Source organism: Sparus aurata, chromosome 24, assembly GCF_900880675.1.
Source record: "Sparus aurata chromosome 24, fSpaAur1.1, whole genome shotgun sequence".
NCBI lineage: Eukaryota > Metazoa > Chordata > Actinopteri > Spariformes > Sparidae > Sparus > Sparus aurata.
This window is the reverse complement of record NC_044210.1, coordinates 5,193,106-5,481,463: the sequence shown is the minus strand read 5'-3', so window position 1 is coordinate 5,481,463 and position 288,358 is coordinate 5,193,106. Positions and strand designations below refer to the sequence as shown.

Sequence of the window (288,358 nt, the reverse complement as noted above, 5' to 3'; positions counted from 1 at the left end):
TATTACTGCAGGATGAAACTTGACTGGTATGACCAGAAGAAAAAATCTAAATGTTATGATTCATCGAGAACAATAGCATTTCTACAGGCCAGCCCACTCCACCACCGCTGACAGATGAAGCTTATCAATTTCTCATTTGGCTGCAACCGACTTCTCAATCACCACATTACTGAATAACTGTCAATAACTGTATAACAAGTCCTGCTTGTAGCTAATTTCCACCGGCAGACCTCAGATAGCCTACCTCCTAAATAGATTTGTCCGACAGGAAAACAAACAAAAGCCTGGCAGACAAACAAGCTGAGCCACTTCCTTCCCACATGGTATCCCCTCCCCTCTTATTATCCCTGTCCTGTTTGACCCCAAACGGCTTGGCTCGCTTGCTCGCACACAGCCAGATTCCGTGGCCCAAAGCGGCTTCATTTTCGGATACAAAATTCGGAAAACAATGGCGAATTACAGCAAATGAAGATTGACGTGTTAAACCTGTGTTTGAAAATACTCCCCAGCACAGAATACTGCACTCTGAGTTATTACTACTGGTTAAGCACGACAGAGAGAGGGAGGGGAAAAAAAAAAATACAGGGCTCCGAAATAGGGCACCGAAGACAGATCAATGAAAAGGCAGCTGTCTTTTTCTATTATTAGCCGTAATCAAATATCAAGCGGCAGAGAGTTGCGCTTCCTTCCGCTTGAAAGCCATTCTGGTAAATTTGTCACACACCAAGTCCACATGATGATTGAGAATAAACAACTGCCTAATGGATGCATTGGCAAATGGTCAATCAGTGTTTTTTGTGGAGCAGGTTCAAGGCTGTGCATTGAGGAAGTACTTTTACTACATTCAAATTCACACTGGCTTGGGGTCAAACATTGTCTATTTTCTGTGATCTGTTAATCCGACTTATGCTTAATCTTATATGACGTTATTCCCCTATATTTCATACAATTGATTTACAGCTGCAACAATTAATCAATTAAATGAACTGAGGAATAAATTAGCTGTCAACTATTGAATCAGTCTGCAACTATTTTGGAAGCCATTTAAGCAGTTTGTGTAATAATTAACTTCTTAAACGTGGGTATGGGGTTTACTTACTGCTCTGTCACAGAGAAACTGAAATATTTTAAAGACCAAACAGCTAATCAATTAATCGAGGAAATAATCAACAGATAAATCGACCATGAAAGTAATCTTTCGTTGCAGCCCTAGGCTGATTATTTAAAACTGTTTTCCTAACAATAATAAAGGTGGTAAATTGCTTTGTCTTACTCAAGTGTATCATTGCTGTAATAAAGATAGTAAACACAATATATTCTAATACAACGTTCCATACAAATGGCAAGCCAAAGACCGCTTAACAATCGCTCATTTGAGTTTAATGTCTTCACTGCGCTTTCAATGGTGCAATTCTGCTCTGCCATGCCCCTTTTATAATGACCAATTACTGTACATGACCTAGCAGCTAGCTTGATCACAACTTATTAACCTTACCCAGGTGTAATAGCTCTTGCACAGCCAACCTGCAGTAGATTATAATGAGCCTCCACTTACGTCTCATTACAACTGCTTTATATTTTCTTGTACACAGTAATTAAACTTAACAATCCATTAATCAACGCGCCATTTATTGTGTTTCCACATTTGCATTTGGAAGTAACAAACATATAAAAGTGAGTTGGCTGTATGCTGGGATATGGCTCCAGCTTGTGACAATGATGAAAACGTCATTGCTTGATAGTAGCGACTGTCTGTCATTTCAGGGATCAATAATACATGAGTTATTAACAAATCTGTTCACTATTTAGGGTCACTGGCTACTTCGCCAACAACACACAGCATGTGCCAGAAAGCATTACACACAGGGACCACTAAGATGTTAATGCATGGCGATTACATCTTTGTTTTTTATGGAGCTGCTTTCACTTGTTTTCATTAGCTATCTGAGCAATTTTCATGAGCTAGCATAGCAATCCAGACACCAGCGCGTAACGTTTGTGTGAGTGGGGTAGCATCAGAATCATTCTAGCCACCTCTACTGTCCAAAGAGACACTATACTCACCATAACGCCGTAACAAGTGTGTAAAGAAGCGTCAGGACCAAATGGTGCTAGCAGCTAAGCTAACTACCTGCAGCTTACCTGATGACGAACCTGTCGCATCCAGCTGCACTTCAGCCGCCACCGCCGCTTCTCGAGAGCGCTATTTAGGTTGGAACGGGACCCAAATGTTCGGGAACAGGACGGCAAAAGGGCTCTTCGGCCGAGACTCCTCGCTGTTTCCTTGTGGCAGCAACTTTTCCGCTTTCGAAGTGTTTTTCAGTGAAAGGCAGAGGACAGCTATCAGCCGCTACACGCTAGCTCGCTAACTACTTTTAAGGCTAAGGTAGGAAGCAACAAGCGATTTTGACAGTTCGATGAAATGTTGAATGTGCCTCGGTGGTGGGGGGGTTGGTGCTAAGATATAAACATTAATAACGCACGTATTATCAACCTTTTCAGATAAATTAAGCTTCAACAAAACGACAAACAGTATGTCATTATAAGGCACGGGCATGTTTTGTTTGATATAAACACGGAAATGTACTTTTATTCGATAAACAACACAATTCCCACCCTACAGTGTGGATGGTACAGTCCAGAGGAACCAAGGGTAAAGGGAGGGGGGGTGCTTGTTACCTAGGAAACAACAGTGAATCTCCCTTGGGGGAAAGATGTGTGTGATTTATGAACCAGTGACCGATCTGTCTGTCAAAATGGACTGCCATCGACAACATGAAAACATTAAAGACACTTGACAAAGCCTATTGTATTATATTTTGATATACTGTATTAAGTTACTGCACTTTAATTAGACAATAATACATTAAATCCTACATCAATATTGAATGTTTATTTGTTTTACTTCATTAAACCTATTAATACAAGACTAATTGGCTAATATAATTAAATAATTAGATTCACACCTACCTGAATTAGCCATGTTCAAAGGCTATTTGTCTATTTCTTATAACCATCATGCTATAAATAAACAGATGGTGGTGTACTTATTATATGTTGTTATTTATTAAAAACCTGTCAAACCTGTCAAAAGAAGTCTGACAGCAAACATGCCGGCAAGCTAAACACAGACTGTAAATCAGCACAGCGTCACCACCTGATGCTCTGCAGAGGAGCATGCACATCCCGTGCATTTTGCAGCCTAATTGCATACAGCTGGCTGGATTTAGCAGTCTGTGACACACAGAGACCCGTTGTCAGCAAGAAGCGCATCGAGTCAACAAGGAGCAAGTCACAAATATCCCCGGAATGAGCAGAGAGGCACAAATTTAGCCCCACTGACTGCTGCCCACGCCATGTGCTGCCTATTGAGCGCATGAACAATGAACATAGCCATCACAGACTGCTCTGTCAGGGCCAAGGCCTGCTTCGGTGGAATGCTACCGGGAATGAAGGCATCACAGTTTGTCAGGACACAGGCCGCTGACAGTGTCACGGTTGAAGACGTTATCAGTCGACAACGGATTGATGTCAGCGGTAATATTTCACAAAGAAAACAACACTCGTGTGAAGCACAAGAAACGTGTGGGCTCCATTTACTTTCTATCACGGTGAAATTCAAAGACAGGATGAGTGTGGGGTCAGACGTGCTGACGTATGTTACTGCCTCGTGTCAGTCACGGCATAATTCGTCATGTGACATGTGGCGTGTGTCGCACTGGTGATAAGTTCTTATTCATGTTTACTAAACAGGCAGACCAGCAGACGAACACACCAGCAGAGCAATGGAGGTCCTCAAGAGAAACCAGGATCAGACTTCTTATTTTTCACTAAAATACTGAAGATATTTCGACCTGCTCATGCTCTTTCCAGCATTTTAATAGAAAAATGTCGGCGCATTGGTCATTTCCTTTATCTCTCCACATGGCGTGTTTTTTCATCGGAATGCAGCGAGTGGGAAAAGTGAAACAGAAACAATCCAAGGCTGCACCTCTGTGGGGGAAAAAAACTGTATTTTTAAAACGTAAGTGATTATGAAAAACTGCTTGCATAGGTCAAGCTCATCCCCCCCCCAAGGCCTAACGTATTGATCTCAATGCAGAGGAGGCATTTGTAAAAACGCTGCTGCTGGCATACTTTCTCTAAAAGTCCCTGAACGCCCACGCGCTGCAAGCGCACACTGGGCTCGCACTCATAAAAACACACACACACACACAATACAAGCCGCAAAAAAAACCCGAAAAAAAACCATCACTTTAACAAGACATTTTCTTTATTTGACTTGTTCGAAACAAAGTCCGATGCAGATACACTGAAGTGGGCGTAGGGTTGACACATCTGCATCATTTTCCCTCTGTGGTTTATACGAGACAGAGCAATTTAGCCCAAAACAGACTGTTCTGGGTACGAACGGCATGCTTATTGGGGACATCACTTCTAAAATGTTTGTCTGGGAACAGGTGGCATTATTTTGAAGGGGCAGACAAACTCCTTTTTCTCCTGCCAAGTCAACCTCACTGGATTCGTAAAAAGCTCTTAAAACGAGTGGATTTGCATAGGAAACAAATACAACTGTCTCGCCTGGATGGCAAAGTGTGAGAAAAATGCAACTTTAAGACTGAACACAAAGCTTATATCTGCTGTTAAGATGGAAAAAGAGAAGCGTACGCATGCATTTCAAACATTCACACACGAACCAGAGCAGATGTGTGTCTGTGTGTGTGTGTGTGTGTGTGTGTCGTGCTCATTAATGGGTTTCGACTCTACATTTGTTGCAGTAGCAGTCTGTAGAGTGGACCTCGGGATCAACTGAGGGGGCGTCAGGCAGAAAAACAACCGCAGTATCTACAGAGCGCCGCTGTTAGCTCCTCTCAAACACGGAATGAGGAGATCGCGGTGGGAAACAGTTTGCCCCCGCAGACAGAAGACGGTAAACAGACACACAGGCTGGCAAATACGTGAACACATAGACAGAAACACACCGGGGCCAAAGCTCCGAGGTCCTTCGGCATACACACACACACACACACACACCCGCACACACCTACACACAGTGGGCAAAAGCTCTCACGTCAAGGACAGTATTGATCTTGAAAATCTCTGTACACTAAATGAGAACACACCTGATTATGAAAGCTTTTAACCCAAATGCCTAATGCAGCGCAGGTTTAATGGAAAGAGCTTATGGCCGACACAAAAGCTCAGCAGAGAGAGAGTGTGAGAGTGTGTGTGTGTGTGTGTGCGCGTGTGTGTATGAGTGCACACTTCCATTGTGTTTTAGTCAATTTGATTGATTGTACGGCAACCACCTGGGCATTTTATTCCCACTATGACTTTGATGAGCATTTTACTAATCACAAGGCCTAAGTAATGATGGATTGAAGATGGTCCCGCTGTCATTAAACAACCTGATCCCCAAATGCGGGCGCACCACGCCGGGAGGGCTTATTCGAAAAAAAGGGCTGAGAGGATCCATTCTGAGGCAGACTCATTTGTCCACTGAGGAACGACTAGTTATGCATCGCCATAAATCATCTGCTGCGGCTATTTGTTCGTAGCGCATCATCCATTCCTCCAGGATCCATTTCAGCATAAAGGGAACATAGTGAACTATCCAGGCTGAATCATACGTGAGTCAATTCGAAGAGGACCTGAAACATTTGACTCGCTTCCTCTCCGTGCGTCAGTTTGTTTAATTATTCATTTGTTGATCACATTTAAGGATGTTCAGTCGATGTTTGCGTTTTACAGTCATGGACGACGAATTCAAGTCATTTACTGAAGTTAAAGTTGCAGCGACACAAGAAACACAACAACAAACACAATTTAAATACATTACAAAAGAAGTCCTGCGTCCAGATTTACTTAAAGGCCCAGTGTGTAAGACTTTGTGGCATCTTGCGGTGAGTTTGCTAACTGCAACCAACTGAACGCACCTCATTTCATCCTCCCCTACGATGGATGCTTTGAATGAAATAATGCAAAATGCCTCTCTCTCCCTCTGTAGATGTAAAAGGCTCCGTCTTAGTTGGAGAAAACACAATGAGTCCTACAAAAACATGATAGTAAATGCTAAATTCTATCATTTCTTTCATTTCAATAGGTCAACCTATATCACTCTTTTTCTAGACCTTGAGAGAAACACTACGTCAGAATTTTCAGCTTGTTAGATGTGGGTTTAGAGCTTTAGAGTGAACTTTGAGTTAAAGGACTAGTTGGACATTTTGGGAAATGCAGGCTGTTAGCTTTGTTTAGCATAATGACTGGGAGGCAAACAGCTAGCCTGGCTCTGTCCAGAGCTCACAAAATCCCCCGCCAAGCACATCTACAGTTCAAACATTAACATGGTTTATGTTGTTTGTGTAATCAATACAAAAGTGTAGAATCCACAACCTTTAGTCTTCTGAGAAGTTGGTGTGGTCGACCTCATGGCGAGGACAAGTTAGGGACGTAGCATAATGCATATCTATTGGCAGAGATGGAATATATATAATACTAATATGTATGTTTCCATTTGTGTATAATCACCTGGAACTAAGGATTCCTGTGTTTTTGTTGCCTTAGAACAGTGGCTTTCAAACTTTTTGAGCCCAAGATTCACCAAAGGGCAAGCCAAGGTCCCATGGCACACCCGTATTCATATAAAACGTGTTATAATTACCCATACATGTTTATTTTTAACTACGAACAGCAAATACAGTTTGGAGGGATTCATTGTATTTTTTTAGGGTATGGATTTTGCCTCTATATTGGGAAATTAAAGGTCGTATTTGTAAGAAAAGTTGATTAATGAGCCTGCTTTGGTTTTCCCAACTCATCAAAAACGTGGATTTCGTTTGTACGTCAGGTTGGCCGCCATCCGAGAGCATTTGTTTTTGGCGATGAGGCTCAAATTCTTACAAATGCCAAAAACCCATAGGAGATAGTGAGACGAGGGGTATTTAGTTTGTCCCAGTCTGCAAGCTCACTGGAGGCCACTAAATCCTACACGCTGGACCTTTAGTGACTATCACCTGCTTTCCACCACTGGTTTTCTGAACGGAGAAGGCCATGTTTAACACGGCAACCCTAACACGTAGATCCATAACATTTACCGATGATGGATGCGCCATTTTTGCGAGCTTATAACCCAAACACAGTGTGTAGATTTTTGGAAAGACGCACATTACTCATTGTCCTAGAAATATGTGTTCCCATCTCTAAAAACAGCCTTTTACCAAGGAAGAATCTAAGTTTCATAATTTGTATATAGTGCAGTATTAATCCTTTCTTTGGAGTTGTCACTGCTTTTTTTAAATCGATGCCCCCACAGTGGCTCACAGGAATAATGAGAGAAATTTAAGGCAATATTGAATTACATCATCTTTATTCAGCCCAGCAGAATTAGGGAGTTGCCTTAACGGGCTCGCGTTAAGATCTCGTCCTACAGCAGAGTGAATCCAATAACGAACGGTGGCATTTCAGGAGAGAAATTAGACCCACAGTAATTGTGAGAGATGAAATATCCTGGAAATGTCAGGAGAAATGGCATATTACCATGACAACAAAGCTATAGTCTTGTCAAGGTTGCAGTGCGTGGAGTTGAGAGGCAACCAAACGAGACCCTGACTGTTGTTCTCCATCAGGAGTGATTGCAATAAATCGCCCGATTTTCTACGAGCCATTATTCACCACTAAAATCGAATTTACTTGTTCCCTGAAATTGCGCGACAACAAAATCAATGTGGCGTCATCACCCCCCCACCCCCCCACCCCACCCTTCCCTACAGTCCGGAGTGCTTCCAAATACAGTAAGGGAATTTATATTATTCATGAGATCCAGGTTCACAGAAGGCCAGCAGCTCGGCCCAGACTCCTTAATGGCTGGACCGCCCTTCATCACAGCCGAACCCGCCCTGTGATCCCGACTTGGCAGTCACTTAGCCCAAAGGATTGAGACGCCTTTGAAATATTCAATAATGCATTAAGGATCAGAGAGAAGTCTGCTAATTATGTTCACACACACACACACACAGACACTTTCTCTCCCTTTTTCTCATACACACACAAACACTCATAAACACTCGTAAAGTTGGAGTATTTTGCACTCTGACGAGCTGTAACGATGTTGGGATTTTTTGTGAATGAAAAATGAGTGTTTGGATTTTTTTTTTTGCCTGTGATGACATGTTTTCTTTTTTTCTTTTTCTTCTGTTTCTGCCTTCCGGTGTCTATGTCAAGGATGTCCCATGTAGTTTTTTTTTGAAGCAGCAAAAAAAAAATGATTGTGTATATGCCGTTGTGTGTAAGAGACAATAATAACTCATAAATCTCAAGGCGACCCATCAGCCTGAAATATTGATGCCGCTGCTGCAAGGCTGCTGGCTGCCGCAGCAGGTTACAAGGACACTTCCAATGCCTCATACCAGAGGAGGCAACCCCGTCCATTAGCAAAGAGACGCTGCCCTCCTCACAAGTCCCGCCTCTGTCTAGGTCTGGCTGCGTTCTGTATTGCTGTCTGGCTCCGTGCTAGGAATGTTCCATTATGAATATATGAATATATATCATTTTTTAAGTGTGCCTAATGAAATACTTTTCATGAATGTAGTATTTAAATTTGAATAAATGGAAGCATTTTGCATTTATTTTAGGCTAATGGTGCGTTCAGGTGTTCTGCAACAAATTCGATCATTTGGCATAGGCTTTCTCACCCGTCACACACGCGTACAAACATGTGCAAACCCAGTATAACTCATATAGTATTAGTAATTTTGTTTTCATGAGTGTTCGCCTGGCATCACTGAGCTTTTTTCTGCCGGCCCTCTTCCAGCGTGTTTCAACAGCAGCCCCGGAGCAGATGAACTGAGGCGCCTGTAGAGAGGGCATTGTGCATTTTTCATGTTTTTAGCAGTTACAGTAGGAGCAGGTGAGGCGATGGGTATTCAGTCGGCAACTAGCTAAATGGCTAAAGGCTTCCTTCAACATACTCGCATCAATGTGTATTTGTTTCGTGTTATGGTTGTTTAAAGGGGCACTATGCAGTTTTGGAGAAGCCATTTTAATATTTACAACATAAACAAGGTAATAATACAAACTCGGAAATACTTATTTTCCCATAAGTGAATAAACAAGCTGTTCTCAGAGGAAAATAAGGTCCTCAGAACACTGTTTGAAGCTAGAAAGGTGGCAGGGTCCGCCACATATAAACAAAAAATGAAATTGTGTTGTTCTTTAAGGGCAGTTTGTTTGTTCAGACATGAAAACAAAGAGAGTTTGTTTGTCTCCAAAACTACAGAGTGCACCTTTAAGTAATCTTGTATGCCCCACCCCCTTTTTTTTTAATGTATTTTTTTTTATTTTATTTACTTTGTTACTATTACTTAACAGTTTTCACTTAAAGTTGCACTGAAACCAGAGGCCTCCTTTATAAAAACAGATTTAGGATTAATTCTAATCTTAAATATGACTACAGCAGAAAACCTCATTTAAGTAGTCATTTATAAAAACCTTTATTTAACCTGGATATGATCTTACAGCTAAGTGAAGTCTAGGCCTGACGTATGTGATTCTAAAGGGCGAAAATCCCAAAGGCAGGTGCCGTCAGTTGAAGCTGAATTGAGGTTTATAGATCCCAGGTGCTTAAATCACAAATGGGATTCTTAGAACTTAGGCTTTCAATGCAGAGCGTCTTTTATGAATCAAACGTGAGCACCTCGTCAGTGATGATCTGAAGACTAAGTTCAAGTAGAAATCCAAGAACATTTCTATAAATGAGGACCCTGAACTAACCCACCGAGAGCCGTCAAGTGGGTCAATTCACCGGCTCATAACTCCCCAAAAACACCTAAAAGACAACCATTAGAGGTATTAAAATTCCCTCCTGCAAAACACAGCTGAGATCATGAGTCTTATTTGACCGGATTTTCAAACAGGATCACGGAGTAAGGATTCCCAAAATTACCAGTCACCTTCAATTTTGTCAATTTTCGGTGAAGCCTGGCATGGACAGCAGCTTCTAATAGAATGATGGCATGACCAGTGATTATGTGAGCTGAGGAGAGCAGCACACACACACACACACACACACACACACACACACACACACACACACACACACACTCATATTTCCTGACATTCACATCTCTCTCGCTCTGCTTTCTGCACTCCATCCCGCTCCCCGGATCAAACGGGGCGCTCACACATCCACTCCGCTGCTGAAATGAATGGCGCGCACGTCATATTTTTCTCTGTAATTATCGATTTCTAAGTGGCCTTGCGAGCCTCATCAGTCAGAGCCTCCTTCAAGTACAGCAATTATTATATTACTGTAACCATGGTGATTTATTTGCTGTGTGATTTAGCAGTGGAAATGTATTTATGGATGAGAGTGGGCGGAGGATCAGTGAGCGTGCGCGCGCGTGTCTGCGTGAGTGTGTGTGTGAGTGTGTGTTTGTTGTTGTGAGCGGTGTGCGGAGTGGCTAAATCAATTAAACATGTCGCCAACACACTCGCACACGCCTGTGCGCCTTGACCTCTGAGCTGTAGGCAAGATTCTGGGTGTAACAAGAATGTGAAACTACAGTCATACACCTTCCTGTGCATTGCAGAACATCCAATGTTCTGTGAAATGATAAAATGATTACTATTTGGAAATATTTTTAAATTAAAGGTTCATTCCGTCTTTTCTTATGAAGCATCTCTGAGTTATTAAATCAAAAAGGGAGATATCAAAAACGCCCTGTTGTAAATATTCTGCTAACTTGTCTGCTTTTATAATGTTAAATGTTCTGTGTCAGTCACATAAAAGCTTTTACGCATTAGAGGCCCGAGCACCAATAATGGTTTGAGGGCTCTATCTAGTGGCCACAATGAGATACACCATGCAAGTCCAGTTTTTCAACCCCTGCAGGCATGATAACACACGATGCAGGATCTATTGGCAGAAGCAGAGTATAATATTCATATTTATGTTCATGGTGGGTCATTCACTGGCGTGTAAACCCCTGTAAGTAAAATCTGTTGTGTTTTGGTTGAGTCTTGTTGAGTAGATCCTTTTCCCAGGGAGTCAGCCATGTTGGCCGCCATGTTTCCACATGTTGTCAGCGGCCACTGTATGTTGGTCTTTGTCACCATGCGTGAAATTTTAACCTTGGTACAATAAGCTAGAAAGATACTGATGCTATTTTTAATAGCAAAAAATTTACACAGCAAAATGACTTTAGTAAATATTAAATATAACACGACATAAATATATTTGTGAAGGACTTCCACCAAGTGTGAGAAATGTCACTCACATGATAACAGCTGGTCCACCTTACAGTGCAATACGTGAGAAATGGCCCTCAAAAAGAAGCACTTACATATTGGGAAAAATTAATTAATTTTAAACTAACATCAGGTTGGCTGTAGCTGAGGAGGTAGAGCGGGTTGTCTCGTAATCGGAATGTCGCTGGTTCAAATCCCGGCTCCCCCCGGCTGCACGTCGAAATAACCCGCAAGATACTGAACCCCAAAATGCTTCTGATGAGCAGTTGGCACTTACTTATCTGCAACCATATTGGCGCATGCCAACATTTCCTAGACATGAATGAAAATTAATGTCACACATGTTCCACATTACAGAGATAGTGTGTCACACTCTTTTTATAGTTGAAAAATCTAACTTTTTCATTTCAGCAAATCAGAACAGAGACAGGATTTTGAAGGGTGTAATGCAGAGCTGAAGTGATTTGTCAACCAAACATTTTTGAAACAATATGTTCATTGATATTTTCCTGTTTTTTTTTTTTTTCCAACAGAAACAGGTACAATACAATCAATACAAATGGAATGAAAGATCAGCTCCTCCCTGTCCACGACAGAAAATTCATTTCCAACCATTAAGATGATTTGTTAAACTGGCAACAGACAGGTTTTCTGCTTCAGCGTGTCATCATGAAGTGAAGGCTGGTTGCACAATACAGTGTATACAGAATAATGAAACCATCCGCGTTTACATTTATTCCCTAGAAACCTTGCCATCACTACACAGTTTTGTCTGCCACTGGGCACACAGTCACCAGGAAGAAAGGAAGGTTGACCGGCAATCCATCTTATAAGACTCATATGAGAGATGTTAATTGTTAATCATCAATCGATTAATCACTAACAAGAATTTAACCGGTTAAAATGTGTTAACCCACATTCAGAGATTGAAAATACTCAACAAATTACAAAGTACTTGCTTATCAAATATATCAAAATTAAATACAAAACACTGTTAAGTTATTTTTCATGTGAAAAATACAAAATTGCATTTTATATTCACTGATATCATATATGATTACATTTGAGCTATTTAGTAGCCTCAGTGTGGGCTGGAGAATAGCGAGGGACTTACGCAATAAAAATGATATCATTGTTTTGCGTATTGAATTTCTCATTCAACTAAAAAAAATGTAGAGCATGTCACTGGTTGAAACAGTTTTCTAACGGATTTTCTGGTAGCTGACTATCACTTCAAGAAATTGCTTCAAATTTGCATCCCTGAAATTGAATAAACACGCTCTGTCCTCCGTTGTCTTCTGTTTTGACACAGCTGTGTCGTGCAGCCGTGCAGCAATAATACCACCTGGAAAACCAGCTAAAACACTGCTAAAATGTAAGAATAGTAATCATCCATAATGAAAATAATCTTTAGCTGCAGCTTATGGCCGGAGGGAAAAGCTGGTCCGCATGTGGCGTGGATCCAGCCCCAGATCCCTCTTTGCTGATCGCCCGAGTCACCGAGCACTTTTTCTTCAAAATGAACCTGCCTCTGCCATCTGGCCCCCCTCCAAGAACCAGGAAAAACCGCACCTGCTAAGTCGCAGGACCGTCTCATGCTCGGTTCAGAACAAATCGTACTTTTTTTCGGCAGCATCACACGGCTGAAAAAGCTGCTTCGTGACCTTTTAACCACTCGCACTAAGATACCTGACAAGTGTAAATGTCACCAAAAGGAACAATCAGACTCTAGGGTCTATTATACTGGAAGAACAGAACATTTTTTTCTTTCTTCCTTTTTAATGTCTAATGATAACCTTTAGATTCAACAAATTGCTCTCTAAAACGGGAAGACTGCTATCAACACGCACTTTTACTATATGCTGTATCATGATGACAGGCGAACAAATACACAGCAAAACTATAAGTATTAACAGTCTGGATACGGCAATCAGATCAACTTTCCTTTGCACATATAACCCTCCTAACCACCTCAATAACACTCTCTGGCTTTGCACAGGTACAGTAGTAATGATCAGGGTTCATTAAAGGGCTCCTCTAATGATGTACGATTGCACTTCTACGCGGTTGGGAGACTCAAAAGTCAAAACTGAAGCAGCGGAGTCAGAGATGTCTTCACTTCTTTGTCTCTAGCGCGGGCCAGACTCCAAAAACTATCACAAAACACTTGCTTCATTTCTCAAACTTTGCAAAAGCTCCCTCTAGAGCCGCAGTAGATATTATACAGCTGTCTATGGAGCTATGTAGCACTCCTCCTAGTGTCCCTTTAAGAGGCTGTCCCGCGTTCTGCATCGCGGCTTTCATTACTTTGTAAAAAAAAAAACCCACTCTCGCAAGAGCCTCCGCGTCTGCCGTCTTAATGAACCCTGGGCTTTTTCGTGGGGCCCCTGGGTGTCTGGAGCCCACGACTTTAAAATAAACCTCGTCATAAAAAAAAAAAAAAAAAAAAGGGAACACATAAAAAACAGAGCTAACACAAGCACAATGCCATATATTAAACAATATGAGCCCCCCCAAGCCCCAACCCATACACTACATCCTTCTGTCTGCCACACGAGGGCAGCATAACAAAGGGAATGGCTTCCAGCTCGAAACAGTCAAATTGCTCCATGGAGACATGGGGCGTAGCGTGCTCAGAGGTCAAAACGATGCCCGAAAAGTGTGTTTGACCTTTGCAAAGATAAAGAATAAGGCGATCCCTCCAAATGAAACAAACAGAAGCAGTCCAGCTCTGAGCATGTCACAGGCCAATGATGATTCTCCACGTGTGCTACCAGGTGGGAAAGGCGTTGTCACTTAAAGGAGGAGACGGGGAAAAAACAACCACTTCACATCCTTCAAAAGACCTTATCTGGGTTTGATTGAGCGCGCCTGATAAGACATGTGAGAAAAGTTCCCTTTTATAGTTTGTGGCCTCTGTCGGCTGCAGGTGGCAATGTTGCTCTGCCAAGGCGGCCCGGCACCGTACTGTACAGTCTCTCCCTTTTATGAGCTTTATTTGGTTTTTCTTTTGTTCCGTGGATGAATGGAGAGGAAAAAAAGAACTTGTAGAATAGAGACTTTATGGAGGCATCAACGGCGAACAGTGATTATTCTTGACAAACTGGGTTTGCCGCGCGCTGAACGGAATTCATGTTAGCGTGGCAGTCGGAGTTTTTTGCACGATGCACTGCGTAGATTTCTTTTTTTTCATCATATCTATCAAGTAAATCTAGGGCTCCGCACTACGCAAAAATAGTCCAAAGTCCTAAAAAAAAGATCAAGGTGCTTGAAGTCGGGCGACGTATAAAGCTAGGGTTACTCCGTTCCCGGCAGCTACAGGTGACAAAACAGAGGGGGGAGAAAAAAAAGGTGGGGGGGGCACATGGGTGTGATATAGGAAGGCAATGGCGTAGAGACTACTAATGGCAAATATATCTCGCAAACAGGTTTAAAGGCTGACAACGCGCAAAATCCTGTTTCCTTCCCCCCTAACCTGGAAATGTTTCTGCAGCGTTGCGGATTTATCAGCCGCTGAAAGATACGGCACCCGGCGCCGCAGATAAGCCGGAAAGAGGGATCATGTATGGATGGCGTGGCGTGGAGGGGGGGGGGGGGACGCTTACGTCTCACGCACGCGGAGACGGGTAGGAAACGACTCTCCGGGGGATTGAAAACCAGGAGGACGGATCGGAGAGGAAAGGGAAAAAAACAGGATTCCGTCTCTGTGTGAGGCAAAAAAAACTCAAAATAGAGGTGCTGACAGCTTCCTCCATCCAGACCCCGGTGGGAGCGCTTATCCAGTTTTGCGTTGTGAGATAAGAGGGGGGGGGGGGGGGTATTTATTTATTCAGGTTGATAGCTCCGGCGCACTTTGAATGATAAAGGAGTGTGTTTGCGCGCTTGTGTGTTCATCCACTCTCAGCGTGCCAATCAGGATTAAAGGTCGCGGTCTATAGGACGAATATGTGTGTATTAGAATCCCGCAAATGAGAGGTGCGAGTGTCTTCACTTCTGCCTCACCTCCTTTGTCTGGGGCCTTGTTCCTCCTTGTGTGCGCCTGATAGCTGTGATCAAACACCGCGCGGCGCGTTCACATTAAAGGACAAAGAAGAAGAAGAAGAAGAAGAAGAAAAAAAAGCCCACATCAAAACACGCGGGCCAGAATATTTTTCATCCATTGTCGACCGACAAAACCCACATCTAAAGCGGGGGAATAAACGGAAGGGAGGCCTTTTGTTGTGGTTATCCTCCTGGTGGTTTAAAGGAAGGTGTTGGGTTCACTATAGCGTGGATCCGATGTTATTTCAGTCAGAGAAGACATCTGTTCCGCAGTAAGTCATATCCGTGTTAACTTCCCTGGTGCAGATGCTTCCCAGCGTGGTGATTTATTTATCTGGTCCGGTGGGCGTCTGGGCCGGAGAGGTTCTGGACGGTGCTGTTGGCACAGCTGACGGGGGAGCCATGGGAACGCGGGCCTCCAAGACACACTTTATCTTCATATCGGGAGCTGTTGCACTTGGCTCATGTGGCACGTGGAAGAATGCTGTTTTGCTCTCGCATAACTTGTGAGAAAGGAAACTTTAAGAAAAGCGTTTCAGCGTATCAGTCCCTCCTGAGCTCCGGCTGTTTTGCAGCCCTCAGCACCGAGAGGTCGTCCAGAGGTACGACATTGTCATCGCAAGATCTGCACGTAGGCCGCGGTGTTGTTTTGAATCATATTCCGCGCACTAAGGCAAAAGTAACAAAGATCAGAACCCTTGCTTATTGGAACAAATCAGTGGCTTACAGACTTTCCTCTCTGCTTCTTTCTTTGACGAAGCGTGGCCCAGATTTGTTTTCCTTTCAAATGCGAACACCACCAAGAAGCACACTTTATTAAAACACGTAGTTTGACATCCTGTATACTCTGCATTACTTTGGATGGCTCATTTCATGCCTGAAATCAGAAAATCGCAACATTAAAGAGAACTTCTGCCAATTATACGCGTCAAGGTCACTCAGCTCGGACAAATCTGTCATCATGGTCACAGACATTGAAAAGTGAAGCCAATGCAGAAGTGCCTCAAACCCGCATTATTTCTGACGGACAGCAGCGGGCGACTCGGTTCCAAGATAAGTCAGATTGTATGGAAGCTTATGAGAAAATGACACCACTTAACACTTGATTTATTTCCTTACATGCAGTTCCCAAATGAGTTGATGGTCTCAAGTGCTTCTTTCAGGTCTTCTTCAATACAGCATGATGGTCATTTTGTACGTCATGGTTGCATTTAGAGTAAAATGAATGGCAAGGTGACGTATGCAACCACTGTGTGTCCTCAGGGTCTTAGTTAGATCTGATCAGGATATCTCCACCTCCACTCTTTTGTCCGAGTATGGTCATTTCTGGCTCCAGAAAACCAAGATGGCGACTGGGGTAATAGTAAAGTCAAGGCTTCAAAGTGGTAGTCTGTAATGTGTTATTCCCAGGGCTCTCGACTACATCTCATGGTGTCCATCAGAAGACAGAGTTTGACTAATTTTCATAAAAAAGATAGCAAGCGGACCTTTTCATTTCCAAGGGTGAACTTTCGTGGTTTTGATTTTGGTTGCATTATGGGAAATGTAGGCTAAATCTGTATATCTCGTCCTTGATTTTCAACATTCTTTTATCAAATACGCTCTTCTCAATGAAACAACTTTATGGAGGTTCGGTTTTAAAAATGACTGGATTGCGCCTTTAATGAGGATGTTTTTCCAATATGGATGTCACAATATTGCAGATTACTTGTTCAGTCATCAAAATGAAGTGTAAAAGCTCATTCCTGACCTTGGAAATAGATTTTCCTTTTAAACATCCTGGAGCAAACTCACTCAGCTGATGTAAACTGGGAGATGCAGTTGTGAAAGCCCAAGAAAAAGCTGATAAAAGGAAAAGTTACTCTTCAATCAAATTAACTGCTCACCATTTATATACATCAAATAAAATTAAACGCTATCTTCTAATAAAGGAATTGGGTCAAATCATCACAATATGTTTGATAAGTGAATAATGTGATTAAATGATAATACTGAATTATTGGACTACATTACCCACATTGACTTTTGCCACATACACCGATATAATAATTCCCAGCAAAAAATGTTTTCCAGTTTCTTCTGAGTCATCCGCCACTGTCTGCAGTGCTTTGCTTAAATCTCAACTTTTACACAATGAAGATTTAAAAAAAGGAGGCTGGGAACCAAACAAAGCTCCGTCTGTCTGCTCCATAGGTGGCCACGGGGGACCCTCAGAACTCGAATGAAAAACAAATCTCACAATAGCATCAAATGGAAAACAGTGGAGATCAGAGGCAGCGGGCCTCCTCCCATCAGGGGTGTTTAGGGATGCCGCGTATATAGTGGGGGTTAAGGTGTGACTCAGCAGGTCAAACCGCCCCGCTTTCCTCTCTCATCCTCTGGGAGGGGAACCCAGAGTCTGTTACAACAGGAAGAGACTGAAGGTCAAAGCACAGGCCTATTGTCTTCCTGCCCGTGTGACGGACGCCTGTCTATCTCAATTTGCTATCTCCGTCTAAAACGCACACTCATACACCTCAGCATGTGGGGCAAAAAAAAGACATCCGAGTGGACAGACACATTAGAAGATAGTGTTATATAGATAGAGGTTTGACTTAATGAACTCGTCTGGAGGAGAGATAGCGACAGCTGCGGCAAAGAGAGATTTATTCACATGCTGTTGTTTATTTGTGTGCATTTTCAACTAAAATTCTTTCATATTTCCCCTTTAACAACTTAACATTTAGTAACAAAAGTAAGTTCTGCTGAGGCTGTTGGAAACACCATTAGTTTTCAGGTATTTTGTCAAACCGCAGTATTGTGCAACCTAAAGGATAAGTCATTAGCTACACAGCCATTATTTGACGAGATGCAGTATTTCAGCTTGGGATGAAACTGTAGAATGATCCTGTCGTCCTGCCGGTACGGCTAAATAACCACAACATTATTTATTGCCAGACTGTTTAACCAACAGGATTGCTTGTAAATTCAGATATATTACCGTCAATGTTAAATAAGAGCTGTATATGTATAAACGTGCGCTTAAATGTGATTAAATAGTATGGAAACGCAGATGGCGGAGCGGCAGGAACTCATTTGACTGAAAGCCAGCAGGGGTTGGTGGCGCACCGTCGGACAGGCGGATAGATCTACAGCCCGACAGTCACTCCTCAGTCTATTATCTGACCCCAATAAAGCCCTCAGCAGCACAACTTCATAGCCATTTCCTCCCTGTGAAAGACACGCGTGGCCTCCGCGATAAGATAAACTGCAGAAAATAAAGAGCCAGGCCTCTTCTTTTTTTTTTTTAGCTCCCCCAAGCCAAAGAATTCAAACGTCTATTTCAGCAGATAAGGTCTCGCAGACAGACTGCCCCACCCCTGAAACCTCGGAGACACACACTCGTCCCTTTGTGCCCCGACAGAGCAGACCGGTGGATGCATGTAATCAGCATATTATTGATAGTCTTAATGAGAAAGGCTCTGAGTCACTGAAGCCATTAGCCAGGATGAAAGAGGCTTAATTGTTTTGTGTGCGCACGTGCGTGTGTTTTATGGCGCGCACATGCGCCCGGGCCAAGACCGGGCTAATTAAATCCATTTCCTTCGTTAGCAACTTTTTTCTCCCTTAATTAAGAGGGTTAATTATGGGCCTGGACAGGGGTCGCGTGCGTGGTTCGCGCGCACTGGCATTCTCGAGGGCAGACCCAGATGTAATATTGCAATCTGTATCAGAGGCGCATAATAACACAATGAGCATTCATGGCTGAAATTAAACAGCCTCTGATATTTATTTAATAATAGAGGGAGTGAATATTTGAAGTCGGATTGCACGTATCTCTAATAGATGATAGAGCTGTCTGCCGGATTTCAGAGGGCTCGGGGTAATAATAACACGGCGCCCCTGATAATGGTCACCTGCGTCCATCTTTGTTGAAACAAATCTACTCCACTGCTGAAAATAACCGCCGTCTTCACGCCTCGGAAGGAGGAATCCACAATGCTGTGGTTCCTTGTCAAAAGCCGAAACCAAACAAGTCTGGTGTTAACGCCGACTTCTGTCATCACCACCGGTGTGCGGTACGAGTGGACGTCTGCAGCATACCAATGGCGTGGAACAATATTCCCCAGCACGCTCCATCTGAAGCAATAATATCGTTATGGCTGGCAGACATGAGAGGACTCTCCCTGCCTGCCACTGGACACACACCATTACTTTTGATGGCCCGTGTGTGTGTCTGTGCATGAGTCTGCTCTGTGTCTGTGTGTGTGTGTGTGTGTGTGTGTGTGTGTGAGCGTGTGTGCCCTCAGGGTCACGCATCCTGTTGAGGAAAATGGCTGATTCAGGACTCTCTGCCAGTTTGCTTGTCAACTTGGGTCCGTGCCGCCATAACCGTTAGACATCTGTGGGCGGGAGAGCATCTCCGCTACGATGATGATGATGATGATGATGATGACAACGATCCTCTGCGGCCATATGAAGGCATTAACACCTTTTACACTCTGTTGACTCCTCTCGAAGCTGCAGGCAAGTTTTACATGCGCAAAAAAATAAAATAAAAAAAAAAGCATACTTTGCAGCACACATCCCAAAATCAGGATGAAATTGAGACGAGCATATCACAGCTCCGGAAACGAAAGATGGCGGTGTGCCACATTAGCGAAAATTAAATTGTGCAGGAAATGTTTTAGGCAGGGGTGTAACGAGGGTTTCTGGGGGGGAACCACAGGTGGCCGTGTTCACCTCCTATCCTACAGCACTGACAGGAAGTGGTGCTTCTGGTCTCCCTTGGTATCCTTTATGGGAAGAATAATGCCTCCCAACAGATAGAGGATTAGACGCCAGATGGACACGAAGTCCGAGAAGTTCATACGTCAGCGGACTAATTTGCCATACGTAGGTCTTCAGACTATGGTGGAAACGCAGACCGAACACAGGCTGAAAGAACCTTTCACTGTCATTCTTTAAAAAGCCGCTCCTGTGACCAAACATGTGGAGACTCAATATTTCTGTCATGGCGATAATTAAGGATTATGACCTCCAAGTGCATTTTAGCATCTTTCAGTTTATTGTTTTGGATTCTCACCAGCCTCACCAACCTCGGTTCCAGCCAAAGATTACCCAGTCTTACCCACCTGGTGAACATAGTGGAGGATTTATCATCGAAAAAGAGTCAAACAGAGCTAAAAAGAGAGCCAATATCGGAGCAGGACTCCAAACGAATGCTAATGTTGCTCTCTGTCGGCTGCTGTGTAAATAGGCATTTGCTTGCTAATCCATTCGCCATGTTTACTTCATGAGGTGACCATAGCTTGTTCTGCCACACCCAGGTGGCCAAAATAATCAATAGTAATAATCAAAGTCTTGCTTTCCCGTTCTGCGGGAGAAAAGTATTTGGACAGCTCCTTGTAGCGAATCAGTTCCCTTTCTTCTCTATTTGAAATTCACACAACGCTCCCCACATCCTGGATGATTCTCTTCAGGGCGAGGGTTATGCTTTGAGTCTATCACCGTGCCTCTGAGTGTGCACTGGTTGTCGCTGTCATGCTTCCTGCTGGTGCATCGTTAGGTATGGCTTTTTATTAGCCTCTGGTGTGTTGGGAGATGGGAGGGGGGGGGGGGGGGGGGGGTCAGCGTCGCACCGGCAGTAAACTAGCACAGCCGTCAGCCCCACACATGGGAACAAACACCCCATTAAACCATGGCCTTCACATATTACTGTAATAAAAGCCCCTGCTCTCGCCTTTATGGGCTTTTTAATTATGTCTATTCGTCTTCCCGGGCTTGTGAGCAACAGTTCATGATGAGCCCCATTTCGCGAATACCCCGCCAATGGCAGAAAAGCTGGAGGGGGTGAATTAAAAAAAAAGGGAAAAAAGACGAAAATTGCCCGAAGCTAAAATATGACTGTTGTTACTGGGATGGTACTTTATGTTTTACCTCGCAGCATGGAGCCAATGGCGCTGCTTTCCACTCCATTCTTTGAGGGGCTTTTCTTTGTTTTAGATGTGGATCGGTACAAAAGGGAAAAAATCTCACGCGGCTAAGGTGAATTACATGGCAGCTCAGTCGTAATGGCGGGAATTAAATCATTTCCCCGTGATCAGGGCAGTGGCTGGACCAGCTGCAGGCTCCCTAAAAAAAAAAAAAAAACGAACCATACAAATCATCCATGCATGAATTCAGCATAAAAGGCCAGCTCACTTTGGCTCATTTCATACTTTGTGCACTTGCCTCCCTTGTCTAGTACATGTATATTCACACTAATATGTAGACAAAAGGTCACTCGCTGGCCACCTCCTCATCTGCCCCCCATGTTTAAGATATTCCAGACACACCCAAGCACATTAAAAAAAAAAATGTCCTTCTGCATACTCTGTAAGCCGTTTTTAACTTGCATTATGCCTCAAACAGAGCCAAACCCTACCTGGTATTAGAGCAAGATGATTGATAGAGCAATATACAGTGCCTCTTTGTGCACACAGCATACATTTTATGGCCAGGTCATTTTCTGCAAGGCTGGACACTACAGCTTAACCCCTTTTAACCCAGCCAAGCCTAGAACACTTAGCCTATACAGAATGACACTGCACCTGAGCAATATACTCTACATGTGCAACCGAATGAAGCCATGTCCTGCAGAGAATTACTGATAGTTTCAAGTTCTAAGGTAGCTCCGAAGCTATGGGGGGCCGGAGCTTTAATTGATTACCGTTGCTTAGTATGCGCTTTGCTGTCATGACTAGCTGCAGTTAGAGGAGTGGAGCTAAGTGGTTCTAGTAGCTGACTGTACCGCAGTCAGGGACTGAACACAGCCTCCAAGACCGATGGAGGTTCGTTTGAAGATGGGGAACATAGTACAGAGGCGATTTACAGCATCTCTGGATGATATGGCAGGTGCGGACTGGAGCATGAAGCGGCAGAGGATAGATAGGTGACAAATGATGTGTGGGGCCACAATATTTTCACATTGTGTTGAATTTAGCATTTATTTTGACCAAACCAGAATTGATTGCGGGAAGACAAAACAAGACACTTTACTTTCAAACTCTTTGCAGTACAAAAAAAGTATTACAAGACAGGAAGGGCCGGTGCTAGCTAGATAGCATGCTAACATTAGATGTCTTTGATATAATGTCAACACTGTTGTTTCTTCATATTCTCTAGATGAGTTCTTTGAATGTTCTAAACTAAAATTCCGGCCATATCAAACACATAGCACCTTTAAGTAGAATTCTGTCATCAGATTGAGATAAAACAAACCGACACGGTCCTTAATTGCCTCTGCTTCGGAGGAAAAAAGGAACAATAAGGATTGACTATCAAGGTTTTATTGCCTTAAATCAAGTACTAACAGTGTATCCACTTGTCTTGCGTAGTCGGCTGCAAATGAAAGCTAGCACAACACAGCCACTGCTGCGCCCACTCCACAAAGCGGGGTCATCGACAACTAGGAGGCTGAAGAGAGCAAAAGACAACATTTGCGCCATTAGCTATAGAATTAAGCATTAGTGTTAGCAGAAAAAAAGTGAATTTGAAAGCTTTTTTCCCATTGGTGCTGATCCACGTGTGGAAACCACCAGCGCCGCCTCACCTGCCCAAGTCACTTCATGTGTCTGGAGCAGAGATGCTGGCTCCGGGAGAAGCTCAGGCGGCTCAGTCAGCTCCTCTTCCCCGACGTCCCCCTCCAGCAGGATCGGGCCCAGAGCAGCCGTCCCCTCCCACTGCAGATCTGGAAGAAGCACTGCAGGTTCAATATTACGAGGGGCAGAGGGAGGGAAAGAATTAAGCGCGTTTAGGCAGGTGATTCAACCATTTACGACACGACCGATTGGTTGGACAATTAAAAAGGGATCAGCTCAAAATAGGGAAAAAAAAAAAAAATCAATCCTGGTGCATAAACAGCATGTGTGCCAAATGAAGGCAAGTTAGCTTGACTAAATATGGCTGAAACCTTGGCTGGATTGTTATTCTGTGGCTGATTATGTTTAACTCCTTGTTGTTAGGAATCATTTGGGTTAATTCTCTATATGATTAGGTGCCGCTTGCTCCTTCAGAACCGCTCAGATGGTCTCGAACCAGTAACACGGACGTAAAAAAAAAATACCTTTTTTTGTGAAATCTTTGGTAATTTTTCAATCACATAAGATGTGTGAAATGTCTCCCCTCGTGTCAGTATTCAGTGTTGAAGATTCATCCCCAGGTGTGATGTAGTGTTGCTCGTGTAAACTGTACCAGCATCTGCCGCAAGCCCTCTTTTCTGTCTCCGCTCACTGCAGCTGGTCTCACAGCAGTTACACACCTTATTGTCTCCACCTGATGCCACCCATCTGTCCAGAGCCCAACAAACGCGTTCCGTTACAGAGGCTGAATACATCTTTTTAATGGCATCAGAGTCTGAAAAGAAACACTTGAAGACTTGCTTGTTACAGGATTCGGGGGTGGTATAATTTAAAAACACAGGAACAGGAAATCGGCAAATAAAGTAACTCAACAACTGTCACATTAACATCTGTTAAGGTTTGAGTGAATTATATTCGCGGGGACAAACCTGTTGGCTTCAGTCAGGAATGAGCACACTTTGTGTTGCGAGTTGACAGGAACGGAGACTCTCGTTGCCGTCAGGCGACATGTAATGTAGAGCTACGAGGAAGTTGAAAAGCGCATCAAGAGACACATTCAGTTTGAGTAGATCGAGTTCAGGTTGACCAAACATGTGCTTTTTGGATTCACTGAATTAATACAGCATCATGTAAAAAAAAAAAAAATAATCTGAATCTGAAATCTTGACGGTCGCTAGCATGTTTAGGTCCGTACCATCCGCAACCAGGGGACAAATGTATAACCCATGCGTACGCACGGATGTCGTACTTGCACCACTTTCTACGCAGGTTTCCAAATGTATAAAAATGCACATCTTCGCTTCACTTCCTTGCTAAAGTGCGAACCTAAGCTTCCAAAAATACTTCTTTTCGTCTGTCAATTTGTTCAACCCTGACTTGAAGTTCGCAGTTACGCTTTTTCGTCAACTGCTTCTGCGCATTTCCCATTTTGTGTGTACACAGATTTCTGCACCTGAATACATGCATTTTTGTACATCTGGCCCCAGGTGTTAGAGTGACAAGCGCCAAGACAAAAGGATCAACATGTTGTATTATGGTAAATAGATATACAATATATGGGAACTTTTTTTTCCTAGCCATTTTGGGAGTGAATTTAAGACATTTCAGCTTAAATTATTCAACCTGGCAACCTCTTACAATAGAACTATTCCACGATCTGCTTCTGAAAATACAGCCTCACGTTTTTTTTTATAATTCTCTTCAAGTGTGATGTATTCTTCTGTAACCATGATGTGCAAAAGGTTTTGCCAAAACCTCAATAAAGAGGGACTTTCCTGTTATTATAAAACGTTATTTTGCATTCGGGAGTGAATTTCCTATTTGGCAAAACGATCAAAGTTAATTTAATGTTAAGACTCATCCAGAAGATGATTGTGCGGAGGCAGTAAAGGTTTTCTGAGTGGATACCGGCTCACACTTACGGCGCCGCTCCACTCTGGCTTCTTCGACCCGTATTGTACTTCATCAGTCCTAATGCTACCTGAGAGGCCGTTCATTTCCTCAGTTGGAAAATATTTGAAGTAATCACGGATAACAACCTAAAAAAGGTAATACGGCCTGCAAACAACACTTACTAGAAGCACATCGAGTGCCAACTTAGCGCATGAGAGACTAACAGAGCGGCTGAAACAGTGTTAAAGTAACACCTCGGCTGGCGCGGGCCAGCTGGTCGCGTCAAGACACACCTCGACAGTGATGATCAGGGCGCTTTAATGGACAAAAACTGAGGAAAAATTGCCCGACGCGTAGAACGTCTGACTGCATGATACACCATCAGTAGTTCTGAACTGTATACACGCACATTTCCTGCTAACTGCACTTACTGAATTCCTGTGATCTTGGTGGAACCTGAAGGCTTTCAGCTGGAAATTCAGTTTATCCTCCTGGCTCCTCTGCATGAAGTAAGACTTGGCTCCCGTCAGCTTAGCGTCACTTAAACACCTTATATGGAAGAAAAAAGAAAACACACACACACACACACACACACACAGGCTTCATATTCATAAACACAGAAAAAAGGGCCGGAGTTTCCATCTCCTCACAGGACAATAAATGCTCCCATCACACACTGTGTGATACGCAGCACACTTAAATCTTCATTATTATGACTAGCCGAACCCTCCCTCTTCAGTGTTTACATGTGGTACTCTGGCGCCGTTGCAGCCAAGCGGCCTCTCTCACCCATGGTTGCGAATGAAGGGGTATCTGGGTCGGGAGTCGGGGTCGGGGGTCACGGTGGCCACGCAGCTGTCCACGTAGACCCTCAGCGGCACGTGGTGACCCTGGGCGACCGCCGCCTCGATGTGCATCACGTCGCTCAGGAAGTAAACACTAGACTGCCTCTGTTCCTGCCAGTCATCTAATCAAATACAGACCACAAAAAATAAAAAATAAATAATAAATAAGTGGAAGAGTAATGCCGGGGCCATCAATCGGATTAGATGAAACTGAAATGATGCCTGTGGGGGGGGGAGGAGGTCGGTGAATGGGATGTAGGTACTGTGACAATAAGAGGAAAAGTACTTTAAAAGCAATAAATGAATTACAGATGTGGCTTCGTCATTAATGTGGATAAGAAAGGGGGGGCCTGTGCCTGCAAAAACTAGTTTAAAACTTTCATAATTCCCTTCATAGCCTCCTACAGCCCCGTGCTTATTTTACATTAAGCAAATCACAGGAGAGATGGAACGGAAAAGTTCCGCCGGGGCCCGACTTTTCAGACGTGCAACAAGCTGGCGCGCTTCGCCATCTACGTCGCGTTAGCTCGGAATTAATTAGAAAACATAATCAGCCGCTTATTGATCGCTTTATTGTGCGAGTGACCCCGTCGGGTCAGCTGCAGCCTACGAGGCATGTAATTTCGGCTCATCACCATGCATCAAAAGTTTCCCTCCTGTTTATCAAGCCGCTGTTTAGCATGTTAAACAGCCACGGCGAAGTCTGCGAGGCCTTGAGTGATTGCAATTAAGGCCGTCGCTGGGGAAATTAGCCAAACCGTCTGGCGCAAATCAAAGTTTTTTAAAAACTGCACAACGTCGGCTCGAAGTTTGTGGCTTTTTTTTGTTGTTGTTGACGAGTCCCCACCTGTCATGAGACGCAGGGAGAAGTGCAGCTGCTGTTCCGCTAACATGTTGGAGGCGAATGGCTTCCAGGTAGGCCTCACGGCGTTGCTGCTCACATAATGCCTCCTGTGAGGACAATTAAAAAAAAAAAAAAAAAGGAGAAGAGAAAAGAAGGGAAGGACATGCTTTTCACTAGAGGGAGGCTCATCGAGGAAGAAGATGAGTACTTCGCTCACAAGGGGAAGGACAGGAGTGGAGAGGGGATACACAACACGGGAAGACAGGTTTATACGACAATAACACAGTTAGATTCAAGCCTTAAGACGTTTTAATACCAATCAGAATGCAATTTTGTATTCAGCTTCGTTTGGAAAGGAAACGTTGAACGTTAAATCAAATGAAATTTGCTTCATCACATGTACATTCCACGTTTACACAGAGTTTCACATGCGATAAGCTTTTATCACATGTGAACAACTGATCTTAAGTACGTCACTGAAGTATAATAATGAGGTACTTCTTGCTTTTCAAAAATACCTCAACTCTTACTCCTCTATAATTAATCCATAACTTTAGTTCCTAGTTACTCTGCAGATGACATGCGACATCAGACCCAAATTAGCACGTTTAAGTCAATTTAATCAATCAGATTAACAAGCACATAACGGATTCCAATAATCACTCAAATGCTGAATATCTTACCAATAATATAATAAGAAAAAGACATTCACAAATGGCTCAATAGATGAGTGCACATGCCATTTAATGCCCCAATAATACTTAAAATAGATGCAGGCGTTCATTAATTTATAAACATTCTTTTGTATTATTTATTTAATCTATGTAATGTATTTTTTCAAATTTGTTCTTTTTTTTTTGTTCTTTTTTTTTTACATTTTCTTTATTGTGCGTTTTTACAGAAATTGTGTATTTACAGAAAACAAAACAGAAATAAATACATTTTAAAATGACTAACTACATAAAATGAAAATTTAAATGGGAAAGTTTAAAAAAAAAGGGGGAATTAATAAATATAGATGAATATGTAAATACATAAATCCAGAAGCAATTTAAAACAAACAAAAATGTTGAATTTTATAAATCAATGAAGGTCTACTTGTATGTCCAGTTTGATTTTTTTTTTGGCCAATTTATTTATGGCACTACTAGTCCTCCATAGAATACAGTGTGAGCAGCTGTAGCAGAATTTTGCTATCTGGTTTTATCCATATAACTGAGCCTACTCCTGCTGCTAGCAGTGTTGACAGTGACTACATTTACGTGCACACTAAGGTTATGCATTTGGGGTTTTCGCAGCAGTTGCCTGTTAAAGGAGAGACACACCTACTTTTGAACATTATGGTCTTGGACAGCAACAGGTTTTTTGGGATGTGCGCAAATATCGCAATGCTGACCTTCCCAATAAAGTGGGGGGTGGGTGTCATCGGACCCTACGCGGCTGCATGCAAATGGGATTATTAGTGAAAACATTTATGAAGTGACGTTTCTTCCTTACGGCAGGCGAGACAAAAGTATTTAAGACCTGGTAAGGCCTTTTGTTGAGGAAACTACATTCAATGCTTTAAGACTTTCCAAGACCTGCAGACACCCCGAATTATCAGCCCCAACAGCGGGGCTAGAATTGGACTCGGCAGGCCAAAAGTGGAGCTTTACCTTCGATAGTGACATTCAATTACCACCTCAGCAGGGTTGGTCTTTAAAATGACTGTGTTGCCAATGGGTGTTGGAGAGTACTTCAGAGAAAAGGAGTAGATGAGGGATTCTTCAGTCATCTGGGAGAAGAAAAACACACACACACGCACAGCAGTTACTTCAAATACACAAAAAAAGGTAGACGGCTGGAGAGAAAGCAGTGAGCCACACACCGTCAGTGTGCTGCCGCAGCCCTGCAGCTCTGTCTGGAACTGCAGGATGTGGTCGGCGGCGTCTCGTGCAGCGCAGCCTCCTAGGGTCAGATCGCTTGGACGGATCAACTGACCGTTCCCTAAGAACAAAGGGGAAGAAAAAAAAAAAAAAAAAGAAGATGCAGCTTAAATAAGGCCCATTACCAGAGGCCATTTCTCCTCCTGGTCCAGTCAATAACACTCGCAAGCAAGTGCAGGTTCAGCCACAGGACAAATAAAAAAGGTTTCTTAATGCATCGCCGTAAAGTCAGCGTTTCAGTGCAGAATGCTCCTTTCTCCGAGTGAAGAAATAAGAGGAAACATAATATTGATCGCCCGGTCCATAAGTCTGTGCCATTTGCAGTAATCAGCGCTGAGTGTCCCATCTTCACCGTTCCATTCAGTTTCTCCAATTCGGGCGCCCTCTAACCTGACCCTCCCCTTTTTCAGACAGCAGAGAAGAAGCCATGGTAAGTGGACCTGTGCAACTTTGGACGAAAAAAAGCAAAACAAAAACACAAGAGAGCAATTCAAACCAGAAAGCGGCAGCCATTACCTAAGAAGTTCTGTCTGACCTCTACGGTGACCTCTCCTTCACCACAGCGCGCTGCCACGCTGACAGCTGGCACAGGCTGCCGCTGCTCAAACTTCACCAGCACCTAGACATCATTCACATTTCATTACAGCGAAGCAGAAAATAAAAAAAAAAAAGGCTGCACAAGTCCATTAAAGGTAGAATCAAACAAAAAAGTACCTTTGATTCCTGCTTGACAGGTGGGTTCAGAACCGGGCCTTTAACCAGAAACTTTAACAACTCTTGAGCTTGGACGGCTTCCCTCGGCTCCAGCTGCTCCGAGGTCAGCTCTCTGGCCTCCGCCCTCTGCTGGTTCTGAATCGTCAGCCTCATCTCCACGAGAGGCCGGAGCTGCTTCTGTTTGCCGACAGCTGGGTTCCTGAGTTGGAAGCTCCGGAGCCGGTAGCTGACGGGCGACGGGGCCGGATCGCCCTGGCGCGTCCGGTTTGACTGATGGTCCGTCGTCTGAGGCGATCTGGGCAGCTGTAAGCTTGTTGTCGCTCGCTCTTGTGGGATTTGGTTCAGACTCTCGTTCGTGCTGGAGTTAAAAGCGGCGGCGCGAAGATTCCCACCTGAGAGGAGAAACACAAACCCTAACAGAACAGCCTCACTGAGCCCCATTACAACTTATCGCCCAAAAAAACCCTGAATTTTGGCTGTTTTCAGAGAGCGCTGCTGCTTTTGTCTTTTGACCAGGTTGTGGGAACTGGGCTCAGGCCACGCCTCCTCCTAATGACTTGATTGGATTCCAGGTGCAGGATTCACCGTCCTTTCCCCTCTTTCTTCCCTCCAACTGCAGATTGGATATTTAGCTGCCTGGCTGTGCACTTCAAGCCCGTCTCGCCAACTTAAACGCTGAGACCTATTTCACCTTTAAGTCATAACTGAATGTAAATATACGCATGCACATTTCCTAGTGTGAAAAAACCACTGAAAGAGTTGAGAATTCCTTAAATGTTCGAAATGGCAAAAAACGCTGCCGTCTGCCAAATCTCCACTTGTCGTGATGTTAATGAACGCAGACTTTTATCAACAGAAACAAGCCTGACCCTAACAGCGAGCGGCTTTCACTGCCCTCATGAGGCAAATCAATCAACACGCTCAGGGAGCCGAAAACCCCGGGGTTTTCTTGAATGTCACGGCGACGCGGCCGGCAGTCTGCAGAGTTCAGCGGGGTCGCTCATAAAGCTGAGATTTATGATCATCCTTGGCGAAACTTCACAAACGTCACCGCCACGATATGTATATGTGTGTGTGTGTGTGTGTGTGTGACAGGAGGCTTGTCTTGAACCTGTGCCAGCAGAAGTGTCAATCACGCGCTGACATGTTGTAAATCTCTCTCAGGTGAGACGGTCATGAGTGGCTGCGCGGCGTGATTTAGGACGTGTTGAACTCACCCCCCCCCCCCCCCCCCCCCCACACACACACACACACACAAAACTCCACTTAAGTTGCTTTAAATTGAGAAAAAAGCAGGTTGAGTTCTGAATGTGCGCGCTCCGGCACTGTCGTTACCGTGTATGGAGCTTTCGGGTGCCAAAGCGAGGATTTATGGCCACCCTATCACATCAAGTTTAAATAATCTAGATATATGGAGCATAATTTAAGACACTCGAAAAAATTCTGTTAGATGGAACCACACTTTTTAAAGATCTGAATCTCCACTTGAACTTTAGGGCGCTGGTGTGTTTTCCTTTTTTTTCCTCTCAACATGTCCCTCCCCTTTTTTGACGATGTGCCTTGAGTGCGTTGTCAAATTCGAGCTGTGTCAGCAGATTTCGGACAGGCCGCACGCACTGCGCCACAGGAGGTTAACATAAGCGAATCAGCTGACTGATTGATGGACTCGGCATAGCTCTACTTATGGATTTCTTTCTGCGAAGTGAAATGCTTGGAGGCAAATTTAGCTTATTCGGTAGCTCGCTGGTTGTGTATGGGCGTAAATAACATCAGCGGTTCATACAGTTTGGCAAAATATTTCACAAAAGTGAAGTGAAGAAAAGTATTTTTTGCCACAAAGGAAAACTGTGTGGAAACGATACGATCGCCAATAGTTGTTATTAGGATATATTAAAGCCACGTTATGTAGAAATTCACGTTTTGTGCGATGTGCGGCTGCTGTAAATACAAATCATAGATTTTGGGAACAGCATGTCAGATTTAATCTAAAACATGCAAACTACAAGTTGAAGTAAATTTATTATATTTATTTTATTTATTTATTACTGGCCACATCCCACTTAAAATAAAGCTGAATTAACAGAATAAAAGAAAGCTGTCAGTATTGAAATAATGTATCGTTCCTGCACAACTTATAATGGTGCATGTATTCCCCTGAGGTTCAGTTTGATTAAATCATTTGTTACCCTTACGATCCACTGGACAAACACACTCTTAAACACACCCAAATCCGTCTTTCTCGTCATCAAACAGACCTACTTGCGTAACTTGTTCCGGTAAGTACATATAGATAAAATCCATAATAAGGTTTCATTTAAAGAAACTCCTGTTCTGAAGGCTAATTTGGTTTAAACCACTTCCTCTTGATACAGACATACTAATCCAGGCTGACCTGCAGGAATACATTACAGCTCTTCCTCTCTGTCAGGATCTCCCTGCAGACTCCCCAACAGAGCGGCTGCTATTGTCAGGAACTGGCTTTTATCTTCTGCTGATCAGCGGCAAAACAAAGAGAGGAGTTGTGTGTGGTTTTTGTGTGTGTGTGTGTGTGTGTTACTTCAGTGGGCTGGAGTGAAATCAGTCCACCCCTGCCAGTCAGGCCCCCTCTGCTGCCAATCTCTAACTTGGTTAGCTGCCTCTAATTTGGCCCCCGGAGGGCCCTAATGTGGCCCCCGTGGGGGCTTCTGAAAAGGGGCCTGGCAGCCTCTTCCGCCGCACACTCACTCACACACACACACACACACACACACACACACTGCTGCCACACCCGTCAGCTTCTGTTTCCAATAAGCCTGCTGCATTTTGAGACAAGGACAGGATGATGCAGGTAAATGGGCCCGTCCTATGTTTAGACAATAAAAACACACACCACCCATCCACCAGATGGAAAATCGTCAACCAGGATGGCTCACCGACGCCGCAGATGCTCGGTGACAGTAACAAACACGCACACGCGCATGCACGCTCGCGTCCCTCCCCACATTTTGCTGACAGCACAAAGTCACAGAAACAGCTCGATTTGGCCCGCGCCGCACTGCACCATACGGATAACGGTTATGGAGGCTCATTAAAAACATGTAGTGGGAGATGGATTAGTTATAGCCTGCTGTTGTGGTGGGCGAGCAGCGTTTCGAGATCAGCGGATTTCTATGCGTTTTGTCAGCGGATGGATTTGCGTGGGACAGGGAGATATTTTCTGAGGGAGATTTCGCCTTCCAACATGTGCTGGCATGTGCTTTTAGGCACTGGCATCAGTTTCAGTGCCACCGCTTAAAATATCTTGGTATGTTGGCAATTTTTAAAAGGGAGCAAACATGTGGATCTGTCACGGGGGGTGAAGTCAAAGATGGAACTGGGCCGTATTTAATATTGGGGACACATCCCCCCCAATGATCAGATGAAGCTCAAAATGTCCCAAATATGCTGTTAAAACAAGATAGATGAAAACTAAGTACACGTCTGGATTTTGTATAGTCAGTGTGTTTAATTACAGGTGTTGTATCTTTATTATCAATTTCTGGATTTCTAATGCTCATGTGTAGAATGTAGATCTAGAGGTAAAACTAATTGTTAAGAACATTTTATCACGGTCACATTGCTAATTTACATTAGCGCGATAATTGCAATTCCCATTATGTGCTAGCATCAAGCTAAAAGGCTACGGACTAGTTATTTCTACGCATTAAAAAAAAGTGTTTTTTTCACAGCACATACAAAACATATGCCTGCAAGAATGACCAATCAAATATTATTTTAAGAATGTGGGGTAAAATTAATTGTTTGTCAAGAGTATATATAATCACTGGGCGCCGTTTAGCTCAGTGGGTAGAGCGCGCGTCCCATGTGCCGAGGCTCTGCAGCGGACCCGGGTTCGTCTCCTGGCCTGGGTCCCTTTGCTGCGTGTCACTCCCCCTCTCTCTCTCCCTGTTTCCTGTCATATCTTCAGCTGTTCTGTCAATAAGCCATAAAAGGCCAAAAAAATATATATATAAAAAAAAAAGAGTATATATAATCGCAATTTCGATACTAATTTACATTTCCGCATTAATCGTAACTGCTATCGTGTATTAGCATCGAGCTAGCGGACGGATCCGCTAATGGCAAAGTGTGCGTGAAGAAATAAACGTTATAAAAGAAAAGAAAAAGTAAAAGTTTGTGTTATTTGATGTCCAACGACGTGAAGAAAAAAAGTTAGCCCCGATCAATTTTGAAAATGTTAAAAACTAGCCCTTGTCTCTCGCGTCATTCAAATCTGTAGATAAAAAAATATCAAACTAAATAAAAAATATGTATTTAAAAATGTGCTATGCTAGGACAGGCAACCACCCACCATCGCCTGAAATAATCAATGCGAAGTGTAAACATAACATGAAGTTAACTTTGCAAACAGTTCTAGTACTGTAGTGTCCTGTCCTGCATGTGTTTTGTCCAAAAGGTGTTGCCATACCCCTGCAGAAGCTGTTGCTCCACTGCTGTGGGTATAATGAATATCACACACTGTACCTTCTCTTTCAATTGGATTAAGAAAAGGAAAACAACAATGTAGTATGAGCATTATGTAAGGCATATCACCTTCTTCTGACCCACCACACAAGGTTTGGTTCCCCCCCCCCCCCCCCCAGTGCTGACTCCACGGTTACGGCCCTGAAATACGTGAGCAAAGAGTGTGAGAATAGAGAGTGAGACAGCCCAAAAGAGGGGAGAAGTCACGGTATGTGAGGGGGGGAGGGAAGGGGAAGGGGAAAGTGAAAACAAAGGAGGGAAAAGAAGAAAAATATGGTCGGGGTCAGTGAACCTGGGGGTGAGAGATAACAGGCAACAGCCCTGCTGGTGCACGGCCCGTCCCGGTGGGAGCGGCACGAAATAACAGCACGCTGGGTTCTGATTCACGGGCCATCAGCGGCCATTTCCAACACGTCTCCACACAAGGACAGGATCATGCACAGTGCACACAAGCATGCAGGCACCAGCCCATATACAAAGGAGCACACACACACACACACACACACACACACACACACACAGCTAATGGACTGTTATTAAAAACATGCATCACACCACGTCACCGGCCGACCACACACACAGCCGCACGCACATCTGCACACTGCCTCCACACACTCCAGTTAGGGATGACAATCTCCCAGCACTGCGATAACAGCTGATGTATCATTTAGCAAGGGCGCCGCAGTGACACGGCGAGGCCGCGGCGACACAAACACACTCCCGCTCCAGCAGGCGAGTTTTGACACCACTCTTTTGTCCCCACTCTCCACGTCGACCTCATTTTTATCACGACATCCGTGACATTTTCTCATGGAGGGATCGCCGTCTCCCTCAATAGCCCGGGAGCGGCCTTTGTCCCGGTGTAAAGGTCTTCAGCGCCGCTTGATTGACAGGTGTCATCGCCCCCTGTTGAGAATCAGGAGCTGACCTTTAACCTCTTGTCCCGCCCTACATTATGGGCCGCAAAGTTTTCCTCAGGGGAGCGACTTTTCATTTTTCATGTTATCTGATCCGCGGAAAGAGCTAATCTGATGATATTCAGTCTGTTAGCGCTGCGTGTTATTTGTCACTCGTTGCGTCCGATCTGATAAACCTCAGGTACTCCAAACTTCACACTTTTTGTCCAGATGCTCCACTTTGGAAGATGGCCCACTTTGAACTCCTCAAATCTATCATTCTCATCCAGTGTAATCCACACACAGCCACCTCCTGACAACTGAGCAGCTCCATTTACAAAGGAAGGCCGCTTAATGCTTCGGGAACAAGAAAGTTTGACCTTCGCTTGCTGGTACTCTGCTTGGACGTTCAGGCCTCACCGTGCAGAATGATGTGTGTGCAGAGTTTGATACAAGATGGATTTTTTTTTTTCTCCAAATTCTGACTATTTTCACAGACTTCGGACTTAAATCTCAGAAGCCTGACTTTTTTCTCAGAATTAAAGTCAGAGGGAAAAAAATCAGTCCGATGAATAAAGTCAGGTTTCCAAGATTTAAGTCAGACTTGACCTTTGAAATAAACAGCATCTGAATGAAGGGAAGTTTAATAAATCTAATTATGAGTCACACCAATAAAGTTTTTTTGGTTTTAAAAATGCACTGGCTTCTTTTTTCTTCACTCACTTTCAAGGTTTTAACCTAAAATCTCACAAATTACATTGAATTTCAAATAGAGGTCCGGAGCATCGGAAAAATAACACACATCAAAATGTCCTCTGAAACTTCCCGAAGCTCTGCTGCCGCCAGACGATCGCCGGTCTCTGCCAATAAATATGAAAGAGAGAGCTTTCAAAACCGATTTCTCAGCATTCCCCTTGAAATACCCATTCCATTATAATGCATTTCCAGAAAGGGGAACCTATGAAAATATAAATGTATAATGGGCACGCGCATCCCGCCTCCTCCGTCCCACTTGAAACCGTGCTGTCACTTCGAAATGCCTCCTACAGGAATAAAATACATGAATCATGCCTCTCGGTGACCTTTGGGGTTCCTCGCTGTTAGATGCGGCAGATGACAGGAAACAAATGACCTGAGCACATTAACATACCATATGGTGGACGCTCGCCACCAAAGTGCTTTGCAGTGCCATTTGAACGTGGGTGGCCCCCGTCGGGAGTCGGCACTAACAGTGTTGGTGCCATGCTCCACTCCCGACCTCGCTGACATTGTTTCATTCCAGTGTTTATGTCCTCACAGGGCTTTTTTTTCTTTCTTTCTTTCTTTTTTTTTTAAATATAGCAGCGGCTCCGGCTGCTGTTAAAGGGCATAAATGGTGTGTTTGCGCGAGCGGAGGTAAGCGCGTCTTCCTTACATGGCCACATAATACTGTATGCCGTCGCACGCCCGCACATCAGAGTCTCCCACTCCCTCCTCGCCGCTCGAATCTTTCTCAGTTATGCTGCAATCCAAGCCTTTTGTTTAATAAACAATTTGTCAGTGATGTATTGAACGCCAGCTCTAATTTGATTGTCTGTGAAATGTGTATGGAGGTGGCTGCCTGCTCTCCCCCCCTCCCTCCCTCCCTCTCTCCCCCTCTCTCTCCCTCTCTCTCTCTCTCTCCGTCTGCAGAAGCAACAGTGATATTCTACCCTTTCTCCCTCCCTCCCTCCCTCCCTCCCCCCCCGCAGGTGTGTGTGTTCGTGCGTGGCATGTGGCGTGCATGTGCGCCCGGGCATCTGTGTCTGTTTGCGCAGGGATGAGGATGGAAGGGAGCGATCCTTAAGGGTTTGCAATTACATCTAAACGGCATAATCGGACATGATGGATGGCTATTGCCTTTCCACAATGTCTAGACCTCAGCTCCACCAGCGCAACAAGGTTATAGGAGAGTGGGAAATGATGAAAGATTTAATAGTTTTGTTCTGCTTTGCGCCGTCCCCAAACTCTCTTTTTCCGTCCCCGTCCCCCCCCCCCTCCTGCGAAGTACCCCTCCGGTGACCTCGTCAAAACGTGGACATTTTCATCACGCGCGAATCGGCCGGTCCTCTGTTTAAAAATGGGCTGAATAACTTAATTCTGCCAGTTTATTGCAAACTGGGACGGATTTAAAGAGGGGATTAAACACCTTGCTTTTCTTTGTTTCGGGGTTTAATCGTCTTTCTTACCTCCAAACAGGAAATAAAGTCAGAATTAACTTTGCGCGGCAACATATAAAATATTAACAATACTCATTTGGCTGGCAAATGCCTGAGGAACACAACGCCGGGGCTGAAATGACCCACTGCACGTCTGAGTGTCCAAGTTCTTGGGGGTTTCCTTCCGTCAGCAGGTGGCACTGTGGGACCAAAAGTACGCCGCCTGCACACTGCTGGCAGCCGCTCTGAAGAACAAACCACAAGCACAACCTCACAAGTGCAGGGCGATGGGTGAACCGAGGTGTGCTGTTCTGGTTCTTGAAGTTTGGCTTCATCCCCGATCCCTGCTCACCGCTCGTCAGCGCAGAGCCAGAGGAGACGGCGTGACCCGGCTTTTACTCCCAACAACAGCAACAGCAACAGCAACAACGGCAGCATTGCAAAATGAAGATGCCAACAGGATCAATTGAGGATCTGAGGTAAGATGTTAAATGGACAGAATAATTGGGAGATTTCGCTCCGGCAATTTCTCGCGAAGGTTCTTGCAATTATCTTGGACAATTGCAGCCTCCGCCTCGCCAGGTGCTTTAGGTGGAACGAGAGCAGCGACGACGCGAGGCGATTATGCACGGATGCATTCATCCGTGAAAGTGTCGACCGCACTGTAGATCCACGGACAGAACTCGTCTGTGCTGTCGACAAGCTGAGTGGTAAACAAAAAAAGAGAGGGGGTAAGCTTTGTCAGCCGTACCTCGCAATTACCCAGATGGCACGCGTGGCACGACTGGTAAAATGCGAAAATGAAGACAAGAGGTTGTCAGACACGGGAAGGCGGGCGTCTGCCGCGCAGAGGCGACGATGAATGAGGTCAGTTAGGAGCTGTCGCCCCTCGCGTTGTCACCGATGGGGAAGAAGAAGGGAGGCAGGATTGTGCTGCGAAAACTCTTCTGCTCCCTGTCAAATGAATCTTTGATTGTGCTTGTTCATCTTGGCACTGTGACATCAGCGAGCTGGCAACGGCGCCCAGCCTTCCCACGAGAGCCTCATTACCCACAATCCCAGAGGTTGACTACGACGTTATCATCACCTGAAACGCCACCATTTCTCTCTCACTCTCCCTCCATCTCCCGCCCTCTCCTCCCCGTCTTTCCGCCTCGCTGATCAGGCAGGCGAAGCTGTCGCTCGGGAACATCACACAGATGTTCAGTAAGGGGGGAAAAAAAAAAAAAAGCAAACAGCTCAAAAATAGACATGATCCCCGGTAGAAACGCACATTTCATGTCCTGGGTGAGAGTGTTGTTGTTGTCACTGCCGATGTGTAAAACACTGAAGAGAAGAGAAGAGACGGAGGCTTGTCTCGCCGGAGTCAGACTCTCATTCGTTTCTGATCAACAGGCCCCAGCTGCGCCCACCCCACACGGCTTGAAATGAGCTCTAACTCATCCTCCGAACCCGCCATGCCTGCTTCCTCCGTTTGATCAGATCTATATTTTTCCAGACACGGCCATCATCCACTTGATTTAGCGGCCGCAGAGATGAGAAAAACGCATGCGGGAAAGCAGCACATCCTCGCCAAGACATCGACCACACGGGGGGGGACCGTGAAAGCCAACCTATCCCGACCCACACTGATGTCTGCCGATGAGTGACGGCCTCTAGGGGCTGCGGCGATTGTTACGGCAGCAAAGGAGGAAGTCAGGTGAGTCGTATGACGAGCAAAAGAGTCAGCTTTGAGAGGAGAGCGCTGTTCGTGTCCGGTGTAAAACCAAAAGTCAGGGGTCTAACCAAGTAGTTTTCCTGCCTAACACCGACAAACACCAAGGCGGAGCTCTGGTACGCCTGTTGCTGGCACGTGGTGTTTTGGGAACGCTTATAGATGCTGTTTTTGGAGTCACTGGCGTCAACCTATTCAGTCGTCCAGGTGAGAAGATGTGTTGTGAATAGTAAAAAGGCCACCTACTTGCCTCACCTGATTGTTGCTTCCTTTCTGCTGCCGCGGCAGCCCAAGCTCAACAAAGAGGAAGTTGTCCTCAGGCGAGTGTAGTGGCCATGTGCAGAAGCAACATTTCACACAGTTGTACATCTCTCCCCTGCTGGTTGACCAGCCTGATATTCCTTGTATTTAGCTTTCAGGTTCCTTAGGCATTAAAAAAAAAAAAAAAAAAACGAGCGGTTCCCCCTCTGCAGCCGGGCCATTAAAATGCAAACACCCACGCCAACGTGATCACTGAAAACGCGGCAGAAACAAACGACTCTGCGAAATAGCCGCCGGCAGAGAAATCATTCTTGCCCTAATGTCGGCAGCTCACAGTTCTGACAGTGAAAAACAGAGAGGAGAAGAAAAGCAGTTTCACCCCCCTCGACTCTCCCTGTGACATTCGGAGAGATATTTACCTTGTAAAGATCTTGACATTTCGCCGCGCGCTCTAATAACATCCTGAAATATGAATAAGAGTGCAGAGAGTGAGAGGAGCCCCGCAGAGCTTTTGTTAACAGGTATTGATTGATACAGAGGGGGGAGGAAAGGGAGGAGCGGGGGGCCACGGGGAGCCACTCTTTACTGATCATCTGTTAACCTTGTCAAAAGATCTCGCCTGCTACCTCAAACTGGCCGGGGGTGTCCTCGGTGGTCATCAGAGAGCGTGTGATTTTTTCCGAATCAAAGCAAAAGAAAAAAAAATCCAGCCTTAAGCATAATTCACGTTAGTCTGAGGATGTTGGACGGCTGAATCGATGCGGCGACTAGCAGCAGCGGTGGCGTTACTGCTGCGAGACGGGAACGGCAAACTGAAATCTTTGAAACGGAGGACAGATGGCTTCCTCATCCGCATAGGTCAACCACTTTAAAGGCCGTTTGATACTGTAAACAACAGGGGGCTCATTACTGCAACACCAAAATGGGATTTCTTATGCTTATATAAGACCTTTATATTGACACGATGAGCCGTTACGCAATCATCCCCCCACGTGCGGTCTTATCAGCAGTCGTTTTATGTTGCCGTCGATTTGGCATACACTTTGATTATGGGTTTTCACTGCACATCCGTCTTCAAAGCAAACCATGCGGCCTCGATGCGCAACGTCTCGAACCGAGCTGAGCTAAATTGAACTGGGCGAGTTTAATCCGAGAGCCAGACGACCGCTGTTTCTGATGGAATCAAGAGGGCAGGCCGGGGACAAAGGACACATCTTTGCCGCCCTGGAACAGAACAAGTACGGCACATTAGATCAGCCACAACTTGGAAATAGAGTTTTTTATATATTCTGTAAATTTCTGCAACGCAAGTTTGTACCTGTTTAGAAAGTTGGCCAGGTCTGTGGTCGTGGGCGTAAAAGTGTGAAAAACCAGTTTGTACATTCAGTTTCACGTCAACTTGGTATAAGAGGCCAGGAGGCAGAAAGTCACGGGGGGATATCTGTGTGCTCGCGGACATTTGACTTACCTTCTTCAGCATGAACTGAAGTTGTGTAACGGTGGCTAAAAAAATAGCACAATGCCAAATGCTGATATCCATTGTACAGAAAACTGAGAGTCTGTTCTAGCAGCTCTGTGAGGCTTTACGGCTGAGCTAAATGCTTACACCGACATGCTAACATGCTGTTTAGCTGGTAAAATGTTTACCGTTTTCACCATCTTAGTTTAGTGTGCTAACATTGTGCTAACATTGGCTAATTAGCACAAGTTAAAAAGATCACACAGGTTTTGTTTTTGCAAATCTTGTATAAGTTACTTTGAGGGAAACTTTGACCAGTTGGTGGCGCTGTATGAAAAGTCCTCCGCTCCCCCTTTTTTTTTTCTTTTTTGAGCCAGAAGTGTTCATATTTCAGTGTTTCCCACACATAGACTTTACTTGGGTGGGAAGCCCGGTATGTTAAAAGTGTATTTGCCGACGCATCTGACACGTTTTTTTTTTACCTTTTTCTTTTACCTGTCTGCAGGTCAGTTCACGGTTTGCTCACCTACGAACATCTGCATGCTCTGAGAGACCTGAATATCCAAACTCTAAGAACAGCAGGTTCAAACTTAAATACACAGGCGTAAAAAATACCAAGATGACAAGTATGGATCGTACTCGGATGCGTCTGGTGTCTCGGTTGATCTTTTAGCCCCTGCGTAGGTTTCCTCCGGGTGCTCCAGCTTCCTCACACGAGACATGCAGGTTCAATTGCCCGTGGGTGTGAATTTGAGCATGACTGGTTATTTGTCTCTCCATGTGTCAGCCCTCGCGAAACGAACTGGTGACCTTGTCCGCCGTGTGAGTTGTACTCTCGCCCAACGTAAGCGGGAATCATCTCCGGCACTCCCGCATCCTTCTAAAAAGAGAAGCGGTTATAGATAATGGACGGATGCGTGAAGGGTGGACGGATGCTTCAGTGGGGCAAGATTCCCGCTGAAGTTTGAGCGCTGGGGCTGTAACTAAGACACGACGCGGCCCAACTGTAAAAGCCGATCTTGATGATTGCAGCGATCAAGAGGAACCTCGGGGAATTCGAAATGAGCGCATACATTACTGCGTTTTATTCAAAACCTCCAGGAGCTGGAAGATGACTGCATACATTAATATATTTCATTTTAATGGCATGTAATTTGCCGCACACAGTAGCGCCGGCTAATTTCTCCCTTCCATGATACTAAAAAGCAGTTTAAGGTAATTACAAGAGATTGTTTTTAATGGAAGATAAATGGCGTACTGCAGGCTGCAGCTGAATCAATACTTTACTACAGTTTGAAACAGCGCTGCATCATTTGCCGAAATTACCACCATTGATTGGTCGCCATCAGTCATCTTAATTTAATTTCGAATGACTGTAAGGAAGGATGGAAAACTGACTGGGACACTTCTGTGTTTGACAGTATATTGCTTTTCATCCGCGGCATATTGGAGGCGAGCTGCCGAAAAACAAAAGGAGATTTCCTCCCTGCAGCAATGCTGAGTAAAAACCCGAGTGATGAGGGGGCTTCAATTGTGCTTGATTCGCTGTAATGTAATGACAATAACGTTTGTTTTTCCGGTTTTTCTCCGAAGTCTCGTCAGGTTTGATTTGCGATACCGGAGCCGAACGTGCCAAAAAACAGCCTTAATGAACAGATGAGTCCTCTCAGCCGAGCGACTTCTGCATCGCTCATTATCCGTCAAAAAAACTCTGCCGTATAGGGTGAGACCTGTGAGAGTGGAACTGGCCGAGTATAAGGTCAAACACTCGAGTCAAACGCTGCGCTAATGAGCCTGAATCATGCCATTGACCACCCACGCGCTGTTGACGCTCGAGCACTTATTGATTTTTTTTTTTCTGCCCGGACAAGATGTTCCTCTTCAGGCCACTCTGCGACCTTCCGTACTCATCTTTTTCTTGATCCGTCTCTTATCTTTTAATGTTTTCCACCAACCTCTCCTTCCTCTGTTTCCACACTTAACTTTCCCAGACACGACAAGTCTTTGATTTCTACAGTTGCGCTCCCTCTCTCTCTCTCTCTCTTGGCGTGACTGCCGGAGTTAGGGAGGATATCAGATAACAGTAAAAGCTGCTGATTCAGTCCATGGCACCAGCAGTGTGTTGAATCAAGGATCACCTGGAGGGCAGCCGCACTGCTGAGGTAATCAGGGAATACACTCACTGTTCCACCGGAGCCAATGTGACGCTCTGAACTCTGACGTCTAATTAAATGCATATTTGTGGGACTGTGTGTTCCTCACTGCTGCCCAGTCGAGGACACTGACACAACCATGAGTTCCAGGCATACACAGGCAGATAAAATGAGGGTTTTGTGTCTCAGATGTAGCATGGTATGGGGTTTGGTGGGAAGTTCTGAATTACCTTTGATAGTCTGACTCACCCCAACATGTAGCCTGTCATTGGGCGCCTCTTTCAGCCCTCTTCCCTCCGCTTTTAGCTAAAAGTCCTAGGTCGCCAGAACAACCGCTGAGATAGCAACCAGGACACTGCAAAGTTACCTTGTGGCATCTAGTGGTGCGGTTGCAGGTTGCAACCAACTGAATACCCCTCAACTCACCTTCCCCAGTTGTGGTCTTGCAAAACACGAAAATCCCCTCTCCTGACTCAGTGTTTGGTTTGTCCATTCAGGGCTAATGGTCAAACATGGCTGTGCAACATAGCTGACTGCATGGAAGACGACGTGCTCCCTCTAAAACAGGCTAATTCTAAGGTAGCAAAACCAAAGTGATTCATTTAATGATGAATTTAATTTCAGGGGACTAAAAAACACATTTTTCTGGCTAATGTGGCACTTAATTTTGGCCCCTAAATCACCCATAAACCTGAGCTATAGACCTTTAAAGTTGCTAAAGTTGTTAAAGTATTTTTATATCAACAATGGATCACATGATGGTAAATCTGCAGCTTCACAAAGCTCTACAGAGCTTTTTAGCTTCTTTTAGCTAATTGTTTTGGTTTTGGGGCCCACAACCCTGCCCTCATTAACTTTATTTTCAGACGAAACAGACAATTGTTTTCAGATGAGCCCACTATGTGCCAAATGTCCAAACGGTAGACAGGCAAAGTCAACGACTAGTATGATGCTGCTAATGTTTAGCATAGTAAAATGTTTTGCGGGAGTTTGGGATGACCAAACAACTATAAGAAGCATGAATATAATACTTTGTCAACATGTAGTTAGACTCCGAATATGTCATTTCATAGGTAAACACACATGAATCAACATCTCTGTAGGCCCAAATGCGCCAGTGTGTGTCAGCTAGCTGGCTGATAGTCCAAAAACTTGGCCGACTGGCTAGCTAGCTGACGTGTGCGTTGATGCAAATAAATGAGAATGTTGATTCCATTTCAGCCAAATGTGTTTATAGATGACTGTAAACCCTTAGATATGTGTGTCTTATTTTTGTATGTTGCTTGCATAATTTAATCGGAGGAGATAGAGAAGAGGTTGCAGGTCGTATCCTATACATTGTGATGCAACTTAAACTTGCTGGCATATAACTTTGTCAACTTGCAATGATTTTACCTGTCACCAGGTGTGTCTGTGTGTGTGTGTGTGTGTGTGTGTGTGCAAGTGTGTTCTAGGAGATGGCTGCCAGTATCAGGCCCGGGCAGAAAGGGGAGAGGGCAAGAGCGGATTGGATGAGCGATCATTGCTTCATCGGCTCCATTAAACACACCAATGGCCTGTAAATCAGCCTGTCACAGCGGCACTCATCCCACACACACACAAACACACACACACACACACACACACACACACACACACACACACACACACTCGACGTCTACGTGATGCAAGAAGGTGGTCACACACATCGCCCGAAGTCTACCCCCCCCCCCCCCACACACACACAAATCCTTCTTTATAGGGGATAATCCAATGACAGCCAATTTGCTGGAGGGATATACTTTTTTTTTTATTCCATTCTTTATTTATCCATCGCTTCTGCTTTTACAAGGCAATTTGTTAGGTGGCCAGCTGGAGGAGGGAAGTATTAACCTAGACTTCCATTACCATGCCTCCCCTTCCTCTCCTCCTACTCCCCCCCCCCCCCCCCCCACTCCTCCCCATCTCCTGCTTCGCCCCCTCTCCCGCTCATCCTTTTAAGATTAAGCCGCCCCCCCGAAAAAAAAAAAAAAAAAGGGGGTCCGGTGTAATCATGAAAGTGTCACATTTCAGCCGAGAGAGGAGGGAATGGTGGCTCCGGGGTCACTCTAAAAATTCTCCACTCTTCACTCTCACTTTTATTCTCCTTTTTTTTTTTCTTCCTCTTCCTCCCTCCACCTCTGCCGCCCACCCGCGCTCTCTCCACCTCTTCATCCCCCTTCTCCCCGACTCGTCCCTGCTCTCCCCCCCCCCCCCCCGCTCTTGGTAACCCTCTCCTCTCCCTTGATTTTTTTTCTTGCCCTCTCTCTTTCTCTCGCCGTCCTCTCCTCCGTTCCTCTCCAGTCTCGTTATGCCTCCACCTCCTCTCGCTCCCTCTCTCTCTCCCTGACAGTGGTTCAATAAGCAGTGCCTCCAGAGTGGTCTTGCTCAGTCAGTGGCCAATTACCCAGTCACACTGCCTGTCCTCTGGGACGGACGGGATTAGCAGGATCTGTCGTCTGACCAGACACACACACACACACACACACACACACACTCCCGGTCTTGGACACCTGTCACTTAGACATGGACAGACAACCTGTGGGTTCTTTTTTGTCTGTGATTTAAAAAAAAAAAAAAAAAAAAAAAAAAAGCCCGGGCTCAACCATCTTTTCCTCCAACAGGCAATTTGACAGGCCAGTGAAGAGAGGCACAGAGAGGCTGTGGAGAGGAGGGAAATATATGCTGTATCAAATGCACAAGCTCCACTGGTGCAGGTGGTCAGTGTGTGTGTGTGTGGTGCGGTAACCGGTTGAGCAACACACACACGCCGAGGGGATCAGACCCCCACCTGGTGCGGGTTTTCACTTCAGAGCGAGCCGGCTCAGGGCGGCTCAGATTTGCAACTTTGACGGCCGCAGCAGTGCAAAAAAGGTAAAAGCAGCGACGGGAACCTAACGTCACTCACTTCTGCTTCCCCCCAAGGCTTGGTTTGTTCTTTGTTGCAAACCAGTTCACTTCTGCAAGGCCCCTCTCTGTGTTTGAATGTCAGCTGCACGTGCCCATATTCAGCACGCTGCAGCAGCTGACCAACGCTGATTTCAAAATGTTGAAATTGTCTGTTCTTATTACTGCTACCTTCATGCTGCCCCTTTTTTTAAAAAAATTCTTCAGTAGTAATCGATAAAACAGGAGTAGGAATTGTATTTTTTTTTTTAAAGGGTCATTTCACCCAAATTGCAAAAAAAGCTATATTTAATTAGCCTTTTGGTTCAAAAGGATACGATTTTGTCGTTTACTTGAAATATCTGACCCTCAAATAGTGGCTGGCTGAAGAAAAAGAAAATTAACGTCATCAGATATCATTGTGTTGGTAATGTTAGCAATCATTAAGGCAAAACATCTGCATATTCTCAAATATGAAATAGAAATAGTCCATTAAAGAATTTTATTTTTAGCCCATTCAAGATTGCAACAGTTATCGACAAAATGTGAAGACTAAAGGGTTCTGATGTTCTGTATTGTGTTGCAGACATATCTATTGTTATATCTATCGTCTTATTTTATTCATCTGCTCACGCTCTTTCGGTGTGTTTTATGCATTCGATTTTCACGCGGGTGGTTGCCTGCGTGTTTGGGTGAGCTCGGCCAGAAAAGTTCCAGTCAATCACCGCTACCGTGGCGATAAAGTGTTGAGGCTTTTGGTGATAGCATGCTAACCAGCTAGCCTAGCAACACCCACACTCGCGCTGATGCTCCGAGCTCCTGCAAGCGCTCGCTGCACAAGGTGAAGGGAGCTCCCTAGTTGCTTGGACCGTGAATGTGGACAGTTCTAACATACTACTGGTTCCATATTGTAAAAATTGAGGATTCTGTTGTTTTTTTTTATATAATAAAGCAGTTTGAGGCGCAATCAAAAACGCTCAATCCATGGACGAATCCAAACAGCCCATAGTGCCTTCAAACAAGCTGTCAGGGTTCCGGGTTGGATAACGGCTGGACCTCATTGACGTCTCAACATCCCACAAATATGCCTGTCAATCTTCATTTTGCTTCTTGTCGTCTGAGAGCGCCACCGGAACGCCGAGAAACCAAGACGCTCCCAACAAGAGATCTGAAGAGATCTGAAGAGCTCTTCCAGCTCCGGCCGGTCTGCCAAAACTTTTCCACATGGCTCACACACACTTCAGAATTCATGTTCCACACGAGTTATGATGTCGACCTAATTAGAGTGAATCGGGCTAATTTGACAGTAATTACCGTATTTGACTCACGGGGTGTACTTAAGTCGAGAAAAAGTTGCACGCTGGACCGGTCCGTGCCAAACATTTTTTTGGGGATGAGCACTGACATCAGGCCAGCAGACCGCTTTGGTTGCCGGTGCTCGCAAGGACTGAAGTTCCTAAAACTATCTGAGTGGTTAGAGGTGATTGGCAGCTATCGGAGATGTGTGTCCCAATTTTATTTTAAAGCAAACCGCCCCTTTGAATAAAACACTTTCGCGTTTGGCACAATACTTGTAAAGCACAAGCCAAATTCTTCATCCCGGATAAAAAAAATCCCTGTCCTTTCTGAGTTAAAGCTTTAGCCAGGGCTCACGCATTATTCATGCGCCTAAACGTTCCCAAAAATAACACTTGTGTGATTATAACATTTATTTATTTTTTCCCAAGCAGAGATGGATTGCTTGCGTGGCTGCGGTTTGAAACCCCCTCGTCAGCCCCCGCAGATCCACCGGTGCGTCCGCCGTTCAGGCACGGGGTGTACTGCCAAGCTTTGTTCAAACCCACTGAACTTCATTTTGAATTCCAGTCAAGATCCCGAAGTTTCCAAAGACACCAAACATGTCAGGCTGAATTACAGCTGAACGTGCAGGCAGTGATACACATGACATGTTGCATTTTCCATTTTAGAGGCCATGTGCATGTAAGTCTCCCAGGGTTTTGATATTTCACTAATCTTTACGGGATATGCCGCACGGACTGAATGTGTTTATTCCAACTTTGTCGGGAAAACTGCAGACTGTTTTCAGTTCAGAGCAATTCCAGACCCTGGCAAGGGAGTTTGGCCCTGGAAACACGGCTGGTTCTTCCAGGGGTCATGATCAAATTTGTCCTCTTTGGGCCTGGTCAGCTCACCTAAGCATTTTCTGCTTGAGGGATGATTGAGGGAGCTCAGTATGATCTGGCTTACAGACGGCAGAGGGGCAAAAAGAAAGGGGAGGAAGAAGGAAAACGTTAAGTAGAATACCTGTTTTTTTTTGCCACGCTCATGGTCGGGTCCACCACTTTGGACCCAAGTGAAACGTCTCAACGGTTGGATGAACTGCCATCAAGTTTTGCGCAGACGTTCATGGTCACCAGAAGATAACGAATGACTTTCCTTTTCCTCAAGCTATTAGCAGGTCTGGTGTTTCATCGACTTTTCCTTTAGCAGTCAAAATGTTGTCCAAAGGCCTTCTTTAGTCTAAGGGCCTTTAAGCAGGCTAGTTCCTATGAGTGGGTGGCCTGATTCTACTCAGCGTGAGACCTACGATAAAAAAGATCACGCGTTAAAATCCATATTTTACCTGTTAGCAACCAGTGGGCAGCAACGTATTCGGCCGGGGAGCTAACAGCTAACGAAGCTAAACACACAGCAGGACTGAGAGTTAGAGTACTTTGAATACTGGTACAGTTAACAAGACAACTAGGCGATAATAAAGTAAAAATAAACCAAACATGTTGGTTTCGTGGCTGTTTGAATTCACTTCAGGACGGTCAAAATTGGTTTTTTTTGGGACAAATACACCATGTTAGCGTCACAGTCGGCTAATTTGTGCTTACTGCTTATAGGCAAATGTCAGCATGCTAACGTGCTGAAGATAAGGTAACCATTGTAGCATCGTCGCAGTGAGCACATTAGCATGCTGATGTTAGCATTTACCAGAAAGCGCTGCTGCTTTAATGAGGCTACGTCCTCACTGAGCTGCTAGCATATAGATCCCCAGTTTTGGGGTTTTAGAATGACTTTTCTGATACAGGATATAGAGACTTGGCACCACATGCATGTTAAAGCTGACAACAGTGAGGTCAAACGTCATGTTGTTGACTTTGAAACTGGACTCTGGCTCTCTCTGATGTAAAGACTCAAAGACTCAAAGCTCCGAGATTTGTCTCCCCTCCCAGAATGAAGCGACCCAAACGTCTGAGTCACTCGGTCGCCCACAAACCTTCCAGGATTTTTTCTTTTTTTTCCCCCCCTCACAGTTCCCTAACACGGTGGGAAATGAGGCTGGAAATGATCTGAGGAAGAGCTGGATTCCTTCCCTCTGTTTCAAAATCCCTCCGTGGACTCTTTTGAACTCGCCCCGCGTCCAAGGCCCGGCTTACCCGGCCACTTCAAAGATGCCCGGGAGACCGCCTGTTACATAGGAGGGGGGCCGCGGTGACCACTGACGCGCTCCCTACACGAGTGGAAACACAGAGGAATGTCCTCTAATCTCAGCCCTGCAGAGAGAGGCTTTCAAGTAAGGCCTGGCGTTTTCCCTCTCTGGAAAAAAAAAAACACTCGCAGGGTTTCCAGCAGGTAAGTGGCACCCCACCTTTCGTCGCCTCAAGGATCCTATGGAGAGGTCTTACAAATCCCAGAGGTTTACCCAAGTCCAGCGGAGACGTTTTGTGGTATTTTGTGTGTGTGTGTGCGTGTGGAGGGTGGAATTCACTTGCCACTCGCGCTTGTTTTCTTTAGATCTTCAGGAGGACTCGATGTATTTTTCCGTCGAGGCGTCATCGCGCTCCGCGAAAAACCAAATTACGTTTCCACTCTAGCCGTTGAGTCAGATGAGTTTAAAGGCAATCGCGCCCATCTCAGGCCCGCACAATGGCTGAAGGACATTAAGCAGACAGAGAGACGGGATCAATATTAGCTTCTTTTTCTTTCGACTATTACGAGACTTTAAGTGTACTTTTTCACTGAGGGGCCTCACTTTTAAAAAAACCGCTGTCACCGGCTGAAGGGAAAAAAAAGCACAACAGACATATCTGTCTGACAGCCTCTCATCCATAATCAGTTTATTGCTCACAAGGAAGAAGAAGAAAAAAAAAAAAAAAGAGTCAGAGCTCCTCGCGAGCGGCGAACGGGAGCCAAACAGCCCCCTCGAAAATTACTATCATTCCCTACCTCATCCTCCTGAAAAGCTCTTTTTGATATCGACTGAATCAAAGAGGCGTCACGGAGTAATTAAGTGAATTATGGTTCGGCGGAATTGTAGACTTGGTTGAGAAACTTCGCCGTATGGATTCCTCTCTAATTACAAAGGAGAAGCCGGACAGAAATAGCTCCTTCCTTTCATCCCCAGCCTCGGCGAAGTCTGGATGAAGCAGCTGTAAGCCCGGACTTAACCTCGCCATCGACCTGAGAGCCAGGAGAGAGAGAGAGAGAGAGCGCCCGGGAGTGTGTTTCCATGCTCGGGCCTGCTTTTTGCTCGATCCATATTTATACCGTTCCTGGGAAAGTGCAGCTCGGAATTAGCGAGGATGAGAAAAACGAAGGTACAATACATTATGTTATTGAATTCATGTGGATACATGGGCCTGGGATTAGAGGAAATTGATAGTCATGAGGTAACGTGTGGCCTTGGCTGGAGGAAAGGAGGGTGGGCTATATTTAGGCCCTCCACCCTTGGCAATTAAAAAAAAATAAAAATAAATCCTTTTGAGTTCTCACATTTTATTTATTTATTTATTTAGCTTTTTCTTTTGATTTCCGTGAAGGTCCAAATACTGTTTCACGCTGCTGCAAATGAAATTCACGCGCAAAGACACTGAATCCTTTAGTGTTTATCGACGTTCGCTCGCCTTGTTAAGGTCTTCAACTACTGGAGTCCTCAAATGAACAACATAAATTATGATTAAAAAAAACAAGGATGATGATGAAATATATATAAAAATGAAAAACTACAATTAATCAATAATACATATACATACATATACATATATACACACACATATTATTGTATTGCCAGACAGTCAAAACGACGATGATCAGAGAGGTTCCAGTGCCAAATTCGGAGGGAGCAATAAAAGCGAGGGACAAAAGTGAGTCCCCAGTGGGAATCATGCCCTTGTATAAGGTTGACTTCTAATAGCCGAGCTCGGCAATTAAATACCCGTTGCGTGACAGCTCCCTACCAGGTGAATCAAACCTCCTCAACCAAAAAATACAAACATTACATCATCATTCTAGTAGTTTTGGTGCCAGATTATGGTGCCAGTCCTACTGTAGTCCATGGGAGATGCACTTAAACCCAGCACAGTTGTGTAACCCATGATGAAGAAATGCCTCCACAAAATAAAAGAACACACCTCAGGGGAGAGGCTAATAGCTCATTTTTTTTCCCAAATGGGCGCGTTAGTTAATTAGCCGGTGGTCTCCAAATAGTATCCGGACATGATCATGGGCACACTTTACAGGGCTAAATGCAACTCAAAATCAACATGGTAAATGAAAAAAAAAATTGCAAGTGAAGCTTCCCCTCGACAATAAAACAAAACTTGTGTTCTTCATTGCTTCTGTCTGACTTTAATTGTGTTCTAGGAATATCATGTATTTGCCTTCAAACGTCCTCTGATTATTAATTGTGCTATAAAACAACCTTTGGCTGGTCACTACATCAAAAACTGTAGATTACGTTGCTAAGCTAACGGGCTCAGAGTCACTTCAGTTGGGATATCATCACAGTTGAGCCAATTTATTTACATGAATCTGTTACTAACTTGCATGGAAGTTATTATTATTATTTTGATTAGCATACAGATTACACTGAATGAACCTTGAAAATGCATGAAACATTAGCTAAATAACAACACACTAACATACCAGTGCCTCCGTCAGTCATTACTTGTGAAACTGACAATGGAGTGGTCTGCCATTCACGGCTACGCTAACTGCGCTAAGTCATTTAGATACATAGAATTAAAGGTGCATAATGTAGTTTTGGGGTAGAAATTTCATTGACTGATTTTTTGCTGCCATAACAAACTAAATAAACCAACCATATTAATTTTCACGACTGAATAAACGTGACCTTAAAGGACTTTGTTTATATGTGGCGGACCCTGCCACCTCTCGAGCCTCAAACAGTGTTCTGGGGACCTTATTTTCCTCTCGACAACAGCTTGTTCATTCAGCTCACGAGTATTTGTATTATTACCCCGTTAGTACTGTAAATATTAGAATTCTGAGTTTTTTTCTCCACAACTACACAGTGCCCCTTTAAATACACAACAACAGCAAACAAACTAATGTGCAAAAATCAGTCATCAGTGTGTTGTTTTTTCACTTTGTGGAGGTATTCTTCACCAGAGGTATAGGAATAGGATGTAGAAATGTTAGGCTTCAGTCTTCATGGCCTTGCATCTCCACTCTCAACTACAACTAAGCTGACACCACCTTCTTTTATAGGTCCCTTGAGAGGACCTAACCCCCAGTATCCTCATCGGTAGCCTCATCTCTGAAAAGAAGGTTCCCGATGAGATTATCTGCAAATCAAACAGTGTCTCAAGATATTAAACAAACCCGCTGATTGATTTATTCATTACAGATTCGCTCTCAACTGAATCAATATGTCCATTTTGGATTCGCTTCTCCATTAAAGGTTCACTACGTATATGAAATACTTCCCCCAGAACCTTGAAAATGCAGTATGTAACCCACACACCTCCCCCCAAAAAAAAAAAAAAAAAAAAAAAAAAGCAGGGGCGGCAATCAACTGGCTCTGTCACCATAGCAACGGTTCGCCCCAAAAAATCAAACGGTGGAGCAGCTAGCGACGTAGCCGCTGCTGGGTGGTGTCTGTCAAAAGCACACAATCATTACCTGCACCCTCGTCCCTTTGTATCGCGGGCAATCACAGTCTATTCACAGTTTGCAGAGAGCGGGGTGCCTTTTCTCTCCCAGAAAGTGATCGAGTCTGGACTGTGAAAGAAACGCAGCGTGACACCTCCCCCCCCCATGACAAGTTCAGACCACTTTCTCCTCCTTCCGCCTCCTCCCTGTCATTGATCGGGGCTCCTATTTTTTCTTTTTTTTTCACCACACCGAGCGCCTCGCCGCCGTGGAATCAGGTTTCCGGGCTGGTCAAGTGAATAACACCCTCTGTCTTCGCAATCACGCACCGCGGCGACTCGCCTCCTGTAATGACGGGACAGACACCCCCCATCACCGAAATCTCCGCTCATGGAGAAGGATTCAAATTAAGGGCAGTTAGGTTGAAAGAGAGCTTCATCGCTCCATACTGTGCTAGCTGAAGGGATATAAAAGTAATTTTCTGCACTCCCTAATCCTTCATCTTTTCCCAAAAGTACAAGGCAGTGCAAAAGTTCTAATAACGTGTTTTACAGGGTGATGGAGCTCAATTTTTACGACAGGCGTTTTTCTCCCCCCCCGTCATTATTGGCTTGTTGAACCGTTCTTCCCCGGGACACTTACACCCCATTTCTCAGTCGCCGGCACAGAGCGACCCTCGGCCGGCGTGATGGGAACATCCTGCGGACGCTCAAAGACGGTCGTTTTTTTTTCTCTCCGACCCGATTCTGCATGCAAATCCGGGTTGGATCAATCTGGGATCGTCTGATGAACTAATTATGCAGTAATTGTTCTGGTCTAGACCACTGATCCATTGTGTGAGAGTGGCTCTTTGTGTCTCTCCGGCGCTGATTGAGGATGATAATTGGGTTTTTTGATTGGCAGAGGGGCAATTTTGATCTCTCTTTTCTTCTTTGCCCCTGCAAATGTACATGCAGCAACACACACACACACACACACACCCTCCTCCTCCTCCCTTCCCACACACTCTTCCCGTCAAACCCACCCTCTATTCATCCACTATTGAATGCCAAAGATAACTCCATCTTGTGCGCCTAACTGTAAGCCGGTATTGAAACCTTCAAACAGGTTACCGCGGGTTAAGTGATGAGGCAGGACTGCCATGCATTTGCAATTGGCGCATTTGCATAACTTAATTGAGTGTGTTTGGTCGATGGATTGTCATTAGCTCTCCCAAATCGACGCCGGCACATGCGGGGGAGAGCCGTGATGGCGGCGCTGTCGCACACCCACGCCCATAACGGAGGAGCGGCGGACACGCATGCACGCGCCAGATGCGACGGCAGCAGCTCGGCGCGTCTCGGTTTCATCCTTCTTTCTCTCCCCCCCTCCCCGCTTACTTAACCTCACTGTGCTCTCCTCTACATGAGCCCGGTCATAACGGCCATTACCCAGAATCCCCACAATTTGAGTCAGGGGTCACGCAAAAGCAACAGAACTCAAACGCGTCCCTTTGAAGCCATGTCAGTCAAAACAAATGGGGAAGGTAATGATACCCCGTAATGAGGCGGTGTTATTACAGTAAAGCCCTCTCAACTTTTTGACCCTTTGACCTTTGACCTCGGAGGCCACAGCCAATTCTTGCTTGTAATAAAATCCAGGCAGTTTGCACAAGGGGTGTCCCCAGCCAGAGGCCTCTGTTGTGGACAAAACTGGCTGGGTTTAAAGGATCAAGTCACCCAAAATCACAAAAACACATGTTTAGTTTGTTTTTTATCTCTCTTGGTATGCTTTCCATTCTGATTGCAAATCTGACGCCACCCATGTGGAGTTTTCCACACAGACCTTCACCTGAAGAATAGGTCTATCGCCAGTGTCATCCACCACGACACGAGTGGTTGGAGCGCATGCCATATACGCAGCCGACCCTGGTTTCGATTCCGGCCGGAGGTCCTTTGCTGCATGTCACATCCCCCTCTCTCTCTCCCGTATTTCCTATCTGTCTACTGCTTAATAAAGGTGTCTATGCCAGAAAAAATCTTAAAAAAAAAAAAAAAAGACGTATTGATTGAGACGTAGCTTAACTCACGTAAGTTAAGTGATTAACCTGATTAGACTTAAATAAGTCAACAACGACTTTTGGTTTCACACTAGAGCCCTGCGCGGGACTGTTTTCTTCATCCCACTCCCGCCCGCTCCCACAATGTGTATGTCCACTCCCGCCCGCACCTGCAAAACTCTGAGAATTTATGCCCGCACAATGATAGAGATGCACTGAGTTTGTGTCTTCTCCTGTCCCGCAGGAGAAAACACGTCATTTTATAGGCTATTAATAAAGAGACTCATGGGGTTGTTTTGTTTCGTTTCCCTGGGCTGCGTGTCTTTCGACGCACTGGTCAGGAATAGCGCTCCTATTTCGTTGTTTTCATTTAGTTTTGAATGAAATAAAGGCTGTTTCATATTCTGTTCTCCTCCTCTGTATTTTATTTATTATTCTACCTTTATATAATCACGCAGTGATTGAGGTTAAGGTCTCTTTTCTAAGACAGACCTGAATAAGAAACAATAATGAGAACACAATCAGCAGATAGACAACGGTACACAATACATTTAAATATCACTTTGTTTTATCAAAACTTTGTACCGTCACACGGTACATGTACTCCTGTCGCTCCCGCAGTGTTTGTTTTAGCTGCCCGTTCAGCAAAGTTCAAACCAAACTAATTTCTTTTTGGAAATAATAAATCTATCTATCTATCTATCTATCTATCTATCTATCTATCTATCTATCTATCTTTCTATCCATCCATCCATCCATCCATCCATCCATCCATCTATCTATTTGGGTAAAGGTAATGTGTGTGTTTGACCCATCCATCCAACTCAACCTGGACGTCCTCCTTTTTCCTCATGATAATAAACATGGCCACTAGAGGTCACTGCTCAACAATAAACCTAAATATGGTTTCTACTAAGCTGCTTACAGACGACCTACAGCATATGACCATTTGTGGGTCTCAGAATTTCATTCCTGGTGCTCAAAGCATCGAAAGATTCAGATGAAACACCCGCAGAAGACATTTTTGATTAAAAACTACTGTTTATCAGTGGATGGATTTAAATTATAAAGGTGCCGGTACTCAAAGACACTTGCCTCACGTACAAGCATGTTTGTTTCTTGCTGTGAGCGTTCCAGTTGTCTTCGTGACAGCGGCGCCAACGGTAATACCACCCAGAATCGCTCAAACCAACAACAGCAACAAAACAAAAGAGTTTTTTCTTTTTTTGTTCAGCCAGTCCATAATGAAGACTTGTAAGCACATAGGAATGAGGCACCATATTTCCAGTGAGCCTCATTTCTGCGGGACGAAGCGAGGCTTATAGAGGACCAATCTAAACGCAGCTGGTGGCATTATTCTGCAGCCGTTACATCGTGCAATCAGCATTTACTTCATAATGATAAGTTAGAGCAAAAAAAAAAAAACCCCTGTGCATTGCCAGTTTAAGAAAAGTTTCCCCAAATGTGTTCGAGTGAAGTGCCGACGCGTCTTAACCGCAGCAGATTAGAAACAGATGAGGCGACCCTTCAAGAGCAGAAAGACAAAAAACTACAATATGTAATTCTGGTTATGCAGCAGTGCACCGTGGTAATGACAGATGAGATTGTTCTGGTGCCTCGCCTGTAAATAGAAAATGCGCTCTCGGACAAATGACAGGGGTTGTGTGAGCACAAGTAAAGTTCACCAAGCGGAGTCGGGCAGACGGGCCGCAGGGTGTCAAGTCAGATCGAGAAGGATGACATCGCCGGGACATTTACGAGCTGCACGCGGAGAAAAAGGTGCAATTTCAGAGCCATTAAGCTATCTATGTATGTAGCCTCACCGCGCTGCCCTCGCTCCTCTGCTCCCTCTTTCATTTCCCCTCTAAGCACTTAAAGTCTCAGTGGGCCCCCCTCCCTGCGTCACCTTTCCCAACCGCTGCCACTGCCTTGTTTGCTTTTGTTGCAAATGTAGCCCCGTAATTGTCCAAATCAATGTTTAGCAGTCTCCCTCGCTGTGATTAGGTGGGAAATGAGGTTACCCGGCAGTTGCCATGGCTTCGAGGCAGCGGGATTTTTCTGAAAAAGATCTCCCGCGAAGCCCGAGACTGACACGGTGTAATGAACTTAAATTAAAGCAACTTTTGTCTCAATGTAGATTTTAATTACCCGGCGACTGTCTCTGACGGAGGGAGCGGGGGGAGAGAGAGAGAGAGAGGGGGGGGGGGGGGACCGGGGGAGAGAACGAGCGAGGGGGGGTGAAAAGAACGGGCCGGAAAACAGGGTTTATGTGCCAGAGCGCTAATTTGATCCATTAAGGGAAGTGTGTGTGAGGGAGAGAGTGTGTGATGTGCTACCCGCCCGGTGAATATAAAGCCTCATTCTCACCCATCAAGGAGCGCGGTGCAAAGGGCGAGAGTCGTGTCTTGTTAAACTCCGGGCTTCAGCTGAGAAAGTTCTAATTAGTCTAATTAGGCGCGTGCAACAGTCAAATATGGAGTGACTCTCCCTTTGTGGCTTCCTCGCCGAGGGAAGTGCGAAAATATGTTTTCTTCCTCGGAAGGAGTGTGAAAATATGCGTTGATGCGATCGTCAAATCCACGTCCTGTCGCCTGATTGCCTCCCTCTTAACCTGCTCATCTGCTGATGATGTAATAACCCCGTCCTTGGCTCTCTGTGCAATGGAGCCGCTCCAAAAGTAAATAATTAACAGAAAACCTTACTCATCCGCTTGCATAATAACATACATTCAGGCCGCTTTTCTGCCACTCTGACAGCTTTCCTGGAGTGTCGGTTCAAAGAAAAAAAAAAACACGCGTTTCTCGAAATAGATGTGTGGCATTTAACAGCTCGCTGCGAAGATATCACTCACACACACACACACACACACACACACCAGCAGCAGCAGCAGCAGCAGGATCGCAGATGTTTTCTGATGACGTTCGAGGGGGGGTGACGACGAGCAGCTGAACCTGGACAACCTGTTCGTGCCGTAAGTGTGCACTTTGCATTTTTGGAAATCTAGCGTCCAACGTCCACACGCACAGTGTCGCAAACTCTGAGGCGCGTTCCTGGCTGAAGGGTAAGTTCAGCCAGAGAATGCAAATTCAGTCCTTATCTCGTCACACTCGTGGAAAGCAGGAGGACGTTTTCGTAGTCCACAAAACATTTCCTGCAGTTGCAGCATTTTCCCAAACAACTGAAGTAGATGGGGACTTGTTTCAAAACATGAAAAAAAAAAAAAAAACCCAGCTCCATTTAGCTCTTCAGAAGCAATCCGAGTGTTCAGAAGCGCCGAGATCCCAAAATGATTTTTAAAAGACATTAATACCAAGCCTCTTACATGGTCGAGCTCATGCAGCCACTTTCGACGTGGGGTGCACTTAAACGCGACAGTGAAGATTTCACCTTCATAAAAGGGTGAAATTAACATCCTTTCAAACCGCTCTGCGAAAGTCCAGACATGTTTTGAGGATCGTGAAACTGCACGCTACTTTCTGTGAGCGCCGAGATTAGCAGATAGCAACTGAATCTTCATGTTTTTTGGGTGTATTTAAGTCTGCGCTGAAGGACTTCACACGTCGGGGCGTTGACAATGCTGCAAAATTATGAAGACGACTTGACAATAGGCGACTTTGGATGAGCGACCTCAGCTGCTCCCTGCACAGACACACTGCTACATGCTGTATATTGGACTTAAAGATGGGGGACTGAAGCTGGGACATGGGAGCCGCTGGTGTTGCCTTGATTAGCCTTCACATATTACATGTAAAGATTAATTTATGTCATTTTGTGCACTTGTAGCCTCTTTCAGTCAAACACCTACCAGGTGACATCAGCTCAGGGCTTGAGGCCTCAGGGGGGACAATGGGACTGCACCCAGCTCTTATTTTGAAGGGCTTTCAATGTTTGCAACAGCTGAATAGGACTTCCTGGTCTCACAGCGTTCCAAAGAATCAAAAGAATGCGTTGCGAAAGACAAAGTGTGACCTACAATGCAACATTATGTCAGGTTCCTGTCTTTCTACGGACTTTTCCAAACATCTCACCTCCAAGTGCACTCCACGAAATAAAACCCTGATAAGCGCTTTCGCAATTGTCTCGCCTTTATCTGCCTTTCTGGATAAAAGGCGGAAATCCGACACGGCAGAGAAATCCAGCTGGATGTTTTCAGGTCGATGCAGAATAAGCTTGGAAGACTTTTAATGATGAACTCTGACATTTTCTAACGTAGGTTCTGTCAGGGCCAATGCATGTTATACAAATCAAGCGGAATAAATGCCACGTAAAACATATAAAAGATAAAATACGGCACCCACAGTACGGGAAGTTACGCGCAGGCCAGCGGGAAAACCCTCAGGCACAGTCAACTGGGGGTGAACGAGAGTGCCAGAGTTTTCCTTTCGAAGCCTTCACACTTGTGTTCTGTTAAAACATGGCGCGCAGCAGGTCGCTCCAGACAGCTGAACAGAGCTTGACCCGAGCGGTGATCCCCAGAGCTGAGTATTTCCTGGGTCACTTGTCCAGTATGAAAGGGGTTAGAGGGGATCGCTTCCAAGCTCGCTCCAGACGAAAAAAAACTCCACGGATGGCAAGGCCCGATCTGTGTGTGTGTCTGTCTGCATCATCTTTACAACCTGTAGCAGCGCTTTAACGGCAAACCGTGAGCAGGCGATCTTCCACGTTTTCACCGGGTTGGTTTCAAGTGTCTTTCCTCCTTCCGTTACAACCCTGCACACTTCTCCTCACGCCGCACCTGCGGTCTAGACAAGAAAATCTATAAGGAAGTGGACTGCCAGCAGCGCTCCACAAAAGAGCCCTCCCAAGTTGTAGTGCAATAAGCTCCCAAAAGTGCATCATAGCATCCCTGTTTGTCCATAGATCATGGCGCCCGACGATAGCTGTTTTTGCTCTGAATAACCGTGATTGTTCCAGACGACAATTCAGGCAGCTCGGGCAGCGCTTGTAATTCACAGACGAGCGCCTTTAGCTGTTCGATTTGAGCTTTTTTCCGGCGGCCCGCGCACAAAAGGAATGCAATTTTGCAGCATGAATATTATACCTAAGGTCTGAAATGAAATCCTCGCGCCGAATGAAAGTCATATTTTTTGTGATTGCGAACGCTATCTCCTGCTCTACTTGCGCAGCTACACACGCGCGCACGCACACACACAATCACGGCGAGAGAGCGACGGGCAGGTTTTTATGAGTAATCCTCGCTACTGATTCGGGGGGCCCTGTAATTGTAAGCAGCGCAGCAGGAAGTGAAGCAAGTCTCAGCTATTGACCAGCCTCAGTTTCACACTGAGCTAAAACACAGGGGTGGTGGCACTGCCGCTGAGAACATGTCAATTTTGCTCTTTAGAAAAGGGGCACTGCTTGAAGACTGAAAGCAAATCAACACGGCTATCGACCCAGACAAGCCAACCCTGTAAATTGCACTCAGGGAGACGAACAAAACAACAAAAACCATCTCGGGGCTTTTATTGACGGCCAACACTTTGGCTAGCACGCCTCACTTGCAGATGAGGACAAGATTGAAAAGGCTCCGAAAGAAAAAAAAGGCTCGATAGACCGCTCAAACTCATACAGTACGCACTCTGCGACTTAGCTCAGAGGCGACTGTAAACCTGAGCTCTTTCACTTCTGATCCGCAACGGCGACAAACTCCCGAAAAACTCTCGCCGCGGCACCTGCCGCTCAGCGCCACCGCGGCTGAAGGCGTGGTTAAAGAGCACACTGCTCCTTTAAATAGAGGAAGTGACATCACACAGTCAACAAGCGACAGCATTGTTGTGCAAACCGCGTCGTCAAACTCGTCTGCTCGTCGGCCCGTGTGCTGTGTCACAACACTCCGACGTCTTATCACTCCGTTCTTTCAACACGCTGCAGCGTGAAGACGTATCGAGCCTCCGGCATGTGCTCCATTGTTCTCCTCTGACATAAATGGGGACTGTAGGAGGGAGCCACCTTTAACAAACACGAGAGCTACTCTGTGCAACAGTCACACATTTGTGTAATGCACTGGCGCTGGCATGTCAGTGTGCGTACGTCCGGGGGCTGTGTTGCACAATATGTGCAAGTTCTTTGCAATAAAAGCACTTTGATACGTTTATGTGGCGAATTATTCAAAAGTCAAGGTTCACTTATGAGCTTTTTTGGGTCAACAAATACAAGTATTATGTAAAATAACATGTAAGTGTGCAATTTTTACAATATTTATTCTAATTCTAAGTTTGGGGCACATATCTTTACACATCTCCATTGCTGTTATCTTTGTTTATTTTTCTCTATTCTCTATTTTATTCTATTTCAGTTATTTCTCTATGCTGGCCATTTCTATTGCCAAAGTAGGAACTATATCGGAAATAAGGTATTTATGGTTAAAAGTCTAACGCCGGAACGCTGACTCAGGAATAACTACTAAATCAGTTTGTTTTCAGAAAAACAGAGAGGTAAGAACAATACCTTTCAACGTAATATAGCGTTAAAATATGTCATCCATATTTAAATGAGAATTTTCTTGTACATCTTTTTTTCTGTGACTGAAAATACATCTGTGCACTCCAGAGGAACTCTCTCCATAGGCCTATTTAACCTACTTTTTTTTTTTTTTTTTTTTTAAATAAGACTATTCAGTGGGAACATAATATAAAATAATAAAAAAGAAAACAAATTAAAAAAATAAAATAAAATATCAACAATCTGTTTTTGACATGGTACTCCATCTTAAATGGATTGTTCAGGGCGTCTGCTGGTCTAAATGTTGAGATGCATACCATATAACAGTTTGGGAACTGTCTTATTGCAATTTCTGTCATCTCTACTGTCAAATAAAGGCAAAATGCCCCCCAAAAATAACGTGCAGATGTGCATTCTTGTGTGTCCTACAAAGGAATAACCAATATCATCAAAAACACTTCTCCTTTTCCTCCGCCTGGAGAACATTTAGGTCACAGAACTGCTGCCAATTAAGTTTTCTGAGTAATGAAGTCCTCCAAACATGAAAAAATTCCAGCAGCAATCATTTACTGCCACTTGGAGCTGCTGAAGTGCAAAGTTTCCAAATGCAGCCACGGTAACGTGACTTGGAATAGTCCACTTTCTGAACCGACAGGTGAGTGTGGAAAGCCTGGAAAGAGGCTTAACCGTGGGCCGACTGCAGGCCAGTCCCTGCTACGTCCTATGAAAAGCAGGGTGCCATCCTTGGTTGGATAAAAACCTAAAGAACGGGAGGGATGTGGCTTTGTGGGTCCAACAGAAAAAACACCAACGCCACGCAGCATTATCTGTCATTTTCCCAGCTCACAGGGTTTAAGTAGTGTTGTATGGAAACACACACATGTTCCACTGCTGACTGCAGTGTGACCGCGGCCAAGTGCTGGCGACAACAAAAGTTGCAGCGCCTGATGACTCAGCAGCTGCCATGATCCCACTGGGAGAGGGCGGGGAGACGTACCCAGCATCATATACTCTCAGTGGCTCTGCAAACACAGTGTTAAACCAGGTATGAAATGATGTTCTCTCTTCGAAATCAGAGCCCAGGGATTATGGACGGAGGACGCAGTCACTGTAGAATTTGCTAATTAGGGATCGTCTCCGTTTGTTCCCCATGTCTTTATTTGCTTTCTGCCCTCAAACCTTACTCCCTCACCCCTCCTCACCCCCTCCCCGCCACATTCTCACCTTGTTTATCGGGGATGAGAGGAGTGAGCTGTCAGCCCTTCATTGTTCCGTTCCCTTCCATTTCGGATGAATTACAGTGGCAGTGGAAATAATTGCTTGTCCCAATTATGAATCCATCTGCCGCGGTGGCTCTCCGATTTGATGGCGGCGAGGGGGGGGGGGAGGGGAATTCCCGAGAGCAACACTACACTAAACAATGCGCGGGAATAAGGCGCGGGAGCATGTCAGCGGCCATTAATATCCATAAAGGCAATTTCACAACACACCTAATGACATAAAATGACAGACAATAACGGTTAGGTAATTAGTGTGTGGCGATGTGTGTGTGAGTAGAGGTGTGCTGGTGTGTGTGTGTGTGTGTGCAGGGGGGATTAGAGCGAGGGAAGGACTAAGGCTAATATTTGTCCCTGCAGATACATGTCTGTCATCTGAAGGGGTATTCCATTTTTTCACTCCTGGAATACACACACATGCACAAAAAAGGACCTATACACACACATTTATATATATATATATATATAGCGAGGTGTCAGAGTAAAGTGGCTGCCCCATAATCTGGTGCCCTGTGTGGTTTGGGGTACGCTGCCTTGCTCAAAGGCGACTCAGCAGTTCCCAGCAGATGGACCGGTGCCGATACAATAGTCCGATACAGTAGGATGTACTTGCATGAGAGACAAATTGCAGTGTTGGAAAGTAAGTACTTTTACTAAACCACTGGGAGTAAGAAACCTGTACTTAAGTATGTTCACACTCTTCCACAGCTCACAAGAAAATGATTGTAAGCTAGGCCACCTGACGGCATTTTCTGATTCCGGTGGTTTTGGCAAAACTTGTGTCCCTTTGCATAGAAAGAAAACTTTATGTAGTTAGGGGCCACTTGTCACACTTTCATTCCACAACCCCCACAGATTCACCTGGTGGCCCTTTGGAACAAGTGCTTTTACTTTGAAAGGTCTACTTAAAGTACCTTGTTCCTCTCACACTTCTGTACTTGTATCTACCTGAGCTAATTAACGAGGGATACTTTGAAAGTGTGGTAATGAAACTGATCTGAATATTTCTTCCACCATTGCAAAACTGTGATCTCACGGTCAACATATATATTAAATACTTTATACTTTTTTTTTTTTTAAATGAGTAATTTAAAAAGGGTTCAGACTTGCAGGAAACTGTCTTTCTTCACTCTTTGTCACTCTTGTTTTTTTTCGTTTTCCTAACACCCTTATGCTAAAAAAAAAAGGTCCAGCCTGTTATATGTACACGAAAACATAAACTGACTTGGGAAATAATGGATAAAGCTGTTGAACATCTGTCTGTATGAAAACATATACAGCTTTTACAGATGTTGAGGATCCCAGCACACACGCGCGCCGGTCGCCGGGCTCCCTGGTGCAGTGTCGGTGGCTGTGGGATTTCCTGGAGTGCCGTCCTCGCTGTGATTTCTTCCGGGTTCCTCTCTCGGTTTGTTTTGTTTGGGTGTATCAGGCAGGCAGCTCGGTATGACAGAAACTCACACTCTGCGGCTGTAGTCACTGCTTTTTTTTTTTTTTCTCCAGTTCACATGACGGGTTCGGCTTAAAATAAGATGTCCTGCGAGGCTCCATACGGCAGTTTAGCTCGGTGAAGTGACTCCACCGTGATTTCATCCTGACCTGAGACACCTGTTGCACCAGTTTCGACGGACAGGTGCCTCTTTACTCTCGAGCAGGGAGCAGCTCCGGGTCGACGGACGCCCGAAGCTTGGATTTATTTCTGAACTTCTGTCGAGAATATTCGGACTAGCAGCTGATAATGAAAGTCACTGTGACTTTCGGGGACACCGCAGTGGTGGTTCCCTGTAAAGCTGGCTGGACGGTCCGGGAACTGATCGAGCAAGCCACGCGGAGGCACCGCCGAATTGTGGAGCAGGTAAACACTCTCACAGCCGACTCCTATTTGATTTTCTCGTTACTTTCCAGCGCCATGGTCAACGTTACTGTGGCTTCAGATAAAGATTATTAATTCCTGTCATTCCTAACATTGGGCAGCAGCTAGTTAGCGCCCATAAATTGGCAGAGGTGAGGGTCACGTGACAGGTCTGTGGCTATGACGCTCATAATATCGGAGCTAGCTGCTAGCTTAAAATCGGAAAGCACGAGAAGTCATGGCTGTGCGTTGACATGAGGACTTATAATGTGGCTAAATTGAGTACAGTTTAGTTTTTGTAAACTTTGACATGTCGTACAAGAAGAAGACTCCTTGGTACAGAGTTTTACTTCTGTTTAAGTTTTTATTTAGAGGCCTGAAGAGGCAACTTCTCATCATAATGTATTCATGCATCCCCTGCTATGGTGGCTTAAACTGAATTGACTGTAAAAAAAACAAACAAAACATTATCTATCTATCTATCTATCTATCTATCTATCTATCTATCAGGGCTTTCAGTCGATTACAATATTTAATTGCGATTAATTGTAAAATAATCACACTTTTTTTTAAACCTGTTCTAAATGTAACTTAAAGGGATATTTCACAAGTTTTTTTATATACTCTTATCGACATTGGAGTGGACAAATATGCTTGCTTTCTGAAAATGTGTGGTTGTTGTTGTTATTATTATTGCAACAATCCAAAACCATGACAAACACCATCCGGAATATACTCCAGTATCAAATCAGATCAAATCAATTTTATTTGTAGAGCCCCACATTCAAAATCAAATTGCCTCAATGGGCTTTACAACCTGTACAGTGAACAAAATCCTCAGTCCTTAGAATCTTAGAATAACTTCAGATGCACTGCATGCTCAGACGACACGCTCAAAGCATAAAATGGCAAACTCAAGGCCAACAGGCAACAGCAGATGGGCATACTGACCTTAATGCAACATTCCTTGGTAATACTAGCACAACGTAGCATCCAATTTTACACTTGTAAAGGTTAACTGAACAATGTTGATCGGCCTGCAAGCTGTAGTAGGTGAACATGAGGGCGATTCTCTGCATCAGCTTGTGTACTCGGCAAGCAAGTGGTATTTGAGATCGGACGTACTCCGGTGGTAACTCAGTTAACATCTGCAGTAAACGCAGATAACTTTGTTCTTGTCCAGAGAACAGGGCTTTGAAGTAGGGATGGGCATTTCAAGCAAAACTACTATTCGATAATCACAGGGAACTAATCGATTATTTTTCGAATATGCGCCGCTGCAGCATAGACAGAAAGACCCTCACCTTCAACGAAACTGATGGGGAGCATATCTTTTGCAATCATCTTTGAAATGAGGGACGCTGTTTGCTCCGCGCGTCTGGCATCACATGTTCTTCGTCTAGTAGTGAGATAGCTGGCCATTGACTGTTGCTGTGACGACGACGGGCCTGCACTTTCTATCGGGTGCTTCGCTCTCATATGACTGTGCATGGTTGACGTAGACGTGTGATATGCAAAATTTGCCTCGCAGAGATTACACTGCACCTCTGTTTCATTTGTTTGTTTTTTTTAAATAGTTCCACACGGAAACTTTTTGATGGCTGCAGCACTCTCTCCATGGCTCCGGCTTGTTTCTTCTTCTACGGTGGCATCTAACGTCAGCCCATCACGCAGCGTATCAAATGCTATACTGCCCCCGTGCGGACGGCGCCAGCAAAACGAAGGAATATTTTTTTTCAGACATTATTTACTAATCGAATATTTATGATTTAACGACTATTCGAATAATCGAAAATCATTGCCCATCCCTACTCTGAAGCTGAGCTTTACATTCAGGGGACTCTTTTCTTTATCCATTTCTGCTCAAGGAAGTTTGTTTCTTAACTTTGACGGCCCTACTATCTCTCTATCATTTAGCTTAAGACCAGGTCTCTTCTGTGAATGACACCTGTCGCTCTATATCACCTGTATAAACAAGCGTTGAACAAAAAAATCACATGGGAAGAAATTATTTCAAAGACCGTGACCAAATCACCTCAAAAGCTGCCAGACATGCCAGACAGAAACTGATTCCACTCCGGTTGCACAATGCTGCCGTGCTCAACATGTCAACCTCGGACTGGAATGCAGCATCATTCCAGTCCGAGGCGGGAATTTCCCTTGTGAAATTTCCTTTTACTTCTGACCTCCAGGTGCACAATGCCAAAAGTTAATAAAAAAACTTTGCTGACCTCGACAAAATTATGTTTTTTCTGGCAAGAGTGCTCACAGTTGAGCCCTCGGCTGAATATCTGAACATAATGGAGGAGGGAAAAGTACACGTGAGGGAACAGATGCCGTACAGCACATTTATACTTGGAAATGTATCTTATATCCCATTCAGTGGCCTTATATAAATACTGTAGTCTACCCTACCCCTGTCAAATGGGTGCCGTTGTCTTGTGACGTCAGATATTGCTTCCCTCATAAACCCGAATGCAACACATCATCACACAGTATCCCCTGGCATGCACTGAGCATCCCAAGACAACTAAGCAAAAGGAACCACTGGTACAGAGCGTTGTTTTTCCCTGTGACTTGTGTTGTTTTGAATGCCTCACATACACCTCAAGATATGAGCCCCCGTCTCTCTGCTCCCTGATGTTGCAATCACTTGAACATAAATCATTCTGCCAAACTGACCTTTTATTAATCAGCAGCATTGTATGTGCATGCTGTCGTAGCGTGATAGGGTGCTGATGTGTGTCTCGTCTCTGCGAGGAGGTGAGTGGCGCTTGGCTGCAGCCCCGGCTGTCTACCTGTACAATACCCCCCTGTTAAAGCTCTGGTATCTCAGCGGGCAGGTGGAAGTTTACTGTTTGATGTCCTCAATGTGGCCGCAGCCGGGAACGTGCGCCGCGGACAGGAGGCTTTGTCCTGTGAGTGATTAGGGATTAGGATTGATGACAGGCCCCGGTTTTATCGGTTGGCTGGTCCCCCCCTCAGCCCGCCCACGCATCCTCCCCCCCTCGGCGAGGCGAGAGGCTGGCTCGCGGAGAAGCGAGAGGAGGCCCCTGGAAGCAGGGAAAGAAGGAACGATTGGGTGCCTGGATGTCTCGATGGATTGCTTCCACTCAGTGAGGGAGCACACACAAACACCTAGAGGGCCACACAGGCACACACAGTGAGGAACTCATCTTGCTCGGTGTCCCCTGAGCTGTCACGTCTCTGCTTCACCGACATCCACAGGCATGCCCACTCTGCCCAGCAGGTCCCTGTTGATTTTCACGAAACGCTGCCGTGCACAAGCTGAAGTAGGCTAAACCCCAGTGTGTGATTAGAATGCACCGGGCCCTTGATTGCTTTTCATAGGGCATGTTAATTAGGAGCCATTGCTAGACGCTGACTCGGCAGTCTATTGCCTTTTCCTAATAGAGGCAGACCATCATGAGGACAGTCCAGCTCCAGAGCTGCCAGAGAGGACCGGGTAGATCTGACCGGATGTGGCGGCTGCTCCTGCCAGCAGAATCCACTTAGCGCCTGCATTAACCGCACATTTCACCACCGTTCCAGCCTCACCACTGACAGCAGGGACAGTGTCAAAAACCTGGTTTTAATCACTGGGTGTGTGTGTTTGTGTGTATGTTCAGGGTGAAGAGGATTCAGCACAGCCTCACTGCAGTAATGGCATGTGGACCTTCTTAATTAGCAGTTTGTTTTAATGTGATCCGAGCTGTGACTCCGTACGTGTTCCTCTGCTTTCATCTCTACTGTTGTGAAAGCACTTGTGTTAACCGACAAAGCCTCCAACTAACTGCATGCAGGAGAAACATTGCTCACTATACATGGGGATTTGTTAAATGTGAGTGTGCGTGTGATCATGGGGGTGATAAAAAATGTTTCTCATGCAGTTTCCACACATTATTCAATCACTGCTTTTGTGGCATGTGATGAAGAAAGTGGGAGTTGTGTAAAGATTTGCACCTAAGGTGTTAGGATTTATATGTCGTTGAAGATAAAGTTGTTATAAGATATAAGATACAATCTTAACTTGCTTCCATCTGTCAACCATATACCCTGTGAACCTGATTTGGAAAATGATTGTCTATTTTAAAAATGGGTGTCCCTCTAGGACAACAGCTACTAACTTTTTCATCTAGAAAATGCCAAAGAATTGTCAGCCTGCTCATCATAATTCCCATCTGAATTTTTTTGTCCGACTAACACACTTAGATATATTTACAAAGATTGCGAGCAGCAAATTTTCACACTCCAGACACTGAAACCAACAATTGTTTTGCATTTTTGCTACATAAGTGACTCATTTTGATAAATGATTTATCACTTTGAGTAGTTTCAGCCAAAATTCCCCTTCTTTCAGCTGCTTAAATATGAATATTTTCTGTTTTCTTTCCTCCTCTGTGACAGTAAACTGAATATTTTTGGGTTTTGGAGCTAAAAAGTAATCTGAGGATGCTGTCTCATCGACATGTTTTACCATTTCTCACCAACTAATCAATTAATTGGGAAAAAGATCAACAATTTAGTCAACACTGAAATTAATTGTTAGCTGTACCCTACACAGATGTACAAAGATTTTAAGCAAGGTCTCATATTTGAGACACTGGAACCAAGAACTGTTTGAATGTTTTGCTTTATAAAAGCCTTAAATGATCAATTATCAAAGTTGTTTTGGATGAATTTTCACTCATCATTTCAGCCCTCTGTTTGTAATCTGTCAGGTAAAAAGTTGACAGCTCCTGTAGTGACGAGTCTCGACACTGACTCAACTGTTTTACTCTCACTAACTATATTAGTATACCGTCGCCTGAGGGACCAGCATGGAGACTGCGAGTGTTGTGCGTTCTCAAGGGAACCAGCCAGGTACTGTTGCTGTCTCCCTCCATCTCATGGTGTGCCTGTGTGTGCTCAGTTCAGATTACAGCCCGTATTTCAACACTGTGCTGACACCTGAAGAAGCCGCTCTCTTCTCATGTATGTCGGCGTGAGAGGAGTTGTCCACCGTGGATTGGTGTGTGTGTGTGTGTCAGAACTCAGCTATGCAGAAAGCATTTTTAAAGTTTAATGTAAGTGTTAAACCTGCTGTTTCTCTTTGTTAGGGTGTTGCTGACTGGCTGTCAGATGTGTTCAGGGAAATAGACTGCATTCATCAAACTAGTGTAATGCGTATTATGAATTTGAATTAGGTAACTCCATTGATCCCTGAAGGAAAATACACCTCCACTTCAAACAACAGTGCAGCTATGGAGCAGCATAGTGAGGCTGGAGGGTTGTTCACTGTTTAGCTGAGGGGCACTGTAGGACAGATGCACGCTGGCTTGTGACTTTGAAACTCAGGCATCTCAGACATCTTGACATTTAAAAGCAGATGTGCATCTTTATCAGTTCTCAGTTCACAAAATCCTTTTTTGAATTTAAATGCCACCCTGCCCGATTTCGGTGTTCGTGTCGCTGTGCAACTTGTTCGGCGAAAAAGAAAACAAAAATGTGATTTGTAATTCGCCTTAAAACACTCCCATCAAGCATTTACATGCAATATACAGTAAAAACAATAAATACATGGAAAATAAAGAGTAGTAGTTTTGTTATTTTTCTGTTGCACGTAATGATTGGGAATTAAGAAGATTTTATTGATGCTAATCTCCTTATTGGTCAGATTCTTTGTGGGGGATCCACAAGATTCCTGATAGATTTTCTGTGTGAAAAACAAAAAGTAGGCCTCACCGATTTTCACGATCAACGCAACGGTTTTACAATCTCTGAGTCAGAACACAGTGTAGACAAAAAGACTCGCTGTAGCCTGAGAGCTACCAACCCTCCATCTGTCATCATCTAAAACAAGGGTGCCCAAATGTTTTCCCTATTAGAGCAAACACTGAAACTTAAATTGAGGCGCTGGCCAAAATTAACCACCAAATTTATTGTTGAGGTGCAAAATAGTGCCAGGATCTCAAGTTCCCTTACTGATTGACTTCCTGCAGTGTCACTTTGCCTGCTGTGCTCAGATTATGAATAGTAATTATTAAATAAAGAGCATAAAACAGCATAGAGAGTGATTTCTATTGCAATTTTGGATTTTAGAAACATGATCTAGGTCTAAATTGACCCGGGCACCACTTTGGGCAGCCCTGATCCAAAAAATGTTGTAAAGTGAATAATCGTATTGTATCAGCTTTAGTTTTCATCTAAGTGTACTTTGTTAAAGAAAACATCTGCCAAGCCTGCCTGTGTGGCACTAATGTTATTATTACATAGGATATTAAGCCTTGGTAACCGACATGCTGCCCTGTTGGGAAGCAGTAACACTCTGAAGTTGGGGGTCGAATACGTGGATTTCCTAGAATTAATGCCCATGTTTCAACATATTGCTAGTGTGAAGCGAGTGTAATGTTTGGAATGGTAATTTTACAGACAATACAACTAGCACTGTTGTCATCTTTCAGCGTGATATTGAGCCACTCTTTGGACCGTTTCCTCGTCTCTGCCTTGACTCGTTCTTGTTACAAGTTTAGACGCAGAAGTTTGACATTGTTGTTTTTGAAATGCAACCGTCTTGCGTTGAGGCACAAATCAGAACCGGTTCCAAACTGAAACCAGTGGTAATTGGAGGAATCTTTACACCTGACAACAAACAGGCTTTTAGCTGAATACTGCATCGCTAATGGCAGGAGGTGAACAGTCGAACACCTTTGCTCTAGCACATTACCACTCATACACACGTCTCCTCTTTATTTCTATACTGTTTATGAATGCTGATTACTGTGGACTGAAAAAAAGTGTTCCCACTGGGCTCAATATTAACGATGCATTAAATATTTACTTATGTGTTTCCAATACCTTAACTCAGGATATCTGTTGATATTGTGTACCAGTAGTGCTCTCTTTTCAAATGTAACATCTGATTTTTTGTATGTGAAGCCATGGATTGTCTGACTGAATGAATGAATGTGACTGATGACTGAAGTCACGATCATGCCGATACTTAATGAGGCATATTGGATTGTTTCATCCTTAATTGATATATTTCTGTTGTGTTTAAGAGTCATTAAAGTGCCGATTACAAAATGTAGGCCAAGGTCAAGATGTCTCTATCTCTGGCTGTCGTCTTCCCTCAGAGCGAGTAAACTCTCCTCAGTTTTACTTTCTCTGTGCTCTCACTCGCACCGATGGATCCAAGACAGCTCCTCATCGACATGTTCATTAAAGCCTTTTTTTTTTTTGGTCACGGCTAAATCCACACCGTCCTCCTGCAGCTGTGTAATTACACATTCTTCTGAGGATCAAAGTGTGAAATGGCCCCGCCGCCACCACCGCCGCAGCCCCACCGAATTTAGCTCGGCTAATCGCCCCGACGCTTCACCGTTCTTGAGTGGTGTCATGTTTGCTCACCAAAGAAGGGGGGAGGGAGGGAGGGAGGAGAAGGAGAGATATCGGTTTGAATAGTGGTTTGGGGGGGGGGGGCTTAATGGTGTAATTTGCAGGGAATTTACTCTTCTAACTGTCACGGTAATTCTCCTCCGCTGTTGACTGACTGACTCCTGACTCCTTTTGTTTTTTATTTCATGGGAAGACTTCAGGATACAAAGGGGAATTACCAGGGATTGACAACGAGGGACTTCAGAAGAGTTTTTTTTTTTTTTTTTTTCCCATTCCCTCCTCTCTATAGATTACTTTCCCTCTGAAGTGTCATACATTCATCCCTTTTCATCACTGGGTGGAAAGTGTGTTTTCTCGGGTCTTGTGAGTTCTGGCAAAGGGAACGGATGCGCAAGAATGCCAAGTGTGCTTAAACGCTGACTGTAGAGGTGATGCTAATTAACACCCGGGCTTTGTTGTGATCTAATCCTTCGCCTCCTGAAAAAAAAAACCACACTAATGCCCCCTTATTTCATGAAGGTTTACGTGTCAGTGCCGGTCATGTGACATCATCGCAGGAAGAGCCAATTACCACCCTTCCCTCCTTTTGCTTTTGCTGTCGTGGGCGAACGCTCGCACACATTGCCAGTGAGAGGCAGAAGAATGCTGGCAGTTGTTCAGGCTGGACCAGTTTTTCTGGTGTAGATGCTTTGCCCTCACGCCTCGGCTCCAGCTGGATACCCGGCTGGTTTCAACATCTCCATCCCACATGGGCTGCACCATAGTAAAAACATTTTGAATGAGACTCTACGAATGACAGAGAAATACACAATTTATGTGTGTTTCAGCACTGTTTAATCTCACAATGAATCTAATTTTAAAAAGTACGTTTTCATTAACAGCTTTGTTTGCAATTTGTTGACAGTTCAGCAGCATTTCAGATCATACTAGATCATACATACCAGAGTTTAAGTCTCGCAAAAAGAAGCCCCATTTTACACCTGGCATCAGCATCTGTATCTGGATTATCAATTGAAATGAGGAAAAATGTGTGACCCCCGCCTTGCTCTTGGATCTCAGGCTCCTCATGTGCCTTCAAGTGTGAGAATTGCAAGAAAGTTCAACAATCGCACAAGATGCTTATTCCTACCAGTTACAGGGCTGCAACTGAAAAATGATTTTAATTATGGATTAATCTGTCGAATATCTTTGTGATGAATCCATTAATTGTGTGGTCTGATTTAAAAAAAAAAAAAAAAAAAAAAAAAAAACCCAAAGTTGATCAGAATTTTCCAGAGCCTAAAGCGACGTCATCAAATTGCTTCTTTCGTCTTAAATCCAAAAACTCTTCAATTACCATCCTACGTGACAGAGAATAGCATCAGATCCTTTTATTCAGGAAGCTGGTAAGAGCAAGTGTATGACATTTTTGCTTGAAAGATGAATTTAAAGATGAATCACTCATCAAAATAGCATTGCAGCTCTTACCAGGTGTAAACCCGATAGGCCTTGCGATCAAATGACACTACTAAAACGTTGCGATTGCACTCACCAACTCACCAAATCAGTTATTTATCAGCATCGTTATCTTGGTAGAATATTTCCCAGCATGCTTTATTTTAGTTCAGATTCCCCAATTATGCTTCTTTTCTGAATTTGTGAAAACTTATGATGGCGTTAGTGAAGGTCTATTTGCCAGAGCTTTAAACCACATCTCACAGCCCGCTCTCTGTAAAAAGCCAGTAAGTGGACCTGGAGTTACTATTTCCAAGTTCTACAATGAACTTTAATGCTCATGATAAAGATGTATAGTCATTCTCTGTAAGGCCTCACCCATGATATACTGTTGGTACAACTGCATTTTTTTCAGTGACGGGCATCTCTGTGCTCTGGATCATTGGATTGCCTGCCTTGTTTGCCCTTTGGCATTGTGTGAAAAACTGCAGTGTATTTTTTGTTCGCTAGTTGTAGTTGCCGATTACTCTCCCCGCTCCATCTCTCTCAGCCCTGGCTCTGGTATTATGGGCACTTCTGAAGAAAGGGAGGTTTCTGGCTTTATTCCTGTGATTGAAATCCCAGACTCTCCCAACCATTTGTTTTAAGAGAATGGACTTGGCCCATTGTGAAAGGCAGACACCCCCTTTTTTTTTGTGTGCCCTGTAATTCACATTCGGATGCAGCGGAGCAAGAACGAGCCCATTCACCAACAGGGCTCAGTGATACGGCAGAAGCCGCCGGCTGGGTCTCAGCCAAACTCATTCCAGCCTCCGAGGCTTATAGCCTATAGCTGTTAATTTAGCTGGTAATGTAGTCTTGTGTTGCTCTTGACAGATTGCTTATTGGTGTGGGCAGTTCCTAATGGGCCATTTTCTACTGCACACATTGTTAGAAACGATAAGGCTTCGTCAAAGATTTCTTATTTCAGTCCAGAAATGACTTTTAATAGAAACTGTTGCGAAATAAATGGCAAATATATATTTCGCAAGGCTAAATTTAACCCATTCATTAGGTTGGAATTATTTTTCTCTTTCACTATGTATTCATGGTTCACGCTGTTTATCATCAGCCTCATCATAGATTGTCCACAGATTCACTGTCTCTTGGAGATCTGCACCGCCACAATAGACTGTGTGTACACTGGGTCACAAAAAGGGGAAGAGGCTATTGTTCGTGTACTTCTCTGTTGATTTTGATGTGTAAGTAGCACGCAGATTACAGATCGCAGCTCAGTCAAAGTGCTTGTTCTCTTTGTCAGTGAATGGAGTGCCAGGCTCGGTGTAGTTCCTGCTCTGTGGGGTGTGTTGACCCTGCCCTACGTCTGCATGGTGACAGTGAAACCGGCCTGGAATGTGCCCACCACCGTTCCCCACAGACCGGCAAAACCGGAAAAAAGTTCCTGTCCTCCCCCTCCTTATTCTCACATACTTCTGTTCAGACCTTTGTAAACTCTGCGTCGTGCATGCACAGCGTAATGTAGGCCATGTGTTCTAACTGTACCTGCCAAACAAACAGGGAGGCACGCTGTTGTGTCTGGATAAAAACTTGTCTATTATGTTGACTGACACTTGTAAACATGACATTCCTTGTGGGGTAAAATCATTTTTGATACTTTTATTTTGAGACGGTGACTGTAATTCTTTACATAGGTCTGTGAAAAGGGGGGTAGTTTGAAAGTGTGAATGATGTAGCCTAGATGTATGTTACTATATGTTCAAAACTGTATTTTGTAGGAAGAGAGAGGACAAGATAATTAAAACATTTTTATGTGTTGCTAGGATCAGTTGTAGTTGATTTTAAAAAAACAAACAAACAAAAGAAACAGAAATTGCTCGATGGATTTTCTCATTCAATATTTGCAATGTTGCTAAAAGGATGCCCACTGCCGCCAAGTGACAGACACCTCGGTATAATCGATCCGGCAATGTTTTCTGATACCTGACACCTTTTTATAATTTTGCAAATCACCTTACCCTTACTGTTCTGTATATACGGCCATAAAACTGTTAGGATTATGTATTTACCACGGGGGAAAATGCTGCCAAACTTCCCCTTTTAAGATTCTTTATTGCACAGCCTTTGTCAGGGTGGAACTTGTTACTGTACATGGAACACACAACTAGGAAGTTTTCTTTATTTGGCAGGTCACCACGAAGACATGTATCATAAATATAGCCATTGTCTGTCATAAAAGCTGTGGAACGCTTAGTAGTTGGCATGGTGTGTGAAACAAGTGTTGCTCTACAGTGACTCCTCTCTAGCCCCCTCAGGACCTGGCACTGGAAAAATGTCTTTTCATTGGTAATTAGCAAGGATTTTGGTCATTTTGTATTTTTTCTGTGACATTATGATTGTGTGTTTAGTTCCGTTGTTTGTTCTACTTAATTACAATGCCACAAATCAAATATTCTGGTCATTTCAACTAGACTGAAAGCCGATTGGTTGACAGTTTAGTTCATTTGCTCACTGGTGTGTTTGTTTCCAGCATGGGGAGAGCGCAGTGAAGACCCACCACTTGGAGTACGTTGATGGAGGGATCCTGGACGTGGACGACCTGCTGAGTGATCTAGTGGAAGACAAGGACAAGGTGAGGATGAATCGACGGACAGGATCCGCGGCGTGCTGCGCCTTGCGTTCAGTGTTTTTCTTTTACTAAAATCACAAAGAGGAAGTTTTTCTGACGTTTTGTTCATGTGGGCTCCCGCGGTTTTGTCCTATCCCCGTTCCCATCCGCTCATCCACCCTTCAACACGTAGACATGTTGACATGTGATAGACAGCAGTTCCTCATGGTTGGACATAACAAAATGAGCTGTGATGCGGCCGGCACGCTACTTCTCGATTGTTCTTACCTGGTATGAGGCACAGTGAATTACAGCAGAGAATCCGTCATTCTCGGCCATGCTTTGAGTCTGGCTGCGGATTTATTTTGACTTTGCTCGCAAAGTCTCCAGCCTGGCAGGATGACAGGATGTCCAATAAACACGCTATTTGTAAATCCAAACCTTGGTTAGCTTGTCAGTGGTTGTTAAGTGTCTAAACCAGCAGAACACCAAATAACACGATGAGTTTTTCTGCTGTTTCGGACCAAAGAGAACCAACTCCGATTGGATTATTTTGCATCCTAATTGGCCTCATACTTGGTGCTTGGTAAGGCAATGAACTTTTGAATTTTTCTCTTCTCCCCAGACCTCCTCCTCTCCTGTTCTCCAGAAAATGAAGGAGTAGGAGTGCTCTGTGATTTCGCTGTCATGTTCATTTTTGACGAGGCACATGAAAGGACACCATTTTAGATTTAAAAACAAATCAACCACGCGCAGAGGGGAAGCTCTCGGAAACAGCGGTGATGTAACTTAGAATTGGGAGTTGAAGTTCACTGTGTTTCTCACACACACACACACACACACACAGACACAGACACAGACAGTGGCCCAATTTCTATAAGAGCAAATTTCATTCCTCTTGCTAATTTCCCTTAATGCATTCCTAAGATGTGCTAATAAACTGCCCGAAATCCATATTCATAAGCCCCGGGCCCAGACGAATGATGAATTATCAACTCTTAGTCAGCAAGAAGGCCAAATGAAATGGAAATGCGATATTCAGCCGGCCCTGTACCGCGCGCTAACAATTGGTGTTTTAAGCCGCATGAACAATGGGGTGTGTGTGCATGTAGGACTGCAAGTTTGGCAAAATACTTTTTGTGAAAAAGGGGACACAACTGAATAATAGATGTGTAAACTCAGAGGGAATCATCAACGGAGGGGGAAAGAAAGTTTTTTTTTTTTTTTGCAATCACAGAGAACAGAGGCTTCATTTTCCGGGATGATGGAATTATAATCACAAGATCTGCGTCTTATTTGTGCATAAGAGGGTGAGTCAGAGATTTTAATGACTCATTTTCTCTCGGCGTTTCCTCAGAGTGACGATGAAGTGTCACGGATCAAATCCCGCTCCGGCATTTGATCAAATTCCTCCACTAACAAGTTACCCTGACGTCGGCTCTCTTCTCCCCGCTGCGGTGCCGTTTGTGATTGCGGGGCTCTGCTGAGCACACGCTTAGCCAGAACCTGCACCGTGCAGGAACTGTCCTATTTACCTTTGTTTCTTTACTCTTTCAGCTTTCACCCAACTCTCTGAACGCCCTCCCCGCTTTCATCTCGCTTCTCATTTTATCCTTTTGTTTTTGCCGCTGATGAAAAGATAGCAGGCGGAATAGGACGAGCACACGTGGTCTCCATAGCGTGCCAGTCATCCGACTTATCTCCAGGCTTCCAAACAGCGTCGGCTCTCATAGATTAATGAGCTGTGCCTGGCATTCTTGATTAGTCTGACTTCCTTTTGTTTGTCTACGTTTTTATTACCTCGCTGCAGCTGACAGATTCTATCTTTAGTGCTTTTCTTTTTTTGTTCTGTTATTGTGGCTGGCCGCTGTTTCACCATCAATCATACAGGAGTGCTCCCATTGTGAGGGCCCTCCACCGCACAGCACGGGCCCCGTGTTAGCCGCGGATGCTAATGAGAGATAATGGTTAGCTATTTGTACGCCTAGTGGTTAGCCTTGCCGCGAGTCCAGACCTCTTTATCTCGGCCAGCCCCTGACCATTATTCACCACGCTCGCACAAACACTCGCACACACACATCTGCCGCCTCCTGCGCCGAACCACAGGCAGGCGTGTAGCGTAGCATGTTAGCGTTAGCGCGTACGGAAGGAGCGCGACTGGTGGTTGATGAGGGCGGAGATGAGGGGGCGGCTGTGATTTGATTACAGTTCTGCCCCCTGCATCTGCGACATGTGCACGCACGCACACACCGGCACGCACGCACACTCCGTTCATTAGCACCCCATCTCGAGACGCCGGCCACCAGCCTCCTCATGAATATTAATAGCAATCTGATGAATGTGAAGGAGACCGTGGGGTGTTGGCTGAGGTGTGACCACATATACACAGTACACACTCACCGACACAAAAGAGCACAGGATAAAGAGAGCACTGCAGGTCACGGTTCAGTCAATTATACTCTATGAAGCGCCGCTCTTCGCTGACCCTTCACTGTGGGTGTGTGCCCTGTAGCTCTCTGATGACAGTTGGAGGCCTGGCGGTTGGAGTCATTGACCTGTCAGATACCCCACGACTTTGTTAATGTCGAGGAGAGCTGCTTCGACAATAACAGCTTTTCCATCTCCTCGTATTTTGTCACGCTGCTTCGGTCAAATCGCTGCAGTTTAGGGACGAGTTAACCAGCTTTAGCCTCTATCAGTCCATCTCTGCCTTATCTTCTTCAGTCATGTATTCACTCGCCCTCATCATGGACTTGAATTTAGCTGTAGGATCAGACAATATGATAATACTTAGGGCTGGGCAATACATTGATAATATATCATTGTCCTGATATGAGACTTTATTTATTGATATGTGGTAATATCTTAATATGACATATGTTTTTGTCTTTTCCTTGTTTAAAAGGCAGCATTAAACTAAAGTAATATAATTTCTCAACTTACCAGACTATTCTATTTGTACTAATACCTCCACCTTAGTCATTATATCCACTTTAATGTTGATTATTTATCAAAAATTGTATTAGTATCTCATTAAAGTACCAATAGTCATCCATACAATATTGATATCGAGGTATTCGGTCAAAAATAGGGCCGCTATTAATGTTTATTTTCATTGTCAATCAATCCGTCATTTATTTTCTCTATTAATTGATTAGTTATTTGGTCTATGAAATATCAGAAAGTGGTGAAAAATGACATCCACAAACATCTTGTTTTGTCCACTACCCAAATATATTCAGTTTACTGTCATAGAGGAGTAAAGGAACCAGAGAAAAAACTACATTTAAGGAACCAGAATCAGATAATTAGGACCATTTTCTCAAAACAGTTCTCAAAATGATAAATCGATTATGTAAATAGTCGACAAGTGATTGATTAATTGATTTCTTGTTGTAGGTCTTGTCAAAAATATTGTGATACATGCTTTTGAGGGGGTTTTAAGATATTAAGTTATGTATTGTGCAATGTAATATTGCAGTGTTATTTTAGATTATATTGCCCAGCCCCAATAACACTAATCATGTATTCATGAGATGATTGAACATTGTCAAATGTCATTGGCAATATTGGAAATTTGGAGTTTCTTTGATTTTTCATCTATAAATTCTGCCAAAACCAGACATTTCCATCTGGTTTTACCTCTACCCTCCTTTCCTTTTCTCCTTATTTCCTGATTTCACCCATGCCTTGCTATTAACAGATATAGTGCTTTACCGCTACACATTTGCCAATTTACTGCGACCAGAACTGTCATCCTCTCCCATTCACAGTCCTTTGGGGTCCTGCATTAGCGTCGGTCATTACTCGTGAACGACTACACGGTACACAGGAGCTGTCAGGCAGCCTGTCCATTGCCAGCATGCCATTAACATACAAGCTGTACGCCAGGTTTCAGCCTGTGAGCCCTCCCATATACCATATATGTGACTGCTGATGTTTCCTGTGTTCCTGTGGAGAGATTGCTCGGTGCTTGGTTCAGAACGCTCGTGGCTGTGACATAAATGAAACGCCGTGTAGATGCTGCTCGATTAGAAGGCCTTCTCATCCACCGCCCCCCTTCACTCACATGCAGCTGAAATTTGAATGTTCAACATGTGTGAGTGTCCTCTCTTGTCACGCCGATCTCCTCCTGAATGGGAATTAAACTCAGGGAGCATAACGTCGCCTCATAAGTGGACTGTCACTCCTCATTCCATGTGCACAGACACACGTACACACTACTTTGTTTTTCGAGGGGGAAAAAAAAGGATAAAAAACTCAACCTTCCATCCAATGCAGCCAAATGACAAATGTAATTTCATGGGAATGAAAAAAAAAATGGAATGATTTCCTCCATCCCTCTTTAATTAGCCCTTTTTAATCACTGCGCCTACAAGGCATCCATGAACCTTCCCGTGCAGTCGTTGGTTGCTGGAATGTAAATGGTGAGGGGTGCATATCCCAGCTGATCTCCCTCTAAAATGTCAACGCTTGATTACGAGGCAATCTCCCATCATCCATCTGCTTGCATGTCACAGTGGAGGACACAGTGCTGAAAAAACGAGTCGGTCACATGGAAATGTGTGATGATATTTAAAGTAGGGCTGTGGTCAGGAGCATCGCTCATATCGTGGTAAGAGAAAATGAAAACTCTTTGAGTATGACCTTTTGTAATTGGCCATCACGTAAGGAAACCTCACACTTGACTTACTCTTCAGTTTTTAAATTAAACAGATGTGCATGAAAGTCCTGTATTTCTTACACGTTCAATAATGAACACTTATTTTCACCAGTTAGATGAGCTCTTATTGTTTTATAGTACACACCGAATATTGTTAAAAACAAATTAAGTAACCTGGGGAAGAAAAATTGCATGTACTGAGCATCTTTAGACAGCATGGCCAGAATATTTAGGACGTCAATATTTGAACGTTACAAAATTCTGATAGCTGATATTCTCTTTTTTTTAAAACAAGAAAACCTTAACTGTGGTTATTAAAGTTGTTATCTTTGAGATATTCTTTGAATAACTGTAACTCATGCCTGGGTTGGAAATCGCAATCAAAGTTTTTAATAGTGCTGCCTGTTTCGATTCTATTTGTTTCCATTACTCACACGAGCAGAAAGACCTCTCCCTGACAACATGCCAAGAACATTATATTGCAACGCACCAATGAATTGCAAACATAACTGCAAATAACAGACAAACAAATACTATGTTGCAAGAGCATTTAATAGGAAATGTAATCAACTGTACATAAGTGCCATTAACAGATGAAATGTAACATTGTGATGTCCACAATGTTACATCTCAAAACTCTGAATATTAAATAATGCTGCCGCACATTCAGTTCCAGGAGAACTCTCTCGTGACTTGTGTCAGCTGATTTGCCTGAAGTCGTTTATTACATGTCAGACGTCAGCCCCTCTGACAGGCGACAATAAGGCATTACTTAAAACGTGCTAAGCCGCTGGAGAAAAAGTTTAGTGAATGGGACATGATTGCGAGGTGCAGACGCGCTGATTAGCCTTTGACGCTCCGTGACATCTCGCTCCCTCACCTCCATTCCCCTCTTTCACGGCTGCAGCGAGCCGCGTTTGATTGGCATCTGAATAGTCAAATAACTCGGCACACCGTCTGAATGGCCGGTGATGAGTGGGAGCATGAGGTTCAAGTGCACCGATTAGAAAATGTCATGGAAAGGTTTTTTTTTTTTGGCACATGTCAAACACTAAGGCTGCTCAAAGTACTTTACATACAGTAATGCATTAAAGCATGAGAAAAAACACAAAGGAAATTTAAACAGTGAAACAGACATATGATTGTTATAATGAGTATTGAAGACTTTTTAACCTGGATTCAAAGTTGATGCAAGTTAATATCATCTGGAAGTTTGTTCAAGTTCTGTGCTACACAGAAGCTACTATTTTGAAAATTGTTGAGTCCGTCAAATCATTTTTAAAGCAAAAATATCAAATATTTGCTCGTTCCATGTGAGAAATCTGTTTTTATTGAAATCAGTTCCGATCGTAAATCGTCTGGGCTGTTCATTCGACAACAGAAGCAATTTGAGGACGCCACTGGAAAATGGCATCTTTTGTTTTTGTTTACAATTTGTCAATTTGCAACATTTGATAGACTAAACGATCCATCCATTTATTGAAATGATGAAAATAATTGCCAGGTTAATCAATAATGTTAGTTGCAGCCCACGGAGAGATTTTCAGATGCAGCTCACGCACGCCAGTCTAATCACATCTATAGAATACCTTCTTTACCTTCTAATCAACATCCATACATCCTTGCCTGCGTCGGTGGATAACGCTCCACACCATGTCTTTCTGACACATTTGAATATTAATTAGAAATCTTGCATCTTCTGAACATGCCCGGTGTGTATAAAATGAATTGGCTGTAGTTCACCTGTAGCCACTCATTACCTCCCTACCGTTGTCTGCATAATTGATTTTAGTCTTACCCTTTTTCCAAAAAGAGCATTTGTTTCTCAAAGGTTGCCATCACCGTCGAAGCCTGGAGGCTCCAAACATGTCGAGCATTCTAGATTTGATTGACTGAAACCAAATTGCATAATGGAAAAAGGGGTATTTTAGATGTTGTGGAATTAAGTCTCATGAACCGATGACTTTGCACTTGATAAGGGTTGGGCTGACCAAAAAGTCGCAACCAAGCTTCTTCACTTTGTTGGTGATGCTGCCCTCTGACTTGACGACTTTAGTTTAGTACTTGGGACTTGCAAAACAATTACTTTCATAGGTGAGTCTCGTCAAATTGATGGATGGGTGGATGCATTTTCAGTACCCAGCTGTCCGTTGTCTTTTACGTAGCTTAATGGTGCAGGGCTATTAGATAGAAGGAGGAGGTGTGTCTGTTGCTTTGTCCACTTTTTGTATTTCCTGTGCATTCACTTGAACTTCATCGACGCATTAGTATATTTGAATCTCCAGTAAACACACAGTATATTGAATGAAGTCAGATTATCTCTGTTAGAGCGCAGATCAGATCACATCAGGCCAAAGCGGTTGAACGTTATGCCCGGCGGGATTCGGTCACTTGAGCTGATTTGATCATATCTCATCAGGCTCGACCTTGATTCAGCCCCCCCTCCATCCACCCATCTGAGCACCACGACAGCTCTTCATCTGATTATATTCAATTAACAATACCCCCCGCACACACTCTCTCTCACACACACACACACACACACACACCAAACCTATTTGATTGTAATTACGATGAGAGAACTCAGGGAAGGCTTAAGGAGAACGAATTCTTGCTGTGCCCGTGTGCTTTTCATTTAACCGCACGCATGTCGACTTTTCTCACAAAGTTGCACTTCGGAATTTTAATTCCTTCAGAAGATTCGTTGCTCTACCTTTCGACTTTGAATGATGGCACCTCTCCAAAGTGATTTGTCAGTTCATTGAAGCAACGGGCCGGGATTCAGCTAGGATAAAGCCCGTTTTCTGTTTTCTCTAGGTAGGTGTGTGTGACTCAGGTCATCACACCCTCAGATCTTGTCCTTTGGTGCCTCTTGTGTTAATCACACATGACTCCGTGTTGCCCTCCGTGTCACCATCACACCAGCCATTAGCTCCTAATGGAGTGAGACGGTCAGGCTGTAACCTGACCCGCCTGTGCCCGCTGTGATCTGGCGGGAGGAACCTGAAGGGGAGCCGTGACGAGGCCAGAGGGGCACCGCGCTCTGTGGACTGACTTTTCCGATGATCACTATGGTGGAGGAAGATGAGGCATGAGGATGTGGTGTGTGTCATGGTCTATGTTTCAAATTACGTGTGCAGTCCAGTGCCACACCCTGCCACTAAGAAATTTAACCATTTAATTAAAAAAAAACAGTCGCTTTTAAACTCCCTCACGTTGATGTTATTGTGAAGCCACAGCTTGTGTTGTGAATGTTGTCAGTATTAGCTTTTCGCAGTTATTTTGGCACAACAGCCTGCAGAGGAGCTAATCACATCCAGCTAATGATCTATTATAGATCAACTTGTTTACAGCAAATCTACTCTCTGACCCAACCAGCCTCACGCCATCTGTTTTCCTACATGACATTGCCCCAGACTAGTGCATATGTGTGTTTGTTGTCTGAGGGTGTGTGGAAGCGTGGCGTGTTTGTGGTGCGCTCACAGAGTCTCCGCTCACTCCAACTGCTAATAACTCAAATCAGCAGAAAGTCACACTCCCAAATGTGCGTGTGTGCGTGCGCGCGCATGTGTAGCAGTGTGTGCTCTCGCAGCGACTAGAGGATAAACGCTTCTGATACTGAATCCAACTCATTTAGGTTGAGTATTTAATGATTTCTCCTGCAATTACACAGCTGAAACCACATCTGTGACCATTGTTGTGCACACACACGCTCGCTTGCATGCACAAACACACTCACTATTATTGTTATTATTCATTTTTGCTGCCTCTCGTCCTCATCACCTGACTGATTGGCCTAATGAATGGAGCTCTGTGGACGGTAATGTGTCTGAATAGGCCTCTCGAATCATTAGCCAGCCTGTGTCTGACGTGGGAGGGACGTATGGAAAGGACGAGTAGTCGCTTTACGCACATAAGTAGAGTTTGTGTTCAAAATGAGTCGCTATCTTCCCTTGAAAAATTAGCAAAATGAATGGTAGTACTTTAAAATGCAGCGACAAGTAAACCAAAAAATAGCTTTTGAAAAACAATTGTTCAGTATATTAAACTACAGAAAAGAAGAGCTACCCCCGAGGTGCTCTGATCTTGATTCTGAATTTAATAACCAAACTGAGATGATTTGATTTCTTTGGTTGTGCTGAAATAGGAAGTGTTTTTGCACCTCCGACGATCAGTTTGCTGTAGATGCTATTTAAGCTGGTAAATGTGAGTCATACAGTGGAAAAGAACACCAATCAGATTGGACTTGAAGATTGACTGATAAATTGCAGGATGTCATCTAGGGCTGCAATTAATGGTTATTTTCATCATTGTTTAACCTGTTGAATATTTTCACAATGAATCATTTCGTCTTTAAATTGTGAAAAAGATGTAAAAAAAAAAATGCTCATCTCAATTTCCCAGAGTCCAAATGATAGTCTTCTGTTTTGCTTCTTTTGTCCAACCAACAGTCCAAAACCAAAATACTTTTCATTCCCTATCATAAATGACTAGGAGAAGCTGCACATCCTCAGATTTAAGAGGCTGGAACCAACAAATGTTTGACATTGTGGCTCGAAAAAAATGTCTGATATGATTAATCAATGATGAAACGGTTAACGATTAATTTCCCTTCAACTGACTAAACACTGAATCGACCAATCGTTGCAGCTCTGGCGGCTGTCGTCTGGTGGCGTCCGAACCCAGAAATGTTCTCCTGACATTATGAGAATACATAGATGAGCAGCGAAGCAGGAAGACGGGACAAGCTGTTAGATTGTTTTCCTGATAAATTACTGCAATAATGGATCAGTATGAGGAGTGTGGTTAATTATTTAGTGTTTGTGTACTATAATTTAATTTAAATGTTTTTTCATTGTTATTTCGGCTCCTTCCATTGAAACGGTCACCCATAGGGAAGAAAAATCAGTAATTGTGGTTGTACCCTATTTTAATGTTGTTATTTAGTTGTGTTTTGTTGGTATTTGTATAGCAGAATTTGTAGTTTCAAAGTTTTAAATGATAGGTTATGATTTGTTATCTGTAGTAAAAGCTATTATACTAATAGTTTCAGCACTGCATGAGTTTCTAGTTCGTATTTATTGTTAATTAGAAGCTAATGTATTATATAGTTAATGAGCTGAGTATCCTTCATTAAATTACTCTTAAGATTATGCAGTAGTGTGTGTGTGTGTGTGTGTGTGTGTGTGTGTGTGTGTGAGTAGTCCTGCTGCACACATTATATACTTACATGGCGATTTTTTTCCATTAAATGAGCTCCCTCACATGGAAAGATGGTGCCGTCAGGTGGTGTTTTGTACCGATGAGTCTTGCAATGCAGCACAAATCCTACTTTTCCCCTCCAGGCTTTGACGTCGAGTCAATAACTATCTAATAAGGCGTGTTGGTAGGAACACATATGTTGATGGGTGTAAGAAAAATCTGCAGGTGAGGCTTTCTCTTTTTTTTTTCTCTCCTAAACACCTCCGGGCTGTGAGGGATGTTGGCTCTCCATGGCAACAGCGAGTACTGAATGTCAGTAATGTATAGCTCACATATATATCAGCGAGCCTAACTGTGGGGGGAAGCTGGGGATGTTTACCCCTGAAGAAGCAATCTGAGCTGGAAAATAACAACAGTTCAGCGAGGAATAGCACTTTTAGGTCGTGGAATCACTCTGACCCAGAAATTAAAACACAAGAAAGAATTTACATCGTGGCCACAGTGGAAAACCAGTGAATTATGAATAATTTAACGAGCAATAATAAGGAAAATTACACATTTCCCATTTAAACTGTCCATAACGTTGCTTCAAAGCCCTGTCCGCACAAAGAGGAAAGGGACAGGCAGGGAAAAAAAAGGGGTGACGTATAATATGAAAGTCTAATGTCAAGGGAGGGCAGATGGAGAGAAGAGGAGGAGGAGGAGGAGGAGGTGGGAGGGGCTGCCTGTGGAGGAGAGAGCCACAGGTGAGAGGGCGCCAGCCTCCCAGCTCTGAGTTAATCACTCCTTCTATTTCTCTGTCAGATCCCGGGAGGGAGGAGGGGGGGGGAGGGAGGAGGGAGGAAGGGGTTGGAGGGGAGCAGCTGGCCTTGCGACGGCCACAGGGAAAAGAAAGCTGATTATTAGGCTCCGGCTCTGACTTCTGAGGACTCCAGCCGGAACATGTGTGCGATGACATTGTGTGTACGGGGGACGCGCGATTTCGGTGTGTGTTTGCGCGTGTTTATACACATTCATGAGGAGGAGGTTATGACTTTCTGCGCGCCGTGGGAGCGCACGTTCCTCCGCGCGTTTGCGAGGCGATGTGTGAATGTGTGTGTCAGTGTGTCATGTCCACAGATGTGGAACAGGACCAGTGTAACCACCCCTGATGTGTTTGCACTGCGGGAATGATGAACGAGCCGGTTTGATATTTGTGTTGCCGGCCGGAGAAATATGAGGCCTGGAGCTCCCCTGTCACCCACATCCCTCGCTCCTTCGCTCCCTCTTTCCCCTCATCTCCCCATCTCTCCCTCCTCCTCCTCCTCCTCCTCCTCCTCCTCTCTCTCGGCCTCTCGGGCATGTGTGATTTATGAAGAGTTTACCCTCTCCCTTTATGAGTGTGCATAAATAATAATGTGACTTGTCACAGCGCATAGCCGGCACTGCAGTACCTCAGCTGGTGGCTCGGTTGGTGGATGGGTGTGTGTGTGTTTTTATGTGTGTGTATACTCTCAGTTGGTGCACGCATGCTTCATCACTCTGACTCATTCGACAGATGTGAGTGTGTGGACGCACAGAGAGAGAGAGAGAGAGAATGATAACTTTTTACCTTTTTGGCTGTGTGCCTGAACAATAAGCTGTAAGTAATGCAGGATGACGATATTTTCGTTTCTTGAAAACCTTTGCCTAAGTTTTATCTTTGTTTATGTGTGTGTGTGTGTGTGTGTGTGTGTGTGAGTAGTTATATTTATATGTAGGTGGACTAGGCCTCTGAATAAATCTCTTTTGTGGGGAAAAAATGGAGTTTCTCACCATAAATAAAGTTAGAATTCAAAGAGAGTCCATAGCAGTGCTGTCCCAGAGGTCGTCTTTTGGACTTCGAAGCTTCAGTGAGAATTACCAGTGTATAACATTTACACTAACATTTACATTTAGGGCATTTTGGTCCAAAGCGACTTACAATAAGTACATTTGTCACAAGAAAGAAGCCATAACATATGACCATCGATAAAGTAAAAAAGAAAAAAATGGAAACAATGAATCAAGCCGTCATCTGAGCACAGTAGATGCTATTCATCAAGGATACCTTAAGTGCATAAGTGTTAGGTTTTAGTGCTAAGGATACTAACATATAAGTGCATTTAGGTTTTTTTTGTTTTGTTATTTATGTTTGGGGCAGGGGTGGGGGGAGTCATGCTATGCGGGGTCGAGGTGAAGTCTGAACAACTGAGTCTTGAGTCGTTGGCGGAAGTGTATAATCGAGGCCTCTATGGGGAAGGGAGTGACAACACACCTAGTTTTTATCTGCTCAGGTTTTGAGTAGAGCCTGAGCAATACTCGATTTTTGCGACCAGTGCCAATATTAGAGAGTAAAAAATCTTGAAAAGATTCACGATATGGAGGCAGGATATTTGACAGTTTAACAATAAACTTCTTCTTCTTCCTTTATCTTTTAGTGATTATAATGCAGAAAAAGCGTTTTTACATCGGCACAGATCGGACAATAATACACAGATACCAATGTATAAGTGATGGGTGATCAGTGCATAATATTGGTTGGGCTTTATGTTTGTGACTAGTTAAACATCATAGAGTAGGTCCAGTTTTTGCTCTTTTTCAGTCATTTGCATCTTTTTTGGTGCAACTGAGGCAACATCTTCTCCTCTCTTAAAGAAACTGAACAAACTTACTGTCTAAAACAAAACAAAAAAACAACAAAACCCCCCCGAAGCAGTCAATTATTGATTTGGGTGTTGATTAATATGGCATTGGCCAAAGCTTTGAAGCATTCAGGTCAGCATCCAGTCTTTGAAGTGGATTCATAATGTCTCATGCCTTCACCTGTTGAATGTGGCTCGGCCTGGATTTATTTAATGGAGGCCTCATGTCTTTATTAAGCCACCTAACTGGCTTAACTGGATTTGCATTCTATTCCGAATATTGTATAGAGGAAGTGGAAATCCTGCATGCAATATTTTGCCACGCAGCTGGATTGTAAACGGGCATTTTTCCAAGAAAAATAACTGGAAGAAGCTTGATGTGAATCCTCAGCATGTCGACCCACAGATGTTAACATCTATGCTATAAACCTTGGTTTTTATAAAAGATATTTTTCTTTTTTGGTGAGAAATCTCAAGAGGTAGCAGGATCCACATTTCTATTATGCGACCCTAATGTGCACATGTGTATCTACAGTCATGATCCATGTCATGTTATTGTCGTGAAGGAAGTTTGAAATAATGTTTTCTTCCCTTTGTGAGACAAGTTATTATTTTTACTTTAATTTGGTATCCGTTATGTAAATGGAATGAATTGAAATAGGGCGGGACAAAATATGAGAAACACCTTATAAAATAACGCACCCCAACACCACAGCCTAAGAAATGAGTTCAGAGTTGAGTCAATTCCCTGCCCCTGCCATCCGACATTGATTTCTTCTGTTGCAATTTTTACTTTTGTGGATCTAGTGTTAGATCTGGGTCATCATTTGCGAAATTTGCATGAATGCAAATGCTCCGACTGCCGCACCAACAGACTGAGGAATTTAGTGTTTAGATCAGTGTGTCAGAGGCATCAAAGAGACGTTATGTTCAATGTGGAAGCACCAGCTACTATCTGGAACTGCTGGCATGTCTTCAAACAGAAAGAAGGAAACATTTAGAGGTTCAAGTAGTAATGTGTCTGTGTATGATTCATTATTGCGAGAGAGTCCCTTACCACAGGCTTGACAAGTTGGATTTTGCATCTGTTTGTGCGCTTCAGTTTGCGAGTGGGAGTCCTTGTGCGTCTCTTCACTCGTCTTTGTGTCTTTGTGTCTTTGTGTCTTTGTGGTTGCTTCTCTAATCTTACACACTGCCTGTGTGTGCAGTCATTTGGGTGACTGAGTGTGTGTGTGTGTGTGTGTGTGCAGGCCCAGAGCCAGGTGTGTGTGTTCCTGAGAGGTAATCCCCCCACATCTGGTAGTGTGCTGTATAGATTCAGGCTAGAATAGAAGCGGGATTAGCCCTGCTCTCACCGGTAATACAACCAATTTTCTACTTGTTTAAATAACACAGGCCAAACATTCCTCTGATGGCCCCTGCGGTGCCCTGAAAAGGTGTGTGTAAGTGTGTGTGTGTGTGCGTTGGTGGAGTATGCAGTTTGTGCTCTTGAAGATGGATTCGTTTTTTGGTAACTGCTAGAGTGCATGTAAGTATATCTTTATGTGTGGTGTTTCCATGCAGTCCAGTATGCTGTGTAGGTGTATTGTGTATTGTTGAAGGGAAAATATACACTAGATCACTCCAAACACTGAACAAGCAGTTTGATATTACATATGAAAATACACATCATTTGGTTGGTGGTGTGGTTTTGTTATTCTGTTACAAATCCAAGACGGATGAATCCACAAAAGCTTTAATGGAGTATGTCAAAGAATTGTGTCAGTGGTGTCAACTTTAGACAATCAAAGGACCTGTACATGTTACTTAATTCCTGCCTTACAGTGAACATGGCACATTGACAGTACATTGTACAATAGTATAAACATCTTTGTTATCCAGCCAGCAGCTGCAACCTCAACAACACTTTTCCCTCAACTCACTCTCAACCAGATGACTATCACCAATTACTATTAACTGCTTGTCAATTTAAAATGGCAAATAATGGTCTATGCCTTTTGTGTCGAATTGGTTATCCTTTCTTTCTGTCATTTCTCCCATGATGCCATGGATATCAGGGGCTAAATTTCAGGGTGAGACGCTCCACCCCTCTGTACCTGCGCACTGTCAATATTCATCACGCTTTACAACCATGGAGAAACCCATTCTCCACACATCGTGGCTGCTCTTTGTTGAACAGCCCCTAATTCATACATAGATAGACATTTTTGCAACTGTCTGCAAGCGCTCGACTCTCTTCACACCTTATCCGCTCGAAAATTCAGGGGATGGAAAACAACACCAGATGCTCGAATGCACGGCGAGGAGGAGCCATACAGAAAGGAGAAAGTGTTTGTTTTTTCATGCGCATTTTCCGTCAGTTGACTGTAAACTTCAGCTTGAGTGCTTGCAGCTATGGTGCCGTCAAAAAACACGCGCACCAATTCAGATCGCCAGGTAGCGAAGGCCTTCATTTTCTGCAGTCAAGACGAGAGACTGAGAGTGGGAGGTTTATTCCCTGTGATTCACATTTTAGCGCTCGAAAAAGCAGACGTCTAAAATTGTCTTTGTAAACCTGTACTTTAGAGAAGAGAGCGTGTGTGTCGGTGTGAGTCAGAAGCTTTGTATGTGTGTGTACTGTATATATGGGTGCCTGTGTGTGTGTGTGTGTGTTTGTGTTTGTGTGTGAGATGATTGGGTTACCATACTACTGTCAGGATGCTGAGCTCTCCTTCTGAATTATGCATCTCTCGTTCAAAGAATGGATGAAAAATAGTGTGAGAGGGAGAAAACGTAGAAGCGCGGGGCAGTTGTAAGATAAATGACAACAGCACAAAAAGCATCTCAATGGTCTGTGCCACACACACACACACACACACACACACACACACACACACACACACAGCAGTGGTAGACAGCGATGAGAGAGGAGAAGAGAAATGGGTTGATTACTACCACCGAATGAAATAGGGAAGTGTGTGTTCGTTTGTGAGGTTGTGTGCGAGCGCGTGTGTTGCAGATGCTTATGTAAAGGCTGGAGGCTCGAGTGGTACCAGCATGCAGTAGTGCCTGACTAAAGCAAGGTGGCACTGTTCATCCTCTAACTGTAGAAAGCTTGTGTGTGTGTGTGTGTGTGTGTGTGCCTGAGATCCACATATTTTTTGAAAACCATTTGTGCTTTTGTGGTGTATGTTTTTAAATGATGGCATTATACAGTGTGTGAACATCTATGATTGCATATACACTGTATGTGTGTGTGTATGTGTGTGTGTCCATGCTGAACATACTATCCCCCCCCCCCCCCCGGTGTGTCTCATACAGGACGTGCTGCATTTTGCTAATTAATTCTTAGCAAGAACATCAATTATTAAAAACACTGAACTGCTCCATCTGTGAGACGCAACATGTAAACACCATCCACTGTTCACAGTGGCTGAGATAATTTCATATCCCGGCTGTTAAAAATTCAATAATGATGAGCACTACGCATGCGAACTATGCATCTGATTGACTGTTGGCTCCGACAGCCTGCGAGAATGCAATGATTATAACGCGTGAGTTTTATTGATCACAGTAAAGAAATCCAGTTTTCTCTCACCCCCTCGTGACAGAGGGGTCAAAGGTCGGGCTTGGCTACAGCACAGCAGCCTGAAAGCTGGTAGGGAGTCGGTGTCCTGCACAAGGTCACTTCAGCAGGGTTGAGGGTTTCTGTATGATTTTACACCACCCTGCGGTTTGTAAAGTGCCATTTTGATAATTAGAATAGCTTGATTTTACCATAGGGATAAAATCTGCTTTTGATGTAAACATGCTTGCTAAAGTATACACGTAAACAATGACTTGATTAGTGTTGTCACGATATCAAAATTATGACTTCGGTGCGATACCTGCCTAAAATATCTCAATATCGATACTGAAACGATACCACGGTGGTTAACTATAACATATAACAATATCATCAAAGGCAATGGAATAAAGGATTAGATGATAGAAGGTGGAACTTAAAATGATGTATTTCTTTTTATTAATTAAAACATGTATACTTAAAAAGTCAAAATAAAAATATATATTTTTGTAAAAGCTGCTGAGCTTTATAGCTACTTAACCTGTTATAACAACAATGAAATGATTATGCAGCTATTTAACTTAGCTGCCAATTTGGTTACAATCATCTCTGTATCGAAGAAGAAAAGTGTCTTCTTGTTTTGGTCATTTGTCTTGTTTGCTCTCAGAATTTATTAAATAACCTGATTTTCCATTAAAGGCTCAGTGCTTGTAGTAGAAAAAAATTAACAGCACATTAACTACAATTTCATTCAGCATGAAAATAATGAACATAAATGACATTAACTGTAAGTCTGGCAATTCATAAAATAAGATATTACTTTATTCATCCCACAAAGGGGAAATTTGCAATTTGCATTTCATGATGGTAAAGTTCAAACCCTGGATTATTAGCCTGCAAACTACATTAGTGCACTAAAGTACAACACAAATGACGGAGGTCTGTGCTCTAATCAGACCATTTTCTAATGATATAAATTACAATACATATTATAAATTATTGACAAAAATGTACATGCTATGATTATATTACTAGTACTGATTGACTTAAAATAGATAATTTATAAGTGGTGTTGTTGACCAGCATACTTGTGAACACCAGCGCATGTTATGGTAAAGTTCATGTTACCAATGTGAACGTTGCGTTTGCATACAGAGATGTGTGGAACCACATCGGACTGTTAAACAGTTAGCTTTACCCCTGACTGCCTCGTGCAACTCTGATGGTGGAAAAAGTTTGTCACAAAAACAAAAAACTCACTTGATTTACACCTGGGGGATATTTATTTTGTTATCTATCGCTAACCTGCAGCTCTTTGAACTCTTTGAACAAGTCTGCATGTCTGTCAGCTAGATGTTTCGCCAAGTTGGACTTGTTGGTTTAGTTTACAGACGGGCTTTGTGGTGTCCGTGGGCTTGTCCTTACTGTCGGCAATGTTCGGAAATATTTCCATATTTCGCTCCATGCGTCTGCTTTTTCAACAAGCCTAGGACAGTCAGCAGGAGCACTCATGTCACTTTCAGCCATGTCTATCTCGCTCTGCTCTGTGACCACGCCCACTCTGGCTGCAGGCAGTGAGGAAGCAGAGAGAAGCTGCACACAGACACGCTGTTCATAAAGTACCGATACTAATAAAACGCGAAAAAGTATTGTTTTTAACGGCTGGGTACCGCGGTTCCTTTCTAGTATCGGTTTACCGTGCAACACTAGACTTGATATTATATTTCTGGTGGGGTTTCTGTCAAATCATAGGCCGTACATTATTAAACACTGGTGCTGTTGTAAAGAACGCTTCTCCCGGCGAGAAAGTTCATTAACAAAAAAAAACCAAAAACACTTTACTTGAGGTCCACTTACCAGCTTTTGTAGTTTGAACAACGTCTAATGTCTTCCTCAGCGGATAGAGTTTTCTTAGTTGTCCTGATGCTTTCAGGGTGGTGCGTCCCCCCCCCCCCATTTTCTGCAATATATATTATTATTATTAACTGTCAGCACCAAAGACATTCAGATATTGTACGCATACACCATCCATTTATATTTGTTTGTATGAAAACTATAAATGGCAGAATAGAGTGCATACCTCTTCCAAGGCCCAACAATCCCCTTTAAGTTAGCCAAGGCTAATCTAATATCAGACTTTATAACGCTATATCACCCATCACTGCTTTATCATAATTTAGCTCACCAGGATTCATATTGAATTGTGCTCACTCACACTGTAGATACCAGCCATCTGAGCACACCTGATTTTTTTCATCAAGGTGATCAAACCAGCACCCTGTAGCTAGCTCACCTTATTGGAATGCAGTTGGTGGTAATGGTATCAATTACACCTTTGCGTTTCCAGCTCTACTGGTACATGAATCGTGCCAAAAAACATGTGGTCCCACCCTCTTAAACTCCATTGTCTACCTTTCTATATTTGCTGCATTTCGTTTAGGTTAACCAGTTTCAGGGCTCTGGTATTATACTGGTGCACTGTCATGGCTAACTGGGATGCATAATGGATTAGTTTTATTACTTACTTTATTTTTTTCATGGCACCATTTGGCCCGATACTCAACAAATCTTCGGGGAACAATCCATTGTGTATGAGGCCAACATCAGCGTCAATGGGCCAGAATATGATGCGGCCATGACACCACAAGCATTTCTGTGCACATTTCACAACTTGTTTTTAGATTGGAAAAAGTCTTGCTTTTCAGATTTTATCGTTCTACTTGTTATTGATCTCTCAGTCTACATGCGCTGACTCCATAAAGTTTATGGTCATTCTCAAATGGTTGTTGATGCATTCTTGGAAATGTAGAGCAAAAGTCATTTAAATATCCTCTGGCAAAGTCATTCGACAGAAAGTAGGTCAAGCAAAAATAACTTTATTGCTAATACTTGATCTGAAAAAGAGCAGTGTTTTTTTTTTTTTTTTTTTTTTTTTAAATAAGGCCAAACAACAATATGTTAAAGTATTATGGGTTATGTGTGGGTGGGTGTATGCATGCCTTTCTATGAAATCGAGTAAATCAGTGTGTATTTGTCAGCCGTAGGCCACATATATTGCAACATTTTATAACTCTGGCTCGCGGGCAGTGTGTATGAGAATCCACACAGACACACAGTGTTTATCTCCCTCTCTGCTTCACGCATGGTATTGTATATGGCTTTCATGTATGTCATGATAATCGCTTTGACTCTGCAGCACACACAGACACACAGTCTTCCCAGCCAGTCTGGTCACGTTGGATACACACGCCGCGGCGTGATTTACAGACGATCATAACACGACAATATAAAGGCTTCAGCCATTTGTATTTGCCACGGGTATCAGTTTGTGTTTGTGGGTGTGCACATGTTTGTGTGTGTTATGGAAATGAGACAAAGGGGTCACATTATTCAGCAGTAGTTGACATGCCGGCTCCCCAGGTCCATATCAATATCCCCCCCACAGACGCAGCAGGAAAAATAAGGCGATTTGTTTCCTAGAATACTAATCGCAGTCAGGAGGGACTGAGAGGGAACCTGTGTGTTAAGTAAACATGCTGTGAACTATTCAAGGTGGTGTTCTTTATCCTGGGCCACAGGGTCCTCCAAAAGAGCATGTTGGTGCTGCACTTGAAGGACTGAATTTCGTTCCACTGTGTGCTTTTGGAAAAATGAGCTTTTCCCAGGTTTCCTCTTTGAGCATTTATAATACTAATGTTTAAAGTTCCCTCTGCGAGGAACAGCTGACTGATGGGTTGAATATAATCAGTAACGAGATGCCCTGAGAAAGCTTCTTCAGTAATACATCTTGTCCTCTGAATTGCCATATGATAAGATGCATCGCAATGGACAACAACATCTTTGTTTGTAGGGGGGACTTATACATCAAGTAAAGCTATTTAGCAGCAACAGGAGACAAATCTTACCATATTAAAGGATCAGTTCACTCAAATTAGGGAAAAAACAAAGCAGTTTGTGTCTTACTCTTAATGGTATATACAATTTTCAGATGCCCGTAGACCACAGCCAGACTTGGATTATCCTGTTGAATTTCACCATTAAATCACCCTATCCAATTGAGGATTATTCTCATTTTTGCCACAGGCTCCACATTGCCCATGCTGCTAGCTATGACTCACACTGCATTTTTTCCAATTTATCTACCAAGAAAGAGCCATGTAAAATAATTAGTCCAATCAGCATAGCCACCTAGGCTCATTTACATTGTATTGACAGGCTTGGGTTTATGTAGTGCGGATCTCCTAGATAATGAGGTGATATGTAGTTTGGAAACAGCAGGAGGTTTTTTTAATAATACAATTTCAACGATTTGCCTCAAAAGTAGATTGTGGATGCCTTTAAGATCGATCACCTGACCTCATCAGATCGCCAGCCCCTAACACCTACAGATCTCCTCTACACCACTTCTTTTTTTTCTTCCGTGGTAGCTGCTTTGGATTCAAACTGCATCTTGTCAAAAGTGACTGTTTGCTCAAATAATGGAATCAGTGAACATTTGCCATCAGCATTTTAACATTCTGACACACTCAGTTTTCTCACCTCAGTTTGACCCTGTTCAGCACCCATCAGCTGTCAGCTATTTTGGCACCCTGCTTGCCTGCATCGATCTGGGGCCATTTAATAATTAATATTAGATTAATTTAACATGTGAAGAATCTGTTGTGTTAAGTAAATAGTGTTTTTTATTCGTCACATTTTTGGTTAGGAAGATTTTAGACACTTACCGGTTTCAAAGCATGTGATCAATGGAAAGTCCTCATCAAGACTGAAATTCGGCGCCGCAAAAGGTCCTGCTTTCCTTACTTCAGCTTGTTCCAAATAAAGAAATACATGATTCATTTTGTTGACACTTTGTGTTTGATTGAGTGATGAGTGGAAGCAGCAGGGCGGCCTTCATCAGCATCACTCCCTGCCTGTGTCAGCCATAAAAAATAAACTCCGGGGAAAGCAAATCATCATCACCGCTCCACACATTAAAACAAGTCGTTGTTGTTCAAAACGAATAAATCGTTTTTGAGGGGAGCTCGTGGCTGTGTCTCCGTACGTGCCTACTGGCGTGTGTGTGTGTGTGTGTGTGTGTGTGTGTGTGTGTGTGTGTGTGTGTGTGTTTGCGCACGCACACATCACATTACGCTCCGAGACTTCTGCTTTGATTGATGCTGTCAGCGAGTTTGGAGAAAGAGACGGAGGCTCGGGAGGGAGGGAGATAAGGAGAGAAAGAGGAAAGCAGATAAAGAAGTGAGAGAAAGAGCTCAAGAAGCATCCATCAAGCGGTGCAATCAGATTGTTTTCCTGGCGTTCGGTCTTTTCTTTTCTTCTTCTCTGCATCTGCCAGTCCCTCAATTCCTCATCTTTTCTTTCACTCACTCTCTCTAATGCTCTCTCTCTCTCTCGCACACACGCAATGCAGTCGACGAATCTCCTTTGCAAGGCGGCGGCCAGGTGTCATGAGGATATTGAATCACGGGAGGTTGAGGTGAGAGGCGGCGTCACAGTGTGATGGATGATGCATATTTTGCCCGCCTCCACCGCGCTTATTGTTTGCACACACGTAAACACTTACACAGACACAAACACACACACACACACAGCCTCCGTGCTCCTTCGTTGTTAATTGACGTCCTGCACTCATCTGTTGTTTTATTTCCATCCCTCGTTCCATTGCGGTTATTGCTTTTCATTAAGTGGTCATTTCCTTCTCCTGCACCGTCTAATGAGAGCGTCACGCCGCCACGCACCCATTTATCAAACCATGTAGCCACAATGCATAGCCCCGCCAAGCTGCGCACACACACACACACACACACACACACACACACACACACACACACACACACACGCATTCCACTTCGCTCTATCTGCCATCATGTCCCTGTCTCAATTAGGATTGTTTGTCGTCCCTCTGCCCTCCATCCCCTGTTCATTTGGCCGCCCCCGTCTCTTCCCGACGTCTCATTGTGGCAGCCGTGTCATTGTGTTTGACAGCTTCTCATTCTCGTGTCAGATCTCATTCCACTGTTAATTTCATACGTACACACCTCACCTCACCCCGTCGGCTGCGTGTTAACTCCTCTGAAGAGGCCGCTGCGGATTTATCGGTCAGATTTTTTCCCCCCCCGATTGTTCGTAGATAAAGAAAGTTGTGTTGCCGAAGTGGCATTTGCCGGAGTGTTGTGAGAGTTGTGTAAGAGGTTTGAGAGCAAATGAGCTGTGAATCCAGTTTGCTCGCCTCCAGACACACACACACACCCACACTCTGACACTCACACTCACACATCTGCACACTTGGCAGATTGAGGCACGTTGCATCCCCACTGCTGGCAAGATAAATCACACAAAAGCCTCACTGTGATCATGGCACAGTGGGGACGATATATAACCTGGCTTCCGGCTTGTTCATATTCCAGGAACCTCATTGTTTAGACTGTCATGCTTATCTTGAGGAAAGCTCATTCATTTTAGATCGCCTGCAAACAATGTTTAATATTTTAGAATATTCAGGACGCAGTTTGAGTGTCTGTGTATTTGTGTCTTCCAGCTGGTGGCTGTGTACGATGAGGTCCAGCGTGGGAGGACGGACAGTCCCAGAGAGACCATGTCCAACGGCTTCTCCAGTGCTGCCCCCAGCCCTGAACCCCTCCACTACTTTGCCCACCTGCAGTACTCTGAGCCAATAAGAGGAGAGATTGAAGTCAACGAGGCCAGCCTCAAAGCAAGTATGTCACATCTGCTGTGTGTTTTCTTGTGCGTTTGTTGAAATCTTTTTACATTTTCAGACGAAGATGGCAGCTTGCATCATTCAATCAGAGCCGATTTTGAATGATTACAATTGGTCGTCCATGTTTTGGGTGCGGTTTTGAATGTAAAAGAAGTTTCGGAGAAAGTCTCACAAAACATTTCAGCAATGCTCAATCAACACGTTCATAATTTTTTGTGCATGTGAAAAAATGTATCATGCGAGACAGCGGGAGGTGTGTTTAAGGGTAGGTGTGTGTGTGAGTGCGAGAGAATAAGTCAGAGAAGTACATTTATGGAACAGCTGTAAGCTGAAGCTTCTGTGACGTGATGGCGTGTGAAAACAGATGCAGTGTTGACGCAGCGTTGGCCTCACTTCACGCTCACACACAGTTTGTTCTTGTTTTCACACATTCATCTGACTGGGAGCCATGAAAGCTGGGTGTCTCTTTTTATATTTACTTTTGAGGATAAAGCGTTTTACTAAGATATAACAGGAAATCGCCTAAACTTTGCTCCCGCCGACTTATTTCTGTATGTCTGATCATTTATACTACCAAGGGTAACTAAACCACATACTGCCTCTCACTTCTGCCTACCACTGCTTTATATTCAGTCACATTTTGGTCACATTGAAGTCTGTTAATGCATTTGACTGTACAATGTGACGAACATGACATTAATGAGAACCATTCTACTCCCTCATTTTGTCTTCGTCACATCTGTATCTATCCTTCTAATGACAAAAGCTTCCATCTTTGCGCCATTAAGGTGATGGATATACTCCAAGTCCGCTTCTGAAATACCAAATATCTTGATGAATTAATGCTTAAACAACTAATGCTTTGTTTTAATTTTATATATGACTAAGCCTTTCCAGGGCTGACTCTCATATAACTACACTTACAGTATTCTAAGTCTCCTGTTGTATACCATGTACGCTGATCAGCCAAAACATTAAATGGGCTAACAGGTGAAGTGCATCACACGGATCATGTGTTACAATGCAATGTTTTGCACAAAAGCGTTGGGTCCAGGCATCCAGATGGATGCCACTTTATACACACCTCTCACCCAAATACAGTTGCAGCTGAATTACCAATTGCAGTGGTGGCCCCAGCAGGATACTGGCAAATTACTCAGGTACTGCCTGAAGAATGTGACAGAGAACTCAAGGCAGCAACTTGGTCTCCAGAGGAGGTCCAAATCAAATAGTGCATGTGTGGCATATGTGGGGTTTCTGAGGATCTCTCTTTGCTCTGACCCGTCCAAGTGTAAACACAGGACCTCTTGGGGTGTCCTGTGGTGTGTGTTGCGAGTTGAGGCCTCCATTGATCAGACTTATGCCACAGATGCTTGATTGCATTGGGAATTTGGAGGCCAGTTTGACTCCTGAGCATTTTTTTGTGGTGTGGGTAGGGACCATTGTCAGGCTGGGGGGTCGACCTCTGCCATCAGGGAGTGCCGTTGCCATGAAGGGATGTGCTTTGTCTGCAGCGGTGTTTGGGTGGGTGATTTATGAGTGGAAGTGGCATCCACATGAATTCCGGCACCCAAGGTCTCCCAGCAGATCATTGCATTTCAACAAGATGATCAATGATATTCACTTCACCTGTTTAGTGTTGTTGCTGATCAATCATGTATTGGCTGGATTTAATGTAGTGCTGTGCAGCCAATCACAGTCTCTGTGATATAGAGTGAATCGAGACCTGTGGTAAGACAGCAAACAGAGAGGTTAAGGAAGTGAACGATGATGAGTGAACAGTTGACCTTGATCAAAAATGACAGTATGCTCCATTTTGTAAAGGACTTGTGGCAGATACTTTAAATCATTGTTATGATTGTCAAGCCCTAAAGAAAGTCTGTTAAGGCTGCAAGAAATCCAACAATGGTTGTGTTTATATGTGGATCAGCATTATGCTTTTGAGCATTGAAGTGTTCCAGATATGGCGTTTACATGGAGCATAAAAAAACCCTGGTTATTCATATCCCTGTGTACACGATCATAGCAGTATCAGTATTCTGATCATCTGCCTGCAAGTGAGTCTTGATTTCTCACCATCTCAGCCAACATGAGACGGTTCAGAAACCTGGGGTAAGCGTCCGCCTGCCGTTGTATCCCGGTTTCTATTTGAGTACTCCTGGTAGGTTTCCCAAAGCTGGGATAACGTCTTATCCAGGTCTCTGAAACTGCATGCAACTGTTGACATGCACACAACATAACCAGGATACTCCAAAACCTCTGTTCTTAACCAGGGCCCCCACTTTTATCCTGCTCTTCTGCATCATCCGCCCTCTCGTCTCTCTCTCCCTTTTCAGCTCTTGTTTTCTATTTTGTTTGCTATCCTCTGATTCTTTGCCCCTCTTGGTATTTAGCTCTTGCTCTTATCTCAGTGATTTTATCTGCAAGTGCAGCAGCACAAAAGCTTAAAATTCCAATGTCAAGCAGCCTTAAGTGTGTGTGTAGAAATCATATCGAAATGACTGAATAAATATAACAAATGTTTTCCTTTCCTTTAACTGGCCATGTTTTTATAGAGAAGTGTTGCAGTGATAAATTACATTTTTATCTTCTCGGCCTGCTTAACTCCTGCCGGGGAATTCTTTGTTTGCTTGTGAAGTCAGAGGTTAGGGTCAGCTGAAAAACAAATCACTTCTGAGGCTGTTAGCAGTTCAGTGACTCGATCAAGGTCAGCTCCACAGGGCAGATACAGTACTAAAAAGACAAAAAAGTATTTGTGCAGATGATGATAGAAAAATGCTGCTTTTTTTTAGGTCAAATGTGCATAGAATGGCTTTTTTTTCTGCAGTCAGGAAATAAAGTTACTGGGTCATGGTGCATCTCCAGTGGGAAAAAAAACATCACAAGACTAGTCAGTCAGACGCCTTGGGGGGCCTCGAGGGAAATATCTGCTCCGTCTGGCCCACAGTCTGTTCAGGCTAAAGATATATTTTACTGTAAATAATCTAGAGCATGGTATTTATCTGTTCATTTTTCTTCTTTCTTTTTTTTTTCCCAGTGCCTCGTATGTATCCATTCTTGAATGACAGACACAACATGAAAGATAAAGGATTAAATGAGGCTGGATGTGATTTAACAAGGGTCTGTCTAATCACTGGGCCACCCTGTCACCCCCTTTCATTTTTCTCCTTCCATCTGTCGGCTTTAGAAAAACAGTGTGACCCCGCCCATACAAACATATACACACACCTGCCCTTTGCCACCCCTCTCCCTTTACCCGCTTTTGCCCTATGCCCCGTTATCTGCCCCCTCTCCACTCATGTCTCGCCTACTCTACTATTCAGCTTCAACCACCTGCCATCCAGCTCACCACCCGGCTCCTCTAGACCCTCGACCCATCACCCCCTCCACCTGATACCTTCTCTGCATGGCTTCCAGCTCTAACTAGATTAGCGCTGTAGCCAGTTAGCATGCCCAGGGTCCAGCAGAGCGTGAATGGACTAATTTCAGCCCCCCCACCACCCAGTCTTTTACCCAGTGGGACCCATTCCTGCCCCTACCCCCTCAAGCTGCCCTGTTGAACCCTGACTAACTTAGTTATGATTTGACCCTGTGACGCCCCTCACACAGAGCCAGGCTCATGCATTAAAACAGCTTTGTCATCCAGACATGCACGCATGCACATAGACACAGGCACAATTTGACAAAAGAATCCTCGCATGCAAGTTAAACAACCCAAAAGTGCTCACCCATCCACTGCTGGGAAGGTCTTAAAGGAGTGTGTATCTGTGTGTGTTGGTTCTCCCTTTTGTTCTAACAAAATCAGTTGTTAACTGGGTGTTACATCACTTCTAGTCTGACGACCGTTTGTAATGACATCATTTCTGGGAAGAGCGACAGAGACAGTCAGGCCGATTTCAAGATTCTTTTTAGAGTAGAAATTTGAAGATGTATCTATTAACAGTATTCTTTACAAACGTCCAAACTATTCTCTTTAACTGATAAGCATTCACCCATGCTAATAATGTTTCCCCTATAACTGGATTAACCCTTTCTTCTTCTCAGTCAGATGAGGTAGTGCTGACATGAACACAACACTGGAATCAGCCCGAGTTACGCTTTCCAGTGCTGGAAATTTCCAGTGTCCATTAAGTATAAACGTTTGCTTGTAAATCACACTCCTTGTACTGTAGCTTCAGATGTTGCCTGCTATAGAAGGAACGAAATAGCACGAATGTTAATTTCTGTCCATTTCTGTCTGTTTCTGGCCAGTGCTTATATTTCATTTTTAAGCAGTTAGGCCGGTTGCATCATGCATCCCCACTAAACCCATTCTTCAAAAATGGAATTTAAACAAAAAAAGAATAGAAGTTATGAGATTCATGAACATTTACCGTTTTGTTTTACACTATCAATATCTTTTTTTTCCTTACAGTTTTAAAGAACATGATATGTCATCAACAAAATTCATATATCCGACATCTGCCGTGTTAAAAAGCTTTACCAATATATTGTTCTATCAGAGATATATCAGAGACATATTGGTATCGACGAATATGTAGTTTGATATGCGCTGATATTAAAAGAATGTTATAAAGATGCTTAGGGTTTTTTGTAATTACTAAATTCCCAGTGTTTATTGTTTCAGTGCACTGATGTCATTTTGAACAATATCCTGCCTCCATTACATTACATATCTCTGTTACAAGTGTTGTTATTGACCGCATTTGAGCAATCATTGGCTGATATATCGATATCTGAATTTTTTTTTTACCCCCAATGTCAGCATTGGCATTGGCCCTAAAAACTGAGAGTTCAGGCTCCTGTTGTAAGATTTGGACTGTCCCATCGATGTCCCTGGCATACTCAAGTGCATCACACATCTGGCATTCGACGAGGATCGGTTGGCGCCTGTAGCACACACCAAACGGGTGACACGGGGAGGAAATGATTGATTCATTCACACATTTCAAATTATGTAAAACCTTTTTCCCCCCCACAAAAACACTGACATGCCAAATAATGACATTTCAAAGGAGCCCTAGTTATCCTGCAAATGACTGAATGAATATATGTCATGTCAAGCTATGACATGTAGTAGATATTCCATAAGCTTCTAAATAAAGGGAATAAAACCGTTCAAAGGGTTAAACAAGATAGAAGCAATACGTGCTGGCAGAATATTGTGCTGCAGCTGTCATGTATGTTGTCTTAGTCGAATTAAAGCCAACGTTGGAGTAAATATAACCTGGTGGCTGTGTAACTGTGACATTTAATAGCTTTATTCGGCTCATGTTCCAGGAAACATCATTGTTATCTACCTGCAGCGAGGCTAACAGCTGTGGGATAATAAGATGTGTCACACAGGCTACGTCTCACCCTTCAATCGAGATATTCACCCTATTAATCAACAAATCGTGTAAACTGGGGCAACTGGGCGAATCAGGTCACCCCAAACCACGAGAACGCTTAAATCACACTGTTACCTTAATTTGATTATTCACAATAATCTGGTTATAGTGTGCATGTAATCGCACTGAGTGGTGGTGGACAGGCTGAAGAGTAATTCAGTAATCAGTCAGCCATCAAAGTGTTTGTCTGTCAGGTTGGGCTGTTTGTTTGAACAGGGTGATTGGACTTCACACTGCCCCAGTGGGATGATTAGACCTGCATTGATCTACACGGCCATGACCCACACACACACACACACACACATACGTGCACACTTGGGAAGAGAGTCCTTATCGCATCATCCCATGAGCAGCCTGAGCCAGGTTGCACTATCGATTGAGAAAGAAACAAGACCACCCTGGCCTGTGGCATGAACACGCACGCACGCACGCACACACACACACACACACACACACACACACACACACACACAAATACATACAGAGGCACAGTTGCAATTTTTCGATAAATGTACTCACACACACACAACACACGCATGCTTGCACATGCAAACTCAAAGGCAAACAAAAGCACAAATACTGATTACCGTGTGTACCCAGACCCACACACGGTCACACACAGTCACACACAGTCAGACAGAAACATGATGCATCCTTGTTTTCATCCTGCCCCGGCAGTGAACTAGCACTGTAGCCTTACAGAACTTCCACAGAGCTGAAAACAAGAGGAAATTCTTAAAATAAACCCCAGTGTTCCGAGGATTGCATAAGCAGCCTAGTTTGGCGTCGAGCTGCAGATGGAGAATAGGAAGCAGATAAACACAAAACTGGCATCACAGGGCGTCTTCAGGTCTCTCCAATTACGCAAATCTCAACGGAAAGATAAGGGAGGTACATAACATGGGTGTGTTTTTGAATGCGTTATCGTTTGGTTTTTCTGGCCTTGAAGTGGCGACTGAGATGAGCTTGGTTGGCGAGGTCTATTTAAAGTCGCAGGGTACCTTGTGGTTGTGGCTATAGAGTTCTGTCAAATTAGCCAACCTAAAATACATCTCATAATTTAGTGCTTCCACCTCCTCTCCACCCTTTTGGCAGGAGACTGCATGTTAAAGTCAGCAAATGCCTGTGATCTTAAAATAAATGAAAGTTCTGCTCACTTTGCACAGAGGGCAATCATGATGTGCAGCTCCTGAGGGCTCCAGATGCCACGCTGCTGCTTTAAGATGAACTTTTAGTCTCTCTTCATAACTTCCTTAAAGGCTTTTCAGTTTTATTTCTTGATCAAATGCAAGGCCTGTTTTAGATCAGATAAAAAAAAATGTTCAAATAGTGCTTAGATTCAATAATTTAGCATTTAAAGTTAATTATATCTTCACTGTAGATGTCTATACATGTTTTATATTTGATTTTTGACAACATCCACTTGATCTTTTTTTTTTTTTTTCCAATTTGTGCATTGAAAAAACTTGAGTGGTGAATTATTGCAATACTTGGCGCGAATAAATCACTACATACATGAAGCATGTGATTTCAAATTAATTCAAGCCTCCACTGAAGAGAGGAAAAAGTGGTGGCAAACTAACACATCAGACCCGGGCTCTCCTAATTTCTGTCATTACACCTTTTTCTTCCATTGCAATAGTTGTCATGCCTCCCTTTTAGAGGCCGAGAAACGAAATGGCTCCAATCAGCAATAATGATAGGGGAAGCGACTAATATAAAAGTTGAATACTGAAGTAAAGGTCAGCACGGTAGCATCAGCAAACCCTTGTTGGTTTATTTCACTACGTACATTTTCATTTTCATTCTTCATCAGCAATGTAAATCGCCCTGATTTTTCCGTGCATTATTCTCAGAGAAACCAAAATGTGCAAAATGTTGATCCATCCCTTTATCTGGGTCTACACCATATGTTAAAGGGGTCTATTTTGGGCTGAGACCCATCCTCCACCTTAGTTTCATGGAAGTCCGTTCAGTAGTTTTTTTTTGTAATGCTGCTGACAGACCTACCTCGAAACAAACAGACATGGGTGAAATTTAACCTCCTTGGCCACAGTAACTATTGCAAACTGATCTTATGCACCGTCACCAAAACATTTAGATTCTTCTTCAAGTGTGGCAGGGATTGCTCATCAGGTCAATACATCCATATGCTCCTAGCCCAATTAGTCGGTGTTGCTTGTTGATGTAGGATACAATTATCCAGGCATGTAAACAACTGAATGGTTTATTCCATTAAAGTAGTAACCCATGCTGAAACCTGTTTCCTGCAGCCCAGTCACCTTCGATTACCAATGACTCTGTGGCAATCTTGTTTATCAGTGTCCAAACGGTGGCTGACCTCAACAGAGTTAAAACTGTCACTCACATCAATATCTCCGACCCCCTGTGACACCACTTGACCCCCCTAAGGTCAATGCAGGTCAGAGGTCAGAGCCAGTGACCCTCAGGTTCCTTCACATGGCTGGGCCGGGCTCCGGGACTCTAAGTGGTGGGAGGATTGATGGAGGCGGATTTGACTCCGATGGATAAATGGAGGAGGATTTATGGGGCTGACCGCTGGGTAATGGACCCTGACTGTGACCATGGAGTGGCCTTGGTCACTTAACAAAGTCGCATCATCGACATTGCGGTGATGTATAAGTCTGTATTTGTAGGCCTCATTTTGAAAATCAATTATAGCCACTTTGGAAATAAGCTGTTTCCTACACTTCATCACTCAGTATCTTTTTAAAATCTACAGGATCCAGTTTTAACAGGTTCTATAATTCAGTCCAGCTGGCCTTGCAATATTCAAGATATTTTGGTACTTAATGTACCTCTTTTCCTTGAGGTTCCATTTAATGTTGTGCAGTTCATCACTGTGTGGAACTTTTTTCCATATGGTGGGGAATTCTTTAGTATTACCACAGCAGACTTGGCTCAAAACAAATATGTGAGTGTAGGTGTTTTCCTTTTTAAAAACCCAATATGTGCTCACTGCTCGGTGAATTTTTGTCTGCATACACTTTCAATACTAGACAGGTGGTAACAGGAGGGAGAGGGAGAGAAGGCAAAGGAAGGTTAGATTAGAAAGGTATTTGTGTCAAAATGGAGAAAGTAAAACTAAAACGTTGTCAGAAAAATAAATACTCCAGTGAAAGAAATACCTAAAAAATATACAGTAACACAGTATTTGTACTTGCACCCTACCTCTGCTAACATATCCACTCAGTATTTTGCATTCCAATAACATAAGTGTGTACGCAAGCTAAGGATAGCCAGCTAGCTCCGGGTCTATGCAGCTCTAATCATCACAGCTGTACAAAGTGTGCTTACAGCCATTAATGGCTTATAATTCATCAAGAGTGCATCTGTAAATTATGTATTTACCATACACATAATAAAGCCATTAGTTACATTTTAGTGATGATTTAAGTTATTTAATTTTGGATAAAGAGTCTTCTAAATCAGCTTTATGGCTCACATGCTTAACACAACCTGAATCCAGATAATCAGACAATAAGAATAGATAAGAGGATGGATGTGTTTAAATATGGATGTAAAGATTCAGTTGGACAGCGTGAATAAGTTAGTATGAAAGATTCAAATTAGGGGTGTCACAATTTCGCAATATTCACGATAACTGATATAAAAAAAAATGACACTGATATTGTGTTAATGATGCGCATATGATAATATGGTCTGGATATAATAAGATGTTCAGCCTTGTGCATCTTTTCTTAATGAGCTCATCTGGTTGCCTTTTCAGTATTTGTTCGTAATTGTTCTTTTTGCTCACTTTTTTTTAATAATTATAGTCACAGACTCCCTCTCCACCTCCCTACACTCATATTTTGATGATGATTTACTGTGAGAGCACCCACACAGTAAACAAAGTTAAAGATAGATTTGAACCCTAGCACTTTTCTTTTCACATGTCTATAGATATTGCTTTAATATCTTTTAGCATAAATATGTTCAGTTGTGATAATTGTGTAGTGAAAATCCGATATGATGAAAGCACTTATGTAAATATACATCTGAAAAAAAGGAGGTTGCTAACAAGTGGCTAATTGAGACGACAGTGTATATCTAGTACACAGCTGTTTTTCGTCTGGTGATTGGATTCAAGTTTCAAATATCTTAAATGTGATCTTTACTGACAAAAATACCTTTGCCGAACAAGGAAACCATGGTCCTGGTTTCTCCCACACTTCATTTAAATATGTAAAATTGCTCTGCCCTAATGAAATATTAAATATTGCAAATGTCGTTTCTGTTTTAATGTAGCAGACAGGGATATGCCTCGATGAGCTCGCTTAAAACAAAAAACTGAAATGTCACTGTGACATGAAACAGGTGGAGTAAAAGTGGAATAAAATGTGTTTGGAAAAATAAACCCGTATGAATCAGCATGCATCGCAAAGCATGGCATTAGATGACAAAATATTCACTCGGTGGTCATCTTTCCTCGCTGTCCTGCTGGTCTTGTTGGGTTTTTTTTCCAGTTTATCTTTGGGATCCTGACTAAGGTCCCTAGCACATGTCCACGCAAGCCTGGGGGGAAAATTCCCCACCAGTTGCTGTTTGCCTTCTTCAGGTCTGGATCTTGGTCTTGTCTCGCCAACCATATCTGCTAATTCAGCTGCAGCCCCGCACTCTCTCAGCTGGATTTCTTCAGCTCTATACTCTGACTCAAATTAATATCCTGCTTGTATAGTTGAGTCAGCCAAAACGCTGTACAAAGTCCTCCCCCTTCAGCTGGTTATCATGCTAACTTCTGTCTCCTTAACATAATATTTCTTCACATTCTGTTGATAATTTGTATCCTGTTTCCAGCTAGAATTATTTTATACAGCACCTTTAGTAAGACTCAACACAATCCACATTTTTCCCAAAGTTTGTTTTTATCACAGAACATACGTAGTTAAATAAGTATCCTCTACTGACATCAGCCCTGCAGTTGTCAAAGCAAAGTTACTTGACTAAAGAATTTGCAGCTCATTATCAATGCAAATGCAAATCAGATCCCTCTGTAATTTCTGTAAATTGTTTGTACAGTCCGTCGTCATTTGCCTCTAACGCCATATGTACCAGCGCTATCGTCTTTAGCTGCGAGCGAGTTAACACGTCGACCCCGTGTGGGTGGCGTGCATCTGTTTGTGTTCCCAGCTCAACCTCGGCCTCTGACTGATCTCAGAGCTGACCGTGAACTCCCATTTCTTTCTGATTTACTCCTCCGGACCCCATCGCTGTGTATTCTGGTCTCTGTGCAATCATGAATTTGACTTAAAAACAAGCATTTGTCCCTCGGATTTAAATATTATAAATGAGTTTCTCTTGGACCTCTGCCACCTAGAGCGAGTCTGTGGACGCTTTCAGCTTCGACTTTGGGCTGAATATGCAAGCATGCCGTGACTAAAATTCACTTTGTGTTCGCTCTGAAAATACCTTGACAAAAGACTCATTTAATACCATTGAAAAGTATCTGCTGTGTTTGACCTATTTTAGATGCACACAAGATTAATAGATAATCAGATGGAGAGAGCAGAAGCCATTGATATGTTGGAGCGCTGTCTGATGTGTTTTTCTGATGCCTTTTGATGCCGGCTCTGAGAAGATACCTGTTTTTTTTTTTTTGTTTTTTTTTTCCCGCAGATGTTTCTGTATCAAATCAAAGCACATTTCATTATTTCAAATCATGTTGTTTTCTGTGTAGTTTCTGCCTCACGATTCTGCGTGAAGTCTGCTTTTTCCAAATCAGATTAGACCACATTCTGTTGATTTCCCTCACGAAAGCAAAGAATCCGAAACTGGAAGCCGAGCAGCCGTAATTAAAAGAACATTTTGAAGCTTTTGTGCCCTCACATCAGTGACAGTGAGTCGGCGCTTCGTCTTTAAACTTCTACTGTTGGTAGAAGTGAAAAAGACGTGAAGCACAGACAGATGGAGGGTGAGACCCACTGATGATTAGGCGAACCTGAACGCGACATCAGATGAGCGAACATGTGGAGATTATTTGAGCCGTAAATGATAGTTGCATGTGTGCCTGGAGTGGCTGGAAATTTCTCATCTGTCTGCAATCACAAACCCCGGCACACTCAGACACAACGAGACCCCTGCCACTTCTTTTCCCTCCCGCTTGTTCTTGTCCTCTGCTCTCTCTATTCTGACCACGTTAGACCAGGACCCTGTCACTGACCCTCCAAAGAGAGATTGATTACAGGAAAGAGGAGAATTTTGTTTGCCTTCGCGTTCTCCGTCTCTCAGTTTTCTAGGTTTTCTCCCTCCCTCCTCGCTGTCACTATTGGCCCGGCTCTCTCTTTCCCTTTTGTTTATCTCCCGCTCTCCCCTTTTTTCGCTCCCCTGTCTTTATTTTCTCCTCTGTCGAGTTAAATCTGAAAACACCGAGCTACGAGTTTTACATCCACAAATACCAGCCTGCTCCCTTTTGGGCTGGATATTAAAAGCAAAAGGCGGCACAAAGGTCCAAATTAGATTCTTTTGAATTGTTTTATTGTTGATTCAGACCTGCCCATGTTACCTCTCCCTCTCTCAGCTCCTTTGGGCTGCGGGGAAGGGTTGCGGTAAGTGTGTGTGCATATGATTATGTGTGTGTTTATGGGGCATGGAGGCAACAGCTGGTCATATGAAAATGCACACAGTGGGTGTGAGACTTGGGCGTATTGCGTAATGGTTGGGTGGTTGTCCGTCCACTCTTTGACCATTTGAGAATCATCTTCAAATGAATTATTGAATCATTATTTTTCATAACAGAGGGACTTATTTATTTGTGTTAAATACATACAATAAACACTACATGTGTCTCGTTCATTCCTAGTTAGTTTCCATTCAGTTGTCTTTTTGCCTCATCTTTATGTGACAGCAGATGCCCTAAATTAAAATTCTCTTGGAGTACTTTGGTGTCAAATGAATGTGAAATGCTCAGAGAGCCTCAGTGATATTTCTAACCCTCTGAGCCTCCCTAATGCTCATTTAAACAAGATGCAGGCCGGCTGCTTGGCGCGAAAGTTGCCAAAAGACTCTCCAACCCCTCAGATTATCCTCCGTGCTTTTGGATTTTGAGAAAACAAATAATATGATTTCTGCCAAATAAAATGCAGGTTACTATAGCGCCGTTTATGCAGCCTGTTAGAGGGGGGATTGTTGCACCAGCAGAGAAGGTAGAACAGCGCTGAATCAACGTCTCTGTAAAAGGAGTTCTATAGCAGGACAGGACAGCTGTGTGATGTTATGACATGTTAAGTTTATTTATTTATTTATTTATTTATGTTGTTTGTTTCGGACATGTCAATTCATAAGCATCACATTTCATCATTGTTCAAATAATACAACACACATGGCCGAAAGGGAAAAGCGGGAGAAGCCAAAGCTTATCAAGTCCCGCCCCCATTACCCACAGTATAAAATCTTCATTCTGATCTTTTCTTGTCTTTTGCAAATTACTTTTTTCTTTTCTTCTCTTTTTTTCTTTTGTTATGACCTTTGACAAAACATATTACAGCAGTAGCATACAGAGCTGAATTCAAGCTCTAGACAGTACATACAGATTACATGTGTGTCTGCACATGTGTCCATATTAGTCCATCATGAGTGAACAACAGTCTCATCTTATGGCCTCATCTTATAGCCAGGCTTGCCACAAAGTCAGAATATCCAATTGAGAGAGAGCAAAAGTCCAGTGTATTTATTATTTGTTGAGATGGTGTTGGGATGGTGTAAGAGCCCTTTAATGCATTTTCATGTTATTCATCAGTCTCCTCTGCAGCTTTTATGGCTGCTAGCTTCGCCATGTCCTCCCGATTGGTGGCTACATCAACTCGCATCTGTATCACGAAGTCGCGGATTGTTGAGATGTCAGAGCGTATCCCGACCACAGCACTCCGAGTATTGGCGTTGTCCGCCCTCGCACTGGTCTGCTCAGTAGCGATCTTTCTCATTTTCCAATATTGCATAAAGATTCCAAATCCCAAAGCGATCGTTCCAATTGTCATGAACGTGAACATGTACACGTCCTCGACATCTTCCACATCCAGTGCGGCAAGTTTGCAACGTTTGCAACGTTTGGGAGATTTATAAAGCAACTCATAGAGAACAGACACTGACAATGCGGAAACCTTTTCGAAAACCAACTTATTTTTTGACTTCATCGGCACTGAGCAACTTTCACAGGAATTAGCGGGGCCCCACCTCTGACACTGTATCCATATTTCCCTTAATAGATCTATGATCATGCCTCTTTTGCATTAGGAACGAAAATAGTTTGATAAAATACTCAATAGGCTCATAAACAGCCTGTCATGTCCCTTGATAATAATAAGTGTGTAATTTAGTTGTACCATGCGCCATGTGACTGACAACAAAAGGAGAGCGTGTCAGAAGCTATATTGTGGATCCCACCACAGTTATCACAAGACCAGCCATGCTCCGCCTGTAAACTGTTACCTCACACAATAGCTCTGGTAATGTCTGCTTGACTTGCGATCTGATACCGTGGCCTGTGAGCCGCAGCCTCGCCGGCGAGCATACCGACCTCGTCGGCCGCTGAGACACTGCAGCTGCGACAGCCTAAAGGGTTGGCATGAACACCGTGGCAACTATGGCTCACAATCTGCTGTACCGGCTCCGCTCCTGGCCAAGTGTTGTACAACACAAGCACAGCCCATTACCACCAGAGTGAGAAAAATCAGTGCTGACAGAGAGGAAATTGTGAATAAGAAAGGACAGGTCAACTCGCTGGTGCACCAGCATTTTTATTCATTTGTGTTTTTCATTGTAATTCTAACCCGCGTGCGTGGATAAAGAGGTTTGTTCAAAAAAAAAAATTGACGTTCCTTTGCCTGATCTTGAAAAATGATAGAAATACGTCAGGTTATTGAAAATGATTAACAATTATCAATACTGACTGATAGGAATCTTGACTATCGTGATAGACTTTTCAGCAATATCGCCCTGGCCTACCACATTGGGCTAGTGTCATGATTCAAGTGAAAGACAGACTGACCTACAGCATCCCCTCTTTCTCTACACAGACACACCTCTGTTGGTGAGGAGCAGCAGCGACTCGGCTTTGGTGCCGTCCCACCCAATGACAGCCACGCCCCCACCTGATGACCACAGCAGCACTTCTTCTGAACAGGTGAGCACACCGTCGAAAATGACGGCCTTTGACATGTGCAGAAGTGCGAAAAAGCAACCTAAAAACTGAATGTATATTGGCCGCTTTTAGGTAAACTAGAAGCTAAATTCTATTACTGTCTGTTATTTGAAGACACTGATTTCTTGCATAGTTTAATTGCTTTTTCAGAGAGGGGAAGAACAGAGAAATAGGCATGGTGTTCCCACAAAAATTGGACAAAGCGTTCACTTTTGAACCTCCTACGGTTCAAATTAGACGTTTTGAATGGAGCAAAATGTTTTAACCAAAGCAAGAGACAATGGAAAGGAAAAAACGAAGAATGTCAATGTTAAATTAATATCGGAGAGATGGACCTATTACATTTCCCATTACGTGTCTGGTGTGTGCCTTTCCCTCATAGCAGACAGAGGAACCCAATGAATATTCCTCTTGTGGTCAAGCTCCGCGCCCCGGGCTGTACTTTGAAAGGGTCGGCTTTTCAAGTGCGCTCCATCTTTTCCAACAGGACCGCCATCAAGGAGGACTTTGTTTGCTGCCTTGTCTTGTCCCCTCTGTGGGTGATTGCATGTGTGTTGTAGTGTGCAAGACAGAGGCTGTTTGAGGTCACACTCGACACTAATGTGTGTGTGTTAGGGGAACTCAGGTAAAGAGAGGCAGGGGAGAGAAGGGAGTCTTGTTGTTTTCCCCCCGCCGTGCTCGACACAGCAGTGACTAAGCAGAACTCAGGCATCAGCGGGCGTTGAGTAAACACAATGACAAAGCCCATATTTGCTCTCCAAAACACGTCAGGCCTTGTCTCCTTCAAACAGCATGGCCGTGCCACAGTGGACAGGCTCATTATAGATGGTTTAAAATAACTTACAGCTGTTCTCCATCTATACAGACTACATCTCTATGCTGGCTGCTTGAAACCTCAGCAGCCTTATTTAAACCCAGACAGATGCTCTTAAGATCACTGGTAGATGTTGGTATCTTATTGTTTTCGTCTGCATGCAATGTTTTAAATGCAAATCTGCTTTATCATATGGGGATGAAGAAGAGACGATGCATTTGACGTTAGTTGAAAAGTCTTGTGATCTACTACCATATTGGTTCACATCAAAGAGATAGAAGTTGCATGATAAGTTTTCATAATGTCGTTCATTTGAATATTTAGAAATGATTCTCTATGTTGCTTTGCCATAGATCCACATTGGTGGTATGGCTCTATGGATGGCAATATCGTGAGTATTCACTTTAGATAGCAGTATCTCGGTGAATACAGGATGGATACATAAAAGTTGGTTCTAAAAGGGTATCCTGCTGACTTTGATGATCTGGCGACATTTCAGTGGTTGAATAATGTGGCTCTTCCTGAAAAATCCCCAAACTATTGGATGGGTAAAGGACATTCATGATTCTCTCAGGATGGAGCGTAGCACCATCATCGGTTTAAATTTTAAATTTCTCTAACCAAATGCTAAAATAACTAATGACATTTCCATCAACCTCAGCTTTACTCTGTGTTCAGTGTTAAACAACACATGCTAACATGTTAAACTAAGAAAGTGAATGTGGTATACATACCAAAACATCAACATGCATGTTAGCGTTGTCATTGTAAGCATAGTGGCATGCTGGCATTAGCATTTAGTGCTGATCCTGACTGTGCCTAAATCCAGCCTTACAGAGCTGCTAGCTTGGCTGTAGTCTTGTTAACTTTAATAAAGTGAGTAGTGTGTAGTACATGTAATTGAACATCAGGTTCCTTCATTGGTTTTACAGTCATAAATGTTTTTTCCAGCTTTCTAGATTGATGTTTGATCCGGAGCATGAAAGGGTATTGTGTTAACCTGGCATTCAAGAAAGTCCGAAATGATGAGTTTTACGTACAGTAAGTCGATATGATGATGTGCACACAAGCATCTTGATTACTGCTTATGTCCATGTCTGTAGCACCACGATGGAGCTGAGTTACCTCCTGCAATCAGGCAGGCAACGTTTACACAGCAGCAGTATAAATTGCCAAAGTGCTTTTGAGCATAACACCATGTACAGTAATCTGCAAATTGAACAATCTGATCGATACTTGGGATTCAGACTGTATAATCCACGTATGACTGAGGCACCCAGAGGAGAACAAAGACTATTCGTTACCTCCGAGTGTGTGATTGTGCGCTCGTGCGTGTTTATATGTGCGTGGGTGTGTGTGTGTAAAGTCTTGAAGGCCGTCACAGCTGTTGGGCATATTGAGTCCTAGGACTGATGGACTTCCATAGATCAATACACTATCACTTCATCCTCAGTCATCCACTGTACCGCTCCCCCTTATCTCTACACACTCACTTACTCATACACACATGCACTTAAACACTTACAAGAACCACGCACACACACCCACTTGTGTCCCTTTTTGTCTTGGAGGAGGTATTGAAAGCTAGATAAAGTGTAATTAAGGCTGATACAGTGATAAATATGCGCCCTGCCCCTTTAATTGATTTTACTGCCTGCTCTGGTGAAGGCCAAGGTTGGCCCACTCCTCTCTGTCTTTGATTCACATGTAGTCTCTGCACATACTCCTTTTAGTCTTTCTCTCTTTGTCAGAGGAGTTAATGAAACTGGCAAAAGGCTGAGTAGTGCTAAACACGCAGCCGGCCCTTTAATTGATTTGGACTTCCTGCCATGTACGCAGCTAATAAACGAGATGTTTAATGTTACCCCCTAACAGGCAGTAACTGCTGAATTCGGTTTCTTTCTCTCCTCTTACCTCCATCACCCTCCTCCTCCTAATCCTCGTTATGTTTCTTCAGCCTCTCTTACTGTCCTGCTCCCTCGCTCTGCCTCCCACATTTTTGGCAGATTTTCAACACCTCGGGGGTGCAGTGATGCAATTCATGTTAACACAGCAGAAAGTCTGACTTTAATATGTTACACTTCGTCCGATGCTCCTTCAGCCGTGATGGAAAAAGCTGACACCTAGACTAAATTCTGCTGTTTTTCGTTGACTGTCTGAAGGTGTCTGGTTCTCATGCTAGCAGCTGGATCCAGTGTGTTTCCGTATGTCCGTCCCATGAGGATTTTACCTCATTTGCGTGTGTGGGTTTTGGTTTTTCTGAAGGAACGTAGGTGACAGGATGTGGCCACGGCAGTCAGTTGATGTGATGGATATGACGAGGGTCAAGGAGCACTGGCTAGTACACCAAAGCTGTGATCCTGCAGTGTATATACATACAAACACTCTTACTTTCTCACACACACACATACACACACACAAACACACAGACACACTATCTTTCAACCGCCTGACATGTAGCAGATGACTACAGCAGTCAGAGGAAGTGCACAAAAGAAACACACACCTCATTACTCATCCGTCTGACTACAGCCACATACACACTCACACACAAACACCTCATCTCTCGTATGTCTGCACACCACCCCGTCACTCACACACACCTCAGACTACAAACAGCACCCAAAACACAGAGAAAATGTGGATAGCAGTGTGCAACACAATAACAGAGCAGGCAACCTGTTAGTTGTTCTAAGACAGGTTCCCAGACATGTTTCAAAAATTATTTGAGCGTTCGTCTCGGGACCGCAGAAGAAACAGATTACTATTACTTCTAGAGAAAATTTTCATTGTCTCTCTTTTCAACCGCTTAAGTAGCTAACAATTTAGATTCTTCAGAGCTTTTGATGTGTTTTTTTTTTATGTGAGTCATTGTTTAAGTTAAAGCACTGAAATGATTTTAATGTAGCAGCTAGAAGTGAAGTAAAGCTGGGAGGTAAAGTGTAAATCCTAAGAGTAAGCATGGAACACCCTTGAAAATGTCAATTAAATGGGAGTGTTAACAGGAGATTAAAGTGTTGGTGGAATTGTAAGTGCTGAAAGAAGCTGGTGTCAGCTCAAGTGTCAACTGATGTGTGTCAGATGGGAGTCCAAGTGTCAGGTGAATCAGTATCAGTAGCCTCGCTTGTATAGCTTGGTATTGGAATGGTATTTCTTGACACTAAGGCCAAGGTGGTGGCCTATCCTTAGTTTCGGTTCTCTTTGATCTCAGTGCAGCCTTCGACACAGTGGACCATGCAATACTGATTGACCATCTGCGTCACTAGGTTAGGGTCTCTGGAACAGCCCTCAGTTGGTTTCAGTCTTACATAACACATAGGGCCTTCTTTGTCGCTGTCAACAAGTCATTTCCTCCCCCTGCATATCTCTCGTGGGGAGTCCCTTAAGGCTCAGTCCTCGGTCCCCTCCTGTTTTCAATCGGTATGCTTCCACTAGGTGAAATAATTCAGAACCTCAATTTCACTGTTACGCAGACAGCACCCAGCTATACCTCCCCATTCAGCCCAGTGATCAAGCTGGACCAACTATATTTGCTAAATACCTGGAGGGTATCAAGAGGTGGATTGCTAATAACTTTTCTACAATTACATTAAACTGCCCAGTTCCTCAAACAACTATCCAATCACATAGGTAATATAAAAAAAAAAAAAAAAAAAAAACTCAGAATAGTATGATATTATGATAGGTGAAAATATAATAAGGAATGCTATACACGCTTATTAGCTTCTTTGCACTGGCTCCCCATTCGATATCGAATCCACTGCAAGATTCTTCAGTTTGTATTAAATGCCCCTCATGGCCTCTCTCCGAGCTACATTACAGAACTTCTATTCCAAGACAGTACAGCTTGGCCCTTCAGATCATCAGAGAAACGGCTATTTGACCGCAAACTTGACTTTCCAGAGTGCTGTTGTAATGAGTCCTGAAAACTAGAAGTAAGTATTTTTCACTTCTGGTCAAGTCATGTGAACGCAATGTTGTCTGTTTAGAGCCCAACGTTAGCCTTTTATTTCTAAGTTACACTTCAAAAATCACATAAGTGGTGTACATCTGTGATGATTATCCTGCCTCACAAGATTGGCATTATTCCAAAATCCAATTAAAAAAAGTCCTGTAGGCTTTTTGTTAAGAGAATCAGGGCGATGCAAACTTCTGGGATAGCCTTCAAAAATACGTCACCCCTATAGCACTCTATGCTCATCTGTAACAACTTTTTGTTACAGATGAGCATAGAGTGAGCCAAGACTTGGCTGTAACATTACTTACAGCTGAACTAAATGATTGGTGGAATTGTAACAGATGTAATAATGTGTGTCGTGTTTTGATGATGATGGCTATGCATTAGCAACTGGAGGTCGATACAAATTGATAACCCCTGGCTTAAGAGCTAGCATATGAAAGCATTTTGGTTTCTGTGAGGTTGAAACAGAAAGGGACCTGGACAAGAGCCACCCTCTACCAAGGTTGTGTTGAACTAAACAAATTATGGATCATTACAGATCTTGTGTTTTAAAAGTAATAAGATTAAAGTAATAATAGTTTAATTTATGAGACTTCAAAATATTTGCTTGTGGTTGAACCATCAGTGTCCAAGGATAATCTACTGGCAGCTGGAGACTGCGTGGTTTGGGTGAATGACCAGTGATAGTGGTGACTGTTTGAAAGCAACAATGGCAGCCCCTTAAGAGGTTAGCATAGCTTCTATATGCATCAGATGTATCAGACTGGACAGTATTTCTCACTGAAAAAAGAGCAAAGAAACGCATTGAAGGCTTTTCTCTCCTGACTAACTTCAGTAATAGCTTGATTTACCAACTGGCTCTGCTGGTATTATGGCTCTACTGCTGTTGATCTGATTGGTTTAAGTTAGCCTGTGATGCGCGGTGATAGAATGATGCTTTGTCTAGTCACTTGGCATGTATTTTTTTTAAATGCCAGTCCTTTTCCAAACAATTTTCAAGGTGTGACCTCCCAGACGGTTTTGAGTTACATGATGCATTGGGTACAAAATCAGTGAATCAAGCTGCAGTACTAACTGTTTGATAATTGCGTTGTAGCACTTTAAATGGTAATCTGCGCTAGTAGCAACACTGCTACTACTTATAGTAGTACTAGTTACACAGGCATCCATGTATCGCTAGTAGTGACCTGAATTAAACCATGTTCGAGTGTGTTTTGTGTTGGAACAGTGATAATTAATCACATCTATGTGATCATTTTATGGGTAAGATTTCACCATTACAGACATGAAGGCTGTAATATGACATACTTGGAGTGATGGGGATTGCTCTAATGCTTCTTCTTTGTGTGTTGAGATAGGAGCAGTAAGCGGGGCGAGCTGATTGGCTGAGCACCAGCAGGGTGCCTAAAGAGGGAAGCTGCTGTTTTTATGTCTCGATAAATGGGAGCGCTCTCAATCAGGGATTAGATTCACACTGGGCATTATGTTGTGATCCCTTAATTTTAGAGCATTAAAGAAAAAGCAAGTTTGAGTGTGTGTTCGCGTGTACGTGTGTTACAGCCTCACACGCCACTTCTTATATAATACATGGAGTGGACTTGTATTCAAACAGACACACAAGGGTTTGTTGTTATTGTAGCATGTGTGAGTAGTACTTCAGCTTCTGGGTGCAATTCCTGTAAAACTGGATGTACAACAAGTGCAAATGTGTTTTATGATGAGTGTACACATGTTCACCTGCTCTCCTGCCAGGCTTGTGCTCCCGAAGGCTGTGTGTCAGTGCCTTACCCTGTGTGATGAGGCTGTGTGTGTGTGTGTGTGTGTGCGTGTGTACTCTGGGAGGAGAAGCCTGCGTGTGTGTGTGTGTGTGTGTGTGTGTGTGTGTGTGTGTTGGCTAATGGCGTTGCGGGAAGATGCACAGCAACAATGGAGCCTCCAGCTCGTCTTTCTGCCCCCGCACAAACATGCGCTCTATTGTGGGGTAATCTCACACTGCCCAGATAAGTGGGTCACTATTTGTACAGGCAGCAAATGTGTGTGTATGTGTTCAGAAATAGACTGATTTTATGTTTGCAGCTCTGCCGAGTCGATATGTGTAGGTAACATTCGGAGCAAATTTATGCATGAGGGTGTGTGCGCGTTATAAAGCATATATTTACTGACAGAGGGTCCGCCGGGGAGTTGGGTGTGGTGGAGGGGGGGGCGGAGGTTGCTAAGAAGCGGGCTGGTGGGCGGGAGCTTTTTAGCCATTAATGCTGGTGACACAATGAAAGTGACAAGGCAGAAGGACCTAATTGCACCCCTCTTGTCTTTAGCGATTTGGGGCAATTTCTCCCTCCTACTCCTCGAGTGCGTTTGAGTACCTCGCAACAGTTTGACGTCGCCGTTCTCTTCCTCCCTCAGCCGCGCTTCGCGCTCCTTCTTCCTTTTTATTCGTGTCCCCCCCCCCAGGGTTGTTGATTTTGTCGACTTAAAAATAGAGCCTTGCCTGACACGGGGCAGGGATGGAGGGAGGGGGAGGGAGAGGTAGACGGATAGATATGTACATAGAGTGAAGGAAGGACAGCGGCGCGTGGTAGGGACTCGGCGTCCGGCGGTCGCTCTCTCTTCGCCGTCTGCAAAGGTGATTGATGGCGGCGTTAGATTGTTTTGCTAATTGGCGGCAGGCCTCCTCGTATTCGCAGAGTGGCCACTGTTTTGTTCTGTGTGCGTCCGTTAATGTACACACTGTTAATTTGTCACTGCAGCTATTATCATCATGTTGACTGAAAGACTGTTTGTGTGTTGTTGTTTTTGTTTTACAGGAAATCAACAATGTGCTGAAAGGAGCTTTGGACCGACTGCGCACAGACGACCCCCCTGCCAGTATGAGTCGAGTTAACTTCAGGTATGAGTTTGTGTGTGTTCTTGCAGCAGACAGATCATACCGTAGCTGGGTACAGCAGCAGTGATGGAGACTAGGATTAACACTCCAGTCTTTTGTCTGACACCCTGACACTCTGACCGGATTAAACAGTCTCATGTGTCTGTGTGACAGTCTGCCTGTGCCTGTGCTGGAGCAGAGTTGAGGTTTGAACTGGAGTCAGAGGGCAGTCCCTCTACTCCTCTCACTCCTCTGAGCAGACACTATGAGTGGAGTTTATTCTAATTGTTGTGAAAGATGTTGGCATGATGTGCAGGCAATTTATTAGTACCCAGATTTTATACACAAGATTGAAAGTGCTTTACCGTAACAACTGGAGACTACAACAATAGAATCTAGTGTTTACCCTGGGATTATGTAAGCCTTAGGTGCACATCTATGGTGGTGGGTCAAGAAAATGTTACATTTTTCAGTAGAATTATATGCAGTTGCATCTTTATCGGTCGTTTTTGTAATGATATGCGTGCAAGAAGGTAAAAAACACTAACACTAACCCTAACCGGCACTTAAGCAGAAACCCCCAAAAACTTGCTAAAGAAGGCTGCTGGAGACTAGTTTTATCAGTTAAATCTGGAAGAGGTAATTTAGGTTTTATGCTCTCTACATTGATTTGAAATTCATTGGATTTAAGATTTAAGCACCCATGCCATTATGGGCAAAATGGCATGGGTACTGCACCATAGCTGTTTAATGGTAGGGAAAACTCTAGGAACCCATTACTTGAAGAGGTAAAAGGGTTTTGAAATATTTGAAAACAACCCAAAATTCAGTGTAAGGTAAGGTGTGTACAGCTATTAATTTGGTGGGGATGACGCAAGGTTAGTGACATTAACATGTGAAGTAGTTGTCCTGCACTTAATACATTTGAATATTTATTAATATCTTAATTTGAATCAGACTTTCAGTCCCACTGGGGCAGTGAGTGCTCCAGCTACTGCTTTTGCATGTAGTTTAGTTCTGTCTCACTCTTCTGTAGCGGGAAGAGGGTGTAAAGAATTCTCTATGGTATTGTATCTAGCTGTCTCTATCATTTGGTTGCTGTTGTTATTGATTGGCGTTCACTTTAATTATTATTGACCGAGGAATCAGAGTTACATAGAATAAAATGCTATGTATCGTCATCATGTTGATGGAAGTTAAACCAAAACATTTCCCAGATTAGCCAGTTAAGCCTAAAAAGAAAATGAGCAATGCGTATGAGTTTGGAACTAGTGATAAACTTTCACAGCTGTTAGATGTGAGATTCACAAACTATATGTAATATAATACAATGTAATTGTCAAGAGTGTGTGTGTGCGCGCGCGCGTGTGTGTGTGTGTGTGTGTGTACGTGTACAGGTGTACTGTGCGTTGGTGTGCACCTGTCACCATGGCAACTGCATTTTTTTTTTTTTTTTTTTGGGCACGTCCCTCACCGAACTCTGACACGATGGGACTTCTATCTTCGTTTCTCCAGGCTGTCCGTCACACAGTAACTATGGCAACAATTGTCCCCTCCATCAGAAGCTCTCACCTGTCTCACACAGAAAGTAAAAGATCATTTCGCGACTGCTTCTGCAGCCGACCGATTCGCAGATTTGAAAAATAACTCCGGAGAGAATCGCGGGTGCTCAGGAAAAGACTTGGCTGGAGTGACAGATGGTGAGTTTTCAGCGTTTTACAGTGCAGTGGTGTCTTGACAGCGCTGTGATACAATGGAGGCACGGCTCTCACAGATAGTTTGCCATGGTAACAGATGGTTGGCGGTTGAGGAAGCCACGGTGAGCGAGCGAGGGCACATTTTCAGCAAGTCCCGGCCGCGAGTTTGTTAGGCACTCAGCCTCCGTTGATGTAGAGGAAGTCAACCAAGAGTGGGAGCTCCATCTGTCTCACTCTTCGTTGCTCTTTTCATCCGTCCCACTGTCCCTCGCCTCCCTTTCCCTCTCTCTGTCTCCCCCCCCCCAGTGGAATGACTGTGTTTGTGTTTGTGTCAGTGGGATGCTGAAATGGGTGAGCGGAGCTATTCTGCATATTAGCGTGCAGCGCTAACAAGCTACGGCTGCCTCTGATGAGCTTGTTTGTGCCGCCGTTTGTTTTTTATATGAATGTAAATGGGCTGAAGCTGTGTGTTTGTTTGTGCCACACACACTGTGTGAATACATATACATCATTCAGGATCAGCTTTGTACCTGCGTGCATGAGGGCGTGTATCCTGCCCTAGTCTCATTGTTTACCATCACTGAAAGTAAATTTAAAGAGTGTGCGTCTGCGAGAGTGTGTGCGACCAATTCATGGGCTGCACACATGTGTAATTCAGATGTAACTGCGTTCTCTAATAGATGTAAATTTGATGCATGTGTGTATCTGTGAATTCAATTTAGAGGAATGTGACTGATGGTGTTTGTGAGCATGCAATAGATGTGGCAATAAGAATGCAAATTGGATGTGTGTTTGCGCATGTGTGGATTTGTGTGTACAGTACGTGTGTGACCCTGGCAGAGGTTAACGAGAGAGGGGTGACAGTGACAGAGGAGTTTGTTATAATGATCCCAGCTAGTCCTTGGGCTTGTGTACGTGTACGAAGGCACACAAACCTTGAACTTTCTCTGCCTTTGTTCTAAGACTTGCTGTCTTTTCAGCTTTGTAAACGCTATGCAGGGAAACTGTGTGTGTGTGGGGGGGGGGGGGGGGGGGCGCAGTACCTTCATGTTCCTGGCCTCCACCTGAGACTGCTCCTTGTGGACTATTATTCATCACCTGCACACACGCAGTTCAGAGGCTGAAGGAGAGAAGCAGATGACGATGCCGAGAATGTTTTGGATGAGATCTGAAAATGCAGGGGAAAAGAAGTTATTCTTCTGAGGACACCGAGGACTTTTTCTCAACTTGTCTCAGGATAAAGAGTCTGGTTGTGATTTAGAGCACTGGAATTCTGCTCAACTACAACAAAGCATTCAATTTCCATTGTTTCCCAGGGAGTTGGCCCAGGGCCTTGTCTTCTGCCACCTGGACTACTACACATCTCTCAGGACCCCCTGTGCTGCCACCAGACCTCTGTATTAAGTCCAGAATACGACCTGTCTGGTGTTCAGCCTGCCCAAGTTTGCTCACCCTGCTTCTCCATTCACTACACTGGCTGCCTGTTGCAGCTCACATCTGGTTTCAGACCGTGATGTTAACTTACAGGGCAGACCAACCCACAAACCCCTTTGCCTACTCTTAGGTCTTCTCTGATCTCATTATTTGCAGGGGATTACAGTTTGTCATGATGCTTCTGCAACTGTGAAGTGAGAGTGGGTAGTGACACGAGTAAAAGCAAGAATTGAAGAATTGAATTAAATTTATTGGTCATGTTGCTGAAAGTTTGACCACAAATCTCCCAGATTTCATAGCTGAATTGGACGTGACCATATTTGACATCTCGAGAATTCAAATAACTGATGAACCAAAATCCTATGTATGATCCATAACAATACTTTAACTGCTACTTCTACATCTTCTTTGGTTCAGAAAAACCTTTAGATTTTTCTTCCAGAAGTTAGAGACATCTGTTTGACTTAGCTTAGCATAGCCTTTGCCAACTGCTTATTCCCGTATTAAAAAAAATAAAATAATAATAATAATAATAATAATAATAATAATAATAATAAGGACATTATGTTACATTTATTTGGGAGAGCTTTTGACCAAGGGGACCTAACATTTTGCATCAGGCGAAATTATTGGTTTCGCTGTCTTGCTCAAGTGCTCTCTAATGTGTAGACAGAGGCAGCTGGGGATCAACCCGCCAACCTCACATTTTCTGGCCAACTTAGAAATTATGACAAATGCTAAATAGCTGCTTTAAACAATTTGATAAAAGTAGTTGCAGCTTTACTCCCAGACGAGACTTTATAGCTGTACAAAGGAAAATGATGGAGCACACTTGACTGACTTTGTGATGGATAAAAATGATTTGCTGCTTTGTGCCACTTTTAAAATTGCAAAACCCAGTGCCAAAAAAAAAAAAAAAACTGCTAACGTGACGCTGAATTGAAAGAAATGTCAGACTTTTCACTCAACTCTCCACCTGCAACGTTGAAGTTGAAAACATGGCCTGCAAATGCCAAAACACTATAATAAAATACTTCTTCCGTGATGAAGAACTGATCCTTATATGTATCAAATATACATGCAGAGATTGTCGTCTCCTGTGATCTTCCTCTGCCATGCCCCCATCATGCAGGTCCCCTCTCCTAGCCAACCACTATCAAAAGCAGCCCTCTTCCTCTTCCTCTTTATCTTCAGTAGTATTGTCCTTGTTTATCTGCTGTTAAAAGCCACAGTTCAGGGCTCCACAGAGATTATTAGAGAAGCTCATTCTGTTTCATCTCTATCAGCCTCTATCTGTCTTTCGCTTTTATCTCCTGCCCTCTTCTTTTGTCCAGCGGCTAGATTGGGTGTTTGAGAAGCAGGTAGATAAAGGGTGAAGGAGCCACCTGCGTTACACACACACACACACGCACATACACACACACACACGCACGCACACTTGTCTGATGTTTGGCAGGGCTACCTATAAGCTAATTTGTATCCCTGTCTTTGTAGCCGGGAGGAAAATGCAAATAGATTTTCAAGAGCTTGCACACCGTAAAGCTGGGAATGTGAGGGTGTGTGTGTGTTGGTGTGTGAGTCTAACTGTACTGATTATGTGCAGTATGTTATATACATCCTCATTTTCATTATCTCTAAGGATGTCTGTGTATTAATTTGACGGTTTCTATTATCTTGGCAGCACCCTGACGAGGACCGTGGACTTTCCAGGTGACTGGGGGCCCCTGGGTATCCATGTGGTCCCCTACTGCTCCTCTCTCAGTGGACGGTAAGCACACACCCACACGTAGATGCAGAGATATCGTGTAAACACACACTGTCCTCCCACCGCATCCACTTGTAATCAATCAGACATTCGTAAGGAAAGGCAGATGGCCATGTTGACTCATAGAAATGCATTAGAATTCGAGTGATGGCATGTAATCATATATGTGTTTATCTCCATGAATTGATTTTCACTTCACACCGTGTGTGTGTGTGCTGCAAGGACCCTGGGCCTCCACATTAAAGGCATCGAGGAAAGCAGTCGCGCCAAGAGGGAGAATCTCTTCGAGCAAGACGAGTGTATCGTCCAAATCAACGACACACCTCTCCAGGACAAGACCTTTGCACAGTGAGTATGATGGGGTGCGGATGAGCTGGAGGGTGTGTGTTTTTATGTGTGTTATTAAAAACAAGGAATGTCTGATCAGAAACGAATGGGGTTTGATAGCATTTTACCAATCTGCTTGTCAAATCTAAATCCTTTGGAATCCCTCATTAAAGGGCTTGGGCTAGTGTCTTCCAGTTATCTTCCAAAACTTGTGGGTATTAAAGTTGTAAATAACTAAAGCTCAATGCTTCAGCTGAGAGCTGGTCATCTTCTGCCCGATGAGGGGTTTCCTGCAAGCTGCCCAGTAAAATCTACTGGACAATGAGTGTGAGTGCCTTGCTCAAGGGCACCTCAGTGGTGATAACTCGAGAAAGATCCCATAACCTAGCTTTTACCCTAGTCTGCAAACCCACTGGCTATCGTTTGACAACAGTTTTGCCTCTGAGGGTAGTGGCTTTCGGGCTTCTGTGTGCCTGTCATTGCTCACAGTCCAATGACCAACTTAAGACACCAGAATGTTGAAGTTGAAAGACTACTTTTACTGCCTCTGTAAATACATGTTAAAATGCCAATAAAAAAGGTAAATCGTAGTCAGATGATAGTCGTTGGTTGCCAAGGTGGCATTTTGGCAAGACAGTGTGCCCTTTATATGGACATTTTGAGTGCATGTAAGCAAAGCCCACTCAAACATGATTGGTCTACTCTGACTACAAATGGACTACAAATGGGAGCCAGAACAAATCCAATACAAATTCATGTCCCTTTCAACAGATTATGCATTTGTATATACCTGTCTATAGATATTGCAATAACCCCAACCCTTTTCCCTGTTGTTTCGAGAATAAGCTGCCAACCTCCCAGTTATAAGTCCACTTTTCCAACCATGTTCACAACCGGTAAAATCAACCTGAACATGAATAGAGCAGCGAATGATATGAAGATATGAAACTGGCAAAGGCTCGACAAAGGCTAAGTATAATTTCTGAATTTTAGTAAGCTATTTAGACCATCTCACAACAATGGGATCATGCTAGCTGTGACGCCCACCAGCATGTTGCCATTTAGACCCAAGGCCACTCAGCAGTCAATACTACTTTATTATGTTAAGACTCATCCTTCATTTTGATCTCAACAACTACAACTATAACGTTTCATGACTGCTTCAAAAGGAAGGTGGGCCAGTGGTGTAAAGTGTGGAGGAGCCACCTCAACCCTAATTCTGCACCTGTCTTTAACCCTGGCCATCTTGGAACTTGGCCTTCATTTTGATGTGAACAACAAAACTCTGAAAAAATCAGTTGACAGACAGACAGACATAAGGTGAAAACATTACTAATCAATGCTATTCAGGTGTTAAAGATTAGAAGCCTGCAAAACACTAGCAAAATTCTGAAATTTGCGTACTCATAATGGAGCTGGCTGTGGAAACCAATCCTAGACAATGCCTGTATGTCTTCATGTGTCAGGGATGTGATTAGGAGCTTAAAAAAAGCCCCCCCAAAAAAAGAATAACATCTCCCTTGTTTATGTGTGTGTACTCCCATTCAGCCTGCCGTCACTATACAGCGACACCTCAATCGTCACTCATCTTACTTCCTTTATCAGCCAAAGACAAATCTCACTAATTCTCTGCCTTTCCCATCTCACCACCACATCTAATCTTACAGAGGAGTGTTTGCATTTATTCCTCTCTGTCCGTTCCCAAATGTGTTCCTCTGTCTGCCACACACACCTACATACCCCATTCCCTTTCTTTCTGTTTCCTCTGCCCTCTCTGTGGTGGAGCTGAATAGGTCTATTTAACTGCATCCCACTGTGTTTTCGGTGTTGTGTTGAATGTTTTGCTGATAGTAGTCTATTAAATCTGGAATAGAAGCCTGCTGTAAGGTCCCCCCCATCTGACAGGGACCAGAGTGTCCCAAACCAGCTGGAAGAGTCACTCCGTGCTTGATCCAAATTGAAATACAGCTCCATTAACAACGTGCAAGCCGCATTCACCCCTCCTCATTTTATGCTTTCCAACAGTCTGTGTCCTCCTTCTGTGTTCTGCTTGACTCTCTTGGTCTTTTTCGCTGTTGAACAGCTTTGTAGCGTTCCAAAAAGGCAAAATGGCTCAGAGGTTAGAGTGATGCAGATGTCATTTCCACTTAAAGGTCCCATATTATCTGTTTTTTTTCCCCAGTTCCTACTTTAATTTTGTGTTCCTACTAGAATATGTTTACATGTTTTTTTGTTTATAATACACACAGTGTTTCTCATACTTTCCAATGTTGCAGCGCCTCTTTTCCTTGTTTTACCGCCCCCCCCTCCTGAAAACACAACACAATGCCAAATATAGTCCTATATATTTATCTTTATTTATATATATTCATCCTCTATACAGCTCTCTACATTTATCTTATGAGTTATTTATTTATTTATTTAATTTTCCGTGAATTTTATTTGATCTTTTATCTTTTATTCTTATCTCTACTTTATGTATTATATACATATAGTTAAGAGTTTATTGTTTACCGTTTATTTATTGTCTACTTCCATATTTAGCTAAGACTTTACTGTTTTACTGTCTATTGTCTACTTTCTATATTTAGCTTTATACCTCTTTTCTACCTGTAAGCTGCTGGAAATCCAATTGCCTTGCGGGAGTCATCCCAAAAGGATTAATAAAGAGAAGTCGAAGTCGAAAAAGCCCAGTCTCTTTGGTCAAGTCCCACACACCTGAGCTGGCACCCCATCACCGTGTTTCCTAATAAGCTCTGCTTGCATCGTGATATTTTCACAGTATTTATATAGCACCTGGAGAAAGGAACCGTGGAACCAGGAACCCTCACTTTCGACAGTCACATATTTAAAAGGCAAAAATGTAATGTTGCAAAATGACTTGATATTCCTTTTCTTTCTCTAGGTCACAAGAAGTGTTCCGCAAGGCCATGGCCAACTCTTCTGTGCGCCTTGAGGTCCTCCCCATGGCTAACAAGCCACGCTACGAGAAGAGCCTGATAGGCCAGCTTTTTACTGGCGACGGCAAAGAGTCCCCTGTAAAAGGAAAGAGTCCGATGGTGGTCCGGGCTAAAAACGACCTCCAACCGGAACCCAAACAAGACACCAAACTGAACACCAAGCGAGCAGACACACGTGCCAAGACCCCAGAGACATTTGTGGCCAACACGCCTCCACCAGCAGAGCTCCAGCCTGGGCACGGTTCCCTGGAGAGAGTCTCTCCTGCACCAGCAGCTGGGGCTGCGAGATCCTCCCCGACACCGAGGACCGGCAGCCAGAGCCCCCTGGCCAGCAAGAGCCCTGTACTGCCCGGGCTGGCCAACCTTACCGGCAAGAAGGGCGGCAAGAGGATAAAAATTGACCTGAAGAAAGGTAACTGCAGCTGAATACCCCTGTCATTTTCTGTATCATTGATTCCTGATCTTGGTTAAAAGAAGAAGAAGGGTTGACTTATTTTGGATGTTTTTTTTTATCATGTGTCTCAGTTTATCTCCTGTCACCTGTGAATTAGATGTGACGGGAAATTATGCACCAAGAGTCTCAAAAGTTTCAACTGAACAACAATATATGTCGGAAGAGTTACATTTTGTGCTATAGGTGCTCTTTCATCATCCCTTTCTTGTCCTCCTCTTGCTCGCTACAGCAGTGTTATCAAGATAATCCACGTGGTCCCTTTGAGCACATCCATGCGTATTTATAGCCTTTAGCCCCAGGTTTGTTTTTCTGATGTAATAACAGGTGAGGCTGTTGAGCAGCTGATTTGGAAGTCCTAGATGTTAAATCCCCCCCCCCCCATTGATTTTTTTTCTTCAACTTCAGGCAAAGAAACAGTCCCATATAAAAGCTTTAGACCACTGAAAGCATTTTTATAGAAAGTAACTTTCCCCTGTGAAGATATTTTTCTTTTCTTATCTTGCGGGGATAACCTTACATACCGTCTGGATGTTTTGCTTGTAGATTTTACCCCCGACTGATTCAGTCTGGCTTCCCAGCAGCCTTATCTCTTATCCCTCTAAAAACACATCAGTGCCGGAGCGCTGATGTGTTGATAGCACTGAAATAGGTTTGTAGGACTGTGAATGGGCTCTGTTCTAGCAACCTGTAGTGTTACAGGGCATTGAAAGGATAGCTGTAATTGGGCTACATGCGCACAACCACACACACAAACACCTTGCTAAAGGTACCCAGAGAAAGGCAAGACGAAACCCAGATAAAAGGAGAGAAGAAATTGGGCTCCACTCTCTCCAGCTCCAGCTCAAAGCCCCATTCACCACTGTTTTATTGTTAGTTTCTCTCTTTTCCCCACACCTCTTCATCCCTCCCATTTTCCCCACCTTTTTCCCTCCATCGTTCTTTTGTATGCTTTTTTTTTTTCCTCTCCCCCCCCCCCCCGTCTCCCTCTATCCCTTTCACTTGATGCAAGATCAGAGCAGAGGATATTATGGGGTCTCTAACACCCTCTCCCTTGGCAACAGGCTCTTTCTCTCCGTGATTGACAGGCGCTGAGGTTTAGGTGCGCTAATGTAGGGCAGGCAGAGGCTTAGCTTGGAGACCAGATAGCATCGCTCACCGCCTTTAGTATGCCACGCCGGCTTTGCTCTCCCTGCGCGCACACACACACACACACACACACACACACATACAGAGACAGACACCGAGCATGGCACATTTCACTCATGGCTTGGGGCTTGTGAGGCCGTGAAAAAGGGAGAGGGTGGAGGCTCTGGGGGGTTGATGGCTCATGCATGTGTGTGTGTGTGTGTGTGTGTGTGTGTGGCCTCAGAAACACACACACGCACACACACACAGACACACACTTGTAAATGTATACACACAGATAAACGTAGGCTCACACCCACAAGGAAAATCTTTGTGGAAATCACGTTGCATCCCCAGGGAGGGAAGCTAGAGACAGGAATAATATGTCTCAGGTTCTTCTCCCTCTCTCCGGCTCTCTCTCTCTCTCTCTCTCGTCCGCCCCCACCTTCCTCCCATCTTCTCCCTCTACCTCCCTTCATCAGCCACCGTTCGGCCTGCTCACACGTGAAATTAAAGGCAGAGTCTGTCTAATCCGGCTAGGAGAGAAGCCTTCTCCCGGCGGCTCAGAGGCTGTGCCAGGCAACAAACCCCGAGAGGAAAACAGGCACTTAAACATCAGTTAATGTGGAGGAAGATGCTAAAACCGCAGACCAGGTTCAGCAGGGCAGGAGAGGAGGAGGAGGAGGGAGGAGGAGAGAGGAAAAACTTTATGGCGAGCGAAGGAGAAATCAAAGAGAAAAGTGACACAATGGAGAGATGAGAGGGGAAATTGAATTCAGAACTGAATTAGAAACATAAAGTTCGGCCGGATTGATGTCCCTAACGCCCACCGTGACGCAGGCTGCTTTGTTCCTCCAGGCACCGAGGGCCTGGGCTTCACCGTGGTGACCAGGGACTCCTCGGTCCACGGGCCAGGGCCAATCCTGGTAAAGAATATCCTGCAGCGTGGCGCAGCAGTCAAAGATGGCCGCCTGCAGCCTGGAGACCGCATACTGGAGGTATGGCAGACCTCAGCCCTGTTGGTTTTCCACCCTGTGGGGGATCAACAGCCTCTGTTAGCAATAACATCATCATTAGCAGCAGGAAATTGAGCACTGTGGCACTCCTGCTGGTTGGACTGAGTGCTTGCACTTTAAAAATGAAAGTTGTGGAGGAGGCAGAAATCTCAAAGATTAGATCTGAAAACAGACAAATGAAATGAAAAGGTAACTCTTTATGTCAGCCATCATTAATAAAGTTAAGTTAAGTTATTTCACTGTAAACAACAATTGATCTTCACAGTAGTTGTTAACCATTCCAACATCAGTTGCAACTTTACAATAAACAGTTGCTTAATAAAAGGTTTATAAAGCATTTCATTGTTTGTTAACTATTAAATAACTATTAGCTAAAGTTTAATTAACTATAAATGTTGTGTTTATTAATGATTGTTATTATAAATTGTTAAAAATCAGTCAATCAGTAATGGCATGCTTAAAAAATATGTTTTTCTTTCTCAATTCAGGGAGGAATGTGCCTTAAAACACAGTACCATCTATGTAATCTACCCCAATGTGTGCCTCTTCTCTTTCATTGTGTGTGTGTGTGTGTGTGTGTGTGTGTGTTTGTAGGTGAACGGAGTAGACATGACAGGCCGTAGCCAGGAGGAACTCGTGGCCATGCTGCGCAGCACCAGGCAGGGAGAGAGTGTGTCTGTGGTGGTGGCACGGCAGGAGGACATCTTCCTGCCTCGGGAACTGGTAAGAGAGTGTGAACACACACACACCAAAAACCTGCAGCATCCATGTCCTCACACAGCTCTGCTAAACCTCCACACGGTGTCCCATCTCTCTTCTTCTTTGGTCTGTCAGTCATTTCCGCCGCTTTTGTTCATCATTTGTGTTTTTTGCGTGGCGGTCTTCGCGCATTTTCTGTCTCCTCCTCTTCATCCCGCTCTCTTGTTTTTTCATACATTTCCTCCACATTGTGTGAGTTTTTCCTTTTTCACTCCCAGAGGAGCGAACCTCTTTACATTGATGCCCTTGTGCCTATAAACACCACACACACGAAACACACCCAGGGCACGCTCCGGCCTTCCTGTCCCGCTCTGGTTTGTTGACACAGCGATGCTACAGGAAGTCGCACACAAGCCACAGCGGCCCCGCAGGAAGCATGCGATCGTGTCCGCGCATGTCGAAGCCGCCGTGGGTGTTAAGTGACCGTTTACCTGCAGCGGCCGATGGGGGTCGGAGGTCAGCGGTCGGGGGCTGTGAAGCTGACACGGTTTGACTGTGCCTCACGGGGGACGTTTTTTCAATAAACACACACTCTTAAACACATATACACGCAGCCAGGTGGCCCCATGAAAGTCACCCGCTCTCTGTAAACGATGTTTTTACCCGTGAGCTTCTATTCTCTCCCCTCTGTCCTCTGTGGTTATTCTGATTATTCCTTTTCTGCTACTTCAAAGAGCTCTCGAGAAAGACGCGCAGGGCTTTGTAGTGACTGATGCATATTCACACCTAGAGTGTCTGCGCACACACTTCATGCACACAAACTCCTAAACACCTAGTCCTTGATAAAGAAAAAAAAAACTTGCATGCCACTGCTCCGTCTCACGCACGCACACACACACGGGCGCCGGCGAGCGCATCGCGCAATCTTTAAACAGCCAAGTTACTGCTTCCGAAAATAGTTTGCCCTCATTAATGGCCCAGCAGTCTTGGCATAACAAGTGCACTTTGAAGAGCCTCTACAGTCTTCATCTAACACTTGCTTGTATTTGTGCATTAGAGACTTAAAGAGGGAGAGGGGGAGGGGGGTGAGGACGGGGGGGAGTGGTGAGGCGGAGTGAGAGAGAGCCTTCACTCCTGTCTCTATCGAGGCTGTTGAAGTTGTTGGTGCCCCCGTGAGATCTGGCCCTTATCTCCAGCACAGTCCTCCACCTCAAAGTCGGTTTGATGTCCCCTAAGCGCGCGCACACACGCACACACACATGCTGGCATATTTACAGACACACGCGCGCACAACGCGCAGACACTCTGGAGGGTCTGCGTCATTGAATTTAGATGTGTTGACCCTCAAAAAAGCGAAAAGATTACATAAATACACAGAAACTACCACAGAGAGAAAGTCCATCATTAAAGAATAGCCAAATGAGGACATGTAAGCACATACACACGAGCACAAAACTAAAGGAAAAAAACCTCAACGGGACAGATACGGCAGCACGACTGCTTCAGACGCATCCCCACCCTTTTCCCAAAAAATCCACACCCTACTGCAAAACACACACCGAGAAATCATTTTCTCTCTCTTTCCACCTTCCCATTTTCTCCTCCCTTGCCTGTTTTAATTGCCCGACTCTTTCTCCCGCTGCTCTCAAGTAGTAAATTGTAGTGGAAATTTATGTGGAGCGCTAGCAAGGAGCGGCTCGCAACGATTTGGTCGCACAAAAGATGTAATGATGATGGAGACGCATTAAGTCGACGCGGCCATCTGCCTCCGCCGGGCGTATGAAAATGTTTGTGCGGAGGTGTCTGTCTGCTTGTCTGTGTGCGTGGGCGCCCATGAATATTTATTCATGTTTTTAGAGGCTGTAATATCCTGTAAAAAAGAAGTTTTATGCTTCATATTTGTTAAAAATAACTATAGTATGCAAATCAGCAGTTAATTAGCGCAGTTTTACATTCGGTAGCTGCTGAGATTAATTGGCTGAATTACAATTCAATCCGTCCATAACCTATAATGACTGTACAATATCAGCTTATTGCATATATGAAGGTTTAATTTGATGTTGTACGGGAACATTGTGTCCAGCTGAAGACATTCACATGATACTAGATGATTAAGTTTATTTTGATAATTTAAAACAACGTATCTGATTAGATATCTGGGACCAGTTCTGACACATTTTGACGATATGAAGTGAAGTAGTGGTTGTTTACTTGTTGGAATTGACTTTATTCCTGACTGTGCCTGCAGGTGGTGCAGTAGTAAAGACCCCCTTGCCTCTGCTCCATGGTTTAATCCTGAAAAAGCCCTCTCCTATGTCTCGTCCGTCCAGCTTTTCTCTAAATTCTGATTAGTTTGACCACCTACAAAATGTATGTTGAAATGCACTAGTTTGACTCTTATCATTTGCAAACTGCAAACTCATACACAGATTAGGGAATAACAGAAACCAGCTTTACAAAGCTCTGCTTAGGTGAATAAACCACATTTTTTTGGGTGTGGACATGACAAAGACCTCTGGGAAAGTGTCAGCCCCAGCAGTATTGAAAGATGAATGAAAGATGATGACTCGCAGCATTGCATCATTATATCCAAAATAATTTAATCCGACGTCTGACTACACTTAGACAAATATGTCCAAGAAAGTCGGCTTTCACAACTGTAAAATTCAAAAATACTTGCACTGCAATGGGAAAGTGTGTGCTCTCTACTGACCCTGCTCTCTCACACACATGTTCCTCGGCAAGCAAGAAAAAGAAAAGAGCCTCAGGAGGCTACAGCATCTTACATCACTCCATATATGCCTTATCCAAATCATAGCAGTTGAAAGGGGGTAAATCTTTGTGAAAGAACTTCAAACATAAAACTCAACTTCAAAACAAATTCTGATCTGAACACTCAGCAGTTGCTCATTAAGAGCCATTTGATGCCACTAGTCATGTCATTATGTAAGTTTGGAGGTCATTTAACTACTTTACAAAGTTTATCTGCTGAGTAGCTTGCCAATTCCATCTGTTGGGATCAATGATGTTTTGTCTTGATATTTGATATTACATCATAATGTTTTTTTTGAGTTTTGTATTCCTTAACTAAATCTGAAAAGGTAACCAGTAACTTAAGTTGTCAGTTAAATGTAATGCAGTGAAAAGTTAAATATTTGCCTTTGAATGTTAGTGGAGTAGAAATCTAAAAAGCAGAATATGTACCTACGACAGTAAAGTAAAAGTACATATTTAAAGGTTACTTCCTACCCCTGATGTTCGCCATAAACTGGACAACCGAAATTCTGACCTGCTGAGGATTATAAAAAGTTAGAAATTGATTCATCCTGAGGGGGCCACGTGAATGTCTGCGGCCAAACTTCACAGCCATCCATCCAAAATTGATCCGACTATTTCGGTCTGCACCGAAGCGGGGGAACGGCTGGCGAGCCAACCCTGCCATCCCCAGAGCTCTGTAGCTAGCCTGGCTATAAATAGGTGATGGAGGAGGGAATCTACATGTGCCGAGTGATACCAGTAGAGATGCACTCGGTTACACACAGTAACGCTTGACTGAGGGATGCGGGGAGATTAGAGGGCAGCTCAGATGAACCACAGCAAGGGTTTACTGTAAGGAGCCGGTCAGGAGTCGGTGTTTCACTCCGGCTGCAGCGGACCCTTGCTGATACAGCAGTTTGAAAGCATGTCATCTGGTTAAAAGGCTGGTTTCTGTTCCCGCTGCACCGTCATCCTGCCAATCTACGAGATTTATATTCTCCGCCTCAGCCCTCATAAAGTCATTTTTTATCTCCCTTGTACAAGTAAAGTAGACTTTTAGAGGAACTAGCTGAACTGCTGATTGATTAGTTTCAATAGAGGGGGTATTGATGTTTCATGAGCAGCGTGTAGTTCTGTGAAAGCACTCGGCAGCGCTGTGAGGCACACTGGTCCCTTTCAGTCAGAAGAATAACAATAAAGCCCGCGAATTAGCCTCATTATTAGGATACAAAAGGAGGACGATTTTCTACCCCATCTCCTGTACTCTCACACACTCTCTAAGTAATTAAAAAGTGATAACTTCTAATCACAGTTTCATTCCTGTCAGCATTTCTGCCTCTCCGACGCTCGGCGCTCTCATTATTTCACGGGGCCTCGTTTTGTTTCAGGGCGGAGATTAGAGAGACGCTTTTTTTGATGTGGAGGGTTTTTTCTTCTTTCTTTTTGTGGGTTTGGGGCAGGAGCGTGATGTGTGTGTTTGTTGTGTGTGTGTGTGTGTGTGTGTGTGTGTGTGTGTGTGTGTGTGTGTGTGTGTGTGTGTTAGGAGCAGAGTTATGAGTTTGCCAAGGACAGGATGGAGGGGTCACTCTGCACATGGTTGACCCTCAGTTGCCAGCAAAGCCTAGGCCAGTTGACAGGAAAAAGGGGTCGTCAGGCAGAAAGTGACTTTGCTGTCTTGCAGATTCCCCCCTCCCCTCCTCTTTTTATTTGTTTCGCCAGCCCCTCTACCTTTTTTCTCCCGTCCTGTCACTCTGTCTTAGAGCTGAAGCTCCTCTTTCACTCCTTTCCTTTTCATTATCCTCTCCCCCCCCCCCTCCAACCCCACAGAATTATCCCTCCATCAGTCATTTTACTTTCCTTTCTCTTTCGTTGTGAGGTAAAGGTGTAAAGCGGCGAAGAGGCAGACATTAAGGCGATTAATTGGCAGCTCCATCGTCGGCGCCGAGCGCGGCGAGATCTCATCTTAATTGAATGTCGCTCTCACCGCTAATCCCACCGCTTTGAAACCCCCCATTTAGAAATCCTCAGCGACAAAAGGCTCTGTGTGTAATCGCTGTGTATCAGCCCCTCCTCGCCACCCACCCTGGGGTAAGAAAAGGCTCCTTTTTGTCTCCTCATTTGGGTGTTGAAGAGGGTGGTCTCTCTCCTGGCTAAAAGCTTGTTAAAGAGCCATTGCTGAGGGCTACCGATGGAGTGAGTGGGGGGGGGGGGGGGGTTTAGAGCTTAGCCAAGGGGTCTCAGCCACCCTGGGGACACAATTCACCCCGAAGCAAAGGGCATTAGAGGGGATATTGGAGTGTGTGTGCCTTGTGCTTGGACCACCACTGAGATTCAGTTGGATGCGTAAATAGATTTAAATCAGCAGCGAGATACTGTAGATAAACACGCCCCGTTTATGCAAACTTCACATTTTCATAACTTTCTGATATCTGTGATTTCTTCCCTTCAGAGCCTGCCGCGCTCTGATATTTGTCCACCTTCACCTCGTGTGTTATTGCGGCGAGATCACAGAGGTATTTAAAACCTCCCAGGTTGCCATGTGAGTCTTCTCAAGTGTCTCTCGAGCAGGAAGTGGCGGATTGCCTTTGTAATTCCTCTGGTTTTGAGTAACAGCACTGTGAAATGCCTTGTTGATAAAAATAAGCCTTGACTGAAAGTCTTGTGTAATACTGAAATAGAAAATAGAATCCATGACTTTTGAAGGCAGCATTTTAGCTTGTTTAATCTTGTTACTATCGTATCAAGGAACTGAAAATGAGCCCGAAAGGAGATTATGAGTCGAGCCAATATAAGGTTATCACAGATGTATAGGTATTGTGTATTATGTTTTTATATGATTATTTTTGACCCCATTCAGAAATGTCTTTTGTTTATTCACTTGGATCTTTGACACTTGAAGGCTGTTTTCACATGCAGCTGTTGAAGCGGAGCAGATTCTCTTAGCTCCACTTACATCTCCAATAGAAAACCTACACGTTCTGCTGAGTAGCGTATCTTTAATACAATGATATTGTGATATGAGACCATATATTGTCTTAAAAAAACAGAACATACAACAACCCACATTTAAAACATAGGTACCAAAAAGCAATTACATTTGGATATCATGATATCTGGACTTAGTAGCAATATTTAGTAGAAAAAGAGATAGATTTTTTATTTTGTCATCCAGTCCTACAATGTATTACATTTTTTTGAGATTTCAAAATATCGAGTTATGTATTTATCAGGTTAGAGCACCAAAATATCACAATATTATTTTACCACCATATCGCTCAGGCTTTTTTAACACGTTTGATGTGGAAACTTGAAACCTGCAGTGCACAGATGAGTTGGAGACATTAAGCCAGTCAAAGTTTTTAAATGAATAATATTTGCATATTCATAGGTCTCGAGATGAAGATGTCCCCAGTGTGCCACATAGGTGTTTAATATGTTCATCAATGCATTTCTTTATATACAGATTTCTTTTAAATTTGTTCAAATTCCTGAAACAATCTCTATTGACCTAACAAGCTACCTTTATTGGCCATGTGAATTATGACTTCTGTATTGCAAAGTCGACAAAGTAGCAGGGCGAGATGATCGACTTAGACACTGGACGGTTTGACGTTACCTACCAACAGTAAACGTGTCTTTTTGTCTGGAATTAACCAAAAAGTAGTTTTTTTAAAGCATGACGACTCAGATTTTGTCTATAAATCTTGTCAAACCTTAATCATAGAATGATCTGGAGCAAACGTTTGAGTGCTTCATTTAAAGGTTGTGTGTGTGTGTGTGTGTTTTGCACAGCTACTGAGATCCCTGCAACTAGTTTCTGTTGTGCTCCAATTAGCAGGCGCTGAGCTGTCATCTATTTTAGATTCAAAGTGAAAGCAGCGAGTAAAGGCACTGTGTTGGATCAGTGTTTCACAGCACCTCTTCTTCTTAACTCTGACACAGACGACCTTACAGGTTCGGCTCCTTTACCTTTACTGCGGTGAGAGCACTGTCACACACGCCCCTCCCGGCCCGCAGGCTTTAGCGGGCTGTTGTTTTAATTAAGCACCTAGACGAGTAGCGCTGACAGGGGGAGACACAATGTGGGGACCGGGGCATCATAGCGAAGGCTGAGAGTCAGCTCCCGCGGTCATGAATTTTACAAAATTGTACTGGGGGACACATTTGACTCCTACACCCTTCAACATTGTGCCGTGATGAGAGAGGAAACGTGAACATGGATTCTGATTCGGCGGCGGGCGAGGAGCCTGATGTAAGGCTCGGCAATCCTGGTGTGGGGACTCAGATCTTTAAAGCAGTGACGGTCTGTATGGCTGCTGTAATGTATATAAGCATATTCCTACAGAATTCACTTTGACATTTCCTCACTTTGACTCAGGACGGAGGTTCCTGTGGCTGTTGTCTGTATTATATCTCCAGAACCGACTGAATCTCTGATGTACTTTGAACGCGAGTAGAGTGGGAAGAACTATGAGTGAACACAGACACACACCTCCTCTTAACCTTCCATCCCTCCCCTCTAAAGAAAAATAAGGCTCCCGAGTGAAGTGGTGTTGTGGCACCTCCCCTCCGCAAGGCCCTCTTTTCCCTGGGTGACTGAACCTGGCATTCCCTCCCTCCCTCCCTCTTTCTTGCTCTCCATGTTGCCATCCTCTAATGACAGACATTTTCCTTTTTCCCTTTTGTTGCCTTTTGTCTCCCCCTTCTCTCCTCCATCTTATTTTTCGCCGCCGCCGCGGTCATTTCCTTCCCATTAAACGGCAGTGGGCGAGGTGCGCTGGGTGGGCGGAAGATGTCGGGAGAGACCTGTGGAAAGTAGAGATGGAAGGGGAGTCGGGGGAGAAGGAGAAATTGAGAGAAGAGGGGGAGAGGGGAGAGATGTACAGTAAGATTGAGAGATTAGGGTGAAATGTAAAGAGTGAGTGGGGGGAGTGTGAACGAGAGGTGCCGGTGCACCTCAGGGATGGGTTATTACTTTTAAATGCTCCTCTGCGCCTCTCCCCCCTTCCCTCCTCCTCCGCCGCCTCCTCCTCCTCCTCCTCCGCCTCCGCCTCGTCTTTCCTCCCCCTTCCTCCCCCACTGTGCTCCAGGAGGAGGTATGAAAAGGTTATTATGTTTCCTTTAGAAATGGCTCGCTCTCCGTCTGCGCCTTTCATGTCCAAATGGAATAACCTCTCTACACTAGCTTTCTTCTTTTTCCCACCGCACCTTCATCTCTCTTTCCGATACACAACACCTGCTCCTCTCTTCCTCCTCTCCTCCTTTCTCTTACCGTCTTTTTTTTCTCCTTCCCCGCAGCCTTCTTCCATCTATCTCTTTAATCCGTTTCTGTTCTCCTTCCCTCTCATTTCTTTCCTCCCTCTGGTTTTTGCTGTTGAGTGTAATCGGTATGGTGTAGGAGCATGCATTATCAGTCGGTGCATTAGGCATGGTGCTGCTACCTCAATCGTCAGCGATCATAGCCAACAGTTATTATGTAAATCAGGTATTAGGTGTGTGTATGAAAAGGCTTTCCTGTCTAGAATAGTGGCTTTTTTTTTTTTTACATAACATTTCAAGAAAAATCTGAACTCGGGTGAAAATCTTATGCACTCGGCCTTCCTTCATCCCCCCCCTCCCTCCTTTTTTCTGTTTTTTTTTCAGAAAGGTGAAGAGGCTGGCAGTCTGTTGTTGGAGGACGGCAGGGAGCAGCTGATGTACGAGATTCCCCTCAACGAAACGGGCTCGGCTGGCCTGGGGGTCAGCCTGAAGGGCAACAAGTCCAGGGAGACCGGGGAAGACCTGGGCATCTTCATCAAGTCCATCATCCACGGAGGGGCCGCGTACAAGGTAGAGGACCCTCGCTGGGTGCCACGGGCCCTTTAGAAGCCACTTTCTGGAGGCCTGTTGCACCCTTTCACAGTCACTTCAGTCGTTTTTCTGTTATCCTGCTACCTTGCTTGAAGAGGACACAGAATGAAAAACAAAACATAAACAGAATCTTGCAGATGGATTCTTTGAACCTTTAATATGAAGATGACTTTACTGTCCCTAAATGCCTCATTAGCCTTTTCCCTTTACAGAACCTTCTTTTGTCCATTAAAGAGCTCTTAAAAAATCCATCAAACATGAGAAATGAGAGGCGTCGCGGGAACATTTTGAGAACCGTTTTCTGTATTCAGATGACTTTCTTGTACCTTAATCTAATCAGGTGTTCTTTGAATTATTGATTTATCCAGTGCAACAGCTCCGACCAGGAGCTGTTTTTGTGTGTGTTTTCTTGGCAGAAGAGTGGGGATATTGTTCCTCTGTGATCTTTTGTTGTTCTCTTTTTTTCCACCCTGTTGAATGTGTCCACACTCTTACCTCCTCTTTCCTCGCACCCCTCGTCTCTCTGTCTCATTTCCTGTCCTCGCCTTCCCTCGACCCTTGACGCCCATTGACCCTAAGTGGCCTCGTCACATCAGCGGTGCGGCAGTCTTATCTATATCACTCAGTTCCTCACTTCAATTGTAAGTGCATCAGGAAAAAAAAAAACCCCATCCCGTTTCAGCACTTTGGAGATTCCTCCACTTGGCTTCGATATCTGGCCCCCGTCACATGTCGCAACCCCTCGTCGCCGCTCCCAGATCTGCGGCGAACGACGAGGAGGCACAGAGACGAGTGTGGCGTTGCAGATAAACGGCTGGTTTGGGAACGGGGCGGCCAGACGGCGGCTCCCCGAAGTGACTTCAGAAGTAGTTTTCCGACAGCTGCCGATGTGGATAGTGCTCCGACAGAATGGCCCAGTAAGATCTCCGGCTGGCTGCGAAACAGGTTTCTGGGACAAGATACCACATAAGAGGAAGAAAGACACTGAGGAGGAGAGACGGACAGTTGCAAGGGAGGGAGGAAGCCCATTGAAAGATGACAGCGGGTGAACGAGTGCGAGAAGGGAGGGAATCTGAGAGAAGAAATGAGCAGTATCGAACAATAGAGAGATGGAAAAAGGCAGAATAAGAGGAGAAAAAGAAAATTGAAAAGTGGAGACACTCAGCAGGAACGCGTCTAGAGAGAGAGAGAGAGAGAGTGTGTGTGTGTGTGTGTGTGTGTGTGTGTGTGTGTGTGTGTGTGTGTGTGTGTGTACAGTATATGTGTGTGTGTGTGTGTGTGTGTGTGTGAGACTCCTCCTCGATGTTGATGCATGCTAATGAAAAGCAGCTAAGGGGGCCTGATGAGACGTTGCAGTGCCAGGCCGGTACAGAGGAGGGAACCCAGGCGTCCCCTGAGTCTGACTGACACACACACACACACACACACGTTCACACAGCAGGCAAGAAAGGGAGGAGATGAGGAAGAGTCATGGAGAGATCTAACCTATTTCCATTAAAGAGTTTTGGCTGCTGTCAGGGCCCGGGGCCTCAATTACATTAAAAAAAATTTTCTTTGACTTTATCCGCGATCCTGTCATACCATCATTTCAAAGAGTGTGCTAAAGAAAACAAATTAAAATTACATGTAGCATGCTGCCGCTGCTTACATGGAGAATGAAGATATTAATAGGGAATATCAGAGACACTCGCCGATTCCGGCATAAGCATCAATTTTTGATGGCATCCTTGGATTTGATGTGTGTGTGTGTGTGTGTGTGTGTGTGTGTGTGTGTGTGTGTGTGTGTGTGTGTGTGTGTGTGTGTGTGTGTGTGTGTGTGTGTGTGTGTGTGTCTGTGTGTGTGTGTGTCTGTGTGTGTGTGATGCCATCCAAGTCTGCATTCGGGGTCAGCCCAGGCGGTGCCTTGTTAATGAGATGAGGTCAAAGGGCAGTGCTGACCATAATGGACCAATCATGACACACACACACACACACACACACACACACACACACACACACACACACCCAAAGAGAGTCTATAGTGTGTCTCAAATGGTCTTCATCTTTATCGTCCTTTTTTTTTTTTGATTTTGCCCTCTGCATTGCTCTCCTCATTTGATCCTCTCTTTCTCTCCCTCTCTTGCTCTCTCATCCTCCCTCACTCACTCCCTCTCTCCCTCCAGGGCACTATTCTGTGTTGCCTCTCTATGAGAGGCTGCTATTTAAAACACTTAGAAGTGATTTAGTGCCCACGGAGGCTATTCCATTAGCTGCTCTATGTATTTATCATGGCTCTCCCACTCTCAGTAGATTGCTAACTCTACAATTTTCTTGCCTTCCCCCTTCTTCCATTTTCTAGTCGACTTTTTCTCTCTGTCACACTCTCCCTCACGCACACACATTTTACAACTCTCCTAATTTCTCTTCTTCTTTATTCTCTTCTCTTAAAACTTTATTACTGTTCAGCCTTGTGTGTCTAACTTTGTGGAAGATTTGGCCTTTTTTTACTCCTTTTCCCAAAGCCGGTATTTAAACTTAAAGCACTATTTTTTGAGACATGAACGAATAAGAAGTCAAACCTCACACCTGTTATTGCTGCATTTCCTGTGACTGGTAGTGCGGCTTATTAGGTTAGAATAAAATGGCCTTTTTGAAGATCTCCCAGTAAGATAAACTGTATGTTTTACTGCTTATTCACTGTATGCCAGTTCGTTAAAACTGAGTCTAGGTAGTATGTTGATAATATCACAGTCTTCCTCTGCCAACAGGACGGTCGACTGAGTGTCAACGACCAGATGATAGCAGTGAACGGCGAGTCGCTGATAGGACGCTCCAACCATGCCGCCATGGAGACGCTGAGACGCTCCATGTCGTCGGAGGGAAACTCCAGGGGCACCATCCAGCTCGTCGTGCTCCGAGCACCCACACAGGTACAGCAGATAGAAGTAAAAACATTTCTGGAATATCACGGTGTGTTTTACAACACGCCATGTATTTTGGTACACGATTTGAACCCAGCTGGATTGGAAACCAGACTCTTGCTTGATGGGGGAAAAAAAGACGTGAACAGAAGTGAATGACATTTTGAGGTCATGGAAGCGCTCAAGCTTCATTTTGGAAATTCTTGGAAAAAGGCGGCGAGGTTTACATCAGCGGGTTGGCAGGAATGATGTTGGCTAAATCTTCTTACAGTACAGTTCTTCAGAAGTCTACTGAGAGAATTTAAAAGTCTCGTTGGTGTTATCATAATGAAATGTTTAAAATCCATCCTCGCGTATACATGACTGCAGCTCTCTGTTGTCTTCATGTTTTTTTATTTTTCATAAAGATTAAATCAGTCTGACTCATGTCAATAATTCCTCTTGAAGCTTCGGTGGATGTGGGGCAACATGTGAAAGATTCCAGACTGCCGCCAGAGGTTGGTTTGGATGTATTTGGTTACATGAAACATTTAGGAACACTTCTGCATTATGAAACCATCCGCGCAGTCTGATACGTTCAAAGATTATTCATAAGTAGCCGCCAGAGTTTTGACAGCAAAATCAATGACACATCATCCCCATTAGGATCGTGTCTCTTCCCAGTTCCGATTGTCTGAGGCTCTCTGTAAAGCTGCTGTACGTACTGACCTACATGCATCTCGGCAAAATGAAATCATCTCCGAGCACTTCATAATCTCTTCACCAACACATTTTTAACTGCCTTTAGAGTGATACAGATGGTCTTCTTTCTCTATTCATAGTATTGAAAGACACCTCAGCTCAGTAATTGCAGTGAAGGCTGTTGTAGCGCTGCCACAATGTAAACACAGTTAGATGAAAATAATGAAAGCGTCCAAATAAAAGCTCACTTTGTGACAGTGACTGTCGTGCTGTGTAATTTGCTTGAGTGTTAAATTTATAGCTTTTTTTTGCCAAATCTGTATTCTCTGTCAGCTTTCTCGCGACAAACAAAGTGGATGTGATTTAACAGTTGTAAGATTCAGTTGGCACTTTATCAAGGAGGGAGCAGTCAGCAGTTCAGTGTCTTATTCAGGGAGCCCTTTGATAAATCATGTGGCTGCAAACTGACACAACAATGGCTCTTTATTTATCTTATTCTCCAACGCTCTCCGCGAAGACCATCCTTATAGTGCGCTTGGCGTATTAAAATGCATTCATACTGCTTTATGACTACACTCACAAACACACAATGTCTTCTGATGCTCCATGTAGACAGTCATAAAGCATTATAGATGTGATTTGTAAGTAATTATGAGTTCAAATGATTGACTGCCAATCCTTTGAGCTTCAACGCTGTGACAATCCACTGTAGTAAGGACTCCAATCAGAATGTTGTGTGTGCAGCAGTATGGATCAATTTTCTTTTTTATTTTCTGTTATTATGTTAAAGCAAGTGAGCCGCGTGGGGACGAGTAGATGATGGCAGAATTTTCATTTATGGGTGAACTTTTCCTTTAATCTATAAAACCTATATGATTTATTATAAGTAAGAGAAATAAGTTATTGAGTGTACTGTAGGTCATAATGTATTATAAGCCCCATCAGTCGACCTCTACAACTAGTCAAGAGCATCCATAAGACCCTTGAACTCATAGTTCCTTGTGTCACGTCTACAATGTTTTATCACTTTTAGTATAATGCATCATAAAGTGTTTTAAGTGTTTGTGAGTATAGTCATTGTAAAAGCATTATTTTTCACTTTGAATGCCCCCAAGATGAAATGTAGATTATATATATAGGGTCTACATGGAAATTGTTTTTCATTTTTTCCCCAAATGACTTCCAAACGTCTTTTTCCTGCAGATGAGCAGCCCCGACCTTGCACCGATCGCATCTACAAATGGATCCGCCGCCTATCACCCCAACACCCAATCGGGCTCCAGCAATCAGGTACGAGTGGGCGACGCCTTCCACCAGCAGCAGCAGCAGCAGCAACAGCAGCAGCAGCAGCAGCAGCCGCCTCCACCTCACCGCTCCTCCTCCCTCCTCCCCATGCTGAGGAGGCGAGCGTCAGAGCCGCTGCCACACAGCCTCAGGCAGCGTTACGCACAAAGGCCAGGGGAGACACACACCAGATACACCTACGGTTTTAACCAAAGGGAGAGACGTAGCGGGTACATTTTTGGCTTCACACAGAAGGATGTAGAGTACAGCGACGATGACACGCAAAATGATGTGTACAGCCCAGCTTCGAGGTATGAGTTTGGTCACGCCGGTCATGGCCAGACGCTGAGCAGCCTCAACAGACCATCGGAGGGAAATTTAAACAGGGAAAGCTACGATTACGGATACACACATGGACACCCACGTAGCAGAACGCCTGTAGACATGCAGGGCCACACCGCGCTCAACAACACTTACAATCACACATTCTGCGACACTCAGGGCGGCGCGCAGGGCCACAGGTCCCGGCACGCACGCAGCCGCACACTGGACGCCATCCACACACGAGACAGCCGCCAGAGCAACAGTTACACTGAAAACATCCGAGCGATGGCGGGGCAGATGTACGGAGATCCACCCCCGCGCGGCGGGATCAGATCAGAGCAGAACAGAAACAGGCACAGATCCGCAGACAGATACGTGGACGCGCACACGCACAACTATGCACACAATCGGGCTCTCACCAGACACCAGCACCTCCGGCTCTCTGGTGGACTCTGACCCTATGCGTGTGTGCGACTGTATATATGAAGGCCAAGTCACAAAATAGGGTGCAAGCGACGCACCGACGCAATCGAGTTTTGCAGGTGGTTCAAAAAACACATCCATAATCCTAAAATGAAAATTGAATTGCTGAGAATGCATCAGTGCATGTGGAAAAAAAAAATCCTCAATGGCTCCCGCGATGAGAAGAAGATGTCACTTTTCCTCTCTCGCAACCAAATCTTTCATGTGTAAATACAGTAAGAGTTCAGTGATCGATGGTGCGGAAGCGTATTAATCCGGCTGAAAGCTTTTCCCTTTGCCAGCGCCACTAACTGTCACAGCATTAACTTTTAGCGCTCTTTTAAAATTATTACCCATAAACTCAGCACAATACTAAATTCTTCACTGTGCACAGCCTCCTTTCTGTCACATTGGTTTTAACCCACTTAAATTAGCTGTAACACTTCCTTTTTTTTTTCTTTTTTTTTTTTGCTTCTTCAAACCACTGGCTTGTCTACGCACTGTAAACGCTTTATGTGCTCTTTTCCTGTTTTGTCTATTTGTATAATGTTTTTTCATTAAATTTCCCTTTTAATTTCATTTTGTTTTCTTTTATAATTTGAACTGTATTTAAGCTTTTCTGTCTCACCTGCCTGATTCTCCTCTGCTGAATAAAGCTAATCTGAAGCCCCCTGCATGCCTGTCTGTTTGTTTCTCTGCTGGGGTTTTTTTCTGCAGCTGTCCTCTCCTTTGCTCCTCTCTCTTTTTCATGAAATAATATTTTGGTCCCTGCTCCCTCAGTTTTGTCCCTCAGAAAAGTCTCTTTTCTTTCCTGCCTTTCCTTTATCCTTTGTTGCCGCTTCCAAGCAGACACCGGATTATGCTCAATGAAAGTAAAACAACAGAAAACTCCCACTAGAAAAACATTACCACGATTCACTCTTTGAACCAAAGCATACCAAAACTGCAATGGAATAGTGACACAATAGTCACACATTCGCAGCCATATAGGTTATAATGAGCATATTTCAGGAGTATCTCACGAAAGCTGACACAAGAGTAGTGTCAGTATTCGTGAAAGCTGTGAACACACTCCCTTTTCAGATGTGATAAATGTGTTAACAATCAGACTGCATGGAATGTGTTAACCTTTGCTTATTTTTACCTCCTTCTCTTTTGTCTGTTGAAGTGCTCTTTTTAAAGAAAAGGTTCGCATGAACTCCTTAAAAAAAGAAAAAAAAAAAAAAAAGAATCCTCACTTTGGCAGTTTCTTTATTCCCTGGTGGTGAACGTGTGAGCGACATTAGAATCAATCACACAAGAAATTGTGTCCAACAAACGCTTGAAAAGCAGCACAAATTCCTGGATGGGACGGGACTGATGAAGATATCAGGCATGACGGAGGGTGAAAAAAACAGTTTCTTTGTTAAGTCCGTCTTTTCAGCTCCATATTGAACCGTGACCGATTATTTCAAAAGCTAATAAAGATGTTTCGCAGCAGTTAAAGCAGACGCCTCGGCGAGGGTTTATGGGTCGACTGCCGTTGACCCGCCCCATTGTGAAATTTACATCTCATCCACGCCATGCTCCCATTAGTATGTGTGTGTTTGCGCCGGTGGATAAATGCGATCAAACCCAGTTCAAAGTTCAGTATATATCTGCATAGTCCTTCTCCTGTCATCACCAAACAGCCAGTCTGGTGACACCATGGAGCAGTGCGATAAAACAAACGCTCCCCAAAGCAGAAGCCCCTCAGCGTCCCTCATTTCTATCTGTCTGTCTGTCTCGAGCTTTAGGTTAGAGCTAAGTGATAATGGTCTTAAATCGTAATCACCATAAAGTTAACATATTTACTGTGATACAAGTAACAAAGTTCTCTTTCTTTAAATACGTCAGTGCGTCACAGTATATTTCTTCTCTTGTTTTGGCTCTAGGGATGGCAATGTCAGTCCATCAGACCACTTTGGTCCGGACTGAAATGTCACGGGTGGATTGCCATGAAATCTGGCCCAGACATTCATGGTCCTCAGACGTTTCTCTTTCCCCTCAGGATAAAAAGCGATAAAACATTTTCTTTCATCTTGTACCAGACAACCAATACTTGTCCAAAAATCTGACATAATCCTTTGTCCTCAGCTTGTGCTTGCTGCTAATTAGCAAAAGTCAGCATGCTATCACTCTAAAGTGACAGTAAGTATTATGTATGCAAAACATCTGCACGCTAGCCTGGTCAGTCTCAAAGTGCAGCTGTGCCTTAGTAGAGCTCGTAGACAGTGTAAATAGTGGATGAGGCTTCTGGAAGATGAAAAGCTTTAAAGCTTCTTTCTATTGGCCAGCAGGGGGCGACTCCACTGATTTTAAAAACAAGTCTGGTTGTATATAAGCTTATGAGGAAATGACCCTATTTCGTACTTCATTTGTTACCTCAGGAAACAGTTTTGTCATGATTGTATGGTCTCAATTGCTAGATTCAGTTCTTGATGTGCATTTTGTAAACTGTGGTCACACATAGACTACAATGGATGAAAAAGCAGTGTATTATTTAGGCTGGGGCTACCTTGTGATTGACAAGTTGATACCAGTTTGTCCTCAGGTTCTCAGTCAGATCCAGTCAGTATCATGGCACACATGCCACTGGATGTGAATGTTGTTTTGGCCCTTCGCTTGCATGAAGTGAACACTAGAATATTTGCCACTGTTGATTTCCTGTGATCGTGGCCTAATGCCAAGCTCAAGGTTTCAAACGGCTGTCCACAAACAACCGGGTGACGTCCCCAGTAGGTTTTGGTACAGCCTCACAGATTAACTACCATGGCTGCAGACTCTGTGGACTTGTTTCAGTATATCTGATGAGGAGAGGTAAATGAAAACGGCATCGTTGCTGCTCCATATGTCGGATAGTAGGTAGTTGCTGTTGCCTTTGAGGTTTCTTTGGTATTTCTTATATGTTTATGCACAAGAGAACACAACATATGACTATCATTAGCTGACACTAAAGATTTAAAGACTATGAACAAATTTCCCAATATTAATTAATCCTTCAAAGAATGATTCCTTTTTTGATAGATGTGCTTTGATTTTCTTTTCACAGACAAGGAGCCCTTTTATTTCCTCCCACACACGTGATGGAAAGTCACACTTTAATTTTGGCAAACCTTTAAAACATTTTTCGCAGACTTTTAAATTATGACAGCCCGTGTCTTTTTGTCTTTCTCCCTTCTGTTCTCACGCGTAGTCGGACTGGAACATCTTCGACTGCCACGACAACATCCCTAACAACACATGAGTGAGCTAAAGTGAAATTGTCACTTGTTTATCACTCAAGTCACCTAGTGCAGTTGAATTTACCGAACAGATGACTGACAAACTAATATACCTTAAATACAGCAGACGGATAAAGAGTAAAACAATGGACAACAAAGCTAAAAACATACAGATTAAAAATATATATTAGAATTGGTATCAAAACCAAAGACGAAGAGAAAAACCCACAGTTTTCTGTTTTAGTTCCTTCCTCGCCTGAGCCGAATGATATGTGAGTGGGTTGGGTGACAATGTAGGGTGAGGCAGGGCTAAGCCTCTCTCTCACAAGCCTATTGTATGCAGCTGTAGGTTGGGGCCGGCTGGATAGATGGATCCCCCCACTGTTTACTTATTGTTGTGGGATTAAGATATCTGACTGCCTGTCTGCCAGGCTGCTTCAAAAGCCTCGGGCGAGTCCTCAGTTTGTCGAGGCTAAAGGAGGGACAGAGGGACAGAGGGACGGATGGTGGGATTGGACGAATGACGGATGGATGATGGATGATGGTTGGATGGATAGATGGATGGATAGATGGGTAGACAAAGGACTATGATGTGATTTATGTGACAATGGCACATGTGGAAGAGCTGTCAGAGCTTTGCATGAAAATGCACACGAGCCACACACATGAGCTCAAAGTGACTGACAGCTACGAATTGGTGACACATTAACATGTGTGGTCGGCACTAATGATACCCCAGGGACTCCACGACATTGCGAATACACCCCACTCAGCGCTTTGATATGATTTGAACACCTTTCATTATTGTCCACTGCGTCAAAGGATTATGTTTTTTTATCAGCGTATAGGTGTGTGTGTGTGTTTGTGTGTGTGTGACAGCTGTAGCTCCCATCTCTTTGACCAGAAAAGACTCCTTTCATCCTCCACCACCAGCACTTCCAGTCCCTATCTCCATCTGGGAGACGGGGGTCCTTTGTAGTGCTGGATGGATGTTCGATAACATGCCTGTCAGTGCTCTCAGGATTATCTTAATTACTTGTGTTTCCAATTGTACACGTGAAGAGAATCACCATTCCTTTTGACGATGCACAGTGTTGGAAACCAGTTTTCAAAGGCATTCCCAAAGGCGTATTGATTTATATATTTATTTACGTTCCTGTAGTAATTATTTCACACTGTGAAATAACCCTTTCCCTTTTCTTGACAAAAAGATTTTGATTGAATATATTTTAATTGTTGTCAGGTAGTAATGGTTTAAAAAAACCTTTCCCTCCAAGTGTTACAAAATGATATGCAGGTACAGCACTGTATGAACGACGGCTCATTTGTGAACTTGTTCCTGTAGGAGCGTTCTCTAACTAAACGTCTAGCCGACATTAAGCAAAGGGAACCTTTTTGTCTGAATCGATGACAAGTTTCTGTCTCAATTAAAATCAACTCGACGATTTTGTGATATTTTGAACGTCGCCCGCGCTGCGCATCTCGTCGGAGTCCTCAGGGGATTGTTCTAAATCTGCTCCTATTTCCTCAAAGCTCTGTTCCTGTATCACCATCTGAGGTGAATCATAATTGCCTGGTTGCCAGATGTGACTGTACTATGACAAATTTAATGTAAAATCCTAGTTGGACTAAACTGCAATTATTATATCCCATGAATTTTTTGAAAACGTTCATTAGAAGTTAATCTACCTGTAATATTAACGCAGAATCGAGCGCGGATAGATGATGAAAAACGTTGGCAGTGGCTAGCACAGTATTTTAGATGAGACCGTTTTTTTTTGGGAGCATTGTCGGATTCGTAGGGTTCACACAGAAAAATGCCTGTTTCACCCCTGAGCTGTTTAGCGCTCTTTAAACAGGCTCTTGTGCGTATGCTGCATTATTTAGGCTGGTGGCAAAGCTGTCAATCAATCTCTCGTGCAGACCAAACCATCGCACAGAGGACGGCTTAAAGGTGGGTTTGTTTTGGTCCACTTCCAAGGAGACTCCATAGTGATCTATTTGTAGCCTCAAAACTGTGTGATAGCAGATATTTAACTTTAACTAGAAATCTAAACTACTTTTTAATTTGTCTGCTGATCAAGAAAGTCATCTTGGAAGCGTTTTGTGGCAGCCTTTCGCGTTATATAATGTAATAATTTATAAAACTCATACTGGCATCACCATGTAAGTGAAGGGATCTTTTTTAAAACCCTAAACAAGTGTGATAGAAGTTAACACAGAGATGTGCAGTTCCTGTATCCTCGCACTTCCTCAGTTACAGTAACTGTTTCCTCCTTTTTCGTCCTGATTGTCCAGTTGCATCCTAATCTTTGAATGCTACTCTATACTCTAATGTTTCTTCATGTGCAGCAAAGTCCAGCATGATTTTCCTCCGGGTCCATGTGGTGCAGGATGTGAGGGACAGGGAACTCAGTTTGCTGTTGTAGTTCGTTTTAAAGGTCCACCACACACAAGGCTATTGGTTGAAGGTCTGATGATGCAGGATGATCACATGATGTCCTTTGTACAGCTCTTGGTTTGTCTCGAGTTTGATTATCTTGACCAGAGCTCTTGAATTAAAGACAGTGTCTCTATATCTTTAACTAAGTCTGGAGAAGTCACATTCGGTGTGCTACTAAATTGCATTTAAAGGTGCTGCAGTGTTCAGACTTAAAAAAAAAATGCTGTTTATGTTATTACCTTCTATTGGTGCAGCACTTGCAATCTCAAATGGTGTTTGCATTTGCACGCCTACCATGTATCGTTTAAAAACCAGTTTGGATGCGAAAATGACCACCAGAGTTTTTCCCATACAAGGATGACAGTTGGCATGGTTGTGGTCAAGTGTGTATGTATCCATGTGTAAAGGTATATATTTGCATTCATTCTAATCGGTCGAAGGAAGCGCGGCAATATGCGAGGCCTTTCACGGGGCGTAACTTCCAAACGGATTCCAAATTTTGCGGAAAGACAGCTGACTAGCTGTTTGTGCCAAATGGCATAAAGGCTGTGTGGCAGTGGAAGAGGCCTATAACAAAAAGGCCCAACTTTGTCGAAAGGCTTTCACATAATTTTGCAGTGTTTGCAGTAAAGTTTAGTGCATTTCACTGCATGACCACATGAATACCCGGTCACAGCTATTGTGATTTGCACTTGTGTTGACATCAGACATTTGATGGCCGTATTGGATTAGCACAAATTTCTGATGTCTTGTCTTTGATGCCAAACATTATACTAATTCTGCATGTGCCAGCAGCGGACAACACCGGCTGAAATTCGATAAACAAAAGACATAAAAGACTTTCGTCCAACCCTACTGGGTAATAAAAGAAAGGGCTGTAATCTTCTGATGTGTGTGGCAACATCATTAATATTTCATAGATGACATCTCTCGCTCAGATTGGGCACAGATTTTTGCATATGAGCCCTTAATAACCATTTCCATCATCTCTCTTCATCTCTGTCTTTGTTGACAGGAGCCTCAGGGCCATAATGCATACCAGGGGCCTTCAGGACCTCCAAGACCTCCGAACACGGAGCCCACCATGAATGGTGTCAGTCACACTCCAGCGACGGCCAACAGCTATGCGTATGGCAACTCGAGAAGTGGTGAGCACACACTTGACAAAATCACACTCTGCACAATATTTGTCCATTTGAACTGTCAGATAGTCAACATTAGGCTTGGAGTGTTTGTGTACTCCTGTTATCTGCGACTGAGTGTGTACACACAGTATGTTTGTCGCCCTGCGTGTGTACACGCGCGCTTACATACTATACATGCATGTGTGTGTTTGACACCCAGCCAATGCTCCTGACATTGTTGTTTTCTTTTTCCCGTTTGAGGTCACTATCCCAGCCACCCTGAGCATCTTATAGCGCTGCATTACTAAATTGCCCATGCTCAGTCTTTACATCTCTTTTCACTCTCGCCACATATTTATAGCGGGAGAAAAGGAAGTCATTAACTATGTTTTTTTCCGAATGAGACGCTTGCTTTTCATGTGCAAAAGATCTGACCTTGGAATCATTACGCTGATGAAACGGCTTCTAAGTGGGCCATATTTGCATACCAGGGTATTGTTCGGTGTGCGTGCAGTTTAAAAAAAAAATAAAAAAAAAAAGACTGACAAACTGTTTTAAATTCATTCTTTATCTCTCTCCCTCGTCTCCCCCCCTCCCTCACCCCCTGGGATGCAGGGAGCTGGAGATGCTTTTCTGGCTGAGACGCTGTCAGCTCTCCATCAGACTGGAGCGGCAGTACAGTTACAGTCTTTTTGTACAGGCCGGGAGGGGGGGGGGGGGGGGGGGGGGGGGGGGGGATTTTAACACAAAGGCTTTACAGTGGGGGAATGTGGCGCTCTCTGGGTTTAGAGTTTATGTAAATGTTGTTGGAAGAATTGCGAGGAAGTTAGAATGAGGCATTTGCATGAACGTGTTTTACTTTTGTTTGAATGTGCATTGTGTACGGGGTGTTTATTTACCAGAACATGTTTCATTTTTCTTTCTGTGAAACTTATGATGTTGTTTTTTTCCGTACCGACATAATTGATCCTCAACATTTATCAGATTTAGAAACATTTATCTTTTAATATTTATTTAGCTTTACTATTGATAATGTAACCACTAAAATCCATGTTCCTTGTGCCACCTTAGAAAATATTAGGCTCTCCAAGTACCACAATTATGACCACTGTTAAATTACACCAGTGTTGGCTTACTGTATTCACCTCGCGCATTAGCATCTAACAAGATGTGGACCCTTGAGTGGCGCTGCTGAAGTAGCCAACGGCATTCAGGCTCGGTTAACTGTTGTTTCAGCAGGGCTTGTAGTTAATCAAGGATGACGTATGCACATTAACGTGACTAAGCAGGCTGAAACAAAAATATTACGGGAATAACTACTGCAACTGATGTTTATAAACCTTGACAATTTCTTGATACATGGTTTTGGAAGCATTTTGTTGTTTGTTTACAGTGAAAAAACTATTAACTGAAGTGTAAAATGACCTTTTGTGAATGATGGTTATTATAAAGTATGACCTAAATTTCACCCTGGTAAAGAAATCTGTGTCATCTGGTTGTTGTGTTTTTTCTCAGCTCCTCCTGACAGTGGGAGCTATGGACACTACAGCAACGACGAAGAGGAGTCGGAGCAAAGCTTTCCCCTGCCACCTTCCCCTGGCGCCATGGAGGAAATGAATAGAGACTTACCACTAACCCCCCCGAACCAACGGTACCCCCTGCCTTCATAACACACACACACACACACACACACACACACACACACACACACACACACGATCAGAAAGGATGGTCCTTGTTACCCGAGGCCTTAGATGCTAATGGGAAAGTGAAGCTGCTCGTAAGCACAGGAAGATTGATATTGTCTAAGATTTTCTATAATCAAGGACAAATACCTTGGTTTGCACCACGTGAAAGTGGCATTATCTGGATGTTAGGAGATCTGAGAGTATTTTACTCACGCTCATGGTTGCAGTAAATGTTGTAAGCAGGTAAGAGTAAAAGCAAGGTTGAACATCATCCCTTGGTGAGGGTACAGTCTTATGTTTTTTTACATCCTCCGCCAGCACTCATTTTCTCACTGGTGGTATGTATGTATCTGCTTGTGTTTTTCTCGAGGATGGTTTGAAAAACACTTGGACAGCGTTTGCGGCAACCACTTTGACTGTCACAGTTGCAGTGTCTCCAGGCTGGTATCTAGAGGAAACAGGCCAGGTGGCTGAGCAGTGGCAGGCAGAGCCAGCATGTCAGCCCAGAGACTCTCCTGAAGCAGAGAGTGGCTCACTCGTAGCCATCCCCATTATCAATGAATATCATAGGCTGTCGGGCACGTATATCAAGCAGCTGACTTGCCCCATTGAGCAAAGGGTAAAATAATAAAATACATGGTTTTCTCCAGAGTTGATGAGTAGCTAAGAAGTGAGCCATCTCATTTTCTTCTCATCTCCGATTAGTTACTCGCATGAAAATGGTGCCAGGCAATGATGGAATCCTCAGGCCGTTCCAGAGTCTCTCCCTCACACATATACAACAAATAATGTATCTCCTCTGTGAGTCCAGTGGCATTACATTCAGTCTGTGATGTGAGAAATGTCATTAGATAACCTGATGAGAGTCAAAAACACCTGTGACATGATCAAGTAATCAAGGACGTGGGACGGATTTAGATTGAAGTTGCTGATGTCCACACACACACACACACACACACACACACACACATATACACATTACCATTCAGTTCAGTACACACGCATCATCAGCACTCTATTACACTACACAAAGGTCCAGAGTTATTATATTCTAATGACACTCTTAATATGGGCTGCTGTGTTATGAGATAAAGAAGAGCCATTACACTAAATATTACAACACACTTGTGCATTATTTAGACTTTGCGGCCCTAATTGCAGTAGCCTATTTGCATTATGCATAAGTAATTATGGTGATGGCATAATAAGTTCTGTGGAGGATTTGAAGTTTGAAGGCTTAGAAAGAGCTATCATACTTCTGTCGATATCCTGCTGTACAGCCTGCTGCCACACTGACATCAGCAGCTCTATTTACACAGCAGACAATGTGTGAAACGTGAATTTCATATTTCATATTTCATATTCATTAGGAGTATGTGTTTAGAAAATGTGGATGCTATGATCAGACATGGTCCTTCGATAACTTCTTAAATTAGTGGAGTAACTATGAAACAGCTGATTTGATGTTTATGTTTATAAAGTTAGGTTGGACACAGCTCTCTTGATCCGACATCAACAGTGTTTCCCACACATAGACTTTACTACACGGAAGAGACAAACGGAAAAGCGTGGTCAAGCCAATGCCAATGCACAATGCATTGCATACAAGAAGCTGTTTAGAGTATACTGGCCCCTGTGTTGTAGGAAGTTGGCTCTGAATAGTCATCATCTGAACTTTTAAAACACATCCTATTCAAACTGAGTTAAACTACTGACTGAAACAATTAGGGCCTGCTGAATGAGTTCATTAGAAGGCCATAAAAGTTTCGTAAGACTGAGAATGTTTAAAAACCTGCATTGTGAGCGAGCAGTACATCATGTGGTCATAGTCCGAATCTGGCATCAATATACTAGTTTCCCTCAGAGTTTAATGGAGACAGTACACACTGTTGTTTTACTGAATCAGGCCATCTGGAGTAGAGGAAATTGAATGATCGGTTTGTGAATTTCATTTTCTCATACTTGTTTGGGTGATGTAACCAACAAGCCACTGAAAGACCTTTTTTTTTTTTTTATTTACTCCTTGCTGCACCGGTTCAAGAGTAAATATCGATCAGTGGATTGATTGACACAAAGTAATTGTGACTGTTGTTTTTGCAGCGAGTTTCAGAGCCTGCCCCACATGGCTGCAGCGTTCTACGATGACAAGGACAACAAACCTCGCAACAGAGCTTCCAAGAGCATGGACTTGGGTTAGTACGCGTGCACACAAACCCACACACACACACACACACACGCCCCTCCGTCGGGGAAAGAAGCCGTTGTTGTCCAAACGATTGGATGCATTTTCCAGGGGCGAAAAACGTACAAACCATATTGTTGTCTCAACCATCGCAAACCAGCCAAACATATGAGCCCAATCATGAAACCCAGACTATGCACACACAACCGCGACAGCGATCACATGCTCTTATCAGTACATTTCTTTGTTGTGATACGTAGCCCTCTCCCTATTATCCCTGGCCTGAGGGGATTTGACCTCCTGAACTCATAAACCCAGGGGCTTTCCAACGGACTGGATGAACAAGCCGTCTGGTGTGTGTTTATGTCAGTGTGTGTCCTTTCTATTTGTGCGCGAATGAAAGGCGTGAGGTTTCCAATCTCACGGCTTGCTGTGTGTGTGTGTGTGTGTGTGTGTGTGCGCGCGCGTGTGTGTGTGTGTGTGTGACTGACTGTGGACGTCGAGCAAGAAGGGGCTTATTTCCTCGTATTAACCCTAGCTGACCCCTCCTTCCCTCCTCTCCTCGTTTTCTGTCTGTCTCTGCAATCTTTTCGTCTTTCTTTATCTCTTTTTTTTTTCTCTTTTTGATACTTTTCTTCAATTTTCTTGTCATTGGGACAAAGTCTGCTCTCTTTTTTTTTTCTTCCCCACTCTTCTTTCCAATTCTCAGCGTTCCCTCTGTCTTTGTTTATCTCCATTTCTTCTTTTCTCAGCCCGAAAGCCGATGAGTTCATTGCTCTTGCTCCCCTTCTATCTATCTCTCTTTCTCCTCTGCCTCGCTCTGATTTCCAATCGCGGTTCATTAGGTTCAGTGGATTGGCTTTCTTCCTGCAGCACGCGCCTCTGCCACCCAAGCTGATTGGCTTTCATTATGGACAAGGGTGGTCTGCAGCACGCGGCCGCACACACTCAAACACACACACACTCTCTGCTCGATCCCGTTGAGGACCCACTCCAATACCCACCGCTATCTGTCTCCCCTCTCTGGCTCCTATCTCCATCTCTGGCTATCCTCCATTTCAATCTGCTTTTTTTTTTTTTTTTGTGTTATCACTCTGCTTCTATTCATCCCTTCCCTCTCCAAAGTGCTCAGGGCTGGAACAAGGTAGTTAGCAGAGCTCCGTGTGTGTGTCTGTGAGTGTGTACATGTGTAAAAGATGGCAGGAGCTCAGATCCTGACCCTGTTTACACGTTTTTGTATTTAAAGGGCTAAATGCTTTTTTTTTTTTCTTTTTTCTTCCCTCTGGAGAGTTTCCCACATGTCAGTCTTTTACGGTCACAAATATCTGAGCTTTAGCCGCTCCGCAGGGCAGGTTAGCTTTTATTAAACGCCACTTGACAGGAAGAGGTGAGCTTCTTTTATTGACCCCGGATTCCTTAGCAGATAGTCTGTTGACTTTGAGCTTTTGCTCACACACGGAAATCCTCACACACGCTGCCCGTCTATGCCGAGCTGAATAGTCGAGTTGCTGACACTATAGCTGCGTGACATGACATGATATGACACTGAACAACTGAAGTTATTTGGCGTACAGTGACTCAGGTTGAGTTCTAATCGTGACTCCACTAACTGACACTCTTAGTTTTAATTCAAGCCTTCTGATGCATAAGTGGATTCAATGACGCCACTGATCTTTGCATGCTGCCCTCTGCCCACCGTGGTCGCAACGTCAAACACCTGTTGAGCAGCTACTTTGGCGGCCTATAATACAATGTGCAGTGAAATGCCCATTAGACTAGCTTATAGCTGGTAAGAATAAAAGAAAATAGTCTTAATAAACATGATATGAGCACGCAGCTAGTTGATTGGTTAGAGCGCATGCCACGAACGCAGTGGACCGTGGTTCGAATCCGGCCGGAGGACCTGTACTGCACGTCACACCCCCCATCTCTCTCCCCTTTTCGATCTATCTACTGTCAAATAAAGGTGTCTGTGCCTAAAAAAAAAAAATCTAAAAAATCAATACATAAATAAAATAAACATGATATATGCATACACATTACACTATATACACAACACAAAATATACTGTGCACCCCTCAGGCCTTAGATAAGGCAGTCAAAATCTGCGAGAATGGTGTACCTACATTTAAATACAATCAATAGCGAACAACAACTCCAGAGAGGGCCTTGTATGTATTTTATGTTTTTGGTTGGGGTGTGACGAGGGGTGTTCAGTTGGTTGCAACCTGCACCGCGTCACTCAAAGCCACTAAATCCTACACACTGGACTGTTGAATTGGCCAACATGGAGATGCAGAATTATGCCGGGTTGTGAAACAATCCACCCAGCAGTGTCATAAGTGTAATGTGTGATATTAATGTACAGTATGGATCCATAAAAGAGCAAATGGAGACCGGGTCCAACAGCTTCTGAAACACATAGACATAGAGGCCAAAAGGTCAAATCTGTAAAAACTCATGAAAACAAATCCAACAGCTCCCCACACAGCTAGACTGACTCTGTCCTGCCACGTTTCTAACCTCTCTCGATCCACCCTCTTTGCCCTCCCTTCTCTTATTCTTGTTTTTGTCTTGGATGTTATTTCAGTCTCTTCCACTCATTCTCCCTGTCAGTTATGTCCTTTTTGCTCTGTCCTGCCCTACCCTACTGCTACATACATGAAATTCCAAGCAGTACACAGTAGTAGTATGCTTTCTGAAGGTTTGTATAAATGCACTTCCATTGTGTAGTGATAATATTCAGAATTAGAGGACACATGCATAACCCTGTAAGATAAGGGGACTTTTCAGCCTACCACTATGGCATGAAGAGGCACATTTGGCTGTTGGCCATGCAGACTTTTATCTTTCTACCACAGAAAAGTAAGCTTTTCATTATCAGGCAGGGTCATGTCGCCTGGAGAAGTTCTTTTTTTCCCGAAACTTTGAAACTATTGGATTTATATATCATCTGACACGTGTGCACAGAGCAGGTACTTCTGATTCTTTGTCATGGTCGCTACAGATGTTTCTCTGCCGGGTTTTATGAAGCAACCTTTCTGATTTCTAGTTTTGCTCTCATTGATTGTGTTTTCTTATAACCTCTGTTTGTTTGACACACCCCATCACCCTGCGCCTGTCTCCTCTTGCTCCCTCTCCCCGCTGTTTATCACTTTTTCGGTCCACTCTCGGCGCCCTCAATATTCTCGCCTCCTCTCATTTTCTTCTTCCCCCTCGCCCATCTGTCCGCTGGGAAAATTGACCTCATAAAAAATGAAAAGGATTATTTAAGAGAAGTAGCAGCGTAATGAAAACCTATTATTGTATCCCATGGTGCGCCGCTCGTGGCGGCTGCTGCTGGCCGACCGCAATCCTGTTTAGTTAGATTAGGTGGGGGTGGGTGGGGTGTTGGTCGGGGATTCTTCTCGTTTTCTTGTTCCTCCCTTTATTATTTCTCTCATTGTCTCACCTCGATCTGTTGTCCTTTTCTCGCACAATATCCCTCTTTCCTCTGGTTGTCTTATATTTCTGCTCCTTTTTCATTTCCTCCCTCGATCTGTCTCATTTTGTCACTCCTCGTCCTCCTCCGTCTCATAGTTCTGCAGGGAGTCATTTCCAGCGTGTGTCACCACCGGCAGATACCATTCCAACCATTTATGAAGCCGCTCTATGTTTCATGTGACAGTGTAAGCTATTTGACTGTATGATTTAGCCTTTTCTCTTTGTGTGTTCTAGTGGCTGATGAGAGCAACATGGGTTCACTGGTCGGGCAGAGGAATGGTAAGTGCTTGATATCATCTAAACAAAGTTCATTCACACACACACACAAATATAAATAAACCTTCTGCGTGGAGAGTCTCATTTCCTTCTTTCTCCTCCGTTCCCAAACATTTTCGCTATCCCTCCTTTCGCCTCTCCCCCTCCCCTCCGCTAGCCGGCTGACAAAGTTGAGTTGTGAAGCACTTAGTGTCTGAGCTCTCGCTGCTTTATAGCCATCCAGGTCAGCAGGACCACAGTGCTCAATCCTCGCTCAGCTGACAGCCACCGCATTGCATTACAATGGCCTCTGCCTCGGCTGTTCCCCCGCGCTCAGCTCCACCTTGCTTTATGTGAGGAAAGTCTGGATAAAGGTAAAATATAAAGTCAGTTTTACTGTTTGTCTTTTTTACCGAGTGACATTACACACAGTGGCGGTTCGAACTGCAGCAAGCTTGCTCCCCGGAATTAAAGCACTTTACATTTCTGACGGCAGGAGCAGCTGTTCGTTTAGAGTCGTCTCTGACTAAAGACACTTTGAGACCTCGTTACGCAAATCTAAAAGCTATTTAACACGCCACTATCATGTATCGAGTCACTTTCGCACAAAAGTCCTGATGGCAGTCTGACTTGATTGGACCAAGTAACATCTTTGTAAAACTCAGACACAGGCTTATGAAGAGCCCCGTTACGAAGTCAGTTCAATAATCCACAAAACACAGGGAATGAGCTGAGATTTTTTTCTCAGTGATTAAGCAGCCTGTGTGGACACTCTTCTTCCATGATGTCGATACTGTTAAAAGAAACATTTTGTAGTGATTTGGCGGTCCCCAAGGTGTAACAAATCTGTTGTTAATACGAATCCCAGGTATATGTTACAATTTCAGTGATGTAAAGTTATGTTTCATGCTTACTACAACCAAAAGTCGACATGTAAACCATCGTAATGTTGAAGACTTATGTCTTGAGGTAAACATGCAGACTTTTTGCTGTGCGGCAGTCAAAGTTCACACACGCGATGCACAGCTAGCGATTTTGACAAATTTGCTGATGCAGCCAACCATCAAGCAAGTGCAACAACTCAAGACATTTAATTAAGCAAGCCAGCTAATGTTGATTATATTCAACAGCAACAACTCCAGCTCTCCGTCTGTTGTGCAGCTGTTTATTTACTGAAGCTGTCACCAACGACTTAAAGCCAGGCTAAGACTGTCTGGCCTCTTGCTCAGTCAACGTCTAATTGTTTTTCTTCTAAACTTCTTCAGTCTCTTTGCCTCTTGTCAAGACCTCCAGAGAGGCTGCTGAGCCCAGTTTTGCCCTGCATCCAGCGGTCCATTGGTTGCTCCCGGTGGCTCTTCCATCGATGTATGCTTGCGTTTGAAAATGATGAGCAGGTGACACCTTGCATGGAAGCGTCTGTAACTAGCGTATGAATGTGTGTGTGAATAGGCGAATGGCCAACCTGTGTTGTAAAGCGCTTTGAGTGATCGCCAAGACTAGCTATAAAAGCAAAGGTCTATTTACCATAGTGGTGTATGCATTACAAGTCTTCCCCACAGAGTCAGCTAACAGAGCTAACTAGCTGCTACAGTACGCAGCAGCTACAGGTTGCTTTCAAAAAACTCTGTAAATCACAGAGTTGAGGCAGAGCAGCCAGATGACATCAGAGGGAAAAACGCTAATAGTGGTTATTCTGTCCAAAGTGTTAGGTACTCTGATCCTACCTGCTCACTGAAGGTACACACTGCAGAAACAAGCCATAGGGGGCTTAGACAGACACACCATTCGCCCTATTAGAAGTCACTGTGATGCTGAATTGATGTCGAAGCTGTTAGCGTTTGTATATACAGTGTTGCTTTAACCCATCGCTGTTCTCCCGCAGCACTCCCTCTGGTGAGCCAGCAACCAGAGCAAGCATTGCCCATTATAATCGGAAAACTCTTTTCTAAATGAAGCTGCAATGAATAGTTATGTAATGGATGTCTAAATGAGAGAAAAGCCAAAGCAGATTGATTACAGCATCAGCACTTTTGTGTATTTCTTGTCTGGAAAGAGCTTTAAAGTGTGTCCCCCCCCTCTCCCAAACTCAAACTTCAGAAAGCTTTATCGTGTGTGACCTGATCCAAAGGGAATATTTTTTCATATATTATCACATTTGAGATGTAATGGACCACAGCAAAGCCAGTGTTGAGGGGTTGACTTTGAGAAAAAATAGACAGAAATGTAACCGAGCACTGCTGGCAGCAGTAAAGATAAATACCGAAAACATTGTTTGCAAAGTTTTTTGGCTTGCACACACCAGCACCAGGCCTCACTGCTGAATGCAGGGACAGTTCGTGCTGTGATAGGGCAGCAGTGAATTTCCACTGAGTCAGATAAAGCTGCTCCAGCATTGGCTGGAATACTGTATGTGGTTGTTCTGGGCATCTCCAGTATGAATATTAATCAGAGCGCTGCTGACAGGGAGCGTGCATGCTCAGTTGATCATCTCTAGTTAGGCTGCAGAAGTCATGATTTTGTTAGTGGAGTTCAGCAGCGTACCGCGGACACATTTCATCTCATTTAGAAACACCCGCCGTATTTTAATAAGGCAACGAGGCTCGTTTAAGGAAAGAATCAAGACCAGCTTTTTTTTAGTTCTGATGCTGGGGAGACGGGCCCGGCTCCCTTTCTGGCTCTAGCGTCGGTTGCACACACACAAACGCGCGCGCACGTACACCGATCTCTTAAATCCACCTGCAATAGCCAACTAAGCCTGTTGCCGGATGAATACAAATGACCTGAGCACCGCCGCTGACCTCAAATCCCCCACACTCAGCATTCCCACAAGTGGCTTCGCCTCCGCCCTTCCTCTGAGTGATTCCTCCCCACCCTCATCCCCACTCCTCCCCTCTCCTCCCTCGCTATGATTTTCCTGGAATTTCTGATCAGCCCCCATAACCCTTATGGCCCATGATAAATAAAGCGATGCCATTTCTCCGCCGCAGCACCGCTTTCGTCTTGTTTTTTTTGTTTATTTATTTATTTTATCCCCTCTCCTGTTGACGTCTAAGCTAATGCGTATTGACAGGGCTTTTGCGTGTGTTTCATTTTTTTGCTGACACAGTGCATTTGCCTGGTTTCCTGCGCTATACCCCCCACGACACGCACACGCCCCAGCCTCCCTCCTAAATGGCTTCAGTGTTTCTTTATGGGCTTTGACATATTTCATTAGGCGGATGGTCTTAAGAGGCCCGCCTGGCTTCTTTAATCTGGCTAAAACCCTTTTTCTCTCTGGCTAGAGCCGCTGTGAGGAGCGCCTCACTCCTCTAACTCTCCCTCTTTTTCCTCTCGCTCCATCTCTCTCTCTCTCTCTCTCTCTTTCTTCTCCTCTCTTGATTCTCCAGTCTTAGGAGTCTCCATCTTCAATAGAGCTTTTAGTTTTTTCCCCCTCCCTTTTTTTTTCCGCTTTCATCTTTCCCACCACTCTCGTTCTTTTTCCCGCTCCGTCCCAATCGCTTCTCTCTTGATTATTCTCCGTCTCCTGCTCTTTGTCGCCAGGCTCATCCACCCGTTTTTAGTATCCTCTCAATCCCCAAACCTTCATCTCTCTCCCCTCTTTTCTCCCTCCCTCCTTCTCCCCTACATCCGATTCTGTCTTTATGATCACTTTTATTCTCTTTCTCTCGGGCTGATCCTTTTTTATTCACTCTCTCTCTCCGTTATCTTCAGTCCTCTCTCTCTCTCTCTCTCTCTCTCTACTTCTCTCTACTTCTCACTCGCTCTCTCCATCCCTCTTTCTTCCCCTCCCTATCCTCTGCAGCTGTGTCTGTTCCAGCTTTATGTGATTATGGTGAACATGCTCGAGTCTCGGAGCTTCCTCTGCTGAGCCAGACCCAGCCCAGCATCTCCCAGTGTGTGTGTGTGTGTGTGTGTGTGTGTGTGTGTTTTGCATGTGTGTGTGAACACCCTGCAGACAGCCAGAGTAATGGACAGATATCCCTTCATTCATCCCTCCATTCCTCTCCCTTAGAGTCTAACATCTCCCTTGGCAGCAGGCAGCCCTCTTACAACACACCTGGGAGCTCATCCAGCACACACACACACACAGTATACACACACACACGCATCACTGGGGCTGTCCAGAGGGTTCTGCTGCATTACAACGTCTCATGCACATCTACTTCTCCATGTTGTTATCTCATTTTGCTGCAGCTCATATGTGTTTTCAGTCTTTTCGCATGTCTCGTTTCCATGTTTGTCTTCTGATGGTTATTTAAAAACGGTGTGGACTCATCTGTTGTTGTCCTGCCTAGCTAACAGCTAACCCTGCAGCATAGCCACCGGTGCCATCTCTCTGCTTCCCCATTAGGGCCCCGTTGTTTCTCCTCCGCACAATAAGACTTTAAATCCAGCCGGCGTCCTGCCAGCGCTGAAGCCTCTGCTTTGTTTTACACTCTTTGTTTGGGTGCTGCGTAACTCTGCCTCTCACTGTCATTCGCTCCTTACCTCACTCTGTATCCCTCTTTCTCTCTTTTTCCCTCCCTCCATTCTTTGCATCCAGCGTGTCGTTGCTGATTTAAGTTGAAAGTCGCCATGTTGCGTCAATTTAAATTGATTCATTATTCTGCGAGGGCCATCTGTGTGTGTTTTTCCTGTACTCCTATTCTTAGAAGGTCCAATTCTGCGTGTATGGATAAAGAGATGGATGAAAACCTCACATTTTGTTTCATTTATTTCATAAGAATAAGAGGTGGTGAGGTGCCTTTACGTAAATCCCCATTTGGAAGACCTTTTCTCTGTTCGGGGGATCAGAGCGTTTTTGAAGAGGGATCAGTCATGTATTCCTGAATGATCTGCTGCTTCTTGTTTTTATGGTGCTCTATGCTTGTGTTTTATGTTGTTCCGTCTATATATTTCTCGTACATATTTATTGTTGAGTTTGTGTTTGTTTTGTCTCTCGTGTATCTGTTGCTGAGTTTTATGCGTTTTTAAAAGCCCATCAAGGGATGGGCGTTTTTAAATTAGCTGAGGCTATAAATGCGGTGGTGTGTGGCATGGTACTTACTTGTCTCTGTACAAATAAACATTAAATAGATAAATAAAGAAATGTTGGGCTACGAGCCAAAAGCAAACACTTATTATATTGCTAAGATGTACAATTGGTAGCAGAACCTCATAGTTGACTGACGTCCTTCGCAAAGTGTCCCAGTGACCACCGCGCTCAGATTATGAAAAATGATTCCTAATTGGGATCTGACATATTTAAAGAGCATGGTTACCTACTCAAAACTTCATTCATTTGTCGATCGGCAGGCCAAATCAACATTATAACGCTCCAGATTGGGCACACGGGACACAGTTTGGCAGTCCAAATCCAGTCAAGATTTCAGGTCACTACTATAATTATACTGCCACTGTTCCCCAGTCTGTGAATCAACACACGTGATGGAGTCATTATCAGCTCTAATCAGATGGTATGGCAGAGTGTGTTGTGCTGCATTTCAGCCTTTATTTGATAGCTACATGTCAGGGAAACCAGGTGTGAACGGAAAGTTGCAGCGCTCCCTCTCTTGTCTTAAAATCCTCTGGTCTTTCAGGGATTGGTCATTTTGGATACATTTCCTTGTATCCCTAGAAAAATGTACCCGTAAAAACTTGAATTTAAAATGCCAAATGAGACTCCAAAGGTAAGACTAACGTTTTTTGCCTGGAAACCTACAATAAGCTCTTTACCCTTTGCATGTCACGCAGGTTGTGAAAACGCTGGAAGCTGTGATTAGTCTGGGTTCTACCTGTAGATTGACAGCAGTGACCATCTTAACATCAATGTCATGCATTCTGATTCGTCCATTACGGTCAGGAGGGTGGTGTAGTTATAGCACGGCATCATGCAGGTATGTGTGTGTGTCTGAATTTATGCACTGCTCTTCAGTTCTCCCTGAATGCACAGGCGCTTTTTATCTGCCACGCTTTTACAAATGGCACATGTCCCGCTCCACACAGTTCCCTCCAACCCTCATCCATACTCTGCCAACCCCCCGCGCTGCTGTAATCCAGTAGAGGTAAGCAGTAATTATGAAATGGCCTTTTAAGTCCCCTCCAGTTATTAAAGCCATTCATCTAGTCGGAGGCTAAATACATACGGCCCATATGTTCCCATTCCCTCATATATCTAAACAGATAAACCCAATTACTGCCAGGCTATAGCGCCTCCGTCCAGCTCCATCCTCCGCCTCAGATAAAGCAGAGTGCATTCAAATAGTGACGGCGAGACGCTTAATGATTGGACGGGTCCTAAATTGAAGTGGAGTTTTAATTGGGCTAAACATGAATTGGATTTGCTTTTACTGGCTAGACAGTTGCTCGGGTTAAAGTCAGGTTTTTCGTATGAGAAGAGAAATAGTTGCATTATGAGTACAGAACATTAATGATGTTCTGTCCTCCCACCGCTGTCCCGAAACATTGTTCATTTTTTAAAGGGCGAGGCTGGCAATAGTCTGTATCGTCAATAAATGCCTTGAAATCTGCAAAACCAATGAAGTAATCCTGCTAGCTTGGTATATACTTCCTCTGTGCCACTGAGCGCTAATGTTGCTCAGAAAACAGAGTTGAATATTTTAAAAAGAAGAGCAAACAATGAGATTAGACAAATAGAAGAAGAATAGTTAAAGTCATAATCCAGGCTGAAAACACACAGTTGCAGCTGCCAAATGTAAGAAAGGCCAGCTGACAAAGAAATCCCAGACTGTGTTAATATGTTCAATTAATAGGCTTATGATATCACTGGCTCATCATTAGGGAACGATATGATCTGACTATAATTTCTTGTGTATTCTGTTCGATAATGTGTTGCTTAGAACTTTTACCAAGGCGCACATGACAGTTTTTACCCCTGACATTGATGCAAAATAGCCAAAGAAACTCCACCAATCTCGCGATTTTCCTCTTAAGTGTCTCACTCACTGGTGGTCAGCCGCGTGCATCGGGAAAGGGAGTGGTGTTGTGGAGGGATCTTGCAGCAGGACCGACAATCATGCGTTCAAGAAACTTACTAGGCGTCTATAGAGAGAAAACAGACGTATAGGGAGTAAGCCCAGCTAAGCAACCACACTGAAACAAGCCCCCAAGAAACACAACATGGGACTGCCAATATTTGTAAGCGACTTTGTAGAAAATGCTTATAATAAGCAGAGTTGGCAACCAAGAACGTGGACACTGTAGTTTGTTCTAAGTCAATCCCACATTCACCATTGCTGTGCTGTAAATACTCAATAGTGTATTAATCCACCTGTGAAAAATAGTCCCTTGTAAATACACTGTAGTGTTTTTAAGAACTGCACCGCCCAGCTGTTTTATTACATTTCCTACATTTTCTTAAAATTCGAATATACATCTCTGGCCCGTTCTTATAGATCTGCATCTTCATTAGGAACCAGTGAGCTTGGGAAAGATTCGGACCAACGCATTTTTTCTCTTTTCATGGGATTTTTGTCAAGAAGAAAAAATATATAGAGTAATGCCAGACATATGCCTCATGCCACTCATGCCATTTGCTTATCAGACCTCACACATGTCATAGAATGATGTCATAGATTTTTCCAGTAAAGGTTTAAAAGCCTATAGTCAGTACTTTCAATCTAAGGTGAGGCAATTAAGATCCGTGTCACGAGAGACCTTTTTTACGTTCTGTCCATTTCTTTGTATAGTCTAAAGAACTTAAATCCATTCATAAACATTTATTGAGATGAAATTGTTCATGTGTATCGTAATTCAAGAAATTCCCCATTGAATTAGATCACTTTTATTGAAACAGTGTCACACAGGAGCGGGACAGTCTGACCCGTGTAATGGTTTATTTAATAGTTCTGTTGGATTAAATTGAATAACCTTTATTGAGAAGGGTGGTGCTGAGAGCAGGTTGTCTTTTACAGGTGTGTGTGTGTCATGTGTTTTTATAGAGGAGCGCGGGTCAGGGCCTTTTTTTACTGGTCTCCAGAAAACATGGCTCCAGGGTTTATTGGCTGGTGCTGAGATTGGATATCAGATGGAAAAGTGCGAGCGCGGATCTGTGTTTACATGTGGGTTTCTATAAGCATGAATGTGATCAGGGTTGTGAGTCTTGTGTGTGTGCGTGTCGTGTGTGTGTGGTCCAATTTAAAGAGCTATGGCCAGGAGCAACAAGCCCCTTTTCACTGTTGGCCAAAGTGTCTCCTTGGCAACTCAGCGTCACCCCTCGCACACACGAACACATATACACTTATCCGTACCACCACCGCCCACCCCCAGCGGTTTTGATGGAGGGGGCACTTTCTTGTAACCGTGGCAACCTTTCAACCAGTCGACTGCAAAGCTGCTCGCCGTGGAGCACATTGTAGTCCAGTTGATAGGTAAGTGTTAAGACCCTGCTGAAACTCTGTGGGAGGGTTCAGCAGTGTGCCAGGGGTTTACACGATATTGGCGTGTATGCGCTTGCTCGCATGTTGTGACTGGAACAACAATCGCAAATTTACTATAAAAAAAGACAATATTCTGTTTAACAGTCTTGTGTTAACCCCCCAGTTGATGGGATATTGTAATTGGTGAGACGGGGTAGCAGAGCTTAGCAGTGTGTTTGTGTGCATAATTCTGAGTGGGGTATTACATTTCTACTGCACACACAGTTTGTATGACAAAGCCTGTAATTTGGACGTTTTTTAGTTCATTTATTCTTGTGCTCATTGGGCGAAATAATGAGAGAGTTGTGTGCAAACAGCTTTTATTCGGAATTGATCATTTGTGCCAGCTGAGAAAAATAAAAAAAAACACACATGGACACTTTAGAGTTAGACTGCAATCTTCTTTTTACTATCCTCCCAAAATGTCATTATTGATAATGCTTTGACCCCCCCTGACATAAAACTATAGAGCGAGTTGCATCAGTTTGCCTCACTTTGCTTCAGTTACAAGTGGCAGGTGCGTAACACTCACTTTTGAGTCGACACTTTAAAGCTACAAAGCAGCGTCATGGAGCGGTGGTACTCCTTGCAGGGACTGTCAGCACCACAGGACCCCAAGGCTACGTTCTAGGCAAAGACTTGACTGCTGTCTGCTCAGTACAGACACGACAGCAGTCAACCTTGACTAAAGTCACAATATACATATCACTTTAAGTCCACGTGAGTTAGGCATGTGTGCAGGCATGTGCACATAGCTGTGCATGCATCTACAATATACCTGTTTGAAATACAATCAATGCAGCAGGTCCTCTGTTTTCTGCAACATTTTGTGGCATGAAGAGTGTTCTTGCCCTGCATTTCACAGAAGTCACCTATCAAAAGTTATTGTTTTATAGAATGTTTTTCACCATTTGAAAGATTCCCTTTAATAATATCCTGATGAAGGTCCTCAGTCAGAGATCTCAGTACTTATCATATCATATGATAAATATGATACAAAATGCCCCCTTTACACATACAAACACTTGAGTCGTCACACCAGATGCCATTCATTCTGAGATGAACCCCAAGAAGCAGGCTGTAGCGCTGCCACTGCAACTCAAGGGCCCAAAAACCTTCCAACAGCACTGCGTGGGAGATGTTTAGAAAGTTTCCATTTGATACAAATGTCCTCTAGCAATAACCAGTGCTCCTTGTTTGATTCCTTCGCAAAAAACGAAGTACAAAATGATTCTCTCCTCCACTGAACTACCTAAAACAACTTCAGATGAAGTGGGAAAGGCTGATTTTCATGGACAGCGACTTACCAGTTCTCTCCAATATTGCTCAAACAAGCTGCTGGGACTTGAATAAGAAAAGTGATGCATGTAAACACATTGCTAGGGGAAATGACTACTTTGTCATGTGCCTGCATAGTGGCGACGAGGGAAAATAACTGCAGAGCTGAGTATGTATATTACAAGAGGCAAATTCGGAGGCGTCAGCTGCTGTTGCTGTGGAAAAGAGCCGTAGACTTTATTGTTGCAGTTGGAAACAAAACACCAAACAGTAGCAGAAGAATACATCAGATAATCCAAAACTGCACAGGGTCAAAAATGCTGAATGTATTATCGATAATCTTTAGCTTCAGCCAACAGACCTTTTAAGTCCTGGAATATGATGTATATTTACAGAAACTGAGTTGGACTTTAAGATATAAATGTAACATTTGAACAAAATGTCACGACTCCCATGATCCCACACTACACACTGTCATCAAACTTTTTTGTTTTCATTGATTTGATTTAGACACCAAGTTTTGTACTGTGAATTTTGCTTTTTATCTGAGGTATATACAGTATAAACTCTGGCTCTTACAGTTTTTTTTTTCCATGCTTGAGCGCCAACTGCCATCACTTAACGTCGTCCTTTGCAGAAACTTGAGAAACCTTGACACCCAAAGTATCTCCTCACACTTCGCCACTCCCGACTGGCGCAAGATGAAAGGAGGCAAAACAGAAAGTTAAGGCGTGACATTATTGCTTCATCTTGGACGGAGGGGTGTTACAGCTGTGAAGGGCATTTGCCATCGTCCTGGCCTGTTGGGCTGTTAGGCTGTTTGTCAAATATGTGCACCAGCTTGAATCAGTGGCAATCAGGCAGACATGATGCGAACGGATCCGCGAGAGCATCTGCTGGCACAGCGGGCAGCGATATGTGATAAACGCTGATTTCACCCTCCATTGGATCGAGCTGGCGATGATAGCCACCTCTCCCCCGCTCATCCATCCTATTAAACCCTCATTATTCATTTACCTCCAGCCTCAACCGCCTGACATGCATGGAATGAGTGCGCTCTCAGCCCCGCAAACACACGCGCCAGCAAAAGTGAATTGTGCCCATATTTTTCCCTCTATTTCATCTGAGGCGGTCAAGGACACACACCGCTATCTCAAACGGGCAGTATCATGACTTAAACTTTTTTTTTTCTTTTTGGACCAAAATTCTCCCATTTTGTAGCACACACATGCCCACGCACTTAGACACACACAGTGTCTCTGTGTATAGTACAGCAGTGCGCTGGCAAGGAGCTTAATTCTATCAGGCTGCGAGCTGGACAGCCGTAATTACATTTGTGACACAAATCCTGCCTCTCAAATTGAGCGTTTTATTCCTGAGCGCTCCCCCCTCTCTATTTATAACCCCTTATTCCCCATAAATCCCACTTCCTCACAGAAAGTCAATTTAGGACTTAAAAGGCAGCAACGCTCCGCTTACTTTTCCCCCCCTCCTTCGACTCTATCGCCGCTTCAGTTTCACTTCCCCCTTTTTCCCCGCTCCACTTCGGAGCTTTGAAGCTTCTGAAATGACAAAAAAAAGAAAAAAAGAAAAAGAACAACGTCTTAAGCAGTGAGTGCCATGATGCGAGAAAGTCATCCCTACAGGAAAGTTTCAGAACGAGAAAAAAAAAAAAAAAATGCTTCTTGCAACCTGTCTTTAACTTCTTTGAAGAGCACTCGTCACTGTTTCATTGCGATACACAACTGGGGGTGGTTGGTGTGTTATTCCTTTACCACTCTTGGTCACCCGTCCTTCAATTTCTCACAGCGTCTAGGTCGAGTATCTGTTCTCTTTGCTCCTTTGTCTCATTTTTTCCCCCCGTCGTTCTTACAGCTCTGCTTTTCCTCGAATCTTCCCTTCTCCCGGTGCCGCGGCCTCCTCCTCCTCCTCCTCCTTCTCCTCCCCCTCCCCTGCTGAATCAGCTGTGGCCTTCATCGCTCTCCTGCTCCTCCGTCTCCCCTTTCTTCCTCTCTCGAGTTGGAGGCCATACCTGAGTACAGTATGATGGCAGTTCATTTATTCCCCCCTCTCTCTTGCTTATGCATGAGCCTGTCAGTTCCCATAGTGCCGCTCCTCACCTGTCCCTGTACTACTTCACCTCATTCATCGTTTCTTTTCCCCCTCCTTTATGTTGCTCTTATAGGACTCTGACTTTCTCCCAATTTCTGTCAAGCCTGTTATTTCACCCAATCTCCTCTGCTTTCCTCTCTCTCTCAACATTTCATCTTCATAGCTTTAACTCCGAAAAGTCATCTCCATAATGCAGAAAGTATGTGAGCTGGTGCTTATTGCTCATGTTAAAATCAGGTGATCTTATACTGTGTAAAATTCGAAAGACTGAGTCTTAATCCCAGCCTTCCAAAATGCCAGGTTTTAGGATATCATTATCTTTAATGTTTTCTTTATGAATACATTATATACTAAAATATGAATTTATGTTTTTTTTATGTATTTCTGTAAGTGCGTGTTTTTAATTTTGTTAAAGCTATTATGCAGTTGTAGGAAGCAAGTAGAACCCAGAAACAAACTAACACCCCTGTCTTTAATCCTTAATCCTGATTTCAGTTCATTTATGAATTCAGAACTTTAATACGCAGTATTCATTGTTGTTTCCCCCATAGAGCTCAAGGCATAGAAGACTAACAATATAAAAGAATGTTAAATTTAGCCACTAATGGAATGAAAGACAAACCCTTTAAGTGGGATAATCATATAAAAACATGCATTATTTATCAGTATGTATTTGCAGGTATGGGGAATTACTTTGTATACAGAGGTACCACAAGTGAACTGTGTTGCAAGATTGTGATATACACAACATAAGAAATATAACACAACATCGTCAGTGTAAAACGTGTACAAAGGAAAAAGACAAGCATCAGTTATCAAGTTACTTTCAAATAATATATTTATGTGTAAAAGCTCTAATGAAACACCCAATAGCAGGGGAAAGAAAATAGATACTTAAAGGGAAAAAGTGGATGGAGATTTACACATAGTCACAATCAAGTGCCTGGCCAGCAAAGTCAGAAAAACAGAAACATCTCATTTTAAAGTCATGCTCAAGCAAATCCCAAGTATTGCAATGAGAACATTGAGCTCGATCCATATCTCGTACATAATTAAAGTGTGTTTCAAAAATACCAATAGTTCTCTGGAGATACGTATTATGAAGACACGTGTGAAAGAATTCCCAGGGACTAATGAATCAAGTCAAGCCAATTTTAGTTGTATAGCCTAATATCACCAATTTGTCTCAAGCGGGCTTTGCAGCATCTCTGACATTCTGTTTTACAATTTGGTTAAATGTGGACAGCCTTGATTTGGTCCAGTGGACACATCGCACCACTACACACTTGATAAGGTCTAATCTGGCACAAACGGACCAAGTATGGACTCATTCCAGTGCACCCTCCAATCACTCATCTGAAATGTGTTGTCCAGGCTCCTTCTTTTTCTGCAATTTTTTTTTTTAAACTGATCTTAATCTCTGTTCAATCTCAGGAAGCATTAATACTTAAGGAAGTTTAATGCAGATGCCCTTTAAATAAGGAAATATGACTGTGGGAGATGTGTATCGTTTTGTGGGGTACATTTAGCTAAGAGCTTATGATCTCAATACCCGGAGTCATTTTAAGTCTAAAAATCTTTCTGTGTCTTTTTATCAGTGGCAGCATATCTCATTTTAGAGCGAGATTCCCTCCTCTTCCATCAACCAGGCTTGTTTGTTTTCCCTGCCCTCCCTTCTCCCTCTCATCCTCTGTTTAACATCGGTCCACCTCGTCGCTCACAGGCCCTCCCATCCTCTCTCTCGTCTCTTTTATCTCTCAGAGCCTTCAGCTGGTGGAGCTCTTGGCCCGACCCTGGGCCTCTGGAAGTCCAGCTCCCTGGAGAGCCTCCAGACGGCCGTGTCTGAGGCCAAGCAGAGCCGCATAAAAGCCCAAGTGCCCTTTCACCGCCCGCGACCACACATGGTCCGGGGGCGGGGATGCAACCAGAGTTTCCGCATCGCAATCGACAAGTCCTACGATGGACCCTCTGAAGATGGTAAGGCTTCTCATTGGCATTTTCAGACAGCTTTAGAAGAGATGTACACTGTCGAAGTTCTCCGCCAAAAGAGTCCACTTTAAAGAATGTTCCTTTTAATGTACAACTGTCACTGCTGCTATAATATAGGATTCGTTCCTCCACATTGTATCCATTTTAAATGAGCCACCACACTGCCAATCCACATCCCTTAGGCTTTATAACACACTGGCACTCAAGAAGAGCCAGAGGCCTGCCAAGGGACAGCGCTTAGCCTAAGTACCTTAATGAAATGCTACATGATTTTATCCACTCAGCAATTTCTGAGGAGCAACTTTATATCTTACAGCAGCATATTTTTATTGCTCTACCTAGCGAACCCATAGACATGTTGGATGTTGAGTGTGTGATTACCGAGGAAATGATCCTCCATGTTTGCTGAAATGAGTGAGTTCAGTAACGATGTTTACAGAAATCTGGAGTGTGAAAAATCACCCATCTGCAGTTCTATTAGATGAGAAGTCAGACTTTGTCAGTATTTGCAGCTGAATGACAGTCATACAAGTAGGGTTGCGGCCGACAATTATTTTCATTGTCAATTAATCTGTTGATTTTTTTCCCATAATTTATCAATTAGTCTTTCTCAAAGCCCAAAGATGACATCCTCAGATTTCTTGTGTTGTCCACAACCCAAAGGTATTCAGTTTACTGCAGTAGAGGAGACAATAAACCAGATATATTCACATTTAAAAAGCTGGAATATATGAACTTCCATGTTTTTCTTTAAAAATGTTACTCAAACCCAAGAATCAACTACCAAAAAGCTGTCAATCAATTTAATAGATGACAAATAATTGATTAAGTGAAGTTAGTTTAACATTTAGTTAATTTTACATAGATTTCTAATTTTATTATTGTTACATTATCAAGGGTTACTTGTCTATGTTTTTGATTATGTCTGTTGAATATGTCATTTTCTTTTAGACATCAGTTTCTGAGGAGCATCTTTATATCTTGTGCACACAGTGTGTGCCAGAACTGTTTTAGTAATTTAATTTGACCCAAAGTAAACGCTGTCTAGACAAAATGCTTTTCATTAGTATTGAAAATGCAATGTGAGCAACAGGAGAAAAAAGAAAATCTGTGGTGCTCAAACTTTTCGTGGGGTGCTTCCTGTTTTTGGGTGCAGTATTTTCAATGTTTGATATTGAAGTAATACCAAAGTAACACAAAAGTATTAAACTTAGATTAGACACGTTTTGGTAATACAATGGGTTATGTTACCAATGACAAAAATGTACATGTGTGGGCCTTGCACACTAAGAATGATAACTTGACGGTAGAAATATTGTCAGCCAATAAAAATTGTCAGCCAATAAAAATTACTTAGGTTTGAACATTAAACAGTTCATGTATATTTAGGCTGTAATATCCTTTTTGACAATTGCCAGAATAATTTATGTTTACTCAAAAGTATTAAAATAAAATAATAATAAAATTAGTCTTCGAAATACAGTAATACTTATTGGATACTCGTCGCTCCTCTCATCTTTTCAGAATTTCATGAACCCAATTCCATATCCATATTTTGAGAAGTTTTTCCTTACTCTAATCAAGGGGCCAAGGACAGAGAATGTAGTTAACTGTAGGCATTGTAAAGCCAACTCTATACAAATACAATTGATTTCAATTCATTTCTCTGCTCAATATGGAACAGTAACAAGCCATCAGATCCATTTTTCTAAACTGCCAATACAGCTGGAGTATCACTGTTTCTACAGTGTCATGCTCCAGTTATCATATTATCATAAATGATACAGTTATCATTCCAAAAATTTGAATAATTTTAACAGCTGTTAGACCCTGCTTTCTCTTGGGCTGGTTTTTTTTTTTTTTTTTGCATGTAGGAGTCAATTCAACTTAGGATAGAGGACATGACTGCTGGTAGAAGTTATTCAGGTGTGGAGACTTGCCTCTGGCCAGCCACGTGCACTGGGAGAAAGGCTGCTTAATAGAAGACTAACTAGCTTACTGAGCAGATGTCTCAACAGCACAGTGAAATGCATATTGAATGAAATGATAATGTAACACGCAGCTGCATTTATGAGTACGTATCCCAGCTGTGTCTCTGCATCGACTACACTTCACTCACACCTCCACGTCTGACCGCATGAACTGTTCATCCTCCTCAGACGACGACATGTCAGAGCAGAGCTCCGGCCACGAAACGCCCGTCAGCAGCTCCTCGCGCCAGGGCCTGGACGTAGAGGACGGGAAGAAGAAGAAGAAAAACAAAGGGAAGAAGAAAGAGAAAAAGACCAAAGGGAAGAAGAAAGCAGATGATTCTGTGGAGGATCCGGAGAAGAAGACCAAAAAGAAAGGATTTGGCCTCTTAAGGTAGGAAACATGAAGTCCTTTAGGACTTTAACTTCCCTAAAAAGTCATTGGTCATGGGTCCGCAATTATTTTTTAACTTCAAACACCGTTATGATGTTTGTGGGTTTTCTTTTGTTCAAACTTTCTTGCATCAAGGTGTCTCTGTGTGATTGATTAGCTGAGGATAAATTAGGCAGAGCAGCTTCAAAGAGTGCCACGCCACTGCCTTGATTCTCTAAATTGAAAAGGTCACCTGCCTAACAAGACAAATGTGAGCTAAAACAGAGGAGGTAATGAGGCTTGAGGTTCATCATGACTCCAAAACCCCCAAGGTCTCTCCGGAGCATCAACAAAACTGTGATTACTGTGATCAAACTGAACTGATAGACAGAGGAGGACTGGTACTATTGGTCATCTAACTTTTATTAGCTCGGTCTCTCTGCAGATTGAGTTGGTTTAAGATCAAATTTAAAACCACACAAGCAGTTTTGTAGCAGTGAATGGAACAAAACTTGAGATACATCCCTTCTGCGAACAGTAAAATGTTGGTTTTGTGTAGAAATCGATGGAAAACGGCAGCACCCTGCCCTACTTTCTCCTTGGTTAGCTTTCAACAAATTACCCACTGAGCACAGCAGGATTATGGGCTATAGGATTATTGGATATGAACACAACCTTCTCAGTAATGGAGGGTATCCATTATCTCTCAATCCAAGTAAAGTCCCAGCGACACAGTACCAACCCAAACCGCTTGTCACCCCTTTATCAACGTGTCCCCATCGTGATTGTGGTGGTCCAATCCTCCAACAGCAATCCTTATCTATTGGCGGTGACACGGTGTGGCCAGTGTATCACTGCACTTCCAACACTTGAGATTCAATTAGGCTGTGGCGAGAGATAGCGCAGGCTGAGCGTTGGCCTACAGATGGCAGATAAGAATCCAATCGGCCACAGTGTCAAGGGCAGTAATGGAAGAGATGTTCACATGGTTAGGCCGGCGGTGGAGAGAGTAGGGCAGGGACGAGAAGGGCAAGATGAAGGACATGCACAGAGAAGCGGGGTTCCACACAGCAATCAGAAAGGTGGTTGTTTAGTTGAATTCTCCAATAAAATGTACTTGTTTTCAGCCCTGTGGCATCCTATATAGTTCCATTTACTGCACACATCAAGCTTCTGCTGGGTCTCTGCAGCCGAAAGAGGCAAATATGTAGAAGCCGACACTGCTAGCTGTGCGACAGATTGTGTTTATATGTTTGGAAAGAAATGTCTGCATCTGTACTCCACAAGCATACAGTTTGCATTTCTGTGTGTTTAAGCTGAAGGTTCTCTCTTCCTTCTTTTTATCCTCTCTTGCCTGGGGATCGACCGATTATCAACCTGACAGATTATCGGGGCCGATATGCAGCAAGTTTGTGATTACCGGTACTGGTGTTTTGTCTTTGTCAGTGAATCTAATGATTATTTTCTTGATGAATAGATCCGGTTGTGGTCCATAACATCTTTGAGAAATTGTGAAAAATGTTGATCAGCGTTTCCCTGTCACAGGGAATATTAAAGAAACCAGGGAGTGTTCACATTTAAGAAGCTGAAATCAGAGGATATCAAAACAATTTAACAATTATCAAAATCATTAATTTAATAGTTGAAAACTAATCAATACATCAATTATTTGTTGAAGTTCCATTTTATGAAAATGACCTCATTGTAAACTTAACTTTGATGGCAATGGGAAAAAAGGTCCACGTAGAAGAGACTCTCTACAATGTGTTAAGTGTTTGCTCATGAAATGCACATGTACAATTCTTAGACTAAGTGGAAATCTAAAGTTTCCACATCACATGTGATTATGTTAGATGACAGTCAAGCATGAGCCCCCACAGGTAAAATGTGAGACTTTTTATGTCGGCACTGTAAGGAGCTTAAAATGAAAAAGCCTCCTGCTCGGACAACTCAGCGCTGACCTGGAAAAATCAGATCCGATTCTTTATTCCGTGCTTGCCTCTGTGAGCTTTTGGACATAAATGTGATTGTTGGCACATGCTTGTAATTACCCACAGACGGACACACAGCTTCTCGTCTTTCTCATCGCAAACCTTTTGAATTGGCAACAATAGTCAGAGACACTCAAAACCAGCCCACTGTTCATCCAGGCACAGATGCTGAGTGCTTTTCTAACTCAACAATAGAAGTGAGCCTTGTAAAAAGCTTCCAGATTGTTGCTCCACACACTCGCCTTTCTCTCTCTGGCCTTTATCTAGCCGGCTTGATCGTTATTGAACTTGAAATATGACTTAATTAGCTGGAGTATTGTGCTGCTCAATCTAATTGCAGCGCTCAAATGTTATTTTACTCCAATGGCAGCATTAGGAAAAGGGCAAATTATAAACATATGACCTCAATTTACCTCTGCAATGAAAGTGTGCGCAACAGCAGCTAGCACAATAAATGTTGGAAGTCAGCCCTGTCCTTTCAGCGGCCATAAATATTTAGTTTAGCTGCGCCAGTATTTGAAGAACAAGTTGGTTTTGGCAGCAGTATGTGGCGAACAGCTGGGTATAAGGTGACCTCTGGAGATCACATATTTGTTGTGGGAACATTTGTTCTTCGCTAAATCCATTTGGGATCCTCTTTATATGAAGACCATCATTTCCTAACTCAGCAGACAGTGCATCTTATCTCGGCACAACCAGTCTGATTTCAAAGCATTGTGGAGACTGTTCCAGTGTGGTAAATTATTACACCTGCTGGCTGTGTTTCAATTAATGGATGATGTATGTTTATAAATGATCAAATGACCCGACACACACATATAGTCCAGTTGGTGTCAGACTTGCTTCACTTATCCATCCGTCATTGGCCTAATCAGGGTATGATTTATTATCAAAATTGATTATAATTCAGATGTGACTTGAAGTAGAGCAGAGGGATTGTTCAATATTAAGATATAATGATAGTTTGTTACTGTTGTAGTGGATTACAGTGCATTGCATTGAACATAAATGGAAAATAAACTGGAACTTTTTTACAAGTAATTGTGTATACATAATCCACATTGTGATATTTAGCTGGTGGAGAAAATGCCCATATTAATATTGAGATGCAACATTAAATAATAGTGCTCAAAGTGATTTTAAAAACGTCCATAATGGGCGTGGAAAAGATGGACGTTTGCACTTTTACCATACCTATGTTATATACATAACTGCAGCTGCGTTGTGTACCTGATGTAACTTAAACACATTAGTAGGTTAGAATAACTCACCGCTGGTCATGAACAGCTGTCTATATAATATCCCTAAGCATGTTATACTTAACTATCCATCCCCGACCATGCCTATACAGACTTTCTTGCTCTTTATTCTACTTTCCCTGACTTCCTTCTTTACTGCTGTAATAATTACTACAGCAACGAGATGCCGTCACCTTACAGCGTGGGTTGTAAGATGCTTTCACAGTCGACCTTTGGCTGTTTTTCTTATGAGGACGGGCTGCATCTACGGTTTCATGACAATCTGACTACATCTATTTGGTATTAAAGACCACGTGTTTAAAATAACCAGCACCAATATCCGTTAGACCTTGCAGTGTCACATACGGCTTAAAAGGTGCAGCACCTAATGAATTCACGTGCATTTCTATTGCGCTTTCCCAGTCTACTGACTGCTCAAAGCACTTTACAACACTTGTCAGATTCACCCATTCACACACACACATTCATACCTGCCATGCGAGGTGCCAACTGCTCATCAGAAGCAATTTGGGGTTCAGCAGGTCAAGGACACTTCGACATGCAGCTGGGATTTAAACCAACGGCCCTCCGATTACTAGGCAACCCGATCCACTTCCTAGAAACTAATAGCTGCCTCGATTTGCTTGTTAGTGCATTAAGCAGTTGACGGTTTACGTAGACTCTTACATAGGTCATATTTTTATACAGGGCTGATTAAAAAAAAAAAAAAAAAAACTAATGAGAAATGTAAATGCTAATTCCTCAGGTAATGTCTTTGTCCCTGTCTGCTTTTACATCTAAAGGCTGCTTAACAACAGTGCGGATAAGTTGTTGGACTTTATTGCCTCCGTTGTTTGACACACTTGGGGGATGCTGTCTGATATATAGTACGTTGGCAAGTTCGACATGTTTCCACTCGCATACAAATGTTAGACAACACACACCGGCACACTGTCCTCATTCAATCCACCACTCGCACTCCTAACTTTCCAGCTGATTTGTAAGAAGCTGATGGGTCCTTTAGCTCCTATCAGAAAATAATGACGTCCAAAGTCTTTGGCAATATTGTCTCATAGCATGATGACGATATAGATTGTGAGAGATCGGGACTCACCTGCAGGCATACAGTCAATCAAGAACAGATATCACACCATATCTCAAATATGGTCAAATACACATAAACAGGATACTAATGCACATGTGGATGTAGATGTAACTCTTTCAATATTTTAGCTGCCGGCAAGTGAACAATTGTGTAAGAGCCGATGTTGAATATTTCATTTGGGAATGATTAGTCAAGTGTTGGCTTAGCTGTGCTTGTTCTCTCACTCCCCTCGTGTTCCTGTCACTCTGGAGTGTGATGGCCTCAGATGTGGCATCTCTCTCTTTTTCATCACCGGGCCCTCAAAGCCCCGTTCTCATCCCGTCTCCCTGATTGCTAAATAAGCCAAGACAAATGGCGGTGCCCTTCAGACCTTCACTCAGTAGAGGTTGACTGCCTGTCTTGTCTGTATTCAGCAGACAGGAGTGAAATCTTTGCCCGGAACGTAGCCTCGGGGGCCGCGCCGCTGACAGACCGCGGAAAGACTAACACTGGAAGTCAGGCTGCTCTGCTGCTTTCTCTCAGTACTGCTGCCACATCCGCATACTCCTGTAGAACAAAGAGGATAACCTGGTCAGGGGTTTCAGATGTCTTCATCACACAAGGATATTTACATTACACTCTGATTTTTCATAAAAGCTTTGCCAACAACAGTGTTTTTCCAAAAAAGTAAAGGTTCCCTGTGCTATAAGGTGATATTTTTACAAGTTTTCCATCCTTGGGAAGTTGATCTTGGCATTAATTCCAGTGTGCACAGCTTATCCTTGAGCTCATACTTGTTTTTTTGCAAGGATTAGACATATTATGGTTTGATCCAACATGACTTAATCAGGAGGTCAGGGTTTGAAGGATATAGTTTGTGACTAACATCCTTCGCTTGTGTCATGGAGCAAGTGTTGCTCCCAGGTGACATTTGACTGTGTGCACTTTCTAGGTTGTTTGTTCCGTGTGTGGCTTCGTGTGCTTTAGCGTGTGTCACCAATCACTGGGTTGCGTCATTGCTCAACTGCCCCAACAGCCCTGCTGGGCACTGACACATCCCGTCTGTCTCCGCGTCCCGTCCGTCACTCAGTCAGTCAGGATCAACGTTTAGCCGCTGCTATCAGCGGGCATCCCGCTGTGACAGTGCACCAACACCCCTCCGCCAATTCAAGGGACATGAAAGCCGAGGGTTTTGATCCGCTGTTTACAAATCCACATACAACGTGATATATCCTCTCCCCCACTTCTCTGTTTGCAGCGCTGAAGAAATCCGACAGGGAAGCAAGCCAATTAGCGCCGTCCGTTCCGCTCTTATCCTATCGCGGAGCAGCAGGATGTGCAGGGTTGAAAGGTAGTCACTGGTGGGCTGTGCTCTACAGAGCCAAAGCCTTGTTGTCAAACTGGAGGGGCCCTGCTGCAAGATGATTTCCGTTGGATTACGGCTGTTATTGTGCGCGCCGCCTCCTCATTCCCTTACAATCAGTCCTTGCTCCCTTCCTCTTTTTAGTTTCTTGATGAGCGTCCTCTCTTCTGGCTGTCCTCAAATGTATTTATTTCCTCTCCTCATGACCTCAATTGCGCCCCTTTTTCGTTTATGTCCTACGCAAGTTCCTGCTGCCATCTTGTCGTCTCTCCACTCAGCCCTCCATATAGACTTAGGTGTTCCTTTCCCAGTTCATCTCTCCACTTCCTTGAATGAGCTATTGATATAACGAGATGACTTCAAGCAAAATGACCTCCCAATCCCGCTTGAATTCACGCAAGTTCACAATTTTCTGCAATTAAGTGTGCTAATATGAGCTCTGTGAGGTCCCACAGACCTCCTGCTAGTGCTTAGATTTAGTCTCTGTGACATTTCTGTCATTATTGCTCTTTTCTCGGTCTGCACAGCTGCTTGCGATACAGTAACCACCCATTAAATCATTTCCTGTGCGTTAGAGAATAACCCAGGAGAAGATGAACATGGTAATGGGCGTTTGTAAAAGCAAATATAGAAGCTTTAGCTGCCTATAACACTGAAAACCTTTTTTTGTTTCAACAGTGTCATAGATTGGGACTATAAACACACAAGACCAGCAATAACAGAAAGTAAAGGAAATGAAGGAAGGAAGGATAGGTGTACACACCTATTCGAATGGGCCCTGGTTGTCAACAGTGTTGGTAGGCAGGCCAAAATCCCTCTGACATGTTTGTGTGGGTGTCTCAGCGGTGACTCTAAGCTGTGACAGCGGTACATTGGCGGTGCATTACCTAATCCCACCGTTGGTTAATGCACTGCAGGTGGATTTCTTTGATCCACCATCTCATCTGGCATTTAAGGGCTATTAGCTGCACTGCTATGGAGTGGAGCCTCCAAGAGAGTATTTAATAATGTTAGTATTCTCTTTTGTAAAATATGCATAAGGCCATATATTTTGCACATGGGACTGAGCTACCTCTTGCGGATAAGCATTATCGCGCTCTCTCTTCATCTCTATTCATCTCTTTATCTTTCCATAAATAATATATGCAACCACAAATCACTTTCTTTGCAACACTTGACATGTATGGAACACACCGCTGCGGCTTACTAATCACGGCTGCCTTAAATACATGTGCCCGGGGAATGTATAGCCTTGCAAACTGTATTGGCAGTCTGAATGTGTTCCTGTTGGCCAGAGGTTGGAATGATTGAAGTGGAGACGGCAATCATGCAAATCCCGCTGGGGGTTAATATCACACTACTATCTCTCATCTGCGGTTGGTGTTAACCCTCAGTTAGAGGAACCTAGTCTTATTATTTGTGTGCATGTGTGTGAACGTATGCCACACATTAAAAGAACTGTCAGATGAAGTGATTAACACTCATCATCTTGTTACAATGCAATTCTTCTGCGAGGAAACCTCGGGTTTTGGCATTCACACGAATGCCACTTGACACACACCACCCACCTAAACACTGTTGCAGACCGAGTACACTCCCTAATGTTGCGGCTGGGCGACGTACATCGAGTCAGTGAATCACAGTGTGAATCAATGTCTGCATATATTCCGTGTACATTTTCTCCATTCAAGTCAGTCCTTGTCTTTTAAGCCATTATGACTCTCAAGCCTATCTGCCATTACAGTGCCTAATGTTGTTTTCCCACCAAACCCCTCAACCCCCGAAATGTGGCGTAACAATGAAAACACTGTTAACAGCAAACAGTGAATCACCCCTCAGAGAGGAAAAGTAGTCTTAAAATGACAGCTATTTCTTTTTCCTTGTCATAATTCCGATTTGTGTGCAATTTGCACCCCGCAAGACTCCCGCCATTCTAAATATAAGAAGCTGCCAAGTATTTTTCTAGTCGTTGAAAATGAGCTTTCGCTCCCTGTACCCGCTATTGAGGCACAATTCTAATTTGCAACTTTGCCATGGAGGCAAACAGACACGGGCGCTATCACCGACGGCAGCCGCCGGAAAAACAAATTAACTTTTTTCCCTCCATTTCTACCCTCCATCCAGCGCGATGGGCAGCTTTCCTGAAATGATGTGCGGGTTTATTGGTGTTGATGTGAGCTGTCAGTCAAATATCAGAGGGACGGGAAATTGACAGTGGAGATGATGAGGAAATCCTCATGCATATATATCAGCTGATAAAGGGGCAGTCACAACAGGCCTCCGCCTTTCCTCCCCGCCCTTCCCTCCCTCTCCTATTCTGTCGCTCTCACTCTCTACATTGCTCATGCCTTCGCCTTGAAATCCCCCCTCTCTTCTCACACGAAAGGCTTTTATGTTCCTTGTCTTTCATGCCGTGGCGACACCTGCCTCACGTCCTCTTCTTCAACCACACCGTTTGGCTTAGAGCTCTCCCGTATTTGCAGCTCCATGTTCAGCAGGGAGGGGAGGGGTGAGGCACGGATGCCGACTCACTCCTGCTGCTGCAGTTTCACCGTGAAGTAACTCCACCGGAGCAGTCGAAGAATTAATTGCTTTATTCATAGGCTTATAAACAGCTTGTTTACCCTTCTTTTCCTTGAGTTCCCGTGGAGGTTTTGGGGTTACATGGGCCACACTTTAAAGTTATACACTCTTCTTGAGTCAGCCAGTTGATTGAGTAATTATTATTTTGTATTCGGCTTAATGTTCAGTGCTGATTTACATCCACTGTTATGTAAGGAGCAATCATCAGAAAGCGAATCACTCGATAATGCTCTCTAGTGTTTTGTAAGTTATTTCAAATGGCACAGATCTCATTAAGCCATGAAACTCTTTATTTTTATTTCTACCGGTAACGTCTGTGACTCACCCAACCAAGGAACATGATACCCACATTTGTGCACTGAGTTATTGCCCATAAGGTAATTATCAAATGAGACAGTGAGCCGAGACTTCCATTTGTGTCGATCAGTTTCACGATCCATCAATTCCTATCGAGTTATGACATTTGGATTGACCCCGAGGGACGGACGGTTTGAAGTGCAGACACATTCGTAACGGCCAGACAGCTCAGCGGCATTTCGGCAGCCGACTGCACATCACTCAACGGCCAATTAAAGGTATTCATGTGGCCACAGGAAACAGTCACGACCAATTAGCATTTGATCTTGCGTACCCGCGCACGCACATACACTCGAAGCACCGGGCGCCAGGAAGCGATTACACCTCCAATGGCAGTTGTGTCCTGTCCAGTCTTCTTCATGCCGTGAGTGATGGATGGACTTCCTGTGTCATTTAAGGTCTGCTAATGTCGCCCACATGCAAGAATGCATCCCTACTTGTGTCTTTCCTTGCGCCCTCTTGCATCTCCCGCTAAAACACACGCGGTATGTGACCTCTGCTTTCCAGACGGAGAAGGTTAATTGTTTCTTGTCTGAGGATGTGTGGAGGGCCGCAGGAGCCAAGAGTTTAACCTTTCCCAGTCTGCCAGTGGCTCTCATCTGCAGCCATGGTGACCTAAACTTTTCCCCAGCCTCCAGCCGAGAAAATGTGAAGAATTTTGAAGACGCAGTCACGGAGGGTTTTCAGCAGTAAACATTATGGCGGCTCAGGGTATCAAAACATATTTTTTTCACTTGCATTAAAACCTCTAATCTCACAGGATCCAAATTATCAACCATGCATTAAAATGCATGTATGCACATTAATTTTTGAAGCATTAATATGCAGTGCAGAGTGTTAAAGCGAAGAGACACAACATGCTAAAAACAGCTGTACATTTTGAGCAAGGATAGCTTTTCATTAGTGCCATGCAGATAGGTTGGTTTTGTTTAGAGGCCGACTGATACTGGATTTTATAAGGCTTGATGCTGATATCCCTATTAGGGAGTAATCTTCCAAATTCCAACATCGACATATCGACCAATATTCTTTAAACATCAATGTATTTGTCAATCAAAGTCGACCTCTCAAAGATACTGTTTGTAATCAAGGTAGGGTGACTCACAGTTTAACAATAAACTTCCCTGTCCAAAATTACAGCAAGATATTGAAAAGATAAACTACAGACAGATTACCTGGTGTAATACAAGTGTCTGGAAGCCCTGAGATCCTAAATTGATTTGAAAATACATTATTTACACTCTTGACACAAAATTGACACGTCTGTTTCTACACCCACTTCGGACGAGGAGTGAGCACTAACACTTGTAGCTTACCAGCTGAAGATTCCACAGTTTTTAAGGCTGAACAGCACTACTATTCAAATCAATTTAGGATCTCAGGACTTTCAGAGACATGGAATATTTCCGGACTGGTTGCATGGAGCCATTTTATGTTTGGTTTGTTTGTTAACAAAACATAAGTCCCCACCTATGTTGATGTTGGTTCTCAGTCATGGTAATTCTAAGCGCTGTATCGTCGGCAACTGGACTTGTTTCAGTTTCTTGAAGATGTTTCACCTCTCATCCAAGAGTCTTCTTCGGTTCTAAGTAAACTGGAGGGGAGTCGCAGGCTTTTAAGTCCCCATCTACTGCAGTTGTTAAGGACAACGCTGCAGTGCTGTTTTGTGAAGCTCCAAAAATGTTTTGTTGACTTCCAAACTTCGCCGACCTTTCTATTGGCTTGGGGTTAAGTATATAATGAATTTGCATTTTTGGGTGAACTTTTCCTTTAATTAAAAATTTGAAGGACTTGTACTGCACTTGAGTATTTTCAGTGTATGCAACTGTGCACTTGCACATCTCTCACACACACACAAACAAAGATACAACATACAAACAGCCCTCCACCATGGCAGCGTGTGAGACTGAGGCGTGTAGCCCACTGGTCTCGTTTAATATTAATGGTTTCCCTGACAGAAGTGCGGGGGGGACGGGAAGAGAAAAGACAAGACAAATTGCCGGGGGCGACAGATTTTCTGTGGAATTGCTAAAATATGCCCCATATCAGAATGCAAAACAATTAAAGGGAAGCCCATATTTCAGCAGGCGGCCCCCGGACGGCGCAGCGCTCCACACTGTCGGAAAAACCTCTCCCTCCACATTTATCCCCCTCCTTTACTTTTCTTGCTTCCCTTCATCACTCCCTGTTTTCCTTCCCTCTCTCCATGTTGTCATTTTCCTGGCGCTTTGTTTCCTTTTTACTTCCCTTTCTCGTTTTTTCCCCCCTTTTTCTGTACCTTATTCTTCGTCACATATTGCTTTCCATCCCTTGATCTTGATCTTTCCTCCCTCCATCCCGTCTTCCTTTCATCTTCTTCCATTACCCCCCTTAACTTCCCTGCTGTCCGTCATGAAGCCCCACAACATTCCTCTTTCATTTTTTTCCCTCCCACCCGGCCCTCACCTCTTCTTCCTTCCTTCCTCTCTTTGTCTCCTCTTCTTTTTTCCTTCCTTTTCCTGTGTCCTTCCACAGTCCCTTCTTTCCTCCTCCCCTCCCCTTTTTCCTTCCTTTCCTCTGTCGCTCTTTCTTTTGTCTGGCTGAAGCATCAGTACTCTGGGGACTGGCCAAGGCGTTGATTAAGGAAAGCTTTCCACATCCACTCTCCGCTCCCCCTGAGAACAACCTGCTGTTCATTCATACCTGTCTGTCTGCCTCCATCTTGCCTCCTCCAGGTGTTAAATTAGAGTCATTTAAAAAGGAAATTAAACTGATTCTTTCCCAATTTGACCATTAAGTATTCGCAGCAAGGTTGTTTACTAGACGGGCAACGAGCCCGTTTTCTCACTCGGAAGTCACTCCATCTTCTCCGGAATTGGTTTGCAAATGCTAGTAATAACATTTGTTGACTACGTATCTTTTGCTGTCTCCTTCTATCCTCCCCCCTGTGAAACTCACTTAATGTAGTCTCAAGAATTACATATCAAAATAAGAACCAACAGATGAATCGTCTGCCCGCATCGTCCTCCCTACATTATTAATATGCTCTAAGTGAAGCTGTTTTAACTCTGATTAGCATCGGGTGGATCTTCCTCAGCGGCGCTTTTATCTCTCACACTCTCCCCTGCTTCTTTTTCCAGCCCTATCACTGCTAATATCAGCCATTAATGGAAGCCGATTTGGGCCAAATTGCTGGTATGCGGCGCAGGGCATATGGAGAGGAAGTCAGATAAATAGATTTAATTATGCCCAGTGGGGAAAACTCGGGACCTGCTGGCTGTTTTCATTATCGAACGGAGGCGGGGATTCCTGCAAAGAGGCCCCGCATTGGCCGGCGGCGCCGTCGATCGCGGCGAGGGATATCAGTGGCCTGGCTTGACCTTGTTGTTGGGTGACAGTCCACTTGTAGCCTGATCCTCAGTTCCACCAGGAAACCACACCAATTTTAAAGAGCGCTTGTTGTCTATTTTCTGCCGCGAATGTTATTCTGTCTATTTCAAGCCTGGAATATTTTCCGACTAGTCTCACCGCGAAGCAGCGCCGCGTTGCCAGAACAGGAGAAGGAGGCGCCGCGTTACATCACAGCTCTCTACAGTGTTAATCTCTCTCTCTCCGTGTCTCCCATTACTCTCTCGGTCTTCTCCTCCGTTTGTTTCCCTTTCGCGGCTCCCTCTATCCGTCTCCCTCTTTTCTCTCTTTACTTGCAAAACTCCACCGGGATGTGTGCGCCCCTCTCCAAATACATACAGAGCAATCTAATTACTGCGATAACATTTCTGCTTGGCTGATTAACTGTTCTCCCTGTGCCTCTGAACGCAGCAGCATTGCTTCTATATATTCCTAAGCTCCTTATTCCTCCCCAGCCGAGCTGCACTTTCACGGGAGCTTTGGCTCACCCATCCATCTCTCCTCTTTTCTCTCACTTTTTTCCCCCCTTTCTCTCTTTCTTCTCCGTCTGTTTCTTATTCTAAGTGTCTCTCCTTTATTCTCCAAGGCCGATAGGCTATTTAGCCAGCTCTTACTTTTTCTGGCTGGCTCATTTAATTCTTTGCTTCTTATTCACTCATTCTTTATTCTGCCTTCCTCTTGTTTTTTACCCTCCTTCACCCACTCTCCTTCTTTTCAACTCTCTATCTCGCTCTCATTCATTCTCCAAGGCAAACAGAGTATTTGGCCGGTTTTCTCACTTGCTCGGAGCTATTTGCTGCCTTCTTCTTCCGTAGAACAAATCGGGCCGGGCAAGTAATCTCTGTGTTCTCTAGTAACTTAAGTTTTGAGCATCATACCGTGAGACTTGTCAAATCATGGTTTTATCACCATTGAATGTTTCGAAAAATACAAGATTTTAAACTTTATCTTTTCTTATACTAGCCTGTGTTCTTGGAAGACTGAAATATAGCAGCGAGGCAGCAGATCAGGGCTGAATCATCCCTGCTTAACACCAGTATATTTGAAGAACTTCTGGAGAAAGTTATGCTTCTCTTCAAAACTTCCTGCCATTGTAGTCGTCATTTGCTGAAAGTCTGCTGCTGACTTTGCTTCACAAAATTGCGTTTTGCAGAGAGGTAAGCATTCGCTTTTTTCCTTCAGATGCGCACTGTTATACCAGATGGTTTGTTAAACAGAACCATCAGGAAAGGAGCCAAATTGTTTGGAAAAAGGGCTGGCACATTCAAAAGGATACTTGGCAGGTGACTGGATGAACCATCGCTTCTCTATCATGGGCTAACTAAAACCAAATCAAATCAACATCAGGAGAGCACGGGCAAAACCCGCGGGTAAATCAGATTCTTGCCAAAGCCAGTTGATGTGATCATCGAGGAAAGCCTCGAGTGACGTTCTTTGCTCTTCTTTTAATAAAACAGACTCACCAGTTCTGATATAACTGATGCTATGGAGCATCTACACTAATGTCTCGCCATTGCTTCTCATGCTGGTCATCAAACACACCACAGCTTCCATCTCTAGCTGCCAGTGGTTCCTCATAGATAGGTGCGACTACTGTATGTTCTGCCACAAGCACACGGCAAGGCAAGATGGATTTTTCAAGATCACGTGATCCTGCAAATCCAGCTGCCTTGCAAGGTAACACAACCGGCTTTCCAAAATAAATGTTGGAAAAAAACATTGTATTCCCGTTAATCAACATGTTTTTTGATTCCTCATGCTTTATTATCTTATTTTCCTTTTAAAAGCAATTTATTCTACATATCCTTCCTTCATTTCCACATCCTCTTATTAGTTTGCCGTCATCCTTGCTTCATTTCTCCTCTCCTCTCTTTTCAAAGTTAGACAGGATGCTAAACCTGATATGAGCCCTTCATGCCGCTGTGCCGTTGTGTCTTTTAGTTTGTGTAGAGCTTTATCTGTATGTGTGTGTGTGTGTGTGTGTGTGTGTGTGTGTACACCTCATCTCAAACACTGTATGGCAAGGTGTTCGCGAGTTTCATCAAGTCTGCGAGAGTGTGAGCTCACACACATAATGTACACGTACACACACGTCAATTAAATCCTTGTCCCCGTCCTGAAAACAGCCACACACACACACACACACACACACACACACACACACACACACACACACACACACACACACACACACACAACACAATACATCCTCAGTGCTAGACAGCATTCTCACATCCCTCGTTATGCCTGGCGATAACCAGCCACCCACTGACTCCCCACTGCACCAAATAGGGAAGCTTATTAAGACTACACTCACTCAACTCACACCACACACCGTCAGAGTTGTTGTCACTATTGCAGAAAACAAAGCACCCCTAATGCCGAGAGCGGCAGCGAAGAAATGACTTCTGGGAAGATTTCTGGAGAGAATGCCGCTGTAACCCTGAGAGATGACGTGTCGAGAACTGAGATGCAGTTTGTTTCAGAAATGATGCTTAAAAGTGAAGTTTGTCTAATAGAGTGAGCTCTTTTACCTCGCCGGCCCTCTCCCCTCCCTCCCTGGAGGGCTAATTGCACAGGTCAGGTTGGTGACATCACCACGCTGGCTAGCTGTGATCTCCATGTTACATATAGAGCCTCATTAGAGCACGGCTAACCGAGCGCATGCACGCCCTCCCCCCCGTCCCTCCCTTCCCCTACAGTAATGAGAATGACAGTAGCCGGAGTAATTATAGTCAGTCCAGTTTTTAAGCAGCCCGAGTGAATTTCCGGAGCGACTGGCTGGCTGAGTTTGTTCAAATCAGCGTGTTGATTTTGCAAAGCGCAGTAGTCATTGCCTGTGATGGCCGACCGGATTTTCACAGGAGATTCAGACAAACGGAAAGCAGAAGAAGAAGAGAACGAGAGGCCGCTGGCTCTCAAAGAAGTACATGAAAACGTTCGGTTCAAACATCTTTCTTAAAAAGTCCTTGGGAATTTCAAGTATTCTTCAAGTTAACCATTTAAAGAAAAGGAAGGAAGAAAAAGAAAACCATATCACTGTTAATGCGTAGTGACAAATATATTAGCAAGAACTTTTATACCAAGACTTCAGTGGTCCAATGTTCGTCTCCTCTCAGGATCCGAGGCCTGCACAGGTGACGCCAAGGCGACAGCGGGAGCGTAGGGTTAATGATGACAGGGACACACTAATAATGGTTCCCAGTAGCTCCTGTGACAGCGGGGAGTGTGTTAAATGGGACACCATAGCAGCCCGACTCACCCGGACCCCCTACTTCCTCCTAATGAGAGTTTGATGGAGTGGTTGTGTAGGTAGATAATGCTAAGTTAATGAGATGTCCTATTCCATGAGACTGTTTGCAGTTCCCCACGGAGTTGCTGTGTGTGCATCGCCGGTGTTGATGTATATAGCTGTCTCCTTGAGAGTGTGTGTGTGGCTGCTCACCTGAAATATATTGGTTTCTAGATTACTCTTTGTGCGCCTGAGTTTCTTAGCTTTATAGAGTTGTTTTCGTGCCAGTGTGTGTGTGTTTGTGCATGTACTTACCTCTGCTTGCGCGTACAGTATGGCTCGGTATAGTCGTTTGTTTTTCATCCAGCGAGCCGCGTAGCATTCAACAGGAAATTAACTGTCAGATTTTGAGAGAGTGACGGAGCAGAAACTGTCCTAAGAAGAGACGGAATTAATAAACGAAACAAAGAACAGAGAGTTATAAAAAAAAAGAAAAGTAGGCAGACAAAGGAAGGCGATGAGACGTCATTAACAAACAGTCTGCTCACCGCAGTGGGAAAAGATGGGACTTTTGGCGAGGAAGAAGGGATAAGATAATGGGAGAGGGGGGGATAAGCGTCCACCTCCCTCATGGCAGGTACATGTCTCTAATTGGGATTCCCACTCCCATTCTGCGTCTCCCCCTGCTTCCTTTCCCTTCCATCTCCTCTCAGACAATGCAGTGAGAAAAAGAGGCTTTCCTAATTAATGCAGATATAATGATCGGTCCAACTGTGGACCTTTGCCCCCTCAGAATGTTGATTAAGGCACTCTGGGTGTGTGTATGTGTGTGTGTGTGGGTGTGTGTGTGTCTCCGGATGTATGAGTGTGATGGCGGGGCTTATCTTGCTAGGCAGCTCAGGCATATAAACCTGGGATTTTGTATAATCATATATTTATGTGTAATGTAATTATATGTCTATTGATGCATACTAAGATTAACAGCTCTGATATTCCCTTTTTTACAATACTGGATTCTATATGGTTATCACTGAGGTAATTGGTAGTCTGCTTTTGGCTCCGGCATAATGTGGGAGTACATAAGAAATCAAAATAGTTCCAAGAAAAAAAGAAAAAAAAGAAAATCTGCAGAAAAACGACGCTGCGGCGGCGCCCACACTGTTTCCGTGGCAAGAGATCTCTCGGAAGTGAGGTGAAGAGACATTACAGCATCAGGGGCTCAGTACCAGTGACATCACCTGAAGGAAAAATAAAGATGAAACAGGAATGTTGCAGATGACAGATTTAGACCAGGATCCGGATGAAACTAATGGATTCCACTATTGCTCAAAGGGGCACTGCACTAATTTTACATATCAGGATCAGTTTACAAGCTATAGTTAGTGTTACTGTGATAATGCCTCTTGTAGGTATAGAGGAGCTATGTGAAGTGTTTTTTTTCACTTATTCCAGCTCAGGTAGAAGATGAATGGAGCTGAGCTGGAGTATTGTAAGGGCACCTGACTCCTTGTACTAATACAAATAACTAGAATGGCAGTCAGTAGAGCACATACCTCTGCCAGGGCTCAAGGCCCAGCATATTGTCTAATAGATTACCTAAATACGCCAGATTTTTTTACTTCAGCAAGACCATACATTATTCCCTGAGAAATTTACAAAAAATGTCATAAAACATGCTATCCCCAATCTTAATAAAGTAAGTTCCTGTATCTTTACCTTTATGTCAATTCGAACCTACATTAATGGAGTCTATTCTTGGTTGGGCCCTGTCCTTCATTTATGTTTTGTGGGGATTTTTGTGTAGTTTTTATGTAATCCTGCAGAACCAACCAACCAACCAACAGTCATACACAGATAAAAACACAACGCCCTTGATGGAGGTGATTAATTTGTCTGGCCCCAACAATCCGTACACACCCCCACACTCCTGAGTAGATATCTGGTTGACCAGAACAATTAAATTGGGTGTGGGTTTACGATAGCCTGGCATCATCAGACCTATTCACAAATGCAGATCATTATGGAAACCTCCATGTTCGTTTTTAATTAAAGTGGCATTATAAATGGCCGCAGACCAAAAGGCCTCTGGATAAACGTACAGTCAGCCAGAGCAACAAGTGACGTACTCAGAACTAGTTAACATGACAACTGAGCATGCATTTAACAGATGAAATGAAAGCTGGTTCGCTCCTACTGAATAATAGTTAAGTGAAGCTGGCTGGCTACTACCAATGTTAATCCCAGGAGCGGCATGAATTGTGGCCTTCTGCTTTGTTTGTTTTAGCGTGGTTATAGTTTCTTCAAATTAACAGTAGCAATCTAGCTACAGGCAGTTCAGTTGCCTTAGGACAGTCAGAAACCTTGTAATTAGGCCTTGTAGATCTAATATGAGTGAATTTTCAGCAAGCGTTTTTTCCTTTTTCACGCTTCAGATTTGTTTATTTTTGGTGGACTGCTAAAATGGATTAGGTGAATGTTTACTTGGCCTCCTTCAATACAGCAAAACCCTAATTCTGATGCTCAAACCCCAAAAATACACAATTGGATTGCATTTAAGGACTTGTAGTGTCTAATTTTTGGAGCAGGATCCATACTAGCAACTTAAAATTGGGATATCTGGTGCTTTGCAGTAGCACAAAGGTTGTTTTTATTTTTTTCCCCAACTTCATGGAAAAGTAGTACTAATTCCATTTCGTACTCCTTTACATATTGGTGCTAAATCGAATACTGCAATTGTGTAATCAGCTGAGATAACTAAGAACTCCTGCGCTGTACAGGGTCTTTGGGGGATTGGGTATACCAACAAATTAGAATTGAAAATGATGTCAAGTGCAATGCACACCTGCAGCTTCATTTAGCTCACATTAAATGACACCTGCAGGTCACCCTGGAGGCATCATACAGATGTGGTCCTGGTGTAGCCGGATTGTGCTCCTGTGGGTGTTTTGTTGAATGTCATACAGATGTTGGGTCACCTTAACAGCTGCAACAAAACTAACAGGAACATGACAGAGATGTCACTCAGAGTACAGTCTATACACGAGAGAAGGTCTAATCAGCCAGTTTTAGGTGACATGAACAGTTTGTGTGGGTGGAACATAATTATTTCTTAGTATGTAGTCTGCTTCCATGTAAAAAACATAAAGTAACTGGATACAAATATTACTTTATTGGTCTTTCTGTGCCTTGTTCACAGCATAACATAACCATGTGAAATTCTGCCGTACTGTTGGCACAGCTGACACACTCAGGTGTAAGTGAAGTGGGTAGATTAGCTAAAAACAACACTAATTGCTTTGCAGGGAGGTGCCAGGCCACCGCCGCATCCCTGTCCAGGTTCCACCGCGGCTCTGATGCAGCGCGCCTCTCTTGGCCAGGCCAGCGGGTTACCATTCAGGCCACGTATCCGCCTGTAGCAGTAATGAGAAGTGCCTCGGCGTTAATGAGATAAACACAGACATTAGATTGGCTCAGCAGGAGCTCGGAGGAGCGGAGAGGGCGAGAGGAAAAAGAGAATGCAGGTTGGCGGGTGAGACGGGGGAGGCGAGAGAGAGAGAGAGAGAGAGCGAGAGAGAAAGGAGATGAGCGAGGGTGGTGGGCATGGTGAGAAAGATGATGTGATGAAGAGATTGGAAGAATATGAAATATTTACGGGAAAAAGGCTTGGTTAGTTTCTTGAAAGTGTGAAGTAGGGCTTCATTACAACTCGTGCAGAGGTGACAAGTGTATTTTGCCCGTAAAACGAGAGAACGAGCGCCGCAGAATGATAATGATCATGATGGTCGTAATGGCAAAGTTGATAAGAAAAACATCACACAGTGCGGAGTAACAGCTATTTTATTGGACCAAATGTTGAAATATTCATGCTCCATATGCTGTGTGACGACTGTAACCCTTTTTCATGTTCCTACACACACACACAATATACTCACACTGTAGATTGCCAGTGCCTGCTGTAGCATTATAACCATATCTATCATTAGGCAGTCTTTTTCCAGCCAAAGCCGCTAATGAACGCACAGGAGTGAGAATGAGTTTGTCTAGCGGTGGGAGAAGTGTGCATGTGTGCATCAACATTTAGAGAATGTGACGCAAGGTGGAGTGTGTGTGTTGCATTTGCATGTTGTGTGAGTTAAAGAGCCTCTTTCATCAACTCGTGCAAGTATTATTGCCCGAGTGAACTTTACTGTTTCATCATAAAAGTCTCCAAAAAGATCCTATTAACCCTAACCTTCAAAACAAAAGTGTATATGGCTGCATGCAGTTATATCTACCTGAAGTTTCAGGATTATAAAGATAAACAGGAAGTTGCAGAGATAATTTCGGGTCAGTTAAAGATATAATATATAACATTTCTGCTTTAAATGTCTGAAAACAACTAATCTTTTGCCCTGTATTTTATTGTGTTGTGTACTTACATTATCTCAAATGTTTCCAACAATATTCAACCGCAGAGAAATTTGAAATTTTACTCAAGTTAACTGGGGGATGTTGTTTCATTTGGTAAAGTGTTGATATAACTTCCGGGGAAATGTGATTAAATATAACATAAAACTGTACTACTAACATTTTTTTTAGCCTGCGTAGCGTCAGACTGTTTCAGAAGCAGTTTCACTGGCAATGGCGGTTGTTAAACAATGAATACAACTGCAATGATCCCACGCCACTTCACAGGATCCTCAAACTCGTCTCTTTTGTTTTCATTGTTTTGATTAAGCGAGCTCTACTGCGTTTGAATCTCACCTTGTTGCATCTGTGTCCCTTTTCTTGTGTTGCCAGGTTTGGTAAAAAGAAAGATGACAAGAGCAAAGAGGCTGCCAAAGCCTCCAAAAACAAACTGGAGGCCTTAAGTGAAGAGGAGCTGGACAGGATCCCTGACAACAGAGACGGGTATGAATCAGACGTGGGCGGAATACGTCTCTTTGTGCTGTTTTTTTTTTTTTTCGCAGTTTAGAGTGTCAAAAGAGAGGGATTTACAACACGGGGAAGCGCTGAAGGAGCCAGGAAGTTCCCACAATCATTAGAAGAGCATTTTGTCAGTGTAGTAAAGTGCTTTAATTGACAGCTCACTTAAATTGTGAATCATCCAGATGCATCAGTAAGCACCCACATCCTCCTCCAAAACAACTGCTCAGTTGAATGTGTAGCAGAGCTCTCTATCTTACTGCCAGGCCCACGAGTGAAGAATGCATGTCTTGTGACACTACTTCTCCGAGGCTTTTTCCATCCTAGGCAGCATTAGATTATCTCAATATCACATCAAACTGCTTTCATTGTGAAATGAATTATGATTGCATTCTTTAAAGCTGAAAAAGACAACTTTACAGCTTTCACCCCCCGGAGCGTTTCACTGTAGTGTCTCTGTTGGCACCACTGTTGCAAAGGCAGTGTTGGCAACATGGCTACCGCTAACAGTCCAGCTACTGTTTCCTGCTTGCCTTCCTTGCCTCCTCCATCAGCGATGTTCTTTTTCTTCTGCAGTGTTTCCACAGTTATTCCACCAGTTATTCTTCAGGATGATTTGCTAAAGCGAAAGACTTACGACAGTCCATTTTGCAATAATCCATCCAAAACAGTTTTAGGTGGACTCTAATAATGAAGTTGATTTAATTCAAACCATGTTTTTCATCGTTTTAAACCTGCTTTGCATTTTTGTAAGTAGTACATTTGTTCGACAAAGCTCAATTCACTGAAATACATCCATCAAATGGTGCAAAAAAGTAGCTTTTCACTTACATTTAGCAAGATCTGTGGCACTCATTGTTTATACAGGACCAAATATCTAGATGTGATAAAACTATACTAATACATGACAAAATCAGAATTTGCTAGCCATTCTTTAAGGAACAAAATGTTTTATTGTTATTATTTCAATTACTTTAAACATTCTGTGACAGCACTGAAATTAAAATGTTTTGCACATTATGGACAGATAAAATTTTAACAGAATCCAGAGAAAAATAAGCAATTGCTGAAGCTTAAGATACAAAATAAAGAATATTAAAAAAAGAAGGATAAACTTATGATGTGACAGAAATTCATGACCGATAAAGCATTTAGAGGACACTTGTAGGATTTTGCAAGGTCCCATGAATTTAGTAGAAATGATGATTCAATGACACAGACTGGGAGGACCTAGGTGAGTTGTTGGGATGATCCTTGTATTTGTAATGTCTCCGTGTGTAAATGCCTCCTCCCCTCCTGTGTGACAGCTACGATCCACGTTACGCCGAAATCATCTCGGGCCACGCCACCCCTGACCAAGCCTCCCTCCCCGACGTGGAAGATGACGATAACGACCCCAACTACGCCCGCATCAACAACTTCCGCCAGCCACCTTCACCCCAGACGTTCATCAGTCGCACGCCCTCCCCTGCAGCCCCTGCAGCAGGGTCCAACCAGCCTCAGAACTACTCGGATGAGCTGGACGGACTCTATGCCAAGGTCAACAAGTCCAGACCCCCGCCTCCTCTACAGAACCAGCATCAGACACAGGCAGACAGGTGAGAGAGGCGAGGGAGGCGTTTCATCGCTTTAAAACTCTGACGAGGCCCCAGCATCAGCTGGTTCTGTCTTGATTTTGTATTGTATTGTCATGCATATGCATCATTTTTTCCAAATTCGTGTGCAGCATTTGCATCTGAAGTTCTGTTCAGGTACACACGACTGTGTGTAGGTTTGTACACACAAGGTCACGGGCCATGGCTTGACCAGCATGAGTGAGGGAGTATTTGCACATATCTACATTCATGGTCTGCCAAGCCAGGAAGAATGCATAAAACATGAGTGCATACTTACACTGTAGTTACACACTCATATATGCACACACACACACACTTATACAGTAATGTCATGAATGATTTATGCAAGTCTTCTGTTGTGTTTGCGATCATTTCGACCTTTGTAAATCTTTAAAATCTCTCAAAACACAGTGATCATCTCAATTTGATAATTACATTTTTTAATACTATTCATAGCTGGGTAGTGAAATGCACAAAAATTTGGTTTGGGGTCACGCACACCACCGAGTGTTAAAAATGGAAAAAATACTGTTTTCATGTTTTTTCCTCCTTTTAAGAAGAGAACTCAGTTAGGAGTCCCACTCCGACTATAGGATTATAGGATGTTCCTCATCCTCTTTCCCACACCCGTACTTACATGCACACACACAAATATATACAGGGTCAGCAGAACACATCCCATCAAGTGCAAGGTTTCCTCTGCTCAGCGCTCCCTCCTATTTAATGCTGTTTAAATTTCAAGACACAATGCTTCTTAGGCCACCAGCTGTATCCTTGTCTGTTCACACCTGGCACTATAAGGTGCTCTAAGCAGATGCAACCATCGGTGGCCTTGTTCCTGATACGGATATAAACACGAAATAAATTTGGCTGGAAATACTCGACACGATCCGGGGTGTCCGTGGAGACCACGCAATGAATAAAACATATGAATGCTACACTGTGAAGTTTAAAGGAGCTTGTGCAGTGACATATTTTAGCTATTTGCTCTGTACACATTAGTTTTAAAATAAAAAGAAAGAAATAAAAGGGTAGGAAGTTCTAACTCTCAGCTTTAATTTAGAGGACAGTTCACTCGAAACTGAAAGTCCATCATTATCTGCTCACCCCATGGATATGTAGGTGTTGTTTTTGGAGCTTCACAGCTGAAGTAGATGAGGATAACTGAAAATAAAATAGCCTCATAAAGTTTTTTCAGCATGTTAGAAGTCTCCGGCAGCTCTGAGATCCCATTGATTTAAAAAAAAGTTATTTACACCCTTCTCAAAATTAAAATCTTTATTCTAGCTGCTAAGCTAAAATGTTTGTGCACACATAGTCTAAAGTTGGTGCACAAGCTGGACTCTTCAGACCTCTGAATAATTGCATTACACTGGACAAGCTATATGGAGCCATTCTATGTTTTTTTCAGTAGTTTTTATGTATTTAAACATGTTTCCATTGACTTCAGTTAATCAGGAGAATGCTGCAGCGTTGTTTTGCAGTGAAACTTCACCTGACTTTCCATCAGCACGGAGCACTGGAAAGAGGTTGAGGTGACAAGCCTCGGCCAGTCAAGAACATCATGTCTGGCCACAAAAACCTCCGTGGTTGCTTTGTATGTATGACATCATTGTCTTGCTGCACAGTCCTGCACTGTTGACTTAGTGTGGATGTGAACGCCCTGGAACAGCTGGCATGTGTTTCGTTCATATTGTTTGTAATACATGTCATAAACAGATTATTTTTACTACTGCATGACCTACGGTTTTGTACAAAGATGGAATTCAAAATCAAGAATACATACTTTTACACGTCGTGCATCTAGACTGTTTTGCATGAGACTTCCGTCTTGTCTCGAACATAATGAACTAGATGGCAGCGTGAATCTGCTGATGGATGAGATACTCGTGCTCGTGATGGGACGGGATGTAAACATTAATGCCGTCGTCCACGACTTAGCTGTAATGTTAGCTAGCTTAGTTAGCTTGCCTCTTATCCCTGAGTTGATGCACACTTCCTTCTGCTCTTTGAAACGTGCGGTGGGTGTTATACTTGGATTATCTTGAGTAACTGGCTTAAGATTTCTGAAATTGGTGTTGAGTTTGAGAGAAGGCAGACCTTTCTACAGCTGATACTTCCAAAACTCAGCTCACACCAAAACAATACAGATGGATAAGAGGAAAACTATGAATTTTCGGTTTTGAGGCGACCTGTCCCTTTAAGGTAATACAATAACCAAATATACTTGAGTAAAACTTAATATCAGAGGGTAAGAGAAGGGTTACTGCTTGCAGAAGTACAATGCTTACCAGTGCTGTCAGTCCTTCGACATTATATATTATTACTGCTGACGTTTTTTGAGTTTAACTTTCAGACAGTTTTGTATGTGAGAGGGGAAAATGGGAGAAAACCTAGAGAGAATTCTAATGCAAATTTATCATTTCCCGTATGAAATAATACAGGGCACATTAAAACTTCCCTCAACTTAAACTGTCTGACAGAAATTACTATTGACTTGCAAATCAAAAACCTAAGCCCCAGACACCCAATCTCATCCAGAGAAAGAGCGGATACGGAGAGACGGAGGGAGTGGTTGGACATGGAAAGGAGACAGATGGGAATGGAAGGGAGTGACAGACGGGGGGGGGGGGGGAGAAAAGCAAGAAACGAGTGTAGAGAAAGAGGGAGCCAAAATGGAGGGAGAGAAAGCGCGTTAGATAGGCAGAGTAAATTCGAGAGGGAAGAAGTGACAGAGGAGAAAATTCAGACAAAAGAGGAGGAGGGATAATTAGCCACAGTCTAGCAGCCTGACAGATCTGTTAGACCACTTTAGCTCTCATCCACTAGTGTTGGGTACTTCATTACCAGCCTGTTTTCTCCCTCTTCTCCCTTTCTCCCTCACTTTCTCTCTGTCTCTGCCTCTCCAACTCTCTCGGCGTGTCACTTGTCCATTCTCTGTACCCTGTTTTGCTCATAATGTATATTAGATAGTCTTTAGCATTAGCATGATGGATGAGGAGCCCTCTCTGGCTTGTTAACTCATGTGAGGGAGCCTCCGGGGACGAAGCAAGACAGAAATAAATGTCTAATAATGTTGTTGTACGGCGGTCATACTGCACATGTTGGTTTTATTAGAAACTCAAGTAATTAACAGTGGCCGCCAAAAACGGTGCCTTCATTATTTTCGTTGTTAACCTACCACACTGAGCTATTAATTGACATAACCTATTAGCAGTTATTAAAGGATAAAGCTCAATTTTGTTGTTATTGTCTACAAATCCCATCAAAAGACAAAAATCCAACAATGAACTTATTCTCATAATAAGTACTGACTGTGGAGCCAGAGATGGCTTATTTTTCTGTGCAACAGAGCGCCATTGTTTTCTTTATTCCAGGCATTTATCTGACAGATGGTGACAGATAGTGAAAGTGACAGGAAGTAAAGGGAGAAGAACAGGGGGGGACTACATGCAACAAAGGTTTCCCGACTGGAGTTGAAACCGAGGATGCTCTACTTGTAACGCTGCAACATAGTCGGCGCCTGAGACCCTTGGGCCTGTAGGATCACACACTTGCCACCCTGATGTAAACAGTCACAAATGCACGAAATGCATATTGATCCGAGGATGAAAACCCTGACAAATGCACTATTTGCGCCCGTTTGAGTAGTGTTTGGTTAAAACTGGAGTGCCCAGATGTTGAAGTGAAACTATCGACCAAATCGCCGTGATGTCACACTAACTTCTGGGCGGACAACGAGCCATTGAGCTGAGAAACTTTATTTCTGTCATCAGCTGTGACGCTTGAAGTTATATAGTTAGACATGGTGGTTTGACCTAGCTGATGTTTCTGCTGCTTTGTAATATGTACTTTGTTGCTCTGCTAGTGTATTCAATTCAAGTTGTGTGTAAATTCTCTATAGAGAAAACAATTTAAATGAGAAAACAAAGGTGAGCAAGTCAAATGATTACCAGAAGTGTCTTTTGTTAACTTCCATCACAGTTCACAGACAGACTTCCGGGCACAACTTTGATTTACCATGCTTGCTGTGGTTTTCCCGTGCAATATCATGTTTTTAATGACTTCTCAGCTGCCCTCATTTTCAGTCTTACTTCTAAATGAAGACGTCAAGATAACAAGGCTAAACTGTTGGCATCTTTACAACCCATTTTTTTCCCTGACTGCTCTTTATAGTGACTTTGCCATGGCTATTAGATGTCAGCAATTACTTTGATTTGTACAATTTTATCATAATTAAATCAAATGAACCTAAGACCATGAAAATAGGAACCAAATTAAAGTTTTTACAGTATTTCATTTTTGCTGCTTGAAGGCTCTCAGTTGAAACAACTAAAACAAAGCACGTAGTTTGATGATGTAGGGGAGCATTGGATTGTGGGTGATGATGTCTCCATAGCTAAACAATCACCATGGCCAATCAAAATCTATCTGGCATGAGTCTTGCCGACTTCCTTCCTCGTTATCTTGGATAAAATCAGGATTTCTCCAAGTTTAAAAATTGTTCATAGCATGTGAGATAATATGCACAACTCAACAACATATATAACAAAGGGCTAATCATTTTTAGACATTTTAATGCAGCAATGTTACATATTTTATCTTTAAATACCAGAGGAGGCCATGTCGGATGACCTCAAATGTATTCTGTAGTCGCACCCATTTACCTCACGCTCATGCTCCCTGGTCGCCGGACGTTTCTCCGTTCACCATCTGCGGCTTGGACGAGGGGCAGTCATTCACAAAGTCGGTGCATCTGTTAAAACACGCGCTGCCAGCCATGAGGTCGGGACCCCCGCGCCTTTCATTCACACAGACGCGCACAGATATACACACATGGTCAGAAATAGACACACGCAGCCACACACGTGTAATATTTCTGCGAGGAAGCCCCGCGTAACCTAGCAACAATGCTGTGTGTGTGGTCCGGTGAGTTTCAAAGCACCACACAAAAATCATAGGCGTTAGCTTACATACTGTGTGTGTGTGTGTGTGTTTATATATATATATATATATATATATATATATATGTATATAGTGTCTATATATAAAGTTGAAGCGCAAATAAGCCTACTTTTCACTTCTCCAGTTTCAGAGTATGTGCCTATGAAGCAGCTCTCGATAGCTGTAGGATGTGGAATTTTTATTGTTTCCAAGGGAACAACATATCTGTTTCTTTCATCTTTCAGATCACACTGTTTTAATAATGCTGAGGAGGAAATGTGCTCATTATACACGGGGGATGTTGTGTGTTTGAATTCCTAATGCTAATCAAGCTTTATCCAAATGTTTTTTGAAAGTCGGTATGAATGCCTCAGCGTCCATGCATGATCCGTGTGTGTTTGCATAGTTTTACCGACTGAAACATGCCACTGCCCCCCCCCCCCCCTTACCGTCTCTTCCTGTCAAGGCCTTCAATAGTGGACTCCCGGCACTGTCTCCCTAATTTACTGTCGGACATTTTCATTACGCCTTCAATGGCAGGTGTGTGCCGTGATGGGCGTCACATTTGATTAGAGCTATGCTAGAGGCTGACCTGTGGAGAAAAAAGGTTAGTTATGCTTGTCAAATTTTATTAGCCAGGAGGCAGTCTTTGTAGCTGGAGCAAGAAACGGGGAGATGAGATGAAAGAGGAGTGAGAGAACGTGAGAGGCCGGAGCAGTGAGATGTGAAGAGTCGAGAGAGGTGTGTTGTAAAAACACGCCATTGTGCAAAGAAAAGGGAGATGAAGGTGAGCTTGTAAGCTAAGACAAGTAAATGACACATCAGTGAGCATGCTCCCGCATTTCTACCACGGTTCAAGCTGTGGCACGAAGAATATGTGCCTCTAAGTTTGCCTGACACTGTGACAAAGTCCAATTCTCAAATCACTCCAGACAGGCTTGACTAATTGTTGACAGTTTTAAAAAGAGGCTACAAGGTCTTTTGGATGTAGATTTGCTGTTTCCCTGTACAAGCCCTGAATAGTGCTGGTTTCCTCTCTGATTCCTTCTCATCTCCGCCATTTCGGGGCGACACAGTTTTATTCCCCTATAGACAGAAAAAGAAATGGGAAGCAAACGGCATGAAAGGCGTGCAAAAGCTGACATTATATAAGGAGGCTTCCCATTAAGGCAGATGCAGAAATCTGCTTCTTCCGTATTGTGTATGCAAACAGCAAAAATACACCCTCTTATTTTCTGTTGTAGGTTTAGTCGTCAGGCAGCACCTGCCTGAGGAAGTGCTCAAAGAGAAAAAGATATGTTCTTCTCTTGAAAGCAACACATCATTAGTGGAGACTGCACATTAAGTCATTTTTTGTCTTCCGTGCCCTTAAAGCGATTTTTTTTCTCTCTCTCAGTGCTCTGAGCAATTAAAATGTTTCCTTTTGCATTTGAGCAGCTTCCAGTTTTCCTTTTGTTCATGGTCACTTTCACAAAGAAAACAGACTGTAACTGGAAGCTAGAGTTAGATTGTGAGGTAATCAAGTTTGTTTTTTTTATGTCTTGCCTCCTAACAGAAAACAGATATGTGGTGAGCATTGTTTCTGCCATACAGATGCTGGGGGGCACTGTGATCGGTGAGGCAATGCTTCCCAGCCTCTTAAAAATAAATACATTTCAAAATGTCTGAATTTTATGAGCAAAAGCTTAAATATTTCCATTTCTTTTAATATGTGACTCAGTTGTCTGCTTGCAAACCAAATTCCCTTTATTCCATGCAACCATGATACACCAACTATAAATTGAAGTAATGAGTACAAATTGGAGCCAATTTACTGCACAGTTGAGTCACCATGTTTAGTCCCATATTGTGGAATTGAGAATATAAAACAATATTCATTATAAAGCAGGCCCAGGTGCTACAGTATATATTAATAATGTGAATTTATCAAAATCCTCAAACAACAGAGAAATGCGCACAACCCGTATTCAGAAACTGTCCCTTTAAACAAGCCGTCATGAATTTTGTGAGGTTGTGATGTCACAACTATACAGTCATCGCCCTCAGCACAGCCGCGGCTGCTTTGCTAAGAGCATTACACCAGTTTTACGCATTGAGATCAGTTTGCTAGTCATGGGCAAGAGTTGTGAGGTTTTGCAAAGCTTTTTTTAGTTTGAAAGATTTGGGGTTGCATTATGGGAAGTGTAGTATTCTGTGTGTGAGTGGTTTGCCCATTACAGGGGCTAGAAGTCAAGGTATCTTGGCCCCTGCTACATTGCTTTAGACCATTTTTATTTATCCATCTTTTGTTAGCCCCCCAGTGTGATTGAACTGTAAAACCAATTTGCTGAACTTCTACTTTAAATCAGAATAATCCGTTCAGTCCTCCTCTGATATCATTTCCACATAACAGCTTCAGGCTGCATTGCCATTACCATTTCTTACAAGAACTACAAGACCAATTGTGAGTCAGTCAGTCCGTCCTATAGTCATGTGAGACCAAGAGTTATAGGCTTCAGTAATACTCAAATTAACTGATAACAGACTAGAGCTCACACTGAGTTTAAAACGGTACATTTCCTTATAAATTTTTTTTTGTTGTCGGGGACAGTAAAAACCTCTTTGTTTTACCATCCGTTCCAGTTCAGAGCTCCACCAACTTTCTGTCTGACTGTATTCCCAATTCTCCACCAGGAGACCGAACATTGACCGTGCACTTTGATGTGTGCTTACCTCCAGCACGCAGGCAGCATAGAAAAAAAACTGCCTGCCTGAGCTTTTTCCCCCCAGTGTGTTGTGTTTAAATCAGCTGGCCACAGCAAGAAGAAGTCGCCAAACCAGCCGGCGGCGGCGCACACTTCCTAATTAGTCTGCCCCCACACTGGCTAACGCCACGGGATAGTTGCTTTCCTCGCACACTCTCTCCAGCCCGCTTTTTATATAGCAGACGGTTTTGTTCTCTCTCCAATCCCCTCGCTCGTTCTTTCACTCTTTTCCAAGGTCCCATCTCTGTCTTTTTGTTGCTGTTTGGTTTTTGCTCTCATTCTGTCTTCTGACGCGTCTTTCATTTCCTGCTCCGGTGTCTCATCTTTTCCCTGTCTTCCGTCAGTCTCCGTCCTCCTCCGGGTTTTTTTTTTTTTCTCCCATCTCTCAGTGCACCTTCAAATCAGCCTGCATAGTCAGATACACTGACATATGGATGAGACATGATAGTTGAAGGGAAAACGCATTCCGACTTAAGTGGCATCAGTTGCGGTAGTTTAGCTGACCGCGCAAAATAAGAATTTATTGATGTATTGATTAGTTGTAGTCTATTTACATGTCAGACACTCACAAGACCTCCGTGCGTGTCGTGTAGGGAGATTGGTGTATTGGAAAATACAGAAAATCCCTGGAGATTATATGTAGTGATGCATGTTGAAAGCGGATGAGGATGGACGAGATCTGAACATAATTGTTTGAAGGGAGGGGACAGGGGGAGATAATAAAATGCAGCATATACAGACTGCGCCCAGTTCCAGGTAGCTCCAGCAAACAATCGTACTGTAGCTTATACATTTTGCAGTATTGTTATCCAGATTTCTTGCAGAATCATATAATTTCCTAGCATCCGTGGCGTGTTGGGGGTAAGCGAACATCCCTGTTACACACCAACATACTGTGGAAAGCATGGTCAAAGTTGGTGCAGGTAGTCGGTCTGTAGGCTTGGAACGTTTGGGTAATAATTTTACCGTATTGTCTTGGTTTTTTCCTCCGAAAACACGTTAAGCCGAGGGTTTGTTCACACCATGTCTCATGATTTCTCACTCGTCCCATCTGCCTTCCTGTGTTGATGTCATCGTGTTCCAAGTTCTCATTGTGTTGGAGCCAAAATAAGGGCTTTGGAATCTAGATCTGAAAGTCTGTTAAAAGAGATAATTTGAGTTAGATCAAGATACTCTGACCTATAAAATAAAACAGGTCACTTTCCTTCCTGTGGTCCAAATTGAAATTGCTCCCTGATGCTTATTACCTGATGACTGTATGCGAAGTGTACGATGCTCCACCCTGACTAGGATGCTGATTTAAAACGACTTAAAGGGTGTTTTAGAAAAGTTATTTCCTGAATATAACATGTAATCATCAAGTGTCAGACTTTATTTACATCACACTGCTCTATTGAGAAAACTGTACATGGCTAAAGGCTTACATCTCACGTGTCTACGCAACTGGCCTCAGGCCTGCAGACAGTAGTTATTAGCAGCTGATGACAACAGGGGAGCCTACCTGTCTCCCTCTAGACACACAAACACACACACACACGTGTATATAGGAGAGGACCTGCAGATGTGTGTGTGTTTACAGACACACAGAACACACACTCGTGTACCCCTCCCTCCCTCTTCTGTCACAGTTTGGAAAGCAGCCTGCTGAATTGTCAACCCATCAAACTGCTACTCAGCAGTCCCCCACACCCCACACCCCCCCCCCCCCAGCCCATGTTTTATCCAGAATCAGCCTCAGTCTTCAGCCATTAATATGATAATATTTGGCGTTGTCAGTGATGGAGGCCGCGGCATAATGAGATAATTACAGTGTTGTTTCATTTGGAGAGCGACACGCAAGCTCAATCAAAATGGCAGCCCTAATTACGGGCCCTGGGATTGGCTAATGGCTTCGGTAGAAGAGGGGTGGCGTGGAAAAAATAGAAAATAAAATCTCAACTTGGCTCCGAGCATCCGTTCTCAGAGGGTCTGTTTGTTTGTGTGTGTGTGAGTGAGTAGTGGGACTGCTGGGCAGCAGAGGGTAAGTTAGAGTAATAAGTGAATAAATAAATAAGACAAGAGATTAAGTGTGAATAACTTCACAGCAAGGTTGTCTGCGTGATGGGGGGACAGATTAGTATTGATTAGCCATTAAACCGATCTCAAGAAGCAACAATTAGCGCGGTACTGGGCACGAGACCGCCTCTGATATCCATCTTTATAAAACAGAAGCATCTGCACTGCCGTCTCATAGCAGAACGGAAACCTTCGGAAAGTTCTGTCCTCATGGCAGCGTCTGAACGTCAACAGGGATTCCACAGCGAAGTACACACACACACACATTTCTGTAGAATAATAGCGACACTTGGCTTATGAACATAATGGCGCATAAGTGTGTATGACTCAGCCTTCTGTCCCCACTGACTCGGATAAAAGGCAGGCTGCATTAAATCAGAATACGTATGTATACACACTACAGTGTGTCCCACATAGCAAATTGCGAGGATTAACTATCCGCACACAGAAACGCACACTTTTCACGCAATTCCTTCACGCGCACACACACACCAACACACACTCAGAGCCTCAGCCAGATTTTCTAATTAAAGGCAGGGTCGCAGGAGAGACTTAAACATGTAAGCTATGTACTCCGCTAATGAACCTCTCTATCTGCTCGCCGTCTCTCGGCCGCTCTCTCTCCCTGCTCCGCTCCGCTCGGGTCAATATCTGCCCGGAGGTCAGCCCATTAGAATGTGAGGCACAACGCCTGTTTGATGAAGGCTGCGCGTGGGTGTTTATGCGCGGGACAAAGGCCGTCCTTGTGTGTAGTCATTTCGGGGGCATTTGAGTTAGAGGAAGGGTGGAAAGTTTGCTTTTTTTTTTTTTTTTTACTCCTTGTATTACTTTTTTTTTTTACTCCCCCCCTCTGTTTGAATATTTTTACACGGCGTGTATCTACTGAAAAACGAAAATGGCAAACGAACAGCATATCACTGTCAATATTAGATACCCCCTTTCCATTGCAGCCAGTAAACACAGATAAACGGCAGCACTGTGTCGTACTCCGGTAGCACATCCTGAAGGATTATGCTCACTCAGACGCGCCATTTTTGCCTGTTGCCGTTTTGTGTGTGTGTGTGTGTGTGTGTGTGTGTGCGTACGTGTGTTACCCGCAGCCTTGTTTATGTGTGCTCAGCTTTGTACTCTCAGGTGTGTGTAGCTTATCTAACATTAAGGTCCAGTGAGCATGATGATGTTTCTCTTTAAATTTTGTCCCCATTCTGTCCTCAGTTCTTATCTCTTCACTGGCAGTCGCAGCTACTTTTTTTTCTTTTCTTTTCTTCATATTTTTGTCGCTGAGTTATTCTTTTCTCACCTTTTTGGGGTCACTTTTTCAGAAAAGGTCAGCTTCAGCGGGATCATTTGGGTGTTGCCTCGTCAGCGCGCCCGCGTGTAGTTTGAATTGAGGAGGGGAGCGCTGTTTTGGTCCATGTGAAATGAAAAGGAGCATCCGTCAAATATTTTTTTGCACAGGTTGTTGTTCGGATTTTTTTTTCCCCCACACCTTTTTCTCTGTCAGATGTAGAAAGTTCAGTTCAGACACTGATGTCTTCTCAGAGGCAGTACTTTGTGGATATTATCCGCCTGCCTGTCAGTCTCCCTGCCCTGTCAAGGGTTGTCGCTGCAAAGCAAAAGAATATCAGTGGATTTAACAAAGGTGGAACTGAATGCACCGCGTTTTTTACCAGCCTTTTTCTTCATTTTTTATTTCCTCGCTGTGGTAAAAAAAACTTAAAGGTGCTCTATGTAACTATTTGTAGTAATTTACTTTTAATTATCACTCTTTTATAGCAGATCGTAAGGTGATGTGAAGTTCTTTAGATCATGGAATAGTTGCGCAATTAAGATTTCGAGGAAGGGAAGCCTACCCGCCTAAATTGTTGGATAACAGCTTCTCTCCAGCATTATTTACACCTCCCTCTGTGTCTCTCTGCAGTGATCAGCGTCTCCAGGGGTTCCGCAGGGAGCACCAGCAGGCCCGAGCCGCTCCAGTCTACGAGGAACTCGACTCCGCGCGACGAAGAGTCCTGGAGCACGACCCCAACCGGGTGAGTGTGCGGCCTAGAAACGGCAGCTAGGGAAATAAGTCTACAGCGAGAGTTTGCTTGTTTTTTTGGCCTAAAAATCCATACAGACCGCTGTGAAATGACAGCAGGAACACAGTGGACACAAGTTTAAAAGTGTTAAACGAAGGAAATATGTAGCGTACGTGTCTCTGGAGCTCTCCAGTGTTCCTGTGAGCTCAGCCTGTCCTCCCCTGTGCCTTTCTCGGGCTATTTTCAGCTCTCTTGTTAACATTTTGAGGTGCTGTGTGCCACCGAGGCGGCGCCCGCTCTTCTCCTCATTTAGTTTATGGAGAGATCTATTAGACCAGTGACATTTCCATCCACCCTTTCTTTTAGCTCCATACCACCACCTTCTCGCTTTCCTTCCCTCGCACCCTATTACTTTTTCCTTTTTCCTCTCTGATATTGCCGTCCCCTCTACCTCCCTCTCTCTTCTTTCGCTTTCTTATCTTTGGCAGAAACACGGACCCGAAACCTCTCACTGTAGTTGCCTCTCTTAACCGAGCTGCATCGCTAAATGTCCCTGAACCTGCATCGATCCAGCCTGAGGAATCATTTCATTTACCTCCGTACACTCCTGAAGTCAGCATACTCGCCATGGAAATCAATAGCCATTTATCAACCATTTTAAAATAGGATTTTTTTAATAGCGAGCCCAAGGATGCAGAAAATCACACTTTGATCCGAATCCGAATCACTGAATCTGGCCGCAGCGATTTGTGAAGGCATTTCCTCAGAGCTAGATTTCTTTGTCATTAAATGACACAACTGAGCACAGAGAGGAGCAGAGGCATCTGGGAAATATGGATTTACTGACAGCATCGCCGATACCCGATCGCCTGACACCACCTGCCTCCCGCTGTGTCCGCTTCCTCGCGCATTGTAGTCTCTGTTTATTGAGCAATGAAGCCCCGCGAACCGGTCTTCATTAGGCGCTCTCAGGCGCACACCGCGGCTGCCGTCTTCGAGGCCCAACGGGCTTCGTCACTCATTACACATCCCAGCGCGGCACGTGTTTGTGTCTCGGTTCGCCGTGACTCAGTCGGCACCGACAACTCAGACGCAATTAAAGCGCAGCAAGCATGAGGCGCAACCTCTGACCCGATTGTTGTTTTTCACCCTAAAATTGACAGCGATGTCCACAGCGAAAAACCAGCAGTAGGCTGGTCCCCTGAGGAGCCCGATAATGAAACACCCCACACAATCACACACTCAAGCACATACATAGTGAGAATAGAAACACTAAAACAGTAGAAAATCCTGGAAGTTATATAGGGTACAATAAGAGAGAAAAGATGATAATGGGATGTTGTATTAGAAGACAACAGGGTGGCTGAAAAATGACAGCGAAAGAAAATTTGAATAGAACAACTGAAAATAAAGTAGTATGGTAGTTATGTCAGAAAACTACATTTAAACATTTTCTTGTTATCATCCTACTGAGGTTGAATGCCCAACTGCATATCACTTTCGACAAAGGCATCAACCAAGTTTTTTGGTTTGGTTGCAGAGAGTTTCAGAATAGAGTGTTTACCACAATGAATCTTTTTGGATCCATAAACAACAACAAGAAACAACTGGAAGTATGTTCTCTGTTTGAAACTAGAGCCTGACCAATGTATTGGTTGGCCGACATTATGACAGAGTTATTGGTGTATCTGTTGTCCCATACGAGGCAATATGAATTATTTTTTTTGTACCCATCACAATGCATAAAAAAAAGCTTCCTTGGACAATAAAGTTTAAACTATTAGAAGGTTTAAACTATTTAAACTGCTATGCCTCCTTACACATGAATCTTAGTGTCATTGCAAGAGTTCATGTTTATGTAGAGTATATATTCTGTGCATATGTATGTGAGTCTTTCTACACACCAATATCTGTATAGGCATCAGACCCCAAAAATCAGTCGGGCTGTAATCGAAACATTAAGAATTTGATGTAGTACGTAGATAAGATGCTAACGTTGTGGGCTAGGGGGCATCGATCAAAGCATCCACTAGGCCGAAACGTGAGCATGTTGGTTGACATGGCCAGAATAAATGTGTGTGGGCTACCTTTATACCTTTTAGTTATTCAGCAGTCAGGACATTCAGTTTAGCACCACAATACAAGGCACAAAACCCACATTTGGTTTACTAAGGCAGACCTGATGCATCTTCACTTTTTACCTTTTTGTCCTTACACTGTCTTATCTTATCTTTGATCAAAGCCGAAAGAAGTTGTCGTTATAAAATGACATTTACGACTGCAAATCAAATGACTTTATCCCCTTTTCCCCAAAACACAAGCTGAAGATCTAATCGGCGCTTCTTAAGCAATGGATGTCATCTACACACACACACATATACAGACATGCACACGCACACACTTTAAGAGAGATGACCACCAAAAGAATAAGCAGAGACGGGAATAGATTTTCTTACCGCAGTCTGAGCTTGGTCGCCGTCTTTGTTTTTGTCAGTTCAGGTTGGTGTGTTACCCAGACGGCTCTTTTTCTACAGACTAGATGGACACTAAACTACTTCGTACAGAATCATTTTTTAGTTTTTAAGATTTATAGCAATCTAATTAAGATAAAAAAAAAACATGTGTGACACCTAAATAGGCATTATTGAGTGCTGTTGTGTTTATATTCATTGGTTTTCGCAGTCAGGTGCTGACAGCGGAGTTTCACCTGCACATTACTCTACGCACATTTACCTATTTTCTCCCTCCGTATGGTTTTAGAAGAGCATAAATGCAGGCCACTTGAGCATAGCGCTCGCTCGCTAGCTTTGGCCTTGTGTGATCAGCCTTTTAGCTGCCGCCTCCCTCCCCACCTCCACCAGCAGCGAGCCGCGCTGCTCTTTTATGCTCGGCCATTTTTCGGTAGCCATGAATGGTTAAAAAGGCTTTTTTTTCCCAGCTCTCCACACAAGGCCAGGAGCACCTTTCTCCTTCTCTGAGTGGTTTATGTGTGATTTTAAAAGATGAGTGTTTGTGTGTGTGTGTATGCGTGTGTGTCTCCATTTGCTCTCCTGGGCTAGAGGATCCTGGGTAACTCGCTAACCTAAGCTGACATAAACAAAAGCCGGGATAAAAGGCTGTGGTTACGATACCTATTCATGTCTCTGTTTATACTTTCAGTGGTCGTCTGTCTACATGATCTAAAGGTGGAGTTGTCTGTGTGTGTGTGTCACTGCTTTAAGTGAGTGTCAGTGTGTGTGTGTGTGTGTGTGCGTGCCCGCAGATGAATCTGGTCTCCAAAAAGGACTTGATGTCCCTTCCTCATTTCTCTCCTCCGACCCCTCTCTCCATCCGTGTCGCTGTCTGTCTGTCTGTCTCTAATTTGACCCTCCTCCCATGTTCCCTGTCTGTGGATAGGTCACACTTGTAATTATGACAATCACACTGTCCCCCTCTCTCCTTCTATTTTCTCTATATGCTAATGATAGGCTCTCTCTAATGTCTTGATGGCCAATTAAGCCACAGAAGTACATGAGCAGTTTCTTTTTATAGACTTCTTTGTTCTATAAGATCTGTCAGGATGACACCGAGTTGTTGTCACAGAGACTGATGTTGATGTAGTTTCTAACTGGCTGCATGGTTGAATTACTCAGTGAAACCTTTTTGAAGGGACACATACTTCCATAAGGTTGATATTATTTTGTAGCATTTTTATACCAATATTAGTGCAGGCTTATAAAACATGGGTAAAACCACATAAATAGGTAATTGACTCCTTTCCTATAGGCTTTTTTTTCCTTTTTTTAAATATGTCATATTCGAAATTTCAAATATGCCAGAAAAGAAGGAACAGCAGAAAGCAGCATGGAGGCCAGTGACAGTGTAACTGCGGTTACTTTTCGATATCTCTTCTTTCAGTCCTCCCTTCAAACTCAACACCCACTGAACGATGTTCCTTTGTTGCTTGAGGAGACTGATCAAAAACTATTCACACGCTGACATCCTTAACCAGCACGCATCATCACACCGCAAAAGAGGCAACAATTGTGTCCGAGTCCCTAGTATCGGCAAAGCTCTAGAAATGCTTGATCCTACATTTCCCATAGTGCAACCAGTAGCATCTTTCCAGCAGATCCTCCCTGCCCGTGTGTTTTTAACTGCACACCCTAGTTTACAACCATTATGGAATACATGTGTTATCCCCAAATCTGATAAAATGAGATGTCTACTTGTTTCCTATTACCTGAGAATCCAACCAGGCCATGAATCAGGTCCAAACTATATTCAAGCTAATCAGATCAGGTAGGGTCCTATTTGATTGGGGTACTGGGTTTATGTGTCAACATGCTGAGAAGATCCAGCAGATTCAGACTCAGCTCTGAACACGTGGCGAGATGAAACCATCACAGGAGGAAAATGTGTTTTTTGACACACAACAGTGTGTGAATTGTCAAGTGCAGGAAAAATGATATGCATCACTTCTCTGTTAGTCTTCTGGTCTCTTTTAGTCTTAGTCATCCATGGGTCATGTTCAGATCCTCCCTTACACTGGAGGTTATGTTCTCATTCTTGACAGAGCTCCTCCATTAGCCACAGAAGCCATTATACAACTAATTTCACAGGCTGAGTGCTACACCTCGCGACTGATCTTCATGTGTAAAATTGGAGGAGCCCCCTTTAGAAATTATTTTCAGTTCAACATTTACATTATCTGCCTAATAGAATGACATTTCTTACTTTTTCAGGCCTCTTAGAAGGATTATTTACATGATTGCCATAAATGTAGTTCGCTCATTTTATTTAGATTTTTCTATTATGCGTTTCTGGTTATTTTATTTTTAGAGAAATTATCCCACTCATATTGTCTTTCACTATTGGCCTATACGCCCCCTAGTGGTCATTATTGGACATCCAATCATGTCTGCAGCTGACGCCCCTGATCAGACTCAATAGTTTGCCACCATTGTACCACAGCTGCACATCCAGGAAGCTTCACATCAAACACACTGCGTTTACTTTAGTCCTCATTGCATGTTTACTAGAATGTAAATGTACTATATGTGTGTTTCAGCTGACCAATCATAACATGGTCATGAGTCAGTGAGTGGTGCCTCCGTGATCCAGAGTCTTTTTCACCCTTTGTAGTAAAGACACACAGCCCACGGCATAGGAGAAACACACACACACAAACACACACACACACATATATGAACTCATGCATCTTATCTTCAACTCATTACCCTGTGAGTCATAAACAACAGTGGCAGCACATGTGACACCTTAATGAACACAGAAGTCCCTTAAAAAAAAACCACACACGCAACTACACACTCGGAGTCATTATGAAACACACACGGAAGAAACGCTCACACAAGTCCAGATACGACTTGTCATCCGTTGCGCAGCTGTTTTTTTGTACTTCTCTCTAATGTTGTGCGTGCGGACATCCATCACCTTGATGATATTTTAATGTCACATCCTCGGGCTGTCTCAATCTCTCCCCCCCTCTCTCTCACTTTTTTCTCTCCCTCCCACACGTCGGCCATCACTTCATAAATAAACCCCCACATCATTAAGTAAACACGCACCAGCCTGTCACGGTGATAGATGGCCTACACACACTCATAGGCGCGCGCATACACACACACACACACACACACACATATACAGGCACGGGTGATCTGTGCGGGGTGCTTCGTGCCCACAGGCAAAAACCCCCCCGACAGGTTTTGCGCCCACAGTCCTAATGAATGCGCACATATTCATCCGTGAACTTGCGCTGATCTAAAAGCTCGCTCGGAGAAAAAAAAAAAAGAAAGAAGTGTGAGAAAACAAAGTCAGAAAGTTATTATCAGCAGCAGATTTCCAAATGTGGAGGTAACACACTTCAAAAATGTGCCCGCAGGCCCTTCGTGGTTTGATATTGATGTTGGGTTTTGTTTACTGGTGAGATTCGTTGGCTCCCGCTGTTCCCCCGGCGACTGGCCATCACTGCTTTCACCTGACAAGTGCCTCCTCTTACCACACACCTTCCGCTGTGAACAATTCAGGCCGACTCCGTCTCACTCACTGAAGACACACACTCGCAGCAGAGCGCAGGTGTAATGGATGTGCTGGCAGGCTCGTCCCGCTGTGCGCACGCTGCTGGGGAAAGCCGCCACAAAAATGGTGTAGCCCAGCAGAAAGCTGCTTATAAAGACAAGTGGGGAGGGGGACCCAAGGGAGAGGGATGAGGGAGCAAACCAGGGAGAGGAGATGCGGGGGGAATGGGAAACAGCATAGGGGAGTGGCGATCGAGGCAGCCAGTCAGAAAAACAGAAAGCGAGAGGGGAAGAGAGAGCATTGAATCTGTTTATGAGAAAGGGAGGACAAGGAGAGACAACATGACTAAGCAACAGAGCGGAGTCGGAGCAAATAAGGCTTTGAGAGACGCCTTAGGGGGAAGATGGGTCGGATGAGAAATAGCACATCTAACAGGGGGAGCTAGATTGGCACAAGGATGAGACAGATGGGACGGATGAACTGACAGACACATGGAGGCACTGACATAAACGACTGAAGGAATGGAGCGGGGGCGGGAGAGAAAGATCGGGTTTGGTTCCAGGTGGAAGAAAGCAGCTCAGGTGGTGTTGGTGGTTAGAGAGACGGAAGCAAGCATTCAGCCTGCTGGGATGTCCTCAAACATGATATTAAATATACAACATGTAAGATTGTATGTAATGAAAATGTCTAAAACCAACTAGACCATTCTTATACATTCTCACCGAACTCAGCACTCACCAGAGACTCGGGTTCTCTCTCTTCTTTAACCTCTCTGTAATGTGACGTTGATCAAGTAACAGGCTAAATCCAGATTACCTCCACAGTTCATTGCTGCCATTAGGTTGAGAAACGGGAGTGACTTTTTTTTTTGGCTTTTAATCAATTGCAACATGTCATTTGGGATGAAGCTATTACTATCACTGTCCTGTCATTTGCTGATGGTGACCCTGGCTAGGGACTGAAAAATTAATCGATTAAAAAAACAGTTGGACATTATTTTTTTACTGTAGAAAGGGATGGCTCTATTGATTTCCAGGGTGGCAGATGAATCTGCCAGCTCATGTTTGATTTCCTATGGCGGACACGTCTATCAATTCAGACAGATTTTCCACTGTCCTGGTTTGTGATGGGCCAGTAAAGACCATTTATCCGATAGCATTGTAGCATTTTTGATACTGGATTTACGTGAATGTTTTCAGAAACTGGACTTACCGTTCAGACCACTATTTTTTTGCTGCTTGAAAACATACCCAGCACCAACTTGGATTGCTGTTAAACGCTACATCATACATTTTGTTGCTGTAGTTTGTTGTAGGCCTATCCAGTTGCGTTCAGGGGTATTTTGGTCTGCGCCCGTTGAAAACGCTCATTGGAAATCAAAGATGAACTGAGAGGTTTTGACAAAATGCTAGAAAAAATGGGGAAAGCTTAATGAATTCATGGCGAGGGAAGTCTTCCGTACTCGACAGAGCAAGGGACTGACTATGTAACAGATGAGGCTGTTGGAATAATTTCCCTTTGACAGGCTTTCCATCTCGCGTACCCCCAACCACAACCCCACTCTGTGCTGTCCAATTAATTAAAAACTTTTTCAAATGATTTGTTAAAAAACGTAGATTCATAAAAGAAGACAAATTGGAGAGAGAGTGTGGGAGGCCGAGATGCTAGTTGTTTGTGCATATGGAGGAAAGAGAGAGGGAGCAGCTGGTCCGGGGGTGTTTCTCTGAAGGAGGCTACACTAATGTTGGTCTAATGTTAGTGTTAATCAGGTTAGCATATGCCCTGTGTGTGTGTGTATGTGTGTGTGTTGATATGAGGTTTTTTACTGAGGCACCTGCTTTATATTAATGAAGAAATAGAGAAGGCTATAACCCACACCATCACTCAACAGCTCTCTCTTTCTGCCCGTCTCACTTTCGTTCCGTCTTAGGCACTCCCACACGCATGCACACACACTTTTACACACTTCCAATTCCCATGGGAAAAGCCACATTTGACGCACTTGGAGAGCACAGCATAAGTTGGATCAAGTCCTGCTTTCTATTTTTCACAAACATGCTCGCGAGTTCAGAAGCGTAGTCTATTCTGGATCGATTTAACACACACACGCGCACTCTTTTTACCACACATGCACATGCACACACAGTACATGTAAATGAGCATGAACGCAAGCACACCGACTGACATACGTGTGCATAAACACCAGCTCACACACTTTATAACAGACTTTTAAGAGGTATCACACCGCAAACACATTAAAAAACACACACTCCGCGGAAAGGCAGCATACACACACATGTGCGCACACACACTCAGTCACCATCAAAGGGCTGCAAACCTCAGATTTGGCCAAACTGAAGCTGTTTTCAGAGTTCATTTCTCTGTAGGCGGCGCCAGCCAACTCCATCCTGGCAGCTCACACACACACTCAAAACTTTTTTTTAAGGAAAATCCCATAATTCAGTAATTACATGAAATGCAGTCTCTTGATCCTGGTTACCTCACGACCCCCTCTGAGATCACCCTTGCTCGCCACTCGAAAGCAAAACACACACCCTAGACTTTCTGTCAAACACACTCATTTGCTCATCATGCCTCATGCAGCAGCCGAGGCTTGTGCTGATTAAAGGCTGCCCGTTGGTCCTGACTCTCTGGACCGGGATCTGTGCTATTCTGGCCCGTGTAATTGCACATGCCCCACCACAAGTTAGTGTTTGGATCATACACCCCAGAATTACTATGAACAAGCTACTGTGACGAGCTACTGGAAAAGCAGCCGAACAGATTGAAAATCATAGAGGAGAAATGAGGAAGGAGCATACAGGAGCCAGTTCTCTGTTGATGTAGGGACTGAGGTGATAATTATGAAACGAAAGTAGTGCTGCAAAGATGGTTCCTTTTAACAAGCCATTTAGTCCAATATTCAGTCTGTAAGATCGTTGTAGGTGAGCTGAGATAACTTTATGTTTTCCAATACAAATTTAGTGCTTTGTTGTACCAGTATATTAAAACCTTCAAGAAAAAGGCACATTATCTGGACATCACCTGACAGAGTTTACGTACTTGTTTGTGGATCAAAAACGTATTCCTATCCTGTATATGAAGAAGAAATGACTCTTTTGATGGAGACAGCAGCTATTCCCAGTTTGAAGTGAGTCAAAGGAACCCAATGTTGACTGTTCAAACAGATTGTCAACCATCTCCTTAACCTTCTACCCTGTCTGTTCTTTATCACCATGTTCCGAGCAATTCTCATTTTGCTATTATATTGCTTTAAACACTATTCGTAACTTCTGTAACAGTATTGAGTATATAGCCATATATATTTTGGTGAAACAGTAAGTGTTGGAACTCCCATTGATCGACAATGAGACATTGATTATGAGAAGGGGTTGTTGTAGTTTCTGTTGACATTCAGGTAATTATTATTGAAAAAGTATCCACTCTAATTGAAAAGATACCCTCATACTTAAACTATAACATCTGTATGACTTCTCTGAAAACCTGACGAGTCCAATTTTTTGATCTGCCACCACCACGGTTAAAGTGTCATTATATTTAGGCAGTTAAAAGTACTTGATTAAGGTTTAGGGATGTTAACAATCATGGTTAACATTACTAATTGTTTAAAGACACTTGTTTTTTTTTTGATGGTGTACCGTTTTGCACGGTACTTCAGCTCTGCTATCTAGAGAGGAAGGTAATCCCCATCACAATCGCAAGTGGTTGTCATTAGGAGACATTGTTGCCAAGTGTTTGCACAATTGATCGATACCCTATATTTCTGGGTAGAATTGTCTTGAATTAACTGAATTTGATGACTATAACCACTGATCTCCACCATCAAGTAAGCCAGAGACTTGCCGATACCATCGTCCATAGCTGATGGCTAAAACTAATTGGTTTCCATATTTCACTGTGAGCATCATTGTATGCCAATTTGGTAGACACTGCTAAACCCTAACCTTGGCCTTTCAAGCCTTTATGAGTGTTTGATACTTGCAATGGATCATTGCTGGTATTTTGCAGAGCTTTTGTTTTCATTTACATTTTAGGGGCATTTAGCAGATGATTTTGTCCAAATAAACTTACATTAATTCATACATACATTCATACACTGATGGCGTAGGCTGCCATGCAAGGTGCCGACCAGCACATCAGCAGCAGTTTAGGGTTCAGTATCTTGCCCAAGGACACTAAGGCAGGCAGACCAGGAGAACTGAACCATGACCTTCCGATAACAAGATTCTGGCTCTACCCCTGAGCCAAAGCTTCCTAAATACCAGTCTTGCCTGTCAGTCAGCTGTCAGTCCCCCCTTGTGACACACTCAGAATGCTTTTCTGAACTTATGCATTACAGAATAACATTCAAAGATCAGTGGCTCCTTTCAAAAGAGTCACTGATAACACTGGTTCTAACTTTGATACTGTACCACAAACGCTTTTAGAGACCAAGAGACGAAGAGAGGGCATGTTCATTCATTTCCATGTTTCTGACATAATTTCACACTTTTTAATCACTTTCTATTGTTTTTACATCATCTGTTCTTTACTGTTTCATGGTTTGGTTTGTGCACACAGGAGCATTTTCTCAAGAACATACATACATAGACTCAGGCACAGGCTGAACTCTTGCTCACACTCATGGGACACAAAGACAAGAGTGAATATCTCATTCAAGCATTATGTTTCCACCCACTCCTATCAGGAGTTTTCACACACACGTATTGCACCTTTCTCCCTCTCTTCTTTACAAAGTCACAATGAGTGATTCCATCCACGGACACCTCCTCTCTGTCCTTGTCTCATCCCTGAGGCTCAACACACTCCTCTCCCCCTCTTTTTTCGTTTTTGTTTTAAGTCACTTCATTCCAATGCTGCACGGCAGCCTGGTGAGGATTTTTATTTTTTTTGCCAACTCCTCTCCCTCCTCCCCATCTGGGCCGACAAAGGCCTACAGGGACTTATTTGGTGTCTGTCTTTATCCCCACAGCTTGTCTCTGGCCTACAGGCAAACTGCAGAGTGTGATCTGTCTGCAAGTTGATAGAAATCTCCCATTCTCCTCCTTACTTGCGCCCGCTCTGGCTTCAAAGCTCGTCACCACTCTGTGTTTGAATTTAAGAAGGGGAGGTTAGCTGGGGTCGCCTATGAGTGTGTGTGTCTCTTTGCTGAAGTACCATTGCTCCACTACAAGAGGACTTTGGAAGGCTATCAGCGCAGTCACAGGACTGAGCAGTCTTAGGGCCCAGGCACCCTAAACTGACATCAAAGAATTAGCAGCAACAAAGGACGACTGTTGTGTTGGCACATGTCGCCTTTGTCTAGGCCAAAAAACTGCTCTTGAACACACTGGAGGGACTACAGTTCTGCGCCTGCGTGAGAGGAAATAACTCTCCATACCTCCAGGCGGCAGTAGTCTGTATTGTTCATTCAAAAAAAGAAACCAGAGGACTCAGGACTGCGGATTTATAAACTGTTGTTATGACACTACTGAGAAGCTGAGATGAAAAATTAGGAGAAACCATGCTAAATGGGTTAATTCATGGATACTACGTCAACTGGTCAGAGGGGCTTTCATCTCGTTTGCGGTTTCTGTTCTTGTGCATGACTCATTTAGCCGAACAGCCAATCTGAGTGATTTCTCTTACCAAAAGGCTCTGCCGCAGATTTAAAAATGCTTAGTCGTTCAAGAAAATGCTGACAACGACCAACCACTGCCAACGGTGCAGGACACACCACCAAAACTAAGGCCCAGACGCTCACCAATGGCCCAGACATATTACCTTGCCCACACAGGTGTGATTGTTGCATTGTTACAGTTTCACCAACACGTAATAAAAGGTGAAAAATGAAGACCATTCTTTACTATACCATTCTGTAAAGACATTCTGTACTTTGTGCTTCAGACAAGCACACCACAGCAGATGAAGTTTGGGCAAACTGACTCTTAAAACCGATGACGCTCTCTCAGTGGTTTGGGAGTTGGCAGGAGTTGCATCAAAGTATCTGAAGGTCAGACGCATCAACCTCACGACATTTGCAGCAGGCCATTGGAGGCCATGAGGAGCCGGATTCACTCATCAAAGCCTCCGTCACTGGTGGTGGTGTCAACCCCCACATCCACAAATCTGCGACTGTAAGGAGGGGGCAACAGAAGACTGTTTAACCTGTGCTGTGGAGATGGTGCTGTCAGAGAACACAGACACATGACTTGACAGAACCAGAGGGGGAGCTGTTTGAAGATGTGTTAGTGATTTTTGCAGTGCTTGTGTCTGTGGTGTGTGTGGTGTGTGTGTGTGTGTGTGTGTGTGTGTGTGTGTGTGTGTGTGTGTGTGTGTGTGTGTGTGTGTGTGTGTGTGTGTGTGTGTGTGTGTGTGTGTGTGTGTAAGACAATGGTTTAAACATCAGTGCCATGCCCAGGCGTATACACACACAAACACACTCTGTGTTGCGCTGTTCTATAGCAGCCTAGTAAAAAATAAACCCAAAAACTGTCTCTCTCTTAGTCACTTGCCCTATGACATACCTTCCAGGGTATAACCTAGACAGAAAAAAAAATCAAACTAACCACACACGCACACACATCCACACACGCTCACAGGGGTATTTGGATGTTATTTCAGTGAACAGTGGGGAAGCAAACAAGCACACAGATGGGGAGAGGAAACGGGGACACAGGTACTGTAAATAAACAACACCCCATGGCCACTGCCATGGCCACACACACTCACCCTGACACACACATGGAACAGGTTTAAGATGCATGTTGATTGCAGCGTCATTTGGTAACAAAGTGCACACACGTGTAGGCTCCCCTTCCAGCGTCAAAGGCAATTTAAAAAGTTTAAACAGTCACTGATTTGGTTCGCTGGCCCTTGATTAGCAGCTTAATTAACATTCAACTTTATATTCTATTTGCACTCAGCATAACCCAACAGGAATACGAGTGCTTTATGTAACCAGATGAAAATGACCAGCCCAGCCCATTTTGTGTCACGCTGAAGAGTCCAGTTACAAAATGTTTGTGACTTATAGCCACTTCAACACATCAAATACTCTCTTGGGTGGCAATATGTTCCTCAGTATGTTTGTGCACTTGGAGCCAGTGACATCAGTTCATTTCCTGAGGAGTGTAAAACGTCCTTTTGAATGTGTGCTTGCTCAGTTGCGAGTAAACACATCGAATGTATTTAGAGTTTGTGTAAACCGTTTAAAACTTTAAATCAGAGCAACTTTAGCGGAACAAATAAAGTATTCTTCATGGAGCCATTCTTAAAAAATGATGGAAGTTAAAACGAGCACAGTGAATTCTTCTATTTGCAGTGCAGCTAATGAACTGACACTCTTTTCACACTACCTGTTACATCCTCGTATGGGAAGATTAAACCACAGGCACACACACGCGTCCAGTCCCAGTCTGAACCCAACTGTATGTAAATGTAAAAAGCCATTCTAAGGTCAAGAGTTGAGGCCTAAACAAACACTAACAATGAAGACAATTACCAGCAGATTGGCCTATTACCAAAATAGACTGCATTCCAGTCTGAGTGTGTGTAACCTTTGGTCCCCGTGTGTGTGGGTGTGTGCGTGTGTGTGTACCATCTGCTGCTAACGAGCTCAGAGTGAGCAGGGTCCAGGTGTGGGAGTGTTTAGCGTACACTGGGGGGCAAGTGAGCCTCCTGTTTGAGATACGCAAACACACACACACATAGCCGTTTAATACCGCATAATCGCGTGTGCCAACGGGCAAGACTTAACTAGCATGAAAGAGGTGCTTTGACCTTTTTTGAGTTGAGTGGGTTATTAGTTGGTAACTATGCCAACGAGCCATTTCACAACAATATTACACATTTATTATTTAATTAGTGAAGACACTCAGTCTGGCCAGCGGCCCCCTGACAAACACAAAGGAATGAAAAATAAGAAAACACAGATAGTTACTCAAATCCTGTTTTTGTGCTGCTGTTAGACTAAAGTACATCCACCTGTTCAATCTGAATATTGCAGTTTAAATGTGATAACAATGTCCTAATTTTCTCAGGATGTTTTATACTGATTCACACAGTTATCTGATATTTGGCAACCTGGTTATGAGACTCACCAATCAACTATCTTTCTCCGAACTGTGCTCACATGCACATGTTAAAACAGAGAAGCCAAGATTACACACACGGTGTGGGGGTATGACTTCATCTTCTGCTCACAACACCATCATTCCACTTAATCTTTACATAGCAAAAACAAATGAAAATAGTTGATTGTTTGATTAATTACCTATACGCTCAAAAATGTATTTGCCTGAAACAGTGACTGTAAGTATTTAAATTGCATGTACATTTTCAATATAATTGGTGGTCACATTTAATTCCAAGTTTTTCTTCTATGTTGAGTCCAAGTGGTGTACAGTATACATTAATTTACAAGATGTGTGATTTATTACAGGAGAGACACCAAGAGACAAATAACCAATTTGAAATGTTTTACGACTCTGTATGATACTTAAATGATATAATTTGTTTTTAGAGATGTTCCCCTTAACTTGATATGTTAAGATTTACTAAACGCATAAGGTGTATGCATGAGTCTGCATTAACTAAGTTATTTAACGCATACACATAGAGTCAACATGATAGAAAAACTTTGCATTGAATGTGTCACTTTAGAATGAACTCATATAATAGAATTCATGAAAGATTTACATGTAATTATAAAACCCGGAGTCGGAGCGAAATTGCCATTTAAAATGAATATTCACTGAAAGAGACTCAGAAAAGAGTTGCCTTTACTTTTACCGTTTTCAGAACTATCCAGCTCCCCATGGGTATGCAAACTGAGAGAAAAAAAAAGTGCATTTTTTAAATTTAGCTGTGTTCATGATGATGCACTACAAATAGCTGTTGTTTTGTTTATGAAAACCACTGAATGCTGTTTGAATACACTTGTAACCCAGGTCCCATGTAGTTAAGAGAAAAGCTAGAGTGGTTAATACGATGAGACTGGGCCTGGGCTCGTTGTAGGAAAAATACAACTATTTTATATGTTACTTTAATAATGACCACCACAACTGTACTTTAAATACAAAAAACCTCACAGGTATTTATTTATACAAAATGAAATAATATTTAAATGGGAAGATATTTCCTTATGAAATAGATGGCGGCAATATAGATAATGTTAAATTTACAGCTTCTTCAAATGGTTACTTCTCTTTTAAGTTTAAAAACAAAACGTGTTGCTGTACACACTTGTATAATAAAGCATAGGTACTCAAAAATCACTTCTTTTTACTTTCAAAGAAATACCTCTTATTATACCTCTTATACCTCTTCTTATACTTGGAGATAAAGGAAATCAGATCCTCTTAACATATTCAATTTACCTTCAAAACAGTTGCTGGAAACGACTCAATATGTACCTGTGGGCCCACACACATTCACATGAAACATACTAGAAACGAAACTTAAACCCGTTGCAGGCCTGTTGGATGAAGCTCGTGTGCGGTGGGGCCTAAAAACTGTAATGGCCGCTTCACTCTGAGCGTAAAATAAAAGCACGTGCACAATTGTTCAGTTAGTACTCACGAATCCAATGTTTGTTAGTAGGGATAGAAGGGGACAAGCGATGGCAGTCTCATGAGGGCAATGGAAATGGCAGTCACAGTTCAAACACACAGGCGTGGGCAATGGCGCACAGCAACGAAGTCACAAGGAAGAAAAAACAGCAGGGCCGTCGGTTGGAAACCCGTCTCGATCTCTCTCTCCTTCTCCAACGTCAGCCTCCTTTAAGGATATCATTCATAAGTTGAGCCACAATATCAACTGCTATCTCTTGTTGAATTAGCATTAGTTCGCTTTAGCTTCAAAGTCATCTTAACGCTAAAACTACGATACACAGGCACATTAGCACTGCATGCTACCGCTAGCTAGCATGTCGCTAACCGCGTTACACATCCAGTCTACTTTACACTATAACTGTTAGATATAGCACAAAATACAGGCATACACATCATATTCACCTCTTGCAGGTCACACAGAAGTTTGTATCAGGACAACGAGTAGTCGACCTCCACGATAAAACTTAAATGCTCTCCACAACACGATGCCTCCTTCTTAGCTCTCTGGTCGATAGCGTCTCTGTCTCTCCTGTCGCATGCTCACTACGCACCAAGCTAACCTGCGCCACTAGTCCCACCTCTTACACAGTGACTTTACTCTGATTGGTTTGTGAGTTTGATAACCACCAAAGGAAACACAGGAATTAAATGATTGACATTAAACAGGTAACAAGTTAGATTACACATAAGAATACTGCTACTTCTTCTCTCCTTTTCTCTGGATCACGGATATCTTATCAACTCTATGAACTTAACCTTTTTAGCATATTTATCTTTTAACTGTAAATAGTCTTATTAAACTGTACATATTATATTTATACCTTTTATCCAGCACATATTTTAACCATTAGTTTTTTAATATTATGAACTTTCTCTTTCAAATTCCATGAACTTTTTAATACAACATTTTATCATACTTTGAATTGAATTTTATGCACTGTATCCTAAATGATTTTAGACAGGGCTACACACTGCAGTGTTGCAGGCTTCATCTTTGCAAGCAACAGCTGTTTTCCAGCATGACCTATGCTCTCATCATCCTTTGTATACACTCTATTTTGTCCTTGAATGCATTAAAGCAATCGGGCAGTGATGTATATCAACTGTTTCTCTCCAAACAAACTTTCAAAGAGATTAAATTAAAAGCCTCCCACAGAGTTGTAGTAACTCTGGAGATGCTTATATATCATGTTACAGTATATGTATATGCAGACATGTATGGGAATGAGTGTCTGTGTATATGTAAGTGCCTTTCATATGTATGTGGTTAAGTTCATACTTAATTGTTAACAACTAGTGGCTGCAGTATGTGGACTCTGTTTTGTTTTGTGTCCACCTCCGCACACATCTTTAACAACTTCTCCAGTTTTCCCTCCCATGCTGGCTCAGTTCTCTCCCTCCCTGTTTATCGTTTCCCTCTCCATCCTGCCATGGGGGAGTCAGCAGAATCTCATCACAGTGATTTTTAGGGAGCGGGGGGGGGGGCTGGCCAATGAATATCGGGTGGGTTCCGCGTCAGTTGTGCCAGTCGGATGGAGGGCGTGGGGGTGAGATTGCCAACAGGAGGTGGGCATGGGGTGCCAGGCGGAGACTCTGCGCTGAGACACATGCTTAATTAGCATCCACGATGGATGGAGGAGGAAGAAAGGGATGGATGGATGGAAGGAGGAATAGATGGCAGTACAGGAGGCTAATTATGCCGTTTGAAAAGAGATGGCGGAGGAAAGCGGTTTGGGAAAAAAACGAAAATCTGAGCATCTCAGTCCCAGGATGAAAGCGCTGCTCAGGCATTGTGACAAAGCACTTGGACTCTCATTTGAGGCTCATTGTATATATGAGCATCAGAAATTTACAGCAAAGCCAAAAGTGCTCCAAGAAATTCATTTCCTGAGCTCCGGCAATACTTTCTGATGAATGCGACAGCTGTGCTGCTAGAGTTGATTGGTGTGTGTGTGTGTGTATGTGTGTGTGTTCCAATGCGTATCATCTGGCACTGTCAAGGCATGGCTTTCTAATTTGGAAAAATGGAAAAGTGACTTTCCGCTCATTCACACTCGCACACGCGCCAACCATTCTGTCAGAGCGTTTGTCAGCTGGTGAATTGCGGCGGGGCGCGATGACTCGACACAATTATGCACTTTATAAGAAAGATTGTTCCGATACGTTTAAGCTCGTTTGCTCTCCCTGATGAGAAAGTATTAAAAGCAGTCTGAAGATCTGCTGATTGGATTTTTGAACAGTGAACTCCAAGATTAACAAAGTCTTCCAGCTTTACAGTTTTACCACATGACACTCGTGAGAAATAAGGACTCCCCTATCATGTGTGTGTGTGTGCGTGTGCGTGTGTTGTGGTCTGGCATAGAGCTCAGAGAGAATCTGGCTTCCTGTCAGCTACCGTCTGCACAAGACGTCAACTTTTTCCACTGATATCCACTTAGTAGCAGCACACATGCATGTACCGCAGATACACGCAGCGCTATATACAGTATGATGTCACCAGGTTCAGGGCGAGGACGTGAACTTGCGGGGAATAATTATCGTTCACCATCTCCGGAGACGTGGGTCTTCGCTCACCGACCGCCGCTTCAGAAGTCTGTCTGCTACATTTTCACTCAAACCTGGATGAATTTCATTTTGCCGTTTTACCAGTTGCCATGGTGAGACTGAGACTTGTTTTGTGTGTTTGTTTACTTGTGCGTGTGTGTGTGTGTGTGAGTACCACACCAGTATTTCAAGGAACATCATCTGGCACTAAAGCAGACTGTCTAATTTGGGGAAATGGGCTTCCACATGAGCAATCCATATGACAGACATCCATAATATGTGTGTGTGTGTGTGTGTGTGTGTGTGTGTGTTAGTTAATAAAAGAGTCCTCCAGACCTTTGGCTGCAGGCTATTATGTTAATACAATCAATGGGCAAAGAATTTCACTAATTTTATCTGAACGCGCATTTCCTTCCGTCCCCATCGTTCTCTTCCTCTTCCTGTTACCTTGTCTTTTTTTCACTCAGAAGATGTATTAGGCCTTGTTCAGCACACACACACCCACACCGCCACACACACACAGAAGGTCCTCCACCTGAGTCCCAGCTTCTTGCTGAGACTAATGCTCCCTTTACCTCATATTATGCATCTCTTTGCATAATGCCCCCAACCTAATACACACACACTGCCATCCAAAGATGGAGCGTTCACTTTCCCGACATCATATTAAACCTGCACACAAAGACCCACATGCCCCCCCCCCCCGACCACCACAATATTAACATACACATATACACACACGCAGACACAAAGCCACTTCAGTGAATAGAGCCTTGCTCCAGCCTTGGCTCTGATGTGCTTTCACTTCCTGGATCCCATTCAGAGACATTAGAGCTCCCTATATTACAGAGACATGCTAATGATATCTGGTAATGCGCCGCCGCCGCATTGACATGCAGAATGAGTTTGAACTGACGCGTACACGCAAAAGACAGCAATAGACTCGTCCTCCGTGGAGTCATTTCGAATCTTTATAGTGCATGTTCGTGGTAATGCATTCTGTGTATGTGGTGTTGTATCACTTTGATAGCCGGGATCAAACGCATCACTGTTTACCTCTTTAGATTTCCATGTGTGCGTCTGCCAAAGCTGCGATCGCTCGGCTGTGTACACACGTGCACGTCATTAACTGTATGACGGCTGCTGTTGTGTGTTCGACCGACATGCCAGCGCGTGCGTGTTACCCCCACAGCTGCGTATGGTGTGTTTGACCGATGAAATGTCCTTTGAATAAACAGCCTGTGTTTGTACGTGAAAAACTCCGAGCCCAGAACCTAGATTACACATAATTGAAACTGTATGCTCTCTGTCTACTCTGCCTTCAGGGCTGGCTTGTTCAAACCCCCCTTCCATTGTTGCAACCTTACGACGTGTCCACACTTGCGCAACTCAGTCCGCCACCACATCTTTTTTCACTCACTGTTAGCTTTTGATCCATACAGAGTCGATGGTTTTCACAGCAAATAGGTTGATAGCATACCTGCACTAATATTGGCAGGTATGCAAAAAAAGAAATCCCTCATTAGGTGTTTTGATGATGCGGATGGAGAGCGCTAGCAAGTTACTTCAAAGTCGCCTGTATCCATTTAATTCATATCATACCGTTTTCATACTCATTAAACCTTTCATAGAGCCCTCGTGCCTGTATGGAAACATCCGCGTTTGTTATGTTCCTCCACTCATTCATCAAGATTGTTCCTTTTCATTTGTCCCCCGTCTATAAGTGATCATATAGAGCAGGAGGTGACACAAGAGTTTTTTTTGTCCAGCTGAGCAAACTAGCCGTCGCCGTACTACTCCACTATCATACGATGCCTTTAATCCATAGTCGCTCGCCAGCAGAAAGAGAATGAAGAAGAAGAGATGCAGCTGTGGCTGGAAAGGGACCTGAAAATGCTATTGAGTAAACAGCACGTCCAGATTTATCCGCCTGAGCATGCACTTTAATCAGTCACTTCCTGGTGTGCCTGAACAACCTACTGGGCCAATGTATTTTTTTTTTCTGTTTGTTTGTTTCATGACTGGTGTGTTTGCATGAACCGTACACACACATGTTCATCGGAGGGGCACTGTGCTTACATGTGGCTCCATGTGTTTATGGTACCACATGTGTGGCAGTCCATGATTTCTTCCTCTCGTTTTTTTTTTTTTTTTTGTTTCCTCTGAAAACCACAAGCCGGCACAGGAACACATACATGCTTTGCATACTTTATGTACATGAAGAGAGTTAAATTTCAGCAGCAAATTAAATTAAATATTACTGAGGTTAAACATGTCGCTTGTTTAGCTTTTTTTTTTTTCATCAAATCACCACCCGAGTGACTTCTTGTAAGGCAGGTTTGACTTCAACGCTTTGCTCAAGGATATTTTGACTTTTGAGTGACTGAACTTTGGAACTTTTTAGTCTTAAATTACTTAAATTCTTGTCCCGTGTCTCCTCTCAGATGGCACCCAGAGACTCTCGACCCGTGCCCCGCTACGAGGACAAGGAGCGACAGTACCCCACACAGCCCAGGTGAGACCACTCTTCCTTTCCTCGTTGTGGGAAATTAAGGGATAACGTCTCGCCCCTCCCTCCCTTTGTGTCTCCCCCACTCACACACACACACACACGCACGCACACACGCGGCACAGACTAATCCTCTTTGGAGCTTATAATTAAATCTGGAGTGTTTGCCTTGGGAGTGTCTACTCATCCCAGGAATAGGAGTGTTCAGCTCTCCAGAGAGCAGGGCACAGGCAGGAGGATCACACACACGCACGCACAGAGGATGGTTTGCTCTTATGAAGAATGTATAACCTCTAGTGTGGGTCTAATGGAACTGCACATGTTCCTCCTGTTTGTTTAAACGTCCTCTTGCCAAATTAGGCACACACACCTCGTCCGTTCTCCATATTAAGTGTTTCCCTGCACACACGCATAAGTCCAATCACACCAGAATTATAACCCGACTCGTAAGTGTCTGTGTGTGTGTGTGTGTGTGCGTGCACATGCTGAGCAAACGGCATCACTGTGATGTTCGCGGCCCAACGGCTAAGTGGAGCGTGGAGTGGCGCAGAGCGAGGAAAGTGAGAGGAGGAGAATGAGGAAATAGAGGGGACACCGGGATAGAGAGGAGGAGAGTGAGAAAAAGAGAACAGTCATTTCACGGGTTATTGCCCCTCCTGATATGACAGGCACCAGGGAGCGCAGACATCAGCGCTGGCTCAGAGGGGACGAGACACACTGAGAATCTTGGGAAGAGAAGGAGGGACATGAGCCGGCAGCAGAGGGACAGAAAGATTGGCCAACTGTAACTGTGGAGACGACCCAAATGGAGACAGACAGGCTGAGGGAGACCTGGAGGAGCTTTGACAGCTCAGTCCAAACTATTGTTATGCACAGTAACGCAGAAGAAAGAAGACCAGAGTTCAAGACACGCACTTATTGAAACTTTCTCTGTAAATTGAAGTCAGTCTGGAAAATTGAAAACCTTCCCAGCCATTCAGACGGGCAGAAATGAAAGTTGAATTCTACATTTTACTGCCGAAATGAATTCTTTCAATTATTTCTTTAGAGTTTTTACAGTACAGAGTACAGCGAAAATAATGGGAAGATCAATTGATTGTAAAAGCGACCAAAGTGAAATGAAAGACAAAATAATTAAGAAATTTTAAAAAAACATGGTCGCTTAAATCAAAGCACATCTTGCCGTGCTGGGCGGATGGTCTGAAATCCATAAGACGTTCCTGCGTGCTCAGAAAGATATAGCCCTATTTTTTTAAATGTCACAGTCCTGTTCCTGTTTTCACAATTTATTTGAACAAATTAAATGTTGGCTGTCCTTACTGGTTCCATTTAAGCGAGATACTTTTCTTTGCTTCACATGATATCATGCCAGTCCTCATCACAGATACGGGGTCTAGCTTCCTGTCCAGTTGGCAACAATTCTGATCAGCCATTAATCATTTTGTTAATTTTTCAAGCAAAATGGCCAAATGCTCTCTGTTCCAGCCTTTCATTTGAATCTTCGGCCCTTTCCACGTCTACACCGGTATTTCTCAAAACAAAGCTTTTTCTTTGCATTTTGGTCTTTGGTACACACAAACGGTCTTTTGGTAGAAGTTCCTCCCGGTTGAAGATGTTCAGAAACTTTTTTAAGTTCTTAATTCGGAAACAGAAATTTCTGTAAAGATGACGCAGACACCCACTTCCTCTTCTAACATTGGCATCATCGGCAGATAAGAACTCGGAGTATGCGTTTGGATATTGAAGCATTTGTGTCCATACACTGTATCGTCTCTATTTAAACAGACATGAAATTGAATGAGAGGGTTTGCTGATTAATACTATTGCGATGGCCATAATTTTTTTCCTTTGCCTTTTTTTGTTCACAAATTACTGTCGAAACGATTAATTGAGTTATCATTTAATTAACTCATCAAGCAAAAGTGCCAGACATTCTGTGGTGTCATTATCACGACTTTCCAGTCAGATAAACAAACAGGATTTAAAATGAGAAAAATGAATCTGCAAACTGCACAGAACGTCAGCTGAAATGTTGGACTATATTATACTCGATGACCTTTCGAACGTTTTATATTTAAGTGATAAAGTAGAAGCAGTCATCATATTCTCTGGCTCATGTAATTTGGCATAACAATAAGTCAGGTTCAAAATATGTTCATTACCTCGAGAAATATTCTCATTGTTATTTAACTATTGTTCATCTCCTCTTTGAAGTATTTTTAGACCCAAGACCCATAGGATATCATCCGTTTGAAATGCATATAGTACAGTTAACATGCTGCTGGGGACATCTTCCTCAGCAGAAGAGCAAAAAGCGAAGAGCAACAAAAGGCTGAGGGAAAGTGCTGGATCGAGTTTGAACACTATTCAAACGCGCACGTTTGTGTTCTTGTTTCTGATGTTTCTGTAAAGATAAATCATGACTCCTCAGTCCCCCGAACTCCTCCGAACTCCTCTCAACATAAATACAGAGGCGAGAGGAGGAGGAGACGCAAATATATTCCGGGAATGTTTTTTCTTTTTTTTTTTTTTTCATCGAGGGGGAAAAAAAACAGGAGAGAAAGAGAGAGCAGACACAGCAGTGAATTGAATGCATTTTTCAAAGTGGAGCTGAACTTTGTGCAAAATCCCCCCGGGGGCCGCCATTATTGAAAGCCATTTCCTCTCAAAATGAGTGCGGCTCCACCATTGGCCTGGCTCTCATTAGCATACATTTGGCCTGCCTTTGTGTGGAGCCGGCTGGGGCTGCAGCTGGAGGGGTGGGAGTGAAGGAGGTGAGTGTGCATGATTGAGATTGTGTGTGTGTGTGTGTGTGTGTGTGTGTGTGTGTGTGTGTGTGTGTGCGTTTGGATACTACAGGAGATGTAGCAAAGCACCTCACAGATGGGAGCATATGGGGAGAGAGTAGAAGGAGAGGTAAGAGTCAGACTGACAGGGATGAAATGGAGGTGGAATCAAGCTGTTCAGGGGAACATTTAAATATTTCACTTTCACTGTTGTGTTGCTTAAATTTGGCATCAAGTTGTCTGCATATTGTAGTTCTCCCAATGAAAGAACCTTGGTGTGATCTTTTAAATGTGGGATTTTCAAAATATTGGAGGTGTTTCTGTTTCATCCTTTATTTTCTACCATAGGTTCAAGTCTTTTGCACTTTTTTTTATAGCTTTACGGAATACAGCATATTCCACCTTTCTCACAGTTCTCACAAAAAACATGGGAGCAAGTCAGAGTTAACCTACCCACCTACTTTATTTCTTCATCGCATTGGAAAGCATTTCTCATCACTGTCCCGCTGCCCAAATTGTGGTTTCATTATACTGAGATCTCTCTGGCTACCTGCCCACCTCTCAAATCAAGATTTTTTCTTTGGACCTGAAGAAGACTGAATGCCAAAGTTGCAGGGCTGATGGAAAGGAAGTGGACCTCAGCCTGGGACTGAGTGCTGAGGGCTACTGCATAGCAGCCAACAAGAGAAGCTGAAGTCTGGGAAAAGAGGATTTGGAAGGAGGGCTGGAAGTGGCAGCGTCGAGAGGTTTGCCCCAGGGGGGGGTGATAGTGCTACTTTGGCTCCTACCTCCCTCTCCATTGGCCATTAATGCTGGGGTGCAGCTCAGCCTGCGGATAGGCTCAGTGCTGGGGGATACACACAATTGCGCACACACACACACGGCCATATGGAGAATATTAACATCATTACCAATTCAAAGCAGCAGGTCATGGGCGCGGCGACCCAGCCCCAGGTTATCCAATCAGAGCACCCCCTGACCCACTCCCCCAACGTGATTGGATTAGGGGGCCGGATTGGCACGGCTACGTTGCTGGCCACGGATGATAATTGGCTGATTAATGTGCAGCCGATGGCCAGTGAGTCAAAGAGCACAGGGTTCCAACCGAGGGACCATACCGGCCTCATGAAGCTCCGGTCACATCTGGACAATGGAGCTGGTCCACAGAGACCGACACAAGGTGTGTGTGTGTGTGTGTGTGTGTGTGTTTGTGTGCTCAACTGGTAGGGGTCTTTGCAAGTCCAATCAGTTTCAAAATATATTCAGTCCAATATGTCTACTGTTGGACAGTGGATCACTTCATTTAATGTGGGTAGTCGTGTTTTTTGATAAAAGATAGAGAGCATGAACTGTGAAGCTCAGGAAAAACTTCTTGTTATTCCATTGCAGTTCTGCAAGTGTTGGTGCCCCTTCCTGTCTGGGTCTGTGTGGTTCAATCGAGTCCAAAAAACATTGAGCCTGTTTCAGGTCTGGCGTCCTCCAAAGATGACAATTGGTCAGTTGCTCCGCTACTTTGGTACAGATTAACACATCCCAACAGTTTTAGGACGGGCTGCTATTCCATTTTGTATGGACATTCATGGTTCCCAGAGGATGAGGCCTGCTGACTTTGGTGATACAATACAAAATACATTATCAAGATCCCAGGGGGGAAACTGGGTGCGACAGTACACAAAGGACAGACATCATGTGGGACAATAGAAAAAGTCATACACATCTCAAGGCACTACAAAATATGGAAAGAGCACTGCACTATAATGAATACATTGTGTAAACATTAATATGAGTGGATTAGTATATATTGGTGATTGACTGATTGAATGACATCAGCATCAAAATATTATACAAGTATGATCACTGTCCTAGTCAACATTATATCATCACCACCATCATCGCTAATGGTGATGGTGACTGTTACTGGTAATGATTAACAGTAACTGTCAGTGACAATGTTCATTAGAAACTCACTGCCGTTCCCTGAAAACATTGGACATTGGACGATCCTCATTTTCGCATGACTCTCTTGAGATTTTAATATCGATGGTTCAAGACCACTTCAAGCAAAGTGCTCTTGAGGTTAGGTTATGAGGTTGATCTTTGTAGTTTTTCCAGGAACATTCTCAAAAACTATTAACGGTTTCACATGAAATTTGGTTTAGACGATACATTTCTTGTAATTCTTGTATTTTTACTTCTTGTATCATTAATCATGTCAAAATACTAATTTGTCCATCCTACAAGATTAAAAACATTCCCATCATCCTTATTAGAGGTGGCAGTATTAGCAGGAGAGGTGGGGGGAAAATGCTGCTTTATCATAAGAACAGTTTGCATATCTGCAATCTTCTGGTTTCCTTTATTGAATGACTAATACAGACTACTGCTACCTGGTGGTATTTAGGGTTATTTCTACTCACGGAGGAATAGTTAGTGTGTTGCAGCTCTTTCTCTGAGACACAGGCAACATGAGACAACATCTGCCTTAATCGCAGCTCGTTTATTTTGTCGGTTTTGTGTGTCTGGTCCCTTTGTCAGAATATAACAATTTGGGCTTTCTGTTTCACAAATTGTTTTTGATAACATGCAAAATTGTGGTCTTCAGTAAAAGACGTTTGAGGAACACATCTTTTTGCACATGTGTTTGCAGTCAGTCATTCTAAGGAGCCTCTCGGGTTCAGCCTTTTGAGGACCAACTGAATGCTCAGCGCTCACACTAAGTGCCCTCTGCCCCTCCTTAAAAAAACAGAGGGCAACATCTTGATTGTCCTCAGCATGTTGAGTATCCTCTGGCATGTGGGAAAGTGTCCCTTAAGGACTCTCGTCTGACCTTCTTGAAAAGTGCCCACGCTCGCATGCACTTCCCAGACTTAAAGCCACTTGGTTTTCTCCGCCATGTCCCAGCACATGAACCTTTTCACCTTGCCTGTGTCAGCTCGGGCCCTAATGAGCCACGTCCAGCCTGGACACACCTAGCAACACAGAATAGAAAAGAATAAATGCCTCATTCCCCCCCCCCCCACCATCAGAATCAAAGCAATCTGACTAGAACAGGATGAATAAATAAGAAAAGACAAGAGGAATATTACAAATGGAAATGGAAAAAGGTTCCCTAATTTTCACTCCTACCTTGCACAGTTGGCCGGTTGTACAGGACAGGTCTGTTATTATTTTAGCACAGTAATATTGTTGTGGCCTGTAGTAGTCTGGGGCGCTCTGTGAATTTGGATGGCTTTTTCAAGGTCAGCTGAGAAATCATATTTTCGCTGCACTCGCCCCGTCTTTATTAAAACCCAATCCCGCTTCTCACAGTTTCATAAGCGATCAACTGTTTTCCCCACCCGCTGCTGTCCAGCTGTCGAATGACTCACTTTAAACTCACCCAACTCGGTTAGAGTTATTGTCTCCGTAACTCATTTAATTTCTCGGTTCCTGGAGAGCCTCGGAGTGTGTCTTTCCTCACAGCAGTTTTTCTACATTTGCCCCAGAACAGCTGCTGATGTCTTTCCGGGGCCCTGCCTGATTGGTTTAAAAGGTGATGTGACCCCCTCTTTTATTGTTAGGTAAGCAACCATAGAGCATCTGAAGCAATGTGCGGATTATTTTGTTTGATTTCCCGAGAGGTGTCCTGACCCTTCTCTTATTTGCGGGCCCTTTTATGAAGGAAAGGGCCCCGTCGGTTCACAGAGGCAGCGATGTTTGTCCAGCTAACGGTGTTTGGGAAATGTAATGGAATCAGCGGTAGGAAATGAAAGGGCTTTAGCCAGCTCTGTCGCATACACAGCTGGGGGTGCCGGTGGCTCTACCTGTTTACAATAACTATCCTTTTTCTGTTTTCTGCGCTTTTCCTTGATTCCATCAATCCTTTTGTCCCCTTTTTTTGTGCCGCTTCTGTTTACATCTCTCACACGTCTCTTTGTGTCTCGTCTCCTTCGCTGTCTTGCCCTTCGCCTCCATCCCTCTCTCCCGCAGCCTCCTCAGGTCTGCGTATGGGAAAACGAAAATCATGGCTTTATAAATAAAACAAGAGGTACACACTCCGAGGCCTTGGCGCTCCCCATGAGCTTGGTGAGAAATACAAAGACTGTCATGTACAAGTCGGCATGACATTCGGCCCACAAATACGGATGGACGGGTGGCTCTGCGGAAGAGATGCAGGAGTCACCGTGAATCCAAATGTTCTCCTCTTTGCACAGAATAGAACAGAGTGCCGCAGAACAGGCATGCAGTGAACCTAGTTTGAACTGAACAGAATCTGTGAAATTGAATACGAGTTGCGGTCAGTCTAAAAAGTTTCCTCATTTAGTGTAAAAGAAATCGCATCTGTTTCTGTCATTAACTGCTAACTTTACTGCTTTTAGCCAGCACGTCTCTATTACATGACTGCTCTCCCTCATGGAGTATTGTCCAAGAAGTAAATCGGACCTTTGACCTCCTTTGTCATGGCTGCATGTACTTTTGGTTGCCCAGGGAGGTCATTTTCTTCTTTTACTCATGCAGTCATCGTTACTTACCCTGAATAGACGCAGCAGTTAAGCTAGAGTTGGCAAGTCGTTTAAGCATTTTCTGAGATATTTGTAGAAAATCCCTTCACATCTTTACAACCATCAATAAATCAAATGCTCTCTTGGGGCTGGTCGGTAAAAAGCTTATCATTTCATCCGCCCTGGATTTAAAAATCCGCCATCGTACGACCTCTACTGTGACTAAAACATGAGGTAGCGCAATATGGTAACAGTCCCTGAGCCCACTGTTCAGCAGCTAACTCTTTAGCACAAAGCACACTGCCCCTGAACCAAAGAATGAGCTGCTGCTAAAGCAATGGACACACCATGAGTAGTAAGGAGTAACTGTAGAGCTGGGGAACCTTTTCAGACAGAGGTACATTCGTGATGGCTTTTACATTTAAGGTTTATGAGACCAAAAAAGTGAAGAGAGCCTTTGGATCATAGCACACTAGCTGATAACACACACGTCACTGCTGGCCAGCAAGCACTACAGAGCAGTCGGTGTAGTCAGGCAGAACACCTTCTTGTGTTTTGGAGAAGTGGCTCTGAAGGGAGCCAAGAAGAGAGGGGCTGGGATTTGTTAAGTCGGATACTTTCAAAATATTTATCTTGCTCTTGCTGGTTTCTACACTCTCACCAGCCCCAGCTTTTAATGCTTTAAATGTGCTGCAAATCATCACAATGAAATGAAACAGAATTTTGTCGAATTTATGGTTACTGATAGTCGTCTGAGGCATGACATCACTAAAATGATGAACGAGTCATTAAATGAGCTCCGTGAGAGAGTACATTTCTGAGTTTGCATGCAGGCTGTTCGCCCTGGTGCCTCCCATCTCTCCTCACCTTCTCATTTCTGACTGAGCGCTCCCACAGACCGACTGCTACCTGCCACTGATACTGTGCACACTCCTTGTCATTGCTCAGTATATAGTAGCAGAGAGTGTAAACACGAGCCCATTTAGATGAGGCACGTGCGTCTAGGTGAGAGCCAATTTCCACCGCTGTTGTTGTCATAGCCTGGGTTGATTAGCGGAGCTGCCTGGACGGCCAGGGCGCGAGTGGCTAATGGTTTCCTCTGCTGTGGAGCCAGCCAGGTCTGCTCTGTGTCTGTAGCACTCAGCTAGCACAGTGCCATTAATGCTGTGACTTAGTGTGTGTGTGTGCCTGTGTGTGTGCGCTTGAGTGTGTGTGTGTGTGCAGGGTTTGGACAAGGATGAATTCGGAGAATCTGGAGAATGTATCAAACACTAATGAGTATGTCAAATTGCTAAATATACTGTATTACATCTTTTAAATAAACAATTTTTACAGTAATTGATGGCCACACTCTCCTCCAACCAGAAGATTTTCTTTGGCTTAAGCTACAACTTATCATCTAGGAACCACGGACAGCGTTTCACTGCCTTTAACCGTAGATTTAATAGGGTGAATGTCTTCATTTCAAGCTCCTTCTTCTCTACCACCGATTCCCCTGCAAATTATGACACAAAAATGTTTTACCCAGAAAAGTGTGAGCATGCATATGAATGTCTGTGCGTGGGAGTGTTTGGCAGTGAGGTGCGGCAGCTGTTTTTTTTTTTTTTTTTTTGCCGAGCAATTAATGCATTTTGCATGCAACGCATGTCTGCTCCCCGTCAGTTGACGAACAGGTGAGCACATCGCTGGCAGATGTGCTTACATATGCATCTGTATGTTCCTCTTCATCTTTGCAATTGGAAAAATTAACAAGTTAAATGTGCAAATGTAATTAAGGTGAGTGCAGTTAAATGTCTGAGCATTTGCGCTAATTATTTATGCATGCGTGTATGCGTGTGTGAACAAAAGAAGATGAAGGTTTGCTCATACTTAGACTTTAAGCAGAAGGCACAGCAGATAAATAGTAAGCAGAGAATAATATATATGGCAGGATGTAATTAGCTGCATCCAAAGCTCCAAATGTGTGCTTGTTTATTTTTTCTGAAAAACTCCTCCTGCAAAAAGAAAAAAGAAAAAATTATAGAAAAGTTATAACTTGAACAAAACTTTAACATAGTGCATGGATGCTCAAATGAATTTACTTTAAACATAATCAAAACTCATCCAATCACTGCAGATATCCAGGCATCTGTTTCTGTCTTTCTTCATAAGCTTTTAATCTAAGTAAACACAACTGTACCTTGAATTTAGCAATAGTTTCCTTGAATCCACTTTATGTAGAGTTCTTCTTGCTCTTCTCTGTAGTATGTATAATAGATCAATCCTGGTCCTAGGGGCCCCCTACCCTGCATGCTTTAGATATTTCCCTGCTCCAACACACCTGATTCAAGTGAATGGGTCGTTATAGAGCTTGATCAAGTCAAATCAGAGCGTTTATTGTCATGCACAGTTAATGTTTGCCCACACAATGAAATTCTTCCTTTGCCTTCTACTCTGACTGCTGTTGTAATACAAAACACAAGGTATAAGTTAAAAATATAAAGGAAAGTATAAAGGAATGTAGGAAGAAACAATAAAAACAACAATATAAAAATGTATACGGAGGATGTGCAAATGTACAATATGCACATATACAGTATCAGTACAAATATACAGCATAGAAGCATATTTGATCTTCAAGAAGTATAAACATACAGTGTGTGATTGTGAGTGTGCAGCGTTTCCCTCCTCAACACACCTGATTCAAATGATCATTTGATCATTTGAATCAGGTGTGTTGGGGCAGGGGGACATCTAAAGGATGCAGAGCAGGGGGCCCACAGGAACAGGAATAAAGTACACATTAAAAGATGTATTGCATGTATGAGTTGCATCACATCCCCGCAGACTAACTAAAATAGGATGATATAAGTGACTAGAACAAGGCTTTAATTGCTTTATAATCCAACGCATGCTGTTCAAAACTTAGGGGTCACCCAGTCAAACGAATGGAAACAAAAATGTAGTTTGATATGGAATAAAAAATATGGATTTATCTGTGTTTGAACAGTGTTAGAAAGATTTGGGATAATGTCAGTAAAAAATATAACAAATGTTGTCATTTTTACACATGGTAATATCACGTTACATCTTTAATTTAAATGATGTAAAGCTATCCTGAAGTCAGGCCTTTTTGTCTGTACACTATGCCAAATGTATTCAAAAATACAAGCAAAATATTGAATTTACCTTTATCTAACGTCATTTAAAGGTTTGAAATCTAAAGTCTGAATGTCACAGCCGAGACAAGGAAACTGTTTGTCCAAGTTTAATCACATTTGGTCGCGTGTGTGTTTGTGTGCAAGTCTGACAAAGACACATGGTTGTTTTCCAGCTGTTTAGGACCGGGGGTATTTGGGGGACCAGGCTGGTGAGTGCGGGGGTCTAATAAGTAACTTGGGAGTTTGGAGAGGGGCGGGGGGGGGGTTACTAATTTCCTCCTTCCGTTTCCTAGGGGCAGGTGCAGAATCACCCCCACCCCCACCTTCCCCATGCTACCATCACACACACAAATTCTTCACTGTCATAGGGAGGGAGCTATGCCTAAATGGCAACACACACACTCACAGTCCCAGATGGTCCTGCACACACACACACATTTTTTTCTTTCACTAGCAAGTGTGTAATCATATACACTCCCAACACACATTCACATGCATATAAATATGGATGTAATATTCAGTCTGTCATTTGGTCTCACCACACACACACACACACTCTCTCACAGGGTGGTTGGGAGTGTGGTATATGGTGCTGATGTTCTGGAAGTGTGAGTCAGATGTATTACACGGCGTGTCATTACAGCTTTCCACTCTAGTTGGTCCCTGTGGTTCACATCACACCCTGCGCCGCTGCTCTATATAGACCTCAGAGGGGACAGACGAGTGTCTGCATCTGTCTCTCTGCCTGTCTGCTGCTCAGCCTGGCTTATCTTCTTCAGCACAGGAGCTCCTGTTTTTTTTCTGTCAGGCTCTTTCTGTCTTTACACTGTCTCCATTTTCTTTTCTTTTCTTTTTTTTTTTATCGCAAATCAAAAAATGCATCTGGTTTAAAGAGCAAGTGGAAAACAGGAAAATTCAATCACGGTTACCAGTATGTCTAAAAGGGACTTTTACATTTGCTCAAATGGGGAAAAATGGAACGAAATGTCATGATAAATAGGGCTGGAAATGCATTTCCTGTGAATATTGATGTGGACAAATGGTTCAGTTTCAATGCAAAACAGATCAGAACTGGCTTTGTGCTCTGTGAGACGTTATCTGTAAATTACCTTCTATAATGCCATACTGCCACTCTCATGTCTGTGTCTGCATCGCAGTAAATAGTGGCTTCATCAATAAAAGCTGTGTTACAGTATCACTCGTACATCGAATAATAACAGAGAGGAAAAAAATAATTTACGGAGTGCAAATTAATTCTTCAAAGTCTTTTCATTTTCCTTTTTGGCATTAATTCAAACCTATTTATTTATTCCAGCGTCCCTCGTGGAAACATCTCATTTGCATGAGAATTTTCTTATTTATTTTTTATTTTTTTCATTTCGATGTTTCAAACGTGTGCTTAAAACTCACTCGACAGCTGAGTGAATACACACCTACTGTCTGCATGTGTCTTGTTGTCATTAAGCTCTTTTCAAGCTAGATTAGCGGCGCTGGCAGAGCCGCTTTAATTGTCATACCAACAGTTTTATTCCGGCAGGGATCTGCCACGTTTGGCACATTTTTTTGTTAGTCAAAAGCAACAGCTTTAGAGGAAATTTCATCCCTGTCCTCTACTCACTTTTGTTTTCAGTGGCAGGTGGATAAATCGGTACACAACTTAATCGCTTACATGTATGTTTATCGTTAGAGGGTACTGCAATGCATCTTTCATTCTCTCTCTTCTATTGCCCCTGGTTCGTCTTTCCATTTTACCATAATTAAGTTACCCGTTTGTAGACATTTTGTTCCGTCGACGTGCTTGTGTTTCCATCTCCTGTTTCCCTCTTCTCTGTTGGACGCAGCACATAAACTTACTGATGAAGTTACGTAAGCTAACAAGCAAACAGGAGATCTCGCTCTGACACTTAGAATATACAAACGCAACCATGCACTCTCTCTTTGGCTCGCGCTCTGACTCACTGAGGCCGCACTTACTGGGAATGTTTTAGTAAATTAAATCTAAATTTATGTAAAATTCAAACATGGTGTCAGGGCGTTTCAGGTCTGCAGGAACACACAAACATTAAAACACATTCACTTTCCCCCATCTCCCGGCCAGGCTGAAGCCAGCTGTGTGACCCGGGGATGAGGAACTCCACCATGGGTCACTGGGGCCCGTGGACCCCCTAATCCCCCAGCTGCTTGGGCGGACACACACACACAAATGCATACTCTCGTGCCATCAACTACAATGTCTCAGAACTTCCTGTGTTCGCTTTCATATAATGTTTTTACAATGATACCAGATATTATACATTTTTAAATTAGTTTAAATCAGACACCTCCTCCTGTGCACACACTTAATCAGTCAGACACCCACCTATCTGAAAGAGCATAAATATTCCGATATGAACAGAAAAAAGGCAAGTCTACTGAAACTGAACCTGACTTCAAGTAGCCTCTATAAGCATGGATGGATTACTGAACAGGCCCAGGGGCTACCACAAAGAGAAGCAAAAACTACCACAAGGAGACACAAAAATACCAGAAGGAGACACGATGCTATCACAAAAAGACACAAAATGACCACAAAGAGTCAGAAAACTAACACTAGCAGATGCAAAAAAAAAAAAGATGCTGGTGTCCATACTCACTTCCCTTCAGGTCCTCCTGCACATACATTAAATCTGTCAGACGCCCAACTCCCTGAAGGAACATAAATACTCCCATGTGAGCAGACAAAAGGCAAACCCATGCACGGCTACTAATGCTCGGCTACTACGCTATGTCATTCCAGGGTCAAATGTCATCCAGACCTATGTGTCATGGCATTGTAGGAATTCATTTATTACTTTGTCACCCAGAAAAGTGGACAAAGAAGGCATTCAAGGGTGCTTTCAACCCTAAACGATTAGCAATTGGGATCCATAAGTCTTTATTTTTCTGCACAGGATAATATATTTTCAAATGATTATTCAACAACAAGCTGGGCAATATGGTTAGAATAAGCACAATAGACACTCGTGCTACAATTTTATGGCATATATTGGAAAAACAATATAATACCAATACATTACCCAGACCTACTCAACACATTAATTTACTCTTGCTCATATGACTGCTTTGGTCTGACTAATAGCTCGGAAGAGCTAAAAATAGCCGTGTACTGTGGACGAGAAAGTAAGAAAAGGAGAAGTGAAAAGATGACAGAGGCATTTAAATAACAGAGTGCTTAAGGAGGCGATGAACAGGTATGAAGGGGAGAGAGTGCAGAGGGGACAGAGAAGGAGGGAAAATTAATATTCAAGTGGAAACGATGTTGAAATTAAAGACCACAGGGGGGGGGGGGGATAAGGAGAATGATGAGAGAGGGAAAGGGGAAGCCGGCGGTGGTTCCTGTCTGTTTGGGTGGCCCTGAGACGGGTTGACAACCCAGGTGTTCCCTCCATCCCCATATCACTCCATCCTTCTTTCTCTCCTTCTCTTTGCCTCCCCTGGTGGCCTTCACCATTTAATCTGGATTAATGAGGAGGTTGACCTTCGCCTCTCTGTCTCTCCCGAGCTCTTTCCAGTCCCGCCTCACGGCCCCTCGCCGAGCGTTTCATGGAGAAATACGTCGTTTTTACCCCATGCACACCTCCTTCTGTCTCCTCACATCCTCATTTCAGATGAAATCTCTCTCTCTCTCTGTTCTCTCTTTGCCTATCAGATTCCTTCCTTTTTGGTGTTTTATGCTTCCTCCCCCCATTTCTCTTTTCTGTCTTATCTCAAGCCTTGGCAATGCATGTGTCGTATGTCTGTCTGTGTGCATGTGCGGCAGCGTCTTTCCTGCTCTGCTGACTGACAAGGCAGTGCTGTTCATTCTCTGGACCACCTGTGTATCCTGTCTCACCACTCTGTTTGGGTGGTCAGGCCTCCCAGTCCACAGAAAACACAGAAATCTGGGATACACACACACACACACACACACACACTCACTCATAGAAATCCACCTCAACACAGTTTGTGAATATCCTCAAGGGAAGTCTGCTTATGCACAAGCACGGACACACACACACAACCAAGCTGTGTGCGACCTAATCTGTGGTGAGTGAGTCATTCTAATTGGCCAGTCAACAGGTGCTGAGCTCGACTCCAGGGACTGGACAGAGGAGATGCAGGGATACGATTGCAGAACAAGGGAGAGGCTAAGCTCAAGGCTTCTGTATAATAACTACAGTGGGAGCCATTGTTGAAGGGTGGGAAGTAAATGTCTAAATCTGTTTTGCTGCTCTGTTGCTGATTGATAAAGTATGATAGCGATTTGAGCTGTAGCCAGCTAATGAAAGCTTTAACATTTGCTATCGGGGCAATGTCCAGACCAACAATAGCACTTTATCAAAAATGTGCCTTTACATGCACTTACTTACTGTCGGCTCTGCAGTAAATCAATTTTGTCAGCATTATGTATACACGGAAATGGTTTCTGTAATGGGGGCAGGGGATTAGAGATACCCAACTTTTGCCCAGCCAGATGTATCCTAGGGAAAGAAAAAAAACTGCAAAAGTTTTTTGGCTATGTATACATACACCAAGGCTACTATGTACATGTACACATGTGATCCTCTGACTTGAACTGAAACTGACACCAAGTAGCCTTTATAAGCATGGATGGATTACTGAATGGACCTACTGGGCACAGGCCCTGCAACTACTTCAAAGAGATGGAAAGAGACACAAAGAAACACATAGAGAAACAAAACTGCCACAGACATAAAAACAACTATGAAATAAGACAGTGAACAACTACAGATAAAAAGAAAACAACTCTAAAAAGATACAAAATAACAGAGAGACATAAAACACCAATAGGAAAATACAAAACAACTATAAAGAGACATCAAACGACAATATGAAGAGACAAAACAATAACAAAGAGACATAAAACAACTATATGAAGATACAAAACAACTACAAAGAGACATAAAACAACTATATGAAGATACAAAACAACTACTAAGAGACATTAAACAACTATATGAAGATACAAAACAACTACTAAGAGACATTAAACAACTATATGAAGATACAAAACAACTACTAAGAGACATTAAACAACTATATGAAGATACAAAACAACTACAAAGAGACATAAAACAACTATATGAAGATACAAAACAACTACTAAGAGACATTAAACAACTATATGAAGATACAAAACAACTACTAAGAGACATTAAACAACTATATGAAGATACAAAACAACTGCAAAGAGACAATAAACAACTATATGAAGATACAAAACAACTGCAAAGAGACAATAAACAACTATATGAAGATACTAAACAACTACTAAGAGACATTAAACAACTGTATGAAGATGCACATGTAATGCCAGAAGTTATTAATGATGTTGACAGGGCGGTTGCAGATAACCACTTTTAAAAATAGAGTTTCCCTTGCAGCTAGGCCAATGAAGACCTGACTTCTAGATTTGCTTACTCGCTCCAGCTAGACATGTGTGTCACTCAGCACTGGAAACAGCACATAAGATGGAAAACATTTGAATGGGCCTGTGAAAGGTGAGCAGCCCTCCCTTTTATTTTCTCCTCTCTCTCTTTATCTCACTTTCTCTCCAGTCCCCTCTCTTCCCCAGTCTCTCTCTCTCTCCTTCCGTCTCCCCGAGGCCCGCGTGTCGCCTTACCCAGGGGTTTAGCCCCTAATCACCCAGAGCTAGTGGGAGGGAACCGGAGACTTCCAGCTGGCTGCCTCGTTACTGCAGACCCCTGGGACACACACACACACACACACATTCCTACACACACAAGCTAAACACACACACACACATACAAACACACACAACCTCATATATGCTTACCAAGGCATTTGCTGTTATCTCTTGGCATCTCTCCATCCACGTCTCCCCCACAACTCGATCCTGCCAAGGCCACTGCCTCGCCACGTAAACTGAATAACAGGAGGAGGCTTACCGCAAGGAAGGGCCAAATCTCTGGCAAGTCCTCTGCTCTGAACCAGTTTAAACCGGTACAAAGGTCCCATATCATGCTCAACTTTCTTTTTGGGGTTCAACTGGAATATGGTAAACATGCTTAAATGTAAAAAAAAAAAAAAAAAACTTTTTTGCAGCACCTCTATATACCTTCAGTCTGTTTTTGTGCCTGTGTCACGTCTCTGATTGGTCAGCTCTCAAAGGCATGAGCATACCAACCGTGTTTTTGCATGAGATCTGCTGGTGTTTCTGCAGCCACAGCTTTGCTGGGGGCTTTGCCGAGGGTGGTGACTGTATAGTTGTGACATCACAACCTTACGGATATCCTGAATGTTCCTTTAAAGACACAGTTTCTAAAGAAGTGTTGCATGGATTGAGCTTTTTGATAGTACTTGATAAGCTTCTAGAGCTGTGTTATAATAAAAACAAGACATGGAAATCTACTTGCTGGACCTTTAAACGTTGTCTTCCTTTACGCTCTCAAGCGTACATGCTGTATTTCTGTGTGTGATTGTGTGCATGTGGATCTATTCTAAGAGTGTCAGTCACTAGTATCTAATTTCTTACGAGTTACACTGTTTCTCTTTCAGGAGGGATCCTTATGATTACCCCACCCAATCCAGACATGTGCCAAGAGAGCCAGCCCCCCACCCAGGCCACTACTATGACCCTCCAGTCTCCAGCCGCATGCCGCTCCCTCAGGCAGGTGCACAGTCCCATCAGGCGCCCAGCAACCAGCGCTACCACCCATCTTCTCCCCATGTAGGACAGCAGCACCGTGCACTGAAGAGGCAAGACGTCCCCCCCTCGCCCACGGCAGGTCGCAGAGGGCGACAGTACTATGAAGCCGCTGGGGGGCGAGTGGACGCCTATAGGCAGGCCAGCCCCGGCCGCTACACCAGCCCAGAGCGGCACCCGGCCACCAGGGAGCGCTACACCAGCCCCGAGCGCTACGAATACGGAGATGAAAGACAGCCTGACCCAAGACGGAAGAACCCTATGATAGGTGCGGTGTAAAAAGGCTTTCTCAAGTAACAGACTTCTCTCACCTGACCCCTGAAAGTGTGGTGAAGTTGAGTCAGTCATCCAAAGGATATAAATAACTTTAAGTGCATGTGTTTCCAGATTTGTGAAACATAATATCAGCAGTCTCCCAGGCTGCCGGTGCGGATGAGTGAGATTTTACTCTTTTAATTTATCTGATCAGGAAACCTGAAAGCAATAAGTGACAAGCTGAAAGGCTAAAATAAGGCTTATTATCAGAACCATCTGGTCATAACTGTCTGCACAGGCCAAGACAGATTTAACAAGCTTTGAGGACTCGTGTGTGTGTGTGTGTGTGTGTGTGTGTGTGTGTGTGTGTGTGTGTGTGTGTGTGTGTGTGTGTACATACAGTACACATAGATATCTGCAGTGTGCCAATGTTTATAAAACCAGAATATTATTATTTTGACATAGATGTTTTATGACGTAGAACTGAAATTAAGGACAATTAAATTAAGTACATAGGTATATAGAGAGTAAACTCGGTGTTTCTATAGAATCAACTCTTATTAGGTAATGAACACAGTGCTGACTTGTTTTTTTGCACAAGCTGAAGGGAAATAAAGAGGGATCACCTTGACCAGCCAAACTGCTGTATCAGACGAGACACAGGAAGCTGCAGTCGACAAACAGGAAAAAGGAAGTAACCCCTTCAAAGTATCTTCATGTCCTTGATGTCTTGTCGGTCCAACTTCCTCTACATCCTGCTAATGCCTTTTGTTGTTTTTTTTATTGTTTTTTTTGTCTTTGGTGATTTGAATGTGGACACGTCTGATAGATTTATTGTACATTTGTTTAACATATAAATGAAATGAGTGATTTATTTGTGACATTTTTGTGCTTTTCTGATAAAATGTATACATCTTGATCCGCGCACGAGCAACAGACTTGAGAAGTTAGCCGTGTGCAGCAAACAAAAAAACCTGATTAAACATTTTGCTGAACTTCACTGCACTGAAAACTCTGATGTGTGCTGTCAAATTAAATGTTTTTTTTAATACAAATATTTTGCATTAAATATTTTGAACCTCTCTCTCTCTCTCTGTGCGGCACAAAAATCATTTTCGGACCGTCCGCAGTTAAATTATTCAGTCAAACTATGACAACGGGATGAGTCATCACTTTAAAAAATTCATTACAGTGTTCAGCTTAATTTCTCGGAGCACAATCTCCAGATAAATTTGCCCTGTGAGATGACTGATAAGAGTGGCCGGCGTTCTGATAATGACTAAATCATCTTCAACAATTAGAGGCAGGGAAATCTCCACTAGAAAATGATTACTGCCCAATTTGCTCTCAGAAATAAAGATGGCACTGATTGGTGAAATTAGACTTGAAATGGGGAATAATTAGAGTGTGGAGAAGGCTTTTTCTATCAGTTAGTGTTTAATTAGCATCAAGGCCAACAGGGACCGGGCCTCTGCTGATCTGTCTCGTCTCGGCACTGCTTTGACCCTCTCTGTCTGAGCTGGAATAGACCTCTAAAAACCAGATACCACAGGCAGATACATGGTAATCGTTAGATTCATTCACTGTTTAACCAGTTTTTAACAAGTTAACTCTTTCCCAGATAATCAGGGCACATATCACCGATCCCAACCGACAGCAGATGAGGCAAAAGCTATCCGAGCGAGTGGCAGTACGGCACAAAGGATTATTATGACGCGTTTCTATTCACCTAGTACTTTTCAAAACAGCATTACAATGCATCGCAAACCAGAATAGATGAAAGCCGGAAAAATAATAACGGGAAGAGGCACAGCGGCCGTCTGCTGACCATCCTGTGATGAAAAAAAAATAAATAGATTAAAAAAAAAAAACTGTGGAAAATATCTCGCTTATAACTGAAGCACATGCAAAGACTCGAAGCAGCTTCATTCGCATCAGGCACTGAATAAAAACACAACAAAATGATGTTTATTTTTTCTACTTCTCTGCAAAAATAGGTTACCACACTATAAATTCTATGTTTTTGCATCTGTTGCCTATAGACACAAATATTTGTGATGTTTCATACTTATTTAAAGACCTTTTGCATCCTCTATTTTATTCAACTCTTGCTTTTACTTTAGTCAACCATTACTTTTTGCCATTACCGTGTCATGCCGATGGTGTGTTAACAGTGCTGTGTTGATGGTGATGCAGCTGGACGGTTTTGTATAAGCTCCTTCTGGTGTGCCAGGCTGACGGTTACCTGTAACCCATGCGGTGAGCATCTCTAGCCCTAGTTGTTTTTTGCGATGTGCCACCTGAGGATGTTGAATCTGCAGGGGAGCCCATCTGAGAGAGAAATCCCTCTGATTGGCTGGTCAGCTAAGCGAATCAGTGCACGAGTAGAGAAACGGAAAAAAGAAGGGGGGGAAGCCATTTGAGCCTGTCGCCATTATAGCCATGATTTCTCAAATCAAATCTTTCCGTGTTTCTCTGGCATTACAGCAGTTTGCAGTCCTGAGTCTTCCTCATGGTTTGGATAGTTATTACCTCACATGCGGGATCAGAACATACAAGCTGTTTTGGACCTTGGCCGTAGTCATAGCGGTGTGTTCAAGTGCAGCTTTTTGGCTGAGACACAGGTGACCCCGAAGGCAACGCAACAGTCTTGTCTTTTTTTGTCAGTTTAGTGTGTCTGGACACAAAGACGCTTCAGTATCCAGACTCTTGAGTGTCAGCTGATGAAAAGGTTGCATTTACGGGCTCTTTTGTAAGACAATAAAATCCAGAAGACAAGAGGTCACTTGAACTCAACAACAGGAAGGCGTTTGTTAAAGCGGGCCCTCCTCGCAACGACAACAATAAAAAAAAAAAGCTTGACTAAAGGTTCACTTACTGCCTTTTTCCACGGCGCTTACGGTCACGACATCACAAAAAAGTGCATTCGCCGTGACAACTGAGGCAACTTGTGAAGAAGTGTGGGATCATGGGAGTTGTTGTCTTCACTTTAAACAACCCCAACTGCAAATGAAAACAAAATCATGTTCACAGAGGTAACGTGCGCAAGATTTTCTTCTGGGAGTTCAAGCGACGTGCAACCAAAAGATCTTATCATTTCAATTTCAGAACTTTACATCTTATATCTTTAAACTTCCACCAATAACTAGTGCGTGAAAAATTCTATGTGTAGGTCCGCCGTTCTCACCGAGGGGAAAATATCGGACAGCACTTACAGCCGGCTGTTCACTGTACTTTAAAGAGCGACTACACAGTAAACGGCCTCCATCAAGTGCCTTGTGGTCAGCCTGCTGCCAACGGCGATAAACAACAGCGAGCAAACATCTGAGAATTAATTACATCCATTAAACAAAAGAAATCACCGGCGGGAGCGTTGGGCTGTAACACGCATCTGACTGAAATTGATCTTTAATCCGCTTTTTATGTAAGGAGTTACGGTGTGTGTGTCTTGAGTGCGCGTCTCGGTTCATGGATTCTTTAAGTTCACCCACATGACACCGTAGGAATCACACGCACACACACTCAGACTGGACGCGGTCACGGCCGCTGATGCACCGACGGACGTGTTTTCACGCCTCGTATCAGCTCACACACTCGCCACGTGAAGCATGACCTCTGATTTTGAGGAAGGCCGTACCCTTTCCTTAAAGCTGTTTGTCTATTCTCTCCCACCCGCTGTCCTTTTTCCTTTGGAGCTTCCTTGACGATTCTTCGAGGCTCTTTTTTTTTTTTTTTTTTTTTGGGGCGTTAAAGTATTCGCTTAACATTTTCTCGCGCAAAATTAATTTGACACCTCATAAGCCCACATTCCCCGTTCCCGAAAAAGAAAGAAGAGGATGCGGGAGCACACGCTGTTCCCCAGCCGATTGTCATGAACCGCGGGTTGTGGGAGAATTCCCTGGTTATGTTCTCTTAGCATTACCTATTCTGCCGGCGCCCCTGTCGAACACCTTAGCTTGTTAGCATGTGTCAATCAAAAGGCCTGCTCTGGGGAGGGCAAAGTGGAGAGCTGAAACGGTTATCTCTCTCCCACACAGCTTCCAAAAAAGACGGAGCGAGGAGAGATAGACGGGAAGAGATGGAGGTGGGTGTGTACAGTAGATAGAGTGTGTGTATGGGGGCCGTGCACCCTCGCACCGCTGAGCGGAGGTATGGGTGAGCGCCCGCTGTGACCTCGGCGTGCTCTCCCCCCCACCCCCACCCCCCACCCTTACATCCTCTTCATTAAAGGCACATTCTACCGCATTAGCCCGCCGTCCCTCTGTCCTTCACCTGCTGCCATTCATTTCAATCCAGCCCTCGTTAAGGCATCGTGGTCTCGGAATGGAGAGCGGTCGGAGCGGGCCGAGCCGAGCATCTCATTTAATTATGCAGTTCATTAGAAAGCCGGCCCGCCCCCTCCTCCCAGGTCTGCGGCCGGCCATGGGAATAGCTGGTGGCTAATGTGCAGTTTAAACGGCCTGAATATGGAAATTGGTCCAGTTATGGATTACCGTTAGCCGTTAGCCTGCCCTTCACCCACCTCATTCGCTTTTATGTCTGCTGTGTAGCCTTTTGATACAGTATCACTCAAGTTGGAGTGTGCTCTTTCAGCCAGCATGTTTGTTTGATATTGTTCATGAGCTGTGAAATTGAATTTCCACAGTTGGGCTGATATTGGAAATAATTTCATATCCTGTGCAATATTCTTGCTTGGTTTCACCTTGTGCTGTGTTTAAGACATCCATTCTTACTTAATGTCTTTTTTTTTTTTTCTTCCCCTTCCTCTTTACTTCTTTTGCTGAGTCGATGCGGCAACGCCGTTCATTTCGATCGTATTTACCCTTAAAGCAATGCTGGCTCGCCGGCTGCCTCTCCTTTTGCCCACACACACCACAGGCGAGCCACCAACCACCATCTTTTACACCAGCTGTCGCCATGGCAACGGGGCCGCCGCACCTGGCAGAGCAGCCTTTTTTTCGGAGCTGATGACATCGTTGTGGCAACAATGAAAGGTCCGTATACCCCAATGTGTATGCCCCTCATACGCTGTGAAGTCCTTCATCAAATACAGCTACATTCCCATCATGCTTTGCTCCAACACTGGTGCTAAGTAATATACCGGGAGTATGAAGGTGAAAGCTCAGTTCAGTGGGTTCAGCCAGTCAGCATGAATACAAACCTTTATTCAATGAGCTGTGGAGCATTTTCTCCTGAAGGCTCTGTGCTGCTTTTTTGAGATGCTGAAAAGAATTTGATTGCAGCTCCAGGTCTGTAGGGGGCAGCACAACCGCTAACTACTGCTCGTCATTCACTTCACCGTAGTTATCGTTGGCTTTAGCAACCCGCTGCCGTTACAAAGGTCGGTCAGGTAGCCGTGGAGCTAAGTTATCGTCTCTCCGCCTCAGCCTTGTTTCATGGGGGAATCATCTCTGACAAGGCGGGTCAGCTCAACCAAATTAAGTGAATCACACCCAATGGACATTTACATCAAACTGAACACCTCTGACACGAATGTTGTGTTCTGTAAGGAAAAATTGGTGTCAAAATATTACATTTCTGGACATTTTGTGAGTTTAATTTGTTAACTTGGTAGACTTAGTAGCCAGGCTGAAACTACAGGAGTACCTCTTGCTGTACAAAGTGGTATTCTGAGACATAGCATTAGCATGCTTTCTTCAGTAGACATCTTTACAACATAGTACACCATCACCACTTTTGTTCCTTCACATTCTGTTGGAAAGGTTCGTTCATTCTTGTCAGTCAATCCTGGCGGTACGTTACAAATGTCCCCTTCAAACCACCAACGTGAGACCACCGAACTGTTTGGAGGCGGCCACCTGAATGGGACAGCAACACGATACTCCCAGGATGACGGGACCGCATTGTTTATTTGCTTCCTGTGCTAAGGAGGCTCAGACCCCTGCCCTCTGCACCCCCTCACACCCCTGCCAGCCCCGGGCATCCGAACCCTCCTGAGTCTCCTCTTTATATATCTCCCCCTCTAACCCTCTCTGCTTTCCTGTCGCTCCGACAGTAACAAAAAAAAACAACAAAAAGCGCGGTGCAAACCCAAGGCGAGCGAGTGTGGTTTCTCCGGGCTGCGATGCGGCCAACAACAGCTGAAGTCCGTGACCCCTGGACCCCATCCATCAGGCTCTCAGCACCAGCCCTGGCCTCTGACACACACAAGACTTCAGCCAAGGAATGGAGGCACGCAACAGGGAAATGCATCAATGTCAGACAGACACTAGAACCATATAAAATTATATGTGAAGCACTTTGTCCAACACTTGACATGCACACAGCGCAAATGTGCCCGCATGCGAGCCGACACACACCGGCGCGCTTGTGCATGCGGATAGCTAGTCATGAATGTTTCCAGAGCGCCGACGCTGCCAAACCGAGGTTCTCGTGTGTGTGTGTGTGTGTGTGTGTGTGTGTGTGTGTGTGTGTGTGTGTGTGTGTGTGTGTGTGTGTGTGTGTGTGTGTGTGTGTGTGTGTGTGTGTGCGTGTCCAGACTGAGCTGTCTGTCATGCGCGCGCTCTAATTCTAACATGCTTTTCATTTAATTCCGCTGCCGTCTCTCACACACACCTGCCCTCCGCTCAGACACACACAAGCTGTCTTCACAGGCGCGCACACACACACACACACACACACACACACACACCGCGACGCTCTGCCCCTCACACACATGTTCGCAATATGTGTGTGGCGGTGGCTCAGCTGACCGCCTGGCAGCCGCTGTGAAATTGGCGCCCTTCTCATGCAGATGCCAGGTGTTTTGCTTGGCAGTCGGGGGGTGCTGGGGGGTGCTGGGGGTGAGCCTGTGTCAGGAGTGTTGGGTTGCTGTGAACGGCAGGGAAAGGATGGGGTAATATGTCGCGTGTCCCTGTTAGCCCGGGCCGCTTGGCTAAGATCGAGCGCCGCCGGGCCCAAGAGGAATTAGAGACCGCTTAGTTTCCGCATGAGCTTGGAAATGCTGTTTGATATAGCGTCCGCGGGTATTTCGGGGGATTTTCCCGACACCGCTGAAACTCTGAGGTCTGAGCCATCAACATTCATCAATTAAGCGTATTTTTACTGAGGCAGTGGATGTGAGACTATGTATTCTACAAGGAATGCACAAATACGCAAATGTAGAGGAGCTGGATGCAAAATGGAAACAAACTTCCTTCTCCTATCTCGCAATACAATGGCACTTTGTGGCCTCAGGGGTCAAAAGGTCAAAGGTCAAAGGCCAAGGTTTCTTTGGGTGTTTTTCACCTGTTTGCCTCTTTGGACCATGAGCAAGTTAGATTACACATCATTATGTGTCATTAGCGATGAAGGTGAGGTTTTGTTTGGCTCTGGGATGATCAGAAATGAATTTTAAAGGAATAGTTCCACATTTTGAGACATGCCTGTTTACTTTGTAAGAGTCAGACTAGAAATCGACGCCGCTTACACATCTGTAAGATGAATGTGAAGGTATCGCCGGCGGCCGGTTAGCTTAGTTTTGCATAAAGATGGGAAAAGGGGGAAAACAGCTTTCCTGGCTATGTCTAAAGGTAACAAGATCACCCTACCAGCAACTCTAAAGCTCACTTATTAACACATTAGGTCTTGATTGTTTCATCTTTACAAAAATCAAGAGCTAAGACTCCTAACCCTAACCCTGCAAGAAAGCAGACAGTTAGCTTAGCTTAGACTACAGGTATTGTCGTGCATTTCTTTTGAGATTACAGCATTAAATGCTCCTCCGATGATTTAAATGTTCACCTCTACAGAGTTGGGGAACTTGTGAACGACATTTAAAGGAGATTAGTCTACTTCCATTAAACAGAGGCAGTGCTAGCCCGACTTTGAGTCTCTGTTATAATCCTATAAAGCAATGTGATGGCATCTTTCGTTGACGTTCTGGCTTCCATTTGCAGTCCATTTGGAGCTTGATTATAGTCCGAGTGGTGCTGACCAATCATGTCAGATTAGCAGGAGAAAGCCTCAGGTCGAATATCCATTATCTGAATATCCACCAGCTACACCGATGGTGCCAAAAGCATTGGTTGCCGTCTGTTTTGCGGCAAAAATAAATCAACTTTAACAACTCGAATCTGTAGATGTGCCCTTTAACGTCCTCCATGTTTATAAAAAAAAAATGCTGCGTGTGATGGAGCCGGCGCTGGGTCTGCTCGTGTGTTCCAGCGCTGCCGCTGATTTATCACTGTTTTGATGAAATTTGAGAGGATGATGCATTTGAAGTGCCTGCATAATTCATGCCCACAATATGTTTGCCTCCGCTCTGTTCTCTATTGCATCGCATCTTTCGTGTCGAACATATGTTTTGTGAACATATTTGGACACTGTGCGGATACCCAGAGTGCGATCGCAAATCACTCGTTCTGGCAAGTTCCCCGCGCGGGCTCCGCGCTCGGACCAAGTGGAGTTTGATTTCTCGAATCACATGTCCGCCCCCCTGTAAACTGCAACAAACAGGCGGGTCATTTGATTTCCGGCCTCATTTTCGTTTTGCAGAGACGGCCATTCCGGCGTGGATTAGATAAGGGCGAAGACAAAGTGGAGCCTCATTGGAAAGTCACTGTAGCAGCCAAGCAGTGTAATCCATCCACGCATTCCTTCCAGAGAATGCCAAACAGCTCGCTGAAAATGAGCTGTGGACCCCGACTCCATTAGGTCTCCGCTCTGTCTCTCCGCTTTCAAAAACACACGCGCATGCACCTCACACTGTAGCTGGGAGTCAAACACACACACACACACACACATACACACTCTCTCTCTCTCACTCTCCCCGCCTGCCACCAGCTTCATTAGCGCTAAAAAATGTCCTGCTCGTTAAGGCGAGGCAATTAGTGGCTAATTGAGAAGCTCTTCTGCAGTGAAACTTGCTTCCCTGTGCTTGTCTTGTTCCAGCCTCTCCACAAGTGTGTGTGTGTGTGTGTGTGTGTGTGCACTTCGACCAGTTCGTGCATCTGGATTCCACCTCCAGCTCGTTTTCTTGAGGCGATTGTTCGCTACAGAGCGGCAGCCCGAGGGGAGATCACGGAGCGAAAACAAAAAGAGAAGTTTTCAGTTTTTTTTTTCAGTTTTTGATGCAAGATTCTCTTCACAGCGGAGGGAAAGAGTTTCCGGCGAAGGAGCACGAAACATCTGACACGTAATTTTTTTTTTTTTTTTTTGCATAATTATTTGTTGGAAGCGTTCTCGAGGCAATTTTCGGGCCCTTTTTTTTTTTTTTTTTTCCTGCAGAGCCGTGTCATGCAGCACAACAAAGAGACGGGCCTAATAGGGAGTTTCACCGAGTCATTTCGCTGCGCCTTCCCCTTCATTATGCGCTCCGGTGTAGACATAACAACCGCGGCTACACTCCACGCTCCCTCACACAAACACGAGTCACCAACTGCCTGCCCTTCTCACTCGGCGGCTTGACTTTCCGTTCGTCTCTCTGTTTTCCCTCCGCCGCACTCCTCCGTCTCCTCTTTCCATTCTGTCACTCCTCTCACGCCCCCCCCCACCCCCAATTCTTTGCGGTCCGCAGATAAGCTCTGTGATAGGGAGGAAATGAGAGTGACACACATACACACACGGCCCGCCAGTCTCTTCGCTCAGATAACAACAAAAAAAAAAAAAGATGAAAACTGATAAAACAGGCAAAGGGAAAGAAAGGTTTTTGATTTAAAGTTCAATTTAAATATATATTTTTTATTATTATTATTACTTGTGTGCCGACTTTGTCCTACAGGGGGCAGAGTCCTCGTCACCCCGGTGCACCCTGTACTTGGGTGACCTCTCCCCCTGATTTAAATGCACATTCCCTGGCACCGCCTCGCGCTCACAGTGTACCCGTCGCCTTGAGTGATCACACAATCTTTCCCTTACAAACGCAGATAAAAACGATAACTGCCCAGCCAGAGTTCAGTTAAATAAACCGCTCACACACGCGCACACACACACACACGCGCTTGTTCTTTTCTCCTTGGACCCGCTCGCATCATGGATTTCCCCTGTAAACATCAGAGATACGTGACCTGCCCGCTCCGACCACCCTCCGAGAGAGTGTGTTTTTATAACACGCCTTATCTCAGCCCACCCCACTTCACAGGGAGAAGGCCAGGAGGGAGGGAGGAGGGAGGGTGGGTGAGGAGGAGGGGGGGGATTCCCTGTGTGTTTTGCTTCGTTCCCTGCTATCCACACACACACACACACACACACATGCACCAAAAACGCAACGTCTCCGTGCGTTACGGCAGAATAGAAATCGCCGTTGTAGCATCAAGTGTATGTGTGTGTGTTTGTGTGTGTGTGTGTGGGTGGGCACGCAGTCACATGGACTCCATACTTAGAGGTGAAGGTCCCGGCCACACAGAAGCCCGGGGCTGACTCGACAATGAAAAAAGAAAAAAAAACACACACACAGACACACACACCTACAGAGACGCCGGAGGGGTGAAGGCCCACGGGTGTCCACGAGGGAACGTCGCATCCGATTCCTCCTCTTCAGTGACGGCCAAAGTGAGCAACGGCCCTATAGATACAGAGTCTTCTTATATGCGTGTGTGCATTATGTGAGACGTGTGAGTCAGCTAAGCGCAGATGACAGCGTGTGGGCAGGAGACGCGACGGGTCTATTCTGCTGCGGGTGCCGGAGATAATATCTTTTATATTTCTTTCTTTATTTGTCACAATTTAGTTGAAAAAGGAGAAATCCTTAATTTCTCCGCTTCGCCCGACAAAAACACGACATTTGAAGACCATGGCTGGAGGACTACAGTTGACGTTTGGAGCCCTTTTATTCACACTGCCCTCCATTTTTACACCAAAATGAACATGTGTGCCTCTGAAAGTAGATGTTTGACTCCTTTCTGGCTGCCAGTAGACGTGTTTGCCTCTGTGTTTTAGTCTAGCTTGTCACAGCAGACAGGAAACAGTTATGGGAGTGACTTTTTAATATCTTTCTGTCAAACTTAACGCAGACTGAACTTCGGTGCACATCAGAGCATCACTCCCGAAGAGGGGGGAAAGTTAGCGAGTCCGCTGGTTGTCATGTTTCCATCGCAGCCGACGGAGCAGCGGCCGATAAATACCCATGACCTGGGAGCAAATGCCTCTTGTAGCCTTTCCCACTGAAGACAAGAGCCAGATGTTAGTGTCTCCAGTGTGAAAGTGAAAGCGTATAAGTTTAGAAATACTCCGCAGTCCGCGCTCCGGGGCAGCGATCCATAATGCATGGCATTCTGCCGTTCGACAGCGGAATGTACTTTTGTTTGAAAAGCCATAAAACATGAACGGAGCCGGCGAGGCGAAAATGTCCGCGCTCTTGTTCCTTAACTGTAATCACATGATGTTAAGCAGCTATTAAGACGCATCCATCAGGGCGGTCGAGGCAGCTGTTGAGAGTCACCCTGATTATACTTCAGTCGACACTTCCCCTTTCGCTCGCTGCTGCCGGATTCGTATTATTTCAGACGAGCCGCTCGCCAAACAAAACATTGGTGTTGGATTGGGTTCAGTGTCAAAGTCGTTGAACGTAGTGTCGGCGTTAGTGACACTGCCCGGGTCAGAATTTGATCCATTTTCACCACTGAAACACAAAAACATCCACATTGCATTCCTCACTGTTAATCGTATTGCTGTGAATATTGCTGATGCGTCACAAAGAACCGATGCTGTTTGCTAAACCATCCGTCCTGATCGGGTGACTTGCCGGTGAGCTAATGTTAGCTGAGGTAACATACGTAACGCCGCCGCGTGCTAAAGTATCAGTCAGGTTTCATTGCAGCGGGACTACTTCCAGGACAAGTTTTAATTGCCTCCTGGCATTTGCACCGTGTGTGTGTGTGTGTGTGTGCGTGTGTGTGTTACTCACATTGTGGGGACCTGTCTTCCTTAAAGGGACCAAACGCAAAGATAAGGGTTAGGGTTAGCTAAGTAGTGGCTATGGTTATGGTTTCGCTAAATGTGACGGGAACACGAGTGTGTGCACATTCCGAGCGTCCTCCAGCGACTGCGTCAGCTTTAACAGCGGTGTAAGTGGTGGGATTGTTACACCAAACTGGTAGCTATGTTGGCAAACACTGTGGGAAAATAGCATCCGCGTTGTAATGAATTCCTCGAAAAAACACATGCCCATATGAGCAGTGAAGAAATGCTTTAATGTGCGCGACTGTTAAAGAGTGCCCAGCGTGCACGTGCTCTCCGTCTCCGGCGGCATCCTCCTCCTCCTCCTCCTCCTCCTCCTCCCCTCTCCAGTGAGGCATATTGATGCAGTGTGAGGAGGTTAAGCCATCGGTTTAGTGTCCGGGCGGCCGTGACATTCTGCCTCGCCGGCCTGTAATTGACTCGTCGGTGTGTGTATCAGTTAAACCTCGGCTCACCTGCTCCATGCGTGTCAAGGGGGTCATGATTGACAAGCTACTCTAATGCCCCGGCTCTGCAATCTGGAGCGCACTAGGGGTTTCTTCCGCCTCTGTTTTTTTTTTTTCTTCTTCTTCTTCTGGCAGGTACTCTTTTTCCTACATTTGAATTTTTTTTTTTGAGTGTGTGTGTGTGTATGTGTGTGTCTCTTTCAGTCTTGACATTTCTCTCACTTGTTTTGTTTTCATCTGTCTGCCGCTGTGTTTCTCAGTCTGTTCGCCTGTCAATCTGTCTCTCGCGCTCCCCCTTCCCCTTCCGTCACTATCTCCGTTTTCATCTTCCGCGGGTCCTACCAGGGCACTTCCCTCCTCTCGGATCCCCGGCCGTCAGCTCGTGTTAGCAGAAGCGGAGAGAGCGCCGTTAAAAGTTTGGGCCGCTCCGTGGAGACCAGCTGGGGGTCTCAGTTACTCTGGAAAGTTTGCTGCTCATGCTACAGGCATGCCGTTCTGCCTTTGGCTTGGTTTCAGCTGTCTACTCCTGTACATGTACACACACATGCACCTTCTCTCCCTCCCTCCCTCCCTCTCTCTCTCTCTTTCTCTACACACACACACACACACACACACACACACGGACCATATGCTCCAGCCTCCCCAGTGACTGGACCCCAGTACAGGAGCATTATCTATTTAAGGCCACTAACTCTGCGGATTAGATCAAGATTCAGCCCCATAATGGCTAGTCTGGCACAGCACCCCGCTTCAATTAAGGCCTACCCTGAAATGTCACCCACACACACACACACGCTCAAGTCAGAATAATGTGATCTCACTCACACCCAGATGTGGTCACACATACAGCGAAAATGGCGCGCGCACTTTTAAAGAAAACACACACACACACACACACACGCTGAATTTAATTATATTTTTACAGGTTTGATTTTTTTTTATTTTTTTTTCTTTCCAAGGCGACATTTACATCATTTGGAAAAATCGACGCCCACGCATATAAGATGACTGTCTGGCAGGGAAGTAAAGCAGACTGCGGGTCGTTATTAGCATTATGAGACATATTAACACCTTTCTTTCTAAATAAGTAATGGTTTAGAGAATATAGAGGTGTCCGTGCTGTTGCTGTAAACTCCAGTCCAAGTCGTGAGCTGGCTAAATCTAAACAGATATTTTCCTCTCCGTTTTTGGCGTATTGTCCGAGTTTTTTTGGCACCCGAAAACCGAGATCTTTAGAAACTGGATCCAGGGAGCGTAAATCTGAAAATGCCGTCATTGCCTTTTAATGTCGATGATGCTCGGTAACGCTCTGAGGCGGTGTGGCGGTAGAGAAAGCCGACAGCTCCTTGCTCCTTGCTATGTGATCTCTCATATTGAATGTCAGCGTGGTTGATCGCATAATGCAGGAACCATATGTGCGAAAGGTGCAAATGAAGAAAAAGCCAGTTTGCGCACACAAACTACAACTATTACAGAATAAGTGGTGAGAGTGGATCCACGTCACGTAGCCTATATCTGGTTCTCTAGAGCTATCAGAGGGTCAGGTCATGCGGAAAACTGGAGAAGAAAAAAATAATGAGGCAAAAGACATTGTCAGAGAACATCACCAACGCAACACAACTGGTACATTTGAAATCTAAAGATAAGACCAGTGTTACTTGAGTCCAACAGGTTAGCATTGGTGCTAACAGACCAGCGTTCGTGTTATTTTCTTTTACAGGCTGAAACAGTGTCACCCATTGATCCCGTGCAGGACTGATTAAGGATGCTAACTTTGAATATTCTAAATTTTGGCCGGTCCTACTATATCTAAATTCATATTTTAAAATAATAAAGGATGTTTTTTCTAAATGCTGTTAGGAAACACGTGTCACCAAAAATCTCAGATGTATTACTAAAATGAGATCTAATAGCAGTTCAGATTTAGGAGCAGGATAGGGGAGTAACAAAATACATGTAACAAGACTGCTTAGTCGGGGTACAAAAAACTGCATTCCAGTAAAGTTACAGAGAAGAAAAAGTAATTAGATTACAGATATATTCTCCCCTTGTTGATATTTCTTTTCTGCCGTCTTTATTTACATGTTTGGCATCGAGGTTATTCAAAAGTAATTGACAGTAATCAAGTTACATTACGAACCACATTTTTCAAGAACTAATCTGTATCTATATCGGGATACATTTTTAGAGTAATCCTTTCTTCTGTGTTAAGGCCGCTTGCTCCTGATGTTGCCGTTAACGTGTACTTGTTAACTACATGTTAAATGACTTTACCACCTATCCTATTCTATTTTTGCATTTCCGCGTTGACAACAACTTCACGAAAACAACTTGATTCACGCCTTTTTCACACATACAAAGCGTTTTCAGTATCGGTCATCTTAGTGTTATCATAGCAATAGACCTCTGACATTCACTGCCAAAGAAGAATCGCGTGCACACACACACACACACACACACACACACACATACATTCATGCTTTAAAGCACACTCTTTTTCAATTATGGTCAGCCAGATTACTTGCTCTGAGCATACTGTCGCACTCGTAAAATGGATCTAAACCCCACTCTCCCCCACACTCGCACAACCGCGCACACCAACCATCCTCCCATAATGATGAAGTTGGGCCATTTGCTATTCTGGGCTCCTGTTTTTATTTGTTTATATCATGGAAGCAGCTCTGCAGAGTACTTAGAGTTGGGAATGTTAGAATAATGAGGCAGGCCTGTAAATAATGAAACAAAGGATGTAGTGCATCAATTAAGAACCATTTACTGCCTTGCATCCATCGCATCTCCGTGTTTGTTGGCGTGTGTGTGTGTGTGTGTGTGTGTTGGGGCTTTCTGCTTGTGTCTGCGCGTGATTTCCGCTGTGTTTTCGTGCGTGGCCTTTTTTGCAAATGCGTTCCCCGCGCACCGCACATGTCCCTCTGAAAACACATTAATCAAATCGGGGAAACATCACGGCCTCCTCTGATATGAAAATGAGCCGCGCGGAACATTGAGGACATTGTCACCGTAATTGCTCTTTGACAGCTGTGCACACACACATGCGCGCGCGTTCACATATAATCTTTAATTGCCTCCAAAATGTTTATGTCAAGATGGCACTGCTAAGATAATGGCTCGGGACTTGCCTGGCCCGCACTAATGGCATCTTCCGTATTTAGCGCTCCACATCAGCAAAGAAATCGGCGAAAAAACCCATCAGATATTTAGCGGCGTGCAAAAAGGCTGCTATTGTTGGCGGCAATATTGTGCTGCTGGATGCCGGCCAATTCATTAAAAAACCTATCGCACCAGAAGGAAATCTAGAGCACAGTGAGCCGTAGCGTCGAGATTTTAATAAATATAGCTAATGTGACATTTTCAATACCCTGCTCCTCTGTTTACATGCTGGAATTTTTTTTTTATTCTTCATGTCGCAGCAGCACCAGATTTGTTTGGCGCCGTGCATCCCGCTCTTCGTTATTTGTTACTTACATTCCAGAGTTCATTAAATCCAGACCTCTTTTTATGATCATCACAAAGGGGATGATAAAAAATTAAACAGCGCTGTTTGTTATTCATGAAGCGGGATATAGTAGAAAATACTTGTGGGTGCTGAACGTCGCCGAAAATAACATCGGGTCCAAGAAGTGCAAACACATCAGACTGACTGCAGGAAAATTGGGTGCAGGGCTTATCGCGTTGTCTAATTAAATTTATTGGATATGGATGCAAAATATATCAGATCAAGAAAAGTATTCTTTTTGATTATTTCATCAGTTATAATTCCAGCCAGAAGATCAGAACGATAAGCGGAAGAGCCCTCTGACAATGACTGCACTGTGTTGTCAACAGTGAGAAACAGACATCTGTTCCACATTGAATTGTGGGTGAGCCGACTGCTACTGATGTGAGGAGAGTGCTTCCATAGCTTTAAAGCTGCAGTGATCAATATTTTTATGTTAACAACAGATCAAATGACTACGTGTAATGTGAAAGTGATCGCTCAGACTGACAAACCTATAGAGACTTGTCGCCCAGCGCTGCTGTTCTCTTCAGTTCCGCTGAGCCTTTTAGCCTCTGTTGGCTCGTTGTTTTGGTTCTCTTGAACTCAGACTACACTTTTATTTCCGGCCACAGAAGCCACCCAGTTGCGGACGGACAAAGCTAAGTACTGGCGAGGCAACACAGCAGAGTGTTCAGTGGCTAAAGAGTTAGATATTTTTTTTAGGAGCTAAAAGAGAAATTAATTTAGACTTACATTCATCAGATGGCCCGAAACCTGTCTGCAAATTAATGCTACAGCAACAACTTTAAAAAAAAAAAAAAAGTGTCAGTGTCAGCCATCTTCCTCTGAAATCACACTCATTTTGAGAAGCCCAAATGTTATCATCAAGAGGACATAATGTAGTACTGCTGTGTTTCAGGTTGCAAGTCCTATAAACTTGCAACCTGAAATTTGGCAAAAGATATCTTGAGTTCCACTGAGCCACATTTGAAGGCAAAATAACATATTTGATAAAAGATTAGCTACTGCGAGCGCTAACACTGGCAGTTAACGACCTCCTAGCTTACACTGACGTTAGATAGTGTGATGCACGGTGTCATAGAAAAGGCGCAGATCAATTCTTTTAAGTATCAACGTATATCTTTGACACATTTATTTAAAGCTGGTAGAAAAACACACCAGATAAACAATTTTCATTCATTTTCATCAAAATCTGAAACTATCCTGAGCCTTTTGCACCTCTTAGAGTGCTACTTGAACGGTGTTTTGTTGTATCTGTAACCACAACCAACAATGATGTCAACGTGTACCGACACACCTTTGAGCAAACCTCTACATCACTGCAGCAGAGAGAGGTCAGCCTACTGTAGGTCAGTAAAAAACACCGTCAGCTGGTTTTAGTGGCTCTACACACCTGTACTAACCTGTTTTGCCTGATTCAGCGTCTTTTTATAGCTTCTTGATGGTCATGTTAGAACTTGATCTTTTATTCTGTGCATCAATTTTGGCCACCTCACATAAAGTAATTGCCCGTATGGTTCCACCCACGTTCAGCCCACAAAGGACTCTAATCAAACCAAAGTGCTGCAAAGTGAAAACACCGGTGCTCGTCTGCGAGGCCTTTAAATTGGTAGTTCAAACCAAATGTTATCAACCGATCTCCCTCGTCCCGTCTGCATTCCTTATTCAGAAAACAGGGCACAACCGCTTTGGGAGCTGACTTGCGGGGGGGGTCGGAGTGTCCATCAGGGAGGAAAACCACCTGAATAATAGCAAACTTCACTCTCTGTCAGCTCGCAGGTACAGCCCGTTCCTCTGTTTGTGCTGTATTTTATGTTTCCCACCCAGCTTGCACACTAGCAAGATTTCCAAGTATTTATTTTTTATTTTTTTATTTTTTTGCAAATCATGAAGTGTCGCATTAGAAAAAAAAAAAAACTGTCTTGAAGGGGGGGAGAAATAAGATTCTATGCCTGATCCAGCCTGTTTTTCTTTCTCCTTTTGTCACTGAGGAGTGTGGGCTTTGAACGGACAGCGAACAGACAAGCAACATGACTGATGAGCTGTTTTGACTGTGATCCCAGATATATTCTCGTAACTGTCTCCAGACAACACGAAGTACAATGCGGCAACGCGAAACATGAAAAGCAATTCTACAGCTCTGCAGTTGTAAACAGCTTCTTGATCCGTTTTTTTTTTCTTTTTTTTTCTCCCCCTGTGTAGTTTGGTTTCGTTTCACCCGACTCAGCCACGTCTTCCTATTAAACAGCCTAACTATGCATCGACTGAAGACTCCTTCCATACGTTTTGTGCGAGATATCTTATACGCTCCAATAAAGTCGATGGAAATGCACTTCATTTGCATTTAGTTAGGAAAGTTAGAAAAGTCCCCTTTAGAAACCTTTCGCAAATGGATGGAAGTGTTGCCTGCCTTCTCTCGCGTACTTGCCAACTCTCTCCACTCTCTTCCAGACTCTCCATCACACACACACACACACACACACAGAGTCCTGATCGAGCGGCTGCAGCAATGATGACCTTGCTATCGTTTACAGCAGCTGCCAGTCCATTGTGTACTGTGGATCAGCTCGGTTACCCTCCCCGCCACCGCCTCCGCCGCCGCCACATGCCGCTCACACACTCGCGAATACGCCGCAAATGGCATCCCAGTTTCAGCCTGCCTCTCCAACCTCTGCCTAATTATCACGGTACGGAAAGCTGTCATAAAAAGCCTATTGTGGCCGCACGGAAGCAAGACTCTTCACAAAACCTCTGAGAGATTGACATTTACTAAGTCGGGAAACTTGCGCCGGGATTTTCTATCACAGTCGCAGGGAGCAGAAAAAGACGGATATAATGCGGGATAGGGGGCTGCGGACTGCGATGCATTCGTCTCCTCCGTATCTGGGTTGCAGAATAACAAGTGAATGATTTATGAACGCGAGCACTTTCCCACAGCGGCTGAGGATTTGAAGTGGAAGCGAAATGACAACAGGCTCAGGCAGATTGTTGTATTTACTCAGCAGGAATTCGGAGTGTAGACTGAAAAGCGGCCCGTCGTAATGACAGGTTTGTTGTTGCCATTTATTTATTCTTAGCGCGGATATTAAAAACCTTGTAATCACGATCAGTTTAGCAAGTACAAAGACTGCGCGGGGATTTGTCTTTGTGACGCTGCGGGAAAAAAAAAAGCTTGGCAGCTTAGTTAGTGTGACGGCACACACCAATAGTCGAGATGCATTTCAATCAGCAGCCCCATATTAAGTGTTCCCTTTGTGGGTCAAATAATTGGGAAGTTGTAGCTAAGAATCAATTTCCAGTCAAACACTAATACTGATACTGCTGTCTTTGACCCCCACAGTACCACTAGAAAGACGAGCAAACAGAGTTGGACTGGAATCACTTTGTTTTAAGCAGAAATGATGTGTCCAATCATCCAAACGTGGCCCGTGGAGTTCCACCAGTCTCAATCTTCTCCTCACACACCTTAATGGCCAGGCATTGGCGTATCTTAAAGACCTAATAGTACCCTATTACCCCACTGGTACGCTGCGCTCCCAGGTAACCCAGAGTCTCCAAAGACTTTAAATGCATAAATATAATGCAATAGGTTTAGAATGCTGGGGGATTTCCCAGGATGCACCGAGCGCCTTTCTCTTTCTCTGTACATATTCATATCTTATTAATGCACGTTACTGATTAGGCTTCTTCCCCAGGGTGTCTCTCTCTGCCCTCGCGGGTTGGTGGACCTGCTACCGTCTTCATCATCATCAGTATTATTATCATCATTATCATTATGCTTTTATTATTATTAATATTCATATCTCAGTTAGTGAAGCTGTTATTACTGTTTTGGCTCCTGTGCCTGCAAAGCCCCGGGATTGTTGTTTGAAGGGGTCAAAAAATGAACCAACGCATCCAACAGAGCGCGAAGGAACGACAGCGTTGCAGAGATACCCGCTAAAGTTTGCTAGCAGTCGGCCCCGGCACATCCTGTCAATACCGCTTAGTCTACATCAAGACGCGATGGTCTGATAGCCGCATAGATTCAACTGGGAGATTTACACCAGGGGCGGGTTTGCTATGTGGTCTCCTAAGTAAACAAAATAAATCACAAAATGTCAAGATCATTTTACACCCATTTCCCTTACTGAACAGAAAAAATACAACCGCACACCATCCGAATTTAAGTTTCTCACTTCAACTGAACTGAGCCCTGTTGCATGCGGTGACTCCCCCCCGTCACCAAAGGTCGCAGAGAGGGCAGACTCCTGTCAGCTTATAGCAGAGACATTATAGAGAGGAGACAAATCACTTCAAGCCTTTTGAATCGGAAAGTCTTCCCCCAAAAGCCGATCGTGGGTTTTATCACCTGTCTGCGAATCGCGTTGTTGCATTGATGGGGGCGCACGGTTGAGTAGTTCATTCGGTGCGGCGCCAGATGAACTCCTATTAAGCATGAGAGAGGAGGATACGACGCCCTCTCTCCAAGAAAGGTGAGGTTATTCTAACATTTGACATTTAACTCGTATTTGCTTAAGTGCTTTGGTGGGAAGAGCCTTTGACGCCGTATCGCAGCACTCTGTAGTGAGACGCTTAAGAAGTTGGTGTTGTTGAAGTTGGTGTATTTGGGGGAAAAGTCACCAGACTCTTTAAGCATGTTTTAATCAGGTTTGACTGGTGAATCTATAGATGCAGTCTGCATGTGCTGATGATCATTGAAAGTGAAGTTCTGGTTTTCTCCCCATTCGTTTGGATAGGCACCTGGTCTTGTTAGCCCCAGATACGTGCCTGGGGGCATTGCCAAGATGGCTGCCCAGTGGCAAGACTTCATAGTCGCACAGCCACACATGTGCTGTATCTCAATTCAGGGTCTGCATCCTTCAGAGGCCGCATTTGAAGGCCAATTTCGTCACAGCGCCACGCAAAGGCTGTCCCGATTCAAAGGCTCCTCCAAATGCAGCACACAAATGCGGCCTTCTTTCACCTCTTTTTGGAGGATGCACCGCTACTATCCTTCGCGGCCTCCCGTATCCCAAGATTCTTTGTGCGCCTGAAAAAGGAGAAAGAAAGAAAGAAAGAAAGAAAGAAAATGGTGACATCGCGTGGCGTAGATCTGGGCCTGGGCAGCAGAAATCGTGACGTAAGGGTAAGAGCGGGAACATCTGGTGACGCAACCAGGAAACACTCCGAAGGCTAGACCGTCCCATTTAACAACGGTTGACGCAGCCCTTGAAGGTCTCTCTGAAGGATTTGCCCTTGAAGACCGCAAAGGCTAGGTCCTTCGAAGGATGCAGACCCTGAATTGAGTCACAGCAATAGTCGCTACAACCAAGGATAGCAACCGCAAAGAGTAAAGTGAGCTGCAGATGGTGGTTATGCTGCCCTCTATGGTTTTTTAGAGCTACCTTTGAATTCAATCTATCACAGATGACACCTTTAATAGCCACATCAAGCCAAAGGTGATCCCAGAATGTAAGAATTTCACATAACAGCTTTTCCTCAGGTCTCTCCATAGAACTTAGGGAACTTTTTTCAGGTCTTTTTCTATTGGCTTGTTTGCTGCTGTTGGTCTATAAATCTTTCAATGGTCTGTCTTTTAACACATAAACCCTCTCAGTCTCTCAGGTCATGTGGTAACACTCCAAGCTAAACATTGTTTTTTTATACTCCACAGTGCTGGAAAAAAAATCCCAGAGGATATATTTCCATTTCTCCGTATTTATCATTTTAACTTTTTGTTAAAAGTTTTTTCTAGTTTATTAATATCTCATGCTGTATTCCAGTGTTACCCACCAACGCTGACAAGAAGCAGAAAAAGTGAGTGCCGGCCACAAAAAATCCAAAGTTTGTCAACAGAAAAACCAAAGAGTTTGTGCTGCCCACACTGTTTGACTGACAGCTGATCTGTGGGTAGTGCAGAGCAGGAACACATCAATAAATAAAAAAAAAAAAGAATGTCAAAGATGAATCCTTTTAGATAAACTGCAAACGCACAGTCCGTGACATATTCTGACCAGCAGACCCGTGTGGGTTTGAAGCATCGCGGCGTCCAGCCTGCGTCCAAACCATCTTTGGATCTGAAGTCCGACTGGCTCGAATTGAAAGAGTATTGACCCCGAGCGGGGCGTGACACGCCGCGGTGCTGTGACCATTATTAATAATGAGCATGACACACGAGGTGCTAGCTCGGACATTTCGACAAACGGGTCCGTGACCCCCAAAAACAATTAGAGGCAATTGTCGTGACCTTTATAAGCGAACCACCCTGGAACCCGGGATTGAAAATAATGAGTGTGGCCGCGGTCATTACCTGCGGTGGAGGCGTGTGAGGCTGTGTGTGCACTGCTGTCAGAGAGCAATCGGACGACAGATACGCTCGATGTGGTGCGCGGCTTCCATGTTTTGCCGCCGAAAAAAAGTTGCATTGACAGCCCACACAGTATTGTTCTGATGTCAGAGCGTAACTTCCTGCAGTATCCTTCAAGCGCATGTGGGCAAATTCGATTCCGGACCGTGTATCTGGTTTTTGCGTTTCCAGATTTCACTGAATTTTAAGTTCTCTCCAACTTGGCTGATGTCAGCAAGACCCCTGGCAGGAGGGAGGCTTTGCAGTCCGAGCAGGCAAACTATGGCGGTGTCTGAAGATTTGGACAAAAACGTTTGAGTCCTACATGTGGGCATCCAAGTCTTCTTTCTTTTCTGGCTCTCGTCTCTCTCTGCCTCTTTTCTGTCATCCCGTTTCAAATTCGATCAGTTGTGACGCGCCAAGCTGCGTGAAAGTTACGAACAGCGTTGCCAGTGCATCAGTTTAAAAGATCAGCGCCTCTCCCTCTCTGTCTGTCTCTGTGTCGCTCACACACACACACACACACACACACACACACACACACACACTCGTTCCCTGTCTCTCTGTGTGTTTACAGTGTGCTTGCCATCCACAGAGCAGGCTAGTAGCGCTTTGTTGTGCCTCTCTGGTCCCCTTCCTCATTTGCCTTTGACAACACTGATAATCCCCCAACAAGATCCCCCATTCATTCCCCCACCTACACACACACACACACACACACACACACACACACATGCACACACACTAACAAACACTTCCAGATGCTCAGAAGCACATTCGCATACACAAAACCCTCCACACACAAATACAATCATGCACAGAGCGACACGCACATACACTAGGTGCCAACCATTGCCATGGCAACTCCAATCAGCAAAGGCTCCCTTTCCCCTATTACAGCGGAGATATGACAGTTTCTCTCTCCTTCTTCCTGCCCTCCTTGCATTACGATATTTTTTTTTCTTCTCTTCCTTCGTTGCCTCTATGTTTTTTTTTTCTTTATTTCTCACCGGCCGCCTCCCTTTTCGTGATTTCAAGCCCCTTCTCATTCACACCCGGTGATACGAATCGTCACCAGAAGTCAAAAAACAATATATATTCATTTTAAAAGGCGCGGGTCAGCGTGATGGCACTTGCCCGAGGAGAGCTGCAGGGTGGCCACTTCGGTTCAAACGTTGGCAAGCGAGAGATTCGTGTTTTTCCTGCCTGGTCCGATCCTAATTCTTCATGTTCGGATCCTACTTTTGCTCTGTATTCAATTTGGATCCCAATTTAATTTATTCCAGTGTTTGAAAACAGATCTATCCAGCATGATGAAGCTACTTATGGAGGCCATGACGGGTGAGAGATGTCGGTGTATTAAATGATTCTGCACTTCACATTGTACATCCAACGCAGATACAGGAAGTCGTGTGCGTAATGACTTATTTTTATGCACCTTGCTTGATGAAATTGGCAAAATTCTTTCTAAATAAGTCCTTGACAAACTTGACCCATATGACTGAGCTGTTTCTGCTCGGAGAGAAGAAGAAGAGGAAGTTGTTTGAAGAAGCTCTCCAATTTTATCTCAAAAGTGGCCAAGGCGACAGCTTTCAGTTTGACTTCTTCTTCCTCTTTTTGTCTAAAATATTTTGGCAGTTGGTTTTGCTCCCGGTTGGCAACTCATACTTATTCTTCTCGTTCTTCTTCTTTTTTTTTTTTGCACCCATGTAACCTATACCACCAATTCCTAAAACAAAGCATGTGTAGCCCAGTTTATTCGCTCCAAACCAATTAATGGAAAAGGTGCCCAATTTCCTATGTTTTCCTTTTCTGACACATTTAAAAAGGGTTGCTACAAATTACCTGATAATTAAATGGGAACACGGCGTGTGTGAAGGTGAGGCTGGTGTACAGGCGCACATCTGGCTGCAGGAGTTGAGAGTTTGCCTTCCATTTGCTTTAATCTGAACCATGATGTTTTCCTGAACTAAGTCTTTCGAGGGGAAGTGGACGCCTTCCGGTCCAGTTGCCTTGCTAAAGTTAAAATGTCCAATTAAAGGCAAACTGTCTTAAAGAGGGTTTGACTCAAGGAAGCAGTTCAGCTGGGGAAGACGTGTCTATTTGCGCGGCTTCCCCATCTCTGCAGGATGCAGCTTTTGCAGTTGAGATATCTCTCAGCCCACTGGCTTGTGAGGTCCCATCGCCTCCAAGCCTGCCTCCCGCGGTGGATTGTTCCCTTTGAAGCGCAGACAGTGGAGAGAAAATACCCAGATTTGTCCAACATTGGGTTTTTCTCTGCTCCGGTTGATGAAGCTCCCTGTTGGACGCCCCAACCTCTCAGGCTAATGGCTCATGAGCTCCCAGTCCTCAGTGGGTCCCGAAATGCAGCGGTGTGATATACTGCATACATCGCTGTGCTCTTGCCTTTTTTTGGAACACAGTGTCTGCCAGTTGTGTCTGATGGGGCTGTGCAGCCAGATGATTGACGGCTTACTCAGTTTATATTGAGTGCTCTTCACTCGTCGGCGGGTGATTCGGGGCGATTTTGACAAGGTTTGACAAAATACAGGAGATGGATTTGCACTCGGGAAATTATACTTAATGGGGAGACAAGGGTGGAGGGAGTGAAGTTTTAGTGTTTACCATACATCAATCAAAATGATTGTCAGCGCTTGTTTTGCAAGTATCAAACTGTTTTCAAGTTACAATACAGATTGAAGTCACTAATGGTAAATCCAGTTAAAAAGTAACATGTTGAATGCACAGTGTGTCATTTCGGCCACGAGTTGCTGCGCGTGCTTGCACTCTGTAAATGTACTTATAACACAAATAAGATCAATCAGACTATTCAAGCACATATATTAGTACATGCACGATATACTTAACGGGTACAAACTAACTTGAAGTTTTTCCACATTAGCACATAAAATTACTCTTCAAATTGTGCTTATCTGCAGTTACTTACAACTAAAATAAATCTCCTTGAAGTTGACTAATCATTAACATACTTGAAGCGTTATGATGATTAGTCGGGCTACAAGTATACTTAAGCATGCTAAGACTGAATGTACTTTTCTGGATGGGTTGTCTTAAGTCACGCCGTATTTTACACATCACAATTTCAAAGTACTGCAGTGAAGGAAAGTTGGCCCCTCACCACAACTGCTTGACTCCCCCCTCCTCACCCCTGATGGCCCCTCCTCCCCCCTCCTCCCCTCCTCCGACTGGCCGTTGAAAAGGACCATTTAGGGTCCATTCACATCAAAGACCCCCCTCAGACACTTAATGGTGCCATTGTTGTTCCCCCTTCAAAAGAAACAGAGGTGAGAGGCGGAGAAGAAGAAAGAAAGGGAAAGGAAGATCATGTTTTTACATAACCGCTCTCAAACTAGCGCTTTCCCTTTTTTCTCTCTCTCTCTTTCTCTCTCTCTCTCTCTCTCTCACACACACACACACACACACACACACACACACTGCAATAAAAAACGCCTTGGCTCCTAATCAATCATATATTTTAAAGCAGTTAAAACGCTCTGTTAATTAGGTGACAGTTACTCTCTTTCCAAATTAAATCAACTTTTTTTTTTTTTTTTTTTTTAAAGAACTTTCTCCACTCCAATGACATTATCTCCTTCAAAGATGGCCGCTGGCTTTAGCAGCTACTGAACCACATCTGACTCTCAACTGGGCTTGTAACCATAAAACCACACACTGTTCACTTACAGATGGTGCGCACACACACACACACACACACACACACACACACACGCATACACTCAGACACACATGAAGCCGGTGAAACCCAGCCAATCCGACAGCGACGCTTCCAACTCACAACTCTGATGCGGAATTCATCTCGAGAGTATCCAAAGTGAACGCTGACACACATCAGACTCCTCTCACAGGATTTAAAGTGTATACTTAGCAGCTTTTCACTAATGAGAACGTTAATGGGAAACTGTGGGTCTGCGGTGTAGGCGCTTCGCCGCAATTAGACAGGAAGTGTTTATAGGGGGAAATTGATTATTTAAAGATCCTTGTATCAGAAATACTGTTAAATTGTATTCTACAAATGTTTTTATTGTAGTGGTGGTGGTGGTGGTGGTGGTGGTGGTGGTAGGCGTAAATAGCAGTGATACGAATAAAGGCATGTAGAGCATTTAACCTTGACTAACATAAAGTCAAACTCAACTGATAGTATCTCACCAGAAAGCTCATCTTCTTTCAATACATTGGCAATAAAGATCAGCGAACTGAATATTAGGTCAGCCAATCAGTGAACGCTGCCCGAGGAGACTCAATAATTTACTAATTAATTGATAATTCATTAAGAAATAAATACTATTATTTCACGAGACTTTTGACCTCAGGGTGGATTCCCATTATGTCAGTTTTGCACCACAGGAGCTTTATTTTAACGTCTCCCCAGATTTAGCCCAGATCAGAGTTCATTATTGGCATGAGACACATCAACATGAACATATGACATACCAAAGTAGAACGCTTAAAAGTATAGAATGTTGGAACATTTAACACAGAGAAAGCTACAAAGAAACAGCAAGCCAGCGCGGCTCCTCTCTCCACTTCTGTCCTAAATTTCTTTTTCTGTCGATATTTCCAAAGAACTTGTTTTCACAGTGTGATGAATTCCGACTGGGTCATGGTTTCTGTGTCGTTGTATACATTGTTTTCATACAGCCATGATTTGTGTTTGAGTGTTAGCATCATTTGCTTTTTAGGTGATCTGCAAAATGACTCTAAGGAGTTTTGTGACGGTCGACTGTAGACAAAGCAGAGCTTCCGGGAGTGAAACTGCACACCAAAGAGTGCTTAAAGGTGCCCTAGGGTGACATCCCTGTTTACATGCAGAGGTGGGTACACATCAAGTCAGATTCAAGTATATTATTACATCTGTGTAGGTTTACATCAAAACAATATTGCTCGATCGAACCTTAGAAAACCATTTTTGAGCATTTACCAAGTGTAAACCCACCATGACATCACACACTGTTGAAGCCTTGAGTTGAGCAAAACGGCCGTGCACATCTTGGTTTCATGGAGCCACATGTAACCATATTTGGACGACAGTCTGAAGCTGAGGATAAGCATTGCTATGCCTCTGTCTTATGTGGATCTGACTAAGAAACCTGTGGCGACGACTTGTCAATCACAAGGTATCAACGCCCTGAAGCCTATCCTGCTTTATTGTCTATTCTATTATAAATGGGAGGGAGCATAATTGAAGAAATTAACATCATGCTGTATTGAAGACAACTCGAAACAAGAGTTTAAGACCACAAACCCTTTTGGAAGCTGCTTATTGAGGCAATGAATCAAGTGAGAAGAAGGGTCATTTTTTCATAAGCTCACATACAAACGGACTACTTTTTGCAACCAGTGGAGACGCTCCATACTGTGCCAGGCACTCCTGCATTGGCTTCATCTGTCAGCCCCAGAAGCCCCGGCCATATTTAATACAGCCACTGTTGTTTATTAATCAATCTTGTGTCTTTCGGAGTAGAACAGCATTTAATAAAGTTAATAATGCAGAGCAAACACCGTTAGACCTTGAAATGTAGGAACAACTTACAAAGCATGCCTGAATAATTAAATTAATGAGTATCGCCATGGAGCCGCGGAGGAATGTCCATCATTAGGTATAATGATCAGTCAGATTAGATTTGTACAACTGTGCTGATTGTACTGATAGGGAGCTCTCCCTTATACATATAACAATAATAACATCACACACACTCTCCTTATTTAGATGGGATTTATACGTCGTTAAAAGGAATAATGACAGGTTAGAAAGTTGAGCTCTCTTAATTATATTTCATAATTAAAGCCTGTGCAGACATTGTAATACTGAGGCAGACAAGGATTCTGCTAATCTGGTTACAAAAGAACGTCACTTCTAAAGCTTTTCTTCTTTCTTAACAAAGCCCCACTTTAGAAATACAAGTCAGACACTTTCTTTTTGACACTTTCCTCAAATTCAAGCACATTCTAAAGGATTAATGGTGTTAAATCAGGAGTTATAAAGAGGGTTTGGGTTTTTGTTTTTTTTTAAATATACATTCATATGCACCCATACTTCTGTAAGGTATTTATTTAATTGAAATGTAGGGTCACCGGGCCATTGCTGTAAGGTTTTTTTTTTTTCTTCCTTGCGAAAATGTTTCCCTAAAAACCAAAAACGGCTCCAGTAAATGTCTATTTATTAATGTGCCGGGCCTTCAGACAGAAAATTAAAACGCGCCACACCAAGAATCAACTTATCTAGGTCAGAGCCAAACATGAGTCAAGTCTGGTTTGGCAGAGACGGCAGTCACATGTTTCATTCATCATCATGGCGGTAAACCCATGACAGCTTCGCCTCGCTGTAATTGATATGGTATAAAACCATAACCATGTAGCTGCAATGAGCCCATGAGGTCACCGCAATCAGCCAGAAGCACCAGGCCACACTTGGCTGGCAATCACAAACTCAGTCCAGTCTGTTGGTGTCACGTGGTTTTAAGAGATATGATGAAAATGTGTTGTCGAGTTAAACTCCACAGAGTTAGCGTAATGGCATTAATCCTGACGTGGGTGGTGAATTGGGACGATAAAGTTGCCGTCTCTCTATGCCAACTGTAAATTTTTAGTGTTATCATATTATTTTTGTGGACACCAAATCAAATTTTCCCCTGGAGGTGAAACGAGTCTTTTGAGTTTGGGTGTCTGCCATATTTAAACTGCGGTCTAAATCTAACTCAGTGGTGCTGCATGTTGGGTGGAGGTGCTTGGCCCTTATACTGAAATGCTACTAACAGACACATGTGTTCCTGCCCGCACAGACCCAGACTCGTTATTCAATTCTAAAGAACAGCAAACGGTGCAGGTGAGTTACAGACACAGGTGTATCTAACTGAGCAGACAGCTAAACGGGACATTTCCTGTCATTTAACACGTTCTCTCGAAGATTCAGACTCACTTGGGCCCGGGCCGTCGAAAGCCGAAGCAGCTGCAGTGCCGGGGACGACACCTCTCTCTGACCTTGGCTTGAGAGATGTCCACTCACAGGAATTTTGGTTTGGATTTGCAGCAAAGTTTTCGAGGGATCCAAATATTTTAATGGCGTTCATTTGGAAGCAGAAGACCAGATGCTGTCTCCGGCTACGACTGTGAAGGTAAAAGCACAAATTAATTTGACTGGCTTGTTGTTTTTTTGCCAAATAGTCTGTTTGTTGCTGAGACTTAATTAGCCCACTGTGTGCTAATTAGTGACAATGCAGTTTAAACACAGGCATATCAACAGTATCTCTTAGCACCTGGCTGTTGATAGCATAGGGGGAGACTGCAGTAACAAAACATGTAGTTAACAGAGGCTCGCTGATGACATGAAATGTGAATTCATCATTTAAATAAAATACGATAACAAAAACACCTTAAACCTTCGATAACTGATATTTTTTTTTGGCAGTTAAGTGGCAGCAGGAACAAGCTGTGATCACAGCACTGACATCTTATTGGCTTTTAAGGTTGATACAGCGAATGTGTAGGCTAACAGTTGCCTGGTCACATGAAGCCTGATGAGATAATTAGCAATCAGTCCACAAAGAAGTGAAAACAACTGTGGCACAAGTGGCTATAACAGTTATGAGGGAAGCAAAGGAGGACTTCAGGTGACAAAGTATAAGATCGAAAAAGTCCACACGAGGAGGAAGATAGGGTTGGTGGCTGGTACCAACAAGTTCAGGGCCTTCACTCAGGAGACCGTTGTTTGTGTCTGAAATAAACCCCAAATTACCAGTGAGTTATTTTAACTTGTGCAACGAGTTAAACTACACCACTTACGCAATATATTTTTTTCCTAATTATAACCCAAGCCATGATCTTTTCCTAAACCTGAGTAGTTTTTGTATCCCTAACCCCACCCCTAACCTAACAAAGACGTTTTTGCGCCTAAATCTAACAAGTACTTATGTTTGCATTACTTAGCAAGTCATTTTAACCTAACCACATATTTGTTGTACCGAAACCTAACAAGTTATTGTGTTAGCTAAACCTAACTAAGTGGTTTTATGCTTAAACCTGACTAAGTCATTTTGTCAGCTTAACCTAGCCAAATAGTTTTTGTGCCTAAACCTAACTAAAGTCTTTTTTTTTTTTTTTAGCTTAACCTAGTCAATTTGTTTTTATTCCTAATACTAACAAACCTGTAACCATTTCAGAACATTAACAGCATGACAGCTAACATCCTGTCTGATCCGCTTCTGGCTGGTACTCTCCAACAGACATCACACTATTTATATAGGTTTTAGAAAGGGACATACATTTAGTTTTAGGTGTCATTGGCAATCAACCTATTTAGATGTCAGGTATGAGGAGCTAAAGCTTCCTCTTTTTTCTGTTAATCTTTAACCTGAGCTAAGATCCGGATCCCGATGATGAAATTCTTGGGGAAGATCAGGATACAGAAACGGTGCTAGTGCAGCTCAGGCACAAAGAAGTCAGCGCTGTGAGAGATCTTTGTTTGCACGTATTTGTTTTGTGATGTGTAGTGAAGTGAGGCTCATTGATTAAACATGGCATTTGCATAAACTATTCTGGGACCAGTCAAGGAGGAGGAAAATGAGCAGCAGCAGTGCTGAGTGCAAACTTGGAGTCTCTTGAAGACATGTCCAATGTTGCCGCATGTGTAATCATGTGTGTGTCATAGACGTGTGACATGACCTGTTCCCCCCTCTCCAGATAAACGTCTTTGTTGTGTTTGCCTTGTCAGCCATACATCACCATCCATCTTTACTTTGGTCGAGCATGGCTTCACTTGAGGTCAGGGCGTGTTTGATAACACCTCGCTATCTCCTCCTTATCTCGATCTAAATTACAACTAGCGCGGGCCACCTTACCGAGCTGCGGGAGTGCATACCAAACGTACCCGCTGCGTCGCCCTTCTCTCCGCTCCGCTGCAGTGCGAGCCTCAGCCAAAGGTTGATAAACACTGACAGTCGAGGCGAGGTATTTCCATGACTGACGGTTATTGACTCGGCGATATGGTGATTTGTTTCTGCGCTGCGGCACAATTGATTAGCCATAAGGAAACTCAGGAGACGTTATTGGATTACTATTCAGAAAGATTGAGTGTCAGTCTCCATCGGATTCCATATCTCATCCATCTCTCTTTCTCTCTCTGTCTTTCTCTCTTCAGAATATATTAGTCATTTTCAATAATAGCAGGCTGATATGGAGGCGTCTCCTGTCCCCCATTTGATATTCTATATCCATGGCTAAATAATGATGGATCCTTGGGATTGTCTTGTTCACCTCATCGGACTCTTCCTTCTTTCTCCATCTCAGTTGCCGTGCCTGTCTTTCTTCCGGTCTGTCTGTCTGTCCGTCTGTCTGAGATACTTGAGACTTTCATCCTGAAATTAAGGGAGCACACCACTGATTTCACACAGGAAAGTCTTCTTACATTTGTGAGTCACATGGTGTCTTCTGTGGCCTTGGAGGGGGATTTCTGAACCAAGATAATAACGACTGATGATATCATGACAGTGGCTTCGGTTTAAAGCCTGAGTTAAGATCTAGTGTTTTTTTCGACCGTGAGCCCAGACATTGACCCCTTTTGCGATTTTGACCATCCTTGTTCTAGTGTGTGTGACCCAAGTAGCCCCAACTCAAGAAGTGTGATAAACCCCTTTAACCTCTAAAACCTCACTAACCCGTGCAGAGTCAGTGAGGTCTTTCATATAAAGTGAACATCTTAAGATAAAACACAAGACTGAATAATAGTCAGTCTCTTGTATTTTATGGTTTTTCTACAAAAAAAACAAAATACAGCTTAGTATTTCCTATACATTTCAATCTACAGACAACTTTCCCATCGCCCCCGGTGATCACACTAAAGTTTGTTAATGCCCACAACTGTTATTGTGCTTTGTTAAATCTATTTTTTACCCCCAATAATATCAGTACCCCCTGGAATGTATCTAATTAGTGTCTACATTTGCCTCGAAGACATCTGAAAAACTCTGTTCTGAAATGGTAAGTAAGTATTCTAAAGCTAAGAACAATGCACCAAAACAGTGTTTATAATTACCTACGAAAAACCCGCCACAAGCAGGTTAGTTGCCAAGCTTGATTAATCTTCTCCTAACTTTCCTGGAGGAAAAGCCATCTGAAAAGGTCCGGTACTGAAAACCACAGTGCATTCTGGGTGTTTTTTTTTTAAAAAGGAAAAACAATTTTAAGATAACACAGCTCAAAACGTGCTCTGACACATGGACAGGAAGACGATTCAATTCTTAAAAAGATGATAAAACGACCAGATATGTCAGATGGAATGCGTATAAAATGACGCACGTGTCTGATATTCCCATTTGATAGAATGCCGCAGCTATTAAACGATCACCCTTGCGTTACTGGCGTTAACTGAGACGTGACAAGTAAATGCACAGCATGAATGGGATGCGTCTGGCTTTGTGTGTGTCTGGGACTCTGTCTTGCCCCTAGTTGCCACTCCGTCTCATCTCAAGGAGACAAAGATATGGTCCATATTGCATCCGCTGGTGCATATCAAGGTCAATCAGTGGCAAAGGGATGCACAACGAAGCAAGTGCCATTTAAGACTCTGCGTGTCTTTGTGTGTGTGTGTGTGTGTGTATGAGGTGACACGGGGCATTCACTTACACGACTGACACAGATGTTACCTTTGTGGTCAGAAGGCTGTAAGTCAATTAGGTTTGGCTAATGGGGCCGAGTGCTTAGCTGCCTCCGACATGCACACGGACACACGCGCACGCACGATATTGATAAGATTACCATGGTAATGCGAATGCACCAGGGTTAAACCACATTAAGGGAGCCGCCTTTCACAAAGATCGTCGCTTTTTTTTTTTGTTCTAAATTGTCAGCCATCTTATCCTAAGTGCCGTGCTCTGCTGCTCTCTCTGCCTCTTTCTGTTAATGGGACTTCTCTTCTTTTGTGTGCCCTTCGCTGCCTCCTCTCCTCCATCCTCCCGCTCCCTCAGCAGACGCACGGCGAATCTCAAACTTTTTCCTCCCCTCAGCCCATCTGTCTCCCCGTCTCCGCGACTTTTCTCTTCGGAGACACGTACGAAATGTCTCAAACCCCCAGCACTTTATAGAGTCCAACTCCACATTCTCTCTCTTTCCTCCTCTTCCCTTTCCGTGTCAACCTTTTCATCGGTTGTCAAAGCGAAGGGGGAGGAGTAGAAAAGTGGATAAATGAAGGAGGAAATAAAAGAGCAACAGCTTGTCATTTTTTCGAGCAAAAATGTTCAAGATCTGCTTGTTCCGGCTTGTTAAATGTAAGGATTTGCTGCTTTTCTTTGTCATCGTAGTTAATGAAGAGTCTTCTGACTGTTTGGTTGAACAAAAGAAGCAATTTGAAGATGTCACTTTAGGCTGTATTACATTTTTTTTTTTTTTTCTTTTTTTATAAAGCTAAAATGTGTGACAAAATAGCATTAGTGCTGAGTCGCAGTACTGCAGCAATGCTCTGAACTTCAAATTTCTTCTGCAGATGTAAGAACGCATGTTTGTTTGGTGAGGACCCCCAAAAAATGTCATTTTTTTTTAGTGAAAATGCAAGAATTATCATTCACACTACTCATTTCCCAAATCGCCATATTACTTTTTGAACCCTAGACTAATTCGCCACATTAAATGATAGTGAAAACAAACAATGCACATCTTGTAGCCACAACTTGGCCTCCATTGTTGTCCAGAAACTATATAAAACGCGCGACGTGACATGTTCTTTCAGTAAAATGAACACAGCCGCCTCGTTTTATTTTGAATTAATCCCACACGCTGAAAACACACACCACACCACCGAATGTGTATTCATCCGCGGCTGAAAATAGTCCCCAACTGACGCGTTATCTTCTCACGTTTGAAATTGTGGGAATGCAGGCCACGGACAGGGAGGGACAGATCAGATCATTCTCAGGTTGGGCCTAACCCCTATAAGGTTCTATAATCATGGCAGTTTAAGCCTCTGAGGAAGATACTTGCAGAAAGGTAATCCATTTCATCCATGCACAGTATAAATAGGTGAATAATCTATATCAAAATTACCCACAGATGATGTAATATTACAGCATGTCTTTGGTCACAGTTACGCCATGCATGCATAACGTTTAAGCTCCTGACATCACACGATAAAGACGCGATTCTTCTTCTCCTGCTTCACAGATGAAGCTGTGGCGCCCAGACGTGCGGCACTTTTATCTCCCCACCCAGCCAAACTCTCTCTCTCACTCCCTCTCATTACCATGCACTCGTCCTCCAGTGTTTTCTCTCCCCGTTCTCTGTCAGGCGCTGATCTTCCCTTCGGAAGGGCCCGAGCGATAAAAAGGGCCCCGCGCGGTAAACAAGCCGTGGAGAATGGCCTCTCGTCTTTTTTTTTTTATTATTATTATTATTATCATCGCCTCCTAATGCGGCACTCACTCCTGCCATGATGGAGCGGGGTCGGAGAGTACAAACCTCCCCCCCCCCCACCACCACCACATGTCAGGGAGGGGGCTCACTACTGTACACACTCCTATACACACACACGCGCGCACTGAAATATGCAAATTTACATCCGCAAATGCAATCTGAAGTGGATTTCTCTCACTTTTTCTGCCCTCAACAGCAGCTTTTATGTCAAGCATGAAAAAGATTAGCCGTAACATCTGCACGGAAGTTTTTTTTCTTTGTTTTTTTTTTTACGCACTTGTATTTCTATTGTTCAAGGAAAAAGTGCTCAACATGACAGGTATTATACTGCTGTCTGGAAAATAATGTGCTGTAAGCCTCCCCCTTCTCTGCGTCTCTCTCCGGTCTTCTAGACTTAAAAAAAGAGGGGTGGGGGTTTTGGAGGGAACAGGGTGGCGAAGGTCACTTTGATGTGACTATAAAGACGCACAGCAGGCCCGGTGGAAAGAGATGAAAGAGACGGAGCAGAAGTAAAATAGATCCTGGTGGAGGAGCGAAAGGGAGAGAGGAGACGCGTCCTCTCTTCTGCCTCCGCAACATACAGAGGATAATGATGCTGTATCACAAACAAAGGGGTGGCCGGGGAATGGAGCGGGCGTCTCGCAATTAAAGCGAGCAAACAACATTTTATGAACCGCGCCGACAACGGCCACGGGGTAAGACACACAGCAAGCGTGGCCATCTTTGGCGTGAAACGAGCTCACGCGCGGAGCCGGGCTGATAAATTACCATTCATCAAAATGGGGGCATTTGGCAAATCATCCGGTGTGAATTATTTACTGAATGATTTATAAAGTCTGCCTTCTTTTTTTTATCTGCGCTTTGAGATGCTTTGGATATGCCGACAAGCAAATGAGATGTGTCTAGATGGCCGTCACAAGGGGGGCCTGCACGCTGGTCTTAATATCTCAATCACTTTAATGCATAATCTAACATCAAGTGTGTTACATGTACGGCATGTTGCTAAAGGTTCGCCTGCTGGAGCCCTGCTCTCCCCAACACCTTAGCTCGATGCAGTTGCCTGCCCCCGTTAGGCCGAGTCGAGTACTGCAAACGAACCACCCTGCACTGGAACAGGCTCCGAGCAGCAGTCAGTGGGTATGACTCCACACTACAGTCAGTGTTTTGTCATCCCTTTTGAGCGAACGGCTGACAAACTGATCTCAGCAAACCGCAAGATGTCAGATTAAGTGCGTCAGAGCGAACAACAACACCGATGGACAAAAAAAACCCAAAAAAACCTGAAGAGCGAGATCGCCAAAATCTTGTGTTTTTTTTCCGGGCGTCTCCTGAAAATCAAAACACCGCGTTTCTCGCACAGCTCCGCTTTTGAGGTTTCCTTTTTCTGTCTGGGCGCGTGTGCTGTTTCTAACTGCAGCTGAAAGTGTTTTGATGATTGAGCTGTGTTTTTTGGTGGTGAAGGTAAAAGAACAGAAGCTCGCACAGAGAGAGGAGGAGGAGGTGGAAAGGGAAGGAAAGGAGGAGGAGGAGTGGTAAGACGGCAGACAGACACCAGATGTTTCCATACAATCCAACCAAGCAGCCAGCATAGCAGGAAGATTAGTGTATGCCGTACAGTAGGTTGGAGTGTGTGTGTGTGTGTGTGTGTAATTATTGCCCTGGCCAGGGCTTGCCCATAGCCTGGGTGGCCCATCAGGAATTTGACAGTCTAGAAATAGCACCAGATGTGAGAGATCTGTGATTTGTGCCTCCTGGTGCAAAAAGGAGGAGATGCTTCTCACTGGAGGAACTGGTGTGGGAATATTTGAGAATATCTCAGTGTGAAATAGAGTGTGTGTGTGTGTGTGTGTGTGCAGGCAGATGCGATTATAAGATAAAGATCAGATGAAACTTTAATGATCCCAAGGGGGAAATTGGGTCAAAGCAGCAGCGAAGAAAAGGGTGAAGGAAGAAAAAAAAAAAAACCTAACGAACTGAACATTTTCGAGATTAAAGATGCGGATCCCTATTGGCTTTGAAAGAGCTGCCGCCAACCCGTGCCTCAGTGTGTGTGTGTGTGTGTGTGTGTGTGTGTGTGTGTGTGTGTGTGTATAAAACAGTGATCACTGTGTCACTGCGCAGGTGTCATCCCTAAAAAATAGTCAGAAAGCTCTGTCATTGCTCGAGGTGTCACCCCAAGGTGTATCAAAGGGGATCCCTGCTTGACCCTCAGTTCTTGATGTGCTTACAATGCCCAGAACCCCTCCCACACACACACACACACACTGGAGATGCCAATAGGGTCAAGTCGAGGCTATCTCTGGCTTATCTCCCCCCACCGTTAGATCTAAAGCCGCGTCTGTCGGCGACGAAGAGAAGAAAAGCTGAAGGCCTCGACCGGGATCACAAGAAGACTTTCACACAGCTTCCTCCTTGAACCCCACACAACTGGCTGACGGGAGGAGAGGTGCTGAAAGAGTGGAAGAGGTAGAGAGGTGTGTGTTTGTGTGCGACGGAGACGGGGGTGGGGGGAGAGCGAGAGAAAAGAGAGGGAGAGTTATCAGTCATGCTGTCAGTCTCCGGGGCAGGTTGTGATAAGAGAGGCAGTATGGCAGCGGTTGGTATCTATCTCTCCCCTCTTCTGTCTCTCCCTCACACACACACACACACACACACATAAAGGGAGATGGGGGGGAGAGAAAGACCCTGTTGTGTTCCCCTCTGCCGCCCATGAGTGAACACAGCGCAGGTGTGCCAGGGTGAGGAGTTGGACTGTGTGGCAGCCATTTGTCGACTGTATTCCGGGGCAGAGGGGGAATACAGATGGTGGGACCGGGGGGAAAAATACATCAGGAAAAAGAGGGTTCACATATTGCAGCTGCAGGTTAAGTGTTTGATTTCACTGCCGCGGTACTAAAAGTGCCTGTGACACCGAGACATGCAGTGTCCTGTGGCTTTTTTAAGCCGGGGCTCATACTATAGCATGCCATGTGCTTGCAAGGTTTTCATTTCGGGTTTCATGCAGCATATCTCCCCATTACTCTGTGATAAATGTCCACGTTCCTCCTCTCTAGTTCGGCTTTTCTATACATGCATATGTATATACCTTGAAATATATAGATATAGTTGCATTTGATGTTCACAAAACTTTATAATTGCTCAGTAAATGGTTTCTAAAGCATTTCTTTGTTTGTTGACAGAGAAATAACTATTAACTAAAGTTTAATTAGCTTTAATTTTGACCATTTATTAATAATGGTTTTATATATTGTGTATATATATATATATATATTTTATAAATAAGTACCGTACTTGTACCGTACTTGTACTCGTGTACTGCACGATTTTGAGGTAACTGTCCTCTACTTGAGTATTTTTATTTTCTGCTGCTTTCAACTTCCACTCCACCATATTTTGGAGGCAAATGTTCTCCTTATTACTCCGTAGAAAACTTTATTTTGCAGATTGAAGTCGTCATCCAACAAATCCTCATACCTCGAGGCAGAGGAAGTTGATTGCCAGCGATTCCCATAACAACATATCATCGCTCCCGGCTGTTGCACTGTACCGGTGAAAGGTTGCAGATTGTTTTCGGTTTAGGCTAGGAAAACTACTCGGTTAGGTTTAGGGAAACATTGCTGTTTGGGTTCAAATTGCTACGTTACTTTACATTTTTGCTCTTTATAGGACCGCGCCTGACTTCCTCCTTAGTAATGACTACAGCAGTTGGAGGTCGCTACCTGGCGAGACGAATACATTTGAGATGTATTAGCCAGCTTTCATAGTTACATGGTTGCTCTGCTGATGAGGATGGGTTGGCTGCATGAGAGCCTTTTCTTTAATATTGCAGCACATTCTTTAAATTAATTGATTTAATTTTTTTATTTTTTTTGTTTTAAATAAAGCAAAACAAAGAAACACAAATTTTAATTATCAGAAAAATGTACATTGGATCAGATAATCAGCTAGGCCAATCATTTGCTGACTTATGATATACAGTGTATACATACACCTATGATTTACATTTACATGTACTTCTGATACTTAATTACACTTAATATTATAGACTTTTACTCAAATGCAATCTGTATGGGTGACTTTCACTTTTACCAAAGTAATATTTTTACACAATATCTTTGCTTTGAGTCCAGTATGACTCTTGGGTGCTCTCTACAACACTAGGAAGAAGCAAGTGTGTTCTGTACGAGTAGTGATTGGCCACATGGCTGAATGTGCGTCATCTACAGGTTTCTCATATTCGACTGAAACGTAAGAAAAAAACAGTGTCGTCCATATTCTGATTGACGGGCGGTCTCCGGGAAGTGCGGCATAGCATTTAACGCGTTGCCAAAACACAAACGCCAATGCATTTACCAGCCAAGAATCATATACAGGGAGGCTACAGTGTACGTATTCCCCCGTGGGATAAATACAAACACATTCCACCCACGACATTCCCTCTGTATCTCTATCTTTCTCGGGTTCTCTCGTGGGCTGTTGCCCTCCATTAGCCATGCGTTGACCCAATATTTTGGGGGGTTGAGAGCTGATGGCGGGGGCAGAGATGTTGACAAATGGGAGAGGGGAGTATCGGATGACCCCTGGGGACTGGGAGAGGGGGGGGGAGCAGAACTGAAAGTGACCCAGTGTTGCTTGGAGGTTTTTACACTGGCTGGTGTTTTCTCTCTTTATCTCTCTCTATCTCTGCGAGGGGGTCATTCTTGGGGGTTAAGCGTAGATTAGCCCCTTCTCATCAAAGAGTTGAATCAGTGCCGTCTCATTGATAAATACACGAATGCAGCGCAGACTAAAACATGTGGCAACACTTTATAATCAATAAATGGTGATGAAACCTTAACAAATGCTTAAAAATGGTTGTTTAAATTCACCATTTATTAACGCCGGTTCATATAAAGTGTTACCGAACAGTCTTTTCAAGCATTGAAACAACTCCACAATACCGCACGTGGCAAACTGGTTTACGCCAGCGTGGAACACCCCCACCACCACCACCACCACCACCCCCAGAGGCTCAGATTAGCCAATCACAGAGACGTCTGACAGCCGCCGGTTCCCCCGGAGCTAGAGGTGGGCTTAAAAATGACTGACAGGCTGCAAGAAAGCTGCAAGTCGATGGCATCTAGTCAACCTGGGGGTGGGGGGGGGGTGCGGAGCAGCAGGGGATGGCGGTTGACTGAGGTGACAGACAGACACGCAGACAGACAGCCAGGCAGTGACACTCCAGACCTGTCATGCAACCTTCTGTCAAGGGCGTCGGGGTCTTTTGTTGACATTGTTTACAGCTCGCGACTGTCACGATCCAGGGAGAATAAAGGCGAGACGTTGACTCATCTACAAGGCACCGACACTCCCTGCTGTAGGGTTTGAACTCCCCTACAAAAAAAGCATGCTCCTCTACACAACTATACGGGGCAGAAGTTCCTGCAGGAAGGTGAGGTGTATAGTATGTTGCATTGCCCCAAAAAGTCCCCCCCCCAATGTGTCCTGACCTTTAGGAATGCACCTAGCCGTTTCCAAATAAAGATGCCAGCGAGGCTACATACTGTACCTCATTATACAGCCAGGCCTCAGCCAGGCCATTACATTACACGGTAATACAAGCCATAGGCAGGGCACATGGGCTGGACGCTGCGGAGGCCTTTCTCAGCAGATTATTTTGGGCTCGCTACTGTGTCATTATACGGCCTCCCGCTCTGTATTTAGGCCTGTTGATTGTAGGGCTGAGATTGGGCAGGGCTGAGGTGGGCTCTCCCCCTCGATTGAGTTGAGGGCTCTGACACCGGCTCAGCGCCGTTTCATGTGTCTTGTGGGCGAAGGAGCGGCCTCG

At 43.8% G+C, this 288,358-nt stretch overlaps 3 protein-coding genes across 24 annotated transcripts in view; 1 reads left to right on the top strand and 2 right to left on the bottom strand.

The window, feature by feature from the left end:
- The window catches only part of mbnl2 (muscleblind-like splicing regulator 2), a 57,443-nt gene extending 55,011 nt beyond the window's left edge, over positions 1 to 2,432 (bottom strand). For 15 of the 19 annotated variants that reach the window (XR_003982974.1, XR_003982979.1, XR_003982978.1 and 12 more), the window contains exon 1: positions 2,143 to 2,431. The gene's annotated coding sequence lies outside the window, so the exon portion shown is untranslated. Of the gene's footprint in view, positions 1 to 2,142 lie in introns of all 19 variants that reach the window. The other 4 variants (XR_003982980.1, XR_003982982.1, XR_003982983.1 and 1 more) reach the window with 1 other exon arrangement.
- Positions 2,433 to 22,577: 20,145 nt separating this feature from the next.
- On the bottom strand, positions 22,578 to 29,706 carry LOC115576777 (zona pellucida sperm-binding protein 3-like). Of its 2 annotated transcripts, none has more exons than XM_030409339.1 (11): positions 29,108 to 29,706; positions 28,910 to 29,012; positions 28,336 to 28,454; positions 28,124 to 28,242; positions 26,472 to 26,575; positions 25,569 to 25,746; positions 25,211 to 25,328; positions 23,816 to 23,907; positions 23,500 to 23,594; positions 22,859 to 23,008; positions 22,578 to 22,722 (listed from the first exon to the last, which is right to left on the bottom strand). In XM_030409339.1, the coding sequence occupies exons 1-11, from the start codon at positions 29,546 to 29,548 to the stop codon at positions 22,715 to 22,717; spliced, it is 1,527 nt and encodes a 508-aa protein (XP_030265199.1). In that variant the 5' UTR covers positions 29,549 to 29,706; the 3' UTR covers positions 22,578 to 22,714. The 2 variants fall into 2 exon arrangements, with proteins under 2 accessions (XP_030265199.1, XP_030265200.1); XM_030409340.1 differs by having other exon boundaries at positions 22,859 to 22,996; positions 29,108 to 29,700.
- Positions 29,707 to 63,178: 33,472 nt separating this feature from the next.
- Positions 63,179 to 248,986, top strand: pard3ba (par-3 family cell polarity regulator beta a). Of its 3 annotated transcripts, none has more exons than XM_030410311.1 (24): positions 63,179 to 63,667; positions 75,003 to 75,104; positions 97,670 to 97,847; positions 112,275 to 112,381; positions 119,979 to 120,061; positions 124,850 to 124,936; positions 125,156 to 125,281; positions 128,166 to 128,632; positions 130,658 to 130,797; positions 131,410 to 131,538; positions 139,915 to 140,100; positions 142,869 to 143,030; positions 144,906 to 144,992; positions 152,473 to 152,605; positions 154,097 to 154,232; positions 156,370 to 156,461; positions 160,169 to 160,213; positions 173,758 to 173,973; positions 176,145 to 176,349; positions 196,343 to 196,453; positions 197,776 to 198,066; positions 209,749 to 209,860; positions 230,472 to 230,542; positions 231,205 to 231,536. In XM_030410311.1, exons 1-24 carry the CDS (start codon positions 63,551 to 63,553, stop codon positions 231,284 to 231,286), a joined length of 3,465 nt encoding a protein of 1,154 aa, XP_030266171.1. In that variant the 5' UTR covers positions 63,179 to 63,550; the 3' UTR covers positions 231,287 to 231,536. The 3 variants fall into 3 exon arrangements, with proteins under 3 accessions (XP_030266171.1, XP_030266169.1, XP_030266172.1); XM_030410309.1 differs by lacking the exon at positions 231,205 to 231,536 and adding an exon at positions 247,502 to 248,986 and having other exon boundaries at positions 63,180 to 63,667; XM_030410312.1 differs by lacking the exons at positions 63,179 to 63,667; positions 75,003 to 75,104; positions 97,670 to 97,847; positions 112,275 to 112,381; positions 231,205 to 231,536 and adding exons at positions 119,449 to 119,797; positions 247,502 to 248,986.
- The last annotated feature ends 39,372 nt before the right edge of the window (positions 248,987 to 288,358 follow it).

What these genes read in the sequence shown, in the direction of transcription:
- LOC115576777 (XM_030409339.1), bottom strand. Translation starts at nt 29,548, where the DNA reads ATGGGGCTCAGTGAGGCTGTTCTGTTAGGGTTTGTGTTTCTCCTCTCA. An exon ending in GGTCAGACAGAACTTCTTAG is followed by an intron (nt 28,455 to 28,909) that starts GTAATGGCTGCC and finishes CTTTGTTCTTAG; the next exon opens with GGAACGGTCAGTTGATCCGT. An exon ending in AGGGCTTGCGGCAGATGCTG is followed by an intron (nt 23,009 to 23,499) that starts GTACAGTTTACA and finishes TTGAACCTGCAG; the next exon opens with TGCTTCTTCCAGATCTGCAG.
- pard3ba (XM_030410309.1), top strand. Translation starts at nt 63,551, where the DNA reads ATGAAAGTCACTGTGACTTTCGGGGACACCGCAGTGGTGGTTCCCTGT. An exon ending in TCTTCCTGCCTCGGGAACTG is followed by an intron (nt 131,539 to 139,914) that starts GTAAGAGAGTGT and finishes TTTTTTTTTCAG; the next exon opens with AAAGGTGAAGAGGCTGGCAG. An exon ending in CATCAGACACAGGCAGACAG is followed by an intron (nt 198,067 to 209,748) that starts GTGAGAGAGGCG and finishes GTCTCTCTGCAG; the next exon opens with TGATCAGCGTCTCCAGGGGT.